The 288,358-nt window shown below is 40.4% G+C and overlaps 1 protein-coding gene across 2 annotated transcripts; it reads left to right on the top strand.

The window, feature by feature from the left end:
* Positions 1-74,934: 74,934 nt before the first annotated feature.
* Nek7 (NIMA related kinase 7) lies at positions 74,935-203,037 on the top strand. 2 transcript variants are annotated; one of them, XM_041648511.1, is made up of 10 exons: positions 74,935-75,133; positions 130,047-130,131; positions 148,483-148,623; positions 159,552-159,614; positions 161,183-161,293; positions 175,510-175,618; positions 176,479-176,586; positions 188,196-188,290; positions 192,114-192,227; positions 202,820-203,037. In XM_041648511.1, the coding sequence occupies exons 2-10, from the start codon at positions 130,075-130,077 to the stop codon at positions 202,928-202,930; spliced, it is 909 nt and encodes a 302-aa protein (XP_041504445.1). In that variant the 5' UTR covers positions 74,935-75,133; positions 130,047-130,074; the 3' UTR covers positions 202,931-203,037. The 2 variants fall into 2 exon arrangements, with proteins under 2 accessions (XP_041504445.1, XP_041504446.1); XM_041648512.1 differs by lacking the exon at positions 74,935-75,133 and adding an exon at positions 75,489-75,550.
* The last annotated feature ends 85,321 nt before the right edge of the window (positions 203,038-288,358 follow it).

The following is a 288,358-nucleotide window of genomic DNA, read 5'->3' as shown; positions in this document are numbered from 1 at the left end:
AGAACTTCTACAATTCATAAACACCTTCAATAATGTAGCAAAATACAAGATTAACTCCAAAACATCAATAGCCCTCCTTTACATAGATGATAAGTGGACTAGAAAGAAATCATAGAAAAATTACCCTTTACAATAGCCACAAGTAGCATAAAATATCTTGGAGTAACTCTAACCAAACAAGTGGAAGACTTGTATGACAAGAACTTTAAATCTTTGAAAAATTAAAATTAAGAAGACACCAGAAAGTGGAAAGATCTCCCATGTTCTTGGGTAAGTAGAATTAGCATAGTAAAAAAATGTCAGTCTTACCAAAAGTGATCTAAATATTCAATGCAATGCCCATCAAAATCCCAGAAAAATTCTTCACAGACCTTGAAAGAACACTACTCAACTTCATATGGAAAAGCAAAAAACAGAACAAACAAAACAAAAAACAAAAACAAACAAAAAATCCTCAGGATAGCCCAAACAATCTTGTATAACAAAAGAACTTCTGGAGGCATCCAATCCCTGACTTTAAACTCTATTACAGAGCTACAGTACTGAAAACTGCCTGATATTGACACAAAAACAGACAGGAGGATCAATGAAACTGAATTGAAGACCACACCTACGAACACCTGATTTTTGACAAAGAAGCAAAAAATATCAAATGGAAAAGAGAAAGCATATTTAACAAATGGTGCTGGCATAACTGGATATCAACATGTAGAAGAATGAAAATAGATCCATACCTATCACCATGCACAAAACCCAAGTCCCAATGAATCAAAGACCTCTACATAAAGCCAGCTATACTGAACATTATAGAAGAGAAAGTGGGAAGTACACTTGAACGCATTGGCACAGGAGACTACTTCCTAAAAATTGATGACTATCTTAAGTGTCACCATAGAACCTTCATCTAGCAACTGATGGAAACAGAGGTAGAGACCTGCAGCAGAGCACTGGGCTGAGCTCCCACAGTCCAACTGAAGAATGGGAATAGTGAGAATATGAGGAAAGATGTCAAGACCCTAATGGGGACATCTACTAGAACAGTGTCCCTGAGTTAATGGGAGCTCACCAACACCAGCTGGGCAGGGAAGTAACCAGCATAGGACCAAACTAGACCCTCTGAATGTGGGTGACAGTTGTATAGCTGGGGCAGACTACAGGGCCACTGATAGTGGCACCAGGATTTATACCTGCTGCATGTACTTTTTGGAAACCCATTCTCTTTGGATGGGTACCTTGTTCAGCCTAGATATAGAAGGGCGGTCCTTGGACTTTCCCCAAAGCAATGTGCCTTACCCTCTCTGAAGAGTGGATGGGGGATGAGGTGGTGGGATGGGAGGAAGGTGGAGGAAATGGGAGGAGGCGAGGGAGTGGGAACTGGGCGTGTTATGTAAAACGAAAAAAGATAACTTGTTTTCTTTTTTAAAAAAATATAACAATACTAATAATAAAAGAAAATTGGGACAATGATTCTTGTCTATGAAACGGTAGAAATTTTTCCTGCCTCAGATCCATGGAGAGAGTTATGTTTGAGGATTGAAGATTCTGTTGAGGCATAACATGAACTGTTTGTCATTACTATTGTGGATATACTATCTACGTTTATTCAAAAATATAAAAGTCTGATTTCAAAATTGATCTCTGATTTATAAGACTATCATTACAATTACAAATATGGTGTTATTGCTCTGCACTTCCCATGTTAGGATAATAGCTCAATGCTTGCAATAATTCCTTCCCCGTTTTCCTACAACTGATTTATCTTTCGGTCTGACCCAACTTCTCTGCCTGCCATTGTTCCTCTCTCTTCAGACCACCCACTTCACACAGGAATATTAATAATGGAATATATTACCCACGCTTTCATTTGCATGCTTCTAAGGTGCCATTCTCTATAATTAATCACTATCATAAATATTCTCACGTACATGCTGTACATATATAGTCTTTCTGGGTCACGGAACTGATACAACAGCTTATTCTAAGGCATCGCTGCAAATCACAGGACACTACACAGTACTTAATGAAATGCAAGTTACAAACAGAGCTGGTAAGGTTTTCTGCCAGCCGAGAATGTGGAAATTCTTTTGTTTTCAAATAGTGCATGTGCCGATAGGATCAAAAGTTAGCACTCTGTGTTCTACTGAGTAAGTTCCATTGTTCTCGGCACTTCACATATTTATGAAAAACTTGAAAGTATAGCTGGGGTTCACATAAAGAAGTAGTGGCATGTTCCCTCTAAATAGATTATACTCAGCCTGTGTCTTTGCAAGGATCAATGACTTTACCAGGTTATTAACTCATTAAAAGAGCAATGTTTAAAATATTTTATGTGAGACATCTTCCTTCTGATATTTCTCTGATTTATAAAGCCGATGGTATTCTCATAAGAACCTGTGTAATGAAGTAAATATATTTTTCTTTACATTTTGGACATTGCTAGATGCAGCCTTAGTGATGGGAGCCTCCTACCTTTCTTCCCCACTATTTTGTAGCACTGACTTTGACATTGGAGACAGCTTGTTTTCTTCCAGCTAAGATAAAAGTTTTTTGGTATGACACTCAGGATATAATCTGTACCCCAAACCCCCAACACTGGCTCCCAGATGCAGTCAGAGACCAGGGAAAGCATAATGCTATTATGTCCATATCTGAAATGTGGGCTCTGTATTTTTAGGCTAAGCAGAGGTACTAGAAAGACTGCTGTTAGAAAGACATTTGCTTTAGTGAGGTTTGCTTTTCCACCCATCCGTTCGTTCACTCAGCGTTCAGTCAACATCTATGGGCCACCTACCCTGTGCAAAGTAGTTTTCTTTATGAAACTGAAATTCGAGGTATAAGGCAGCACTTTGAAGGCAAATACCATTCAGTCACATATTTTATTTTCTTAGAACTGTGGTGGTAGTAAAGGAAACATGGTACTACTTAAATAGAAATGATCAGAACAATAAGGTCAGCAAATAGTGCCACTGGGCCACGATACACAGCTGAAGTTGGCACATATGTTGTGGGAGGCAGAGCGTCAGATTAACACACTACAGGCTTGGAAACCAGGAAGGCAAAGTTCAGATTCCAGGCTTGCCTTCTCTGCCATGTTCTCTTCAACACATTAGCCCCTCCGAGCATCAGTTTAACTATGACAAGCAGGTGATAACACAGTAACATGAAGCATGAGTACCAATTTCTACTCCACAATAATGTTGAAAGAATTGACTTCAGGATTTTGTAACTATGGACTATCCCTTTACATAGCAAGCTCCCCTCACCTTCACTTGGCACTCATTTTTTCTTCCCTCCTAGTCCCGCCCCTTTCCCCTTCCTACCTTCTCCTTTTCTGTCTTCTTTTCTCTTTTCTTCCTTTTAGTAGAACTTAATTATGTTGCAGAACAAACTTTCATTAGTCCAATTAACCACATCCAAACCCTAAAGATGTCAAATGGTTGATGAAATGGTTCGAACTTGGTTCCCTCACCTGAGTTGGCAGACGAATCGCTCTGCTGTAGTGCTGATTGATTCCTGGTAGTCTATGTCTATGCACGCCTATACTTTCCTACGGGCATTTTAATGTGAAAGTCGTCTCTGTAACCTACAACCACAAACACTTCTGAGAGATAAGGGTTGCTCACCCTGACCATCATGTGGAAGGAAAAAAGTCAAGACATGTTAGAAAGTGAAATGCCTCTGAAAGGAATTGTTCGGTCAGCTGGTTTCTTGGGGGAACTAACTCATGGATGGGCAGCTGATGGGTACTAGAATTATGTTAGGTTAATTGTTCTTCTTTATCAGTGATTTACAAGAATAATATATAATTAATGGCAAAACTACTTACACATTGTTTTCAATCCACTGGTACATATATTTTATCTTATAGGGAAATAAAAGTAGTAGGCTTTTATTTTAAAAATTCAGAATTGATAAAAACATGAAATATGTTTGGGCATGAAGGTGGTTTAAAATAAATTTTAGGTACACAGTCAAAATTAAATGTACAAATGCAAACGTTAAAGCTCTTTCCACGTGTGAACATGTGTTTTGGGATCACCTTGCTGAGCATTCCCTTCTGAAGTCCATGTGAGTTCCATAAGGTCAAATTCAGATCTCAGTTATACTATGCATGGTTGGATTAAGAGTATCTAGAAACTAATCTAAATAGCTTACAATAGCTTTTAAAGTTTAAAATTAAATATATGGAAAGCACCTTAAACTTGCCATCCACTTCTTTATTCAGAGATGCTCATTCATGACTTGCAAGGTTGTTTTCTTTTAATCCTTATTCAAATTGTTCTCCAAGGTTGGAATCAATTTATTTTCAGATTCCTATTTTAATAACCTTTTCCAAAATGTCAGTACTAATTCACTGTCTTTAGATGTTTATTTCCTTCGATAGATAACTCTGGAAGGATTATCTGTACTCATGATATTTTGGTCACATTTCACTGCACTTAATCGGTATCTTTTGCACTGAAACCAACAAAGCTGTCCTTGTCTAGAACAAAACCAGGTTAATATATTTTTGAATAAAGCAAAAAACCACCAATAGAGCTATTAAAAGTGTAAGAATTGCTGTGGTATATAAGTATATAAATATTAGATAAGTATGTAAGTATTTTTCATCTTTGAAATTCAATATACATTTAGAATATACTTCCTATAGTTGGCCTGATCAACAAGTCTTCCAGGAAATGAGATAGAGACTAAATCTCTGGATTGGCCGGATCAGAAGGTTTATTAATGTTGTAAAAAGATCATAGACAATGTTCTTTAATAAAGACCAGTGGTCATTCTTGACTAATACAAAACTTGAGTAAAAGAACACTTGATTGATGTTCTCTTAATATGATAAAAGTACACATCCAAAAATAAAATTACGATCATGTTTGCAGTGACGTCTTAGAAGCAATCCTATTAGAGTCAGACTATCAACTACTACACGAATTGTTTGATAGCTTCCTGGAGATTCTCCTCAATGTAATTAGGACAGAGGAAAAAGTTTAACATTTCAAATAAAATAAAAAGGTAGTTTTGTCATTACTGAGATGGGATTTTTTTTTTAAATTGAGAAAGCCTAGAAAAATAGAAAACATAAATAGTATGAAGATTAAGTGGGCAAACTGCTTATACTTAATACATGAAGTTTAGCAAATTTTCTTCTATGTATTAGGCTGACAAACTTTTCCTATAAAAGGTCAGATAATGACTATTTCTGGTGTTGGCTATGTAGTTTCTGTTGCGCTAATGACATGTCCTATACAGAAAAGTAGCTGTGGCAGTGTGCAAACAGATGGACACTGTGGCATTCCAGCAGGACTTGATTTTCAGAACAGAGGATCAGATTTGGCACATGGATGTAGTTTGTTAAGCCATGCGTATACAGTAAGAATCATTGAGAAATGACAATAGATGAAGAAATCAAGTTCATTTCAACAAACGAAATGATGAACGTTGTAAACGAAAAAAAAAAAAAAAAAAAAAAAAATGTAATGTGCAGGATGTAAAGAAAAACTTCACTAATAAATATTTTTACATAAATAAACAATTATATCCTGATTTGATTCAGAAGACTCTGAAGTCTCTATATTTTTTACATGTCACATTTTATTATTTATTTTTACATCAATTTAAAGATACCCGAGCCTCTATCATATGTTAGATCATATGCACATTCTATACTTTAGCAGGCTCCTAGTAATTAAGGCATTGGTTATTACTAACATTTTCTCTTCTTGATATTCATAATACTTTCTATAATAGATATGCTTATGTATTCTGGAAAAAATTATCAAAGTAAGCCCAAAGACTGTATCCCTTGAAGAGGGATTGCTGAAATGGCATGGCATCTTTTGTGTCCATGAGTTTGAAACCAGCTGCCTAAGAGGACTCCCTTCTTTTTCTTTGGGACTAGAGGTATCAGCTTTTGTTTTCATATTTCTGACATGTGAAAAATGGACTCGTAGGTTTTAATTGATAATATTTTCTATTATGAGACAAATTATGCATTTTATTGTGTGTAGCCATTGTCATAATCTGTCCTGGTTAGATAATGATGATTTTATTTATTATTATTATTTTTATTATTATCATTTATATTGTCAATGTGACACAAGGCATGGTCATTTGAGAAGTGGGAACTTCAACTGAGAAAAGGCTTTCACTAAGTTGAACCATGGTCAAGTCTGTGGGGACATTTTCTTGACTAATGACTGATGTGGGGATAGTGCCACCGCTAGACAGGTGGTGCTGGATTAAATAAGAAAACAGGCTGAGCAAGTCATCGAGAGCCAATAAGTAGCGTTCTATTCTTCTCCAGTTCCTGCCTCCAGGTTCCTGCCTTGAGTTTCTTTCTTGGTTTCCCTTAGCACTAAACTGTTGTAAACTGAACTGTGAGATTGGACAAACCCTTTGCTTCCCCACTCACCTTTAGCCATGGTCATTTTCCACAGCAATAGAAAACATCTTCTCTTACAAAATGCTATCAACGGGGTCTTCTTAACAACTGACATTTATTTCTGACATTTTAAGAAGGTAGGGGGTCCATGATGAGAATATTAACAACATTAGGCTCTGACCTGAAATAGCTTGTTCTCTGGCTCACACATGACACCTTCTCGGTATGGCCTCATGATGAAGGAGATCTCTTAGGTGCTTTAACCCTGGCACTAGTCCAACTGTCTTCTCAGCCTCCAGTGGACCCACCTAAAAAATCCTTTGGAGTAAAGCTTTCAGTGTATACATTTTGAAGAAACATAAATGTTCAGGCCACAGCATTTACCATAGATAGTGTTTATTTTTCTAAACTGCTTATTAGTACTCAATTTTTGTGAGTTTTACTATTCTCTTTCTTTTCTTATGGGTTTATATGAGCTCTTATTAGCTACAGAAACTATTTCTAGGTGTACCATTTTCCTTGAACACCATGAACTATGGTTTTCTAGTATATATAAAGAAATTAGAACCTTCTGAAACTTTCTGTGCTTCTTAGAAATACCAACTCTTTATATCACTCAAGCTACCTAAAATCAATAACTGCAGCAAGAGCCTTACCTCCTATGAAGGTTTTCTTGATCAGCTACCTATAACTGGAAGTATTTCTCCCATTATATAGATAGATAAACTAGGCAGGTGTGGGAGTAGATCAGAAAAGACAGCTGAGTCAAGGGCACAGAGCTGGTAGCCAGCCCAATAGTCAACACGATCTCTGGTTACAGAGGAAATATTACTGCATTATCCTTTCCTGCCCTAGCCTTGTCTATTCCACATGTATGAGAATACAGATTTTATGATTATAAGATATTTTGCCCAAAGATTCCTATAATAGATGAGAAAGGACATATAGAATCAAGATCTGTCACCCTCACCAGTTTCATAAGCAGTTACTTCTGTAAGATCACACAGTGTTTCTCCATGATATTTGACTCAGTGTTATTTACCAATCCTACACCCACTGATGCAGTCTCTATGTCCCTCCTAGATCTTAAGTATTTTTTTTAATTTATTTATTTATTAAAGATTTCTGTCTCTTTCCTGCCACCGCCTCCCATTTCCATCCTCCTCCCCCAATTAAGTACCCCCCCCCCTCCTCAGCCCGAAGAGCGATCAGGGTTCCCTGCCCTGTGGGAAGTCCAAGGAACCCCCACCTCCATCCAGGTCTAGTAAGTTGAGCATCCAAACTGCCTAGGCTTCCACAAAGCCAGTACGTGCAGTAGGATCAGAAACCCATTGGAGACAGAGACAGAGACCCACATTGGAGCACTGGACAGAAATCTCAAGGTCCAAATCAGGAGCAGAAGGAGAGAGAGCACGAGCAAGGAACTCAGGACTGCAAGGGGTGCACCCACACACTGAGACAATGGGGATGTTCTATTGGGAACTCACCAAGGCCAGCTGGCCTGGGTCTGAAAAAGCCTGGGATAAAACCGGACTCTCTGAACATAGCGGACAATGAGGACTACTGAGAACTCAAGATCTTAAATATTCTTTTGTGCCATTGTTATTACTTGCACTATGAAGCCTATTATTCCTAGATGAATTTAATAATTAATACCCATAAGTATAGTATTTAATATATTTATATTCAGAACATTCTGTAGTAGCATAATAATGGCTTTCAGTAATTGGGAGTTTCTGTGAAACTCCTTTAGAATGACTCTTCAGATTTATGGAAAACAAAAGTTTGATTAATGATATAGTCCTGCTAAATGTCATGAAAACAAAACATATGCTCTCGGTCAGTAAATCACAATTACTGTTAATCCTGAGAGAATACATAATCAGGAAAGTTAGTAACATAATGGTAACTAATTCTCCATATCTCTCTGTGTTAAGATGAATTATTAATCTTTACTGACCGCAGAAATTATATTATTTGAGCCCAGGTTCAAGGCAAAAGAATTCTAAGTAGCAGGTCTAATTTGTACTTCCAAAGTTGGCAGTTAATGACTGATTATGGATGAGAATGCCGTAGCATTATATTATCTATTTTTTAAATATGAGATATGAAAAGAAAAGATGAAGGCAAATTATATTTACTGCTGTTATTCATCTTATGCCAGTTCTAAATGTCTTTCCTTCAAATTATTAGGATTAATTTTTTTGGTTGACACACAGAGATTGTTTAATAAATTTATTGTACTATTATTTAATTTAGTAGATATTTATGAGTCCCTAAACACTGTAGTAAATGTTGAAGGGGTAGGGATGATGAAGCCGTGGTCTTTGATTTTGACAGAAGTGAGAAAGCAATCTTCTGATTCTGATGAACTGTTACATAATCTTTTGTTCTGAATCCCTAAAATTAACCTGCCTGTGCCCACTCACTGCCTGGATGCAGAACTAGGTGGCATCTTGCATTCTCCATACAGAAGCAACTTTGACACAATACTGAAAGAGTAGCTTTTGCTAACACCTCTACAAATCAACACAGAACAATGGATAAAGTCCTAGTTTATTTCCATTCTGTGTCTTCCTGGATGTTAGTTATGGGCAAGCATTTTAACTGTGTGCCTTGACTTTCCATCTATAAGGGATGCTTATTTTATAAAAGTATGGTAACAGTTAAGCAACTGAATGGTACAAGTCTATCTGCAAGCATCACAGAGAAAAAGCACTCTGCCATGTTGTTATGGGAAGACAGAGGAAAAAAAGAGCTTGAATCTCACATTACAAAGGAGAAAATCTCCAAAACGACAGTTAGGCAATGCTGTACTCTCTAAAACCCACCTTCCTGTTGTCTGGTCCTAGAACTGGGTTAGAGTTGGGCTGGCTTCTTTGTTGTATACTCTGATATTAGCCCCATCCCCAAAGTGAGCTAATGAGTTGGCAGAGTCCACATATTATCCATGTCCAAGTAAGAATCAGTCTCGGGATAAGGTAAATATATCAGGGCTGCAAACAGAAATTTAGAAATCCTTTGTACAGGAAGAACTGGGGAGAGGCTGGACAGGTGGCTCAATGGTTGAGGGCACATACTGCCCTTCCAGAGGACCTGAGTTTGGTTCCCAGCACCCATGTCACATGACTCACAACTGCCCATGGCTCCATCTCCTGGGAAATCTGACTACTGTGGTCTCTATAGGCACCTGCAATCATATACATACATGCACACACTTGCACAATTGAAAACAATAAAATTAAATGAAAAAGAAAAATTCCAATAGTGATATTGAAGAGAAAGAAGAACTTTGAACTCCCCATGGAGAGGCTTCCTCAGAGTAGAGAGGAGATGCCAAGCTGACAAGCAGAGTTCTGAGGAGCTGCAGGGCTCCTAACCACCGTGCCAGGTTGCCAGAGGGAAAACTGGAGAAGTGGGGAGAAATCAGGGGCCAATTGCTAGCTTCTAGGTGGAACTTTGAACGATGAAAATAAGTCACAGCAATTTCTTCCAAGCTGAGGAGCAAATGCCATTAATCCAGAATTCCATGACCAAGCATCAATCCATGCTAGGTTGAATAAAAGCAGTTTGGGAAAAAAAGAAAAGAACAAAAAGAAAGAAAGGTAAACAAGTATAGAGTAACATATAGGACTTATAAAACTCTAGCCTGCTCCAGCTTCAGGAAGAGCACCTAGGATGAAAACCAAGTAGCAGAACCCGTGCAGCCAGGCTGGACAGTAGTACGGAGTTGCCCACAGAACCTATGGTAAAACTCAGGGTCAGGACAGCAAAAGGCCCAGAGTTATTAGTAACTCCATGTTAAAGTTTCCCTGAATGTTGAGGAAATAATCAGGATGAGTCATGGAGACAGATGAAATGGGTTCTAAGCAAATGATAGAATAAACAAGAAGTTGGAAGAAAAAAAACAACAAAAAAAGAAAAATCAAACAGAAAGATTAAATATTTATACAAGTTCATAAATCAAAAATCCAGCTAACAAATATGAAATGATCTTGTAAAGATTAGGATTGAGAAGAGATTTGCATGAACTTATGTCTAGAAAGATTTCCTTTTGAATTCCCATGAACCTGTGTCTTCTAGAAGTACCTGGAACTTCTAGAAGGAACTATATTTGGCACAATAGTTACATTTGCACTGCCACATGATGTTAATATTATTTTTTTCAACTTTCATTGAAGGACATGTTGAAGAATTCCTTTGGAAAAATAAAAGAATACAAACATTTTTAACCTTGACAATATAAAAGCTTGAGCATGGCTATCAAAAGCAGTAGAAACGTAGATACGAATGGCAGGAAGGATGCGGGTGGTTTGATGAGGGGGGAATGATTATAAAAAATAAAGAAGGTGATTTCATAGGGAAGGGGAGGCCTCCTAGATCTGGACCAAGCATCACAGAACTCAACAGATAGTATCTTCAGCTAGTTATTCATAAGCAGCCATAGTAAATATGACACTGTTTCTAGTTAATCCTGCAATATTCACTCTGCCTTTTAAAAAATGCAATGGCAATTGACCTGGAAACGGGAATCCTCAACTACGGGCTCTGTTCTCTTTCCTCTTAACTGTGGTCAATATGGAAGCCAGCTGAAGCAAAGGGCGCAGCCATTTGATCAGGTCCTTCGTTTGAAGGACATGAGGCTTCCCTCCTATCTGGTTCTGTCTTCTTCTCCAGGTGTGGACGGAGCTAAGGAGCACGCATGACTCTCTTAAACACTCCTAGAAAGGATCAGAGCAGCAAGAGGAAGAAACCTGCGGCCCAGCACTGTCAAGTTGTCCGTTTCTGCTGGAAATTATCCAAGAGGAAACAATAACCTCTAATGCGCTTACCTCGTTATATTTTGGACTTTCTTAGATCAGCTTGAATTATGGTATACTCTGACAAATAATTGTTTAGAGGCATAACGTTAAACATGTGGTGACTAGAATATGAACCTTGTTTTCCAATTTAGTTTTTCCAAATTACATTTACTTTTTGTTAAAAATTATACTTAGCATTCCGAATGTCAGCCAAACAGCTGTAGTTTTTGTTTTTGCAATACTCAGTTAATAGGAGTAGAATTATTTTATAAATGCTATATCAGAAGTAATTGAAGATGAAAACCTGCTGTTCCTATATACAATCCACTTGTGCTGTGAACCAAGACCCCTCTGTGTGTTCCCATGTGGATTCACAGCCCCTACCATGCACCAAACAAGGTTATTGGCTAATGACCAGGGCATCCTAAAGACACATTTGGAAGAATGTTAACATTACAGAAAAAGACACTGCAGCATTTAAAAATAAACTCTACCTGGCCTTATATTTTAACCTTTCTGTTTAAGATGAGTGAATTGTATATACAGGGACTAAAATGCTTTATACACGAGGGAAAAAGGGTATTAGAACCAACACACTCATCATCATTGTGCTTTTCATCTGCCCCTTCCTCCTCTTCCTTGTCCTATCTCTTTCTCCTCTTTGTCCTGCCCCTTCTTGCTGTCTCAGCTCCGCCTGTGCCTTCTCTTGTAATTCACCAGTTACCTTTTACTCGGTAGGCAGCAATTTCCTTTCTCAGCTCAGCACCTTCTTTTCATGCAGTGACTTGTCATTTGCAGCAAGATTGTTTCACCTGCCCTGGTCTCTTTGCCACCAATGCATAAGCTGGATGTCCTCCTTTGATTGGGAAGCAATACTCACAAAGAAGGCTGAAGCAAGCTCCTAGGGGCATTGGGTTCTTGAAATTCGTTCTTGTTTCACCTTTTGGAAGAATGTCGGCTTTCATTTCTCTTTCATCACAAGCCATGCCTGTCTTTGCCGTGTCTTCAGATGTTCCCTTCCTGGAAGACATCATCTTTTCTTGGATAATTTTAAGAAGTTGGCTGAAGCATGTGGGTGCTTCTGCTCCTCCCTACACATTTGCACAAAGAACTCCCATATAGATGCTTTGGCTCCTGGCTTCTTAGATTCTCTTCTGCCCGCGTTTGGTTTTTATTCCCCTCCCCCAACAAATATAGAATCAACGTGAGCCACTCTCAACCTCAGTGTTGTCTCTGGTTCCCAGAGTCTGGTCTGTGTCAGTTTCCAAGTATATGCATGCATTATTTTGATAAGAGAAAATGGAATCTATATCAAAAATGATTGCAAAATGAAAAAAAGCAAACACACTCTCACTTTCGGAAATCCTTTGGGCAGTTTGCTTAAGCTCTTTTTCCTATAGTTTTGTTGTTGATTTGTTGATTAAGAATCTACACTTGGGTGTTAAACACACAAGGAGACTAAAACCTATTTGTAGACATAATGGGCAAACCAAGGAAAGTGTGCATCAAGGCAGTCAGGAGAAGACAGAGACCCAGCAATGGCTAATTATTTAGTTGTTTCACTCCCTGGGAAAGTTTGGATGCTAAAGACAGGAAATAAATAAGTCTTGCTCCTTGGCATTATATTTGCATAAAGGCTAATTCAATGTCAAGAACAAAACAAAAATAAGTGGCTGTAGACGACTCAAGGCAAATGTCCATTCACCATTTCTTTTTAAAAAGTATTTGAAATCCATCCAAATAATTGGTTCCTTTGTTATGAAGAGAGCCAAGGGTCTGTGTGCACTTAGGTGATGGCAGATCTGTATGGGTCCCAGTTGATTCTTTATCTTTAGCAGGGGTAGTAAAAATCAGAATCACCAAATGCCTTGCCTTTGAAACGGCCTGACAGGTTTCATGCTAGAAAAACCTAGGGTGGAAAAGTTTGAGAACAGCGGCTTTATCCTGAGTGATTAAATAAGGAATTTTCACATTTAAAAATGGTAAGCAAAATGATGGGCACCATAGTTAGCAATCATTCAAGACTTCTGCATTTGGCTCTGAGTGAATCCAGGGACCACATGAGAAGCTCTTCCACTTAAGCACTGACACAGAGCAATGACTTACCAAGTTTTGGTTTAAATAACAGCTTAACTGAGAATTTGTTAATGTATTATTTGGGTAATTAAACTTAGCACATTGTGAATGGTCGAGACTTAGGTAATAAACTTTTGCTTTAACCATCCATGTGACACAGTTTCACATTATATACTCAAAGCTGCTTGCCAGACCTTTGGAGAGAAGATAATAAAATTAATAAATTTTGAACTGGAGGGGACTTAGAATTTGATTCTAAAATTTAACATTCTTTGAATCGTCAAGATATTATAAGCATCTGTGAACTCAGTGAACACTCTCAAAGGAACGTGAAAACACTTATAAAGAAAAGGTTTAACAGCAACCTACGCCCTGAAAACTATTCGTGTTGGTAAAATTTTACTTCGGGCTTTGGGAAAGTGCTCTTTCTTTTCTTTTCCTGATTTCCTGAACACTTTGATTGGAAGCAGTCACGGCACATTGCTAACTCCATTTCCAAACTGTTAACTTTGGCTGTAACTACAGACAGCCTGGGAGATGCTGAGTAATGCCAGGGAAAAGGTGGGCAGTTTAAATGGGGCAAGGAAGTAGACATTAACACCGGGATGCAAAGACAGCACCTGTGATGTATTTTGGCTAAGTTGAGCATGCAAACGTTTCCCACTAGAAAGACGGAAAACCCTGCTGAGCTCTACACAAACACACACACACACACACACACACACACACACACACACACACACTCACATACAAATCAGGGCTTTCTGTACTGGGGATAAAATCCACGAGAAAGTCTCACATTTCAAATTCTGCTTGTAATGTCATGGCTTTGTTTATTAGAAAGGATTGGACCAAGCTGAATCTGGAAGGTCCTTGTTACTCATTTTGTGGTATGAGACATGCAGATTTGGGCTGACATTGCTACCTGAAGGCTTTGTAAGGCAGTTTTCCAGTGCTGACTCATGGCCAGAATAAGGGCTCCTTTTTGGGAGGAACTTTAGGAAACTTGGTTATCAAGCAAGCCAACCTCTCATTAAGGCATCACTCACTTAAATTGGGTTTGCCTTTCTTCTCTTTTTTTCTTTGCTTATTTTGTATATATATATACATACATACATATATATATGTGGTATATACACGTGGACAGACATTCATGTGTGTGTGTGTGCATGCATGTGATGTGGGAGTGTCATATATCAATCTGTTGATTTCATTGGTTAAGCAATAAAGAAACTGCTAGGCCCATTTGATAGGCCCACCCTTAGGTGGGTGGAGTAAACAGAACAGAATGCTGGGAGAAAGAAGCTGAGTCAGTGAGTCGCCATGATTCTCCCACTCCAGGCAGACGCAGGTTAAGATAATTCCTGGTAAGCCAGCTCGTGGGCTACACAGATTATAAGAAATGGGCTAGTCCAGGTGCGAGAGTTAGCCGAGAAAAGGCTAGATATAATGGGCCAAGCGGTGTTTAAAAGAATACAGTTTTCTGTGTAATTATTTCGGGTAAAGCTAGCTGTGCAGGCGGCCGGGTGCCGGGGACACAGCCTGCCGCTCCTATTACTACATGCATGTAAATGGGTTTTGTGCACACGTATACACCTATTGGGGGAGAATAGAGGTTGACATTGCATGTCTTCTTCAGTAGTTTGCTATATTATTTTTTGAGACTCTGGCTCTCGCTGAGCTGAGTGCTCATCAATTTGGCTAATTGAGCTGACCAGTCTGCTTCAGGATCCACCTGTCTCCTTACCCCCAGCATGGGGGTTACTGGTCTGCACTAAAACACTCATCTTTTACACAATGCTGAGGATTTGAACTCAGGTCTCCATGCAAATCCTCATGTTCGTGTGCCAAGTACTTTACTGAGCTCTCTCCCACGCTGCCAGGCTTCGCTTTCCCATTAAAAGTATGTTTGTGGGTCTGGGACACCTCACTCAGGATAGTGTTTTCTATTTCCATCCATTTGCATGCAAAATTCGAGAAGTCATTGTTTTTTACCGCAGCGTAGTACTCTAGCGTGTATATATTCCATACTTTCTTCATCCATTCTTCCATTGAAGGGCATCTAGGTTGTTTCCAGGTTCTGGCTATTACAAATAATACTGCTATGAACATAGTTGAACAAATGCTTTTGCCATTTGATAGAGCATCTCTTGGGTATATTCCCAAGAGTGGTATTGCTGGGTCCAGGGGAAAGTTGATCCCGAATTTCCTGAGAAACCGAAACACTGACTTCCACAGTGGTTGCACAAGATTGCATTCCCACCAGCAATGGATGAGGGTACCCGTTCTTCCACAGCCTCTCCAGCAAAGGTTATCCTTGGTGTTTTTGAGTTTAGCCATTCTGACAGGTGTAAGATGATATCTCAAAGTTGTTTTGATTTGCATTTCCCTGATTGCTAAAAAAGATGAATATGGGATGTACTCACTCATAATTGGTTTCTAGCCATAAATAAGGACCACGGAGTCTACAATAGGTGAACCTAAAGAAGCTAAGGAAGAAGGTGAACCGAAGGAAAAACATATAGTTGTCCTCTTCGCTAAGGGAAGTAGACCAAATTTCCGGGGAGAAAATGGGATCTTGGGGGGGGGGGATGGGGGTAAGGGGAGATGGGGAGAGAAAAGGTAGAAGGGAAGGAGGGGGACCTGGGAAACAGGAGAATTGGGATAAAGGAAAGGTGGATAGGGGAGCACGGAACCACAATTCTTAGTTAAGGGAGCCACTTTAGGGTGGGCAAGCGACTTGACCCTAGAGGGGCTCCCTAGTGCCCAAGATGAGGTTCCCAGTTAGTTCCTTGGGCAGCTGAGGATTGGGAACCTGAAATGACCCTATCCTAGAGCAATACTGACGAATATCTTGCATATCATCATAGAATCTTCATCTGGTGATGGATAGAGATCGAGGCAGAGACCCACACAGGAGCACTGGACTGAGCTCCCAAGGTCCCAAGGAGGAGCAGAAGGAGGGAGAACATGAGCAAAGAATTCGGGACCACGAGGCGTGCATCCACCCACTGACAGAGGAGCTGATCTACGGGGAGCTCACCAAGGCCAGCTGGACTGTGACCGAAAAAGCATGGGATAAAACCGGACTCTCTGAACATGGCGAACAATGAGGGCTGATGAGACACCAAGGACAATGGCAGGGGGTTTTGATCCTACTTAATGTGCTGGCTTTGTGGGAGCCTAGCCAGTTTGGATGTTCACCTTCCTAGATATGGACGGAGAGGACCTAGGACTTACCACAGGGCAGGGAACCCGGACTGCTCTGTGGACTGGAGAGGGAGGGGGAGAGGAGTGGGGGAGGGGGAGAAGGGTGGGAGGAGGGGGAGAAGGGTGGGAGGAGGGGGAGAAGGGTGGGAGGAGGGGAAGGGAAATGGGAGGCTGGGAGGAGGTGGAAACTTGTTTTTTTGTTTATGTTTTTTTTTCTTCTTTTCGCAATAAAAAAATAAATAAATAAATAAATAAAATTAGAAATTGTTTTTAAAAGTAAAAAAAAAAGTATGTTTGTGTCCATTTCTCTGGTAGTCAGAACTTTTGCTTTGGTCATTTTGATACCATTTGGAAACAAACATCTATGATAGTGACATACAAACTGCAGTTGCAAACTTTAGATAATGACATGCTCAGTGCAAAACCTTGAAAACAGATCTCCACAGGAGTTAAATAAATATTTCAGCCCAGAGGGGTGGAGACCAGTGCAATAGTTAATACAGTCTTACTTTTTTTAGGTGCATTTTGGAGCTTTCATCGTTGGGATCGTCATCAATTGCTTTTGTTTATCTCCTCAGTTTTATTGATGGATACCATGACTGTTATCAATGGCACAGAGCATTTCTCTGTATTCTTAGTTTCTTAGACTTGGGTTTAATTTTCTAGCATTAGACGGCAATGCTAAGCTTGGCTCCTTGAGACTGTCCTAACTGGTGGGCGAGTATGAAAACGCTTTGACAAAATGCAGTTGTCGAAGAACTTACTTGAGCTTGGAGTTAGAAGATCTGATTTCCAGTCTAGGCTCTGCCATTTCTCACTAGGCTTTCCCTGCAAATGACCAGGCTGACTAAGCCAAATACCACAAAGCTGAAGACTCTAGCAGCAGGGACTCAGTAGTGAAAGAAGTTCAGCTTCTCAACGTCGACCTAAAGGTTAAGCCTGTTTCAAAAGACTACAATATAAAATTTGATCTGACCAATTAAACCTTCACAATTTGGAAATTAGAAATAGATGGGGCTCTACTCAGCTTGTTATTGAAATCTATTTATGGCCATCGAGGGAGCAGTCCGAAAAATGATGACTGTGTTTCCTTTTGTGAGTTTCTAATGGAAACACAAGGCAGGACTTTGTAGTGAAGCGTAGCTAAAGACATAGAAAAGAAACAGTTCCATATTCATAGATCGGTTGGGTTTCCTGTGCATTTAGACATGATCTTACTTAGAGCTACAGAAGTTCTTGGAGTTCACCATTGTATGTGCTCTGCTGATGAAAGGTTAACCACAGGCAGGGGGAGGGACTTTCTCAGGAATAGCAGAGGCACAGTTCACACCACTTCTGTTTCATTTCCACGTTGTGGCCTTACGTCTAGCTATGACTTCATGCTATATGGCAGAAGACCACTTCAAATAATAGTTACTTTAGGACATTTCCTGTTGTTGCTCCTGCCTGTATATTGATCAGATCTGAAAAGTCTCAGGCATAAAATCACTGGGCATCACTAAGGAAACTCACAATAAAAAAAAATCATTGCTTTTGGTTACAACGTATTCAGAAACTGTTCATTCACAGTAAGCAAAATACTTTTCAGTGTCATGAAGAAAAAAATCTAAAATTTGACATATACAATTACTCTTTAGTAAAACTAAAGAAGGTCTACAAAATTGTACATTAAATATTATTTAATAATATTAATTGATTCTACAATCTCAAAACAGAACACATTAACATTTTAATAACAGTCCACATAAGTATGTAGCATTAAGGTTTTTCCTAATTTTGGCTTAAAAGATATGAAAAATGTAAAAGATACCTATAAGGTTATCAGGTAAGAAACGAAACCATTGGATTCTAATGTTTCAATTTATAAATCTTTTGGAGAATTTTATTCATGAGTACTGGATTTGCATCATTTGCACCCATTCTTTCACCCCCAGCTCTTCCCATGCACACTTCTCTCTCTCATTCATGATTCCTTCTCTTTTTTATGAAACTTTTTTTTTTTTTATTGAGAAAAGGAAAAAAAAAACCAACAAGCGAACATGGCGGACAATGAGGGCTGATGAGAAGCCAAGGACAATGGCACGGGGTTTTGATCCTACGTAATGTGCCGGCTTTGTGGGAGCCTAGCCAGTTTGGATGTTCACCTTCCTAGATATGGACGGAGCGGGGAGGACCTAGGACTTACCACAGGGCAGGGAACCCTGACTGCTCTATGAAACTTTTTTTTTTTTGAAAATTTGAGATTTTATTATGCCTTTTCCTATCCATCTCCCCCTTCCTTTTTTCCCTTTTTTTTATTATTGATTAAAGATTTCTGTCTCTTCCCCGCCACCGCCTCCCATTTCCCTCCCCCTCCCCCAATTAAGTCTCCCCCCCCCCAGCCCGAAAAGCAATCGGGGTTCCCTGTCCTGTGGGAAGTCCAAGGAACCCCCACCTCCATCCAGGTCTAGTAAGTTGAGCATCCAAACTGCCTAGGCTCCCACAAAGCCAGTGCGTGCAGTAGGATTAGAAACCCATTGCCATTGTTCTTGAGTTCTCAGTAGTCCTCATTGTCTGCTATGTTCAGAGAGTCCGGTTTTATCCCAGGCTTTTCCAGACCCAGGCCAGCTGGTCTTGGTGAGTTCCCAGTAGAACATCCCCATTGTCTCAGTGTGTGGGTGCACCCCTCGTGGTCCTGAGATCCTTGCTCGTGCTCTCTCTCCTTCTGCTCCTGATTTGGACCTTGAGATTTCAGTCCTGTGCTCCAATGTGGGTCTCTGTCTCTGTCTCCTTTCATCGCTTGCTGAAGGTTAATATTCCGGAGGATGCCTATATGTTTTTCTTTGGGTTCTCCGTATTTAGCTTCTCTAGGATCACTAATTATAGGCTCAATGTCCTTGGTTTATGGCTAGAAACCAAATATAAGTGAGAATGAAACTTTTTTTTAAAGATTTATTTATGTATACTGTGTGCTGCCTGCATGTACACCTGCACACCAGCAGAGGGCACCAGATTCCATTACAGATGGTTATGAGCCACCATGTGGTTGCTGGGAATTGAACTCAGGACCTCTGGAAGAACAGCCAGTGCTCTTAACCACTGAGACATCTCTCCAGCCCTCATGATCCCTTCTTTATTGTCATTATACACAGTATTCACACACACACACACACACACACACACACACACACACCAATGAATCTATTTAGTGTTATGTATATTTAGAGCTGAGCACAAAAGAACTTGGGGAGGGCCTAACTCTGTAAACTGAGTGATCAAGTGAATATTTGCTGTTTGTGTTGCTACCATCAACTGAGGGTAGAGGTGCAGGTGAATGTAAGCTGTCCCACTTAATGACTAAGAACCCTAACTTATCCTCACACAGAGAAGTTTGGTTACTATTTATGTAGTGTTTGGTAAGATCCTTCTTTGTATAAAGGATAGAACAAACATAACATTAAAAATATTACAAATAATTCTTTCTTATAACTTTCTTACGCTTTTCTTCTCTTGTCAAACTTCCAGTTACTCCTTTTTTCTCCTTATTCCTCTCTTTCAAAACTAGATCTATTAAAGGAGAGCATGCCATTATGAAGTTATAGGTTGTAACTTTGTCTCTCTGTGACTGTTCTGGTCCACCGTCATTCCTGGTTGTGCTTTGGTAGAGGCTGTCTAGTCCTCTCTGGTCACTCAGTCACCTCTGAGTTAGACTTCTAGCTTGGAGAAGGTGACACACAGATCCCAAAGCCCTGGTAGAACAACTCCCCTAGGGTCATGGATATCATTCATTCTGAATAGCCTTGAGGCCTCTTTTCCCATGAGGGAGCTTTTCCTTTTCATTTCAACAAGCTACACTTCCCTTTCAGTCTTTGTGGCCCACTACACCTGAGTTTACAGCCTTGACAATACAAGGCACACTTTGAATGACATAGAAGGAAATCAAGGAAGGAATGACCAATGGTGGGCACATTTGCTCCTATAAACTTGTGAAACCTGAAGTGATTCTTGGGAGCAGAGTGATGTCCCAAATGGGACAGAAATTCTCAGAAGACACATCTCTCCCAGGAAACACTTTTCAATCGCTTTTTCTGTTGTCATAACATATTGCCACAGGCTAGGTCCTTGCAAACCATAGACATTTGAGCAAATAATAGTTGTAGAAGCTGTGAAGTCCAAGAGCACAGTGCTGGCACCTGATGAGGGCCTCTGTTCTGCACATGGCGTGAGGAAGGAAGAGGGGCCTAACCTCTCATGAGATGAGATGCCCTTCTGTGGCCACTAACTCTTTCTCACCATTACAGCTTCATTCATGAGACCAGAGTTCTCAAGACCCAGCTTGGAATCTCATTCTTAATATCACAGTAGCAATTAGATTTTAGCATGACTTCAGAGGGGACATTCAAACCATAGCTTACGCAGCTCATGTTTATCAGCCTTCCTGCTGGCGTGGTTCTAATGAGAAAGTCAAACACTTTGGAAGCTGAGCCCCCCTCTCCACTGCACACAGGATACTTCAGGTCTTCTAAACCTCTACCCTGCTCGGGGTTTGTTCATTTGCCATTGGCCACGGTAGCTCAGAAGAGTTTGGGAATCTGTGATCTCTAAAAATCCTCCCTGCTAACTGTCACTGAAGCATGTCAGTGATGTCCCTGTATGCTAGGGAAAACAATGCCTCACCCAGAAGATGTCCCTGGGTTCTGTGACTCTGTTAGAAGATAGGATAAAGGAGGTGTAAGGTTGTAAATGGAATTAAATGTGCAGACTTGCAGACTTCAGAGTAGGAAGACTATATATATTTCATGATATAAGTAAACCCACTGTTATCTCAATAACCTTCCAGAATAGAGGTGAAGCAGAAATGGTCCTCTGAAAGTTCTGGGAAGAGAAAAATATCTGATTGGCTACTGCTGACCTTGAAAATGCAGGGAAGGAGCCAGGAGCAAGGGAACGCTAGGGGCCTCTTAGAGGCCAAGGAAAGCCCAGGAAGTGGGTTCTTGCCTCAGCCTCCAGAAGGAATGCATATGCCTGTGTTAGTGCAATGAAAGCAGTTTCTGATGTTGGCCATACCCATTTTCACCTTCTACTTCAGCCCCTTGCAGTTAACTGTGGTCTGAAAATATTAGATGTAAATTTCCTCAAATTAAGTCCACAAATGACATAAATAAACCACTCAGAGTAAATTATCATTGCATGCTGTTATGTGTTACTATTAGCTGCTGTTAATCTCCAAATGCACATAATTCATACATAACACTTTAATGTAGGAGTGCTCATATGTAAAGAATGGAATGCATGGCATTAGGTACCATCATGGTGTACGAGAGTTAACTTCAAAGGATGGGGTGGAGTAAGGCTCCTGATGACTTAAGCCACTAAATTTGCAACAGTTTGTTGCAGCAGTAGCAGAGCTCTCATCATCCTATACACTCATCAACCAACCTCTTTTCTTTTGTGTGGGCTCACAATGAAGCAGCTAGGTTGGTCCTTCATTGTTACCAATACTGAAGGGACCGTGTGTAAAAAGCTCCGTGTTACAGTGAATTTCTTTTCTTCCATGAAGATTGACCTTTTCATGTCATTATTACAAATTGATACTTAAAAGTCTTCTAAGCAGGACCCAGGATTCAAGAGCTATAGGGATTTCTCGAACATGTCTGTGGTTAGGGATTTCATCATCTCTCACTGTAGCAATACCGGCTTTCCTTTCCTTGAGCTTAGACAACAGACAGTGCCTCACCAGTACCTACTGTCTGGTGTTCTCCTCAGTAAAACGGGTAGTAAATCTCACTGGATAAGATTCCCATGATGATAAGAGACAATGAGTTTGGGCGAGCACCTGGAATAAATTCATCCTCTGATAAATCAGATTTATTCGCCTTGTCAGCATTTTTTATATCTCATCTGGTGCAAGAGATATATTAAATTATCCTGGCAAACTGAAACTGGAAAGCTAAGTTTATGGCTTCTTCTACGTTGTTGAGCCATGGACTCTGTATCACACCTGTGTGTAGGCGGTGGATTATCAAGGTAGGGAACTAAGTCTTTGATGACTCAGAGGCCAGACTTCAGAGAGGCGGGAAAAATAGTAATTAGGTCATCTTCAACATAGACACTTGAAACAAGTTTGTATCATGGAATATGTGGGTTAAAATTCTAACTCTACTGCTCAGTAGCCCTGAGCACTAAATAGTTCACATAGACCACAGGGGCTATGTTACTTGTAAAACGAAAGTACTTATGAGTATCTTACTAACATTGTAAGGGTTTGATAAAGCTATATCTATATCTGTCTATCTGTCTATTGATCTATCTATATGTTTTTTAGCATACATTTGACATATGACATGAAAACAGAAAATAATGCTTAATGTATTATGTTTTTTTTTGCCCACTTGCTGTATCTGTAATAGTCATAATACTTTAGTAATGAGTTAGGATTTGAATAAAACAAAATGTGAAAACTGGAACTCATGGCGCACATTTGCAGCCCCAGTACTCAGTAGACTGAGGCAGGAGAATTTCATTTCAAGGATCTCCTAGTAATACCCACAATAAAAAATGCTAAAATGGGGGGGTGTTCCTAAATATAAAATTCTTGCTTAAAAGACTAGGTTAAGTGTCAAGTCCAAACATCCCAGAAAATTCCAAATTGCTTGAGATCAAGTACAATCAGAAACATATTTAAAGCACCTTTATTGTCAGCTACACATGCCCTCTGATGTAGTCTTTTGAAGTAAACTGATATTCAGTGTGATTCTAGGAGTGGTGAGGGGACTTGGAGTAAACTGGTCAGCAGCTTTCCAGGGTTGATTAGGAGACATGGTGCCAAGGGCTGGGCAACAAACCAATAGAACCACTAGAAGCTGAGCATCTGTCTCAGGTGCCAAGTTATGCACAAAATCCTGGATTCGATTTCCTGCCCTAGAACAAATGAATGAATGAATGATTAAAAATAAGAGGCCCATCTTATGAATACTGTCTTACACTAAGGGCTTCGAATTCATACTAAGCCCTTGGAAGTAATTTCTACTTAAGAAGTGTTTTCATGGGAAGAAAACATCCCGAGGATTAGTGGGATGCCAGCAATGCTTATTGTATAAATAAAATATGAAATGTACTTTCTGATTTGTGTCTTTTAAACCTAAATTTTGATGCTGTAAACCAATCCTCTTAGAGGTGTTTGATCCTGAAGAAATTAAAAAGCTGGAATGTAGGAGATTGGGATGGAGATATCAAATCTTGAACCATTGAAATGCACCAACCATCCCAAACCCTTTGGCGGATATTGACCACTTATTCAAGATCGCACAGCCCAGGGTCGTCCTACAGAGAACCACAGCATAAGAGGCTAGAGTGAACTCAGGCATCCTAGTTAGTGAGAAGGTAAGGCAGAGACCCCGTGCAAGTGTGATCTGAGGAATGACAGCATCATAAGGACCCTTCCCCTTACCAGAAATGCCATATGGTGCTGAGGGGCCAATGTCAGCGATGGATTCTCCTAGCTCCTCTCTTGGGACCCAAGTGGATCTGGGTTGTCAGAATGGGACCTGTGTTGTAAGAACGGCTTTCTGCTCGGGTTTGGAGTGTATCTGAACTTTTTCATTCACATGAAGGAGAACGCAGACAAAGGAAATATGTGTGGTGAACTCACCCAGGACTTTAAGATCTGAGCTCCTGACCAAGCACAGCCCTGCTCTGCTGGTGTCCTCAGAGCCAATCTGCTGGCAGCCGTGAAAAATTCAGTCTCTTGATAGGTTCCAAGATGAAAATCTTATGCATGTGCCTTAAAAGAACCAATAAAACAGTGTCCTCTTTTTGGCCTTATAATTAGGTATTAATAGAAGGGCTGCGCTGTTTTACAAGGCAATATTCTGGTTCCTGAGTGGCTAAGAGACACAGCTGCTTGCCAAAACCCGTAATTTATTCTGACAAGTACTTGCCACCTTCTTAACATACTCCAAAGCTTGAGCAAAGAAATGGGGTTAGGAAGCCTCCGAAAGAATTAAGAATCATAGTTCCTGCGGGGCTAAACATCTATCAGGGGCTACTGACTAGAGAGGAGCGGGTTTTGCTATTGTTAGGGGCATCTTGATAATATCTGATGGGAATTAAGGATTAAGAAATACAGGATGTCTGGATTCTGACTCTTGCTGGGGGAGAGAGAGCAAGCCGAAATGTAGCCACTTCAGGCTCTTGCAAAGTCATATAGGACGGTACACCGTCTTCCATAAAGAAAAGTGAAATATGTTTTCATTTTCCCCCCCGTAAAAATAATTTTTAAAGTATGGTTTGCTTTCCAGACAGTTTTAAGAGCTGAGCAGCTCAAGGGGTGGGGGTGGAATGAGTTAGGAATGGTAGTAACATGGCAATGTGCAAAAAATTACCTTAATTTGGGTGACGTTTAGGGATTGGATATTTGATATCAGTTTCTATTCATATCAATATTTTACTTCTTAAAATATTTATGTACTGTGAGGCCAAGACACAACTAAATTATAAAATGAGAAGTTTAAAAGGCATTTATTTCCAGAAGATATGACCTCAAAGGTGCACGATTTAGTGATCTTTTTACAAGGCCTGCTCTGGGCAACTATACCCATGACAGAGCCCAGGAGTGGGCTGTCTTCAGCTGCCCCATTTCAATGAAGGTTTCCCTAAAAACTGCTTTAATAGTCTATCCTTGAAGCTGTTTCTTTAAATGTTATTATACACTAAAGAGATGTAAAATGATGCTTAATTGAACTAAAATCTATATAAAAGAGAACCAGTTTACAATAATTTTCTCATTTCTACTCAAGATGGAAATTCTAAGCATAGAAAAAGGGAATTTGAATTCAGGGGCATGGGGCATATAAGATAGAGGAGGAGAAGGAGGATAACGAGGAGGAGGAGGAGGAGGAGGAGGAGGAGGAGGAGGAGGAGGAGGAGGAAGAAAAATTAGAAGGAGAAAAGATAGAAGAAAAAAAGGAGGAATCATAATTCATTCCTTAGCTTTCCAGAAATTATGTATATGTTCCTAGTAACCTTTTCATTGCCAAAAAGCAGTCTTAAGGCATGCTTCATTTGTAGAAAGAAGAATAGCATGTAGTTAAAATGTTTCCTAAAACACAAATTAACATCTTTAAAAGTAATTTTCAGAAATATATCCAAGAGTCTGAGTGGTATCTGCAAAGACTACAAAAATCTTACTATCTTCCCTGTGTCTCCTATGTGGCTCCTTTGTACCCATCAACTCTGGAAGCTCCATAAATACCCATAGCACCCTCACCCTGCTAGAATTCAGTTAGTTAATACCACATAAAAACATCTTTGAATAACTGACTTCAAATAATAAGAACTGGCTTTTACAACTCCTGGGATGTTCGTTTGTTGCTTTTCTCTGGGTTCATTCATTTTACTCTGTTTGCTGAGCTCAGTAGGGCCAGGTGGGACTCTTTTTCCAGCTACCATATTTCTTTCTTTCTTTTTATTTTTTTTAAATTTATTTTGCTGTGGACATCTAAGGTATCACTCATTTGTTCTTAGCACCTTGCATCGTCAGTCAGAAAGCTGAGAGGGAAGAATGTTGGTACTCAGCTAGATTTCTCCTTTATACCATGCTATGGTGCTGCCCATTCCTACCTCACTTAAGGTATTGTTTAAACAACTCTATGAACATACTCCAAAGAAGCACATTTCTTTGGTGACTCTAAAGCCCATCAAGCTGATAATCAAGATTTGTTATTACACTTTGTACCAAATTTAGATTCAAACACACTAGACTTTTTAAAGTTTTATATGAAGACCATCAGCAATGAAATGCCATTTTTTTCCAATAAAATTATTCATAAAATAATTTTTATCTATCTATCTTGCAACAATCTATTTACTATTTCATTGTTTCAATATATATTTCAAAGGTTCATGTGCTTAGACAGTTCATTACTCTCTGGTCATTCTGTTTGGGAAGGTATCCCCCTCAGTGGAGGAGGGGAAAGATCAGTGTGAGTGGGTCTTGAGGGTTATAGCCAGGCCCCACTTCCCATTCACGCCCTGCTTCCTAAGTGCAGATGTAATGTGACCAGTCAGTCTCCTACTTCCACCACCATGGTTCTACCTGCTGCTGTGTCTTCCCTGCCATGATGGACTGTATCACTCTGGAACTGTAAGCCAAATACATCTTTTCTCTCTTCACACTGATTTTATCACAGTATTTTATTGCAACAATGGCTAAGTAACTAAGGCAGTAGCCTTCACCAGCAGCTTGCCTCTCAACAATTACAACTGCTATTCTCTGATTTACTATGTACTGAATCAATGAAAAGGAAAAAACAAAACCAAGTGAATTTAAATTAAAGTAAACTGGTATTAACATTCTGAAGACCTTTTTCTAATATTGTTGAGTCTGAAACATTGAACTAAATGGCTATATCACATAATAGAGAAAACCTGATTTACATTTTATTTTGCTTCTCTTTTCTATTATTTTAATAAATACAATTTTTATTTATATAAAAACATTTCACCTTATAAGGATGTCCTCTAAAACATTAAATTTATTTTGAAGTGAAATTCCTGAGTTTGTCTCTAGCCTTGGGGTGATGTCTGGATGTCTTGAACTACCATGCTTTACGCTCACAGCACTGTCCTGGTTTTGCTTGCATCAGCATCAAGTCTCATAGCCCCTTCAAGGGCATGCCAATGATCTAGGGACCAGCTCCAGTTGGAGAATACCTAATAAAGATTCAATGGCTTCCCATTCTGGGGACCAAACCTTCAGTATATAAGCCTTCAAGGGACATTGAGATCCAGCTTTAGTATCAATTTTTAGAAAATTATTTTATTTTATGAGTGTGGGCGTTTTGCCTGCATGTATGTCTGTGCACCACATACATGCCTGGTGTCCAAAAAGAACAAAAGAGAGCATTGGCTCCTCTAGAATTGCAAATGTCTGTTAGTTGCTATGTGGGTTCTAAGAATTGAAGCCAGGTCCTCTAGTAGAACAGTCAATGCTACTACGAGTTAAACCATTTCTCCCCTCCAATAGGATCAAATATTTACAAGATTCATGAATTTTACTAAAGAGTTGAAGACGACTTAAGAACATGCCTCTCTCTATTTAGTGTCTTCTTTGAACTCTTTCTCTCTTTCCTTCCTAACTCTTCTAGAAACAAAGAAAATTCTGTTCTTGTGTTCTGAGGTCACCTTCACCACAGAGGGGACACTACTGGACTGAAATCCCTGAGTGGCCACATCAATCAATCTTCCCAACAAAGGTTTCTCACTAAAATAATTCCTATTCTAGCCAGTAAGTTAATGAAAATATTTTCGTGCTTTAACGTATTTTTATCTTAAGTTCTATAGTTTAAGTTGATATCTATTTTCTTTTATTCATTGAGTGTCCCAATCACACACTCATGAAAAACCAAAATTAAATTGGAATTTTACACCCAGGACAACTTTACGTTGTCATCAGTGATTTGCCAGAGGCACAAATCTTCCCACATTAACAAAGAAAGCTTCCCACCCTTTCTCCAGGCACCGCCTTCTTCTTATCTCCACACATGACCTTCTTAAACCACAGACCTAGCAGAGGTCACGAAGCCCAGAATCCTGAAATTCCTGGTCTTTCACCCACAGGTTAAGTCATACCTGTTTCTACCTACCTCTTCCTGTCTGGTCTCAGGGCTAATTCTGGCTGCTGTTTTGGTCGCAGTTTGCAATCGCTGCGACTGACCCTTGGATTGGCAGCTGGCATCTCCTCATCCTTCTCATCAGGACCAGTCTCTCCTGCCGCTGCCTTATGATGTAAACCTCATCTCATCATAGGCCTCTCCACCTGTTAGACTGTCTCATAGCACAAAGGATAAACACCAAGAGGGAGGAAGTGGATCTCATAACAAACAACCCACAGGTCAGGAAGTGGAAACTGTGAGTTTCCTTGGCCCACACATTGGCTAACGATCACTGCTATCATATTATTGTTGAAACAGTCATAGAGGCAGATTCAAGAAGATGGGACAAGCTACTTTTCAATGCACAGCAGACCAATTGAGACCTGACTAATAAACTGCCTCCGCTTGTCAGCTCCCTTGCTCCATGTTGCCACCTTTGTCATTCAGCCACTGCCAGCACTTAACTTCAAGCCTGTCTCATATCTCCAGAACTGTTGCTACTTACATCTACCCTCCCTGTCTCTATTCTTCCTCACCTTCTTCACCAATATTTCTTTAAAAATGTGATTACTTGATTTAAAATCCTTTGACGGGTCTCTATGATAGGAATAATGTTCAGATTCTGTAGCTTACATACATATCCAACCATACACCACAATACTTTGAAAACCTGACAGAGACTTAGTGGTGTACTGGGGTATGTATTAATTTGAAGACAAAGACAGAAGCATTAGTGTGAACTGTGAGATCTCTTACAGGCTTTGTTGGTTCAAGTTTATAAATAGCTTGGATGACAAATCCAGTTACATTGCTTTTGATGGTGTTATAATTTTGCAAAGGTGAGTTTGTGCAACTTCTAAACTTAAAAAAAGTACTATGTAAAATTTATTGTGGCATAGGAATTGGCAGTTGTTTGATATCGCAAACATATTGACACCATTGCCATTTGTAAATGATGATTAGGGGTAATTAATAAAAATTACAACTTTCAAAAATATAATTTGCAAAGTAGGTATTAAGTTTTTAAGTTTATTGGGATCTTCACACTCAGTAAACAGAATTGGTTGATATTTCCTTGACCCTGAGGACTTCCACAAAGAAACTACTTCCACAAAGGCTACTGTGATTTGAAAAGTGCATAGTATATGAGACAGAAATTTAAGAAAACTTTCAAGCAACTTCTGGCTGTCTTTCCTATTTAAAACTCACTCCCATCCCCAAAGTGACTAGAGGGGAAGACAAGGTTTGGTTGCTTGCCTGATATGAATGTCTGCTGTTCTGTGGATAACATTCTCTGCATAGGAAGGTCAACGCCTCTAGTCAATTTTACTCTCTCAAGTTCTTGGTCAGATGATGTTTGCTGCTTCCTTATCTCCAATCCACATTCACACTCCGCACCCTTTATTGAAGCTTCTGGAATGTCTCCCATGATCCAGCGCTTTCAGATACCTTCTAAACTTTAACTTTCACGTGTTTAAGTATGTAGCTTCTTCTGCAGCCTTCTAATATGGATGCTTCTTAGTCTTGTTATATTTCCTTGGAGAGAATAACTTGCCTTTCACGATCCACACTGAACCATTGTTCTTGGGTCTTCTGATGAGATTCCTGTCAGCATATAGCATCCTCACACTCATTCAGCTCCTCTCTGTCATGAGACCCCCTTTGCATTGAACACAAAGTCATCCTACATTCAGGCTTCTCTGCTTTGTTCTTCACCCAGCTCTTCCCCAGCATGCACATCAGCCCGCAGTTCTTACAGAGTGCGCCAGGGACTGGCTGCATCAGGACTGTCTAAGAAAAGGCACAGATTCCCATACTAAGTCCGTTGGATCATAGGTTTTTTTTTTTAAGAGTTTCATTGAGAATCTGCATTTTAACAGCCCTTACCAGTGATTCCTCACACAAAGTAAACTTTGAGATCTGTTCTTCTGTACTTAGTTTCATCAAAGCTAGCTTCATGTTTTATATAATAACCTGGAAATCAAAGCCACTAGTCACCATCATCTTTCCTTCTGGGTCATCTCCTCTCTTGTTCTCACTTTAATTGGTCTTGTTATAATGGAACCCCTCCCCCCTCTTTATCCTCTTTATCGTCACCTGGTGTTTCTTTTGTCTATCTTTAGTTTAGACTTACCAAAAGCAGTTAGCTTTGCCCTGGTCCTTCCCACATGGCGAGTACTGTTCTAAGCCCTTTCCTGTATCCATTCTTTTGACCTTCACAGCAGCTTTCTGAGGCAAACGCTTACTTCAGTCCTTCAGGCCTGGACGTTCAATTCCCTTTCCCCTTTACTAGTATCATTTTTCTGTTCTTTCTCAGCCACCTGTCAGGAACAGCTTTTATTACAGCCACCGATTGTCTCAAGCAGTTCAATCTGGAGCAACCACTGTGTGATGACTCGCTCAGCAACATTCCTGCTTCCACGTTCTTTCCTCATCAATGTCACCAGTTTCTTGGCTTCCATGACCTCATCCTCTCTGGGCTCGTCCCTTCATTTATCTACGGCTGTTCTTTACACCCTGTGCCTGGTACCTCCTATTCTTCCTCAACCGAGGCATCCAAGTGTCTCTCTTGGGTGTGTCCCACACTTTCTTTTCATGTGTCATTTGCTCCTATGTGATGCCACCTCCTTCCAGTTTCCATTTGAGTGCCGATCAAACCACTGACAAGCTGTGTGGTGGGGAAGTCACTCAATACACCTAATTAATTGTCTCTAAAATGTCTCCTTTCAGCCAGCATTGTTCCAGATATTACAAGCAAGGAGTGACCCAGGTATACTTCTTAAACTTGAGATCAGTCTCACTTGTTTCAAGTTTTTAGCCCCTTTTGTAGGGCAATCTGGAGAAATTTCCATAAAGATAACTTTAGCTGTATTTACACACTAATATTATATAACAAGTATGAAGTGGTTATTATGTTATGTTACATTTTTTTCCTGCTAAGTACCAGCTATGTGCACAATATCGGCATCATCAACTTTGGTTACCACTTGAGGAAACTGAGGCTCACTGAGTTAAGTAAGTTTTCTCAAGTCCTAATACTGATTCCAGTAGAGTCAGGGTTCAAACGCAGGCCTGTGTGACTGTAAGTCCATGTTTGCTTCTACACCTGGAATGACAATCACAGTTCATAGGACAGTTCCGCCAGCTATGCTTGGTGCCTTTTCTTTATGACTCAGAGACTGGTCCCACGCACATTCCTCTCTTGCAGGGTGGAGGCTATGCTCAGAGTCCTGCAGAAACTTTCTGATGCTAAGCCTGACTCATGGAGGAAGCTCTAAAGAGGCAGCCTGGGTGTCCGAGCTCCTAACTAACAGACGAAGGAGGGGGGCGCATAGGGAACCTAGGGATCTAGTTAAAAAAGAAGAGTATCACTTTTATCTTTAAACAATTATACTACCTCCCTCCCTCTCTCTCTCTCTCTCTCTCTCTCTATATATATATATATATATATATATATATATATATATATATGTATGTATATGCATCTCCCAAGTGTTAGAATTACAGGTGTATGCCTCCTTACTCAGCTTCTTATTTTACATATTTGATTATGTATAGAATTTCATTTTGATAATAGTACTAAGGGGTAATTCTCATTTTGTTAACAGTTTGGAAAATCATTATACTATTTCACCAGGTCCTTTAATAAAAAGCCATAGCTAATCTATTTTTTTTTCTGAAACCAACAAGTACTTTAATGAAAAGCCATATGTAATGTATTTTTTTTCTGAAGCCAGGGATGGCAGGAAGAGACCCCTTCATGGCATATTGAATATGGCAAAGCTGTTTTCTTCCTCTTCTGATCACTGGAATATAAGAATTGTTCACAGCAACCCTCTACTTACCAGTTGCAGAGGGCTAAATTGCAGCTCAGTACGAACCATACAATTTACCTGTCCCCGTTGTGTTCTCTTTAGTTTTATGCAACCCTTTCAGTTGTCTCTGTGTTGGTTTAATTATTTTAGGGATTTTTCTTTCCTTCTTCCCTCCTTCCCCCAATCCCATGACCTCCCTCCCCCTCCCTCTTTCCCTTCCTGCCTCCCTCCTGTCCTCCATTTGACCTTCCCCTCCTTCCTTCTTTTCTATCTCCCTCCTCTTTTTGTCTTTCTGGGACAGGACCTTAGTCTAGCCTTGAGCTCATAGTAATTCTCCTACCTCAACCTCCCGAGCACTGGTATTAGTGGCAGAAATGGCCAGCTCTAGCTTTGTCTGTGTTTTCAGTAAATGCCTCAGATCCTTTGTGAAACACAATTTTATATCATCATAGATAATGCATGCATAAGGAACATTTATAAGACATAACTGTGATTATATGACCACAGAAAAGATAAATATGGTTCCTAATCTAGTCAAAGAATATTTTTCATCCCAGCTATATTCTCTGATATGCTGAAGCATAGATTGAGAGCTAGAGTGAAATCAGTCAGTCCTCATTTTTCATCTGCGGCAATAGTTCATGGATAGCAAGGCTATCAAGAATAGTGTAGCAACCTGGGACTCTACTTCGTTTAGAATATGGACATGCCCCTATTCTAAAAGTTCTCTTGACAGCAGCTTCACCTGCAGGTACTGTGCATATATGCACCACTCCCAGCAATGGAGTAAGCTTCTCTTCCTCTTAGTGACCATGAACCTTGATGACTTTTCCCAGTACTTCCTGGTCAGATTGTAAGAGCCAGCCTGAACTGAATTTTCTTGCATTCAGAGTAAGGGAAATATATCTTGAAGTAAAATTTAAGTAGAACTCCTGTGTTTATCTTATACCTATGTATAATCGGAAGTATATGTGATTAATGAGGATTATTTGGAAGTGTTTGGAGAGAGAAAAGGGAAGGGAGACATGTAATTAAATTATAATCTCTAGACTATCTAATAAAAAGAAGCAAAAGTCTATTGAGCATTATTAAAGGGATATGCTCAGTAGAAAAATGATCACATTACCTAATCTAACAAACCAGAAACCCACCCTTGCTGCACCCCTAGCAACTAAACTCCTACTTCTTTTCTTGAACCCCACAAAAGAAATCCCCAAGCAATAATGGGGTCCCTCAAATAGCTTCATTCATGTGGCCTGATGTTCCTTTACAATATTCTGGTCTTTGTATTACTTTGTTTTAAATAAAGTTTCCTCACTAGTTGGCCAAACTGTGTAGGCCTTTATGGCAGTCCTTTGGAGAAGAGGCCAGGAAGGTAGCAATGGCCAGACCTGGCCATCTGTGATTAGGGAGGACTTAGTGCTCTGCCTTCTGCTCATTGACTCAGGGAAAATGGAATTTCTCAGACATAAAAACACCTAGAGTGCTTAGTGCTTAAAAGTTTAATTTTTATATAGAAAGAATTCTATTCTGTGGATTTCCAATAATCAACTTTATTTGATATGTGAGCATTTCAAGTATTTACATACTTAGGAATAGTGTGCCCCTAGGAAAGTGATCGCTATGGCTTGGAGAGGACCGGGTTCAAAGTTCAGACTTGTATATTGACTCGGATAACTTCTAGAGTTGTCTAGAAAATGATGAAGACAAGGCACACAGTAATAAGATTTCAAAAGAGTAACTTTGAAGTGGACTTCAATCAACCACCAAGGGCTCACCAAGCACTTACTATATGCAGGGAAAGGTTGTGGATAGACAGAGAAACTCAAGCAAGGTCTCTGTGCCCTTTCACCTAGAGTCTCATTTTTTCAACTGTACATATATTCTTGTGGTAATCCTTGAAAACTCACTTGTGCCCCTCAACTTTAAGGCGAGAGTATATGTCCAGTAAGAATGACCGGGAGAAGACAATGCCGCTGCTATCCTGAAAGACATCACAAGCCTTCTCCGTGCCCTGGCAATGCTTTGACAGTCTTACAGTAGTGTCTTCCTGCTTCCACCGACATCACTGAGAATTCCTCTTGAGCATTTTCGTTTCCTCAGAGGTGTATTGGAGAGTTTATTGAAGTAAATATGCTTTTAAGAATATGTAAATATTTAAAAAGAAAACACAGAAGGCTATTTTTTTTTAAAGCAGAAGTCATCTTTTAATGATCAGTAGGGATAAAGGACTGAGCAGCCACGTAAACACTTGGGGATGTAAGGAAAGCACATGGAAGTAGAGCTAGCATTATGAGTTGAAAGAGGAAGTAACCTAAAAGAAGTGCCCATGTAGATCAGAGGGCATGCCCTCTGTAGAATAAATCATTTCAATGATCCATGACATTCATGCCTTGGTTTTGCAGCAGTATTTAATTAAAAAAAAAAACGACTTTGTAGTCTTTTCTTCTTTCAGTTTTTAAAACATATTCCCCAACAAAATAAATAATTAAAGTATAGATGAACTGTCAAATGGGAACATTATTTTAATGCAACATTAACATTTTGGTAATTAACATGGAAGTTAATGCTTTTAGCAGATGTAACAACATTAGACTTGTAAATTTTAATTAAAGTTAATGGTTCATGATGGCTGTAGGGAGTAGGCATCCTCCACGGGTACTGAAAGCATGTCTAATGCTATTAGAAATGCTAATCGTAGGAAAAGGACAGCCCTGGCAATGCCTGGTCTCTAGTGCTTGCGAAACTCAGTAACTTGAACATCCTTCCAAATGAGAAAACCGCAAGTAAATAGGAGTTTACAGGAGAGCTGTTGATGATATTTAAAGGACTGAAGCAGAAAGAACACACCGGATGCATACTCTGTGTAACTACGTGAGATACTTCCAAGACATGCCATGAAGACCGTCATAGGGTTTCTACTGCTGTGATAAAACACCATGACCACATTCAATTGTAGGGAGGAAAGGGCTTATTTCATCTTAGAACTCTCAGGTCACACTCCATCCCTAAGGGAAGTTAAGGCAGGAGCTCACGACAGGAAACTGGAGGCAGGAACTGCTGCACCGACCATGGCAGAGTGCTTCTTACTGGCTTGCTTTCAATGGCTTGCTCCGTCTGCTCTCTTATAACACTCAGGACCTCCTGCCTAGTAGAAGCCCTGCCCATAGTAAGCTAATCCTAACCCACATCAATCATCATTCAAACAAAAAAAGCAGAACAGGCTTGTCCACAGGCTAATCTCAAAGGGCCATTTTCTCAGCTGAGGCTTTTTCTTCAAAAATGGTTCTAGCTGGTGTCAAGTTGATATAAAACAGCCAGCACAAGGGTGTTTAGTAATTTTCAGATAGGATGAGTGCTTAATCCTTGCTTTTCTCTGATGTGCATTTTCTTTTCCAAACTGTTCAACTGGCTCCACCCTCTTGCTTTCTTTCAAATCTATGACTAAATACTTTTCCATTAATTGTTGGTTCATGTGCATATGTACTTGTGCATTCCTGCACATAGCTGGCTCATACTTCTATGGATATGATTTCAGGGCTGACCATTTGGTACTAGATCACCAAACGGTATACACTACCTTGGGGAAGACCATTTCTTCCATTGTCTAGATTCCTTAGTTGCCCATAGTTCTTTGTGTAGGACTGAGGCCTCTTGAATCCTTACTTTTGCCTGTCCACTCTCCTGTCCACTCTGGCATATTTATTGTTGTGGTCCTTGTCATCTCATTTTAAGGCATTCATGTTAGTGATATTTTTATGGGTGTAGCTCTGACATTTCTGGGAGATATTAGTTTCACAGCAAACTCCCTGATCCTCTGGCTTTTACGATCTTTCTGCTCCTCCACCTCCATTCTATTCCCATCTCCTGCCCCTCCTCAATGTTCCTGTAGTCTTAGCTATGGGAATTGTTTGATCCATGTATTCTTTGGGACGAGACACCACAAAGCTGCGTTTTGATTGGTTGTGGTTTTCTGTAATGGCCTCTGTCTGTCATAATGAGAAGTTTCCTTGATGAGGTGTGAGACCTGAACAGGATGATCTACAGAAAAAGTCTAGTAAGACGACTAAAATGGTGTAGGTAGGCAGTTAACTCAACGCCAATCACTACCAACAGCCCCTGTTATCTATAGTTATCTAGAATCCCTCTATGTATGAATGAGGGTCGTGATGCTTCTGATATTTTCCAAGTCTCTTTGTTTCCACTTATAACTAATTATGACCACTAGTTTTAAACAATTTACTACATATTTTTGAAATTCTAGGGCACATTTAAGGCATATCAAACATCTATCTATCCTCCCCGGAATGTAAATTAACTCCTTCTCTATCTTGTTAAAAACAGGATTTGGCAAAAGTAAGGATTCAATAAATATTAGTTGAATGAACTTAATTTTCTTAAACTAGTATAAACTTGTAATGAATATAAGTATGCATTTGGCATTGTCATATAATTTTATTATTATATAACATCTGTTTCTTGCATATAAATAGTATCATTTTCAGGTTCTATTCCTACATACTGCCTTAAATCCCCACAATCAAGAGCACAAAGAAAGTTAAGGTTTTCATATTTGGTGGTGATGGAGCACACCTTTAATCTCAGAACTCAGGAGGCAGAGGCAGGCAGATCTCTGCATTCAAGGGCAGCCTAATCAGGTTCCAGGACAGTCAGGGCTACAGGGCTACACAGATAAATCCTGTCTTGAAAAACCAACCCCCACAAAAAAACAAGTTAATGTTTACATTAAGTAAACATTCTTTTGAGGATGAACTGAACTCTCCAAATAATAACTTGTGCCTGCCTCTAAGAAGTGCTGAGTTTAAAAAAAAAATAAAAAAAAGAAGTGCTGAGTTTAAAAAGAAATTTCAAATCTTCACTGAGAGTACAAAATATAGAAGGATCAAGCAGAATAAATACTAGATAGAGACTTTGGATGCTGGCACTCAACCAATAAAGCATAAAGATGGCCAAGTTCACCATTCGCTGCCGGACTTCTCCGACTGTAAAGTGGGATTGGTTGGTACTTGAACTTTTTTCGCTCCTAACAGTGGTGTGGTATGGTCTGCAGAATTTACAGATTAAGAGCCTATTTTAATTCCTTTTAACACTGAATTCTTGGCTCAGTTTCCAGCCTACATGTAGACAAGCTAATTTGTGAGGCTAGTGAAAAGTAGTAGCCACAAGTTTTATTGTATATTATAAACTAATGGAATGTTGAGAATTAAATCTTGCTTTCCAATTGGTTATCCTAACAAGATTTCTAATTGGCTAGTCTTTAGACGGTTTTTAAAAATGATGAGAATTTCAAACTGCACAGACTCTGTTGGCAAGTGACCATTCAACGTCTCGCATTTCAACACATAAAACATTGATTATGTAATGTTTGTGCTGTGACTTTGACGTCACTTTAAGTCATAATACTGACCGCTAGGTCAGTTATTCTCTGAGAATTTGTAACTGGTGGGGTTAAGAGTTCAGATCTCATAAAACATCATTAAGGTGATTTTGTGGTTTGCAATTTAGAAAGGTCAATCAGAGAACCCAGACAGTTCTATATTTCTGCTTATTTCTAAAGCCGAGTATGAACTTATGTCTCACGTAACGTCACGCCTGTCATTTTGCAGCACACAGACTCTATACCATTAGAGGTGGAAATACCCAACCACAAAAAGGTAAAGTTCAGAAGCACACGAGAAGGTAAATAATAAATTTACTGGTGAGCAGGGATTTTAATTTGAAATGTGATCTGCTGCCCAATATAGTGTAGTCGTTTTGCCAGCCACCAGCTTTTTGGTCTTTCTAAGCTTTGGGAAGAATATAGAACTCGATGCAGCCTGCCAGATTGCTTTCACTCTGCTGCTGTCAAATTTGATTAATGAAAATATGTATGTTCCAGACACATACGAGATATTTAATGTGCATCTCCTTTGCAAAGGCCGTACACTACAGATTCTTTATCTAAAGTTCCAATGCAGCTACTGCTCCTCACACAACCCTAGCTCCTTATCCAGCTCTAGCCCTGTTCACCAGCTGGCACTCCTTGGCAGTTTCCCAAGGGCTGAGATTAGGGGGGATTGACCTGAGGAAGGTGTGTGCCGTGATATGTGTGTGTGGCAAGCTGTCTCAGTGATCTTGTAAAAATGCTTGTCCTTTCTCACTTTCTTTCTTTCTTATTTAAATAATAAAATGTGTAGAGGAGAGCTTATGCAATTATCTATCAAGTGACTCTATGTTAGTCAATGCAAATTTATCAACTACAGCAATTCCTAAATTACAAAGGACAAAATATGACACAAGCTGCTCCTCTGAAATATAATTAGTATACATATTATCTCTACAATTCTTTTCTACTAAGAATAGCGATTTTGTGTCTGTTTTGATGACAGAATTTCAGGGTTAGAAGGATTTTTAGGTTACTCTGTCAATTGCTTCATTTCAGAAAAGTACTGTTGTGGTTGTCAATAAATAGTCACAGAGATTCAAAAATAGTTCTTCTATCCTTTACAGACGTGGAACTTTATACCTCACATACATTGCACTGACCACTTCATGCCTGTCTTGTCAGTAGCATGTGCCATCTCTTAGACTAGGACATCTAAATAAAAGATCCATTTATCTAAGGTTTAACTTAGTTTGATTAGGTTATTCATGATTTCCCTCTTAGCTGATAAAATTCTATAGAACAATAAAAATAGAATGGGAACAGGTTATTCTGTTATGAAAGTGTATATCAATTATCAATAAAGACTTTAAAAGTGGAGGTTTTAACAATACGCAAAGAACTATGGATTGAAACAATTAAATGTGATTTTTTTGCCTTCCAAACTGGAAAAGCTTGAAATTTGGAAAGAGAATGTTTAGATAGGTGGAGACGCATGAAAGTGAATCAGAAGACCATACTTTGCTCTAAAATTTTGGCATTACCTAACATGACATTCTCCTAGCTCAACAACCCAGCCCCACTTTTTCCTTGGTATACTCCCCATAGTGTTCCCTCATTGACCGTGTTTGCATAAAGGCCTGTCTTTCTCTCCCTCTCTCTGTCTCTCTCTGTCTCTTTTCCTCTCAACACAAGTGCACATGTGTGTGCACACATGTGTGCACACACACACATACTAAATATAAATTTATTGGGGACTGTCATTGTTTTGGACAGAGTTCTTACATTAAGCCAAGCAAACCAAACCAACATGGAGTTACTCACTTTAAGGTTCAACTCAGCAAGCCAAAGCTAAGTTACTTATGTATCTAACCCTGCAAAACAATCAAGAGTCTTATGGATAGCCAGATAGCCGACAGTGGCCTCAGAAAGTACACTTTGTTCCACAATTTTCTTTTCTTCTTTTGTGTCTGCCTTTTCATGATGACACAATTGTGTCAATTTTTAAAACTCAGTCTATCCCACTCTGCCCATTTTCTCAGCCCATTTCCCTGAGCTGTTGCAGCTTGACATTCTCCCTTGGAATTTTGCCAGGCCTTGCTCGCATTTCTCTTTGTATCCACCCTTGGCTACTTTCAACCTACTTCCCCACAACTCTCTAGAGTTATCCTTTAAAACACTAAATTTAGCTCATATGAGTGTTAGCAGTGTAAATAAAAGTACCTAGTGGTCATGAAAAAAAAGTTTTATTTTATTCCAAAAGAGAAAGCAAACTATTGAAGGGTTTCAGAGTAGGGATACCACATACAGAGAGAGACTCACCTTTTCAAAGTGCCCCCAGTACTGTGTGAAAGTGGATTGCCAGAAAGCACCAGCCAATCAGAGTGAATAATGAAGAGGCCTCAGTGGGTGTGCAAATTGGAGGTGATTGGATTGGGTGAATTCTAGAAATATCTTGTAGGTTTAACTGATAAGACTTGGTGACGAACTGGAGGGAGGAAGTAAAAGAAAGAGACTTGTAGTAATAGGGGCGGCAGGGCTGTGTCCCCAGCACCCCGGCTGCCTGGCTAGCTTATGCCTGAAATAACAACACACAAACTGTATTCATTTAATCACTGCTTGGCCCATTTCTATCTAGCCTCTTCTAGGCTAATTCTCACATATTAATTTAGCCCATTTCTAATCATCTGTGTAGCGCCTCTAGGTGCACTTACCGGGAAGATTCTAGCCTCTGTCCATCCTGGGTCGGAGCTTCATCGCGTGCGTCTGCCTGGGAGCTGGGAGCATGGCGTCTCTCTGAGGCATCTGCTCCTGAGAGGAGAGATGTGGAGTCTGAGCTCACTTCCTCTTCCTCCCAGCGTTCTGTTCTGTTTACTCCTCCCACCTATCTTCTAACCAATGAGGGCCAAGCAGTTTCTTTTTATTTAACCAATGACCTTCCTCCATCAGAGACTGATTGAGAGGCATGGAAGAAGGGCAAGGAAACTAAGAGAAGTTTCTTTCATTCAGGGCCTACTAATCTTGGGATGCTTCCAGTTCATGTGGGTAGGCACTTGTATAAATAAATCTGGAGCCTGGTAGAAGAATATAAACTAATGAAATACATTTGAAATTTTGTATACGATGGTATTTAGTGTCCTAGATATGGAGAGACACAGCTGCAGAAGCCAGTCAGCCTAAGAACTGCTAGATTTAGAGACGGAGTCATGGGGCGGGGGTTGAGCCCTCAAAGTAGGCTAAGAAGAAGTTGTGGGAGAGAAAGCAGAGAAACCAGGATGGAGCTGACTTGTGCAAGCCAAGAAATGACAGTGTTACAGGGAGGTGTCAACAGGCTGAGTAGCTTGTGCTGGCAGTGGTGGTGTGAGGCTAGAGGTGGTTTTGATGTTGTTACTATTTCTCCCTCTCATTCCTTCTCTCCCAACACGGTCCCTAGTCCTCTCTGGCTGCATTTCTGGAAACACCCTATGCTTTCTTCCGTCAAGGGAAGAAACCAATGCTGGTTTCAAGGCTGTAAATGTGTGACATGATATAACACAGCGGTCAGGATCACTGTCGTGAGATAACTTGGCCACACTTGAATTCTGGCTCTTGCCTGTTTGTGTGATCTACACATGTCCCTTTTTTCTGCCCTATTCCCTCATTTGGGAAATGAGAACAGTAAGTGCACCTTCCCTCACAGAATCCCCCAAGAAGGGTCATGTTCATAAGAATGGGAATTACAGCAATGTAGGAGTGTTCCCTTTTTCCCACAACCTCTCCAGCATAAGTTGTCATCAGTGTTTTTGATCTTGGCCATTCTTACAGGTGTAAGATGGAATCTCAGAGTTGTTTTGATTTGCATTTCTCTGGTGACTAAGGATGTTGAGCATTTCCTTAAGTGTCTTTCAGGCATTTTAGATTCCTCTGTTGATAGTTCTCTGTGGTAGGTCTGTACTCCATTTTTATTGAATTATTTGTTCTTTTGATAACCAATTGAGTTCTTTGTATATTTTAGAGATAAGACTCTGATGTGGGGTTAATGAACACCTTTTCCTATTCTGTAGACTGTTGTTTTGCCTCATTGACCATATTCTTTGCTTTACATTTATTTATTAATTATTTCTCTCAGTGTCTGTGCAAACTGGTACAGCCCCGTTGGATGTCAGTGTAGCAATTTATCAGAAAATTAGGAAACAGCCTTGCTCAAGACTCAGAAATAGCACTTTTGGGTATATATCCAAAGGATGCTCAATCATGCCACAAGGACATGTGCTAAAAACTATGTTCATAGTAGCATTGTTTGTCATAGCCAGAACCTGGAAACAACTTAAATGTCCCTTGACCAAAGAATGGATAAGGAAAATGTGGTACATTTACAAAATGGAGTAATACACAGCAGAAAAAAAATGACATCTTGAAACTTGCAGGCAAATGGATGGAGCTAGAAAACATTATTTTGAGTGAGATAATTATCATATGTACTCACTCATAGTGGTTTTTAAACATAAAGCAAAGAAAACCAGCCTACAAATCACAATTCCAGAGAACCTAGACAACAATGAGGACTCTAAAACATGGATCTAATCTACATGGGAAGCAGAATAAGACGAGATCTCCTGAGTAAATTGGGAGCATGGGGACCTTGGGAGAGGTTTGAAGGGGGAGGGGAGAGGCAGGGAGGTGAGGAGAGAAAAATATAGAGTTCAATAATATATATATTATATTATATATTATATATATTATAATATATATAATATATATTATATATATATATATATATATATATATATATATATATATATATAGAGAGAGAGAGAGAGAGAGAGAGAGGGAAAGTAGAATGGGAATTACAGGATACCAGAAAATAGATGGTAAAGGATAGTTGAATAATGACTTTAAAATGAAAAAGAAAATCATGTATACTTTATATTCTTTTTTCAGAATAAAATTCAACCTAAGGGCAAAATATACAAGTCCTTTTAGACCAGTGGTTTTCAACCTATAGTTGGCGACCCCTTTGGGGATCAAATGACTTTGCATAGGGGTTGCATATCAGATATTTTGCATTGTCAGATATTTACATTACATTTAACAGTAGCAAAATTACAGTTATGAAGTAGCAACGAAATGATTTTATGGTTGGGGTTACCACAACATGGGGCACTATATTAAAGAATTGGAGCATTAAGAATGTGGAGAACCTCTGAGTTACAAATTTAGCCTTTGGAAATAAACTTTCTAATTGCCTTTCTTAGAAACTCTTGAGTTAAGAAAATTAAACAAAAAGTGAGGGGCAAGAAATGCAAGAATTTCTGGCTGTAACAAAGGTAATGAAAATTGAGAGTGAAGAGGAAGGGCTTAGTTCATAGTCGGTTTTGGTCAGAGCCAAAGAAAATGGATTTCTAGGAAAAACACCGAGTCTGGGCACTGACTGCTCCTGTACTTGAAGTGATCTTAACAATAACTCAAAGGGGCAGTGAGATGGCTCAGTGGGAAAAACCCTTGCTGCCAAGATTGATGACCTGAGCTAATTCCCAGAAGTCCCTGTGGAAGGAAAATACAAAGGAGGGTTTACGGATAATCCAGGATTTATAAGACATGTTGTATTGTTTTGCAATACTAATTTGGTTTGAAATAACAAATAATAATTTAAGTGTATTGATTTTGCCTCCCCAATTAAGTTCTAGACAAAGCAAAGAAGACTTAGTAATGATTACAGATCCACATATGAATGTCATTTTTATGGACTGAATGTTTGTGTCCCCCTCAGATTCACATATGGAAAATTTAAATCAAAATGTGGTGGTGTTTGGAGGTGGAGCCTCTCGGAAACAATTAGCTCATGAGGGTGGAGCCTTCATGAATGTGAGTATTGCCCTTACTGAACGCTCCCTGCCTTCTGAAGACACAAACATCAGTACTTTACAGTGTGGAAAAATACCCTCCTCAGGAGAAGCCTATGTGGCAGTGGGATCTCAAAACTCCCAGGTTTCAGAATTGTGAGAAGGAAGTTCCTCTTGTTTGCCATCCAGTCTTTTGTCATAGCAACCTGAACTAAGATAGAAATCAGTCTTGATTCCCCAGAAGTTTAAGTTTAGATTGTCGATGGTATGATGGCAAATAAAACTGATGTCAAGACAAGCTCATCACCATTCTTACCCAACAAAATAAGGAATGAAAACACGGTGTTGTGCTCTGATCCTGTCCTCGAAGTTTCATATGTTGGAGATGTAAGCTCTTTGTTGTCACAGAACAACTTTGAATCTCAACACTCTAGAGGCAGGGACAAGTGGCTCTCTGTGAGTTTGAGGCCAGTCTGGTCTACAGAGTGAGTTTCAGACTAGCCAGGGTTATGTAATGATACTCTGTCTCAACAAAGCAAGAAAAAGAGAAGAAATGTAGTCCCTAGCATAGCAGTTTGGAAGGTAGAGCCCTTTGAAGGTACTTAGATGATATAGGTTCTACCTTCATGAATAGTTAATGCCACTATTAAGGGCTGATGGGAGTGGGTTGCCTATCTTTTTTACAACAGTCTTCCTCTCTGGAGAATGCACCAAGACACAGACCTTGAGCCTCGGGCTAACTCAATCGTATCCATCTTTGGTTTCTCAGTCTCCAAAACCATGAGAAATGAAAGTTTGTTTCATATAACTCATCCAGCATGTGGCATTCGGTTACAGCAACATAAAATGAACTGGGCAGGATGTAGATACTTGCTAGCATCCATCAAGTACATATGCAAGTCATGGAAGATAACTTCGACTTTAGTAAACGGGAAAGAGACTGCTTAAGTTGTACTGGAAAGCTAACAATGAGAATTTAGTTTTGAAAAGATGAAGTGGGAGGTGGGACAAAGCTGTCTCTAAGAGTAGCACCCAAGAGCATGTTGCTGAACAGAAAAACTCCTGGTGCTGTCTCCTGAGCACTAGAGGAAAGGGCATCTGCTTCCCAACTGATTACTCTTCTGTGCCAGGACCACATCTGACCACATGAGGCAAGTGCTCCACCCACTATCGCCCACATACCTGCTCAAATGCAGCTCACAGTAGCCAGGTCCTTCCCTTCATGTTATCACCAATTGGTAAGATTTGAGTAGGTGAATCTGATTGCCAGAAACTAGGTCACATAACTACATTGTGGTTGCAAAGAAAGTGAGACTCGGAGTATACCTCTCATATTGGCAAAGAATTACTGATGACATTAGTTTCTTTCCCAAATATGCTATTAAAATGTGACAAGTGCCTTTACATTGTTAGAACTATATTGAGAACATAAAATTATAAAATGATTTAAAGACAAACATTATATGCTGTGGGATAATGCTTTTGTACATGATAAAGATTTTTTCACTCATATTTGTTTAATAAAATGCTGATTTACCAGTAGTCAGGCAGGAAGTGTAGGTGGGGCAACTAGACTAGGAGAATTCTGGGAAGAGGAAAGGCAGAGAGTCAGTCACCACCCAGACTCAGAGGAAACAAGATGAGAATGCCTTACTGAGAAAAGGTACCAAACCATGTGGCTAAACATAGACAAGATTTTTGGGCTAATTTAAGTTGTAAGAGCTAGTTAATAATAAGTCTGAGCAATAGGCCAAACAGTTTAAAATTAATATATGCCTCTGTAAATTTCTTTGGAACTGAATGGCTGCGGGACCAGGTAGGACAGAAACTTCCTTCTGCAAAATATCACTTACTGCTACCATTTTCTTAATATCTTGAATTCAACTCATCAGAATTTTTTTTTTTGTCTTTTGACCTCCCTTCACAGATGGTTGTGGTGTTTCGCTGCCTACAGATTGCCTCTTCATTTGCTCTTTGGCTTCCTTCTTTCTTCTGCCAGGTTGATCGTCTCTGCAGTAAGCCATTCTACTGGTGTTGCCCTTTTTGCATAGCCAAGCATTTCCTTCGAAGCCTCCTGTATAGCTCTTTTGATTTTATCCCATTCATTTTCTATATTTGTAAAGGGTTGTTTAATGATTTCCCTCGTCTTTTTTTTTTTTTTCAGAGGTTCTCTTATACTCTCTCCACACAGCTGGGTTCATCAGTTGTTTACAATTGATCTTGTGGTTCATCTTGCCTGGTGTGCCTCTCCTAAGTTTCAGTTGGATGTTGGCCATAAGTTGGTGTTCTGACTCTAAGTCAGCACTAGGAAATGATCAACTGTCTTGAATGCTAGGTAAAAGTTTCCTGCTGACCAGAATTCAGTTAATTTGGCTGTATGTGCATTTGTCAGGGAATTCCCACATCCAGCATCTTGATGGCTTGGCCTGCTTGAATTTTGTGTTGGATGTGTACAAATCACGTGCACAGCAGAAGTCAAGCAGTCCTTCCCCTCTATCACTCCTTTGTCTGAATCCATACATTCCCATGACACTATGGTCCATTCTTTCGCCAGATCCCACTCTTGCAATGAAGTAACCCATAATGATTAGTATGTCATTCTTATGTGCCCTACTTACCTCATTATGTAGATCTGTGATGAAACTGTTGATGACAACTTCTTCTGCTTCCACTGTTGGCGTGTTTACCTGTATGATGGTTACTGGATGTGTCATTGTCTGAAATCTAGCTGATATAATTCTGTCATTTATAGGTCTGTACCCAACTATGCATTTTTGAGCCAAACTGGATAGCACTAAAGCTATGCCTGCCATGTGTTTTCCCTCTCCACCTGAGTTTATAATCTTGCATCCATATACTAAGTTCTTGCGTTCCTGTCCAATGTGTTTCTGCCAGTCCAATGACATCCCACCTGAAGTGACTGAGCTCATGCATGAGCAATCTGGTCCTCCCCGACTGTGTTTAGTGTTCTCACATTCCAGTCCCTATTGTGGTGACACTCTTTGGCATGAGAAAGTGCCTTTCCTGCTCATTTCTATCAGCTCCCCTCCCCACTTTTGGCTTTAAGAGAGAAACATCATCTGTCCTGTGCTTAGGACATGGAGGTACTGGGGCACTGTCAGATTCTGGGACTTTTATCCAAGTCTTTCTGTTGGACTTGTTCATATTGGTCTCCTGGTGACTGTCCCCTTGATGGCAAGACTGGAAACAACCAACTAGGCCCTCTGGAAACTTGGGGAAACAGTATGTGGGTGGAAAGAGGTCCAGATGGTCAACTAAAGGGTCCCATACAAAGAGGAAGAGACCTGTTCAATCGTCCTCATCAACTCAGACCCACCTATCATAGTTATTTCTAAATTACAGCAATAGCTTCCCAGGTAATCTTGCTGCTTAATTCATTTTCCAAGTAGCAGAAGAGTTAAACTCAACAGCTAGAGTGCCTCTCAAGCCATAGGAAAAATCCTGTCATGTCTCCACGCAGAACCATGCCTAGACCTCGTAGATGACTCAGAGTAAGGCTGAAGGCCTTCCAAGAGTCTTACTGATCTGCTATCACTCTCCCCCGTGACCTCATTTTTTCCTTCTCCTCCTCTTATCCATTGTTCTTCCTGTGGCCTCTTGTTTATCATATACGGGCATCAGATTCCTAAACTCCTGCATTCGTTCCTTAGCAGTAGTTGATTGTCTTGGAGAATACACACTTCCCCCAAGTGCCTGCATCGCCAACTCTATCATATCTTCAAGTCCCCTTTCTCTTCACTTCTATGCCCAATGCTGCCTACCTTGTATTTTCCCATGGTTCTCATCATCTAACTGCAATATGTAGGACTATCGATGATTCACTTCATTATGCCATCTATTTTATCGTGACTGAGATAGAATTTTTGGCTAGCATTAGAACTCAGTAGGGGAACTGGAGAGATGACTTAGCAGTTAAGAGTACTGTCTGCTCTTCCAGAGGACTCAGGTTCAGTTCCTAACCCCCACATAGTGGCTCATAACTGTCTGTAACTTTAGTTCCAGGAGACCCAACACACTTCCACAGACAAAACAGAACACCAATGCACATTAAAAATAAATAATTAATTTTAAAAGAACTCAGTGATAGCAGAGTATTTGCTAAACATTCTTAAAGGCCTGTACTTGGCCCTCACAACTACAAAGTAGGGGCAGTGGTCTTATGCCTTTTGTTAGCTGATATATGTGGCTGTGTAGAAAAGCCTGGAATGGAAAATGAAATCATTGACTGTGTGGCTGGATGCATAAAGTATTGATATAGAAATATTTAGAGAGCATGGATTAGAGCTATTTTACCTAGATCTTTGCTTATTGAAAAAGAAAGCAAATTGAGCATGAAATTGATCAAGAATTACCATCTGATTCTATCAGAAGGACTGAAGCCAAGCATGTAAAAATGGCTATCTCTGTAAAATGGGGATGAAAAAGAAGAGGGACAGAGGATGGTCAGCTTTTATTTTAAACTATCTATCTATATCTATCTATCTCTATATCTATCAATCTATATATCTATATCTATATATCTATATATCTATATATCTATATATATATATATATATATAGAGAGAGAGAGAGAGAAGAGAGAGAAATTGGTTATCTGCTTCCTATTGGTAGGAACTTGAATTTGCAACAAAAAGTGGAAATCATGAATAATCAAAATAATAGAATTAAAATAGTATTAATATGGTTGAACAAATTTTCTTATTAACTTTATTTTACAATGATAAATCAAGTGAAGAGTAGGTGTCAATGAGCAAACCTCTTGGCTTTACCACATCTCCACATTGCACTAGTTTTTAGGTCGCTGGCCTTTTGAGAGATGTGCTTTGTAAATACAGACTTAGCGGAACCAGGGGGTAAGGGTTTTGCTTTTGCAGTATTGGCAGATGACTCTACAGTTTCTTAAAAGCCATGAGTATGCCACTGGAAATTACATGCAGAATAATGTTGTAGAATTCAAAAAGGCAAAATAGGATCAGAATGGCATCCCCACACATTTTTAGGTAATAAAGGATATGAGTTAATTATAATTTTTCAGCACCTGAAACATATGCATGGAGTATATGACATTTATAGCTACGGAAGAATAAGTTCTGAACATTACTCTGCGAAGATGTTAATATTCTCATGTGTAACTGAAACCTGATTTATGACTCCAGGACCTATTTGTTATGAATCTGAAAGTACTTTGAGGAATAGATCTCAGTTGTTTCGTTCACAATTTGCAAGCTCATCTAGTCTATGATGTAGAATGTCATTTCGGCAATAAATGTGTTCTAATGGTATTTCCACTCTGCCATCCTGAAGCACCTTGCTCCAAATTACTCTCGGATGACTTGTAAAGCATGTCTCTGATCAGGTTCTAATCCGTGACTCAGTGATGATGGTGAACACCAGCTGACTGGCTTGGAGAACACCCTTGAAGATGCGCTGTTTCCCCAGTTGATGAACTGTAATACCACCTGCCTCCGGGGAGCAAGTGTGATCAGCTCTCCTAGCCCTCATGATGCTGTCATGAGGATGGATGTACTTAGGGCAAAGAAACCTGCATTAGTTAAAAACAGAAAGGATCACAGCCAATTTGGCTAAAGAACTAAACTGGCAGTTGCAACCTTGACCATTTTGACTAACTCTAATTCTCAAATCATGGAAAGGAAAACCTTACTAGGTTAACTACTTATGTACTGTGTTTTCTAGTATATGCTCTTAGCGAGACTGCATGGTTTTCAAAATGTCAGACAAATACAGAGATTACATGAACACAAGAAGCATTTACTACTCACAGTCGGCTCTAGACTCTGGGAGTTGATATTTTTGGCTTCAAATTTTATTAAAGTTATATAAGAACAAACAATTTTCTAGAAAAAGAAGATGCTAATCTTTTTTTGAAGAGATGCTTAATTCTTAATAAGTAGGTTAATGTGACCCTTAAAAGTTTTTTCTATTTTTATTTTATTAAAAAAAACCAAACTATCGTTTTTAATTTTACATACTAATCCCAGTTCCCACTCCTTCCTTTCCTCCCATTCCCTCCACCTTCCCCCTACTCCCTATCCACACTCCTCAGAGAGGGTAATGCTTCCCATGGCATGTCAGCAAAGTCTAGCACATTGCTTTGAGGAAGGACTAAGGCCCTCCCTGCTATATCTAGGTTGAGAAATGTATCCATCCAAAGAGAACCGGTTTGAAAAAGCCAGTACAAGCAGTAGGGATAAATGCTGGTCTCACTGCAGTCTACACCAGCCATACAACTGTCACCCACATTCCGAGAGCCTAGTTAGGCCCTATGCTGGTTCCTTCCCTGTCTGGCCAAAGTTGGTAAGCTACCATTAGCTTAGTTAAGCTGTTTCAGCGGGTGTCCCCATCATAGTCTTGACTTCTTTGCTCATATACTCAATCCTCCAATTCTTTGACTGGACTTTGGGAGCTCAGCCCAGTGCTCCCATGTAGCTCTCTGCCTCGATTTACATCAGTTACTGGATGAAGGTTCTATGGTGACATTTTAGATAGTTATTAATCTGACTATAGGCCAGCTTGAGCATCCTCTCCACTATTGCTTAGGGTCTTAGCTTAGGTCTAGTATCTGGTTTCTGGCTAACCCCATAACAGCTCCCTCAATCAAGATATCTCTTTTCTTGTTCTCTGTCTCTGTTCTTCACCCATCTTGACTCATTCATTCCCTCAAGTTCTAATCCACCTTCCCCTTCTTCCCTCCTTCTCCCCCTCTGCCCTTCCTTCTCCCTCCACCCCTATGTTTTCAATTTCTCAGGAGATCTGTCCATTTTCCCCTTCCCAGGGTGATTTATATATGTTACTCTTAGGATTCTCCATCTTACTTAGCTTTTCTGGGGCTGTGGACTATAGGCTCGTCATCCTTTACTTTACAGCTAGTATCCACTTACTATGATTACTAAGTGAGTGCTTAGCATGCTCATCTTTCTGGGTCTGGATTACCTCACTCAGGATGGTTTTTTCTAGTTCTACCCATTTGCATGCATTGTTTATTACCACTGAGTAGTACTCCATTGTGCAAATGTACCATATTTTCTTTAGCCATTCTTCAGTTGAGGGGCATCTAAGTTGCTTCCAGGTTCTGGCTATTATAAATAATGCTGCTATGAACATAGTTGAACAATTGTCTTTGTAGTATAATTGAGTATCCTTTGGGTATATACCCAAGAGTGGTATTGCTGTGTCCTGAGGTAATTTAAGTCCTAATTTTCTGAGAAATTTCCATACTAATTTCATCTGTGAGTTCATCCAAATTCCTCATCCCAAATGGCGTGGATCAGGTTTGTGTCCATTAACATAGTGCCCGCCAGCTTTATCCACACTTTTACAGATAGAAGGACTTCATTCCCTTTTAAGGCAAATAATTCACCGAATGGGTGAATGCACACTCCATGCTTTGTTCCATTCCTTACTGGACGGGAGCTTAGGCCCATGTTGTCATGCTTTGTCTGCTGAGAGTAGAGTTGCATGAAGCAAATCACTTCTCCACTATCCCATGGTGCTGGAAAGCTACCTAGAATCGGGATTGCTAGGTCGTATGGTAGTTCTATTTTCATTTTTTCCCTTTCTTTTGAAGTTCAAGGACAATTTTATTAGAATTTCAGAGACAACTTCTGACAGGCAAGCTGTGTGTCATAGCACCTGCCTGGGGGAGTATGGGGAGGGAAACTAAGCCAGGTTGTTTGAATCAAGCCAACATGGAGGTCAGCCACATGGTGGCAGGCAGCTTTGTGGTGGGGAGCTGAGTGTGAGAGAAAGAGTGTTTAGAGCAGACAAGAAAATAAAAAGGAGGGCTGGAGAGATGGCTCAGAGGTTAAGAGCGCTGACTGCTCTTCCAGAGGTCCTGAGTTCAATTCCCAGCAACCATATGATGGCTCACAACCATCTGTAATGAGATCTGGTGCCTTCTTCTGGCCTGCAAGTATACATGCAAGCAGAACACTGTATATATAATAAATAAATGAATCTTTTAAAAAAAATAAAATTAAATTAAAAGGAAACATGGACACTTGTTTCTGGGTAATTCAGAGAAGTGGGCTGATTTGTAAAGTTGCATACCTTTGGCTCTCTGAACTACTTGGGTAATGATCAGGAATTCTGGGAAATAAAAGAACATTATTATTGTAGAATATGAGATGAAGATGTGTTGCATTTGTTTATGCTGTGGAATATTTGTTTATTGAAGCATAGATGAGTTACATTCTTTTATGTTACCTTTGTTCAACTCTGTGAAACTGTGATTTTTTTCTTTTTGCCTATGTAAAACACCTGATTGGTCTAATAAAGAGCTGAATGGACAATAACTAGGCAGGAGAAAGGATAGGCAGGGCTGTTAGACAGACAGTATAAATAGGCAGAGAAATCTGGAAGGAGAAGATCGAGGATCGAGAAAAGGAGAAAGAGAGGAGAATATCAAAAGCCAGCTACCCAGTACAGGGTAAACAGTAAAGAAAGGTATATAGAGTAGATAAAGATAAAAATTCAGAGGCAAAAGGTAGATCGCATATTTTAAGTTAAAAAAAGCTGGCTAGAAACAAGCCAAGCTAAGTGCAGGCATTCATAAATAAGAATAAGTCTCTGTATCATTATTTAGGTGCTGGATAGCCAAGAGCCAAAAGAGAAAAACAACCATTATCTCATTGAAGGGATAATTATTCTGTCCATCTCCTTAGCATGGCTTAAAATGACCTCATTTTCTTAGGGGTGGTCCTGCCTCCTTGAGTGGTGTTCCCTTATTCAAGTCATTAACCCTGCCCTACCAGAGTGTGCAATCCTGCTCAGGAATTCTATTCTCTTAACCAGAAAGAGCTAGTTTTCCCTTAATGGGCTTTTCCTTTCATGTGATTTCTCCCTATAAAGAGGTAGCCCTAAAATAATTGATGAGATGGGCTGAAAAATATATTCATAATATATTTTTTATTATTATGTATTATATTCATATATTATATACTCACAAATATGTCCTATATTTATCTATGAAATTATAAATAAATATCCCGTTTTCACCAAATTTAGAGATTGGTTCCATCAGAAGGCATCAGGGACTGGAGCTCTAGTTTCTCCCTTCACTTAAAACCTTTAGATGGATGTACTCAATGAGCAGGAAGTAAGAGACCAGAGCTCCCTTCGGCATTGCTGTCCAGTGGGCAAAGAATGTTTCTAGAATTGCTGTTTTTGGGGGTCCCTGCCCTGAGCTACCAGAAAATATTTCCATTTCCTGTTCTCATCATTCTCCCTTTGAGGATGTAACCCAAACCAACATTACAGAACTGGGGCATTGACCTTTCCGGATTCTTCAGGCCGAATGGGGTGTCAGGTGTGGCATTGGGGTAAGCCTTCAGGTGATCTATCTAAAAGAATACAAAGTTGCATCTGTGGTTTATTCCGGTAACTCATATGGAGGAAGGAAAGGGTGTGTCTGGTAAAAGATGTGAGGGAGAAGTAAAGGCAAGGGTTATCAGCATTACACATTGTGTTTTCTTTCTTTTTTGGAAGCTTAAGAGCATTTTCCTAAATATTGCATTACTATGCATTCCTGATAATTGTACGCATTTACACCTTTTCAACATTCCGTCACCAACACTTGTGGGGTTTCACATTTTAGATTTTAAAGTTAGTTTATCCTAATGTCAGGTAATAATTTCAATTGCAATTTGCATTTGCTTGTTGAGTAGTAACCTTTTTTGTACATTTATGAGTTAAACAACAGCACAGCTCAACAGTTTAAAAGTGTGTGTGTGTGTATTTGTGTGTGTGTTTGTGTATGTGTGTAATTTGAAAAAACAAGATTTTGTTGTTTTTTTTTTAAAAAATTCAGTGAGGCAATTCTTTCTTTTTAAATTTTTTTTTAAAAATTATTTTTTTACTTTTTGAGATTACAATACAATTACATCATTTCTCCCTTACTGTTCCTTTCTTCAGTCTACCCATATACCTTGTTCTTTTTCAAATTCATGACCTCTTTTTCATTCATTGTTGCTGCATAGATGAATACGAATATATTCACATATATTCATATGTATTTTCTTAACTACTCAAGTACAACCTGCTCAGTCTGTAAAGTGTTACTGTATGTGTGTTTTCAGAGCTGATCAGCTGGTATCAGATAACCAGGTGGTGTGCTTCTCTCCGGACTCTTGGCATTCCTCAATTGCTTGTAGTTTTGTGTTCTTGTTCGTCTCATGTTTAGGTAGTCATGTTGGTGATACTTTATGAGTATAGCTTCCTGGGAGACACAGTTTCACAGTCAACTCCTTATTCATTTGGCTACTACACTCTTTCCTCCCCCTCTTCTCCAGTGTTTCCTGAGTCTTAGATGCAGGAATTGTGTTGTAGATGTATCAGTTTGGGCTGGGATCCATAACTCTTTATCTTGATTGGTTGTGGTCTTAGTGTGGTAATTCTGTCTGTTGCGAAGAGAAGATTCCTTGAAGAAGGGCGAGGACTAGTTATTTGTTCTTATAAAGACAAACATTTAGAATGTAGTTAGGAACTCTGCTGCTTTAGCGAAGTGGAACTCAGAGGTTCTCATCCAAGTTCCATCACTTCACTAGCCATAAGTACTTGGCTTTTTCCGGTACCAGGAGTGGTTTCTCTCTTATTGAACAGATCTAAAGTCCAATTATACAGCTGTTATTTATTGCCGCTAACTATATGTGCCACTATTACCACCCTTAAGGTTATTGTGCCATGCTGGTCACTGTTGTGGTTCATTGGCATCATAGCTGGGTAGGACTGTAATTTAGTTCTTTCCTTTGAAAGCTTTCATGGTAACTTGTGGTATCATAAAAGCTAGTTCCCAGGGAGGGGCATTCAGGTCAATTCCATATTAGAAGCCTCTGGGCCCTGTGTCTGAAGATCTTGGTTTTCTCAGCAATAGAACTTACTTTTTACCTTTGAAAGTCAACCAAAGCCAATGACAATAGCCTGTCATGCTTTTGTTGTCTCTTAGACATCCCTGACCAACTGCCCAAAATAGGGTTTCTCATGCCTGGTTTTGTTAGATGGTCTTTGATTCTTGGAGGCAACATCATCAGCCTAGATATAGTCCTGTGTCATTGATTTGGGAATCTTCTCCCTCATCCATGGCCATAATTAGAAGCTTTAGGCATGCCATCGTGTTTCCACATTTCCTTTATGTTCCTTTCAGTAATTTAAAATTTCTTCCATAATCTCCACAAGACAGTGCTTTTTATGAAATGTGTCCCAAAACCCAAACCAGAATAGTATGCACATTTGACCAAGATGGCTTCTCTTTGTTTAGCCCTGAAGTAGGTGGCAACGGTGTCTCAACCCATTGGCAGGAGCTCAGATTCACAATCTGGTGAGGCTGACTGATCCTCACAAAGGGGAAGCTAAGAGTTCAGGAAGTATGAGTGTTTGCTTATAAACTTCCTTTAACAGAAAAAAAGAAAAACTACCTTTAATAGCAAAATTTTTTCCATAATTCCTGCCTTTTTATTATACATTTTTTAATCTTAGCCAACATGTATTAATTGAGAAATCTCAATTAACAGCAAATTATTACTATGATAAGTAATGGCTGAAGTTTGATTTAAGTCCACCTTTTTAGCAGTGTTCTTTGACCAAGCAAGGGACCTGATCTAACCATAATGTGAAGGTTACATCCTGACCAGAAGTTCTATTCTCCTGGTCAGAAGAGTTTTGTTCTAAGAGGCCTTAATAGGTATTATTCTCTACTCAGAAATGGTAACCCTAGAAAGATTTGGGAATCAGATCAAAGATCTTGCCTGCCCCCAAACACTTTTGACATGTTTGGTCTTTAGCAAGGATGAGGCTGCCAAGAAGCCCAGGGACATTTTTTGTATATAAGAAATAAAATAGTTACTTTTCTTTATGATCTTGTTGTTGTTGTTTAGAGACAGGGTTTCTCTGTGTAGCTCTGGCTGTCCTGGAACTCTCATTCTGTAGATCAGGTGTCCTTGAACTCAGAGATCCATCTTCCTTTGCTCCCAAGCTTTGGGATGAAAGACCTGGGCCACCACTGCCTAGCTCTTCCCCCTCCCTTTAGGATTATTTAACCCTGAGCTTCCTAGCCAATTTCTTCCTCCTGTTCTTAATACCCTCCTTCCCCTCTAAAGATGAAACATTATCTACCTTTATGGGACTGGGGTGACAGCTGATCTGGCTTTTCCTACTGGATGGAGTCATCAGGCCCAGCAGTCGATCACCCCTCCAGTGGGCCTGTGTAAAAGATGCCAACAGTGCATCAGCAGTTTATTTTGCATAACAGCCAGGCATATGGAGGAAGGAAATCCTTGACTGGTGTCTAGAAAGTGATGATATGAGGAAGAAGTAAAGGCATCGACATTGTTAGCATCATAGGTACCAGGCAGGGAACTCAGAGAACCCAGAACAGAGAATTTCTTGATGGACTTACAAGAGCATCTACCTATTGGAAGGCTCCTCATTATTCTTTGGTCTCTAAGGCTGATCTCCACAGTGATGAACCCATGGTTTGCTTTTGTGCCATTTGATAGCTGTTGGGATGGCTACAATCAGTGTGATTTCCATCTCGCATGGCCTCTAGAAAGGCAGAGAAGAAATATTTAACATCATTTAATTTTTAGGGTAAAAATTGTCTATCTCTCTGGCTGTAGATGTTGCCATAAGCCAAGGTCGGACATCTTCTTATATCTGGACATCATTGTCCTTATCAAGAAGATATCATAATTGAAAAACAACCTAAAATTTTTAATAACATTTTATATTATATATAATATATATAATATTTTATTATACACCCCCCCACACACATATATATGTGGCATATATATATATATATATATATATATATATATATATGCCTAACGTTGGGGAGTCCCATTCCTTGGATAGTTGAACATTTTAGTTTTTGATTACACTTCTCTGCTAGAAATGTAAGACTATAAAGATGGCTGGCCAAAATTAACCAATCTTCCTTCCTTCCTTCCTTCCTTCCTTTCTTCCTTCCTTCCTTCCTTCCTTTCCTCCTTCCTTCTCATTTGGAGCTGTGTGAACATTTAGAACTCTCTCTGGCTGTGGGTCTCTGCATCTGTTCCCCTGGGCTGCAGGAGGAAGATTCTCTCATGATGGTGACTAAATGAGACTCTGGTCTGGGAGTGTAACTGAGTATCATTAGGAGCTACTTTATTGATATTTTTTAGACCAGTACTGTTGGGTTTTACCCCAGGTCTCTGGGCTATCTAGTCTCTGGTTCTTCGTTACACAAACAGTGTTGAGCATGCGTTCCTTGTCATGGAGTGGGCCTTAAGTCAAATCAGACATTTGTTGGCTACTCCAACAAGTTCTGTGTCACCATTGCCCTAACATACATATCTTGCAGAGAGGACAGATTGAAGGTTTTGTGGCTGAGTTGGTGTTTACATTTCTATTCCAGTAGCCTATAGAGTACCTTCCTGCACCAAAGATACTAGAATGTAGGGATGAAGGCCCAACGTAGGCACAAGCTCCGATTCTTCATGTTCAATGAGCTGTGTGGGTGTTGTCATCATCAAAGGAGTGCCATTGCCAATTTACAGAGAACAACCCATTGTCTTAGTAACAGTGTGGGTTGTTTGGACATTTCCATAGGATCTGCTTTGGCAACAACTCAATTGAATGCCATGCATTCCTGGTATTGGAAGCTTTGGTGACAAAAGTTGGCTAGTTGGGACAGCATCTCCCTGATTATTAGTAGATTTGGATTGCCTTCATATATTTTAGGGAGTTTTTTCTGCACTAGGTTTTCATACCATCCCTCAAATGTACCTCAATTCCAGCTGTCTTTCCTTGCATTCCCTCCTTCAACCTTATCTCTCCTCCCTCTCCCCACCTGATCCTCCCAGTTATGCCCTCATTTATACCTCTATTAGTCTCCAGTCCACTTACAAAATCTATTCTATTTCCCTCTCTTAGGGAGATTCATGTGTCCCTCCCTAGTCCCTTCTTCAATACCTAACCTCTCTAGGTCTATAGATTGTAGCTTCATTATCATTTATTTGATGGCTAATATTAACATATAAGTAAATGCATACCATATTTATTTTCCCGGATCTGAGTTCCCTCACTCAAGATTTTTTTTTCTAGTTCATTCATTTGCGTGACTATTTCACGATGTCATTTTTTTTTTTTTTAGCAGCCGGGTAAAACTCCATTATGTAAATGTACCACATTTTCTTTACCCACTCTTCTATTGAGGGACATCTAAGTGGTTTCCATTTTCTGGATTTTATGAATGGACCAGCAATGAATTTGGTTGAACAAGTATCCCTGTGGTTAGATGAAACATTCTTTGCATATATGCCCAAGAGTGGTATAGCTGAATGTTGAGTTAGATTGATTACCAGCTCTCTGAGGAAACACCATCTTGATTTTCACAGTGGCTGTACACGCTTTCACTCCCACAGCAATAGGGTTGTGGCCCTCTTGCTTCACATGCTCACCAGCATGAGCTCTCACTTATGTTGTTGATCTTAGCCTTTCTGACAGGTGTAAGATGGAATCTCTAAGTAATTTCGAGACTCTGGTGGCTATCCATTGCTCGGCAGCAGTCCCCAGCAACAGGCCAATGGGTGAGAGACCTGTGGGCAGGCTATATCAACATCCCCCCAACACCCACTGGACTCTATAAAACCTCTGTGACCCACTCCACCACCCAAACCCACCAACCCCATCACACAAGAACTGACAGGAAAAAAAAGTGGGAAGCAACCCTGGATGCATGGACCCAGGAGACTATTCTATGGATCAGCAGCAGAGACAGGGATCAACAATTAATAAATGAGACCTCCTGAAATTGAAAAGCTGTAAGGCAGAGGACATGGTCAATAAGACAAAACGGCAGCCTACAGAATGGGAAAAGATCTTCACCAACCCCACATCTGACACAGGGCTGATCTCCAAAACATATTAAAAACTCAGGAGACTAGACATCAAAATACCAAATAATCAAAGTAAAAAGTGAAGTACAGTTCTAAACAGAGAATTCTCAACAGAAGAATCTCAAAAGGTTACAAAATATTTAAGGAATTGCTCAACATCCTTAGTCATCAGGGAAATGCAAATCAAAACGACACCATCTTATACCTGTCAGAATGGCTAAGATCAAAAACACCGATAACAGCTTATGTTGGAAAAGATGTGGTGTAAGGGGAACACTCCTCCACTGCTGGAGGCAATGCAAACTTGTACAGCCACTTTGTAAATAAGTATGGTGAAAATTGGAAATCAATCTACTTCAAGACCCACCTATAAAAATCGTGGGCATATATGCAAAGGATACTTAATCATAACACAAGGACACTTGCTCAGCCATGTTCACAGTAGTGTTATTCATTATAGCCATAATCTGGAAAGAACCTGGATGCCCCTCAATCAAAGAATGGATAAGAAAAATATGGTACCTTTACACGATGGAGTATTACTCAGCTGTAAAAAGGGCCGCATGAAATTTGCAGGCAAATGGATAAAACTAGAAAAAATTATTCTCAGTGAGGTAACCCAGACCCAAGAAGACAAACATGGTATGTACTCACTCATAAGTGGATATTAGGAGTAAAGTATAGGGTAGCCAACCTATGATCCACAGCCTCAGAGAGGTTGGATAACAAGGAGGACCTGGAGAGGGAACACATGAATTTCCCAGGAAATGGGAAATAGTGGAGATCTCCCGAGTGAACTGGGGGCAGGGAAGGGGGGATGGATGAATGGGAACTGCAGAGAGTGGGTTGGGTGGGCTGGGTGCATGGAGTGGACTGGCGGCAGGATGGGGATGACATGGAGGGGAAACTTCAGTCAGAATTAAAATCAATTAAGAAGGTTATTTAAATAAAATAAGAAAAAAGGAAAAAAAAGAATTACATATTAAAAAATAATTCCTAATGGCTAAGGATGTTGAACATTTCTTTAAGTGTTTCTTTGCCATTTGAGTTTCCTGTATAGAAAATTCTCTGTTTAGACTTGTACCCCAATTTTAAATTGGATTATTTGATTTTTTGGTATCTCATTTCTTGAGTTCTTTATATATTTTGGATATTAGTCTTCCGATGTGCACTTAATAAAAATATTTGGAGAAATTTTCATGAGGTGCAGAAAAAAAAGACATATTCTTTTGTGTTTGGGTGTAGTGGTCGGTATCTAATATCTGCTAGGTCCATTTCGTTCATAACAGCAGTTAGCACCAGCATTTCTCTGTTTACTTCATGTCTGGATGACCTGTCTCTTGGTGAAAGTGTGATATTGAAATCTCCCACTGTCAATGTGTGAGGGTCAATGAGCAATTTAAGCTGTAGCAGTGTCTCTTTTACAAACTTGGTTGCCATTGTATTTGGGTCATAGGTGTTAAGAATTAAAATGTCAATTTGTTGGATTTTTTATTTGATCAGTATGTATTCTTTTGATAGGTTTCGATTTGAAGTCTATTTTGTTTTTGTTTTTGTTTTTTTTGTTTTTCGAGACAGGGTTTCTCTGTGGTTTTGGAGCCTGTCCTGGAACTAGCTCTTGTAGACTAGGCTGGTCTCGAACTCACAGAGATCCACCTGCCTCTGCTTCCCGAGTGCTGGGATTAAAGGCATGCGCCACCACCGCCCAGCTTGTTTGTTTGTTTTTGTTTTTGTTTTTTTGTTTGAAGTCTATTTTGTTAGATATTAAAATAGCTATACCAGATTGGCATTTATTGGAATACAGCTATTCCAAACAAATGGACCTAAGATGATTTTCTCAAGAAATATTTTTATTTCAAATAAATAAAAAAGAAACATATAAAATACTACAAAGAATCAATGAAACAAAGAGTTGATTCTTTTGAGAAATCATCTGGGGTCTGTTTTTTTGGAATATCTTTTCCCAACCCTTTACCTGTTGATATTGAGATGGTATTTCTTGACTACAACAGAGGAATGGATCCTGTTTCTTCCCACCTATTTTTTTTTTATTTTTTAAGATTTATTTATTATGTATTCAGTGTTCTGCCTGCATGTATGCCTACAAGCCAGAAGAGGGCACCACATCTCATTACAGATGGTTGTGAGCTACCATATGGTTGACAGGAATTGAACTCAAGACCTTTGGAAAAGCATGCAGTGCTCTTAACTGCTGAGCCATCTCTCCATCCCCGCACCCATTCTTTTAGTCTATGTCTTTTTATTGTGGAATTGATACCATTGATATTCAGAGATATCAATGAGTCGTGGTTGTTTATACTTTTTATCTTTTATTTGCTGCATTGGTAAATGTTAGACACACACACACACACACACACACACACAGAGGGAGAGAGAGAGAGAGAGAGAGAGAGAGAGAGAGAGAGAGAGAGAATGCCTGCTTCCCTTCTTTTGATTTTGCTGGTGTGAGATTATTCATTTCCTGTGTTTTCTTGGGTGTAGTTAATTTCCTTAGGTTGGAGTTTTCCTTCTACCACCTTCAGCAGGGCTGGATTTGTATATAGATAGTGTTTAAACTTGGCCTTATCATGCGGTATCTTGTTTTCTCCATCTATGGCATGGAAATTTTGCTGGGTATGTTAGTCTGGGCTGGCAAGTATGGTCTTATAGAGTCGGTAGAACCTTTGTCCATGACATTCTGGCTTTTAGAGTCTCCATTAAGATGTCAGGTGTATTTCTAATAGGTCTATCTTTATATGTTACTTGGTCTTTTCTCCTTGCATCTTTTAATACTCTTTCTTTATTCTGTATATTTAGTGTTTTGATTATTATGTGCTGAGGGGACTTTCTTTTCTGGTCCAATCTATTTGGTGTTCTGTAAGCTTCTTGAACCTGTATAGGCATCTCCTTCTTTAGTTTGGAAATTTTTTCTTCTATGATTTTGTTGAAAACATTTTCTGGGCCTTCCAGTTGGGTTTCTGCTCCTTCCTATATTTCTATTCTTCTTAGGTTTTGTTTTTTTCTTACTGTACCATATATTCTGGTTGTTTTCATTTTTTCTATCATGTTATCAATGCCTTTGATTCCGTCTTTCATCTCTTGTATTCTGGTGTAGGAGGGTATTCTTTCTATGTGTTGCTTTCATTGGTTGAATAAAGAAAACTGCCTTGGCCTTAGGTGGGCGGAGTAGACAGAACAGAATTCTGAGAGGAAGAAGGGCAGGTGGCAGATGCCATGGCTCTTCTCTCTGAGATGGACGCTGGTTAGACTCATGCCGATAAGCCACACTCAAGTGGCCATAGACATTAATGGAGATGGGTTAAACAAATATGTAAGAGTTAGCCAATAAGGGGCTGGACATAATGGGACAGGCAGCATTTAAACTAATACAATTTCTGTGTCATTATTTCAGGGGCTAAGCTAGCCAGGTGGTGGGACACAGCCCGCTGTTCCTCCAGCTACAGTATTCTTTTGGTGAAGTTTGCATATGTTCTGTTCAAATTCCTAAGTTTTACATTCCAGGATTCTCTCTATTTGGGTTTTCTTTATTGATTCTATTTCCAATTTCAGGTCTTGAATAGTTGTATTCATTTCCTTCCACTAGTTGCTTGTGTTTTCATAGATATTTTTTTTAGGGATTTATTCATTTCCCCTTTAAAGACTCTATCATATTCATAAAGGCTGTTTTAAGGTCTTTTTCTTGTGCTTCCTCTGTGTTGGAATATCCAGGACCTGCCATGATAGGATAACTGGGCTATATACTGAAGACATTATCTGTGCTGTTATTGACTGTATTTTCACACTGGCATCTAGGTATCTGGGATGGAGATCATTATATGTCTAAGTGCTGATTTCTGGGTTTCTCTTCACTGGGTAGGTGTTTTGTTCCTTGGTCTCTATTTCCTCTCTGGATTTCTGGACAATGTGATTCCTGTTGCTGCCTGGTAGGAAATTTTCTTTGAATCTGATAATATGGCCACTGGGAGTTCTAGATAAAATGTATTTCTGGGTATTTGGAGCTGGTTATTTGGAGGAATCAGGATAGGATAGGGAGTCTTAAGGGGTTCACAGAAGGGAGGAGAGCAGAATGTTTCTCCAGGATCTTCTTTTCATCTTCTTGGACTGGAGGGAGATCGTAAGAGGGGTCACCATTAAAGATCTGCTATAGTCCTGGGAATGAGACTGAGTGTTTGATTTAGAAGGACAGAAGGAAAAGGGAAGATCTACAGACAGCCTATCGGCTTTCTTGGCAAGAATGGTCTGTGGGTTTGTGGGGAGTGCCCGCTGGGTTTGAGAATGGGATAGAGCTACAAGTTGGGAGAAGGAGGCTAGGAAGGGAAGGTCTGTGAGATCCATTGGAGATGTGGGCAGAGGAGTGAAGGAAGGCTGAAGCAGGTATTCTGTTCCAGAAATGGGTATGAGACTTGGGAACGGAATTTGCTCAGAGGAAAGAGTGGTGAAGGTCTTTAGGTAGCTTATCTGTTTGTTCCTCTGGCCTGCTCAGCTGTTGTGTCCATGGGGAATGCCTGCTAGTACAGGAGGCTGAGATACTGGGATGAATTGTGGGAAGGAAGATTGCAGGAGGTCTTTGTGATGTATGGGTTTGGCATCAGAGAGGAAAAGGAGACCACAACAGATTTCCTGATACTGAGTTGGGGATGAGACTGGGGAGATTGGCTCTGATGAGCAGGAGGAGAGTTGTGGTTCTGCCATCACCTACCTGTTGCCTTGGGAGGAGCAACTCTGGGATTAGTAGGGTGTGCCTACTGGGGCTGGGGGCTGAAACAAAGAGATGAGTGAGGGGAAGGAGGTTAAAGGGGGGACTGTGGTCGTTTGAATGTAATTGGTCCCTAAAAGCTCATAGGGGATGGCACTCTTTGGAGATTTGGCTTTTTGGAAGTAGGTAAGGCCTCGTTGGAGGAAGTGTATTACTGTGCAGGTGGTTTTGAGGTTTTCTGTGCTCAAGATACCACCCAGTGTCTCAGTTTACTTCCTGTTGCCAGTGGATCAAGATGTAGCAGCTCCTTCCCCAGCACCACGTCTGCCTGCATGCCACCATGCTCCACTCCATGGTAGAAGTGAACTAAACCTCTGAAGCCGTTAGTCACCTCCTCAGTGAAATGTTTCCCTTTATAAGAGTTGCCACAGTCATGGTGTCTCTTCACAGCAATAGAAACCCTAGTCAAGACAGGGAAGATCTGTGGGTTCCACAGAGAGGACCAGGGAGACAGGGAAGCTTGCCACAGGTGTTCTGCTATAGAGCAGTGGCTGAGACTGGACAATGGATCCGGGAGGACCAGGGAGAAGAGAAGATCTTCAGGCAGCTCATGGTTTAGCAGGTGTTACAGGGAGGGAGGTTAGAAGAGGAAGATCTATGGGATCCATAGGAGATGGGAACCCTGAGGCACGGAAGGCTGCTTGACATGTTGTGGTACAGAGCTGGAGATGAGACTGAGCTATTTTTAATGTTTTGATGACTCCCGATATTAATGTCTATAATTGTGGTAATAGTTTGCAGTCCCATGGGTGTGAATAATGGTCTCTCTTTCCCCATATCCTCCCCAGCATTTGATGTTGTTTGTTGATATGACCAATTCTAACTGAGGTGAGACAGACATCTCAAAATATATTTATTTTGCATTTTCCTGATGCAATAGATGTTAAGTACTTACTTACTGGCCATTTGGGTTTCTTCCTTTGAGAATGGCCATTTTAGTAGCTCATTGGTTGATTGATACCTTTAAATTTTCATCTTTAATTTTTGTTGTTCTTTGTACATTCAGAGTATTACACTCCTGTTTGAAATATAGTTGGCAAAGAATTTTGCCAATTTTGTATTGTGTCTGTGCTGCTGACAATTTCTTTTGCTTTGGAATTAGTATGGTTTGTCATTTTTTCATTTTCTTTTTTTCTAATGCTAGACACTGAACTCAGGGCCGTATAGATCTATCACTTATAATATCTTATATATCTACCACTGCATACATACACACACCTGGAAATTATGATTTAATACAATTTTTAATCACAGGAAAAGTTTATATATATGTAAATTTCATTTTTTTTGGTATGCTAACCCCTCTTCCTCATGTCACACAGGAGGACACTCTTCTCAAAAGAAAAATATAGTAATCTAGATAGTGGTTTTGAAGTGTTTTAAGCATTAGAATTCTGGGGGTGGTTATTAAGACATTCATATGCCTATATTCACTATATCCTCCATTTGAAATTCTGTAGTTCTGGATTAGAGCTATGATATTTTCAACAATCCCCTCCAAGAGTTTGTTATAGATTGTCTGTTGAGAAACGATGGTAGAAGACACTGCTTGTCTTATACAATTAAACAAATAGTTAATAAAATGAGTATTTATTCTTTACAAGACTTACCAATGTGCTGTTTATACATCTGTGCATGGACCAAGAAGGTTTGGATGTATTTTTCTAAGACTTGCAGATAATAGGGATAACAGTAAATCACATTATTGTCTGTGTTTCATTGTCTTCTTCCTTAGATCCCTAGAGTGTTTAACATTACAGCTCCAAACCCTTTTCTCTTCTAAAATACTTTATGCAGGGTTTTAGCTATGGTCTGAACACATTTTTTATATAATTAAACAGATATTCTATTTCACAACACTGTATGGTACTTTATATGGGAAGATTTGGAATGTGGAGCAATAATCTATGTGAGAGAAATTATCTGGATTGAAGGGGCTTGACTGAAGGAACTTCTGGCTAAGAAAGGAAAATATTTGGATTCATACACCTATATATATAGACATATATATATATATGTCTATATATATGTCTATATATATATGTCTAGCATTAAAAAAAGAAAATGGAAAAATGACAATGATATATATATATCAGCTGTTGGTCTGTGAAATTAATATTTGCGTTCTTTATTGCATATGATCTTTTTAGTATAGCACTCTTAAAAGAAACATTATATATGAATTAGGTAATAACCATTTTTAAGACAAATTAATAACCCACAAGATTTTTTATTTGGGGAAATCTAGTACAACTGTTTTCTTTTTAATTATAGTTTTGATCAGATAATTTTTTGTATGCTTTATCTCATCCAACATTTACAGTAATGATATGCTAAATATCACTACATTAGTTTTTGTTACTGTGACAAAGGTCTCAGAGAAGCATTGGGAAAGAGGAGGATAGTTTCAACACATTGTTTCTGAGGTTCTACTTTGTAGCTAGCTCCTTCATTGAGTTTAGGTGAATGACAGCTGAAAACAATGAGGAAGGGTAGACAGAGGAAAGTTGTTCACATCATGGCTGTCGAGAAGTAAAACCAGGTAACAGTAGACAGCCATAACCAGATAGACTCCACAGAGACACACTGCCAGGGACCCGCTTTTTCTAAATAGTCCCTACTCTCCATGTTAAGAGCTTTACCCCACCAATGGATTAAACCGGGGCCCTCAACAGCTAATCGTTTCTGGAAGAAGCCTATAGATCATAGTCAGAGCTGCACTTTCTTCATCTTCTAGGCATTTCTCAGTCGCGTCAAACTGTTAGTCAAAATTAACCAGAACAACCATTAAGCTTATTCTAGACCTAAAGATACTAAGACATGGACTGTGTCCCAGATGGCGATAGTTGGGCTGAAAAGAAAAAGAGAAGCATCCTGATCCAGTGTTCACAGTGCGCAATAGCAAAGGCAAGTGGTAACTACCACCCCATACAGAAGTCCTTAGACACGCTATGGAAGTCCAGTCTTTCTGCCTGGGTTTGCTCTCCATTACCAATGTGAGCTATTACTGTAGGGGTGTAGGGTTCCCTGTGGCCATGTTTGGGAAGATTTAGGAAACCATGCTCTTAGCCGCCCAGGTCACATTAGGGTTTAGGGATGAGTCCAAGAGCACAATACTGTTGTGTTTCTATAGGAAGAACAGCCACTCTGATTCTTCTAGATCAGTGGTTCTCAACATTCCTAATGCTGTGACCTTTTAATACAATCCTTTGTGTCATGGTAATCCTCAACCATAAAACTACCTCCATTGCTACTTCGTAACTGTAATTTTGCTAATATTATGAATAGTAATGTAAATATCTGTTTTTTCTTTCTCCCCCTGCCTTTTCTTTTAATTTATTCTTCTCTCATACAATATATCCCCACTGCTCCCTCCACTCCAGATCCATTGCTCCTCCATTTCCCTTTAGAAAAGAGCACTCCTCCCCAGGATACCAACTGAACAGGAGAAGACTAGGCACAAATCCTCATATCAAAGCGGGAGGAGGCAACCAAGTAGGAGGAAAAAGGTCCCAAAAGCAAGCAAAAGAGTTAGAGACATCACCACTCCTATGAGTTCCATAAAATCCCCAAACAAATACAGCATATTTGCAGAGGACCTCGTTCAGACCCATGCATGCTCTGAGAAGAAGTGGCCTGTGCACCCCCCACCCCACCCCCACCCCTGCTCTGTCACCTTTCTGTTTCCTCCTTGTCCTCAAAGGAAGGAGATGCGGCCAGATGTCAGTTTGCTTCGAATGGATATGGCATGTAACATAAAACTGGTTAGGTTAGGGCTCCTGTCCTTGCAGGCACGGACATCTTCATTAAGCCGCCAGGCTGAAACTGAGAGCCAGTAGATACTCTCCTGTAACTGGGAAGGCTGATTGCTCGTGCGGCTGAATTAAGGCAAGACATTTGACTTCATTCCCCCTCTCAGCAGTCCTCTCTTGAGCATCAGCTTTGCTACTTGGCTGACTTCCCCTGCCTTGAGTTGAGAAACACTGCAGAGCACTGACATCATATTCTGCTTGTTCTCGTTTATTCCAATAAAAGTCAACTCCATTGAGCGAGCCTGGATCACAGTTGTTTGTGGGAGTCACCTTGTTTGGATGGTGGCTCTTCCTTCCCACTTCCTCTGTAGGAAGTGGAAATTATGGTCAGCTCCCCCTTACTTTCTCTCATCTGAAATACACTGTTCTTTTCCTCTTTTAGGAATCTTTCTCTTTTCTACGCCCTTTTCTCCACAATTAAGATTGAAAATTCCATGATGATGACAGGTACTGTGTTGACAATGATCAAATCTGTCAGTAGACACTCTTTTCAATAAGATTTAGTCTCTCACTTTTTCATTATTTATTTTTCATTATTCTATAATTTAAGAGAATCATTGCAGCAATGAAAGCTTTCACGGATCATCAGAGTCAATCCTCTGCCTCCTTGTCAATCCAATGAAAATTGTTGTGTTTTGCTTAAAATATTGAAGCATCTGTCTGTCTGTGTGTCTCTCTCTGCACATGACCCAATGCCCATGTGCAGTTCAAAGGACAAATCTGTGGAGTCAGCATTGTTTTTCCGCCATGTGGGGTCCAGGGATAGCACTCACGCTGCAGTCAGATTTGGCACTAAGTAGCTTTAACCATTAGGCAATCTTTTCATCCCTTAAAAAACATTTGTTTCTTTTATAAGAAAGATTGTATCACTCTCTGCTTATTTTAAGGTATTATAGGAGATGCATTTGAAGCTCACACATGTTCATGTTGAAAAATGTCTTGGAAACAATGACACATCATTGACAAATCAGTAGAGTCCTGGAGCTTTAGAAGAACTCTGTAAAAACAAAAAGTTCAAAAAAGAAATAAAGAAGGTGGGAGGTTGGAACAAAAGGAAGGGAGGAAGAAAAGAGGAAAGAAACACGGAAGGGAGGAGAGAGGAAAGAAGACAGGCAGAGAGGGAGGGAAAGAAAGTTGGTATATTGTGAGGAAAAACGGGAATGGAACGTGCTAGAGAGTTCTGAGGTCTAATTATATTTTCTTCCCCAAACACACATAATTTTAAAGTTTTCTGGGAGAGAAACATTTCCAAATTTGCTTCTCACAGATTGCTATAGTCAGATCTTAAACTCCCCTGAAGTTCCCTACATTAGATCTAACACCTGGTTTGTGCTATTGGGAGGCAGTGGAAACATTAAGAGATTTGTCAAGTGAGAGCTCTTTAGATAACTGGGGGACATCCTGGAAGTGGGGATGGGAACCCACTGTCTTCCGCCTTTCCTGCTCACCTGGCTAAGAGGTGAACTGGCATCTTTTGCCCTGTGCTCAGGCCATGGTGCTCTGTGCAATGACAGGCCTCAGGCCATGAGAGCAATTGGGCATGGGCTGAAACCTTCCATACTGTGAGTCACATGAGCCCTTCTTCTTTTTAAGTTGCCTAATCACTGGTATTTATTACAGCAATGGAAAGCTATCACATGTATGACAATTTACTAGGCTACTAGTGACCTAACTGCTTCTGACTGAACCAAAACAAAGATACGACCTTTTGAGGTCCACGGGCTCCTGCCTGCTTTCATTCTGAGTGGGAGGAAGGGTAACCGTGTTGTCTTTGGCCTTTGGTGCAGGTGTGCACATTGCTAGCTCCTTCCCTGTCACCACAGCCTACTTTAGGTAACATTTGCAGAGAGAAGCCTGGACCACTTCATCTAAAGCGCCTCCCCTGTTGATGCTCCCTTTGGAGCAGCTTATCCTCTGTTCTTTCAGGCTGTCTACTTATCCCCATAGGGTGCTCATTAAGTTGCTTTAACATGTAGCTCATTTCCAGAAGTATATCCATGCTGCCAGAGATGGCGAAGATCAAAAAACATTTAAGGACCAAAGAAACGAAAGCCTGAATATTAATTACAAGTTTCAGTTTGAAAATAAACATGGTGGGAGTTACTCACTTTAAAATGAGAAGACTCAACATGTATAGCTAATACATGAAGGTAAATGAGAGCAGAGCTATGCCTCCCTCCCCGCCCCCCTCCCCAATAGGGGAGGATAAACTGACCCAGTTGAACATTTCCCCAGTGCTATACTGCAAACAAGCCAATATATAAATCCACAATGGGACAAGTTTTGTTTCTAGGCAGGTTACATTTAAAGCAGGCCAATGACAAGAAGTGTGTTTCATTTTAATATTTCATGAGAACAGAATGTTTGATTATTTACTCTGAAAGTTTACATAGTTTAGAGCCAATTGTAGGCCCTATTTTTTTATTATTATTTTTAGTTTTTGAGAGTATAATGAAATTATAACTCTCCTTTCCCTTGCCCATTCTTTTTGGACATTGTTCTTGCTTCTCTGTTTTTAGGGTGGAGAATGGCGAGCCTTCTGTGCATAGTATAGTCTTGCTGCTTTGTTCATGCAGCCAGGAAACACTGCATGTGGTTTGTTACAAATCATTGGCACGTCCATCCTCCACCTTGGTCCTGTCTTTTTTTTTTTTTTTTAACTTTAGCATCTGATCTCAATCTGTCATCCTTGAAGGAGCCTCAGAAGCTCCTTCTTCTAAGATTCCACCCCAAGCCTCTGTTGTCCATAAAACTCACAGTGGCTATCTTACCCTGATGATCCACTGCATGCCTAGAAACAAGCAGATTAGCACTCACTTTGGTATTGTTTAATCTTGAGGAATCATAAATCAGGAAATCCACAGAAATCCACAAAAGAGGATTCCTGAGAATGTCTGATAGCAGTGGAGTTTCGGAGACAGAACAGCAGCACAAAATCAGGTGGGGTCATTCAACTTAATACAATCCCCTTACATATTTAGATTTCCATGTCATTATAATAAATGTATCAATCCCTTATTAGTAATAATAAAGATTTAGTTGTACATAAAGAGTACAGATATGGTTTTAAATTTTATATTAAAATGAAATCTAATTCATAATAAGATTCATTTTCTTGTTTTTCCCCCTCTCCTCTTATTGTATCTATTTTTATTTTTACAAAGTTTCTATTGTAAACAGAGAAACACATTTTACTGCTTAGATTGGAGTCATGATATAGTACTGCAGATCTATTAATTTTATTTGAGTTAAAAATGAGGAACTAATGTTTTCATTATTTATATCTTCAGAAAGACATTTGTTTTGACTTTAAATTGAGTGAGTAAAGGTTAAATAAAAAGAAGATTTAAGTTGTTATATCTTTTTGTGGTTCAAACTAGTTTATTAAAAATATATAAAATTAGATTTAGAAACTCATTCCTTTGGAAGATAACAGAATACAAGCAGTATGATAACAGAATAGGGGAGGGCTATCTGAAAAGGAAGGGACTGGCCAGACAGTGAAAAAAAGAGTATGTGGAAGGGGTATATTAGGAAAATTATAATCGCATATATGTATGAAAATACCATAATAAATGTATTGTTATATGCTATCCTAAAACATCAATGAAAATTATTGATCCATACAGTTAATAATTTAAAAATTCTATAGATTAAATAAACTTTCTAGTTCTACACAGAAGGACAAAAATAATAACTCTATCCAAAAAGGGTTATCTTGAAGAACACTCTGCTCTTTGCCTTCCATGCTTTTAGAGAGCAGATCATACCATAAGGTTGATGGGTATCTACAGGCTGGCCTCACTACCACTTGAAAGGAATATGCAGTGTCAAATTCTCAAGCCTTGGGAACGACACTATTCTGTAAGTCTCATTCTGTGAGCTTCTTATTTTACACAACGCTGATTTTTGCATGAACACAGCCATAGTTCAGCGAATAAAGAAAGCATCTCTTTAATCCAGACGTCAGCCAGTGGTGAATTTGGTGGCAGGCTCACAAAGGCTGCTGAGGCTGCTTATGATTGACTAGGCTCAGTGTTCTACTGCACCCGTAGAGACTGCTGTCAGTAATACCTTTGGGTTCAGTAGGGCACTAGTCCACATCTGATTTTACTCACACCCTGGGCTTCCTAGCAGCTGGAACATTAGCACTCAATTGAACTGCTGAAAAAAATTACTGAAGTATTTTATACTTCTGTCATTAAGTAGAGGACCGAAGAAATGCACATTGTAAGCAGTCAATACTTACGGATGAACAAAGAGAGCTGGAAGGAGGAAAACAGTATCGGCTTTCACTCTTCTCACAGAACGTGTTAGGGGCAGGCTTTGGAAATGTAACCCGAGGCAAGGCTCTCAAGGCAAGTATGAGGAAATGGGAAAGCGAAACAGAAGCACTTATTGTCTTGCTCCCATTCCTGCTAGGAAATAGACCACTGCTCCTATTGTCCACACCTGGGTGGATCTGGCCCATTCTAAAGCTGGAGCGAGGAGGAACGTAGAACAACCTCCCCGGGAAGAGGTGAGTGGAGACGGACCAGGAAATTAAACCCAATTCTCAGAACCCTTTCCATCTAGCTGTGTAAAATGATGGGGTATTTATAACATCTTATTTCCAAGTGGACACAAAAGCATATGCTTACGCAACAAAGAAACCCGCAATTCAAAACTGTCTTTGCGATTCGATTACTTCACTGGCCTGGATTTCTGACAATACAGAAAACGGAGGGGTGCCCACAAACTGTGGTGATGGCTGAAAGTGCCACAGCTCCTGAGGAAATTGCGCTTGTGAAATGACTTCATAGTTGGCTCCACGGGATAGGGTGTAACTTCTTAATATATTTCCCACATTGTTCTTTGTGCCCATTGCATATTGATTCTTTGACTTTTGTAGAAGGAGAGAAACCTAAACTCAGTAGAATTCTGTTGCTCAAAGGAATTGTGATATAAATACAAGCTGCTGTTTGGGAATGATTGCTTTCTATTTTATACAAGTATATCTCAGTGTTATATATATAAAATATATCTCAAAACATCACTTCAGTTTCAAAACTACTGCAAAAATAGCACGCAAAAGCCACAGTCAGCATGCCAGTATTTTAAACCAAGAACTATATCCCCAAGCTACCATAACTCAATAACTTGGACATAGCAGTGCTGTATCTCTGGGACTGAATTCTACGGATTTGTGTGAGGAGATATTAGGATGAATTTAGCTGTCTTAATTTGAAGCTCCTCTGCTAACGGCCCACTAACAATTGCAAGGAGCCGTTAACTGTGGAAAGGAAAACTGGCTAATATTTTTTGCGGGTGTTTTCAAGGCACCGTATTTACTTTCTGACACTGTACAGTGACCGCATGCCAAGGCCGGAGAAAAGTGATCTCCCGTGGGCTGTCTGCAGTCTGTTCTCTGACTTCCTTCTCTTGGCCCCGTTCAGTCCAGACATTTCAACAGCTTGACTAAGCCTCATCACCATGTAGCTGCCAAGCTTAGTGGCTGCCAGTCTTGCTAGTAGCTTTTTAAGTGCACCTGTTACCAGTACTAGGTTTCTATGTTTGAATCAAGAAGACTAGACCTTTCCGGACTCCCCCAGTGGCCAGGCTCTCTCTCAAAGGAGAATTATTTTTAATAATACGTCATCATTCCTCTTCAGGGAACATTTTTTTTCCCTTCTAAGCTTTTTTCCTTATGGAGAAATTACATTTATGCCAAAACTGGTATGTGACATCTGTTTCGGGTTAGTTTACGGAGAAATGGTTTTGAGAATAAATACTGTGGATAATTTTTTTTTCTTACGTGGGGTCTGCAGATATATGTGAAAAAAAACCCAGAGATTTGGTTAAAAACGGAGAGGTATTAAGTATGACATCTAAACATCATTGATAATGAAGTTAATCTGATATATAATACATGCGTTGCATGGTAACTATGTATAAATACTGGCTCATTCATTCAAAGGACTGGAATTAATGCATATATTGGAGCTAAAGCAGCATTTTGGGAGCAAGGTCAGAGGAGAAATGAATGGAAAAGCAGTTAGAGCTGCCTCTTGCTCTTTAGGGTCCTGGACCAGAGCAGCCTCCGTGGGCAATCTCCTCTGATTTTCCATTAGCATTTGCTCCGGGCTAGGGGCCTGGTGCTGGTGGCTGGGAATAACCTTGCCTACCCACAACAAAAGCGATATGAATTTAGAAAGAAAAGTATAATGTCTTCTCTTTTGACCCTCTTCCAAGTCCTGAAACACTGAATACTATTTATCTGTAGCTGCGAAGCCTTTTCAGGTGGAAAAAACAGGGCCTGGTAAATTATTTTAATTCTTTGGATATCATACAACACCAAAGGGAGTCTCTCTAGACAAAATTTTTTGCAGCTACTAAGGATGCTTGAGCTAATATTTGCCCAATTTGACCACCACACACTGTTCAATAAGTACAGTATTTGCTCAGCAGCGGACTATTTAGTCTGTAGAAAAATTGGTGATTTGTTTAAGTGGGCTATTGTACAAGCCACCTATCAACCTACATTTTTTAAAATGCTAACATCAAACATAGTAAGTGCAAGTTTTAAACCATGCATCTGTCCTCATGTGGAATTTTACCTTGAAGGTGTCAATTTTTCTTCAAGCTATGGCAACTCAAGTGACATTGTCCCTGTGACTGATTAGGTGTGACATGACCATATGATACGGTTTAAATGCCAACACACTGGTCCCATCCTGTCTCCCCCTCACACACCACATTCAACATGCGAGCAAATCTTGTTGGTCAGTTAATGGAGATATACCTGAGGTCCGCTAGCACCCTGGTTTAACCAAGCCAGACTGACGTATTTTTCAGGGACCATTGTTACCTTTTCTCAACTACTAGTTGCTCCATTCTGCAGTGTATTCGCCACAAAATATACGCTTCCCCCTGTAATGGCTTTCCATTTCATTCAACACCTATCCCTTTTCTGGTCTCTGCCCCCTCTGATCTCATCAGCTACTCTCCCTTGCTCATTGGATTCTGCATGCATTGACTTCCTGGCTGTTTCTCCAGCATGACAAACCCACTTCCACACACGGTAACTCTGCATTTTCTCTGTTAAACATTCTATCTCCTGACAGTCACATGACTTCTTACTTCTACAGGCCTGTGCTCAATTGCCTAGTGGCTTTCCCAGAAAAGCATATGTAGAGTGGCACCCCGCCCCCCAGTTTATTTCTCTATGACTTGCCATCTGATATGAAAGACACTGGGTATTTTTTTACTTTCTCACTGAAGTTCTATAAAAATAGGGCTCCTGAATATAGGTGTAACACTGAGCCCTCATTTCAGAACTCCATCTGACAGACACATTTGTGCAGTTTCAGACACTTGCACCAACGTCTCATCTTGGAATCTTAATTTTCTTTCTAAAATTAAAGTTTGCAAAACTTTTTTTCTAAACATACCCTCCTCCCCCCCCCCCACACACTCTTGTAGTATGTGTGCCACACTGCAGTGTCTGTCAGAAATCAACTTTCGGGGAGTCAATTCTCTGCCATCATGCGAATCCTGGGAATCAAATTCAGATAGTCAGTCTTGGTAGAAAACGCCTTTACCTCTTGAACCATCTAGCTAAATCCTAATTCTTTGTTTAAACATATTTGAGCTATAATCCCGTTTTTGGTCCTACTCTCTTTGCCAGGGGAATGAAACCAGAGAAAGACCTAGGTGATACCGAATGTCTAGCTAGGTTCTGCTCTCAAAAACACTCTAAGGACAGGGATTACTACTGAGAGGCCGGCCTCTCAGAGACCAGAATCCAGGCATGACAGACTCTACACTGCCTCCTAGCTGGCTGCCCCAGTAGTTCAAGTCTGCTTAGTGAAACATAGAAATCAAAGCATTGCTTTTTCAGCAGCTCCACGTGCTAGAGGTAGACCCGTATTGCAAACATGACATGTATAATATATTTATGTAATGTAATATTTCCGTACTTTCACTTTGTAAGTATGGCCGTATCTCAAAGATTCTGTATGTCGTACCAGGTAGTTCAACTTTTGGAAGCGTCCTGAAAGGCATTCCCAATGCTGGGACGTTCAAGTCAAGGTTTGCTTAGCCAGACTCCGGGAAAACTCTCGTTTCCCTGCACTGACACGGTGTAGAGGCAGCTTAAACCACTTGGTCCAAGAGAATGGGATCCAAAGACGGTGATCTGGAGGCAGGGGCCGACCGCCATAAGCGAGGCACACCCCAGTTCTCTGGAAAGCGGCGGCGTGGGTTCCGGGGTAGGGTGCGGGTGCGGGGAGGGGCCTGCGGCGGCCCGCCCTCTCCTCGGGGATGCCGGGATGTTTACCCTCCTGACAGCCGCAGCCGCGGGAGGAGGAGCGGAGCCGGGAGGATGGGCCGCCGCTAGGCTCGCAGTGTAAGCGCCGGCCGAGCGGGGTGGGAGCCGGCGCCTGCAGCGGTGCGGGCAGAGGCGATCGGCCCGGGATCCCGCAGCCCGCAGCCCTGCAGCCCGCGTGGACCGAGCTGTCCCGGCGTCCCGGTGAGTGTGCACGGCCCGGCCGGGTGGGGCCGGTGCTGGGAGCGGGTGGGCCGCGTGGAGCCTCGGGCTCGAGTGCCTTCAAGGTCGGGCCGGGTCGCCTGCAGCTGGCGGAGGGCGGTGCAGGCCACTGGCGGTGGGAGTTCTGCTCCCAGGCGCCGCGACCCCCGGGAAGCGCCGCTGTGGTGGTGGCGGCGGCGGCAACAGGTCTCCCAGCTCAGACAGGAGGAACTCCAGCGAAGACCCGCCTCAGGGCCGAGCTCATTGGTCACCGTGGCTATTTACCGCTCGCGGATTGGTTCAACTGATTCGGCTGCAGCCCAGTTTAGAAAAGTGAAGTTCACCGACCTGAGAGTCGGGGTGGCCCGACAGCAGGATCGGGAACCGATCGGGACCGGTCCCGGACTGGGATGCAGCAAAGTATGAGCTAAGTCACAAAGTGGGCCTTGGTGAAGTTAGAGGGCAGTGGGGGTGTTGCTGAGCCATGCCGGCTGCCTCCGCCTAGTGCTGGAGGCCCTGGAAGCCCCACAGCAGATGCTTTTATGGACTCGTTTTGTACTCTCATAGCCTTTGCCCTAGCTAAATGCTAAGAATATATTTACTTTAGAGTAAGATATGTTTCTGCCTTTACAATCCTGGTGATGAAACCGAATATAGAAAAGACAGTCTAGAGATGAAATGACTTTTTTTTTCTTTTTGAGATTGCTGATCTTAAAAGTTGTAATTAAAGACAATTAGAGGTCCTAGTTTGTAGAGTATTGTTAGGACCACAGTTTAGTTTCTCCTCCAAGGAATCTGCAGTTTCCAGTGGGCACGTTACCTACAGCCGTTCACGACGGTGCGCTTTGATAGGTTGCTTTATAGAAATATGTGTATTATGAGTCTGTTCTCTGCTGGACGATGGGATGTTGATGTGATCCAAGAGAGGTTTAGTACCCACACTCAAACATCTATAATATGTTTGAGACAACAGGACAAGCTCTGAAAACGGTGAATTAAAAGGCAGTTACGCCTTCATTACTTTGTAGCGTTTCTTGTTGGTATTCATGGCCGCAGTATTTGGTGACGGCCTGTGCACTTGAGTCAGTTGGCATGCAACCTAAGTAGTTATTTTCATTTCACAGTTATTTAATTTTACACTTGGAGAGATACCGTCCATAATTTGTTTTTACATCCCAAACCGTTGCATCCTCTGCTTTGGCTGGGGCGGAGGTGGGGGGATGTTGGACGTTTGGAAAAAGTTTACTTCTTAGAGGGGCGATAAAGTGGATGGGGGTGGAATGTGTGTGTGTGTGTGTGTGTGTGTGTGTCGGGGGGGGGGATGAGGGGGGCCTGTGGAGAAAGGAGAAGGGACACTGGGGTGGAGTGTAGGGGAATCCGGGACCCAGAGACCACGCAGTCCTCAGATTCCGCTCTAAGGTCTAAGACCCCGCCCTTCAGAGCACTGACAGCCACCACAGCCAATGGACGGCGAGGACACCCGGCTCGAGCCCAGGAGGGCGGATACTTCCTATGGCTGCCCTGGGCTGGGAGAGGAGGCCAAGTTTCTGAGGATATGGGCCTGTGGAAAGAAGGGCCCAGGCTCAGTCTTGTGAAATCAGGGCATAAAAATAGTGGGAGGGGGCTCTGGTTTCCTTTGCACCTTTTGCTACCTTTCAAGATTCGGGCTCAGCTTGAAGTCAGCGCTTCCACCGAAACCATAGTAGATAAGAAACGAACCTGGTCAGCAAATTAAATATAGTCGGTGACTGCCTGGGGCTTTACCCCGAGATCATATGAAACTGAAAACCAAGAACTGCCAGAAGAAAACTCGGTAGACACTCTCATGGCAGGGCAGGGTGGCAGTCTTGCTACCGTTAAGACAATCAGGAGTTTAAAAAGTCAAGACTGCATTTCCAGACAGACAGACCCATTTTGTAATCTGAACTCGTTATTTTATCTGGCTAATACCTGTCTCACGTCACTCCTTTCCCACAAACACGCTTTCTTGGCTGGACACCTGGAAGATTTCTCTCCAGTAGTAAAACAGAAGGAAGACGCCGCTGGTAGGATGGCTGCAAGTAGCGGAGGAGGGGAGCAGAGGCCGCAGGGCTGGCATGCCTTTCCTTACTAAATGAAAAACCAGTTTCGAATAAGCTCAAGTGCAGAGCAGTTATACTCCATAAAGATAAGTGCTGCCAGGACTTTTCTCCCACTTCTGGGCTTCTGGTGATCGCAGTGGAAGCCTCTTAACCCTGCCTAACTACAAACATTAAGTAACATTTACAAAAATCCCCAAATCAAAAAAAAAAAACCCAAAAAAACCCCAAAAACCCAAAACTGATGTTTTTAAAAAATAGATTTTGTTATTATAAGAATGTGCAGGGTATCTGTTCCCAGTTTCACCTAAGTGTCTTTTCAGATATTTGAGTATTGTGTGGGCAGATACTTCACTTCATAATCTAAACTGCAATGTAGTCCAAACTTAACTATAGTTCTGAAGATGCCTGAATGAAATGGGTGCGAACTATTTACTCTGAGTTGATGTTTATCTGCATTTCTCCAAATACAGCAACGTTTTTTAAGAAACATTTCTTTATACTTTTGAACTTGTTTCAGTTTAATTCTTCCTCTTGCATTTTTTTTTATCCATGGAAATTATAGGTGGAATAACATTTGGTTATACGATTATAACCAAGCATATGCATTTGTGGAATATAAAGGAAGTTTACAATTTAATTGTTTTCTCCTTGACATAGGGTCTCAGTTGGTATCCTTTGCTGGCCTGGAACTTCCTTTGTAATCAGCCCAGGGTGGCCTCAAACTCATGACATACTCCTGCCTCAGCGTCCCAAGGGTTGAGATTATAGGCATGAGTTACTATTCTTGGTTTAGAGTTTTTAGATTTGCACAACTTATGAGCTGTAAAACTTCTAAACTACAGCTTTGCCATTTGTCAGTCCATAGTGTGATTATCCCTATGGTGTTGCCTATTTCTCAAAATATTTTCTGCTTCTAAAGAAGTCAACTTATAGTTCATGTTTTTGGTGAGTGATGGGAATGCAGACAGATTATTAGCAGCATTCTTTCCTCTTTTGAGCAGGATACATGATTTTTAAAAAACCTTTATTTAAAAACCACCATGTCATACTGTGTCTATACCCTAATAGGCTGAGCTGTACTGGAGTGAATAACTAGCCACAGTATTATGCAGACAGTGTACAAATGAGAAAAATGCACTGGCTTGTAGAAATCTACAGAAGTGTGTTTTCTCTGATTTAATGGAAATAGTCCTTTTTGTACATTGCCACAGCTGCTGAGTGGACAGTAGCTAAGGGCTGCTTTCAAGCCCCAGCTGCATTTGTACCGGCGGCAATTCACAAACTCTAAACAGTCCGGTAATAAGTGTTATCTGCTGGAGCTTATGCCTTGACAGCTACAGACAATACCCATATACGTGGTCATAGCTGTGTTCCAATAAAACTTTATTTATGTGGAAGATAACATCAAAGGCCTACACGAGTTCTAAGCCATTGAGTTTCTGACAACAGTGCCCTGTCAGTGTTTTTATTCTTTGAGTCTATGTGAGAATTCTAATGAATTCCCTAGAATAATGGCCACCGTGCATTCCCAAAGTTTGATTGTTGGTGTTCATAAACAGACGAGCCACTAAGGTTAGTGTCCTGTTGGGAAGAATAAGGGTGCTGGGGTAAAAGTGTTTACTAGACCCCAGCAGATATAGACAAGATTTGAGAGAGAAAATAATCTGCAGGAGGAGACAGAGATACAGGGGCCAAACAGAAAGAGAAGCCTGGGGAGGGAATGGGAGGTCTGTCTCTACAGTTATGTTTAGACAGCCTTTGCCTCTGGGGGATCCCAGGCCCATCCTGTGATGTAGGAGCATGTGAGTGTATGCTGTTTCCTGCTTCCTCTTTAGCAAACGAAGGCAGGAGCCGATGCCGGTCATTTGTCTCTATTTTTAACTAGTGACATTGCTAACTGGAGTGAATTGATGTGTTTCATCAATTAGTTTTTATTTTAACTTACTGGATTGCCTGCTCCCATTAGAGTGAATTTGAGGCATATGTGATTTAGTAAGCCTCTTTTTTTTCTTCTTCTCCTTTTTAAAGTGGAAAAATTGAGAATAGTACCACATGTCGGTAAGTTGAGGCAGAGTGTTGGGAGTTCTAATGCAGCTTAGACTGCACAGTATCTCAAACAACAACTACATCAGCCACAAAAGAAAACAAAACAAACAGTGCCCCTCCCCCCTTTGCAAAAACAAAGGAAAGCCAAGTGGACTTAGTCTTCCTAGTGAAAAAGGAAAACTAACTGTGAGGGCCTGTGGTCAAGGAGCCAGTGGCCATGGGGACGAGTGAATGAGTTTTAGGCTGGCTGAATGAGTTTTAGGCTGGCTGGGGTGCAGCCCCTGAGAAGCAGTGGAATGCAGTGGAAAATGAAACACCTTACAAATCACACAGTAGAACTTCTTCATCCTAGTGGGAATTTGACTCCTTAAGTCCTTCGGGAAGCCGGGTGGAAATAGGGACATTTCAGAGCTTGTGGCCAGTTGCCGTCAGCTAGGGGTAACATATTTATTTGCCCTTCCTGCATGTGTATTCTCTTTTGCTGTGTTTACAACGACGTGAAGAATCCAGGTACAATGCCCTGGTTTGTCACCTTGTCACCGTTGAATGATTTTAGTTTGTTCCGACTATAGCTTTTTCAGCTCACATCAGCTTGCTTTGAATAGCAAATGAAACATCTTTGTAAGTGCAGAATAGTAGGGTCACTGAGTGGGGGTTTCATTTCATCCATGTCTCTATTCATGGAGCTTCCAGGGGAGGGAAACAGTGGGCGGATACTTGTGCTGACAGGTTCAATCATCCACCATGGCCCAGCCCTGTCGGAAATAGACGGCTCACTATTCAGCACTTACGGCTTTCTCTCCTGAATTTTTCCCTTTGCTCATTCCCATATTATAATTTGAGATAGCATTTTAATGAGTTTTTGTTAGTGGAGCTGCAATAAGGAGGAAGTTATACTCTGGGTGCCTCAGAACCATGCCCTCCCCATTCCCTTCCCAGAAGTGGAATCAAATGTGAGTTTCTTAGGGCTGCTGTACACACTACTAGCTGGCGTTATTAAACAACCTGGACCGATGATCAAGTTTCTCTCTGATGGCTCAGGAAAGTGTGCACTGTGTCTATTTTTTTCCTTTTTATCTTTCCAGTATTGGTAGCAGCTTTTTCTTTACTTGATTGACAAAATATCACTCTAATCTGCCTCTGTTACTTGGTAATGTCGCTTTTATATCTATATCTGTGTCTTGTCATATAAAGACATCTTAATGGTCCTATCTTTACGTCCAATCACTTTTTTTAAGCTTGAGAGGTTTATTTTGGCTCACAGTCACAGAGGGTACAGCCCTTTATGTCAGAGGAGTCACTGTGATGGGAGAGACTTGGCTCTGGTGGTAGGAGTGTGTGATACAGCTTGTTCGTAGCTTGGTGGTGTAGGAAACAGATGTGGGCCCCGCAGCAGGGCCAGGCTTTAACTCTGAAGGTACCCTTCCTCTCCAAGTGACATACTTCTGCTCGGTACACTCGATGTCACGAGGATCCAGTCTCCCCAACTATCAACACTGACTGGAGAGGAAGTGTTCAGACACACTAGCCTGTGGAGGCTGTTTCACATTCAAGCTGTAGCGTTCTGCTCTGGCATCCATAGGTGAATGGCTGTCTTACAATACAAAATGAATGTATTCAGTCTTACTGAGTTTTAACAGGTCCGACATTGTTTAAAAGCTCAGCATTTTAGCTATGAGCACCTGTAAAATGAAAAATCCAAGTCATATACATTCAATATACAGTAGCACAAAGTCAACGTCATTCAAAATGGGAGGCATGGGGCATAGCAAGGAAAGGCTCCAAGAGAAACCTAGAGAACATACAACAGATTCTGCTGCTCCTTAGCCAGTGCCTGGGGCCCTTGGTGGCAGCTTCTCAGCACACACACATGGGCTGAGATAGACCCTCTTTCTTGTCTGGCTCTGCCCATTGTAATACCCATGATTTATCTGGGCTTGAGTCTACATGGTGCCTGCGGCTTTCCTCTGTAGACGCTGGTATGTTCCTGGCATTTCCAACACCCTGGTGTCTCCACTGTGACTTAGACTTCTCTTAGGGCTTTATGCTTTGTCCTCTCAGGGTCTCTTCAAAGGACCTCAGCCTGGGACACACTTTACCTCTAGTTTGTGCGCTTAAAATTATGTGACCACATCTGTGCTCCTCAGGAGATTCTTTGCTGTATGAAGAATTCTGAAACTGCTGATGTTTTTGTCCGTAATGGCAGATTTTAAGCTTGTGGAAGGGCTGCGTCTTAGAGATAAAGATGGGCATTGTTTTATACATTTATAATAGGAATGGTATTCTTCTGAAACAGTAAAATGAATGTTCCAGAACCAAGCTTTCCATTTCCCATTATTATCCTATTGTTTCCCCAAGGGGACTGCAAATGTCTAACTTACTAAATCATGTCTTTTCTGAAGTAGCGGGAGGCTGACGAAGTCTGGATTAGACTTCGCATTGAATGTGGGAATCAACTAGAACCCAGAGATACCGGTTCGCTCATCTATGTCGCACTGGATCCCATGTCTCCTGATATACAACTTAGGCTTTTGCTTCTTCTGTGTTTTCTCATAGTGCTGAAGCCTGTGTAAGTTTCACAGCTTCTGACAATATGCACTGTGTGCTTTTCACTTCCCTTGAATGACCAAACATGTTGTGTTTTGTTGGTGGCTCTTAAGATTTGCTGATAGACAGGTAACACTGTCCCTTTTCCAGCACCCACTTTAAAACCTTGAGCACTTCATTCCATCAGCAGAATGCTAAGGTGTGACCTTGTGAAGTATTTCTGTTGCAGCAAAGAAGAGAAACATTAAAGCTTGGTGTTCCGTCTTTACTTTGAATAGGGTTAAAGCAGAAGAAATGGTCGGGATGGAGGCTTGTCCTAGGGGAGTGTCCATACTTACAGTAGTGGGCAGGACAAGAAAAGTTAGTATTCATGGGTAGTCACGGATTGTCGTCCTTCCCACACTGATCTTATACCTTTCTTAGTAAACTTCAGGCATTACTATTTACTATATTGAAAGTTTAATATATCCACTGATACTTTAGACCTTCTGGTGCCTTTTCTTCTGTGATTCAGACACCAAACAGTTCCTCAGTTACGTTTACCTCTTCAGTAGTGATTTGCTCTTAGAAACTGACTTGTGTTTATTCATTGTCTGTGCTCCCTGTGTGGTAAAAGTTCTTCTTGCTGAGTAGAAATGGATCAGACCAACACTAGGGGATTTTGTGATTCCTTTAAATAGTTTTATCCATTCGTACATCTAAAATACTGTATACATTGAAAAATTTCTATGGGTTTTCAAGATTGTTTTCTGAAGCTTCCATCCTCAGAGTGCCTGTGTAAGAAATTCTGATTTGATGATCATGAGTTTTGGCATTGGAAGGGCTATTCTGTGCTGGAAACTTGTATTGTCAATACATCATGCCCGTGACGCAAGCAGGGGTCCCTCAGGCCACCCCCAGAGAGTGCTCTGTTGTAGCATTTTTTCCTTCTGCTTTACTATGTGTGTGTGTGTGTGTGTGTGTGTCTAGAGAGACTTTCCTATTGTACATATCATTTCCAACAGGGGTTTGCATTATCTCGGCGTAGCTTTCTTCTAGCAACCAGACTCTCTGAGCATATGTAAACAACATCTCAGCTCAGAATATGGATACGTGTTTTGAAATCCCTGTTAGGAACTAACTATAATCACTAAATAAGGAAGATCAGTATTTCTAAATGACAGCTGAAAAAAACAGAGGAACATTTTGTTTCAGGTAAGGTGAGAGAAACGAGCCAAACCTTCAGCCTTAGCTGCATGTTACCTAACCCCCTGCTAGCGTGCTGCTTATGCTGTGTGTTGCTCTGTCTTTCTGTGGCATTGTTCCAGTGTTGGAGTGCACTGTGGAAGCTTACCACTTTCCTTGCTCCCAGGTTGCCTTGTTCTTTTTTCTTTTTCTTTTTTTGCACAAGAGCAAACTTCCTTTGCTTTGCCATGCAGGGCTTTTGCCTCTAGCTCCCTGGGCTGGAGACCTACCTGCGTTTTCTCACCTCATTACACAGGGGTTTTCTGTCTTGACTCCCTGGCCATACTGGAAAGCATCAGGAACATTAGGATGCATTGCTCACGCCTTCTCCCCTTTTTCCATGACTGCTGTATTTCCACTTGGTGCTCTGATAACATGTGACTGGTACTTGTGTTCCTTCAGACTTCCTCCCTGTCTGTAGATGTGAGACTTTGCATACAAACGATTCTTTGTCTGAGCACGTCTGTTTGGTCATTTGAAAGCTGCTCAGTGATTTCTGTTTTAAATAGGTACTTTATGATACTACAGCTCTGTTTTTTTTTGGTTTGTTTTTTGTTTTGTTTTGTTTTTGTTTACTACTCTATTCCCATCCCTTGCCCTGAAGCTCTATCAGAAGTCCAGGTTCATTTTTGTATCTTCAAATGCCAAATGCAGAGTTTGACAGTATAAGCTAACTGAATAGCCGTGGAGTTCAGTTCTCTCTCTGGTCTCGGGGAGAGCATTGATAGAATGGGTGTGGACTGAGGTATACATGAAGAAACTGAGCTAACAATGCTATAATGAGTACAGTACAGAGAGCCAGGTACGGAGTGCCAGCCCCTCTGTGCCTGGACCATGATCTTTCACTGTGCAAGCCCTCATTCTGGGGCTCTCCACGAGGTCGGTGATCATGATCAGGGTGGTAGAAGTTCTGCATTTTCTTTCTTGAAAATGATGCAGGGTGTTTTGCATACATATTTTGAGAACATTCATAAGATGAGCCAGTTGGTTGCAGAGCTTGCTGCTAAAGTCAGTTTCAAATCACAGTGAGCTTTTCTGAAGCCCTATTTACCAGGGACAGACCATGTGGCCTTTGGAGCCTCCCAGCGTCTTTCAGATGGTTCTGTAATGACATTGCCTTTGTTTCTGTTTTTTTTCCCTTTTCTTCTTATTCTTCTATTCCCGAGAAATTTAGCTCGTAGGTGTGTAGCTGAGTGTACACTGAACTGATGACATTGAAGGAAAGGGCCATAACAGAAGGGAGAAAGAAAATCCCAGGCAGGAGTGGCATTTGGGAGGGATGGTACAGAGACAGAACCATTGGTGTGAGCTAGGAAAGAAAAGAGACCATGAACAGGGAGGGAACGGCTCAAAAAATATGAGAAAGCAAGATAGGTGAGTAAGTTATCTGCTGCTTGGTCAGCCCGATTACTGGGGATTATTCTGAAACTGTAGGCGTGTAGTGTGTGTCCTGGTTGGTTAGCTTTCCTCTGGTTTGGAATTATGGTGGCAGACAAAACATTTAGATTTACACGGGCTTGATTATTTATTGTAGATATAAAAGCTGCTAGGCAGTACCTGCTTCTGCTGATTGTTTATGGAAGGATGGAAGATTTTAGTTAATGCTCTACCCGGAGGTACAAAGCTTCTCTGCCAGCTCTCACGATGGGACTTTGCTTGGCTTCCCCACTGTCATATCTAGACTGCACATCGACTCTGTAGGATTAGGCTCCAGATCGAAGCCAATTCCCAGCTTTCTACTCATACTTCAGCTTTCTGTATAGAAAATGAGAGTAAATTAACCATTAATATTGTATACTACTGCCGGACTCACCTGTTTTCAATGGGGTGTCTGATTCCACCTATACTGACCACTCTTGTTGGTTTTATTTCTGTACTCCCTTGTCTTAATCATGCCTGACAACTTAAACTTCATTGTTTGAACTGATTCATGCTTTTCTTCCTCATTGCTCGGTCTTTCCGCTCTCACTGTTTTTATGCCTCTTTCCACACCTAACCTACTCCAGCTCAGTTATCAAAGTCATCCTCATCGTTTAAAGCCCTGTTCCATATTAGACAGAAAATTGTGAAGAAGTCATTGTTTCTTTGCCTCTCAGCCTCTGGCGCTTTCTCTCTCATCGTTGATAAGCTGCCCCCCCCCCCCCCCCCCCGGGATGTGGGAATATCGGTTTCCGGAAGGTGTGAATCATGTCCTGTACATATTTGTGTTCCTCCAGAGCCTAGTACCCTTCTTGTCAGAACTGGTCGTTCAGGGAATGGCAGACACCTGCTTTCCAGAGACTGGAAGCAGCAGGGGGCTTGGGCAAGTTCTAGCAGTGAGAGACCAAATGTCCAGAATAATTGAGCAACTGGTTCCAGGGAAGGTTAGGGTGGATGCCAGACACAGGTTTCTGCATGTTCAATGGGTGGGTGGGTGGGGTGGGGGGAAGAGTGTACCATGTGAAACAGGCGAGAATCGTGTCAGGAGTGTTCCTTGTCAGGATATTCGGGGACCTTGACAGGAAGCAAGCACTTTGTATATGAGTTCTAAAATATCTCTAGTGGCACCTTTGAGAGGAACTCGGATTAGGTATATCAGACTTGGGTTTGCTGTGAGGAAGAGTGTATAGTCAAAAAGACCCTAACTGACTTGGTGATTAGGTACATTGGAGGCGTGAGGAAGACAGTTTAGAGTGAGGAAGTGCCTGCCATTGGGCCGCATGTTAGTCAGACAGGACTGCAAGTCAGAGTTATTTGACTTGAAGCTGATCTGTTAAACACGTTAAGAATAAATGAAAGGTTTTTTATGTGTGTGGAGGAAGATGCATCTCTTAGGAGTGTAGAGAAGATGTATTTCAGGTCCTTTCATCTGAGATCATTTAAAAGGACAGTTTTATTAAAGGTAAATTAGTCTTCATGGATGCTAGGGACAGCTGAATGCTAACTTGTTGTCTGACTTCAGATCATTCTATGGGTTAAGGCACTTTCTTTTATGCACCTAAATAATGCCATTTCTATCCTTAATAAAACATTGTTTTTAAGCTCTCTTAGTCTATACCGTCTTCCCAGAACATTTTCATTCTACAGTCAGAATGATGGATTTCCAGAAGTTCATAAAGCTCAGGTGATAATTTAGCTGGATATCAATTATGTAATTTCATTCTGATTGTTTGAAAATATCTTCAACAGAGCACCCTGGTAGGTTATCTAATCCCATGTATTCAGCCCTAAGTATATACATACGTAAGCAACACCACTAACGGACTCAGCAGGCTGTATTCATGTGTGTGTGTGTGTGTGTGTGTGTGTGTGTGTAACAACAATAAAAGTAAAGGTTATGAATTTGAGAGGGTGTGGGGCCACAGAATAGTTGGAAGGGTGGAATGATGTAAATATAGTACTAGTGTATGAAATTGTAAAAAAATTTAAAATAATATTTAAAAATTAAAAACAGTATTCAACTACAACAAGATTTTCAGGTGTTGGTTTGTTTCCTTTCAGTTTTCTGATGTAATAGTGGAGACCTCTGTCATCAGAAGAACATTGTTTGTTATTCCTAATATTACTTTAAAGTGGCAATGCTTATTGAATAATGTTTTCATGCAATCAGGGTTTCACAACATAAATTTTCTGGAGAAAATGCCTTTTACATCTGTATGCTTATGTGTGTTAAAAAGACACACTCACAATTTGGCATTGTTTTTTGTGTTTTGCTCAGAGCAAGAAGACAGTTGCAAGGCGAGGCAGTCTAGGATGAAAATACTTTGGCAGCGTTTGCTGAGGAGGCAGGTTTAGGAGCTCCCAAGTGAGCTTTGGACCATTCACTCAGAGTAGTTCTGAGGTATAAAGACTGATATGAGAAAAATTGAATTCATTTTCTCAGAAAATAAATTTTAAAATGTACTGCATGGCCATGACTTTCTTTATAAATACATCAACAGCTCTTGCTGTGAGGCCAGAGAGATGCTCTTTTACAGGATGGGATTTGAGACTGCCTGTAATTCTAGGTCCAGGGGATCTGACGCCCTCTTCTGTTCTCTGAGGAACACACACACACACACACACACACACACACACACCCTAATTTAAAAACAGTTTTGAAAATGTTGCTAGTTAAAAGCTAGTTTGTGGAATCAGGACTCTCAGTGTCTTTTATCTCCTTGTGTTTTTCCCGATTTGCTGTTTTCTTAGACATCAGCTGTGTCCATCACTTGAGTACTGATACCCTGCATCCTCTCTTTTAATCTGTTTTGCTTTGGGATCAGGCTTAGTTTTTTTTTTTTAACAACAAACAACAGGCTATAAATATTATACCTTTTAAAAAAATGTTTGTGTGTTGTAAAATAGGTAAAGAAAGCTGGAAGTTTGGTAGAAGGAAAGTAGCAAACTGGCCTTTTGTTTGGTTCAATCTTGATTATGCCCTACTAACCTAATTATTCATTAAATAGACTGTTGCCGTGACTCAGGTCCCAAGAATGCAGTCAGGGCCTGGGCCAGGGTTAATGAAAATGCTCGCTGGGGAGAGCCGCAGCAGCCCTGGATTGTAGCGTTCCTTCTTAGCCAGGGCCCGTTTCTTCGTCTAGATCATGGGAGCATCTGATGAGTTGATGAGAAAGGTTTTACAGTCACTTTGTGCACTGTGGTAAACTGTAGTATGTAAAGAATAAAGCATTGTGGGGCATCAGCAGGAAAGCAAAGAATGTTAAATTAATAATTACGGGCAGTTAAGCATTTTACAAGCATAAAGTGCGACATTGGTTAATTCAGTGTTGCCGACTTTATTTTATTTAGATGGATGTTGTTTTCTGCCTTCTTGATGACTTTTCTATTAGTGAGTGCTTGTTACAGACCAAAGGCCATTGGAAACAAATGGCCTTATAATAAATAATTCATATGGATCCAAGTATTTCTAAGTTGTTTGCCTTTATTCCAAAGAGACTTGTCAACTTTATTGTGAGAGAAGTCACTACTGTGAATTATTTAGTACAATAAATTCAGCACATTTGTAATAGAGAGATTTGGAGATGGGTCCAAGTTATTCATTATGGATTGTTTTTTTTTTTTTTGTCTACTTGGCATAAGCCAGAATCACCTGAGAAGAGCCCCTCAATTAAGAACACGCCTCCATCAGATTGCCCTCTGAGAGTTTGTCTCTGGGGCACAGTCTTAATTAATGATTGATGTTGAAGGGTCCAGTCCACTGTGGGCGGTGCTACTGTAGGCAGATGGTCCTGAGTTGCAAGAGAAAGGTGACCGGGGGAAGCAGGGGTGGGGTGGCCTCTGCTTCAGGTCCTGGCTCCAAGTTCCTACCTTAAGCTCCTACCCTGGATTCCTTTGTAGTCTGTAGGTTATACAAATGCTTTCCTGCCTTGCGTTTGGTCATGGTGTTTATCATAGCTATAGAAAGCAAGCTGGCACGTTCACCCTGGTCCTTTGCGCCAGTCCATTTGCTGTGGTGTTTAGCAGCCATACCAAGCTTTAGTTGTTTTGTGAGCGAATGGATGGCATAGGAGTCACATGAGTGGCCTCTACCTACAGTTAACTACACAAAGGAAGTTTATCAGGAATGAGCTTCCTTCCTTCCTTCCTTCCTTCCTTCCTTCCTTCCTTCCTTCCGTCTTTCCTTCCTTCCTTTCTTCCTTCCTTCCTTCCTTCCTTCCTTCTTTTCTTTCTTTTTTCTTTTTTTTTTGTTAAACTTCAAAAATCAAATAGGGATCTCGTCTTTCACATTCTCAGGGAGAAATTCTGGGACAATAAGCAGAAGTGGTGCTCTCTTACCCCTGTATCCTTTCACACGTAGGAGAAGCATCCCTGAAACTTAGTCCTTAGCCTTTTGCATGGCACATAGCAGGATTTATTGCTTCCAGGATAAAGATTTGGGATCTTGCCATGTCATCGCTCCTGGACATCACACGCTTTCCTTTAATGAGACACAGCTGAGGAAGAAGACAGCGCTCTTGTTCCTAATCACCTCAAGTTAGATGCCCATGTGAATTTGCATTCAATTTCCTGACCCTTAGGTCAGTACTCTTGATAATCACGTTTTCCTTCTGACTTTGTTTTTTTAAATATTTATTGAAGTTTGTGTACTGGAGGCATACACATGAGGAGTAAACATCCAGTTTCTAAGTAGTCCTTGCCTCATCTGTTTAGTAGATGGACTGGACCGCAGATGGACAGATAACTCCTTCATTAAAACATAGGCGACAAGAAGTATGCTGGCTTTGAGACAGTGATGCACACTGGAGTCATCTGGGAAGAGGAAACCTCAGTTGAGAAAATGCCTCCATCAGACTGGCCTATGGGCAAGTCTATGGGGACATTTTCTTAATTAATAATTGATATAGGAGGGCCCAGCCCTATGTGGGCAGTGCCGCCTCTGGGCTGGTGGTTCTGGGTTGTATGAAACGAAACAAGCTAATGTAGTCGTTAGTAGCAAACCAAAGAGCAGTTTCCCTCCGGTCTCTGCGTCAGTTCCTGCCTCCAGGTTCCTGCCTTGGCTTCCCTTGATGGACTCTAAGCCAAATAAACCCTTTCCTTCCCAAGTTGCGTTTGCTTTGTGCTCTATCATAGTAACACAGGTGCAAACTAGCACAGAGGGTCACCTGGGAAGGAATAAGGCTGACTATGACAGCCACTCAGGAAGGCTTCTTCAATAAGGTGGCACAACTTGTGTCAGAGGAATGAAGGTTTGAAGTAACCTGGCATTTGGAGGAATATATATGTTATATTGAGGCCAGAATATTTCTGTGGGAATAAATGATGATGAAAAACGATAAAGGCTCAGAAAATTATGCTTCCTTCTTTAAAGGGGTTGTAAGCATAGGAAGGACAGTTATTTGATTTTCATCTCATATATATCATTATATATTTTGTATATATTTAATGGGCACATAGAGTAGGAATTATTACTGAAACCAGAATGGGTAATGAGCAGGTTGTAGTACTAGCAAGAATTATGAGGTCTGGCCTGAGCAGAGAGAGAGATTTGGGAGCTAGAATTAGTAAGAAAGGAAGACTTCTATGAAGGCAAGAGAGTAAGGAAGTGATAGGATTGCTATAACCTAGAGAATTAGATAGGTTGCCAAGGCAGAAATACGGTCACAGAAAAGGGACTACAGGATTGCATGGGCTTAGAATGTTTAAGACTTCAGGCATATTGTGCCTGGGCTGTTGTACAGAAAGATAACTGCAGTTGCAAATGGCAGGTAGAGCTACTCTACAGTGTAAAACTCATCAGTATGTAACAGGCAGGTTCTGTGCCACTTAAAATGCATGGCTATTGATTTAAATAATCAAGGGGTTTACTGTTAATGGAAACCCGGGCCAAAGAATCAGCAGCCTTGTTTATTGATCATGGAGCCAAAGGTTCATTTTGTATAGAAATGATAAAACAGATAAAATAATTTCCTCACCATGCCCTTCATCTTAGATTCTCCTGGCTCATTTGCTTTCTTGCCTGTGAGTACAGAGCGGTAAGAGTTACACACGGAGTATTCTAAACGAGTGCTTAACGAAACCCGGTTGCCAGAACCACACTCGTCTTCAAGAAATTGGAAGGGATCAGAGACTTGGCGCGACATGTCAAGCACAATGCAACAGTTACTTTCATAATCTGAAGAAAACTGGGCAGTGTCTATAAAAATTTATGTGTACAATCAAATTATTGTTTGTATACATGATGTCAATGGAGCGATATGTTTACATCTTCAAGGTTTAGAGAGATGTATGTTGCCCGTGAGCTTTTAGAAATTACTTGGAAGTATACTATTAGAGAATTAGAATTTCCCAGAGGTAATTGGTAACTGGGGGGGGGGGGGGTGTCTTTGAACAGAAGCTCTGGGGATGACATGGGAATAAGTGTAAAGCGGAAGACTAAACCAGTGTTCTGCACGACCGGAAATTCTTCACAATGCCGGAAGCAGTTAGAGAGACAGGCTGTGGTTTGAAATCTCTTAATCTAAGAACTAAATATTAGGGAACAGGGACTAGGCTTCAGGGTCAGTTCCTAAGCCAGTGTGGGGCCGTATAGCACACCTCTCAAATGAGCAAAAGTGTTGTTGAAGGAGGGCTTTGAACAGCTTGGCATTGCCATTGGTAGTAAGGGAGGCAGGGCTGTGTACTTGTTTTTTTAGGCTTGATTCGATCAAAGCCAGAAAACGCAGTCCCCATGGCAGGAGATTAAAAATAGTGTGTGTAAGGGGTGATGCCTAAGACACAGTGTAAATAGAACATTTATTGCAGCGTAGTAACGGATTTGTTAAAGATTTAGATTAACAAACAGTCCTCGACTGTGTGCACTTAGGAGATGCCATCCCAGAACCAATCAAGCGAGGGAAGCTAAAAATAAAAAATAGGCCAAGACCTTTCAGGAACAGACAACAGAAAAGACAGAGAGGTAGCAGAGTGAATTCTAGTGTACAGTTAATGAGGATCATCATTAGACAGGGCTGAAGAATTGCCTAGTGTCCTGAGATGTAGCTCTCTAATAACCGGAATCACAAAAGCAATGCCCCAGTAATCGGAGTAATAGAAGGAACGTGAGTTGCCTGCACAATTATACTTCTAAACTTAGTTCTTAAATTTGTGCTTTAAATCCTTATATTAACTGAACAGGGAGCTTCTAACCCATCCTACTGAATCGTTGACCAAAACCTGCCGGAATTAGGACCAACAGAAAACATTTCTATCATCTAGTCACCAAGCCGTGTCCAGTAGACTACCAGGGATTTTCCAAGGTCATAATTCAGATTTAATAGAAATTTAGAGCTAGAGTATAACCTGCATAAGGCATCTTTGGGCATAGCACAGTGTGCCTTAGCATGTTAGGAAGCCTGTAGCTCAGGGTCTTGTAGACTCATTTGACACGAATGCTGCCCTTTTGTATTTTGGTCATGAAATACCAGTTCACAAGTCCTAGGAGGCTGGTCTTTTAAAAAGCAGGCTTTGTAAAACAGAAATGTAAAAATTTATAGTAAAATTAGAACAATAAAGCCTGTAGTTGGAACCTGCAAGAGATGGCTCATAGTTTCAAGCACTTAGAGCTGAGGCTGAGGACCTGAGTTCCACCTGCAAGACTCACAGGCTCAGAAGCAGGGAGAGAGTCTTCTGAAAACCTTTCCTCAGGACCCCCCACCTCCATGTGTCGTGTTGTGACCCCTCATAGTAAAGCAATATAGGTGATAAAAGAATTTCATAAAGATGTGGTTTGTGTAACTATTTCAGCATATTATATAGTGATCTATATGGTTAACATACATTCCCTATATTGTACATATTATATAGTAACATGAATGTTTAACATACAGTCCATGTATTGTGCATATTATATAGTAATATGAATGCTTAACATACATTCCCTATATCGTACATCTTTGTATGATTAACATACATTATCTGTATTGTACTTTATGAGATCGCTTTTATAGACGTATTCAGATTTTCCATAAAAACAAAATGAAGTGATATGCTTACCAATAATGATGACCAGGAGTTATTTGAGCACAAATAAAGATGACTTGCTCGAAAATAGCTGAATTGTTCGTTGACGCCTCTAATTCAGTAAGAGTTGTATGCTTAGCTTCGAGAAGTTGTCATCTGACGCTGGCCCCTCTTTAGTTAAGAAACCAAAAGTTCTCTTTCAAAACAGGGATTATTGTTTAACCTGGGATATGGCCAGTTTAATATTCTAATTTTGTATAAATCTGTCCTTTCCCCTTTCTCTTTCTCTATCTCTCTTTTTCTGTCACCTTCACCCAACTGTGTAGTCCTAACTAGCCTGACTTTGCTCTGTGGACCAAGCTGGCCTTACATTCAGATATCTGCCTGTCTCTGCCTCCTGAGTGTTAGGATTAAAGTCCTGTACAACTTCACCCATCAAGTCTGTGCTCTTAATTGGTGTAGTTTAAATTCTTTGATAGGCGAAATATGTGAACCTTATGATTTTTATTACTCATTCTGATAAAGAGCCGTCCTAGGGCTGGCTTTATGGGTCTAGCTATTTAAGTGAAAGTATTATTTGTAATATAGCCTTGTATAATTTTAAGATGAAAATATTTTTAGGCTTTAGAAGAAAGCCTATTATGTTTTTTTCCATTTTTTTTTAAATTGTAAAACATGGTTTTTGAGAATTGAAATTGATGGTCTTTAGGACAGGTTTTCATATTTGGTTAATTTGTGCATCAAGTCTTGAATTCTTAAGATGAAGCTAATTATGGTCTAATCATTAAGTGGCTAGGTATTCATAAAGATTCTTGAGCACTGAAGAAGTGTGATTCTCGGCATACATGATGCCTAAAGAGAAGCGGTTGTACAGGAATTTGGGGACTGAAGCTGGACTGGAATTTTCCAGGATGCGGTTGACTTTTGAACTAAACACAAGTTTCTGTGGTCTTGGCCATGTCTGTATAGTTCTTGAAGGTCTAGCCTTGACCTGTGGCTTTTGAAGAGTCTGAGAAAATCTTGCTCCTATGGTGGAGATTTCTACACTTGTTCCTGCAAGGAAGGAGCCTCCAGTACACCCAGCTAATTCCCTGTGTCCCTGTGCATGAGTGCATGTGCAGAACGCTCATGACTACAGCTTCTCATTTTAAATTTCTTATCTGTAATCTGTGATTATTTACTATTCACTCTATAGTAATATTTTCAAATGCTTCTTGTGGAAAAGTATACAACTGTATTTTTGCTGGAAGAATACATACCAACAGAATTTGTAAACATTTCAAATCAAGGCAATGAAGATCCTTTTTGTCTCTCTTTTGTATGAGTTTCAAGTTCAAAAATAAGCTTGCCTTAATATTTAAAAGTCTTTACATCGCAGAAAAAGTTCATCAGTAACACAGTTGTGCCGTAGTTTGTAATCTTGATGTTGTATTTGTTATTCTAATTTGTTCCAAATGCACACTGAGACCTGCTTTTACTGTAGGTTGATGAAAACCTGAGCACAGTTGGGTGAACTTTCCTTCTTCCTAACAGTTTGCCCCAGGATTGGGCAGGGTTTCTCTCTCTTGTTTGATTGCAGAGGAGGGATGGGACAGGCAAGAGACAGGCCCAAGGTCTGCCTAAGTCTGCTTTGCTTAGGAGTGTAGGGTCGAGGCCAGAGGTAATAATTTTTGTTGCTATCCTTTAGCATGTTTCTCCCTTTTGGGATACATCTTCTTGCTGATAATTATGACTTCGTAATCCTTTTTAATTATCATAACAAAATAGTTAGGAAGTAGTCAGATGATAATGTTTATTGAAAAATCACAATGAGGATACACATGGAGTATTCTCAAGAAAAAGTGATTATTAATTTTTAGCTTAGAGGAAACAAATTCACAGCTGTAGTAAGTGAATTCCTTTCATATAGTTATTTACTAAACATTAATATGTGAATTAGTAAATAGGCTTAGGGCTGAGACGTTTTCAGTGTTGACTTGCAATGGGAAACCATGGACTACTGTGTACATCTCTACTGATTGATTTTGTTTTAATGTGAGAAAACTGGGGAAGTGTGCGCAAGGGGGAACAGTTCCTGCCCTGAAGCCGCCCACTTTTCTACTTTGCTCATTTACTTTATCTAAATGCTATTGCCCAGATAACTTTTGCCGAGATAACTCATTATAATTTGAAATCTTAGAGCTTTGTGTTGTCTTTACATCGTTTGGGAATTTTTTGTTTGTTTTGTTTTTGTTGAGGTCATCCATGTTTGGTATGCCAGTCTAAGCAGAAAAAAAAAAAACTTTATCCTTCATGATATCTTACCTTTAAATACTCAATAATTTTCTTTTCCACAGAAAATATTAACTGAGGGATACCTTTGGGATTAATCACACGTCACTTCCAACTAACCCACAGCACCCCTAAATTCCCATCTGACTCAGAATGTCAGTAAACTCTGAATTTGTGTAACATGAGTTATTATTTGTGAAGAAGTTAGAATTGGGTAGACTTTAGAGACTAGAAAGGACTGGAGGCCTCGTAGTAGCTTTGGTTGAAGCTGAGGTAACTAAGGTTCAGCGAGGTTGGTCAGATGCCTCAGAGAAAGTCCTTGGTAGACTTGGAGGAGTCTGTGTCAAGATGGTCTCTCCTGTGACTGTTCCTCTGTGAGACTTTCCCGGGTAACATCCAGGCTGCCAAGGAGTGGAATAGCCGCAAATGTGAAGCCAGAAACTCCCAAGATTGTGGGACTCTTAGATCCACTGCCTTGCATGAGAAACAATCACGTAACAATGTATTTTGCCCATGGACTAACCCATAATTATATTTAAAATATAATTTACTAACATTTAAAAGTCAGCTTTTCTGACTCATATTCTTGCTGCCAGGCCTGAGGCATTTGCTTTCAGTTTGTATTATAAATAATTAACTAAGTTATGGTAAAGCAAACACTTCTTTAAAACGACAAATTAAAGGGTAAGTGGTTGAAGTAGAAAACTCATTAAACTTTGTCAATTAATCAAATAATGTTATATTTTAGCGTTATTGGTTTTCTCTTCTAATCTAAAAGTGATAAACACTCATTTAACATGGCTTTGTATGTTTAATATGTTGAACAAATTATAGGTGGGTATTCTCTCTTCTCATGAAATTAGACTTAAAGAACCAAAAGACAAACAAGTGGGAAAGGTCAGGGATAGGTATCATAACAGTCACCTTCTAGAAAGTTCTGTTTAACGAACAGTTTTCACTGGAAGACTGTGCATCCCAGAAAAATAAGAGATTCCTGTAAATGATATCTCTCAGCTGGGAACTTACTTGTCGACATACTAATTTCACTAATACATGTTTCACTGATATTTAGAGTTCTTCTCGTTTGTTTCACTCTTGTATTGAGTAATAAGTAGCCCTGTTTTAGCCTGTATTATGTCTAGACAGAAGAAGCTGCTTTAATCTGTAAGGCCGTGAAGTCGTCAGTCAGCACGGATGAGCATGTGTGATAAAGGGGAGAAATGAAGAGAGATATTATTTCGTATATCTGCTTTCTCATCATAGAGCAACCCGTGGATTACAAATCAAAATCTGAAATTGATTTTCTGACTCTTTCTTTCTAACAGATCTGGGCATTTGATCTCAGTACGAATTACCGATAATTAAGTAATTTGAAAGTAGGCATTGTAGGAATTTAAGTTGATGTTTTGAACGTTCTTCTGTTTTCCAGATTTTAGGAACCGTTAACTGTATTCTGTCTCATACTGAATGTTTACAGCATTCACAGACGAGCTGAATAAAAGGGAACACAGTTGGTAACCCACAGTAGCTTATTGTGTTCCAGGAAGGCTAATTGTGGAAAAAGAACTGTGCCAGGCCTTATGGGAGAGTCAGAGAGCTCTACTGCAGACTTTGCTGGTAAGGCCTTCGTAATCCCTCTTGGTAGTGCCTTTAACGCTAGGAAAAAGGCCTTAGTGCCAAGAGTCTACCAGGGCATGGGGCTAGCAACGGGTAGTAGAGCCAGGTGGGGGTCATTGTGTAAAGCCCTCGTGGGACTATGCAGATTTGTCCCTTGCTTTGAGGGGATCTGTTTCAATGAGTAAAATTAAGATTTCTGAAGACCAGAAATGGGCCTTTTTTTTTTTTTTTTTTTTTTGTAAGCATTGATAGTTGGGTGTGAGACTGATCTGTTCTCTCTTCAAGGGCCCAAGTGGTATATCTGTAGAATTAAAACCCCACCTTCTACCTGAGACCCAGTCCTAAGGGCCACACTGGGTAGCCTCAGACTTGGTTGATATTCCTTGCCTATCTCCGAGGTGGAAGTTTCTGCAAACTGCTCTGCGAGGTTCTGAGTCTCAGTAGACGGGCCTTTGCTGTTTATCTTGTCATTAGCATCTGCTGGTTCATAGAAGGAGCTGAGAAAATTCTTCTTGCCTGAATAAGGGTCCATGATGCATGTCCTCTTAGTATTGCACTTTGATACCCTTTTGGGTGACAGTAAAGTTAGTGATATCTTATACCTGTGGTAGTCTCTCAAAAGGTTCCAGTCTGTGCTTTTCTTGTTTGACTGCAAGGTACCATTTACAGATGGTCCTTACCAATACTTTTCAGGTCCATGGAGACAAAGCTGGATTTTGTAGGCTTCAGGTTTCCATGTGCTCAGCAAACATTTGCATATCTACAGCGCACCTACAGTGATATCAGGGTGGAAACATGGTGTCAGCATGACAAACTCCAGGCGTTTTAATGGTCTACTGTGGGTCAGAACCCTAAAAGTGGTTCACCAATCATGAAAAAAAAAAGGCTTTTCTCCCCCTTTATTCCATTTTATCCTAAACAATGTCACAAGTGGACATCAGAATGTAGGGACCCTCCTTGGACATTCTGCATAGTGGAGGGACCTAGGCTGTTTATAAGTTCAATGCCTACCTAGCAGTAGCTTTCTTTAAACTGGTTTTATAATGAGGATACATATATGTGAGAGTTTAGAGTTAAAAGTGTGTTATGACTGCTACTTAATAGTCATTAGTTTTGAAAATATTCTAAGTAGCATGCAAGAAGTAGATTTATTGTCCAGTCCTAAGTGATTGACCCTAATGTTTCACTGATTCACGCAGCAGAAATTGTTCATAGCATTGGCTATGACTTTGAATGAACATCAGCTTTTGAAATAAGATAATTCATGATTTTTCTTTCTCTTCAGTGAATTGGCTTGATGAGAGACGAATTTTGCCTTGCCATTTTTGGATAATTTGGAATAAAGTTGCCATTTAAAATAATCGTACTGCTTCTATACATTCATTGACCTGACCTGTTTCTTGCTCTCGTAGATCTTTTAAAGAACCAGAAAGCATGTAATTAATGGTAAACTTAAGATTTCTAAATGAAGTTTGGTTTGTATTTAAAGCCATTTTACCAACATTAAAGTGTGTAACACACACAGCAGAACCACCATGATGACAAGGGAAGCAGGTTATCTTTAACCATGCTAAGGAGTCTAGGTGCAGTGCTGGGAAAGCTCCTTCGCCTGCTGGTTATCACTGCATCAAGTTTACTAAGCTGAGAGCTAAGTTCGTTCTGTCTGTCTATCTATCTATCTATCTATCTATCTATCTATCCATCTATCTATCATCTATCTATCTAATTTATCTATATTTTATTTTATTGAATATAGATTTTTTTATATAATATATCCTGATTATAGTTTTCTGTCTCTGTACTCCTCCCAGTTCTTCCCCATAATCCCTTCTGTCCAGATTCACCCCCTTTCTCTTTCTCATTAGAAAACAAACTATCTTCTAAGGGAGAATAATAAAATACAGTCCAATAAGAGAAACTAAAAACAAACACATCAGAATAGGACAAAACAAACAGAAGAAAAAAAGCCCAAGAAAAGGTACGAGAAACAGATAGAGATGCACATGTTCCCACTCTCAGGAGTCCCATAAAAACATAAAACTGAAGCGACACATAAATCAAAGGAACTGTAGGGAAAAGCCCTGGCATGGCATGATGAGACAAGGAACCTCCAAAGATGCCACTGAGTTTGCATTCTTTGGCCATCCCTTGCTGGGCATGCAGCCTATCCTTGAGAGTAGTTTGTTGCCCTAGAGAGACTCACTCAGAGTAAACTAAATTTTCATCTACAAGTGGTTATCAATTGGAGATAGCTACTGGGTTAGGGATTGAGGCATGAGCCCCCTTCTTTCAGCTCTAGGACCGCATCTGGTGCAGACCCAGGTTGGTCCTGTACATGCTACCTCAGTCTCTGTGCGTTCATAATGTGCCTGTCTTGCTATGTTTTAAAGGCCTTGTTTCCTTGATCAAGTCTTCTACCTACTTGGGCTCTTCACTCTTTCTGCCTCCTCTTCCACAAGACTCTCTGAGCCCTGAGGTGGGAGGGCTTTGATGGAGACATCTCGGACAGGGATGAGTCTTCTGAGGTCTCACTCTGCATATTTATCTGGCAGCAGGCTTCTGTATTTGTTCCCAGCTGCTGCAGAAGGAAGCCTATCTGATTGTGACTGAGCAAGCGCTGATTATAAGTGTGACAGGATATCAGTAGGAGTCATTTTATTGCCCCCCCCCCCCCCAGTAGTATTTTACACTAGGTCCCTGGTCTCTTTAGTTCTTGGTCAGTCAAGCGGGCAGGTAAGGGTTTCATCTCATGGAGTCAAATCAGATCTTGGTCGGTCAGTCTGACATGCTTTGTTCTGCCATTGCGTTAGCATACCTTGCTGGCAGGACACCATTGTAGATTAAAGGGTTTTTAGGACAGCTAAGTCTTCCTAACAGCCATATTTATACTTAAAGTCTGATTTTTCCATGCCTTCCCATCAGATTCTCAAGCCAACACCATAGCTGCTTTTGTTTCTTATAGAACCTCCCGCTGCGGATGGAAGCCTCGCTGGTTGCTCTGCTGCCCACTGAGCTTGCTGCTGTAGATAGAAAAGGAGCGGAACTCAAAGAGATTTCCTCTTTTGTTTTTCTCATTTGGCTTTTCTTAATTATGCCCAAACCGATTTGAACATTAAAAATATTCTAAAGACTTTCTCACGCTAATGAAAGCGTGTCAAGGACAGAGCATGCCTGCAAGCCCCACACTGTGAAGGCTAAATTAATTCTCGTGTGTGTTTTTCTTGTCCTTTTGAAAATGGAGACCACACAGATATGCTGTGATGTCACCTACAAGAAACAGCCTTAGAAAGCTGTAAATTGTTGCGTTTGATGAGAAAGCAAACACTCCTCACCTAGTACGAATTACGGTATGTTTTTCTGCGCATTTGTGTGGTGGATATTTAAATATTAACTACAAGATATGGTAGATGTTTAAGTATTAACTTCACGATGTTGAAGGAACAATGTTGGAAGAAAGGGATCAGGTAGAAAGGCCGTCTTGTTACTAGTGTCAGTAAATCGGAAGACACCAAAAAGGAAACACGTTTATATTTTTGTGAATATGTATATGTATGTATCTTTTATTATAAGGAAAGGACTCATTCATTTGGATAGGCGACTGACTGCTGATTGTCGTCCCGATCAGTTGCCACTTCCATTTCTCGAAGGGCAGTTGGTCAGCCACAGCCTAGTATATGTGGAAAGATCAGAGGCCACCTTTGGGAGTCAGCTCTTTCCTCCCACCGTGTGCACAGCGTGTGCACAGCAGGGACGAGACCCCCGTTATCCGGCTTGGCAGAAGCGCCTTCACTTGCTCAGCCATCTTGCAGCCCTTCCCGATCATTTCTCTCTGTTAAGGTAGATAGACAGAAGGGGCTGTAGACGATGACGTATGCTGTGACTCCCCTCCCCCCACGGCCTGGACCTTCTGTGTTACCATATCTTTTTTCTAATGATCATTTTACTTAAATTGAAATCAGGTGAAATTAGGACACACTGAATACCTGGAATGTTTGACAAAACAGAATTAAATCTTGCAAAGTAAATATTCAGGATTGTTGACCTTGCTTGGTTTTACTGTGGTAACTTCCTTTAAAGCTTTGTAGCTCCTGGAGACTGTGTCCAAAACCCATTGTTGTGTCTCTGTGGTGTTTTGGGAGTTACTGGGCCGGAAAGGAGTAGTGATACGTTCAGAAGTCAACAGAGAGAACAGGTGGACTGGAAAGAGATGTGGGACCAGAACAAGATACTAGCAGGAGTATTATGCTTCTCGGGCCTCCAGTCCCACCTGAGAGGAGATATGCCTGGCCTGGATAAGTGGGTACTTCAAGCCAGTTGGTCACAGCTGAAGAACCCAAGCTCGATGCCTTTTACAGGTGATGTTAGTTGGTCACGCCAGCAGCAGGTTTCTCACAGTAGAAACCAAGCTTCTGTGGCCCACATTTACATATTGGTACCGAGCTACAGAAACGGTTCAGCAGTGGGTACCAGAGAGGTTGGCAGTCTTGGTGATGATGTACTAGGACATTGGGATGTGGGACCATGACAACTTTTGCCAATGGTCTATTCTTTACCTGCGCATATTTCCCTATAAATATACTACCCCATTCATAGTTTAGACTGGGTGTACCGTCAGGTTAAGATCAAATTCTTTTAATATACTTCATAGAGTACACAGCTAAGCCTATTATCAATGCAAAGAGGTCAGACGGCAGTGCCAAGTCAGCCATGTTCCTTAGGATTCTGGACTCAGCAAACCAAAGTAAAGTTCCCGAGAGCACAGCCCCCTTTATATCGGATAGTTCTTTAGAGTCCCTTCTTATATGCTGTGTGGATTGTTTCATCTGACCAGTGCTATTATTTGTACCTTTTCCGTTAAGCCAGGATATAGCTTAAGGCTAGTTATTACCCATGCTATGTGAGGGAGTGGGTTTAGATCTTCCAAGGTGAGGACGAGTTTCTCACCATTTGCCCTGGGGCATGAGCACCTTTGCCACAGAATACTTTCAGTTCTGTTGGAAACAAAAGCCTTGTTTCCTCTAATAATATGGCCTAACTGTTTTTAATACCCAGATAGTTCATGTCAATGTAAGATTGCTGTTTAGGAGGTAGGAACTGGGAGGTAATTTTTCCTTATTGTTTCAGGAAAACTGAAAGCTTTTGACTTGGATAGGTTATCATTAGAACTTGCCAGGATTAATGAGCTACCCTTGGGCTGTCACGTGACCTGTTCTTTGCGGCTATGGATGCACGTGTTGTCCTTGATGTAGCGCGTCTAAGGCACTTCTGAGGAGAGTTATCCCCTATCTCAGAATCTGGGCTTCCAGCAGAAGTCAGGTATCCCTGTGGTTAGTCAGGGAGCCCTGTTCTGGAAACTGCAGCCCCTTGAAGAGAACCGACTTTGATCTTCTGGTTCCCAAGGGACTGAGAAATGGCTACTAGAACTATTCAGGACAGCACAGTAGGTGTTTCTAGTTGGTGCAGTCGCTTCATTCACTCTGCAGTATTTGGAGCAGCATGAGCTCCAAGGGCAAGAACAGAATTGGGCTGGTGCGCGTCCACTGCAGGCTGTCAGTGCCTTGAGTTTCCTTGCGCCTGCAGTGACTCCAGTCAAATGCTGCTTGTCTCTGTTTCTCACAGCCGTGTGCAAGCCGTGTGCATGCCCTAAGCCGTGGATGTGTTTTGTCTGTTGGAGTCCTGTGCCGTTCTTAATGTTTCACTTGGAGAGGAGATCTGTACGGTTCCACCATTGCCTTTCTACAAGTATTTTTTTTTCCAAATCTATAAACCACTCTGTGGATTAGTAAGTGTTCATGGTACACACACGTCAGACTTTCCACACTATGTTCACGCTCAGAAGTAGAAGCAGCAACAGCAGCGCATGGTAAGGGTTTGGGTGGCCCCATTTGTACCTTTCCCAGTAACCTCTGCTCGTTTTGTTCATTCCCAAGTCCTGACAATCGAATGTGTGGCCTTTTCCCTCCAAGAAAAACTGGGAAGATAACCCAGTGAGAATCGGGATTCAGAAGAGTCCTACAGTCTGGCTGTGCCCTCTCTGCCCTTTTTTCCTGCAGCCTGTGGTCCCGGTCTTGGGCTGCTTTCTCTTTAGGGCGGTAGTTCTCAACCTGAGTGTTGAGACTTCCTTTAGAGATGAAGGACACATTCACAGGGGTCTCTTAAGATCATCGGAAAATACAGATATTTGCATTATTCATAACAGCAGCAAAATTACAGTTATGAAGTAACAACAAAATAATTTTATGGTTGGGGGGTCATCACAGCATAAGGAACTGTATTAAAGGGTCGCAGCATTGGGAGAATTGAGACCCACTCTTTTAAAGGCTAGCACATCCGGGAACAAAGGCCAGAGTTTGGTAGTGAAGATACCTAACAATGAATTTTAAAAGTGCCACACTTGCTTAGTTCGTTCAAAGAGACGGACTGCCTCCCAATCCCCAGTTCTCTAGAGGTGCATTTGGTTTCAACGGTTCGGCTTTGGTTTAGGCCAGCTGCTTGCTTTGAGGCTTCCATCGTTCAGTTCCGTGATCACATGTCTTCAGTGGCCGTCACCCTCCTCTTTCTGGGGAACTCATGTTTAAAAACCGTATCCACATTGCCTCTGGTTGGGCCTCTTGGAAGATATTCCAATTAAGTCATTGTTTATCTTAGTGTACTGCTTGGTGCTCCTCCCTCCCCCAGCAAGGAAGAATGCAGCCTTTACACGGAATGCAGTGAGTAACAGGATTCAAAAGGAAATGTCTGTTTAGCACATCGATTTGCCAGACTTTCACAGGTGATAGAAGTTGCCGGGCAGATCATGGTCGCAGTCGAAAGCACGGCAGGCAGCTGGAGAACTAACCTCCTAAGTGCTGGTGCTCTTACCCACAAGCCCTTGCCTGGTAGCTGTGCTTGAAGTGAGTTGGGTTACAGCTGAGGAATACAGAGCTCAGCACTCGCCCCAATTTGTAGAAAGTACCAAGCAAACCTGCCTTCCCCAACCTTGGAGTAAGTATTGCAATGATGCTCTTTTGTAGTCCCCGGGCTGCATCAGTAGTTATCAGAAAGGGCCCAGGGGGAGAGGGAGTTAGACTTTGGAGTTTGGCAAACTCCATGAGGCCTTTACCGGGGCATTTGGCTCTCCTGATTCTACTAATAATGTAAACACCTAAAATATACTAGATATTTTTTTCAAACAATGAGCAGGAAGCAGTATGGTACTATCATACTGCATGTGACTTCTGCTCTTAGTGGTAATAAACCATTCCACAGTTTATGTCACTAAGTCACTGGCTGCTTGGTGAAATGGGTCAGGACTTCGTGTCTGCCTCTGTGTTTTGCAGAGAAGGAAAGTGGCACATTTGAGAGGTTAAGTGGCACATGTCGCAGGTTTGACCTAGAAGTGATGGGACAGACTTTGAACTGTTGGCTTCTAGTTCATGGAACCAAATGTCGGCCTGAGTGGGAGAGGTTATGAGTAACATTTGTACTATATTAAGAATTACAGTATAAGCTAGGCACTGGCACATGCCTTTAATTTCAGAACTCAGAAGGCCAAGGCAGGTGAATCTGTGAATTTGAGGCCAGCCTGGTCTACAGAGCTAGTTCTAAGGCAGCCAAGTCTACCAGAGAAACTCTGTCTCAAAACACACACACACACACACACACACACACACACACACACACACACACACACACGGGGAAAAAAAAGAAAGGAAGAAAGAAAGAAAAAGAATTCCCGCACAATTTTCACTTCCTGGAGTTTTCAAAATCCTGTTAGCAATTTGCCAGGAGAGATATTGTTAATATTTAATTCCATTCATATGTGTCTTACTACAGAGTTTGAATATAAGCTTGAAATAAGATTTTACTGTTCTTAGTGTCAAACAGGAAAAGAGAGTGGGGAATGAGTTAAAATAGCTCTTGGACTTCTGTTTGGTTTTGCTGTGAAAAGCCCAGTCGTATGTGCTTATGCCCTGGCTTGACACTTACGCTCAGAACAACACTAAAATAAGAAGTGGACATTTGTAACTTCCAAGTTGGAAGGACTAAGGATCGTCCTTACTGTGTGTGAGCAGCAAGTCCGGGACATCACAGTGGTCAGGCTACTGTTAGCTCCCTAATTAATCTTTCTTTGGGTATTTATAACTTCGGGTTGAAAATTCTTTCCAGGGCACAATTTGCATACAGCTTCTCAGCCTTGGAACAAACATCTCATGACCCACATACATGTCTCTTTAGACATTCTGACTTTTGAGATGAGGGAGGTTTGCTTTCTGAAATATGAGTTATTTGGGCCTAGTAACTTAAAGTAATTTCATTTCTCTATAGCAGTGTTATCTTTTGTGTTATACCCCAAAAGCTATTATAACCTCAGATGATAAGCTTTAAAAACTGTGTAAGCTGTGACTATTATAAACTAAAACAGCATACTTACCTTCAAGAAATGCTTAGACTTCAGTACCGACTTAGAAGTGGTTAAATTACTTACCTTGTATTCCTATATAAACAAATGCTTATTTAAGATGCAACACTTTGAAAACACTTTTCTATAAGTAATTTTGTAATTCATTTCCCCCCTGTGTTTACATTTTATTTGAAAATGAATCAGATGAAAATGTTAATTTATCTTTTTGTGTCTGGGTTACCTCACTCAGGATGCTTTTTTTTCTAGTTCCGTCCATTTGCCTGCAAATTTCAAGATGTCATTGTTTTTTTTACCACTGAGTAGTACTCCTTGTGTAAATGTAGCACATTTTCTTTATCCATTCTTTGATTAAGGGGCATCCAGGTTGTTTCCAGGTTCTGACACTAGGCCAAGCTCCTAGAATCCAGTCGTAGAGAGGGAGAAATGATAATATGAGCAAAGGGGTCAAGACCATGGTGGGGAAACCCACAGAGAGAGCTGACCTGAGCTAGTGGGAGCTCACTGACTTCTGACTGACAGTGGGGAACCTGCATAGAACCGAAGTAGGCCCTCTGAACATGGAGAACAGTTGTGTGGTTTGGGCAGTTAGTGGGTTCCACTATCAGTGGAACCAGTATTTATCCCTAGTGCATGAACTGGTTTTTTGAAGCCCATTCCCTATGGAGGGATACCTTGCTCAGCCTAGATACAGGGAAGAGGGCCTTGGTCCTGCCTTAAGTGATTTGACAGACTTGATTGACTCCCCATGGGAGGTCTCATTTTCTCTGAGGAGTGGATGGGGGGGGTATGGTGTGGGAAGGTGTGGGGGGGAGTGGGAGGAGGGGAGGAAAGAGAGAACTGGGATTGGTATGTAAAATAATGTAAAATAAAATTTTTTTAAAAAGAAAATGTTAGTTTAAAGTTTTGTGTTCCTGGAGATATGTAAAAAAATATACTTAAACATTTTTCTTGGCTCCTAACACAATCCCAAGATTATATATTATATATGTGTATACAAATTATGTGTATATAAATTCTGTCATACGTCCTAATCAGAGTTGGCATGAAAAACTGTGACAGCCTGTCATTTGGTCCTGTTTTTTGGTATCCAGTTGTAGCAAATGTATTGACCTCCCAGAGTCCTCTGAATGTCAGGGTGTGCCCATTTTCTTAATTCCATGCCCTTGCATGTCAGATTTTAGTCAGGGAGAAGATTGGAAGGTTGAGAAAGATGAACACTGAATGGAGTCATTCTTGAGGGCAGAGGTGTCCAGTTCAGCAGACAGGCAGTACAGTGTGGTGGGGAGACAGCCCTGGACTACAGAGGTGCATGCTCAGTCAGTGAGACCTGTGCCGAGTCTGGAGGTCGGGGAGTGGTACACAGGTACCTCAGGCTCCGTAGCGGGGAAACCCTTTCTTTGGTTCTTCTATGTGATTTAGAGGGATAGGCTCTAACAGCTCTCTGAAAACCTGGATTTAATTTGGTTTTGAAGTTGGACTTGAATAAGAGCTAGTGCTTCTTTTGTTTGAGAAAAAGCAATTTACTAATCTAACACAAGGAAGGTTTCCCATGATATGGAGTATTTCTTTGAATAAAAGCATTATCTCGATATTTTTCTGTTATTGCCCCTGTTGGCAGAAGGTACCTTTCTCATATTTAGGCCTTGATAAGATGAAGGCAAAGTTTCTATCTTACTGTTGGAAATGCTTAAGACTCTTCTCCATCCCTGTTCTTGGAAAACCGTAGTTTCACATTTGTGGATTCTAAGGCTAAATGCTCCCGAAGAGCTTTCAGGAGTATCCTTGTTTAAATACAAACATCTAACTGCTCTCCCCCAAGGTCAGGGAAGGGTGGGCATAAGCTTGTTTAGTGCAGTAACCGAGTGTGGGCAGCGAGAGAAAGAAGAGTTCCCGCATGGCTTGTCTTTTTGATTCTCCTATGCATCATCATCATCATCATCTGGTTTCAGCATAAGCATGTAAGTGGATGCTGTGTATTAATAATAATTTGGAGTAAACCTACTTCATGGAAAATTTACCCAAGCTTCTAATCTTGGTTCCCCATATACCAGCTGTGTGACATCTGTTCGGAGCATGTTTGCCATCAGATAGCATCAGTGGCTAACTACAGAATGGGTATTTTCTTACATAACTAGAAATCTGGAGTCAGTAGCTGCTCAGTGTCTTTCTCATTGTCAGTGACGGCATTCACTAAGGTCAGAAGTGGCAGCAGGGAAATTCCTTGCCCTTTTTTTTTGCTCTTGAAAAAGAGAAGTGCCTGCTTCAGCTCTAAGCATCCCAGCAGCACTGTGTGGGAGAGAGGTAAAGCTTTAATTAGGATGAGAGAGTTTTGCTTATGTCTCGACAGTTGTAGACTAAATGGTCCATTGTAGCTGTAGCAGACAGTGGGCAGCAAGGGATTTTTCATTGTCTGAGGTGGAGACACCAAAGGGAGAGGCTGTGGAGGATGCAGGTTGGTCTAGAGACAGCATGTACCACAGTAACCATGGGTCCTGTGGGAAACTTTCTTTTTGGGATAGTAAATGAACCCTTGGGCCTAGGAGAGTATATGAACTTTGTTTTTATTTTTTATTTTTCATTTCTGCTGAATATCCTTTAGTAAGTACCTAAAACAATTTCTGAGTTGTGTTTGGTCAATGAAAAAAATGCATGAAGATTGTTATGAGAGTTATGTGACTAATACAGCAGGTACTTAGCCCAGTCATGTGCTTATATTAATTTATAAAGATAATAGTTTGGTTTTACTTTTGATTTATGCAGTAATTAAATATACTGATGTACTAGGCAGGTGTTAAGGAGGTTCTGTGTTGTAATAGGAGCGGCGGGGCTGCGTCCCCAGCACCCCGGCCGCCTGCTAGCTTATGCCCGAAATAACAACACACAAACTGTATTCATTTAAACACTGCTTGGCCCATTCTCTTCTAGGCTAATTCTCACATATTAATTTAGCCCATTTCTAATCATCTGTGTATAGCAACCCAAGGTGCACTTACCGGGAAGATTCTAGCCTACGTCCATCCTGGGTCGGAGCTTCATCGCGTGTGTCTGCCCAGGAGAGGAGAGGATGACGTCTCTCTGAGCTCACTTCCTCTTCCTCCCAGCATTCTGTTCTGTTTACTCCTCCCACCTATGTTTTAACCTATCAGGGCCAGCCAAGCAGTTTCTTTATTATAATTAACCAATGACCTTCCTCCATCAGTTCCGTAGTTGAGTTCATTATTCAAACTGGTCTCTCCCAGTTAATATTTTTAATAAAGGATAATTGATGGAGGAGGGTCATCTTTCTATCTGTTATTTCATTGGTTAATTAATAAAGAAAACTGCTTGGCCTTTGATAGGACAGAAAATTAGATAGGCAGATAAAACAGAACAGAATGCTGGGAGAAAGAAGCCGAGTCAGGCAGATGCCATGCCTCTCCTCTCTGAGACAGAAGCAGGTTAAGAATCTCCCTGATAAGTCACCAGCTCGTGGTGCTACACAGATTGTTAGAAATGGGTTAATCAAGATGTGAGAATTAGCCAATAAGAGGATAGAACTAATGGGCCAAGCAGTATTTAAAAGAATACAGTTTCCGTGTAAATTATTTCGGGTGTAAAGCTAGCCGTATGGAAGCCGGGTGGCGGGAAGCGGCCTACTGTCCCTCCGACAACAGATAATTATTATGTTAATTGGTCAGATAGTTACATATACAAATACCAATATGACAGTATGTCTTACAAGTTTCTTTATAAAGCCCCCTTTTTTTGAAACATTAATTGTAGGGTTAAGCCAGCCCCTTTAGGGGGCGGGTTTGCCTCGGGCGAATGTATACTGATAAATCAGGTGCACGGGAGGCTGCTCGTCCCTTTTTCCTGCCTCCTGTGCTACACGGGAACCTCGGTTCTTTAAGTTTATTTAGTCATTAAAGCTGTATATATTCTTTAATATCTGCCTTACATTTATTTACGCCGATACATTTGGCGCCCGCCCCGTGGGGCTTTGCGGATACCCCATTGAAAACGTCTAGAGGGATGGCTCAGCCATTAAGAGCACTGGTTGCTCTTTCAGAGGACCCAACTTGATTCCCTGCACTGTGGCTCACATCTGTCGGTAACTCCAATCCCAGAGGACCTGTGCTCTCTTCTGACTTTCATGGGTACCAGGCATGCATGAGGTGCACATACATATATGGAAGCACAATACCCATATGTTCAAAATGTTAAGTTATTGAAGTATTAACATATAAAACATTTCAGTGATTTTAAGTGTTTAACTCAATAAATTTATGTAAAGCAAGCATACTCATGTAACTACCAAGCTGAGTGTGTAGATCATTGCCAGTCTGTCCTTGTGTCTCCTTTGGGTCATGACCTTTTTCCTTTGATACTAGTTATTGGTCTGATAGCCAGGAAATTGGGAAAGTCCTATGATGTATAAGCTTGGTGTCATCGTCAGTGGAGGAGGAGTCTCTTCTGCATGTCCAAGGGTTTTAAACAGATTTAGTTTCAGGATTTTCAAGCTTCCAGATGCATGTATTCCTGAGACTCTTGATTTTTCATAATTGGAATCTTGACCTTGTGATGTGTGATAATTAGTGGTAATTGTGATACAACCAAGGATCACCTGGTAGACCAGTCTCTAGCCAAATGTCTTGATAACACTATTTGAGGTAGGAAGTCTTGCCCACTATGGATGGCACCATTTCCTAGGCAGGAGATCCTGGACTGGAAAAGCATAGCAAATGCACTCCAGCAGTAGTGTGCATGCATTCATTGTCTGCTTCTGACTTCAGATGTAAAATACTCTGCTGCATCGAGCTCCTGACACCTTGATTCTGTTGAGATGGAATTGAAACCGAGCCAAATAAACCCCATCTCCCTTAAGTTGCCCCGACAAAGTGTTTTTTATCAAAACAACAGAAAAAAAAATACAGTAGTGTGTGTTGAGGTTTTTTCCAACTCCTTGTTCATTTACTGCCCTAAAAATTTAAGTTCTGGACCTGATCCTTGGCTCTTCCTGATTTCTAGCAAAATAAGATGAGTCCCTCTTCTGTGTTCTTCAGAGATCCCATTTTCTTTTGTGTAATTCCTCAAATTGTTTTCTGTTTTCTATAAGAAAAAAAAACCCAAACCTCCCCTTAGTTTATTAATTTCTGCATCGATATCTGCTAGGCTCTATAGTTACTGCTTCTCGGGCTCTCTTTCAGCTCCCAATAGACTTCTGTTTGAAGTTTACCAGTGTCTTAGTTTGGTTTTTGTTACTGTGATAAAATACCCTACCCAAACCAGTTTAGGAAAGAAAGGGCTCATTTTAGCTCAGAATTGCTAGTGTCATGCCCGGAAGTCATGACAGCAGTAATGCACGATTAATAAAGACCCAGAGACAGAAATTGGGGTTCAACCTGATCGTCAGAATAGCAAAGCAGCCAGCCACTGGCTCTTACCTCGACCTCAGTCCAAAAATGGTGATCCTGCCTCTAGGAAACCTCAGAGTGAGACAGAGTGGGAACTGTCTCCTCCTGTTTTGTAATCCTCTCTAGTTCTGGGATTAAGGGCGTGCACCATTACCGTCTGGTTTCTTTGACAAGCTAGTGTGGCTACTGGGATTAAAGATGTGTGTCATTGCTTCCTGGTTTGTAAGGCTGGCCAGTGTGGCTGTCTTACTTTTCTGATCCTCAGGCAAGCTTTATTTATTAAAATACAGATGAACTGCCACCACACAGCAGGAACTTGAAGCAGAGTTACATCCAGAGTCCAGAACATAGGGCAGTGAATGAGTGAATGCTTGTGATCAGCGTTCTTTCTCTGATCTTGAACAGTCCAGGATTCTATGCCTAGGTAATGCCCTTCTCATCTCTGTTAACACAGTCAAGGTAATCCCTAAAAGACATGCCCACAGGCCAACCTGATCTAATAATTCCTCTCTAAGACTCTTCCCAGTGACTCTAGATTATGCCAACAAAATGATTATACTCTGCTGTCCATATCTTGATTGCCATCAATGATGGGGTCGCTAACACCAACCAGTGGTTTAGCCTCAAACTCCCGTCTTTGAGTCTGTAGTTTCGGTCACTTTAGCAACAACTGAAGTAGGCTGCATTTCCCTAGTAACCCATTCTGAAACGGAGATTTCCATTCCCAGTGCTCGTTGCTCAATGCTTTTGGGAAGGAAGAAAGCAGGGTGAGGCAGAAGAACCTGAACTGCAGTATGGTTGCAACAGAGGTCCCAGCCAGCCGGTGGGGGCCTTCTGGAGCTAGACGAGCTCTTCAAGATCAGCTTAGGTTGATGCAAGCAGCCAGGACCCATGGACACTCGCAGGGAACAGTCACTGGATGCAGCTGCCTTGACAGGGACTCAGGTGTGAGCGCTCAGCAGCATCTTCCTTGCATGGTGGGAAGCGAGTTTCTCCCTCTGCTGCCTGGAGGCTGATGCTCAGACTTCACTGCTGTTAGGTAGGTTCTTTGATGGCGTTACTGGTATTTGATTTTGATGCTCTTTATCCTCATTTTCTAATTATTGCTGATATTGGCACCCCACCTCAGTCCAGCTCTTAATTGTAGAATTGTCTTTCTTTTCAGTTTTTAGTTTGTTTTGCTTTATGTATTCTTGCTGTATTACTCATGTGTAGAATTGTGGTATATTTTCAAGGTATCCTTTTTACTTTTATGAACTATTTTTCTTTGTTTTTAGTTTTCTCTTACAAATACTAGCGGTACCTTTGTCTATGAAATTACATTAGTTTTCCCTTGGCCAGTGTCCACATTGTGTTTCTCTTTAATTTTTAGAGCTTTTTGGGTTTTAATATGTAAGACTTGTTTTTACCAACTTAGAATTTTAAAAATGTATTATCATTTCCTTGTTCCTGGAACTTTTTGTGCACTACATTTTTTGCCATTGGTGATCCATTTGGCATAAATCTGTATTTGTTTTTCTCTTCTGTTGTTTCACCTGTTCTCCATTCTTTTCTGTTCCTCATACGTCTAAAACCAATCCATTTTTGTGTGTGTTTTTTTTCCCCCTTTATAGCCTGCTGGTTGTATGTCTCTTCTTGTTCTGTTAGTAGACAGCCTAGAGATTTCAATATATTTTTGTCCATTTAGAGCCAGTGTTAAATTTGGACTTTTTATTATTTTGTGGGCAGTAACCATGTTCTTTTTAAAAATACATATTTTTAATTTTTTGAGATTATTATTCATTTTCTCCTTCCCTTTCCTTCCTTTAAACTCTCCTGTGTACTGCCCCTCCCACTTTCTTTCAAGTTGAAGGCCTCTCTTTAATCATTGTTACATACATATTAGTGTGTGTGTGTGTGTTCCTAAGGACGTAAGTACAACATCCTCCATCCAGTTGGTGTACTCTTCTCTGGGGAAAACGGTTGATTCCTCTCAGCATTCCTTACTTGCCTGTAGTCCTTTGTCTGGGAGTGAGGCCTCTTTTCCTCTCAACATTCATTCAGTTTATAGAACCTATTACCCTGTAATTTAAGTTCTTTTTATTATAAAATCTAATTTATTTGTGGAACTATTCCCCTCCCCCTATACATCTCATGTCTTGGTCAGACTTTCTTTTTTCCTTCTTTTTTACCCCAGGCATTAAACATGAAAACATGTGGAGGCTCTAGATAGTGTATCCATTAAAAGTCAGGTTTTTTTTTTTTTTTTGTTCTGGTGGAGGTACCATTTTTCACTTTGACCAAAAGACCAAAAGAAGTTTGGTTGGCTTCTGAGGTTTTCAATGAGCAGCTACAGTATTTTCTGAGACCTGCACATTGGTGCCAAAAGTATATTCTAATTCTGCCTTCCAGACCAGGAGCCTGCGACAGTTTCTGTTTCAGTCCTATAGGCAGCTGTGTTCTCGTGGGCGGATTGGATTGCTTGGGATAGCAGGCTTGACCATGCCTTTTCTCTGCAGAAGTTTTGTTGATTCACACCGGTTCGTTGAGTTCCCGGGAATTTTGGGTAGAGAGAAATTCTTGTAGTGTATAAGACCTGAAATACTGTTTTTAATTCCTTTAATGGTGGACTTCTTAAAGTTGAATTTCTGTGTGTTGGGTGAAGAGGAGATAACCAGCATAAAAGAGAGAATTTTATTTCATAGTTCATGCTTAATTCCTACAGTCGTTAGATGACCACAACATAGTGCAGCCTTGTTTTAGTGTAAATTGAGTAGGTATGTGTCTGTTCTTGCAGACTTGCTTTGATTAATTTCATTTTAACTCTAGGAGTATAGAGTGGAGCCATTCTTTATTTTTGTCACTGTTCCTTTAAATGCCACTCCTTCCCCTTTTAATGTCATCAGTGACTGCTTTATCGCGGTGGAATTGAGCAGTTGCAAAGAGACCATGTTATACCCGTGAAGCCTAAAATGTTTACTACATGGAAAACTTTGTTTCTCTCTGTTTTGGATCACCAAAGAAGAGTGATTTATTTATTTTTCATGGAGTTCATTATTAATATTCCAAGGACCTGGTTATAGCGTGATAGATTTATCTTCTCTCCTTTTCGCCTTCATGTTTTAAGAAATGCCTTGTTTGCTCTCATTTCCGTCTCGCTCTGGAAACTGATCCCGTTGATAGTCTGATGGTACAGCTGACACAGAGGCACAGTCAGGATTTCTGCTCTGCAGATTTAAGTGTAGATACAGAGTGCAAGCGAAGAGGTGTGTCTGCTCACGCAGCGCTGTTTTAAGAGAGACTCTGGGTCACGATCAAACTACACCATGGTTGAAGTTAGTGTGGGACATAAACTCCGATTGAAGGCTGTCTCATTGGGGAGCCCTTTGTGTGGCAGATGCCACAAGTGGGTGGCCACCAGAGCACTGTAGGATGGATTTAGCACCAAGCTAAGGTTTCATGTCTGAGGACAGTTTATTACAATCATTTATCTTAGGGCATCTAGTCCGCTGCCTCTTTTTGGCCAGCCCTAAAAAGTCAGAGGTGCCTTGCCATGTCTGTTTCCAAACCAGAAATAACTCAGACGTAGGCTCAGCCTCGCTGGAGTTCCACATTAGTTCCACTGGCTTAGGATTTGAATGCTCACAGGCATCAATCATCATATTAAAGTTTTAATGCTGTTGTAGGTGTTGTCAGGAATCCGAAAAAAAAAAATCAGTGTGACCCAGTCTTTGTTCAGGAGGAGGACTGGCGAGGTCTGGTTTGGCAGTCTCATCACTTCAGCCGTCCCCTGTCAATCACCGAGGGACTTGCCTGAGATCCAGTGTGGAAACTCATTACTGTGGAAGGTGTTATTTTTGGGTTGGAAGCAGATGACGGTAGCACCTATGTAATGCTGTGTGCACTGCTTCCCAGGCAGGTGGTGTTCAGCTTCCAGGCGCTCCTCCTTGTTCCTCCTTGTTCTATTGCCCTCGTGCCAGAAGCCACAACAATGGCCAAGCTCACAGTGCTCTTTCTGGAATCCCTGTAGACAGGGACAGGGAGACCATGTAAGCAGTACTATCTTGAGAAAAGGCCTTGTTGACACTTCTTTTTTAGAAGCTGGATTTGACATCTGAATTACGGATTCTTCAGAGTGACGTCAAATCTTCAATAAGTTTTCCTGAATTCTCACATGGCATTTGTAATGATTCCTCTCATTTGCCAGTAATTCCTAAAGTCTGTTAGTCTTTGTGATGGATTGTGTCAGTAGAGATGATAGGAGGCTGAGAGAGATGATATGCAAACTCCTTTTTGCTTCTGAATGCCATGATTCACCTCCTTATAACAGGTATTTCTGCTGAAGTCGCTCTCCCAAGCCTGTTCCTCCCAACTCTCTTCCATGGCGGGTCTTCAGCAACACTGCAGGTTTTCGTTGTACTTGTTTATTGGCTTTTCGAAAATCATGTTGTACAATGGAAAAAATGAAACCACTGAGGGAAATCACTACAGTCCTTGCTGTGCAAGCTTGACAACCTGAGTTTGAATATCAGTAAAACAAACAAGTGTTGTAATAAGAGCGGCGGGCTACGTTCCTGGCACCCGGCTATACCCGAAATAATTACACGGAAACTGTATTCTTTTAAACACTGCTTGGCCCATTATATCTAGCCTCTTCTCGGCTAACTCTCGCACCTGGACTAGCCCATTTCTAATAATGTGTGTAGCACCCCAAGGTGCGCTTACCGGGAAGATTCTAGCCTACGTCCATCCTGGGTCGGAGTTTCATTGCGTCAGCCCAGGGTAGGGGAGCATGGCCTCTGAGCTCACTTCCTCTTCCTCCCAGTATTCTGTCTGTTTACTCCTCCCACCTATGTTTTAACCTATCAGGGCCAAGCAGTTTCTTTATTACTTAACCAATGAAATCAACAGATTGATATATGACACTCCCACATCAAACAAGGGCCTGGAGAGATGGCTCAGAGGTTAAGAGCAGTGGCTGCTCTTCCAGAGGTCCTGAGTCCAATTCCTAGCAATCACATGGTAGCTCACAACCATCTGTGTGCCCTCTTCTGGTGTGCAGGTGTACATGCAGGCAGAACACCGTGTACATGATAAATAAATCTTAAAAATCAAACAACAAAAGTTATGATACAGGCACAGTTGTAATCTGGGCAGCTCACTGTGTCTAATTGATTAGCTCAAGGCCAAGGAGAAATCCAGTCTCTAAGAAAAAGTCCCCACACCAAGTTGCATGGGATCTGAGAGATGACATCTGACCTAGTCTTGCCTCCATCTCCATTATTGCATTAGTGTACACACATATACACTCAAGAAGTTGCATGGATTGTTTACAACCCTTGAAGTTTCAGCTTCAGGTTCCAGGAATGGGCTTTATCTTTGTTACTCTCAGTCCACTGTAAAAATACTGAAGAGTTCAGCTACATTGTGAAAATACTTATGCTCTCAGGTCTAGGGGAAATAATGACGTGGGTCTTCTGGGCCGTTGTTACCTTTATCAAAGAAGAGAATGGGATTCCCTGTGGACACAGTGCTACTTAGGATCGTTGTGGCTCACACCCGTATGTTGGATAGCGATTGTGAGGACTAAGTAATGCCACATACACTTGGATATTAAGTGTACACTCTTTAACCAGTAACGAAGTAGGAGAAGAAGCATAATACAAAGCTCACAGAAATAACAGTAGAAAAATCTAGTCAAAACAGGGGCTTCCTAATATTTGGAGTTCAGAAAGAGGCATCGATTTGACCTGTCATAGAGAAAGTCAGATGCTGACGTCATTGGACTTTATTTGATTGCCTTCAACATTCCTATTTTCTCTTGTGAGGTCCTATTCTGGAAAGTAGTATTTGGATATTTTGGCGACATGAGGGATCGCTCTAAGCATGGGAACATAACAGTACTGTCTTTTGCTGAACTTTGATCCTGTTTGCACATCACATCCCTTAGCTGGAAAACACTGGGAGTGCTTGATTTTGTTTTTAAAAAGTTCTTTAAAAGTCAAATCCAGATCCAGACATTTCCTTTAGAGACAGGATTAAAAACGACAAGTCCAAATATTGCACTTTGGGAAACAAATCAGATTTTATATAGATTTGAACTAATGGTTGACTTTCACTATCATAAAACAGAGTGAAGAGTACAAGAGGCATGTACATGTGAAAGAGATGTTTGTGTTCCTTTCCAAGTTTCCTTCTTTTAAATTAAAACAGCAAATGTTAACAACAACAAAATTATGCCAAGGACCGCCCAGACTCCAGGCTGCCTCTGGCCTGTGTTCCTATCCCTAGGACCGCCCAGGCTCCGGCCTGCCTCTGGCCTGTGATCCTCTGGCCTCCCTTCTACTACCTCAGCCAGCCATGGCAGTTGCTTATTTTAATGTGGATCCAAGTTAGATTGAGAAAGGTCCTGGGCATGAGCTGCCACTCTCGTGTTCCTGGCTTGCATCTGAAACAGCTTTATTAGTGGGGCCAAACACAAGGGGCAGTTTCAGCAGCCACTGCCAAGTACCCATCAGCTGTGATGCTGCGTCTGGACACAAAGGGCCCAGCTGAAAATAGACCCAAACTGTGACCTACTAAATTAACATTCTGTGTAGATCTTGAACCTGGCGCCTTCTGATCATGTACCTTTTTATGTGTTCATTTTAAAACAGAGAAATGTTCCACTTTACACTTAGTTCAGTCAGTGCAGGGATGGGAGTGGGTGAATCAACATGATATATTACAAAAAAGAAAATAAAAACAAAGAAACAGGAAAGCTTCTATAGGTGATTCTAAGTGCTAGCGAGCTTTAGCGCTCCCGATACAGCTTGTACTCAGTATGAGTACATTTCATTCATGTGAGAAGCAGACTATAGTTAATAAGTGAAAGGCACATATTTACTTATGCCATGGTTGCATATTTATTTATTTAGCTCTGCTTCCTCTTAGACATCCGTAGGTCCAAAGGTCTAACCTTACACATGAGTTAATCGTTTCTCTGATCTTGTGCAACTTACTCACTTGGGTTTGTGAAGCTAGGGAAAGACAGTGAACGGCAGTTTCAAGGCAGCTACTGTAGCTCCCCTTAGAAAGCTACTATTTAAAATCACAGGGTCTTTGCCATTTACATTTAGAATATGAACTAGAAACCTCTAGAAAGATGACAGTGCACTTTCTTTCCTACTATGTTTTAATATGTTGAGACTTGGAAAGTTGAGAGTAAAACGTGGAGGACATAGTAGGACCACAGCATCGTCACATCTTCCACCCCTTATTACTACAGGAGGGCATAGTAGGACCACAGCATCGTCACATCTTCCACCCCTTATTACTACAGGAGGGCTTAGTAGGACCACAGCATCTTTTTTCAGAGCTTACTACTTACTATATGACATGTAATTTACTAAAACACATTTTAAAAGTCTCATTGTATAATATTTTAAGACACCCAACTTTTCCTTTAAACCTTTTTTTTTTTTAGTTCTGTTTGTATAGCATCCCGACTTCTACAGTTTAAATTTTAAAATGTAACTTTTGTTTCAGAATCGCGTCTCATAGTTAAAGGAGACAATTGACATGGAGCGTAGTGAGTTGGTATGGGGTAAGCATGGGGAAGAGAGCGGTGGACACCACTGTAACACGTTTCAGTAAAAGCCAGCGGGCCTGGGTCGTGAGTGGTAGATTGATGTGAGCACGCTTGGTTTTCGGGTCAGTGGATCCTTAATTAATCAGCCTAAAAGTTGCTGTGTTCGATGCTGTTTATGTAAGGCTCTCAAAATTCCGACATATATTAAGAAGATAAAGCAGGTGTCGGCAAAAACCATAAAGCCATCAGCCTCATCAGTATCATAATTTGGTTTTATTTCTGTGATGTTTCAGCCCAGAACAGCCTCACAGTGGCATTTTCCTGGATCCCTAGCTGGTATTTAATGCAGAATCCTTCCCAGTAGGTGACTACTGAGAAGTGAGCCATGCTGCCGGGAAACATTTCTGAAGTAGAACAGTTACTCTAAAGAGCTAGCTCGAAGGAGAGATGTTTGTCAAGCATGGGCAGGTCTTCCGTATGTCACTGTGTTGAAAAATTACACATATAAATGATTCCATGCCCGAAAACCTTATGTCTAACTGTTTAAATATTTACCTGGTTAGCTGTGTTCCACACTTTCAAGTATTTGTTAATTACTGATTAGTTAATAGCCACATGCAATTTGTCAGACTGTAAGAATTCATAATCTTGTGGTGAGCTTAATTTTACAATGAAAATATAGTATTTATATCCTACAAATTGCCACTTTATTTTGTCATTCTAGCTTGATAAATGGCCATTCTAATTATCATATAGTGGGAGAAAGGCTAGTGTCTACTTTTCTATAAAGTTGAAAGGCTTAGAACTCCTGTCCTTTACTTTCTTCTTCATTTGATGGAGTGACCAGAATATATCTTAGACACAGATGTATTACCCGTTTTTTTGGTAAGATCTTGAAGAATTAAAAGAATGAATGAGAAGAATTGCTGAGGCCACAGAAGGCATGTGAGAAGACAGGGTAGGTGGAAGTATTTTTATTTTTTGTTTTATTTCTTAGAAAAAAGTTGCTTGTTTTCTGTATATCATTAATGAATCTAGTACTACTCTCATTCCTAGTCTCGTGTTCATACCCAAGTGGATTGAAACTATCCTATATAGGAATGGTTATAGTAACTTTCTTCATGGTTCTCCAAAACTGGAAATGATGCAGATGCTCTTCACTTGAGGACTAGGCCATCTGAAGAAGGACGCTTAAAAGAAATCCCACACTAGCTCAGAACTGAGTATAATGGAGGGTTATTTATTTAGGGGTAGATTCACAGATCACAATCCTCTGCTGGAACAGGAAACAATAACTGAATCCTGCAGCCAGAAAAAAAGGCCTGATGGGTGCCTTACATCAGCATAAGTAGTATAAGGGGCCACGCCCAAGGGAGCGGGTAACTTAAAGGCTACTGGTGGTAGGAATTCCTACAGCAGCCGTACATGGAATGGTATGGCATTGAGCAATTAGAATGAATAACCTGTTTACAGTGGGGACAAGAACCGCATCATGCTAAATGGAGGGACCATCTTAAAAGAGGCTGCATTAATATGATATTCTAGAAAAGACGGAACTACAGAGGGAAAATGCAGATGTGCAGTAGCCTGGCACCAGAGAGGGCTTGAGTGTGGAAGGAGATGCGATGGGAATAGCTCTTTGGTGCTTTAGTACCGCTGTGTTTGTCAGATGTGTAGACAGCATAACATTAAAAATGAAATGAATATGCTGATTTTGCCTTTTGTTTTTGCACACATTTTAATAGGAAACCTAGAACACTGCTCCATTTACCTTCTTCTGTTTATAAATTGATTATTTTTGTACATTTTAGGTACATTTTAAATTCTATAATCATTATACCCTATTATTTTCAGATAGGTAGCATTTAATTAAATTTCCCCATCACATGCTTTGCTTTGCTGACTTGTTATTTTTATTTTTTATTTTTTTATTTTTTTTTTTTTGCAACTTGAAACAAACCAGAGTCACTTGGGAAGAAGGACCATCAGTTGAAAAAGTGCCTCCTTCAGACAGGCCTATGGACATGTCTGTAGGGCCTTTTCTTTTGCTAATAGTTGTAGTTTGGGCAGTGCCTCTGCTGGGCAGGTGGACCTGGTCTGTATTAGGAACATAGTTGAGCAAGCAGAGAACAAGCCTATAAGTAGAGTTCCTCCATGGTGTCGGATTCTGTTCCTGCCTTGGCTTCCCTTAATGGACTGTCAGCTGTCAACTGAATTAAACCCTTTCCTCCCCAAGTTGCTTCTGGTCAGCGTTTATCACAGCAACCGAAGGCTAACTGGAATATACACTATTTAGCTTCCTGGCTTTGCTTTCCATTTGAGAGTGTTTTCATTTCTGTTGGTTCTGTCTTTTGGTTTTGTTCATGAGTTCTTAATTGCTTCAATATGTGGTTTTATCATGTGTTGGATATTATATGTGGGAAATCATTTATAGAAATACAACGGAGCCTTGGATGTTCCTCCTCCAGCGAGTGTTCTCATTTGTTTCTGCCAGGTGTCTGAGGGCAGTGGTTCCCAGGGACTGCTCAGTCTAGATCTGAACCGGTTGAATGCTAAGAATCCTATTAGAGTTAAGGCTTTCCAGGTCTCCATCCAAGTGCTGGGGCACGCGCTCACCACAGCCTTCTGTTCTCAAAAAGAAGCTATGCCTCCTCTTAGTGCGTCAGCTGTCTCTGGGCTGTCAACACCACACTCAATGGAAAACATGCTTAGGTGCTGGGCTTGCTTTTCTTGGTTCCTTGTCATCCCCTAGAGCCTTGTCCTTTGATGTATTTCGGTGTCATGTTGCATTCACATTCATAAACAGTCCAACTAATTGTCCTCAGAGGTTGAGTTTGATTGTTTTTGTCAATATGGAAATAAAATGTTCCTGTACCCGTGCACACAAATGAGACAATGTTTCAGGAATTAGCTGCTAACAGGGTGTGGAACCAGCCCAAGAGAGGGAAGTGTATTTCAGTCGACATGACTGAAAGCGTTGTTATACATGAGTGCAAATGGTAGTTTTGATTTAATATGGTTACATGTTATTGTACATTTAGGTCTATTTAATGTATTCACTTTAGGTACATTAACAAATACTGATTTGCAACATTTAGCCCTGTGCCAAGCACTGCAGGTAAAGAGGTATGTAAAACACAATATCCCAACCTTATTTGGCCTGTATTTTGGCAAGGTAGGATACGTAATTTCCTGCTCCTATATGGCTTATATATTGGCAGGGGAAATAGTATAAACTGTCCAATTAAGTAATTGACTGAAGTCTGGTACACATAGTATCCATGAAGTACACATATAATCAAATTTTTCCTTGAGTCTTGATATATCACTTCACAGTATATTGGTTACATTGTAAAGTCACTCAAGGTGTAAAGAAACATTTTTAGTCTAGCTTTAAAATTTTTGTATTTATTCAACTTTAAAATTATTTATTTAAAAATTGTGGTGTGTGTGTGTGTGTGTGTGTGATGTGGAGGTCAGAGGTCCACTTTTGGAACTTGGTCCTCTTCTCTAGGTCCTGGGGGCTGAAAGAGTCTCTCCAGCTAAGCCATCTTGTGAGACCCTTCTTTCCCATTTTTAGTCACCCTTCATGTTGTTCCTACCAGTTTTTCTTTATTATAAATACTTTTGTCATATGCATTCTTGCATGTCATTTGAAATTCAGTTGCTGATTTATTATTTTTAGAGCAGAATTGAGGGATTAATAAGTATTCAGTAGTACACAAAATTTTAAAAATAGACTTACTATCTTTTAGAAAGGTGATACACTGATGTATATCTATATCCTCTGATTTTTATAGCATAGAAATTTGTATCAACATATTATGTATTTTCATCATTACTTAAATTAGTATTTTCTATTTCTATTACTTAAAATAGTATTTTTTATGTTTATAGCTTATCTTTCTATAGATAGATTGTTAGATAGATAGATATTTGTGTCACTTAGGTTGAAAGCAAATTAGAATGACATACTGTTTTATGAAAAAAAATCATGGGTTAAGATTTCAACAAGAGTCACATGTTTTGAAATTCATGGCATTCCTGGTACTGTGATATTATTGTCTTACACTTGCATTGGCATGTCTAACTCAGTCCCCTGTTGAGTGTGGCAGCAGAAGGCTTCTGCAATGACTAGCAGAAGATACCAGAGTCAGATTGCAGAACAATGGTTGTTTTCACTATGAATTCGAATGAGAGTAACCATCCAGTCAGAGACCTCCTCCCCAACAGTTATGCTCACTTACACTGCAGTTTTAAACCTTCGTGTTTGGGGCTGTTCCAAGTAGACATTTTGGTTTGTGGTGTGTGTGTGCACATATGCCTTCTTTTCAAGTGGCTTTCTTAGTAGAGGGCTCTGCAGCATCCAGACTTGTGGAAATAGCGTTTATAGGAGGTGAATTTCTTATGAGCTGCAAAGTGAACTAGAAATAGCAAGGTCATTGAAATAGTTGCGATCCCACAGCCTTAAATGCAGCACATTTCTTAAAGGTACCTGTTCCTATTAGAACGGTGCGTCCAGCTAAAAGAGATGCGCTCTGGAGGAATGGAGCCCAGTTCCTTGCTGACCCTCATTTGTTCCACTAGCCAGTGACTTTTAAATCCCATTGTTACTTTGATGGCAGTCTGTTGTCAAGAGTGGCCTTTGCTTCTCCACTGTTTGCACATCTTTATGGATCCCAGTTCTTGTTTTACTAAATGGACCCCTGTGTGCTCCTAAAATGTCCGAATGTGGTCAAAGGGATCCCGTCCACGTCCCTTCAAGCCTACTTCCATTTCTTTTGACATGTCCCCATTGTTCTATGAACACAGCTTTGTTTTCTGGTACATGGTGTTTCAGGCTCAGCTTGTACTTTCCCAGCCCGAACTCTGGAACCTCCTACTTTTTCCATAGAGCACCAATTCCTTTAAAGGGAGAATGGCTGCGTGAGCCAAGTTTGTTGATAAATTATTGTTCTTCACTATAAATCTTGAGACTGGGATGCTCTAGAAACATCCATCATTCTCTTCAAAAGCTCAATAAACATTCCAGTATCTCCTCAAGACTTAACTCATTACAACGCAGCAATGTATGAATGGATTACTGACTCTGAGCACTTACTCTCTTCGCCTTGGCTGAAGTCGATGCGTCACTTGCTTCATTATGGGAAATACTGGATGACTCACGCACTTAAATGGAGACAGGAGGGTGAGGTCAGGAATATTCCTGTTGAATGGTGACTTGGGGCCAAAAAAAATATTTAGATCTGGATTTAAGAATCCAGATTCTGCCAAGGATCAGTCATCTTAAACTTTCCATTATGTCCCTTGACATTTATGTGCACGTGTGTGTGCGTGTGCATGTGCGTGTATGTGTGTGTGTGCACTTATATAGCTAGATCAATAATTGTCCTTTGGATGGGGGAAGGATGCTTCTATTATTTAGCATAATTATTCCCCATTTTGTTTTGTATTTCATTCTTCTTAAGTAAGAGTTGTTGTTTAATAAAACAGTCTTTTAATGTTTGTAGAGAATATTTGGATATGTAAGCATAGTGGACATTGTAAAGGGATACTAAACATTTTATTACCTCAAAGATCGAAGGGAAAAATTCATTTCAGAAAAGGAAGCTTAAATTTGGATCGTGTCCTTCCCATGTACAACCCATTAGAATTCTGAAAAATCAAAAAAGTGCAAACAGCCTGTAATTGCTTATCTGAAACCTCTCTTTGGATCCCCATGCATTTCCTCTACGAACAGTGTACGTTGCATTGGGAAACCATGGGTATGTGATAGGATCAGGAAAAGGTATTTTTGCAAACAGACTCCATAGGTAACCTTTGTTCTTAAAACTGATTGACTTTCAATTTGAGTGAAAGTGAAGATGAATTAGAAGAACTTTGAGATTGCCTAGTTTTTATATTTTTTTATGGTGGTAAGTAATGAAGGAAATAAGTCCCTTTAGCTGAACACTCTTAGTGCTAAAGAGTCAAAGTCCCCTTTAACAAAATTTCTATAACTTAATCTTCAAACTTGTATTTTGTTTAAGTGTTGTTAAGAAGGTTTGAAACATGTATTGATTTATTTTTTTGTACAATGCAGACTTTAAAAATATAACATTCACTTTGGATTTTGTAGGTATGTATGTGTGTGTATATACATTTATATATATACACACACACATATATAGATATACGTACACACATACACACACACAGTCCTTAAGAATTCTGCCAAAGTGGGTAGTGACTCTGGTTGTCCCATAGAGATTTAGTTTGCTGATGATGGTCTCACAGTTTTAGTTTATATACCTTTGATAAATTGGTTAAATATGGGAACAAGGAAATATTTTATTTAAGGAATGATATTAATATTATTTTAGTATGGACAATAAGGTGGTTACATTGCCAGTGAAGTAAATTGGATTGCTTTATGATGTATTATGTTTTATTTAATAATTTTGTTAAGATAATATTTAAAGTCAGCTCACTGGCAGACTTGAATTCTTTATCACCCCCTACCTCCCAGTGACTGATGAGTGACCATTGGCCTGAGACGTGAATTCAGGTTGCCCTGGATGATATGTATTATGGTGAAAATGGTTGCGTGCACTCTATAGTCACAGAGTAATGACAGTCGTAAATCAGCCGTAAATCAGTGCATTTGCCACTGGTGCTCTGGTGGAGACAGGTGGTAGGCAGATTGAAACAAAGCCGGAGAAACTCCTACCCGTTTCCTCTACTAACTCCTCACAGTTAGCTTTTGGCTTGGTGGAAGGTATTGCTTTGCTAAGAACACATTTCAGAGGTTTTACCTGATAGACAAAAGACATGTTAGCTTAGAGACAGACATGGATGGAATGGCTCTCATTGGCGACAACATTCCATCCCTGGGCATCAGGAACTTCTTGTCAGACTAATCTTCGGCATAGGTATGGCTTTTTCAGAGAGCTTCAGTTCACAGAAAAGGGACGCTTTCAACTGCATGAAAAGGTCTTAGCTAATAATAATAAATAGCAATGCTTTGAAAATTGCAAGACAATATATTGACCTCTGCATCTCCAAAGATTCTCTGCAAGGGCTTTTATGCACGACTTTAATAATTCACGGTAAGGTCTTTCTGTATTGTTCCCGCCCTCTCCTTTACTCTTCTGACACCCACCCTGCTTCCACTTCCCATCTGTTACTTGGTTGGTGGTACCACCATATGCTGTTTCCTCCTAGGAAAAAAATCTTGCAATCAATTGTAACTTTCCCTTTCTACTCCCAGACAAATCTAATCATTCACAAGTCCCAAATATATAATGATAAACTAAGAAGCAAGACTAAAATCTGTCCTCATCCCCATTACCATTCAGCTTTCATTCAGTCACTAGATGCTGCCATGCTTACTTTATATCAGGTAATGTCTGAGAAATAAAGTAAGAAACAAAATGGCCGAGCTCCTGCTCCTGCCCTTGTTTGCAGTATAATAGCAGTGATCAATAGTAAAAAATGAACAAAAAAAACCCAAGAAACACAGCAATATAATTACAAATTTGAGCCAGCTGTTGGGGGATTCTGAACCCAGAGGGTAGCAAGCAGCAGGTTCTGATGCCAGAGAATGCTTAGCAGGTTTCAGGGACAGGAAGTGAGAGTTCAGTGTTCATGGAAAGTAGCAAGAAGGAAGGGGCTAAGCTATTGTGAGAGAGGACGTCAGAGATGCATCTCCGAGATAAAACGTCAATCTTAGATAGCTTCAGAACAGGGAGGACCAGGAAAAGTAATGAGAGAAATAACTGGATAGATTACAGATTTTAAAATAGGATTGTGTGTGTGTGTGTGTGTGAGCACGTGTAGATGCCCACATGGGTGGGTGTTTTCGCATGGGTGGGTGTTTTCGCAGGGGTGGGTGTTTTCGCATGTGCATAGAGGTCAGGAAAGGGTATCCGTTGTCCTCCTCTCTATCTTTCCGCCTCTTTCTTTGAGGCAGGATTTCTGTCTGAATGTAGGGCTGGCCTTTCCTCAACTAGGATGGAAACCAGCAAGCCCCAGAGATTCTTCTTCTGCCCTGGAACTAGAATTCAGGCAGGCAGGAGAACTGGGCTTGTGTAGGTACTGAGATTCGAACTTCGCTTTCTCGTGATTGTGTATCCTGAGCCATCTCTCCAGCTTTAGATTTTAGATTTTTTGACCAAAGTGGCTCTTGTTAAAGTGTTGAGGGCACAGTCTATGGACAGAAGCATAGGAGATATGGTCAGGTCCTTAAGATCCTCTTAAGTGGTTGTAATGATCAAATGTTTTTATGTTTATTACAAAGCCATTATCAGCACAGTAGGAAAATGAACTGCTCTTTATATCCTTTATCTGCTATATAGCTGTAAGCTTTATTTTTTAAATGTAAGCTTTACATAAAAATGCTCTTGATTGGGGCTGGTGAGGCATGTCTCACTAGGGGAGCACTTGCTTGTCAGACGTGAGCCCACTCCTCCAAACTGAAGAAAAAATGGAATTAAGAGGAAGGACATGACTGCCCCTAGGTAAGGTGGAGGAAGAGGTTTATTGTAGATGTGAGGGAGAACAATCCCAGGACAGGGACATCTGGAAGAGTCCAGAGTCAGAGTCTGAGCCATGTAGAGACAGAGAGGAGAGAAGGAGAGAGTCAGGACAATAAAGGGTGCATAAGAAAGAGCAGGCTAACCAAAATGATTGGATTATATAGGGAAGGGCAACTTGGGGGAGGGCCGCCCAGTGTCTGGGCTAGAGAGTTCAGGGTAGGGTGCAGGGTATGCCTCCCATACTAAGTAACTAGCAGGGACTGAAGGATGCTGGGAGAACCTTTGCCAGGCCAGTTTTGATATGCTAAATAGGCACCTCAGTCATTGAGACTTAATAAAAATTACCCAACACGAATTGACGGAGATGAAGTGAAAATGAGTATATTATCAAATCTTAAGCTGTGATGACATGTCTTTGAATATGATGTGTCATGACAAGATGAGACATAGCTTTAAAATGCTACCTGGGTAAATTACAGTCACCTCCAAGAAATCAGTCACCTCCAGGCGGAGTGCTCTTGCAGGTGTTTGAAGAAGTGGGACAGCTGCTAGATTTGGAGCACCATTTTAATGTTAGGATGATTGACAGCTTGTGATTATTCTGAGAAATTTTTGTAGCTATTTCTTGAACGTTATTATGAAGGCAAACTACTAACATGATTTGTGCCAATAATAAAATTCAAAAATAACTATTATTTAGTTACTTTTGAAACATGGTATGTCTACCTACATAGGTCTCTGACTGTCCTAGAATTCACTTTGTAGACTAGGCTGACCTGGAACTCACAGAGATCCGCCTGCCTCTGCATCCCCAGTGTTGGAATTAAAGGCATGCGCCGGTAGCCCAGCTGGCTACAGGCATTTGTAGCTCAGAGCTTAGGAAAGACATAAATTTGGCAGGGATCACATTTGAGTAGTATTTAGAGTTCACAGATTTACTGAGATCTTCCAAACTGCGACCATTCCTTATGCTTTAACAAATAAACAAACAAAACCAAAGCCATAGACTGATACAACAAGAAAGTGTGGTTGTAACAGAAATTTCCAGTTTTGGAATAATCGAGTGTTTGGTAGAGAATAATGGTAACTGTGAAAAAGTTCATAGGAAAGAGGAGAGATGGTTTAAGATCAACTCAAGACTCAGTAGAGTCCATACTGCTTGGTCAGTAGCGTGGAATGCCGTTGAGGCTAGTGAGGGTCTTGTCTTACAGAAGCTCATCTTGTCCTTTATATGGGTTTGCAGAAGTTGTGAACTGGACTTCTTGCTTGTCATATTATCTTTGAAACATAGTGAACTCTATTTATTTTTTGGCTGATCTGGAACTCAATATGTAGAACAGGCTGAAGGTCTTCCTGCCTCTGTCTCCAGAGTGCTGAGATTATTAAAGATCTGTACTCCCACACACTGGCTGGATAGTGAAGTTCTTTCTCCTCTCAGCAGTCCTTTGCTCTGACAGTAATCCTCCATCACCCACCAACCTTAATTTGAAATTCTGTAAAAGATGTTTTGCTTATTTTGCATTTTGATGTGTTCTTTTCCTTCTCTGGCTCCCATCTAAACCTTGTTAATTTTTCCTGCTCATCATTTAAAATGTAACTCAACGAGCATCTTCTAGTAACAGCAATTTTCTTTTCGGCTTAAAGATTAACTACAAATTAGTTGAATTTGGCAATTATTTTCATTATTAACTTTATACTTAGCATCAATAATCACTTGATGTCCTTGTGACAGGCACATGTGTATTCCTTCATTAAATATCTGCTCAGCTACCTATTTATGCCAGACATTGAACCGAGCAATAGAAACGCAGTAGACAACATAGGCATCTGAAATCTAGCCTTTGTAATCTAGAAGTTCAAATACATGTTAAATATATTTCACGTATTAATATGTGTTTTACTTCAGTTATGCAGGTAAAACATGTAATAAAAATGCACAATAGCTGGGGAGCTGACTAAGTGGATAAGGCATCTGTCACACAAGCGTGAAGACCTGCATTCAGATCCCCAGAGTTCAGACAATCCCAGAGGTCTCATAGCAAGAGATGGGAGGGGAGACCGGAGAAGCTCTGGCTAACTAACTTGGCAAACACCTTGTCTGAAACAAGATGGACAGGGGTCCCACTGATCTCCCCAGGCTTGATGTGGCCCACACAGACCCGTGCTCGTAGACAGGAACATGCATGCACATACACAATGAACACAATGACAAAGCACTCAGTGACCCACCAAACCATGGTAGACCTGAGGAAAGAAGATTAGGTCGCTTTTTGTTCCTTTTGCTTGGGTGCTGAAGCTTAACATATTTTATGGATTTTTGTTTTCAGGAGATCGGTGTTTGTTGGCAGATTATTGATTAGGTGACCTTAGGTTTTTCAGTTCTGAGTTCCTTTGCCTTGGCTCCATTTTCTCCTACTTGTGTTTACTTAGGTGCTGTCATCTACCACTGTGCATGGTGAGAACACTTGAACACTAAAGCAGGACTTTTCAGTGTTTTCCTGGCTCAATCAAGCTGTCTGATAATAAAAGTATTGCATAATACTCTTCAGTATTAAATAATCTCAAATTTAAAAAAGTGCTGTTGGGGCTTTTTAGTTTGTTAATATTTACTCTGAGTCTCAGAGAGAATTTAATATAACCAACCGTATAGCCCAGTCTGGCCAGGAACACATAGTGATCATCTTGCCTCAGCTTCCCAAGTGCTAGGATTCACAGGTATGCATCACCATGCTTGACTCTCGAGATTTTGTAGTCAGCTGGGTATGATGGCTCACACCTTTGATCCCAGCATTCTGGAGGGATCTCTTTGAGTTTTAGACCAGCCTGGTCTACATAGTAAGTTCCAGAACAGCCAAAACTATGTAGAGAAACCTTGTCTCAAACCCCCAAATTGTTTTATAATAAAGCATTGTTAGATAATACTTTAGTTTTGTATTCTGTATGGCAGTAGCTATGCACATCGAACACCCGAACACCGCAGTACAGGTAAGGCAAGTGCTCGGTGACAGGAGGGTTAAGCGTAGACAAATGTCTCTCAACAGAAACGGATGCTAAGATGAAGTAGATACATGCTCCCATGATACTGGCAGGCAATTGAATTCGGGATCTTCTGCTTTGCAGAGGATGTGATGGTATTCTGATAAACCCTTTATAAATTAGGGCATATGTATTTCAAGTCATTTATATAGCTTCATATGACCTACACATTATCCTCTCATATACTCTCAGCCATCCAGAGAGCACTCACATCTGATGAAGTTTCTGCAAAGAGCTGTTCAAGGGGTAACGCCAGCCCAGTAGTATCTTTATGTGCTCTAACAGACATCGCCCTGTGAACTCAGAGTGCTGATTGGATACAGAGTCACTTGACACAGCACAAGGATGAGAGAACCGCAGTGTGGGGTGGTGAAGGGCACTCTTTAAAAAGACTACAGTTGGGTATCCATAAGGAAAAACAGTTTCTTTTTGCATAATACAATCCCAGACATTTAGCCGTCTAAACGCAGAAGGCTGAACAATACACCTGACATTTGAAAATACCATCAAGGGAACTTACAGGAGGGAACCGGTTCAGGAGTAGTTTATAAGACATTTATCAGGGAGAAGACAGAAAGGAAAAAGGTATCTCAAGCGTGGGATTCTGTCCACCTACATGGAAATGGTGGGACAGTGTATGTTCGTGGACTAGCAGAGTTTGGACTTAGTGTCAGAAATGGAAGCGGAGGGTGTCCTCATTGTTCCGCAGCACCCTGCAGGTCTGTGCTATATGGGGCATGTGTCAGGTCCTCTGAAAGTCGCTTGAATTGGTAATGACTGTAGGATTTAAGTTTCAACTTTCTGTTTTGCAGGATTCTGAAGTTCCGGTTGAATCAAACAATGGATGAACAACCACAAGGAATGCAAGGGCCGCCGGTTCCTCAGTTCCAGCCACAGGTAAGTTAAATAAGTGGGATACGTTTATCTCTTTGCAGCTGCAGTAAAGTAGCTGCAAAATGCTCATCTCCAATTTCCAAGTTGTAGTTAGAATTACTGGCTTCTGTGTGTTTTATAATGCGAGCTTTCGTATAGAACATGATGGGAGGCCAGTTCTCGCTTAAGATTTCATCTCGGTGACTTCTCGGCTCTGCGGGTTACTGGTAGACTTATGGAGAGAGAAAAGGCAGGTTTTGGAGTATCTCTGCATTTTGAACCCACTTCTACTTTGGCTCACTGCTCTTGACTTCCCTTATGGTCTCAGTCTCTCTGGAAATGTTTCTCTTGTTATGTTATTTCCTATTTTTTGTAATGTAAAATGAAGTAGATAGGGTGTCTTGGTAAAACAGTGTGTCCATACTATTGAAATTCAACATAGAGTTTCCGTCATTTGTTGTTAAGACATTCTGCAGAGCCCCATATGCAATGGGCTAAAATAATAGCTTCACTTTTGGAGGCAGCCCCTCGTTATCATTATTGTTTTCCACACAGGCTGTGGTATTCGAGAGGTCTTCTACAACAAGCCTCACACGTGCTCTGTTGGCATTCGCTCAGTTTGGCTCAGAGGTTATCCTCAGCATTGAGTACTTGGTAGGAGTTCCCTCAAGTGAGATTGTAGTGGAGTGGGTTTGGGCTAGTGATAAGGAGACGCCAGTGGCATTGTCTCCTCTGACTTCTCTATGCAGTGTTCACTGAATATCAAAGCTAGTACATGTGGCGCCCACATTGGTCGCCAAACTTGCTGAATCTGTGTTTGTCATTTGTTCTAATGCATCTGTTGCCTCCTCCCGGGAGCACAGCTCAGAAATACCACCTACAGAAGACTGCCATCGTGACTCTGTGAAGTCACTCCTTTTTGACCCCCCTTTCTGCTTTCTCGTTTTTTAAAAATGGTTCATCCTTCCAGGACCAATTAAAGCACGGCACCACCATAGGGCTGTCAGATCTCCTGGTCTTCCCCTGGAAACTTGATAGTGATTCTCAGTCTTTCTTCCATGTCTCCTGCATCTTAGTTATGTTTGTTAACTTTTCTCATATGGGGATTTCCCTTCTCTCTCCTTATTAAGTTAATATCTTATGGGAAAGGATACATCACCGTGGATACCCTGTGGAACTCTATGTTTTACCTGTGGCAGGGCTGGCTCAGCTAGATACAGAGTTGAAACCCAACAGGATGTCCTTTAAAGGACTTTTTAAGTTAGTTCTTAATATACATTGCATTGTTTTGTTCGATGTTCTTGAATTTTCTGTGTTGAGAAAAGCCATGTAGAGGAAGGACACATTTGCTTTTAGGATTGGCTTTGTCCAATCCATCTGTAACTTTGCAGTGGTCTTAAGTTCCACGATCAAGCTTGTAAGTAAACTGTAGTCGATACACCCAGCTCTCTGCCTTCTCAAACCTCTGGTGAGGCACCATTGTTTTGTATTACTCCGTTCCTCGCAAAAATAATAAAAGAACACCTTTAAAAATTAGGCAGTTCATGTTGTGATTTTGAAGTTCACAGTTTTGACTGTGGCTGTGCTTCAAAGAAAAAAACTCACTTTTTTTTTCTTTGCCTCCTACTGACTCACCAACCAGGAAAGGTCGGGGTGGCCGTAGGAGGCAGACATGAAAGTAAGTGTTTTCTTACGAGGCACTGGGCTGCCACACAGTTTAAATTTCAAAATCATAGGAACGGTTCTGCATCTCTTTTCACACTATTCCTTTCGTTTCTGCCTCCTGCTGCTGCCCCTGTGTGGTTGGACCGCTTTCCCTGTTGGAGATAGGCAAGTGTCATGCCAGGCTCTGGCTGCCTTGTGGCATGTGGGGGAAGGGAGAGCTTTCCATTTTCCTCTTCTCTGCCTCAGACTGGCGGCCTGAGATAGTGAAAGAAGGGTTGCCTGACAAGAGCTTATAGGCGCTATTGCTTATTAAGTCTTTGAGAGATGTTCCTGCCCTCGGTGGCATTTGAAAAGTCTGGGAAGGGCAGCCTCAGCCCCGGGTTGACAACCCTCTTTGTTTTGTTCCACACCATTGGCCTGAATAAAGGGGGTGATATGGCAACATATGGTTAGCCCGGCGACTCCTTCACTTTTGTAATGCTAATGGAAGTGTGGACATAAACCACAACCTAAAGAAGTCAGACACCAATTCTGATGGCGTGATCAACAGCCTGTCTTCCTAGCATGGCTTTCCTTTCCCTGGTTGGGATGAGCCTGTAAACCCACACTGAGCCTGTAACGTGTGCTCTCACTTCAGTACAGTAGGAATCCCTTTGTGGTTAAGGTTTAGAACGTGGGATTTATTGCATTATTGCTGCTCTCATGAAGTTAGGGCAAATGTGTTCATTAGCGTTCCTGTTCTTTTCTTTCTCCCGTGATACCATGCACTCCCACCTAGAGAGCAGTGAGTGCATTGGACTTGATTCTCCCATATTTCAGCACTCAAGTCTCTACTTGTCCAGCAGAAGATTGTCCTTTTCCCCCTCTAATTCATACCGGATAGATAATGGGGACGGTGCACGTCAAATAGCACAGGACGATTAATTTTAAAATAGAAATTTATATTTCCTTTTCAGTAGAGGTTTATGACAAGGTGTGACTATTTTTTGTAGTTTTTAAGTGAGGAGGGTTACGCTGCATATCTACTTTATAACCCTAAAATTAATTCTATAGCAGCTATCAGTGCAATTCTAAGAATTTCTAAGATTAATTAAATAATGATCAGAAGTTTGAGTTCTGGGGGTTTCTGTTTTTATTTTTACAATTTGAAATATTATAATATTTGGGCTGTTCGTGATGGAGAACATATACCAGAGTTGCACGTAGAAAACAGCCCATACTTTGACAGGTTGCAGAGTATGAGGACACTATTTTAGAGTTGGCTTCTTCAACCGCAATGTGAGGTTGTCATTTTTTTCAGCTTCCCGGCAGCACAAGCTAGTATTCACTTAGGAGTTGGTCAAGCGCTCCTTGCTGCGTGTTCAGGGTATGACAAGTATTGACTGTGGGCAGGAGGAAGGTAGCGCCCCCTGGTGTCTCACAGCATAAGGGCGTGGTCTTGATCTGTATTGCCTTCTCTGTCTCTGTCTCTGTCTGTCTGTCTCTGTCTGTCTCTGTCTGTCTTTCTCTCTGTCTCTCTGTCTCTCTCTCTCTGTGTCCCCCACCTACCTCTCGTTTTTCTTCCCTGAGCAGTAAGTCTCATTTTGCTTGTGTGGATGAATTGGGGCTGTGAAGGTGTTTGCCATAGGGCATATTCTTTGGGAAGTCTTCATAGCAGTTTAGGTGGTGTAGTCTCCTTACAAGCGTTCAGTTCATGAAGATTTTATAGCTGTAGGCACAAGGCGGTAAACTGCAACAGCGGCTTTGAGGAAAGACAATCTGGCCATAACTGAGCTTCACGGCCTGATGCTTCAGTAAGGCTTCTTCGTGGTCACATCCCAAGTCTCCAGGCTTCCCACTGTCTCCCAAGCTCTCCCGCCTTCTGGATCCTCTCCTCTCCCACTGTCCCCCAAGCTCTCCCGCCTTCTGGATCCTCTCCCCTCCCACTGTCCCCCAAGCTCTCCCGCCTTCTAGATCCTCTCCCCTCCCACTATCCCCCAAGCTCTCCCGCCTTCTAGATCCTCTCCCCTCCCACTGTCCCCCAAGCTCTCCTGCCTTTTAGTTCTTTCCTCCCACTGTCTCCCCAAGCACTCCAAACTTCTGGTTCTTTACTCCTAGTGCCCCCCCCCCCAAGTTCTCCCGCCTTTCACCTTCTAGCTTTTCTTCTCTCCTCCAACCTCAAACTAGTGTCCCCTGACTTCACTCTCAGCTGACACGTCCTGGCCTGTGGTCACACATTTCCCAGCTGGAGTCTGTGCTCAGGTGTTCTACCTCCAGTGATGGGCTGGAACTACCGTCCTGTCCTCACTTGCCAAAACGCTTAGTAGAGCCAGATCCTATACTATCCCCTCTTTAGTCTAGACTTTTCTAGAGAGTGATGTTTATTTTCTTCTTTTTCTTCTTTTTCTTAAATTTACCCTGTATAAGCTCCACCCCTTCTCGCCATCTGAGCTACTCAGACCTCATCTTACCAAGTGCATTAGAAAATAATTGAGAATACATTATTCCTTGAAATCCTCCCTTCTCCTGACTTCCAGTTATCTTTTTGTCCTCTCTTTCCTTACCTCTAGAACATCTTAATAATGACCTCCCCTCAGGCTGGGTTCTTATGTCTCTTTTTGTCTGTATGTATTCTTTCCCTGGGCTCTCTTCCAGTCTTACAATTTCATGCGAGTGACTCTCAGAGTCATTGCAACCTAGAATTCTGCTTCTTCCCAACTCATGTGCCCAACAGCCCTCCCAATCCCACTGTCCATCAAAGCCATAGTGGTCTCTAGCTGATCTCTGAGTATTTGCCTCCTAGCTATCCTACCCCTCACCTCCTGAATCCCAGCTACTGGCCAGGTCACCTTTTTTGCAACTGATGCTGAAATGTCCTTGCCATCCTCCTTTTCTTCTTATTTATGTTTGACTTATCAGGCACCACTAACTCTATATGTAAAACATTTTTAGAACTGGGAGATTTTACTTCTTACTTTCCCTTCACCAGGACTGTCTTCTGCTGTATTGTAATAGCTTCCTCATTGACCTTGCCGCGACCTTCCCTTCTCCCCTTCCATCTCTATTGTAAAATGGCAGTCAAGCTATGCTTGTTTATGACTTTTCTGTGATTTCTCATCTGCTTATTCATCATTTTCAAGTATATATTTATATATATACTTGAAGTTTGTGTGTGTGTGTGTGTGTGTGTGTGTGAGAGAGAGAGAGAGAGAGAGAGAGAGAAAGAGAGAGAGAGAGAGAGAGAGACCTCTTAGCACTAAGTGAAAACTGAGCCTTCCTAACCATATACTACACCTTCATTGGCCTACATTTCCATGAAATCTTTGTTAACTTTGTAATTAACTTCGTTAATCTTCGTTAACTCTGTTCATTGTTTTTCTTCTCTTAGACTGTAAGCTGTGTCACTAGTCTGATTTACACTCAGTAGCCATTCAATTAGTAGTTTTTAATAAATACAAATGTAGTTTCAAATCAGCCCATCTTTTTTTTTAAAAAAAAGAAAGCAAACTATCTTTTTTCATTGTACATACCAATCTAAGTTCCCACTCCCTCCTCTCTTCCCCTTCTGTCCACCTAACACTCTCATCCCATCCCCTATCCACTCCTCAGAGAAAGTAAGGCACATTGCTTTGGGGAAGGTCCAAGGCCCTCCCTACTATATCTAGGCTGAGCAAGGTATCCATCCAAAGAGAAAAGGTTCCCAAAAGCCAGGACATGCAGTAGGGATAAATCTGGTGCCATAGCCAGTGGCCCCTCAGTCTGCCCTAGCCATGCAACTGTCAACCATATTCAGAGGGTCTAGTTTAGACCTATACTTGTTCCTTTCCTGTCCAACTGGAGTAGGTGAGCTCCCATTAGTTCAAGGAAACTGTTTCAGTGGGTGTACCCATCATGGTCTTGACCTCTTTGCTCATATTCTCATTCCTCCCACTCTTTGACTGGACTTTAGAAGCTCAGTCCAGTGCTCTGATGTGGGTCTCAGCTTCTGTTTCCATCAGTTGTTGGATGAAGGTTCTATGGTGATATTTAAGATATTCCTCAGTCTGACTACAGGTCAAGGCCAGTTTGGGAACCCTCTTCTTTATTGCTTAGGGTCTTAGCTGGGGTCATCCTTGTGGATTACTGGGAATTTCTCTAGAGCCAGGATAATCAGCCCATCTTTTTTCTTTACAAATACCAACTTTTAAATAATGTTTTAAATAACTATCTTCAGCACTTCCTACATTATATATGCAACTTCTCATCTTCTTTATTTTATTTTCTTTCTTTTTTCCTTCCTTCCCTCCTTATTTCCTTCCTTCCTTCCTTCCTTCCTTCCTTCCTTCCTTCATTTGTTATTGCTATGACCCAGATTGTATTCACTTCATAATTTCAGGTTGCTTCTTTCCATTGCAGTAAGAATCCGTTTTTAAAACTGCACATTGTATTTTATTCCTTTTCTTATTTCTTCTGACTTTTGTGGTTTGGGGTGAATTCTACATTTGTATATGACTTTAAAGATCTGCACCCTCTGGTCTTCTTTTGCCCTTCCAGTGCATCTCCGACATTGACATCTCTGTCATAAACTGATTCAGCCATATCGTGTAACCCACATATTTTCATTCATCTTCAGTGTAAGGGCTCAGGTGGTTGTCAAGAGTATGTGGTCACTGATGGGACCTAGTGAGCTTTGCTCTTTACGTTTTATATTACTGTGAATTATGGTTTTAATGATCGAGGCTCTAAGGGAAATATTATAATAGAGGAAGTAGATAATTTAGAAGACAGTAAAAAGATCATTCTGTGAATAATATTGATCATGGGTGACTCCTTATATTAGTAAGTTTGTTACCAACACACAGACAGACAGACACATACATGCATATTTTATATAGTTCTTCTCTCTTCCTGTTTCTAAAACCCCACCCCTGTACTGGGGATTGAAAAGGACCTTGCACATGCTGGGCAAACATTGTATTACTGTATTATAGGCAGGTCTGGTCCTTTGTTCATTTTTTTTTTCAGAGACAGGCATTCATTAACTGGCCCAGGCTGGCCTTTACCTCACTCTTCAGTGTATGCATCTTGAATTTGAAAAAAATCTCCTGCCTCGGCCTGCCACATAGCTGAAATTACAGGCTTGGTAAGGCCTGGCTTGTTCTCATTTATGTATTATTTTTATATTAATGCATGATAGATGATTGATAATCAACAAATGCTTTTTGAGTGAGTAATTATCTCTAATGGAAAGTTTCATTTTTAACCTCTTCAGTTCAATATGGATCAAAGTGTATTATGTTGTATTATGTGAATTTCAGTTGCTTAGAATTATTTTATTGTTATTCAATAACAAGACGACTGTCAAATGAATAGTGATTACAACATATTTAAAATATGATTGAGCTCTCTTTGATTTTAGATTGATAATTCATGTTTACATACTTAGGAGCGAACATCCCTCATATTTCAAAGGACATGTGGAGGGTCTTTAAGGGCTAGGATTCTCTTTTCTGCCCTCTTGGAGTTTGAAGTCATTCAGAGAGATGTGGGTAAGGATGAAGCCTGTAGTCATCAGACTGGCATTGAAGCTGAGTTCAAAAACATGACTTTAAAAATCACAACCATGAAATATCTATACTTTTGAGGATGACTTTAATAATTGAAAATATCCTGGAATTCTTTAGAGCTATGTATTTACTTAAACAGTAAAGTTATTTTTTCCAACAAAATAAGATACAGTTTTACTTAAGACCTATGATTTTCTTGTAGTTCACTAATTAGTGCCTCACAATGCTCAATTTGGACTTCAGATTTCTCTTCAATACTTGAAGCTTTTTTAGAATAAGACTAATAATTCTGTGGTAGACATTCCAGATAACATTTAATGTGTAGGTTGGTTTGCTAGAAGTCAGTAGTGCTGGGCTTGGTGGTACATGCATTTATAATCCCAGGAGGCCGAAGCTGAACTTGACTTTAATTTAATGACAGCCAGAGCTCTAGAGAAGGATCCCTTTTCAAACAATCAAGGATAAAAGATCCCAGGGTTGATCTCTCTGCATATACCCCAGATATCAGCAGTGTGATTCTGTATTTAGAAACTGGAAGGAAATGGAGGCTGTTCACTATGGGTGTGTAGTGTGAGCTCTGATGTAAAATTGTCTGGGATTAGGTTTTGGTGCTATCACTTTCTATAGAGGGCAAGATACTTTACTGTCTACCATCCTCAGTTTTCCCATCAATAAATTAGGATAGCGTTTGCCCCATAGAGTCGATATGCAGCTTTCGTCTTGTATATTGATTGGCAATAGTTCCCCTTGGTTAAACGCTAGCATTGATGAAGATGACAGTGGCAGCATAGTGTCAATAATTGTCTTCTTGGGGCTGGAGAGATGACTCCAGCACTACTTGCTGCTCTTGTAGAGGACCCAGCTAAGTCTTCAGCACCCACATGGTGGCTCACAGCCAACTGTAATGTCAGTTCTAGGGAATCCAGTGTCCTCTTTAGGCCTCATGGGCACCAGATACCCATGCAATGCCTGTCCATGTCTGCCGGCAAAACTCTCTTGTTTCTAGCACAAATAAGAATACAGCTTTAGGAACAGTGTCCTCTTGTTTGCTTATTGAGGCAGTGTCTCGTGCATCCCAGGCAATCCTCAAGCTTGCTATGTGTAGCTGAGGCTGATCCCCTTGCGTCCACTGTTATGTTACTGTCCACATGCGGGGATAATGGGCCTGTGCCTCCACACTTAGTGCCTGTAACTGTCTCAGCCCACAGGCTTCTGTCATTTGCTTGTTTGTTTTGCTATATCAAGCATTTTTATTTATTATATTTTTATTGTTTATCTTCTTTACAAACTTTCTCACTTAGTCTAGTTTATCTCAGTAAATGAGATTACTGCCCATATTGTGCTCAAGCCCAAAGTCAGTAATATTGCTTTCTCTTTGCTTCTCAGTCCGCATCTGCCTTGGCAGATCTCTTGGCCCCTCCTGATTTCACCTATTTTTCCTATTGCTGTTGCTTCCAGGCACAGCCCATGCCTTTCTGCCTATACTCCACTCATCCCGCTTCGCAGGCCCTTTCCCACACAGCATCCTTAGGGGTCTGCACAGTGTGTCCCAGAACACAGCATGGTGCTTCCAGGATTAGATTCCAAACCCCTCATTCTTGTCAGACAACTCAAGGGGATTTCATCAGTGCTTATCTGTTTAACCTTCTTTCTTTTTTTTTTTTAATTGAGAAAAGGAGAAAAAAAAACAACAAGTTTCCACCTCCTCCCAGCCTCCCATTTCCCTCCCCCTCCTCCCACCCTTCTCCCCCTCCTCCCACTTTCTCCCCTCCCCCCACTCCTTTCCCCCTCCCTCTCCAGTCCAAAGAGCAGTCAGGGTTCCCTGCCCTGTGGTAAGTCCTAGGTCCTCCCCCGTCCGTCCATATCTAGGAAGGTGAACATCCAAACTGGCTAGGCTCCCACAAAGCCAGCACATTAAGTAGGATCAAAACCCCGTGCCATTGTCCTTGGCGTCTCATCAGCCTCATTGTTCGCCATGTTCAGAGAGTCCGGTTTATTCCATGCTTTTTCGGTCACAGTCCAGCTGGCCTTGGTGAGCTCCACTGTCTCAGTGGGTGGGTGCACCCCTCGTGGTCCCGACTTCTTTGCTCATGAACACAGTCGCCCAAATATGCTCTTGTATCCTGTTTGCTGTCTCTTGAAGATATCAAACTTAATCTTTTTGTTTTGTTTTGTTTTTGTTTTCTAGTGATGGGGATCAAACCCAGGTTCAGGCACATGCTAAAGCAGTACTCTGCCACTGAATTCTACCTCTAGATTGTCTTTTAATCTCAGTATAAAGGTTTCATGTTCAGCAAGGCCATCCCTCCATCGTGTAATCTAAAACTATGACTCCTTGAAATAGGTTCGTTTCTTTGCATAGTATGTAAATTTGCAGAGTAAATACCAAATACTGCCATGTAGGTGTTGTCTTTTTATTGTCACAGCATTAAATGGTTCTTTTTTGTTTAACTTCCCACATCAGTATTGGTGGGATAAATGATCAGTCTGAAAGACAATCTGATTTGCTCTGAATTTGCTTTATTACAAGCTTTTTCTTTTACACTATGTTTTTATTAGATGTAGCTGGTAAAGTGAGGAAGATGGGAGTGCATTTGGCTTTAATTGTCTTGGTCATGGTAACTTAAGAGAGCTGCAATATTTTTCATTCAGTCATTTAGATGTAGTAATTATTATAGTATAATTAAATACCACAAATACCAGATCTCATAATATTAAGCTGTATATTTGCATGTGTTTGTCACTCATTTCCCTCTCCTATTTAAATTAATAAATCTATTTAGAGTGAGAAATGGCTTATTTCTTTTAGAAACAGATGTTGTCTATTGTTCTTAGAGGACTTTAGGGATGGGTGGTGTTTGAAATAAATAAATTTTAGGAAGATACTTTTTCAAATGAAGAAGCCCAGATAGTTGGACACTGATGCTCTGCATGCCATTGTGTATTTCTCTTCTGGTTTCCAGTGAGATCTGAGTGAAATATATGTTAGAATTTTGTTAGATACGTCAGAAGAGGGGTTTTTACTTGTGTGGTTTGGAGATGCTTCAGATAACAAGTGATCACAGCATAAATATCACCACAAAAGGAATGTTGATGGACTTTAGTATCTTGTCAGTTTTCAGTTTTGCAGATATTCAACATTAATATTAAATATAAATATATTAATAACATTAATATAAAATATAAATATATAAACTATATAAAAATATATAAAATATAAACCAATTCATTGCTTAAAGCAAGTAGTAAAGTGGAAAACAATAGGGGAGTTTGCAACAATGATAAAAACCGTATTAATGATGTTAAATATTGCACTTAATTCTGGCTTCTGTAGTGCATCATTGCAATACCTCAAGGAATATCAGGACATAATTTTCTCTCCAGGGAGTTTATGCTGTAACTCTTCTAATTCCTCCATAGAGATTATCATTAGAATGTTTGCCCCGATCATCTATTGCTCAGTACATGTCCTTGCCTTCAAACTTTAAAGCAAATTATACAAATTAATTTAATCCTAGGAAGTTATTAATTATTTAAATAAGAGCCAGTGTCATACAGAATGCATTTTATTTTAAAACCGAAAGGTGGTCATGTGGAGGAAACACAGCTTAAGTAGAGAAGATGACCATGATTTCTGTAGTTCATAAGATTATTGCTTGAGTCCTCCAGGTCAGTGAGACATGCCAGCGAGAGAGCGCAGAACATTAACATAGGAAAAGCTTCATTCACTTGAGAGTTTAATTTCTTAGTTGCCATATATGGTTTTGTATATGATGTTTTGGGATCTAAGAATTTTTTCAGAGGATTGCCTTTGAGTACACACACATACAGAAACAGTCTAAAATTAATAATTTACAATGAAAATAATATTAAATACTTTCAAAATTAGATTTCTTTCTGTCCGTTAATTAAGGAGTTGTGGATGTTGACTAGACAGAAAATAATATTGAAAATCACTTTATACAGCCATGCATTTCTTACTCATATTAGTTGTATTTTAAGGTTTCTTCAAAATGAGTGTTTGCAAATATTACATGGGCCCTGAAGTCCTTTTTAAAGACCCTATGCGCTGAACTTCTGAGATCTTCTCCATGTCATTTGTCATGTAGAACATGCAGTGGTACACCCGGCTAATTAATCATGACCAGAATTCTGTTGTTGAGCCTGTGATTTCTAACTGTTGTAAGCATATTCCAACCATATAGACTAAGTGCCACCAAAGACGCTATAAATTTCATACAGTTTTATCAAGTGTTCAAAGAATTTTGGGTAGAAAGGTGACAGTTACAAGTCCTGTGCCACCCCAGGTGGTCTTCTCACCAAGGGGGTTGGCTGTTTTCATGCATCAGTTGGGAGGATGACCCATATGGTGATGAATATCCCAGTTGTAAGACCCAGCTCAATACCAGGAGATGCTCGGAACAGCTCTTGAGTATGCCACCGCATAGGCGGAGCACAGGAACGTCTAGACAGCCTCTTGTGGTGACCTAGATAAAGAAGGATCCAAGATGGAGATGGAAGAAGCAGTGCTTGAGTGTCTGTGAACACAGCCAGGAGAGGGGGGTGCTGCAGCCTTTTCTCTGATCACTGTCCTGGGGAAGGGAGGGTCTCAAAGGACACCAAGCCCTTGTGGGATGCTCGCTTCTATCCAAGGTGCTTCATGTTCATCACTTGCCCACATGCAGTTCTCTGAGGTAGCCTCCCCTCCTATTTTATATGAAATAGAAGATGGACCCGGATGGCTTGTTGTCTTAGTCTCTTTTCTGGTGAAATGATTAAAGTACTTTGACAAAGGGAGTGTAAGGGACAAAGGGATTATTTAGTTCACAGTGCCGGTGATGGCAGGAACTTGAAGGGATAGTCCCATGGCACCCACAGGTAAGAAGCGGAGACAGATCCTCTTGTTGATCTCCCTCTCGCTTTCTTCATTCATTCCAGGGTCCAGCTCATGAAATGGTGCTGCCCACATTCAGAGTGGGACTCCCACCTCAGTTAACCAAATGAAGCCCTGCCGGGCATGCCCATAGTGCGGTATACTCTAGACGTTTCTCACTGAGACATCCTTCCCTGATGATTCTAGACCAGGCAAGTTGGCAATGGAAATTAACACACACCCAGCTCAGAATGAAACTGGAAACTAGGCTTTGAGCTTAGCCCTGCTGAACACCAGAACCTGTTCCAGTGAGTGCCGTGAAAACCCGGTAGACTTTTATAAGTCTGTGGTTAGCCAGGCTTTTCATCAAGGTTGACTTGAAGTGGTGTTCAGTGCTTTTCCACCCAAAAGGACCACAATTTATTACTAAAGTCTCTATTAATAGGTGGGATGGAGGAAATTTCTCGAACTCACCTATTGGAAGGCTCTGAGAGGCAGAGGCTTGCAAATGTGGTATTTGTTTTCATTACACGGTCCTGCTGTCTCTACTAGGCAGTAACTAGAACCTGTCTTAATTCACTGCCATGCCTTGTGCTCGACACTTTCCATTCACTCAGAGTGTTCCCGTACATTCTCTTAGTAGAGAGTTCTCTTCTTCCTGGCCTCTGCTTACAAACTAAGAATTTGATCTTGGCCTTTGCTTTTGAAAAATCAGTGTATATAGCAGGAGATCCACATACATGCAAACAGTCCAAAGCAAGTATGAACTAGAACAGACGTTCTCCCCCTTCCTAGTGCTGTGGCCCTTTAATACAGTTCCTCATGTTATGGTGACCCCCAACCATAAAAGAACCTTGTTGCTATTTCATAACTGTAATTTAGCCATGGTTATGAATCATAATGTGGATATCTGATATGCAGGATGTCTGATATGTGGCACCTGTGGGGGTCACGACCCATGGGTTGAGAAGCGCTGATCTAGAATCTAGCATAGGGCCTGAGTTTGTAGAACACTTTATTGAACTGAATGGCTACTGTCAGGAAGGCTGCTTCAGTTGCTCGAGAGCCACTAAGGCAGGACCCCGGCAATAAAGTTGCTTGAAAGAGCTGAAGATGGTTGTTTTATAGGGGCTAACGGTGGAATTAAGTTGCAGAGACAGCTGCTGTGGTTTGCCACATGCGAGGAAGTTGATCCAGAAGGTGTGGGAACTGGCGAGTACAAAGCCCCGGGGAAGCCAAAGCTTGTGGCACAGCTGTGGCTGGGGCCCATGCCCAGGATACACAGGTGACGTTACAGGCCCCTCCCACATAAGGTATCCCACAGTTCGCGGTGATAGGAAACAAAGTCAGGTTTTACTCCGATGAAAGTTGAAGACCCTATAAGTGGTACCTTTTGTGCACCTCGGTAGAGAGTGAGATTCCTTTTTCACTCCAAGCCTAGAGCAGCAAAGTCAGTGTAAGTGATTTCACCTGGCTTCTAATTCATCCTGGCCTAAATCTTGTCATTCCTAGTACAATTCAACATGCTAAACTAATAAGTATGTACATATGCATGTATAATGTATATACATGTAAGGAGACGGGCAATTGGACAACATTTAAAGATATCACAACTCCTAAAAATAGTTCTTTATTGGGACTCACTTGATATCCTTTTTTAAAGCAATAATATGATTCTATCAACAGTAGCATCTGGTTCACAAAATGAAGCCTGGCCTTGAGTCCAGTGTCAAATGATGAGACCGGAGAATAGTGCTGACCTGTCTGGGCTCTCCTAAAGGAGCCCTCGTCTCACACACGCTTATTTTTATACAAATTGCGGTGAGATAGTGAGACCCAAGGGTAGTTGGCTATGTGCAGCTATGTTCCTTCTCATGTCAGCTCTCCACATCCTCACTCCATGACAGGACATGGGAGCAGATGAGACAAGCTGTCACTCACCCACACTGCCCTTTGAAGAAAGGCCATGGGGGGAGAAAGGTGCCGCAAATGGGCTGTGAAGCTTACATACACTGCCCACTGTTAAACAGATTACGTCTAATGAAGTGTCTAATGCTCAGGCCATATCAACCTAATCCTTGGTGGCAGTTCATCCCTCAACTGCCAAAAACCACCGCCCTCTGGCCCTCTCTCGCCACTCTGGCCGCCAAGCACAGGGAGGTGCCCAGTCTTAATAAACCAAGACAGTGTGTGATCTGACATGCAAATGTAGGTCATTGCATATGTAAATGTGTGATTACAAACCTGCATGCCAAAACACATTAGTGAGACTTTGCTCTCAGCATGTGGTTGTCACACCGCCTTAGCAATTCATGCTAATATTTGTCAAGTTATTGTGCCGACAGAAGATAGGATTCCCAGTCAGATTGAAAGTATATGGAGTAGACGACAGTGTTCCTGGTAATGAAGCTGTATTTTTGCTGTTGAGATTGATGAGATTTCATCAAGAGGATGAATGGTTTCTATGTGTATGGAAGAGGGAATTGCATTTTTTGGATGGTGCATACTGTCCCGTGTGTGCGTGAGTGCTTATTTGTGCTTACGCATGCACATATGCACATGCACACACATGCATGCATTAATAGGTCTTTAACGTTCAGTTCATTACAGCGTGCTCTATGAGACCCTACTCCAATGTCTTCTTTACTTGAAGTTAGCTCATAGAGCAAGTATCCAGGGTCTCAAGAGGACAGTGAAAGGCTTGGAAGAGTGTCTTCTTGATTATTTTTTAAAAAAAATCTGTAGCAGAAAAAAAACATGAAAATATTAAAAATTCCTCTTTCAATGAGGCATTTTGAAAGTTAGACAATTTTTAAACATTGCTGCCCATTGAATGTATCTGAAAATGACATTTTTATGTATTTCCATTGTTAAATATGTACCATGTTGTCTTAATTAACATTGTAAATTCAGAGATTACAAAAAAATTTTATAAACAAGCAGCCTGACAGTTTCCTGGCTTTGCTTTTTCTTTGTGTGTATGTCTTTTTTTTTTCTTATAGTAGACTTCTAAAGTTTCACTGTAAACAATTTCAATAAACTTGAAATTGAAAATACCTTGAATCACTGAGTCAAGTTGTGGAGTGTGGTGTCTCATTGTAGGGGACTTTCTTGGTCCCCATGGCAGCAGACCACAAGCTGCGTATTTGGGAATTGCAGGTTTGATTTTCTAAGAACTAAATTTGGTTGGCAGAAGTACTGAATTAGACGAGGTATAAACCCTAATGAGTAGGGACTGCTAAGCAGTAGGCACCAGAGTGGAGCTTCTGTTACTGTTGAATAGATATTGCTACTATTATTTTATTATCGTAGTAATTACCCTATGGTCTTAGATAAAATGAATTTATAATTTTTTAATGCTTTGGTTTATTTTATATATTTTAAAACAAGAATGACTTACTTAAATATTTTTATTACCTTTTATATTTATTTTGTATATGTGCTTGTTCATGTCACAGTGTATGTAGAGGTCAGAGGACAACTTGAGGACATCCTTACTTCTACTATATGGGTCCCTTACATCAATCTCAGATAGACTCTGTGGCAAGTGCCCTTAATGAGCCATATCACCAGCTCAAAAATGGTATTTAAAAAAATGAATAGTTTGGTTTTCTGTGAAAGCAATGCACAACTAGCAAATTATCCCCTACCCCATCTTGAGGAAGAATAGGTTAAAGCCATGGAATTCCATAGCAGAATTTTACAGTTTCCCTCAGTATAATAAATGAGATGCAATTAGCAAGATAAAGTGTAGAAGGCTAGGAGTTAATGTACTGCTCATAAATCAAAAGAGACTCTTGGATAAGTCTGGGACATGGCATTATCAGCCTCACCCAAAGTTCATTTGAAGGCCCAAGAGTTCAAGTTGCATATAATTTGTTTGCGAATGGATGCCATCTTTGGATGCATTAATAGGCTTTACTGTTCGTTCATTAGAGGATGCACGAGGCAGGCCCACTGGAATGCTGTGTGTACTAGACCTTAGCTCATAGTTACAGCAAGTACTAAGGCTGTGAGATGGGCGCAAGCGTATTCTCAACACCAATCAGGAATCTCATAAAAACACCAAAAATATTATGAAGCTCTCCTGCCCCCCCCCAGAAGGGCATATGATTGCTAAACAGATCATTTTATTATGTTATATATAGTTAGAGTTACAAACATGATGACCAGGAACATTCCATGGGTATGGGTAATAAGCCCGACAAATGTCAGCATCTGAGAGCATTGGGTGTTCCTTCCACTAATGCTTAGTTTTGTTGTAACTATTTGCTCAAATGCCTGACTGGGTCCATGAATTAGTTATATTAGTACTGTTGTAGAGTTAAACAACCCAACAAAAGAATGAAGATAATGGTTGAAATTTGTAAGTAGAGTTTTTCTTAAGCCTCGCCACTGTGTATCTCCCCAATACCATGATTGTGTCACTCATGGCCCAGTGTGGTCTCTTCTGTGTGTTTTGGGAAGCTGTGGGAAAGCAGAAAATATTTCTGATTCATCTAGGTTTTGGCTGATTAGCAGTAGTAGAAAAATATTAGTAAGAATGAAATTATTTTCGCTTTACTCAAGAAACTATGAATGGCTACTAGGAGAGGGATTATCTGTTTTCTTCAGTGGAGTGAATGACACTCAGTGTACCAACTACACTCAAAGGAAGGCCCCATGCTCAGAAGTCATTGACCAACACAAAATGGACTCCATGTTTATTTTGTGTGCTTTGTTGTTGTTGTTATGGCTCAGTGGTCTTTTGTCTTTGGGGATTTGGTTTTGTTTTCTTTTTTGTTGGTTTTATCCAAGTAAGAAAGTGAGAGAAGGTCAAGTTGGGTGAGTGAACATAGGGGCTGGGAGAACTGGAGGGAAGGGGAAGACTATGATCAAAATGCATTGTATAACAAATTTAGAAAGAATTTCCAATTAAAAAAGAATGAAGTGATTTCTTCCACAAAGACAATAAAATATTATTTAAAAATATAATACTATAATGGCAAACTTCTTGCCACTGGCAGTATTTATTTATTCATTCATTTATTTACTTATTCAGCTAGTTCAATAGTTTTTCATAAACTAAAAAACTTTCAGGAATTTAAAACTTGTTGCGTGTATTGGTGGACAGTTTAGAATAAGTGATTATATGTGCATGTGTGTGTTGGGAGACATTGCTGGCTAGTGGAGGTGACAGTCTCCTTCTGGCCTAGTAGCTTCTTATTTCCATAGCTCAGCAATATGGAAACTCCCTCGCAGCAAAGAATCCTGCTTTCTACCCAGCTTTATCTGAAGGATGTCTCTAGGCCCAGGATGCTTGAGTTACCTCAGGGATGACTCTTGACACAGTTCCCTGCAAAGGCTCTTCCCCTGATGACCCACATGGTAATCAGGCAAGTGTTGTACTCTTTTTGATAGGCTGACTGCCACGTACAAAGCCCAGTGACAGGAGCTTACCACTTAATGCAAATCAGAGTTTGTCCCCAGGCTCCCCAATCCTATATATTCCTTATACTCTGGAATAAAGTTGAGCTGATTCACTGACGTCTGTCTCCTTCCCAGAGGGCTGTTTCCATTCGTATCTACAGCCGTCCGAACCCTTGCTTGCGTCTGTTCCCTCCACCTTTGTGGACCAGTGCAGCCAACAATCCTAAGTAAGAAGCAGAACCCCGTGTGTGTGTGTGTGTGTGTGTGTGTGTGTGTGTGTGGTGGGCAAGGCTGGGGGCAGTGGTGTGTGTTTCAGTTCCAAGAGTCTTTGAGAAAGAGAGTAAGCACTACACAAAAAAAGAATGTCTGAGACTGGCTTATGGAAGCAGACTAAAGATAAGCTACAGGAAATTCTTACCTAAGATTTGAAAATCCTTCTCATCCTTTATTATCTCTTTCCTTTGATTTATTATGTTTACAGACTTCTCGTTCTTTTGTTTTGTTTATTGAGACAGGGTCTCTCTATGTAGCTCTGGCTATCCTGGAACTCACTCTGTAGACCAAGCTGGCCTCGAACTCAGAGATCCACCTGCCTCTGCCTTCCAAGTGCCAAGATAAAAGGGGTATGACCCTACACCTGGCTAGCCTTCCCATTCTTAAATGCTGTGTCTATTTCAGCTCATTGCCCCTCCCCCACCCCAGAAACCCCCTATAGTGTGAGTTCCTCCAGGGCAGAAGTTGTGGCTTCTGTTTGCTGCTGTATTCTGAGGAGCTCCAATATTGTTGGTGTGAGATATTCGCAACTTTACTCTAAGTAGTATGTTATATATATGCCATACCTTTAAGTCACGTCTTTGTGTATATTGTGTAACTGAAACTTTTTTGTACTGTTTTTAATTGCAGAAGGCATTACGACCGGATATGGGCTATAATACCTTAGCCAACTTTCGAATAGAAAAGAAAATTGGCCGTGGACAATTTAGTGAAGTTTATCGAGCATCCTGTCTCTTGGATGGAGTACCAGTAGCTTTAAAAAAAGTGCAGGTAAGATTATTTTAACTGTATAAATCCATGTGAATTTATGGTATCTAAAAACTAGATAGGAAACAATTTCTGGAAAAATTTGGGTCATGAAGCTATAGTTTGAGCATTTTAAGAAAGAACATTATAGCCGGGCGGTGGTGGCGCACGCCTTTAATCCCAGCACTTGGGAGGCAGAGGCAGGCGGATCTCTGTGAGTTCGAGACCAGCCTGGTCTACAAGAGCTAGTTCCAGGACAGGCTCCAAAACCACATAGAAACCCTGCCTCGAAAAACCAAAAAAAAAAAAAAAAAAAGAAAGAACATTATATTTTAATAGTGTATTTTGAAGGTAATATAGGGTAGAAATTAACTTTCTCATCCCATCTTTGCATGCCCATGCTAAACCTGTCTTGTTATACTTTTATTACATGTTCCTCTAATAAACAGAAATTAATGTTTACTTTTAACAGTATTTCCAGGCTTTACAATGTTGGCAACTGTTTCCCCCATAACCCACAGTGACTGGAAATGATGGCAGAACTCAAGTGGTAGAACTGAGCTGTCACCGTCACTTCTAACTAGACATTGAAGTAGAAGGTCTCAGCTGATCTGTATCTATTCACTATAAAAAGAAGTAATTGCTTCATAAACCATATTGCATGACACCAGCGAGTGGCAGGTGGCTCTGATTTACCTGGGGGACATGATGTAGAGGAAATGAGAGGCTCGACCTGTGATCTACAATCTCCGTGTTGGGTCAATGTCATTGCAGAGTTAACTTTGTGGGCCAGTTTTGTTCTTTTTGAATTTATTGAGGATTTTTCGGCTCCTCTCCCAAGCCTGTTCCTAAGCCTGGTATTTAGTCTCTGTGACCATGGATAATTCATAGGCATGCCCACTTTCCAGAGCCCTAAATGTAGAACAAAAGTTCCATTTGTCCTAGTGGGGGTCCTCAGCCTGGGAAGCACTTAGCCTTTGTGTAAAAATCTGAATGGCATCACACAGGTTTACTTGCCTTCTCGGTGAATGAGTTGTTGGTTCCTGCCATCCAGGTCCCATTTTACTGTGTCTCTTGCTCTGAGACCCTTTTGCTCTAGAAACCTCTCAAACCTAACGTCTTCCTTTGACTTCCTTTTACTTCTCACGGGATCAATATGCTTGTAGCAGCCATTACAGAAACAAGGTTTTCATTCATATTTCAAAACTAAAATATTAGGGTTGAACACAGATAGCGTAGAAGGAGAGTGCTTACCTAGCATGTATGAGCCAGTGAGTTTGATCACCAGCACTAGAAAAAAAAATATTGAGTGAAAGATCCATATGTCATATGTTTAAGTTATAAGCATTAGTGGTGGTGTCCTTATACCCAATACTCAGCTTAAGAAGTAAACATTAAAATATTTTTATTTGTGCCTTTTACCCATTCCTCAAAGGGATCTGTATTATAAATTTAGTGGCTGCTGAGGTCTCTGAAAAGTGTTGGCTGGTCAAACAACACTTGCATGATATTATTATATGCCTTTATTAGTATTCACATGCAAGCAATTCTTTTTAATTTGTGCCTAAATGTAGAGAAGGTAGTCTCTTGAGCATACTTGTATATCACAAGTTAATTCTGGGTTGTTTTTCCAAGTTGGACTAGTTTACTTTTTCCTGGCAGCAGAAGACTGAGGCAAGAGGGTGGTTTTGAGTTTGAGGCCAGCCTGGGTTATATAGCGAGACCAATATAGGATACAGATGTCAATGTTTAAGAAACACATACCTTGGGGTAATATTACTCCTCTACTAAAGACTCTTTAATTTGTATTGAAACTTTATTAAGTTCCGATTTAGTAGTCTGACTATCAGGACCAAGAGTTGGCTTATAACACTTGCATATTAATATAAACCCTGTGGCATGGACTCCTGATTTAAGTAAGACTTTACAGAATAGAGATGCCAGTTTGAGCTGTTAGGGGCGTAAATCAGGCAATAAATGGGAGGAGTTGGAGTTAGGAAGAGGAATTTGAGCAGTAGAAGACAAAGGATTCTCTACAGACCCATCTTTAGGTAGAGCCATCATTAGATTCCAATAGTCTCTAAATGAAATTACAAATTCCTCACTCGGTTCCTCATGGAGAGGAAACCTCACCTTTTCCCAAAGGTGGTGGAGGGGGCCAACGGATAAAATTCAGGGGCTTTCTTGGCTCCTGTCTTGGTTTCCAATGACTGTAAGTGTGGAAAAGAAACAGGGCTTTAGCTCTCTGCTGTGATGAGTTTTTAGTGCCAGAACCTTGATGGTAGAACCAGGAAGGAGGGAGTGGGGGTTGGCTCCTGGGAAGGAACATTAGCACTTCTTATATTCTCCCAGTAGCATCTGGACTCTGTCTCCTTGCCTGTGTTTCTCCCTTTGTAGTTTGGAAGGCTGACAAGGAGTGTGTTAGTTTGTAGAGTTGCGTTTCTGTTCAGCTTCCAATGTCCTCTTTGCTTCTGGCTGCCCCCATTTGCTGCCGAATGCTTCAGGTGCGGTGGGAAGTTGTCAGTTTGCTTTGGGTTTTGTCCTTTCTCTTCAACTGTTGATGCTGTGCTGTCTCCCGTTTAAACATAACTTTGAACGGGAGAGACAGATGTACCTAGCTTATTTGATTAGGGAACGGCCTTTCAAGGCTTTGTGAGGAGAAATGCATTTGCATCTCAGACATGGTATTGATTTCTGTGATGTATTACACTTGTGCTGAACAAGGGACACCACTGTTTTTCATTTTCAAAAATAGTAATCGGCTCTCCTTACAAGGAAAGAGCATTGCTAACCAGGTGATGTTCTTCTGTGAATACTTCCAAGCAAATATTCAGAAAATTCCTGAAGACCCAAATACTGAATTTTAAGCCTACATCATTAGTCTCAGAACTACTATTCCCAACCCTTGTGAAAATCCTTCCAGAATGTTTTGGCTGTGCACTGGGCAGATGCTAACGTATTGCTTCTATAATTATATTCTTGTTTGCAAATCTGTAGTGGAATATTTATAACTTCACCATCTGATCTCTGAGCTCATCAGTGAGAGCCCATAAGGACTCTGTCCCCTATCATGCACTTCACTTCCGTAGGGCCTTTAAGAACCATTGTGCCACGTTCTAGCTACATCCCTGCAGCTTTGCCTGTGTCTGTAAGTGGAAAGAGTGTCTGTTCTGAGCTTGTGGCTCCTTTGAAATTATAATGAAATCTGAAAGCCTAAAGCACTATCTTTAAAAAAACCCACGCCCATCATTTGCAGAGAGTAAGATGGTATGTTACCTGATGTAACCATTCCGAACCGCTATGTGCTAATTTCCCCATTTCTAGTTTTCTCGTGCACAGCTTCCCTTCCTGCTGCTGATGCAGTTAATTCCACCTGCATTCTTTAATTATTTAGTGTCATCGGCCAGTGAATAAGACTTTGAGACCAAAATATTTGTGCTGGAACTTAATGAGATTCTTATGGTAGCGGGTGGTAGAAAAAAAGGCATTTCTAAAATCCTGGCATACAGCTTGAGGGGTGCAGCCTAAAGGAGCACAGATGGGGGGAGGGTACTTTCGTAGTCTGTGTATGGATCAGGTGACTCTCAAACCTCTGCATTTCATATGGTAAGGTTGCTGAGGAAAGTTCTTGGATCTTAGCCATAGTCACTGTCTGCTATTTTTAGCTCCTTGGCTAGAGCAGGATGACTGGAGTGAAGACACTGACCTTCCCAGGGGAGAAGTAGGAATTTGGGGTTACTGTACCTCAAGTTCTTTGGCTATTATAACTGTAAGTTTTCAATACAGCCAAGTAATTTGATCCATAGTTCATTAAAGTCTAATTCTCTTTGCTTCCTAGGTTTTATGTACACATGATAGTATTTTAAAAACATACTTCATGTGTACTTATAAAAATTCCATTTTGAACATTTTGTTCAAATTCATCTTTGTGATCTTATGAAACTTCTCAAAATGTATTCTTAGGGGTTTAGTAGTTTACTCAGTTTTAGTTATTTTAAAGCATTTGTTACAGTTATTAATATAACTTTAAAAATTGTCAAATACAATTTGTCATTTTGCACACACTAATTTTAAGTTCTGGATCTCCATATATGTAGTTAGATTCCCTATGGATGTATGTAATTTTGTGTGTATGCATGCACTTCTGTGCACATTAGACTTTTGTGGACAGTGATGACTTCCTCTACAATGCTCCAGCTGATGTCGATGTCTTCACAGCGTCTCTAGTCTGTGCTGCAGAGTTGGCTGTGACCACTGAACTTGCCTTGTGGTTTTTATGAAATTTCATTGTTTCATTCTGTAGACTTCTTGCGAACCTGCAGTTAATGAAATACTGAGAAATGAGGAAGATGTGTAAGGGACACACAGTCAGCATTTTCTTGAGTGGAGAACAGTTGAGGCAGTGGAGGTAAGGGTCCCTTGAAAAGACAAATCAGCTTTAAAGTAAATTAGTAAATTAGTCTCAATTAGTAAAGTAGTCTGAAAAGTTAAAGCTTATTGGGCCAGTAAGATGGCTCAGTAAGCCTGGTAACCTGATTTCAGCACCCAGATCCCATGGATGGAACGAGAGTCACCTCTCAAGAGTTGTCCTCTGACCTCTTCTTGTGAACCATAATAGGTATACCTACATTCGTATGCACAACACGCAGGTACACACACACAACACAATTAGTAATACAGGTTTAAAAGCTAAGGCTTTCTAGTGCTTACAGTCGTATTTGAAATCTTTATAGCCATAACAAGTAGCACTTGTGTCGTCTTTCTGAGTGGTTCACTGATGTAAGTGGGTCATCTATCTATGTGTTACTTTCATTGGTTAATAAAGAGACTGCCTTGGCCTTTGATAGGACAGAAAATTAGGTAGGCGGAGTAAACAGAACAGGCTGCTGGGTAGAAGGCAGACGCCTCAGGCAGTCACCATGATTCTCTGACCCGAGACAGACGCAGGTTAAGATCTTTTCCGGTAAGCCACCACCACACAGATTAATGGAAATGGGTTAATCAAGATGTGAGACTTAGCCAATAAGAGGCTAGAGCTAATGGGCCAAACAGTGTTTAAAAGAATACAGTTTCCGTGTAATTATTTCGGGGCTAAGCTAGCCGTGCGGGAGTCGAGCGGGACGAAAAGCAGGCCTGCTCGCCTCTTCACTGCAGTTCACAGTGCTGGGAGCCGATAGCGAAGGACCACATTTAGTATAAACAGATGACTAGTGTTAAAATGTATTCTATGTGAAACTATGAGATTTTCTGATGTTTAGTCCCAGGAGATAAATGCAGTGAAAGTCACTTTTTATTTGTACCGTTGAAGGTTTTTATGACATTTATTAATATTTGTTGAAGCTCTCCTATATGACAGATAATATTGTGTACTAGGGACTTGGTAAATGAATTCATTGTGAGGGACAGATAATAAATCAAGTAAGTACAGACTAAGCAAATGAGCATGCTATACTAGAGTCAAACATGGAGGGGCGCAGCTTTCTGGATTGTGTGTGGCAGGGCAGAATCTCCCCTGATGGGAAACCTGAACTGAGGTGAGGAGAGTCATCTTTCATCCAGAGGGCGGGAGGAAGGAAGTTCCCTGAACAGAGCAGCCCCAGGCTGCAGAGAACAGGAGAGTTTCAGAATTAACCAAGGGCTTCTCACTGTGTTGGGTTCCAGAGCTAGAAGTAGCTTAGACATTAGAAGCTGCTTTCATAGACTATGGAGAGAAGTTCTTTTATGTGTGCTATAAGAGCAAGGGAACCATTCAAAGGGTTTGCATGGGGTGAGGAATAAAGGCTAGACTATTATTAAAGATTAAGCAGACAACTATGCACAAAGTGGATTCATCATTTTTGCTACATAATATAATCTACAACCTGCTACTTGAGAAGTATTTAGGTATTAAATAATTATTACTTATGAAATGAATGAGATAAAAGCATGAAATTTTGAACATTTTGCAAATATTAATTAGAGTACAGCAAATTCATTGAGCTGCGGTTTCCACATAGGAGGTAGTTTTGAAGGGCAGTACCCGGTCCTTTGTTCTGACCCTGTTGTTTCAGTGAGTCCAGCCCAGTTAGCGTTCCCACCTCCTCACAGCCCATTCCTACCTAAGGCCTCCCCTTCCTGAGGCACAGCATAGTCATTTGCAGTGTGGCTCTTTTCATGGCCACCTCACACCCTGTTCTGTTTCAGTAATCTCACCCTTTCCTGTGTAGAAGACAGTGCCCTTCTCCTTTGTCTGTTAGTGCTTTCGTTTTGTTTTTAAGTGTACTCTCAGTCCCTCCCTCCGTCCCTCCCTCCCTCCCTCCCTCTCTCCCTCCCTCCCTCCCTCCCTCCCTCTTTCATCTACTCTTTGGCACGTTGGCGTGTTCTTGATCTTTCTGAAGCTAGGCTCCTGGTGTCTGTTCTGTCTCCAAGTCTCAAAATCCTCTTCTAACTCTTCTATCTACTCTCATCTCTTCCAGTTCCTTTTTCAAACCGTACTGTTGTTTGCCTTATCTGGCCTTCAAGACCATCCAATATTATCCGGACTTCTTATTTGGTATTTATCACTTGATTTAATCCTGCTCGGTTATTTTAATAAATTCTAGGATAGCTGCTATCCCTTCACAGCCCCTCTTTCTCTTTCTAATCTCAGTCCTCATGTGTCTCCAGTGTTCAAGTCTTTGTTTGTTCAGTCATTTTTCCAAGTCTTTCAGCATAGGGGGCTCAGGATATGTCTAGAGAATTTGCTGCTTTCCTTTGGCAGTATATTCTTTACATTTCTAATGAGTATATTCTAACCCCTGTATCAGAAGCCCCTCACATCAAAGGGTTAGATTCCCATTAGCCACAGCCCCTATGCGGTCACGCCAAACAGCTCATCTCCTCTCCAGCATGCTTTATGATCATTGCTAACTGTCTCGCCTTCCCTAACTCTTCAGGTATATTGGGTGCATCTGTTTTTTCCTTCTTTCCATCTCCTCCCCCCTGCAAGCGGCTGCATTTCTTCCTCATGAGTCTCCTTTCCCTACAGACATTCCCAGTTCACTTTATTCCTGGTATCTTTAGAGAAACTGTTGCTCCAGTTCCCTGAGGCTTCCTCATACTCCCCTGGTTCTACCCTAGGGCTTTCTTGCCTCTCCTCCCTTTATTTCCTTCCAAAGGCTTTCCTTTCCCCACTCCATTTGGGAACAGTTCTCAGTTAAAAAAAAAAAATGAGGTTTTACTGTTTCTCCTGCACTGCATTCTCATGGCAGCTTCCAGTTGCATAGCTCTACGTGGTTGCGTTCCCTACACGGTCATGTACCCCTACGCGGTCATGTACCGCACACTGTCGCGTACCCCTGCATGGTTGTGTACCTCTGTTTGGTGGCTTCCTCAAGAGTAGCCTTTACAGGCCATAAAGCTTGCTGTCTTTCTAGATTTCATAAATTATTAATAAAACATGAATTTTGAAATATTTTCTTCAGATTTGTAATTTAAAAGAAACCAGAGCCAGATGGTAGTGGTGCATACCTTTAAAACCAGCACTTGGGAGGCAGAGGCAGGTGAATCTTGGAGTTCGAGGCCAGCCTGGTCTATGGAGTGAGTTCTAGGACAGCCAGGGTCACAGAGAGAAACCTTATCCTGGAAACAAACAAACAGACATCAACAAATCCCCAAAGAATACAAGCAAGCAAGCAAGCAAGTAAGCAGTCCAAAAAGAGCTCACATTAGTACTGGAAGTTAGACTACTCTGTATTGACAAGTTTGCTGAGTTATAGGGCATGCCCCTGGGGACAATTCAATAATTATGGAATAATTGGACACAAAGAGGTGTCTAGGTCCAGCCCATCATATGGCAGATCCTTGTGGAATCCAGGAGAACGACATAGGACTCTGCCCACTAACCTCTGGTCTGAGTGTGTGGCTTAGCATGTCTCAGCTTCACTGTGCCCAGTACCTTCCACCCACCATGGCTACACTTGGTAGCAAGCTTTTGTAGACAGGGCGGATTGAGGTTCTCCTTTTGTCTCCTACCCAGTAAAGGCTTAGGGTTCTGGCTGCCCACTTGGTAGCTTGAATAGAGGGATGGAAGCCTTTTGATGGTGGGGTTAAGAGGGGTACAATATTTAAGTGTGAGGGCTGAAGGAGGAATGAGGCACTGGCCCACGGAAGACAAGGCCATTCAGTGTAGGAACAAGCTGCTCAGTTCTATTCGAGTCCTTTAAAGTACCATGGCCAGGAGATGATTTCTATGTGGGAAGTTTAAAGTAAAATATTTACACTTTGTATATAGGTGCACATATGAATATTTTACACTCAGTGTGTGTGTGTATGTTTGTGTTTGCTACATTTCATGTGTCGTTTCATAATAGTTTAATGCATTCTTTTTAAAGAGACATTTCTTTTAAGTTACATGAATGATTCTTTTTGAAGATAAACTGATGTTAACTTTTGAGCTTTGTAAGTTATGAGTAATTTGGGTAAAATTCAAAGATGACAGAGAAATTCTTTTAAAAATGATTCAGAGAATATCAAGAATTTATCAGCCATTACTTACTTAACAACAACCAATAACTGGTTCTAACCAACAATAAAATAAAATTTGAAGCCCAATGAAAATTTGGTTTGAAAATAATACCTCCTTGAAGCCTTCCTTGTACACGTGTGTTATGTAGAAAGTGGTTTTTGTTTTACAAAACTAGAAATCTTTTTTTTCCCTTTTGTCTTTCCTTGCTCATTAAATCACCAGGCAGCTTTGAGTCTGTGGTGGGAATGCCTTATTCCCGAGACCCAGCCTTTCCTTGTGTCTTGACATGTAGATTAAAGAGAGATAAGATATGCATTTCCAGTTAAATGCATTTGTAAATATATTTGGTTCAGAACATGTTGTCACATTAAGTGTGCCAGTGAAGAGGATTCCCCCCCCACCCCAGGATTTAAAGAGCAACCTTTGATACTGATACAGTCAGTCAAAACTAAAACCCAGCTCACAATTTTAAATTGGCTGAAATATAATATGAACGGAGTAAACATGCCTTTCGTACAGCATGCACGTGTATGTGTGTGCATATGTGTGTATGTGCAGGATTTTCTAAAGGCATTGTGCTTCACACTCTCAGGTTCTTGTTTCTCAAATATTCTCCCATCTAAGAGGCGTTGGTTATTGAGATTATTTCTATGAGTCTCTAGATTTGTGGATTTAGGTCTTTTTAATTCCTGAGGCCACCCTTCTCCTTGCTCCTCCTCTTGGGCAGTTTTGCCATAGGCATCCCATGATTATCCCATATGCCAACTTTTCTAAGTAGGTTCAGTTATCTCAGGGCCTAAAGCCAGTGGTTCTGAGCATGGCATCAGCCTTCATGATTAGGCGAGAATTTATGATTTCTATTGGTGCTCGTTTGTGTGTGTGTGCGCGCGCGTGTGTGTGTGTTTGTGTGTGTGTGTAATTTCTATAGACAAGGTCTTTTGTATACCAGACTGGCTAAAAACTTTAGTTGAGGATTACTTGGAACTTAGTGCATAATGTTCCTCTTCTCTTCAATAAGGGTGACACGGGATATAGGTTGACATTAGTTGTTTTAATTCCTGATTTTGGTTTCCATTTATATCCAATCTATTTCGTCTCTCTACCAAAACCTCATATAGAGAGCAACTTGACAACTGGCAAAACCCCTTCTGCCCTCTCCTGAACTCTTTCTCCTCTCTCTCCTGCCACTCTGAGCTCCTGTTTTTACTATAAAAAGTAGGACTCGCTACAGGCTGAGCTTCAGTTCTTTAGTCTAGAGGTTTATAGATGTTATGCTTATCTTAAATTTTTAAATTAATATCCTCATTTGATTTTTTACTGTTTTTAATTGAGGCATAATTGTAAATCTTTATGGCATACACTAATAATTTACTACATGTGCGCGATATGTGGTGATCAGAGCAGCATAATTCCTGTCACTTCTCACTATTGGGGAGCTACAAGCACCCCTCTTCTAGTTCCTCCTTAAAAGAAAGTAGGTAGTGAGTTAATATTTGTAATCTTCATCCTGCGGTGTGCACTCTAGAACATGCAGAACCTCCACTTGTTATATAACTGTGCCTTGTTACCCATTATCCAACTCCACCCCCTTCTTAACCTTAGTGAGCACTGTTCTATTATATTGGGTTTATTTAAATATGAGAAAATTAGAGCCCTGTGCAGCTTTAAATATTCAGAAGGATATCTATTAAAAGTTCTTTTAATATAAACTGTAATTATGTGCCCTTATCAGAAAGTCATGTCTATGAGTCAGATGTCTTTCATTCTGGCTGGTAGAAGCCACTAATTTTTTTCTACTTTTAATATTAGCCCGTCCCCACATGGGGGTTCCCTTTATAGGTTTCCAACATTGCACTTTATACACACATTATTCATAGATAATTACTTGGTAGTCATCTATGAGTGTTAGACTTTAGACCAGGCCAGGGCAGTGTGAGAAGTCACCGGCTGTGGAGCTAGAGAAAGACACGGGCTTCCAGCCTCAGTCTAACTCCCGGTGTGACTGTGATCATATCACTGTAAGCTCCATGCCTCCCTCCTTGTCTCTGACCTGCAGCCAGCTTTTCCTGAGTAAGGTTATAGTAAAAAGGGCAACACCTACTGGGAGGTGTCAGTATTCTTTGCCAAGTTAAAAAGATTTGCATCTGGGTGATGGTAGCACATGTCTTTAATCCAAGCACTTGGGAGAAAGAGGCAGGTAGATCTCTGTGAGTATATAACCAGCTGTTTGCGTTTGGAGGAAAGGCATCTAAGGTTTTTGTTGTTGTTTTGCATTAACATAAGATAAAGTTCTTATGGACCTTCACAGTAAATAACTGCAAATAAAAGTTTTATCTCTATGTGTATACATATGTATGTATGTGTATATGTATATATACACACACAGAGTATGCGTTATTATGAATTTATATGTTAGGCTAAAGTATAGGCCACTATTTTATTAAATGATTCTAAACTTCATTTTTAGATATTTGATTTAATGGATGCCAAAGCACGTGCTGATTGTATCAAAGAAATAGATCTCCTTAAGGTAAATAATGACCTATGGTCTGTTTATTAAAATTCTGAACGTGTTGATAAAATGACTTATCAAAATGTCATATTTCACAGTAGAACAATCTTTAAGGTTTGCTTGATGACACACTGGTTTTAAATAACACTACACAAATTAAGAGTATGTATGTTTTGGAGGATATAATTTTGATTTATGATAAAATAATTAAATCAAAATATTAGGTATAGTCCACTTTTTCAAAGCAGAACAGGTCTATAGTCATAAACACTGGAGAACTGTTTTTGTAGAACATTCTGTATAAGTCTATCCTACTTGTTAAGTAATATAAGTGCATAGTGGTGTCTCGTCACGGTGTGTCATGCACATACATGAACCTGGATGAACCCAGATGCTTCACATTTATAAACTTTGAAAACCCTCACTTCTGTGGACTTAGGCAAAGTGAACAGAGAGAGTGTGCCAGGAATCAACATTCGGTTCCCTGTCCACCCGAGAGTGTGACGAGGTTCCAGTACCCGGGACAGTCATTCTTTTACAGAATGGCCTTTGCTATATTTTTTATTTGTTTTCAGTCAGGTACAATGGCCCATACTTGTGATCCCAGCACCTGGGAAGTCAAGACAGGCAGAACCTGAGCTCCAGGCCAGCCTGGGCTAGGAAATAAGAGCTTCTCTTTAAAGAAAAGCAAAAGCGTGGGGTTTTGTACATCTGCACTTTTTCTTAACATGTCAGCTTTGACCAAAGTATTTCAAAACTGCTTTTCCACTCTTTACATTTGAAGTGACTGGTTTACGCACACATGCGCGCACGCGCGCGCGTGCACACACACACACACACACACACACACACACACGCAGGCGCACAAATGCGCGCACGCACACACACACTTTTTAAAAATAGAAATAGTATCACTATGAACAGTACAGAATAAAAACTTGAATATAAAGAAATTTTTGAGAATTTCTCTTTGAGAAATTATGTCTTGTGTTAAACTTGTTTAAAGTTTGAGCAGAAAAGTTGTTAATGTGGTTACTGTGTATATTTCTACAAGGTGAGATCGTATTCTTAGGGATGATCTCAGTCAACTCACATAGACAGGTTCCACATGTTTTTATCTCTTGATGTAGAACAGTATCTAGTTACTCTATAGTCAGTGTTAATTGTGGTATTGAGCAGTCGAGCTGTCTAGGAACAGCTCTAATTTTAAAAGAAGGAGCATAAAGAGACACTTTTCCAGCCGAATGTTCTTGTATGACAGTTCTCATTTTGAAGGATATAATTTTGAGCAATTAATGATTCAATTCTAGCATTCACTTACTGCATTTATTTATATGCCTACTAGTCATTGCAGTACTTAAAAAGTCTTGAGTACATCATTTATTGTATCTAATAAAATATTAAAATAAGTTTATTCATATCTAGTTTTACTTTGAATAATTATGTGTTTTAAAATTGACTATCATAAAAATATGCTGTCAAGATATTTGCAATTTGAAAATGAGTTGCCGTAGCTAAATTAAAATTATTAAAAACTTTACTACAATTTAAAATAAAACTTTTTGATTTCTGCTGTTTTTCCTTAGCAACTCAATCATCCAAATGTAATTAAATATTATGCATCATTCATCGAAGATAATGAGCTGAACATAGTTTTGGAATTAGCAGATGCCGGTGACCTCTCCAGAATGATAAAGGTAAGTTTGGGCATTTGTTCTGTGGAATGTGTACCGAGGTAGCTACTTCCAAGACCTTGCTGTAACAGTTGGCATATGGCGGGCGGGAAGGATGGAAGTGGTGATGGAGTTGACTTAGCAAACTTCACCTAAATTACCTTACATTTCTAAATGCACCCGATTCACTTGGAAATAGCGACTTGTTTTCTGAAGTTGGAGTGTTTCAGCTTGTGACTCAGGAGCAGCCTAGTCTTGATCCTTTGTCTTCGGACCTAAGGGAAAGGGGGAAGAAAGAAATCCCACGTTGGAGAAATAGCTTGATTATTAAAGTGCGTGCCACACAAGGATGAGCAGCTGAGAGCATATCTCCAGAACTCATGTAAAAAGCCGGGTGCAGGAGTAGGAACTGTTATCGGAGCTCTCGGCAGTGGAGACAGAGGGGTCCCTGGAACTCCCTAGCCTGCCAGTAGAGCTGTTTTGGTGAGCTCTAGGTTCAGTGAGAGACCTTGCCTCAAACTAGAAGATAGGGAATGTTTTTTTTTACATAGACATACACACCCCTGCTCCCGTGTAAACACACAGTCCATGCGTTTGTGTGTTTGTGTGCACACACACATAGACACACGCATAAAGGAAAGAAATCTAAGAGCAGCTTAGAAGCTGAGCTGAGAGGCCTCCTCAGAGAAGAATTTGGATGTCTGTCTGACTGAAAAGCTGTTTCGCATTTTTCCTTAAAAGCTATTAATTGGGTTTATGTTGAGTTGCAGTAATAGAAACCACTGAATGAGAGTAAATTAAGAAACTGCTTATCCTTGTGTATGTTTACTTTCTCTAAAATATAATTCACAGGGACATTGCAGTGATTAAATCCTTTTATGCTCATCCAGATCTTAAAATCGTGTTTCACATTCAGCTTCAGTCCCCTGATATAGCCTCACGGACATATTTCTCTCTAAGATGTTGCTTGCCTCCCACTACCGTACCCTGGGTGGTAGGGGAAAGATGGTGCAGAGTCAACGGCACAGACTCTGGGAGTCAGGGAAGTGACGGAGCAGACTCATTTATTGGGGACTTTAGGTAAACTTATATGCCCCTTCCCAGGACCTAAGGATTGGTGTCATCTGGAACCTGTGTTGTCTCTCCTTTATTGGCTCCGGCCATCTGATGTCATGGTGTCCTCAGTCTCGGGCACTGAGACCAGCTCCCAATTGGCTCAAGGGGAAGTTACCCATGTGCATACTTGGCTGACCCTGAGGGTTTTTTTTCCTAGACTGTCACGGTCGGTTTTAGCTGGCTGTTGGCTCCTCCTACAACAAGACAGGCTACATGATAGCCTATATTTAAATGGCAGTGCCAGCTAGGCCTCTGTTATTGTGGAAGGCAAATTAGACAGTGTGGGAACAAATCAAACCAACCAAAGAAGAAAAACAAAGGTGGGGAGGTAATTTAGACCCTTCTAAAGTCAAGGAATCACCCACTGTTGCCTCCATTTTGGTTGAGACTGAATGCTTGAAGAGGAGTAACAGCGTTGCAGAAGTAAAGGGGCTTAAAAGTTAGGGATACCCTGGGTGGAAGCTTTTAGGGTAACCTGGCTGTAGGTGGACTTGATGTTTTGGTTTCCTGGCTGGTTTCCACGGTGATTTCAAGTTCTGTTTCCGTGAGGGGGTCTGGGTATTGTCAGCTTGTGCACTGAGTTTTTGGACTAGCAGAATCTGGTAAATCGCTAATAATCTGTTGCTGGATATTGAAGGGAGAGTGCCAAACATGCTCCTTTAATCCTCGCCAGGATCCGGGGAGGTAAATGCAGAACTTTAAGAGCATAAGAAAGTACCATTGCTAGCACATAGCAGAGCTAGGCCTCTGGAAATTAGGTCTGTTTAGTACACTAATCCACACGTTTCCCTTTGATAGTCCTTAAAGATTGCTGTGTGGCAGGATTCCTTTGATTATCAGGCGCAAGTACTTGACCATCCACTCAAAAGAATGGTGTCATGACTTACATCTCATTTCTAGATTTTCTGACCAAGGTGTCTGTCCAATAGTTAAGAACTCTTCTCCTGAGCGGGGCTTCTGTATAGACCACGGTCACTTGTGTCACTCGGGTTCTGTAAGTTGAGGACACTTGGCTAGTGTTTTCTAGTTTCAGCACTCACTGTGTGAGATGAAGTAAGAAGGGCTGGGGAGTAGATGAGTGATAGAGTACTTGCCTAGCCCATTCGATTCCCAGCACAGGAAGGGGGAGAAAAAGAGCAATGTTATTACTTTGTGGGAGCTGCCTAAGCATGGTATTTAAAGTGAATCCCTTCCAACCAGTTATCTGATGTTCTGGCTCAGGGACTTCCCACCACTTACTTAATCTGCCAACTGCCAAAGTATTTCTTTGCAAGTTAAGGAGTAATAAAACTTTATAGTTGTAGCTTTAAAAGGAAATTAGGATGTCTTCTATGTCCACTTCTAGTGGACCACCTGGCCTTCCAACGGTTTGAACATACAAAAGGAAGCTGTCTTTACAAATGACTACAGCTTACTTAAAACTGTTTGAACTTTTAGGTGTGAGGTTTCTTTTCTTCTATTTCTCTGTAACTACTGAGCTGGTGATGCTGTTGGAAAGAGTAAGTTTTCTCTCTAAGGAAGATCCAGAACACCAGAAGTCTATGTGGAATTAGTAGTACTCCTTTAGACAGGTAGAGCCATCCTTGCTGTGCTCTTGAGGCTTCTGACTAAAGTTTGCAGATGTGTATGACGTAGTGGACTTTTTACAGGGGGAATTTTTTAGCGGTATCACTCAATTACTCATAAATTGTGAGCATGACAATTTAATGTACTTTGGTAAATCCTAGAGTTTCTGTGCTCCTCTCATGTATGTTAGCGTGTAAGCTTTTGGGTGATACTTGCTTTCTGGTGGGTTCTGGCAGTGTTTGTGTAGTCTAGGTATAAGACCTTCTGAGGGTTCCTTTAGATCTCAGATCTAAAACATGAAGGTCATATTGTCAAACCTGCAGATCTTTCGTCAAACAGCTGTGACTGTTAAGTTTGAATCGCTAAGGTCACTTCCTGGTGGATCACTTTGGATCCCAGGTATATTTTTGTGGGTGTGTGTGTGTTTTTCAGTATGCTATTTCAGACTTGACCAAATCTTCGTTTTGCATTCAGAGGAATAATGTAATAAATTTGAATGATCTGACTCGAAGATCTCCTCTGGTTCCTTCTGAGTAGAATTTTATTATGGATTACAACAATTGCACATACATTTATGTTTGTTCCCCTCTGTATGGTTTAAGCTTTGTGCTTATCCACTGTCTTAAATACAAAAGGCCTTCTTGTCTTGAATTTGTTTTCTCTAGTTAACATTTTCCAGAGGTAACCACCAACTTTATGTGCACAAAATCTCCCCCACTTTGTTCTCTATCTGGATACAGATTCAATATTAATTAAATCACTGCTTGGCCCATTAGCTCTAACTTCTAATAGGCTAACTCTTACATCTTAATTTAACCCATCTCCACTGATCTGTGTATTGCCACAAGGCTGTAGCTTACCTTTTGGTAAAGTTCCAGCGTTTATCTCTGGTGGGGCTACATGGCTTCTCCTTGACTCTGCCTTCTTTCTCCCAGCATTCGGTTTAGTTTTCCCCACCTACCTGTGTTCTGCCCTGCTATAGGCTTAAAATAGTTTTCTTATTAACCACTGGTGTTTACAGCATACAGAGGGAAATTCTACATCAACCACGGAAGACAATATTCATAGAAAATTAGTAACTTCTGCTGCAGTAATGTGTATAAAGAAGATAGGGGTTTCATCAGGACATTTGGGAGGAGAATGGAAACTTTTGATGGCAGTAAAAGGCAATGGGTGCTAGATGACCATGATTTACTTTCTCTTAAGTGATTGAGTCACAGCTGCCATATGTATAAATTAGTTTTTAATACCTGTGTCTTGATGTTATTATGAGGGCCAACTCACACACACATATAGACACACACAATACATATGTGTATGTTATCTGTTTACTTATTTTTAGACTTTTACAAATAAATCAACACACATTGTCTGGGCAATCTGAATTTTTGATTCAATAAGTTCTCAAGTTTTTTTATTCTCTTTAGGCCTCTGAGTGGTACTCTACCTAACCCACCCCTTCAGTCATCCAGTTTACCCTCTCATTTCAGAGCGACTAGACTGTCGGTGCGAGAGGGTTGCACCTTTACTTTCCCATGGGTCTGCCATGGTGACTTGTGTGTGGCATTGTGCTTTCCTGTGCTCTTCTGTTGACATACTGTTATGCAGGAGGGATTGTCGTACACCCCTCCACCTTTCTCAGTTCAAGCCTTATCTTTCCTGGTTCTTTAACTGTAACCTGCATCTCCTGGGTTATTCTTTTTTATCTTTTAAATATCTTTATTTCATTGTTCTTTTATGTGACTACATATATATACACATACATGTGAACATGTTCTTTATTAATTCACTCATTCAAGAAATTTGTGTTGTGGTGGGGAAGGCAAAGAAAAATGATAAGCAAGTGTATGGTTTGCCAGATTCTGGTTAATATAGTTCAAAAAAACAAAAGTGGAGTTAAGAGGAAGGGTAAGCCATCCCTTGAGAAGATCTGAGAGGGTCGCACTGATCAGGTCTTACCAGCGCCACCTCTGCCTGCTTTGCCATTCAGCCACTGTCGAAGCTCCATGAAAGGCTTCTGTGGTGACCTCTGTCAGAAATTCCAGTGGTTTCCTGTCTTCTTCTTGATTGCTCGGCAGCATTTGAATCTCCTTTTCAGTTGTTTCTTAGAATACTCCAGATGGCTCACCAAGTATCAAAGTAATGTTGTTTATTGCTAACCTCTTCTTAGGGAGTTGTCTTACTCTTGACTATTAAACGTAAGGTCTCATGTAGTCCAGGCTGGCCCCAAACTCACTATGTAGCAATCTGGTCTTGAACTACTAATCTCTCTGGTTCCTCCCTAGTGCTGGGTTTGTAGGTGTGAGTTTCATGCCCAGCCATTTTACTCCTGCAGTTTTAAAACCAAACCCAGCCTTTTGTTTGTCTTTTGACCCATTATGGTTGATGGTATCTATGCCTCTGAATTCAGTTATTCTCTGTCTGGAAGCAAACTCATGATCTTATAGACTGCCCTTGTATTTCTAAGTGGAGGCTCAGCTTGAGTGCATGCTAGAGATCAGAGCTCTTCTCTGACACTTTGCGCTCTCTCTCTCTCTCTCTCTGACCTATTTCAATTTCTTGCAAAGTTCTGATCAATTTTTAAATTCTATACATTTTTCAGATTTCTCCTTTGTTTAGTTCCCTTGCCCTTTTCTTTCTGGAGTTTGAAATTAGCCATCTCTCTTCAGAGTGAGAGCTCTTCAATTCACTCACCAGGATCCATTCTACAGGTATATTTTTTCATCAGCTTTTGGGTGTCCTGGAAGAATAAGAAAGCCCCTGCAAGCAGTCAGATCCTTCAAGGATTTCTTAATGATGGTAAATAGTGGATTGTATGGCAGCCTGTGTTCCAAGGAAAGACTCTCAATCTGTGTGTCCACCTTCCATGTCCCTGGAAGAGTGCCTGGCCCAGGGTGGTCATTTAAATGTCTCCTGCAGAATCCAGCTCCTGCTTTTCCTATAGTCTCTGCAGATGTCAGTTCCTCGACTGTTGTCTTAGTGTTTCATCCTCTTATGTCATGTATGCAGTTCCGTGTGCAAAGAGCACCCCCTCTTCATTCCTGGTCAGCTTTCTATCTCTATATCCTTGAGCCCTTCACAGATACCAGTTCCTCAGGCCTTTCCCTTTGACCTCAAAGATGCGTTTATATAAATGTATTTAGAGATATGCATTTTTTCCTCTGGAGACCAGTCTTTTCCAGCATTTAGTTATGCAACTCCATAGTGATTTTGCATACATCATTTTATTGATATTTTCATTTGTTTGTGACTTACTGTTTTCTTGACCCGACTGTGTCCTCTTTCTTCACTAGGCTGTCTGCTGTTAGGGAGGTGCCTGGAGTTCCACATCCCATATAGCAATTGGTTCTGTTAGCTTGGCTACACTTTCCTGTTCCCAGGGCCAGTACGTGACATGGGTGGCAGTTTCCTCCTACTTTATACCTGGTCTTGCTCCATTAGTGAGTGACCTGCTGGCATGCTAGAAGAGGCTTCTGCTGCAGCAGTCGCACAAAGGGGCATGGGTGGAAGCTCCTAAAATTCCACAGTTGTTTTCTAAACTCCCAGTTTTTTAGGCATTATGAAAGGATAATGGCCCAGGATCTTCTTTTGTGCAAGAATATGATAGTGGCTTAACCTTAACACTTCACAAAGGCAGCAATGAAGGCTTGCATTGTGTTTAGAGTTTCGTAAAATCACCATGCAGTACCACTGTGTTTCACTCTCTCTCAAGTCTTCAGCCTAATTGGGTTAGAAACGGATGTATAGCTTCTGGTCTTTATTCCAGAGATGAACCTCTGGATAGCATTGCATCAAAGATTCTCGCAAGTAAATAATTAATTGGTTTAGAGCAGACTGACAAATATAATTAAGCAATTTATAGTTGAAATATTCAGTCTTTCTCTAATTAGTGACAAAGGAATTACCTGAGGCTGTGGTCAGATGAAATACTTCCCAGTTGAGTTTGAGGATAAAAGGAAGTCTGGGATTTTTTTTTCATCATAGATTTATTCATTAGCTGTAATCACAAACTCTAAAATAAAATGGTCTTAGGAAAGATTTGAGTTGAGTTAAGTCATGCCGTTGGTATATATTTTTTCTATTTTGGACGGATGGAACTCTTGTATAATCCATCGTGTGATGAGCCCTGTGTGCTTATTTCACTGTTGAAATGTCAGGAAATATGTCCATTCAGACTCAAATGTAAAGGAATGAAACTAACTAAATACATGAACAAGAGTTCTGTTTATGCTTGTCAATGGTATCATTACAATACTTTTTAAATTTTTATAACCCCTTTTGCAAAATATACTCCATTCATTGAACTGATGTAAGTGCAAATAAAAATTTATAGTGTATGCTTGAAAGTCAACTCAATAGAAAAAAGTAAATATATATATTTATATTTTTAAAACCTGTATTTTGTTGCCCTTTCAGTACAACACAGTTGTATGTAATTAATCTCTTTAGGGGAAGCTCAGAAGTCTAGTAGTTAGCAAATGTCTTACCACAACACTATGTCTAAGGATGAGAGGAATATCATTTTCAAAAAATATTTTCAGTAAAATATACAATACATATAATTCAAAAGAATATATATATAGACTGGAGGTTGTCATTATTCCAACCAATTAATTAAGGCTCTTATTTCAAATGCATTTAGTCATAGCTTGTCATCCTCCTTGGTACTGTTTCTGTTTGTAGGCCTTTCCCTTTGCATGTGTGTGTCTCGTATGCTCCCTGACTATCAGAGAATTTGGTGCCTTGTAGCCATATGATTAAAGTCACTAGTGCCACCTTGCAGCCGTCCTCAGTTGCAGAAGCCCCTGCTTTCCTCTGTGACATGATCCTTTCACAGACTAAGCCAGGAGAGTCTTTCTGGTTGAGTCTCTCTGACTTAGGGCTCACCAGATTATGTGAAGCCGGTTCAAAATAATGTTCCTATGGGTTAACTCAAAGTCAGCTGGCTGGGAAGCTTAATTATATCTGTACAAAGTAATCTGTCACATAGTAATGATGATGATGTTGATGATGATGATAATCTGGAAGCAATATTTTGTTTCTTTTGTTTATTTAAATTTTTAAAATACTAGTTTTATTATTTGAGGATTTTACACAGTATATTTTTAGCTAGTCTTCCTCCTTTCAGCTCCCCCCATCGTACCCACCAAACCATTTTTCTAATTCACCTCCTCTTTTATTATTATTTGTATTCAAAGCCCTGGTTGCGATTAGTGTTGACTTTGTGCAGGTGAGTGTGGGTTGTTCATTGCAGCATGGAGAACCCATCAGCGGCCACAGCATCACACTAAGTAGCCCAAGCTCACTTTGAACTCTCTAGCCTGCCCCCACTTCCTAAATCCTGGGGTTACAGGTACCCCCACATCCAGTTTAGAAATAAGTGTCAGGGGGAAGGATTATATACAGGGCAATTGCACATTTCAGGAGTGAGATAAACCTTATAATTCACCTTATCACAAAATAATAAATTAGCTAGACCATCAGCCATGTTTACAGTAATTGTTATCTTCACAGATTAAAAGTTAAAAAATGCATTTACTTACTTGGTTGAGTTACTGTTTTACACTAAGACATGTTTTTGTTTTACTTATCTAAATGTAAAGGTTGTACTGGAAATGCGGTCATTTTGAAGTGCCTTTTATACTTGACCTTTGCACACTTACAACAATGAGGTCCTCCCAGTAGCATCATCTCTCTCTAATAGGGCTGACTTTCTGTGCGTACCGGGATATCCACATTTCCTATTTCAGCCTGTGGCTGCAGTTGCAGTGTCTATCAGGCCACCAGCCCTTGCCAGTGATGCCAAATGAAGTCTTGCAATAATTGTAAACACCTGTGCATATATCGTATCCATTAGCTCAGTGTATACAGTATGCCATGCAGGGTTCTTACAGAGCAGGGTAACATGTAAAATATTCCATGTATTTTCTTATAATTGTCTAGTTTCATAGAAAAATAGTGCAGAACTTAAGAATTTCCTGACACTGAAAATGATATGCCATCAAGACTGTTACGTAGTCTGTGACATAACTCGAAGGTTATGTATAAACTCTTCACTGTGTGTTTTTGGGAACGTGAGCAGGTGCTTTTCCAAGTCCGTGGTTCCTAATGTTGGGAGGCATCAATGGCAGTGGCCCAGAGACACTTGGGCAAACTACCTAGCACGTCCTTGCAGGAACTCTGGGAAGAGATGGGGCCTACAAACTCAGCCTCTTCTGTGTTAAGCTTCTCCGCTTGCCATCTTGTGCTCTGTTGTGGTTTCTTTGGTCATATAAAAAATTAAAACAACTATCTCACACTTGTCTAGTCTAATTTAACAGAGACAAATATTTTTATTTTGGTATGTCCACATCATACTGAAGATTAATTTTTCCTTTTTTTAAGAATTATAATTTATTTAGTGATAGGATTTTCTGTGGCTAATTCTGGTCCCAAACTTGCTGTGTGACTGGGAGACTACCTTGAATTCCTGATCCTCCTGGCTCTATTTCCTAACTGCTAACATTACAGGTGTGTGCACCATGCCTGAATTCTGTTTTTTAAAAACTCTAACTTTATATAGACCACTCTATGTAGTATAAAGTGAAACATTGGGACTGCATGGAAGTGTGTTTTAGCTGCTGTAGTCATAGGTCCCTTCTCGTAAGAGTTACTCACCTGCAATGTAGGAGTCATCCCTTGTGTTATTATGTTTTTAAATGCTTTAGTGGTTATTCTTTTTTAAATTATCCTGAAGAAATTTTCCTGGTGTGGATATACCTGTGTTTAGAAGAGAACCTATAGGTGAAAGAACATTGTGACCTGGTTGGAAAATATTGTGTCAAAGGGAGTAAAGTAAGATGCCAGTGGGGTGTGTTCAGTGAGGGCCTAATGGCCAGGCCCGTTATGCTGTGCGTCTTAGAAATCAATCTGAAGTCTCTGAGCCTCGACTTGACCATCAAGAGGACACATCTTGGTGTAATACTGAAATTAGTGTAGTACTGAAATGCCAGTCGATAGGTGGTTTACCCACAGCATTTTCCCACATCTGTGTATAGCAAGTAGTTGTATATCTGAGTATGTGTGTGTGTGCGTGTGTGTGTGTGTGTGTGTGTGTGTATGTGTGTGTGTGTGCACAGAACAGGCCAGTTACACATTCAAAAGCAATTTGTCTTTTCTGTAGCCAGTCTCTGCCTTTAATTCTTTGCAATAATAACCACAAAATGTCATTTTATAAAAAGAAATGCATTGTAATTACAAAGGTGTTTGGAGATATAACATCCCTGCTGATGGTAAATATTTGACCTAATTACAAGGTCCTGGTAGAGGAATCTACCTGCCATCGCCTCACACGAGAGCATGTGCATAGTAAGTGAACCTGTTAGGATCTCTGGCCCTGGTTGTTACTTTATTACTAACAGAAATTTGAGAGGGATGACAGACCTGTAAACTTACTGTTTTTAAGTGTGAAAATGTGCCAAATGGATATTTATGTGTTATTTGCTACTGAAATTGTTGACCCACAGACAGTATTTAGAGATGGCAGGGGCTTTGTCAATCATGTCCAAATTCTGTTTAATGCATCAAGGAAACAGGCCAACATTATCGAGTGACTTGCTCAAGGTCACATGATTAATTATTGTCAAACCGCATAATCAATTTTGTTGTAAGACACGTGTGCATTGTTAGAGGCCCATTTAAACATTTGACAGTAGTTCCAAGTAGGAAATGCTTCCTTGTATTTAACATAAATCACTTCCTGTTGTTGATTTTACTATTTAACCAGCATAATACATTTCTAAAGTTGCTTTATGTAGATTTCAGTCAACAGCTACGTAATTGTGGGGCCCATTGTCAAAATAAAAAGACATTTTGAGGTGACAGTCAATGGCTGATTTTGGACCAAAACAGCCTCACGCCCATGACACTATCCCTGAGAATCCCAGATGTTTCCCTAGGAAAATTTTCTTGATAAAGATTAGCATACGTAACTACAGGCTTAAATATTTTTATATGCCATGGATATTAATGCCTGTTACAAGTCAGGATTATTTTTTCTCTGTCAGTGAATGTATGCTGAGGAATTTCACTGAGGCTTTTCCAGAAATTTCTTGAGGATCCTAGAGATGCACACTGAGAAATGAACCAGTGTACTTGGGGCTCCAGTGTCTAGCATGCAGGAGCCAAGTTTGCCCTGAGTTCAAAGAATAGTATAGGTACTCAGAGCCTACTTTATTCGTGGATCTGGTGTTAAGCATTCTATTTGTAGGATACTTTATGATTAAAAACAAAGGTGTCTATTAAGATATATTTTCTTAGAATTCAAATGGAGGCTACTTCTATCGCTTGTCTTTTATAGCGATGAAAGTCACTTTGGTGGCAATGTCAATGTGCTGTAGCAGGTAAATTGGCCTCACCTCAGTGAGGTGTGAGTAAACTTTTATATACTCAGTGAAACAATAATGTGATCTCATGTTTGTGTTTAAGCTTGTAACTTGCTTAGCTTTTTGTTGCATCTAGTATTTCTGTTGAATTACAATCCAGTGTGTATATGAGTGCTGTTAATGGTGGTAGAATATACATGCACTATTTCAGGGCAAGCCTTTTTTATAAAAATACTAAACCCTAACAAAAGTTATGTCCAAGTGATTCATTAAGCCTGAGGAACAACTTTTGTCCACAGACTTTATTTTGGGTTTAAAGACATTTTATTGCATAGCGTGAACATGGTAAAAATGCCACAAATGTAACCTTTCATGTAAATATTTTTATTGATACTAGTCTTTAGAAACTTCCCTCGTGTTAATTGTTGTCTATGCACATAATTTTAAGTCTTATATTTTGCATTAGATGCTTTATAATATGGAATAAAGTATTATTACAGGGATGCCTCGCTTTCAGAAAGCAGGGGCTCTGGAAGTGATGCCATCCTGCATTGCCTTTTGAAAGAGGAATGTGCATTCGAGTAAGTCAAATACTGTAACCTTCCAGTGTCAGTCTGGGGTTCCCTGCTTTGCTCTTCCCCCTCTTTTAGGAGGCAGGCAACAGTGCCACCATGAGAACAGACAGGTCTTCAACATTCTAGCTGTTGGCTTCCTCAACTCGCAACAGCCCTGCATTTAAAGAATATTTGACAAGCCCAAGCCTTTAAGTAGACATTTCAGAAATTGAGCAATACCCGTGGTATAATCAGACTTTATATTCTGAGAGTCAAATTCAGGTTATTCTTCAGTGACCCTTAGTAAGATACCTGAGCCTTGCCAGGTCAGTCTGTGTGGGTAACATGAGATTAACATGAGCTCATTTTCATTGCTTTTAATCTGTTATAAGGAGCAGTGTCAGAGAAGAATATAAAACACGGAAACAGGTCTTCTCAACCTGTGTACATGCTCCCGAATGTGCATTTTGTGGCCAGTGTTTTTCAGTGCCTTTTATATTCTGTCTTTTCTAATGAGACTAAAAATAAACACACACACACACACACACACCAACAACAACAACTAAAAAAAGAGATTATGAATTTGAAAGAAACCAAGGGGCATGGGGAGTACATGAGAGGGTGTTGAGGGAGGAAAGGGAATGGGGAAATGATGTAATTCTATTACAATCTCAATTTTAATTATTTAAAATAATAAACTGGTAAGTTGATTATAGTTAAAATGAATTTAGACCCTGTTAAAACATTAAGTTTTTTCTACATGTTCTGATGGCTACATGTTACAGTATATTTATTTTTGAATGAAAAGAGACCCAGTGCCCATCTTCCTGTTGGCATCAAACAGTCCTCTGATATGTTAATGTGGCATTGGGGGAGCCCAGGCACGGGCTTTATTTGGATGCATTTCAAGTCTCAAGGAAAATTATGTGTGAAGAACTGAATTTTCAGCATTGTCCCCTTCCAGCGAAAACTGATATTGACAGAGTCTGCCAGAAAAGAAACCCTGCATATTGGAGCACAATATGAGCATCTCTCAATGTTTACCAAGACCCTGGTGCATCTTTACTATTACCTGGCCATTTAGAATACAAGGGTCCTGATTCAGTTGCTAATGCAATTTCAGAATAATTGATTTTTAAATGTCTTATTTGGGAAAGAGTAACATTTTTTTTTTAAAAAAAGAGTTTTTTTCTGCTGTAGCAAAAGGACACAGTGGGGTGGGGGCATCATTTGTTGCCTCTGGAGAAGGGCACCAGGGGTTTTCTTGTAGCTTTGCCTTTTTAGCCGGACCTCACCTGGCCACAGGTGTAAATCATAAGGGCTAGGTTTTTTTTTTTCTTCACTTCCTCAAATATAATTCCTTTGTATTCAATACCAAAAATTAATTGGTCAAACTTTTCCGAATGTGGTTTTCAAATACAGTAAAGAAGAGGTTTAAAATCTGACGTGTTAGTAAGTACACACACTTCACACAGATAAAATTGTCTGAAAGCTTTGTGGAAAAACCCATTGAAAGGCACTGTTTCTACATGTGAGTAATTTATAAATATCTTCCAATAAGCATGAGTAAATCCACTGCACTTCTGTTAAGAAAAAATGATGCTTATGTACAGAATATCCAGTGGGACTGAGAGCTTGGTTCTTGGTGTGCTGCAATCCTAGTCTCTAACAGGTTTAATAGAGGACAATGGACAGAGCTCTGTAGCCATGGCTTGTGGTGGTTCTAACAATTTCCCTGCCCGTCTGTGACCCACTGTCTCCTGCACAGCCTGCTGGTACTCGCTGCTGTTTGTCTCAACTCTTCTCTAAGAGTCTGACTCTCCAGAGTGTAGTTTCCTTCATTCAAGGGACAGATTTAGCTTTGAAAGTGCAGTGGATTTACTCATGGAAACATTTTAGAGAAATACCTTCACTAAATTTTTAATAGATTACAGTATTTCAGGTCGCCAGGATAGCTCCGTATTTAAGAAGGATTCTGCAGTGAAGACATCTGTCTGAAGCAGAACTGTCCTTGGTTTTCCCATTTTTTGTTGTGATTTCAAAGCTAAAATCTTATGTGCCGGGCAGGTTTCAAACTCCCTGTCTGGCTTGAGGGTGACCTTGAACTTCTGCTTTCAGGCACCCACCTCACAAGTGCTGGCTTGCACTTCTCCTCCCCCTGCTTCTGCCTCACAAGTGCTGGGATTATAGGCGTGCAACACCATGCTCACTTTTGTGTCGCTGGGCATGGGACCTTGGGCTTCTTGCATGCTAAACACATATTTTAGCAGCTGAGCTGCATACCCAGTAGGAATTGTCTTTTAATGAGTCTCATTGCATTAATATTTCTTCATTTCTCAATTCTGTAGCTTTTCTTGAACTTTGAGATAAATCATTTTATATAGGTGTATTTTTTTAAGTAGTCGGATATGACAGAGATGTAGTGTTCCATGGCTTTTGCTAACCATAAGTAGGAAGGAATGTAAACCATTATGACAAATGAAATTCCTGGAGTCATTTCTGTGTAGGAAGTCATGCTTTTTCAAAATTAGTAATGGGGAGATGAAAGTTGATATTTTTCTGACTTACTGATTTGGAATGCTGGAATTCTTTAAGAAATCTGAATTCTCATAGTCATTGTTTTTTTTAATATTTTCAACAGCATTTTAAGAAACAAAAGAGGCTAATCCCTGAAAGGACCGTGTGGAAATACTTCGTTCAGCTCTGCAGTGCGTTGGAGCACATGCACTCCCGAAGAGTCATGCACAGAGGTAAGAAGCGCAGGAAACGGTAGCATCGTTTTCAGTCATGTGAGCCGTCAGGCAGTTCAAAATAGCCTCCGTCTAATCCACTGCAGTGCTCTTCTTTGGATACTTTATGTCCAAATTATAGTTTATTAAGATTACAAGTCTATATAAGTAAAGCCCTACTGGGCTATAAATAAGAATGAAAAGTATGGTTTTGCTTGGCTTCTCTGAATATCTTGCTTGTCCTATCGGTAAAGCAAGTTAAGCTGCGGAAAAGCAGTTGGATGTGCACGAGGAAGAGGGCTTGCTTCTTCTCTAGATGAAAGGTGTACTCTGGCTACACAGATTTCTTTAGTCTCCAGCCTTAGTCCTTATGCATTCTTCATTATCACTCTTGTGGTTGGGCAGGGACAGTCGCTAAGTGACTGATGCACTGGTTTCGGAGTACTAAAAATTGGGAAGCAATTTATTTCAGGAATTATGATTTCTAAAACTGTCTAATTTTAAATACAGTGCACACAGTGCTGCTAAGCTATGATGTTATAACTGATATAAATATATAAATTGATCTTCAGTAGCATGTTATTTAAACTTGTTATAAAGGGGCATGCATTTATTTTGCGTCTTAAATTTTGATAAATATTCTTTGGAAATGGGTATTAGCAGCCTTCATGGAGGTGTATTGAGGATTCTTGTAGGACTGGAAAATTTGAAATATATGAAAAGCATTCAAAGTATAGTGAGTATTTCATAGTTCAGACTTTCATATTTAATATACATTTTGATTTCTTCTAATTGTAAATATCTATTCTCCAAATATAAAATTTCCCTCCAAATGCTCAGTATTCCATCATCTTTCACCCGATCCCTTCATTTCTTCGCAGATATAAAACCAGCTAATGTGTTCATTACAGCCACGGGGGTGGTGAAACTCGGAGATCTTGGGCTGGGTCGGTTTTTCAGCTCGAAAACCACAGCTGCACATTCTTTAGGTAAGAGATGCAATACCGTTTCAGCTAGTTGCTGTGTGTGTGTGTGTGTGTGTGTGTGTGTGTGTGTGTTGGTCATGGTTCAAAACAGGGGTGCCAGCTCTGCAGCATTGATTGCATTCTTTATAAAACTGTTCTGGAAATCAGCCGCTCCTGACAGGTGCCCGCAGTTCCGTTACCTTTTACACTGTTTCGATACTCTTGTTTATTTGACCTCAAGCAGGCCCTGAGGTTTTTGTTGTTTGGTTTTTTTTTTTTTTTAAGTAATTCTGATAAGCCTGACTTTTACTGTTGCCATGGAGAGCGCCTTGTATCTTATTTGTAATGATTGCGAGATAACTTAATGAAGAAGCTCTAGTTTGGAAGAAGACTTCACTGAACATTTTTAAATGCCAGAGGTAATAATAATTCATATATATTTATTTATACGAAGGACATGCGGCTGTGATAACTAGGGAAGAAAACCTAAAGATGATCCATAGCAAATGAGAAGGAAAAAAAAATTTCCCTTTAGAGTGGAAGAAATCCTCCTCAATTGGTCATATTAGAGTTAACATTACTTTGATGTCCTCTGTACCTAAAATAGAATTGGTGTAACTGAAACCTTGTATCAGCAATGCCAAGAAAATTGTTTAGAAATTCCTGGAAGAAATGCTCTTGAAATGAAGTTTTAAGCAGGGCGTCTCAAGGTGCTTTAGACGCCAGTTTTCTCCCTGTGCGTGTAAGACACAGGAAAGGGTGAATTCTGAAAGAACTTTAATTGGGTCTGTCTTTGCTGTCATGATTTCCTTGGAAGCCACTAATTCCTTGATAACATGTGAAATGAGGAGCTTTTAAATGGGCCAGTGAGGAACAATGAGTTAAACTCAATAACCAGTTTAACAAGCATCCAGATAACCAACTGGTTAGAGACTTTTAAAGGCTTTTATTTCTGACATTTCCCCCAAGATTCTGTGTGCCTTTGAATCTGTCGTCTATCTTTATTAATAGTTGGTGTTGCACACAGAGTTTGGCTTGATTTAAAGTGTGGCGGAATCGCTGACACGTCCCCGAATTTCAGCTTTATTAGTTATGGGGAGCATAAGATTCCACACCGAACTGTAACATTTCCCCCTTTGCTTCACACTTGGGTCACAGAACTTCGTTACCTTTTCTAGGCACAAAAGACTTGGTAGGAAATTTCATAAAAAGTCAATAAATTTGCTTAACCCTTTGATAAAGTTTCATTTGAGGAGTTTGAGTTCTTGCAGTCAATGTGGTAGACGATGTCTAGGAAGAACTATCACTCTCTGCTGCTCACCTGGTTGGCGTGTCATAACAGTACCCTGCCATTAATTCACTTGAAACACTAGTTTATAGTTGCATGCATACACACACATATTACACATGCACACATGTTTTGTTTAATGTATTTTCCAGCCACTCTTGAGGAGGCTGTAGTTATCCATCCAGCCTTACCGACCTCATACATATAACTTGACGTCCAAATTTGAACAATTTGAGATGGACTCAAGTCTGCAGCTTACTACTTTTTGCAGAGGCCCCACATAGGAATGACAAGCATATGTGTGCATCTCCAGACTGGGGTGATGTGTCAGTCTAAAGTGTTTGATATGGAGAATACAGTGAATTTTAGTAGATTTAAGAAATCAGTAAGGATTTATCAGATCAGCTCAAATCAGTTATGTACATACACTCTGCTGCCATGATTACTGATGCTGAGACACTTCTCAAACTGTACTCAGTGAGGAGGAGAAACAAGGCTCTTTGGTGGTGAATCCATAATGAATGAATTTCTTTAGTAATTTTTTCATTCTGAGAAAAAAAAAACATTGCTCTTTTAAATTCTTTCATTCTTGCTGGCCTTTCGTGCACAATGAAGATTCTAATGGTGTGAAGTTCATGTTTCCTAAACGAAGTGTACCGAGTAACGGGTTCAAGTTTGCACTGCACCTTGTTAATGATCGTTGGGCCTAATGAAAATAAGTATTGGGAAAATGTCTCCGCTAACAATATATATCTACAGTATAGCGGGACTAGAGATGCTGACACACTTTTTGTTGTTGTCAAGTTGGTCCCAGAATTTTTACTTCTTGAGAATTATTCCTCTGCTATTACACATATTTTTTATTAGAAGCAGATTTATTTGCCTCTCATAGTTGAGGATGGAAAGTAATTGAAAACATGGCCACCCATACAAATTTATTTTTCTTATAAGAATGTAGTAGAACAGTCTTATTTATTGTATATTGTTGCAGTTTCTGGCTTTACTGATAGCCAAGTCTGGGACATGGTTCATGCTTACACTAGACCTAAATTATACTGAGATAATAGATAAGATGTTTAATGCAATTCCTAATGAAAAATCAACAACAGAAGGGGGGCCCTAGGATGTAACTAGTTGGCAGAGTGCTTGTCCAGCATGTACTCTGAATTCTGTCCCCAGCACCACATAAACTGTGCATGGTACATGCTTGTAGTCCCAGTGAAGGCAGGAGGACCAGAAATTGAGTTCTTACTTCCTACGCTTATTATCAACTCTACTTTCCTTCTCCATTAAGCATACCTTCCCCAGCCCCACTTTGTTCTGCATGTGAGAAACAGCATAGCATCCTAGATAGTCCTGGATTTGTGTAATCACAGCCCTGGAGCACCTCTGTCCCGACCCTTTGTTAACTCTTCTGGGCTCATGTTCTAGATTTACAGCTCGAGGGTCCAGAACCAAGGCTACAGCAGCGCGTGGATGGGACCAGTTGTGCAGCTTGAGCATCTGGAAGCAAAGTTCAGGGTTGTCATGTGCTTGCTCACTGGGCTCAGCTGCCAGAAACACCTCGGTTTCATTACTGGGCCGAGTTTTAATTGACTTTTGGTTGTGCTTTCAGAAAACGTTTAATGTTGCCCAAGTTTCCTTGGTCTCGACATTTGATCATGTGATCCCATATAGGGGTGCAACCCATAGTTGAGAGAATTGGACAAGTCTTGGGTATTTATCCAAAGCACAGAAAACAACGAGGTAACTTGATGTGCTGAGAAGATTTAATAAGTGTGCAGTGGGGCGGGCCTGTCTGGGAGGTAAACTGGCCATCTAAGGATCAGGAACAGGCTTTTGTAAGAGCACCCAGGCAGGGACTTCTCAGGCTCACAAGCAGCTGCAAGACGAGCTCCAGGTTCCCTGGGCAGGGCAAGGGAGAGATCGTGCCAGGTTTAGGAAGCATTCATATTGTATTCCTACTGTACTGCCCAGGCACAGCCATGAGTGCCCTTCATCTGCTTCAGGTCAAGTATGTCTGGGGTTGTCTACTCAGCTGACTCTGGTTCGTCCCTGTGCCAGCAATGCTCCCCTTTCCCTTTGAGGATCTGTGGACTAAGAAGGCTGTTGATGGCTTCTGTGGGGTGCAATGTGGACTGTTCTCCAGGTTCTGTCTCCTTCTACCTCCCCTCTGCTACATAACGTGAATTTAGAATCTCCATTTTGTGCTTTGCTACAGATATGGAGAGGGCTGTGTATCGAGGGAGACTGAATATAGAATCCTATACCTTCCCTATGAAGTTCACCTTATTTTCTTTCATATTGTCAACTTCACAGATGTAGCAGATGTTGGGAAACCTGTTACCTATTCACATCTTGAAAATGTTATGGTAAAGACACAGCTCTCTCTTGATCCAGCTTAAGGACAACTCCCAACAAAATTGTGAGCCCATGAGACCATAATCAAGTATGCTGAAGCAGAGGTTGTGTGGACCCACGTTTTCTATTACGAAGAGCAGAGTGTTTCGGTCTTGTTCTTTTATTTCAGTTAAAACAGTGCTGAACGCAAACTGTTGAGCTGATTCCATAGCTCACTCATGAGTCCAGATCTGCAGGGCTGTCACACCAGTTCCCGTTATTCCACTTGGAGACATTAGTCTGACAGAGTCTGATCAGGTCAGTTGATCAAATGTAAGTTAGCCCAGTATGGTTCTTGTGCTGCTGCCAGTCTCTACAGCCCGCCAGTCATTTAACTTACGGCTGCATCTCTCCTGGTGCTGAGGAAAGCGCAGAGGGGTAGGTCTTTGCTTCTTCTTTTGGAGCTATTCTCAGAGATTTATTTCCCACTCTAACAGTACTTAGTGGCATTTTTCTGGCTTTCTGTCCAATCTGGAATCACCTAATCTGTGCATTACCTGTGAATCTGCTGTGAAACAGACCCCGCTTTCTCGTGTTCTGAAGTTCTTTTGCTGCTTCCAGACTTAGGGAAAATTAAAACAAATCCAGCATCTGGGGCTGTGGGACACTTGAACTCATGGCTGTTTTCTCCACTATCAATCAGCAGCAGAGACCTGAGGAACGGGCGCTAAAGGAATGGGACTTAGAGACTGGTTTTACATAGCAGGCTGAGTTGAACTAAATGTGTTAGTGTGGGTGAGATTCTGTGGAAGAATGAAATATATTTCTGCATCAGAGCATTTTCTGTCTCTTGTCACCCAGAGTCCTTTGCAGCCTGCACTTGGCCTTCAGTGGCCCACCCTCCTCATGTAACAGGATTTCAGGCAGTCTCGGTCCTATATTGTCTTCAGTTCAACATTTGGCTTTGATTGCATAAGGCAGAGAGAGCATGCCGATCACTCTCTGGCTGCTAACTAAAGCCTCCTGCTTGACTATGACACAGAACCCTTCCACTACTGAGTGTCTTATCTTAACTGACTGGGCAAGCCCACTCTGTGTCCGGGAAAGGAGAGCCCAGGAATAATGCGCAGAGATAAAGGAAAAATGCCTTATCTGGTCTTCTGTTGGTGCCACCCAAAACAGCCAATAATGAACTCTTGTAGTGGAAATAGTTGTGAATGAAACAAAAGCCACACAACGCGCGAAAGGAATTTTTGTCTTTCTAACGTGAGTATTGACCTTGGAGACTGCCCAGTGGATCTTCAGTTGGCTCTTACAATAAGCACAGTATTTGGGCAATCTACCCAGTTAGAATAAATGGTTTTTTTACTTGTCAACCTTCAAAAAGTCTAGACCAAATGGCATATGATCTGTTCCCTGTTTTCTGGTTTCCCTTCAGTTCAGTAGCTTGTGAGATAAGTACAGTTACTTAGATGCATGTCAGTGAATGGCCAAACCAGAGCGCACCATTACCATAAGCCATGGTTTTTCTATAGCAAGTGTTATTCTTCCTGTAGTGAGTATATTGGCATCTCTTACTTTCCTACCTACTGCCGCCCGCCAAAAGATAACCCAAACAAGAACACCTTCTCAGAGTGGTCCAGGGAGCTCTCAGATACCACGCACTCTATGGTTTGCTGTACTCCTTGGTGTCTCGTGTGGGTCTCGTTGTAGCGTGTGTCTGAGGCACATGGGATTGAATTCCCACTCTCCCGCACCGCTCCAAATTCAATGGGATAAAAACAATAGAAATGTATTACTTTGCAATTTCATGGGCACCACATCCAGTCTGGATCTTGGTGAGCTAACTAGAGTGTATCTGCAGTGCTCCTGGTGGCTGTGGTACAGCATCTGTTTCTGGTCTCCTCTAGTTTCTGGAGCAGAATTCAGCTTTTTGGTGCTGCTAACACTGTGGCTCCTGTTTGCTAACCGCCTGTTGGGCTCAAGGCCACTCTCATGTTCTAGAAAATGCTTCCATTTTTTGGCCACGGTATGAGCCTCCCTCATACTCGGGTCTCTTGCTCTTTTATTGTATCTCTTTGTGGTCATCTAGGATGATCAGTATTGTTACAGGTATAACCTTACACCTGTAGAGTCCCCTTTGGCAGGTGTCATAACACAAACAAGTGTAAAACTGAGTAGGAAGATCACAGGACCAGCCTTCTGCCCCTTCACCATTGTGAAAACCAGGGGTTTTAATGGTAGAATGGTTTCATTTCATTTTCAAAATGGAGTGGTTTCTTTTTTGTTGGGGCGGGGGGAGCTGTAGTATTTTAAATTATTCCCAAAAGTTTCTTCTGGCCGCAGGGGCTTCTCGCTTCTCTCACAGACATGCTTCTCAGTGGCTTCCCTTGCAAGGCCTGGGATGTAGAAGAGGAGAAAATAGCAACAGGAGGGAAGCTTGCTTAGGAAAATTAATCTGAGATACAAATACCACCACCACACAGCATGCTCCTGTGCACACAGTTGAGGTGGTACGGACTTACTGACGCTGACCCAGCGAGCTCCTGCCTGCTGCAGTGACAGCACCGGTGGGAAGAGATGCACTGGTGTGTGGATGCGGCTGTGCATGCTTTCAGAACATCCCCGAGAAGAGAAGGTGGAGAGGATTTTTCTTTGTGCACATGTGTGAATTTAGTTGTTGCATGTGATTGTTCTATACCCTAAAATGAAATAGATTTCTATATCTAACTAGAAGGTGCCAACATTGGTATCTAGAGTAGACAAATACTTGAAACCCCTGGGGAGAAATTGTGCTGCTGCCGTATCATAGGACAGCCTGAACTCTGTTGATCTTTCAAATGGAGACAAACATCTCTCTGGTCCTGTGATGTTGTCGGCAGAGTAAACGCATGCCCACTGTCCGGGCCAGATACCAGAATTTCACACTGGAATCTCTTGAGTGTATATGCGTGTTCCCCACACTGTTTCCAAGTGTGATGCGTCCTCTACTTCCAGCTCAGAAAATTAGTGTTTCTGAAGCAGGCAGTGAGACAGCTTCCTGTCTGGTGCCAGGTGCCACCTGCGGTCACGCACTTGTTTTCTCCACACCTTTCCTGGCTCCTCTCCATGAGTCCGTCTTTGCCGTGCTCCTCGCATCGTTCAGGGTGGTGTGGAGCGTAGAGGCAGCATATGTTCAGACAGTCCTGGAGGCCCCTTCCGCTGGTTTATTTTTAACTTCCTGTCCTTTCCCGACTTAAGTAATTGCTCTGTAAAGAAGCTATTATCTGCTTTAAACTGTGCACATTTAACCTCCCAGCCACCATAACAAGTGTTTATTTAAAACAACCACAGTAGCGTAGCATCGTGTAATTTTCATGTGCAGCCCCTGAATTTCTAGCTTTTCATGCTAGTTTCTCTTCTGCCTTGGTTTGGGGAGGCAAAAACATTTTCAGTTACATTGCACGGTTTTCGGTTTAATGAAGTAACTGTCTGCTAAATGGGCTTAAATTCTAGGTTGCCCTGGGCAAGTCTTCTGTCTTTGGCAACTTGCCTGACCTGGCAGACCTCATTACTGTTTAGGAGTACAGTGTCTGAGACAGCACCTCAGAACAAGGCCTGTGTGGCTCTGCTGTGGTCCCCAAACGTTAAGGAGCTGCCCTGTTTATTCCTGGCTCTCCAGGACCTAGAACAGCGTGTACCGCAGGTAGCACCTGAGACATTTGTTAAGTCACTCACCTAACACACACAGTGACTGCGGTGCCCGGAACAGGGGAGTGAAGAAATCCACTGAGCCAGAAATTCCTTCTGCAGTGTCACAAGTGTTATTAAGTGTGCCTCGCAGATGACAGATATTTTCTAAATGTTTTTTGCAGAAGAAATACTGACCTAGCATTCAGACATCCCACAGTGACCTCAGATTAGACTCATAATAATGAAATAAATTTGATCTCTTTCCATTCGGTCTGCCAACAGCATTTCTGGCTGGCTCATAAGTACAAAGGAGAAATGGAAATTAATGCTTCGTCTCTTGGTTGTGTATTTGAATCAAACTATGGTTAAGATGACTTGTGCCTTTTTAGTTTTCCCAGCAAGGAATGTTCAAGGCGTTTTCTTCTGCAGTTTGTCCCGATTCTGAGAAAAAGTGGCCTGAATTGACTTGTTTCTCCTTGAGCTTTCTCATATGGCTGACCTAAAGAACAGCTCTAAATAAAGAGTGTATTGGTTTTTTTTTCTTACCATGTAATTTTTCATATAATTTTTTAAAGAATTTTTTTTTCAAATGCTGTAGAATTGAAGTGTAAAATGTGTCTCAGAGATACCTTGTTTTGCACACTATCTCATTTTACACACTATCCCTTCTCATAGTTAAGGAAAATGAATAAAAGTAGGCCCAGAGGACCAGGCAAAATGTCTCAGTGGGTAAGTGTGCTTGCGGCTGAGCCTGAGAATCTGACTTTAATCTCAAGACTCACATAGTGGAGGGAGAGAACCAACCCCTGCAAGTTGTCCTCTGACCTCCACGCGTGCACTGCGGCACACACACATGCACGCACACACATGCACGCGCACACATGCACACACTAAATAAATAAATGAAAAGAGGAGGAGGGTATAGCTAGAGGCAAAGCATGAGACACAGATCCAGCTTTTGACCGGTACTCTGTTGCCTCCTTGAATGAGAGCAGAAAGATAGACTACAATATCCAATCATATGACCAAGATTCTTTCCTTGTGCTGTTTTTTTCTTTATCCAAGTCTTTGCAGAGATTAAAGTGCTAAACTTTCGGCTAGCCCACTGAAAATGTTCTGTATGTCGCTGTTTCTAATGAAGTGTCAGCCGTGGCTTCTGGGAGAGCATCCTGAGATGTGGTGGCGTTCTTAAAGCTCGTGGTGGGACTTAGAAAAACCCGTCCCTTTATTCAGAACAGATTTAAGGAGTGTTTACGTTCCATGAAGGATATGCCGTGGGAAGCACTTCTCATCCAGCTAGGTCAGCTAACGTCAGGACAGTACTTTGTTTTCACAGTTGAAAATTCTCATAGTACAGTATTAGTGCTGATTAAAGGGAGGTCAGATAACGTTGTCAGCTCTTCTGAAGCCAGCTACCTTTTCATTAAAAAAAAAAAAAATCAGTTTTTTTACCCACTGTTACTCATGTGGAGAGGTTAAAATGGCGTAAGTATCTAGTTTTGCGAAATGTATTCTCATCTTACCCATAACCATAAATTCTTGAAAGCTAAAGCAGAGTTATGCATCATGCTGCCCTGAGTTTCTCCATATGTAACAATTTCATGATTGTTTTAATGTCTCGTCCTCTCGCTGCTCCGGCAGTTCTCTTCCTTGTACAGCTGTTTCAAAAGTCTCAGCATTCCTCGGGCCGAGGGCCGCAGCCACCATGAAAACAGCTGCTGGGGAGTTTAAGGGAAGGGTTTTAGGAAATAATCATGTCTTCATTAGGTTGAAATGTTGAACACACAGCACTGCATCTAAGCACACTGTAAATTTTCCTAAGCGCTTAAAACCGTCTCTCTGTTCAAAAGACAGGAGACAGGATGACTCAGTTTGCCATGGGGTGGAGCCGAACACCTTCGCTCAGGTCACTCAGCGGAAGAGGTGGGTCCAGAGCAGAGGGGCACATTAGGGAGCCTGTCAGGGGGGCTGTGGAAGCGCCTTCTCGGGCCTCCGGTCGACAGTAATTATGAATTTGCCCAGTTGGGAGCAGTGCGGAATGCAAACCTGCTTCTCCTCTATGGTTATCGGAAATGTGCTGAGAAGGAAGGGGGCGGCACGCTTGGTTTTCTTTTATAATATATTCTCAGGCAGCCTTTGAGATGAAACACGCAGGAACAGTCGGAGGATGCTCATTGTTTAGGTGATGGAGAATCCGTGTTTAAGTTTAAACCCTAGTGCTCAGTCTGTAACTTCAGGCTGACCCCCAGCAACAGTGCTGTAGCTCTGTAGAGGGCTTTCCTCTACACTAGACTGTGGCCATTTAAAGCAGTTTGAACCGCCTCGTCCTCCTTTTCCTCTGCTCCCTTCACTTGTGGGCCGCCGTCTGTGAGCCGGGTTGGTGTTTCCGTCAAGGTGTTACGGGGGGGCTGAGGCTAATCTCTGTAAAGTGTTAGCATTTGTTCTTCCTCTCCGCTGTCATCAATCCTTCACACTCACACCAAACCCCTAATGTATCAGCAGGCTTCCCAGAGCTCCTGGTTCAAATTACCTTTGCTTTTGGTAAACTCTGAACCTTCAAGCTTGGTGTTTTCAGCTGCCCCCTGTGGATCCCGGGAAGCCTCTCTCTGCACCCCTCCCTGCCAGTCTCTCACTTTATGTCCTGTAACCAGAAGCCTGCGAGGAGCTTGCTCATTATCCCAACTGCAGTCCGCCATCCTTCCGCCAGCAGAGGAAGTGTGTGTGTGTGTGTGTGTGTGTGTGTGTGTGTGTGTGTGTGCGTGCGCGCACGCATCTGGCCAGTAATTGGAGTTGCGTATGCAAACTATGAAAAAGGGGTCCTAGCTCGGAAGCTGCAGACTTGTGTTGCTTTTCTACAATGATGACACCATGAAGCTAGTTGTTGTTGTTGTTGTTGTTGTTGTTGTTTCTGAATAACTTATTCTTCTGACACTACTGAAATAAGCACACTTGCCGTCAAGGTCCATGCTACAATTAACTGATTTCTTAAAGTTTTTCTCCCTTGTTTTCATATCAGAGTAGTTCAGATTTCCTCTAGAGTTTCCATCTTCTCGCACCGTATTTCATTCCCGTTCACTTCTGTAAGTGCCTGCCTTAGATCCGCAGTGCTAAGGACTGGCCGTTTCCACGGAAAATGGATTCCGTTCTAGGTAGACCTGTGAGGCTCCCACACTGGCACCGTTGACTTGCCACACACGGATGTGAGACCGACTTTTGCTTGCAAGGATGGTGCTCCGTTGATGGCTGTCGATGTGACTCTTAATAGTGTGTCTGACTAACGTCCCCGTTACAGTGTTGTGAATCATCTCCTTAAGCGTTATAGCAAACACCTGTGGGATTTTTTGAAAAGCAATGGGAAAAACTAGAAAATGTCCTTTCTCCAGAAGAAGTGATCTATCGTTAGTACAGGTTTTCTCTGCTAAAAAAAGATTCATGAATACCTACTGCAAACCTTGATTTTCTGTTTGGCAAAGAGCCTTAGGCTAATGATGGTGAATTAATAGCAGAGATATTTGAAATTAAAGATACTCACTTTGAAAGGCACTTAAACTGTTCTTAATCTTCAAGGCATAATAGACATGCTTTCATTTTCTTAAAAATCATGTCAGCATTTCGAAAATAGAGCCACAAAAGAGAAAAAGGCATCTGTGCATCTTAAGTCTCTGTAGCAGCAGGAACTCGGGTTCTTTTGCATAGGTGCTAGCGCCCTGCCCTTGGGTCATCCCAGCATCTGACCTGTGACAGTCCCGGTATTCCCTCTACTGAGAACTAAGCAGAGCTTGAGCACACGTGTTGTTCATGTTAGGAGCCAGGACTGTGTTCTCAGAGATGCTATCTTTGTGAAAGGTAGTTAAGCTCATTGTATTTATACATTATGCCTCACGGTTTTTATCTAATACTATGAAATTTAAAATATTACCATGCTCAGCTATTTGAAATAAAGAAGCCATATTGAAAACAGCAAAATCCCACATGAGTCACCTGTATAACTTTTCCGGAAAAAAAAATTTTTTTCCTTAGTTATCTCCTCCTTGGATTGATCAAAGGAGACCATTATGAGTTTAGGCCACCACACTCTGTTTTATTGTAGTATAGATAAAAATGTACTTTTTTGAATAGTAAAGATGCTAACAAATTTTTGCTGTTTTCAATACTTTTTTATTTCTAAGATTAATATACAATTACTGATTGTATCATTTCCCCTTCCAGTGCCTTCCTAAGTGCCACACCACCTCCCACCCTGCTCTCTCCCCGTTGATATCAGTGTTTAATTTCTTATGGTACCGACATCTCCATTGTTATGGTGCTAGTTTGGTTTGGTTTGTCTTTTCAGTGGGTACACCTTACTACATGTCTCCAGAGAGAATACATGAAAACGGATACAACTTCAAGTCTGACATCTGGTCTCTTGGCTGTCTGCTCTATGAGGTAGGCACTGTTGATAATTCTATACATTGATACAGTTTCACTTACATTATATATCCAGTATTACAGTTTGCATTTGTTTTCCCGGATGATATTTTGTAGTCAGCTTTTATTGTGCTGAATTAATTCATTAGGCAATGACTAATTGTAATGTCCACATGTTAATTTTTTGTCTGATATATTTTCATTCATTGTTTGACAAAGACTTTATACTAATTTTACTATAATGCTGTTCTCACCATGTGTGTGTAGGGAGAGATAAACATGTAGGAAACTTTTCACTGCCTTGCAGGAGACTAATGCCATGGATTTGAGACATGAAAACATTTGTGTTTATCAGTATTTTGTTTCCTATTTACTCAGGCAAAATGCATCTTTAAGGATGGCTTGGAAATAGTTAAGCCTTGCAGGCTCTCACTTAAGCTTGGGAATTCTGTTCTTAGCACAGGAGGATGGAGTCCCATAGCATGGTTCTCTGTTTATGTAGTGATGTAGTCTTGTATCTGGAGAAAAGGGCACCTAAGTAACACAGTCTCCATCATCCTCCAGAGCAGCGACATTGACAGTAACCCAAGGTAGTGACTCCTAAGACAGAATTTTAATTGTTTGACAGGAAAATGCAGAGTCAAAGATGCTAATTAAAAATCAGTCAGCATCTGAGTAAGTCTTATTGAATTGAAAGAAACACAATACCTGGAATTATTTTTTGTGTGTGTTTCAAGAAAGAAGTCTAAAGTTTGTGTCTGTCTGTTGGGCTCTTCTGACTGGTTACAGATTCCTCAGCTTAGGGCAAGTGACCCTTCTGGTTTTGTGCTTTCTCTGGTGACCGAGGACTCCTCAAAGGGTATAACGTGCCCTTATGTGCACTCACCAGTTTGGACTCTGAATACTATGAGCCAGTGATGTGGCAGAACATGGTCAGTTGTGTGTCCGTGGGATGATGAGGGACCCACGTTGCTTGTGTATCTTTATGTGTCCATGGGGTGACAAGAAGTTTGGCTTATTCTGAATTCTGACGATGCTTTTTGGGGGGCAATGTTGATAAGAATTGACTTGATAGTATTACTGCTGTAATATTTAAAAGTTAACCATGCCATATGTTTAAAAAAAATGTTTTTAACCAGGTGAGGCAACATTAGAGTCATTCAGGCTATATCAAAGAAATGTTTTTCCTTTAAACAACCTAAAAGTAGATAGGAAATGTCTTTCTAATAATGAGATTAAAGTTAGCCATGACAGTAGAAAAGCTGAGTTGACATAGTGTTAGAAGAAGTTTATTTAATTCTTACAATCTTGTATCAAAATCAAAACAGTTATCTACATTGTACAATTTTATTTGAGAGACAGGATCTGTTTTTATGTATGCTCAACATGGTCACCAAAATGCGAGCTCTCTCTGAACATTTCCATGGCCTCAAGCTTTGCATGTTGTGCTAATTTCAAGTTCAGGTGCTAATCATGTTCATGGTGGGATCCCTTTCAGTGCATTTTCTCAAATCCTTAATGCAGGAGTTGAGAACTTTTAAAAAGATTGGATCTATCATTTTTGGTAGATTATGATAGGAAAAAAAAAAACCTCTATTGGGTGCTACAAACAATTTTGAAAAACTAAACTACACTAAAAAATAATTGATAAAATATTGAATATGAAGATAGATTTAGTGCAATTTACCTTTTCAAAATTGTCTATAGCACCCAATAGAGGGTGTTTTTTTTCCCCCTGTCATAATCCACCAAGAAATTACTCGTAACAATGAAGGAGTAGGAAGCCCTTTTTTAGAACGTATTTGAAACTCGGGAAATTAGACTTTCAAATATTCCCGAAACCTTTGAAAAAACTGGGAGTGCGGTTTTAATTGATATGCAACAAAGTAGACTTTACTAATTAAAATCAAGATGCTGAGCTTGGCTACATGGACCTTTACATGGAAAAGTGGGTTTTACACATTTCCTTTATTGTTCACTGCGGCAATTGCATCCTTACAGGGTTGTAGGTTGGTGGCTTACAGTTCAAAAAAAAAGAGAGCTGCCACCAGCCCCGAAGACAGACAGTGGGCTTTCGTCCCTCAGACACCCCCAGAATACTAATGAGGAAAGTCAGACCCTGGAGGTCAGGGAGCGAGTCAATCATCCTAGCGATCGTCTCAGTGTGGAGGATCAAATTAGCCTGAAAAATTCAGCTGCTGGGAGGAGAGGGCGAGCAGCTGTCAGGGGCAGCGCCGAGATGCACTAATGAACCAGATGAATAGTGCAAAAGCTTGAAAATAAAAACAGGACAGTTGACATTTTTCATCTGTCAAAGCAGGAGATGCATGAAAATATACTATTCCTGTTTAACTCCTTAGGGGACATTCAGATTTTTTTTTTAACACTCTGCAGTATTGAGACAAAAGTAATATAATGAACTCCTAGTGTATGATAGAGAATGAATGTACATTTACTTAAGTCTTACAAAGGTGGGGAGACAGTAGCTTATATCTACGGTCTATTTTTAAGGTGGCATATTTAACATTTGATTTTTATCATATAGTGTCCCTGCATTTTAAATTTAAACCTTGTTTATGATGGTAAATCCTGCATTAGAAATTCCTGCTCAGTGGTGTGTGTTTAGGGCATTCAAGTCCTTATTTACTTTATGTCGTCATGGAGAACTATTCCCAAGGTTGTTGTATGTGTGGGTGTGTGGAGGTTTAATATAAAGTATACGCTAGGTAAAACTGTATGTAGCTGCTTTCTAGGTGGGATTTCCAATCCTGTCCCCGCCTGGCTGAGGCTCTGAAGGAGTTAACACCCTGTCTGGAGCACACGAGACAGATGAGAGCCATTTTCAGCTTGTCCTGTCCCCACTGACGCTCTCTGAGTAGCACAGCATGGACCAGCGTGTTTCACACACACTCTGCCTGTCTGGGGAATGTACACATTGTCCTTCCAAAATCAAACTTATTAGCACATGTAGAAAAGGGTGACTGACTTTGGGGCAGCCTGGCACTCCGTGTTGTATTCTTGCGGCTGCGGCTCAGAGATTGAGGTTTTTGAACAGGATGCGAACATTTTAAATTGAATTTTTAGTTTGTAACCTTGCTTACCAAGTAGTTGCTTGCGCTTTTAAATGTCAAGTTAGAACCTTGTCTTCAAATGCATTTCAATTCAGTAATGTCTCTTTTAAAGTGGTCTACCCTCCAAGTTATGTTTTTCTGCATAAAAGTCACCTTTGGATACCTTGAATTGCATCTTGGAACTATGAAAATTTTTCAGCACGTTTAATGTTTCTTGAGACATTAGCAAAAGAAAGTTATGATTTAAACTATTTAAAGATCAGCTACAATATTTAAAAAGTCTCTTCTCTGTTAAGATAACCTTTTTCCTAAATAGTGTCCTATGAAGGATGAATGGCATGCATTCTAGTCCCTAAGTCCTTGCTAAATTTAATGTAGTTTTATGTCAGTTTTTTGTTATATTGGACCATTGCATAGTTGAACCATTCCCTATGATATCTGTTTTGTCATGATATGCTAGTTGTTTTTAATAGCTATGAACACACACACACAAATATCTTCCATTTCTTAGTATTGTTTTATGTTGTATGAGACATATCAGCTATTTCTCTTTAGGAATTTTAAATGTTACAAAAATAAAATTGTTTCAAAAATAAAATTAATATTTTTAGCATTTAATAATAGAAAATGATAATCATAAAAATCAATATTCTTACATAATTTTATTCAAGGTATTTATAATTATTTTCTACTCCAGTGTCCTATACCTGAAGAAGTCACCTTTAAAGTTGCTTTGTAAGTACATCAGTTTCACTGTGAGTGTTTTACAGATGGCTGCATTGCAGAGTCCTTTCTATGGTGACAAAATGAATTTATACTCTCTGTGTAAGAAGATAGAGCAATGTGACTACCCGCCTCTCCCGTCAGATCACTACTCAGAGGAGGTAAGTGATCTCCAGCCCAGAGGCTCGTTCATTTTGTTAACTAAGGAATCTTCCCTCCTTCAGAATACAGATGAACGGTACAGGTGGCGGGAAGAGCGCCTTTCATTGTTTCCGTTCTCTCAGAGACTTGCCGTGTGATTACTATAACAACTCGTGTGATTCCCACTGCAGAATGGAGCACAACACAGCGTGTGCAAGAGCCATAGGTGGTTGGCTCTCCTTATGTGGAGTCCAGCCATCGAAGGGAAAAAGGGCTGTTGTGAGTGGCGGCAGGCTGAGTCCTCAGTCCCGACCTCTCAAACATGAAAGCTGACTGAGGTAGAACTTCCTCCTCACGCTTTCCCAAGTCTGAACTGTGTACCTATCAGCCGCCTGCTCTAAACTTGTCCTTTCTTACTTCTTCTCCTTGGGCGGTACCTGTCTTATCACCCCCATCACTGCTTCCACCAGATTCTTCCGGGTAAGGGTTTTAAGGTTACCACTGTAGACATGTTTGTAAAATACATTGGATAGGACTGGCAATTTTCAAAGACTTTGAGATCTGAATTCTTGCTTGCCTTGCTAATGCAGTGGAATGAGTTGTTTTGGCACTTACCCAACATCCAGCTTTTCATTAGACAGGATCTTCCATTTTTATCCTAATACATCACGATTATTTGAGGGGGTCGAGTAGGATGAGCAAACAAAGGCTCTTTGGGGACTTCTCATCTGGGACCTACCCGGAGAAGCAGTAAAAAGCCTTGGACATCTCATCTCACGAGCAACAGATATTTTTGCCCCAGGAAAATGGAAAGGAGCAAAGGAAAGATATAGAACAGTTATGGTGTTCACTTATTAAGTAATCTTGGCATACTTTCTATTGTGAAATGAATAGCATCTGGTCTTAGTGTTGGACAAGGAAATTTAAGTCCATATAGCTTGAATAATAAACATCTAAAGATTTTGTTAACTGTATGTGGGTCATGTGTGTTCCTAGGATATAATCAGTACCCACTCATCTAATAGTTTTGATACTGATAGCGAATGATGCCTCCCTGTTTGCCTCGTGCCACTGTATTTAGATAATTAGAATCTGCTCTCCGGAAGCAATGATGATAATGCTCTTATGTTAGCCATCTTTAATTACTATTTTGGGTATGGAATATAAATACGGCATTTCACAAACCCAACTTCAGAACCGTAGGCCTCAAAATACAGTAGAGTGTGAACAATAATGCAAAACGATAGCGAGAATGTCAGGGGCCGTTCTTTGTTGTGTCATTCACGCTGTCTTCTTCTTTCCGAAGCCCATGAATATTTCACATATCTGCATCCTCATCCCCTATTCTTCTTGACTAATTTTCAGACTGTCTGAATTTGCATTTCACATGGTAGCTGATTAGGAGATGCCGAGTGCAGCGGCGAAGCCTCAGCAGGCGGTTACCATGGTGACCTTCAGCAGGATTTTAATGATGATACCACTAGTGGTTCGTTGAAGTCGGCCTGCCTGCAGGGCTACTTCACTGCAGCTAAGTGTGAAGTTGGATATGCGGCTTCTCAGCCAAGGGGCAAATATCAAAGTCTGGCCCAGATAGAAGGTCTTCAAGTTGGGAAAGGAAAATAGATTCCACTTTTTACTTCACTCTCTATAGTTACCATTTCCAAAAAGGGCAATAAAGCAAAACATGCTATATGGTGCATCTTCCCAAAGAGACACGGCAGTTTCTGGTATTGGCGAAGTCTCTTGTTATGCCCCGATGAAACAAGAGGCTGCAGAAAATAATTCTTAAGAAACAAATTTGAAAAGCATGCAGTCTATTTAACAAATGGTGCTTTAGTCTGATGAAAACATGAAGAGTTCTATAAGACTTTGAAATGCTGATGGTGTTAATAAATATTTGCCCTTTCTAATTAGGAACGCAGTTTGTATATAAACAGATTCCTCCATATCTGTGGTAGCAGCAGAATCCCACACAACTTTCATGCTTCCATAATGATATCAGTGATGTCTCCGTGCTTAGGATCAAGACTCTTTAATAGTTTAAAAACCCAAATTGGTATTTGCAAAGTTAGCAGAGAATGGGGACCAATGTGATGGTAGATGCCAACTTTAGCACTGTATTTGTATGAAAGACTACATCACTGTGTCTTTTAATAGTTAAAATAGTAGATTTCTGTAAGTGAAAAATAAAAAACAAAATAATAATAATAACCTTCTGAGTATGTTCAGAGCTTTCTAGACTTAATTAGGTACTAATATTTTATTAAGCTTCCTGCCCACAGAAGATTTAAAAAGGGACACTTCATAGCACATTATTTGTCAGCCTGCCTCAGCAATTGGATTTGTAAGGAAAATAACCAGATTTCTAAATACAATCATCACTTTTAAGTTAAAAAAAAAAAAAACACTCAAGAGCTTTAAAAAGAATGGGAATTTTGCCCATGATAATCTCCTACAAGAAAGTTACAGGTTAACATTAAAAACCAAATCAATATGCTTTGGAAATCTTAGTATGTACATCATATCTTTTCTTTTAAAATATGGCATATATACATATAATGTAGATTCTAGATTGAAATATTCCAGCTATACATAGAGGCTCTTGTATATTATAGCCCTTGTTTCTGATGACTTTGTTTTGTATATATTTGGTATTCCTTATTTTTTTATTTTTTCCTGTATCAACCTTATCTGTGTGTGAATAGAGAATTACAATCCTTAAAAACTGGGGCTGAAAACAGCTGCCTTCCCTTCAATAGCTCTCTGTGTAGATTGTCTAGTGGGTGATGACAAAGCCAGGCCTTCTTGGGGATTTGCAGGAACCATAAGCCAAGCGCCTGCGCAGTCTGCCTGCCCTTAGAACTTAATGGTCCTGGACACATCTTCTTTCCCTCACTTTGAGTGTGTGTGCTGCTAGCCATGAATTTTTGTTTTTAAAGGTGCCGCTTCCCCTTTTCCAGCTGCCCTCTTCTCTATATGTTTCCCTAACTCTTCCCTCCCTGCATCTTCCCCTGGTGGTCGTATCTCATGATAGCTGTTCCTTGGAATATGCACCTTCCCCTCTACAAGGTCAAGCATCTCCCGCAACTCTGCTCTTGTCCACATTTCTAAGGCCTAATGAATTTTAAAACTTGGGTGATGGACTAACTGAGGAAGTAAAGGAGTTGGTATAAAAAAAGAGGAAATTTCTAGTGTTATGTGACTCATTTAATAATGTAAATGTTTAGATATGATTGAACCAGACTTCATGTCCCCCCTCCAAAAAAAGAGAGGATTTAGATCATAAAGGCTATAATGGTTGAAGGAGGGGAAGCATGACATCCAACTACAGACATCAGTTGACTAGAAAGAGGAGGGGGGCTATGACTGTCTGTACAAAAGTCACATTCTGTTGAAAAACACTAGTCTAGCTACTGACCTTTTTTTGGTCCATACTGACCAAATCAAGAGATATTCCATGTTTCCACTACTTAAGGAGAGAGAAAGAATGGGAGGAGAGAGAAAGAGACATCACTGTGATCATCTTCATTCCTTAGAGAAGTAGACAGAGATGTAGTTCTCAGTAAATATGTCTGCAGCCCTTCAGTGCTGCCTTAATCCCAGCTTTGATCCTTGCTTCTATTTCTTCTCATGTTTGAGTTCTAAATGTAAACCTGGCTCAATAATAGGAATACTTGTTTGTGTCTCTTTTTATCACACAGTCCTTTACCTGCTAAGTTGTGTGGGCTGAGTTTAAAATTACACCTTAACCCTGGGTACCTTTGGCCTGGTGATTCTCCTAACTTAAACCCTCAAGTAGCTGAGATTAATAGGCCTAGGCCTGGCCTACCAGGCCCAGGTCAGTAATTTTAAACATATCGTGTATAAATAAAATAGAAAATGTATTTTCTAGTTATATTTTGGAAAACTCACTAGCTTCTTAAATAGTCCCTGTCATTTTATGTTAAATGTTAGTCAGTTTTATAGTTCAACATTTAGATCCATTTGCTGTATTGAAAGCAGTTTATTGGAACTACGTCTCATAAAACTATCCTTAGAGATGCGGGCCTGAGGGTTGTTTCCGCTCAAAGCTGGTAGAAAGCGAGCTAAAATCTCTTACCTCAGAGGTGCTCCGGCCTGCTTTGCTCTCACCCTGTCCGGTTATTTTCACCGTCGAAGCAGGACAGTGTGCCTCCTTTGCGTTTGTTCTCTTCTGGCAAGTGAGAGAAGCGATTGCAGGAGAGCAGTGCTGTGTGTTTGCCCCGTCCTTCCTCTCTGGCCTTCCTGGGTTGGCACAGCACTGCAGCCTGGTGCTTCACTCACAAGTTAAGGACTGGCAGGAGAGACCTCTTTTTATTCTTCTTGGGACATCTACACACAAATAAATAGAAGTGGCAAATAAATAGAACGCACACATGAACTCACACGCCAAAATAGCCATTTTTTCAAAGTTTTTAAAATACTCTTGTACCTATTCTTTCTGTGATACATAATCAGCTGTCGTAATATTTTAATTAAATGAAACTGATTTTATGGATTTTATAGGTTATTGGAGAACATGATGCGTTGATAGGGCTTTGGTAAAACTAATGTTGCCTTTTCAACTTACAGAATCACCCTTTTACCAGTATTTTGTTAAAGAACCTAAGGCACAGGCTTTGTCCCAGCTTACATACGATCAGGTAGGCTTGGTGTGTTGAGAACACTGGTGGACTTGAGTTGGGTGGGGGAGGCTCCCTGCCTCCCCCCTGCTTGTGCTGCAGTGAGTTCACAGCCCCAGAAACTGCTCAGGTGTTCACCACAGGCAGCTCCTGAGCTCTGTAGACTTCTCCATTTTACACCCTTTCACTTGCCACCCGCTCTGAAATTCCCTGACTGTATCATGTGGGAGAGCACGCTTGCCCATCTGGCTTATGACCCTGCAGAGGAATGGAGGAGTAAGGGTACTCTGTGGACAGTCTGGACAGCAGCAATAATCCGAGTCTGTAAAGTTCCTACACCAGTGATCAGCTGGGTACTTCCTCTGTGCCACTTCGTCTGTTTCCCACATGCGCACAAAGGAAAGACCATAAATACAAATCTTAGAGAGAAGGGATTTATAAGTTAACATTTACAAAGAATCCTTAGTTTTCAAGACTTGCTTTATGTAACTAAGAGAAAAAGATGAAAGTGTCAGGTAGGCCGTTTCTAGACTTTTTGAAGTTAATGGATGTTTATAAATAATATAAAACATTTATTTTCTTTAGTTTCTAATTCTCAATTGCTAATAGGATTTTTTTAGGAATTTCTTAGGCTTGTTAATGAAAATTAGCCAGTGTTATTTAAATTGTTGCTGGCAAGTTTTTTCCTAATAAATCCTTACAATAACACCAAAATGAATGGCTTTAAAATTTGTGGTACACACACTGTTTTAAGGAGCATTTATTCAAGTGTTTTCACAACCTTTAGAATTATGTAGTCATATTCTAAACAAGACAAAAATATTTACTATAGAGTATGTAGATATTGGATGTGACTATCAGAGTTATGTAATTATTTAAATTGTCATCCAGTGTTATCTCAGAGACTGGGAGCATTTGATTTTCCTTCTTAAACATTGTTTTAGTACATTGCATATTCCTATCACTGTACTGTTTAGCCACTGCGTTAAAGGTTGCTGTGGAAAAGGAGATCTTTAAGCTTTTTTGATTAAACATGTAGATCTCTTTAAGCAGGCCCTTTGTTCACCTGTGCTACTGAAATGACACTGGAGAATTGTTCCTTGCAGACACGGATCCAAAACGGCGCCCTATATTTCACATACCCTGTGGGATCCTATAAAACCATGTAACTTTCTGTAAGACTTTCAGTTTCCAAAGACGCTGAATGGTATCTGATTGCGAAATGCAGACATTACCTCTGTGTAAGATGGCTTTCCTTTTTCTCCACCCCTAAGTCAATCATTAGTGACACTTTGGTGTTCATGCTGGATATGTCTAATCATTTTGTATAAATACCTAAAGCTCCAAATACAGTGGCTGTAATATATTACAGCAACATTGGGGTGCTAAAATGTGTCCTTGGATAGATGGAAATTGGGCATATCTAGGAGGCTGATATAGCATAATTGGTCTCAGAGGGATTAAGATAGGGCTGATAAAGAAACAGTACCAATAGAATTAGTCTTTATTATCCTATTGAGAATAGCGGTGGTGACCTAAAGCTGTAATACACAAAGAGCCTGACTGTTATTACCCCTACGAGGCTGAACTTGAACTGTAATTGGGTTAGCACCCTGAGAACAATGACTCTTGACACTCTCTTTAATATTTCTGGATTTAGGCTGCATGCTTTGACATTTCTTTGGAAATTCATAGATCAAAATATATTAATGGTTTATCTACTAAATTTGAAAACTACGTTAATTTTATAATTCTTTACAAATATTATATAGAAATCACTTCATTAGCTTTTAGTATCTCTGAAGCATATGAAAAGGCTAAGTGGTCATACCTTTTTGGCATTTTACATTAAAAGCTATAACATACAGATATTTCTAAAAAGATATAAAACATGAGAAATAAACTATGATTTAAAAAAGAGTATCTTTTGGTTCACATTAGCTGTCCTTGCTGTTGTCAGTGTTATACTTTAGATACTGATAGGTAAAAACTGGATAACTCTCTGCTTCCACAAACACATTTTTATGCAAATGAATACCTAGTGGTCTTAGACATGAAAACTTATCATAAAACAATAGAGATAGCAAACGTGACTTCATTGTCTTGACATTTTCCTTTAACATGGTTAAAAACATAGCAGCTACTGTCATTGCAAAATACTGGCTAGTTGTTAAAAAGAATTTCACAATAACTTGCTTTCTTTCAAAGGGCTAGAGAAACATTTTAAAAAGAAAATACTAAGGCAGCCAGCCTTTAGTCTCAGAACTCAGGTGGCAGAGGTAGGAAAATTGCTGCAAGCTAGTGGACAGCCAGAACTATGTAGGAAAATCTTTTCTTCACACACACACACACACACACACACACACACACACACACACCCCGAAGATTGAGGTCTTGAATTTAATTATCTTATTTTGATGTTTCACATCTGACTTTATTTGGTGTCACTTCTTTTTATGGGGGCATTGTATAAGGTCTTCTGTACCCCTTTCACTGAAGACCTTATTTCTAATGAGGCCCTTACATGAGGGTTTCATCCCGGTCTCCCCAGTACTGAGAATCGAAGGTCTTATGCCTGTTAGGCAAGTGCTCTCCAGCCCGCTGTGTTTAAATTTAGAATCTAATGATAAAATTGCTCTGAATTGAAATCCACGTTCCTTTTGGGAGGGAGTTACTGCCAGTTTCATGGATGGGTTATTTATTTAAAAAAAAAAACCCACTGAAATTGTAATTCAAGCTGTCATGCTAGGTCAATAATATTCAACTGAACATGTTTGTGTCAACACTTAAGATTGTCTTCAGGATAAAGTGACTCTGATTTTCTCTACAAAATGCTCGACACAATGGACTGGTTTCTGTTTTGATCCAAATTGTCCTATGAACTGTGAATGCAGGGGGCCATTAAAGTTAGAGCCTCATTGTGCTGTCTAGTTTTATATCAGCTTGATACAAGCTAGAGTCATCTGAAAGAGGGAACCTCAATAGAGAAAATGCCTCCCAATCTGCCTGTAGGGCACTTTCTTAACTAGTGATTGATGGGGGAAGGCCCAGTCCATTATCAGCTGGGCCATCCCTGGGCTGGTGGTCCTCAGTGTTCTATAAGAAAGCAGGCTGAGCAAGCCACGAGGAGCAAACCAGTAAGCAGCATCCCTCCATGGTCTCTGCTCCATCAGCTCCTGCCACCAAGTTCCTGCACTATTTCATTTCCTGGCCTGGCTTCAGTCAAGGGCTACAATGTGGAAGAGTAAGCCAAATGAACCATTTCTTCCCCAACTTGCTTTGGTCAAAGGGTTTTCATTGCTGTGATGAAACACCAACTTGTAATGGCTGTTCTTGCTAACTGTCTTCTGAGAACAGCCGACAGTCTGCCTGTCACTATCTGAAAGGCCATCCCACCCTTGCTCAGAGGTAGTTGTGGAGAAACCTGTAGACCAAGTTATAATTTTTCTATGACAGCAAGAGTTCTTAAAAGCCTGTGCCTGAAATGAGGGTGTTTCAATTCAAATCTACATCCTGCCTTTATGATTTTGGACCATTGCTGCTTTGCAAAATGGCACCACATTGGTAGTTGTCCTGTAGCATGGTTAGGAAGATTTGAGTTTGTTAAATCATACAAAAATACATAGCAAAATACACTTACAACATTTCATTCATAAGTATATTGAGGCCTGAGAATTCCATATTTTACATATCTGTTGGTGACAATTCTGTCAGTGATTCCACTGGCAAAAAAACTCTTTGACAGTTTTCTTAACTGGTGGAGATTGAACTTACAAAAGGGGAGGGAAAAGCAAACACTTTGTTCTGCATTGTCTTCATCTACGGTGGCCTCTGGAGTCCTCCAGGCTGTCCCTATATGAATGTCATCTGGACAATGTACTGCTCAGCGGCCCCCTCAAGCTCCCACCTCTGTTTCTCCCGGTTGCTAGTCCTTGCTCCTCTGGAGTGCTCCAGTTCAGTGTCGTCGCCTTCAGCTGTGCTTGTGTTCTGTTCCCCCTCTGATTTTGGCTGATTCTCTTCGTGCTGTAAGGGCTGGCCATTTGTTGTTTATTGGTTATAAAGTGCACCCTGTTCTGAAGTTCTCTGCCAGACAGGTGGCTTCTGAATTAGCTTGTACAGCGTGGCAGTGTTAAAAAGTAAATTTTTATTCTGCCCACTGATATTTTGGTTGAATATGATGAGTTTTTGTAACCTAGTTACCATTTCCTGTCACCTCTTCTGTTTCCTTTCTCATTCTTATTTTTTGACAGCTTGGTAACCTTATAGGACACGCTGTCTTTTTTAACATGAGAATCATCATCTAAGGGCTTTCCCTACACTTTCTGCATTGTACATAACTGGGTACATTTGACTTCAACTGGTAACATACTAGCCTTTCTTTTATTAAATTAACATAATAAAATGTCTTATATGTTGCCAAATTATTTAATCACTTTCAATACCACTCCACGTTCTTTTAAAAGGAACATAAGTTGATATTTTCGCACCTTTTCAAGGGATATATATAACAAATTCCACATCCAGCATTGTGATTTCCAAATATGGCCGAAGCTAAATCATTGTATTTTCTTCTGATAGCATTGGCTAATTAAGGACTGGAAATGGGTCAGCATTTCTGATGATCAGCTCTAGTCTCACTATTTAACAGGGAGAGAAATAAACTTGCAGAGGCAGAGTACAGGGCACAAGGCTCCTTCAGCAAGGCTGCTTGCCGCCTCCCTCCCTTGCCTCCTTCACGTTGCCTGACCCCACATCTGCCAGTTTGGCCCACAGAGTTTATTGGTATCTCTGCCATGAAGGACATGAAGAAAGTCAAGGATTTAATGTCTCACTAAGTGCTCGCTAATGTGCATGCCAGAAAGTTTTCGACATATCTAAATTACTCCTAACAACAACAGGTACAGGGCAAAAAGGTCCGAGTATGAAGATGCTGTATGCTGTTACTGAGTATGAAGATGCTGTGTGCAATTTCTGAGTATGAAGGTGCTGTGTGCGATTTCTGAGTATGAAGGTGCTGTGTGCAATTTCTGAGTATGAAGGTGCTTTGTACGATTTCTGAATATGAAGATGCTGTATGCTATGACTGAGTACGAAGATGCTGTATGCTATGACTGAGTACGAAGATGCTGTATGCTATGACTGAGTACGAAGATGCTGTATGCTGTTACTGAGTACGAAGATGCTGTATGATATTACTGAGTATGAAGATTGTGTATGAAGATTCTGTATGATATTAGTAAGAAGATGCTGTATGCTATTTCTGAGTATGAAGGTGCTGTATGCTATTTCTGAGTACGAAGATGCTGTATGCTATTACTGAGTAGGAAGATGCTGTATGCTATTACTGAGTAGGAAGATGCTGTATGCTATTACTGAGTAGGAAAATGCAGTATGCTATTACTGAGTATGAAGGTACTGTATGAAGGTACTGTGTGCTATGACTGAGTACAAAGATGCCGTATCCTATGACTGAATACAAAGATGCTGTATGCTGTTACAAGTAGACACCTAATTTGCCAAACAAAGGTCATTGGAATTGAATAAAATCTAATATTCTTATTAATAGATCTGGAAAGAAAGGTCTCTTAACCTATGGGGATTTTTTTCCCCTAGTATATAGACAGATCTCAAGTCTCTCCTTTATAAAGTAGGAACATTTAAATACTACTTCACAGAGTTCAGAATTGGAGTCATATTTATACTTTATCTTGCTGATGATTTATATAATAGAAAATAAACTAAGACTAAAATACATATTTTATACAAAATAATTCATTATAAGTGTATCTAACACAAACATATTCTCATCTCCTTTTATGAAAGTATAGGCTTGCTAAAACTAATATATTAACTTTTAGATCAGGTACTTGTGTACATACCTACAGTTAACTTAGAAGCCCTCTACAGAACTATTCAGAATTGCTTTGTTCAAAATTAGGCAGCTGATTTTAAGTTTTGTTTTGTCTCTTCAGCTACGACAGCTAGTTAATATCTGCATCAACCCAGACCCGGAGAAGCGACCAGACATCACCTACGTGTATGACGTAGCAAAGAGGATGCATGCATGTACCGCGAGCAGCTAAACTGCAGAATCATGAAGAAGGCAACCAGAATAACTTAAAAGTATTTTTTTGTGCAAATCATACCTCCCTGTTTTTGTCTGGGTGTTACGATTAAATGTCAGAGCTCATGTGCTTTTAATCCTTAACCAGTTTTCAAATAAGCTTCCTTTTCTACCAGGCTCGATCTCCTCGCAAATCCACAAGACTTTGGGATACTCAGATTTCATTAAGAGAGCAAGTACAACAAGAGTTTTTAAATTACTTAAGGTTTGAGGATCGTTTGAAGTTTTCTGCTGAGAAATTGTGTTTGTAGATCACTAGTGCCAAACGGTGAATAAACATGTTGGCACACATCAGGAATGCAGGACCTGAGGAACAGACCCGGGCGTTGACTTGTTTGCTTTAAGTCACTATGGACATTGCAGTAGACACAATTGTGAATTTACGTGATTTTTTTTTAAGTTTGAAGTATGTGCTTTAGTTCTTAGCATTATAGTTTTTAAAATATAATTATGATAAATGCAGACAAACTATTTGAGAAACATAAAATTCTTAGTTTATACGTTAAAATGCAACTATTAAATGTGAAAAGGTAGGGATAAAATGTGAGTCAGACACTGAAAGTTTTGTGTTTTAATACCTTTGAAAGCCTCTGCATTTAAATGCTATAAATAAATCCATTTTAAAAGCGGTTAAGGATTTGTTTGGCTGGTGTGAGAGTCATTTTTAAAGTTGCACATTGCCCAAGGCTTTGTGTGTTTTTATTGTACATTTGAAGAATATTCTTGGAATAATCGTGCAGTAACTATAATTCAATTTCTTTATAAATCTAAATACATTTAACTCATAACTGTACACTGTAATGTAAACATATGTTCTTATTCATAGATTGTATTGAAGTTTTGATCAATTCCCTCCAGAATTTTTTTTATCCTTTGAGTTATTTATATTGTGTGTGCATTTTATCCATTAATGTTTCAGATTTTCTGAGAACATAATTAATTTCCTTTTTAAACGTTATTTGGTATGCCAACACTTTTCTTAGATTTAAATTTTTTTTTTAAACTTTTGGGCCACTCTGTTTGCATGCGCTTTTATCTTGTTAGGAAGAACGATGTATGTTACAATGTGCCTATGAATGTCGACAGTTCTGAGTCATTGGACAAGGATATAATTTTAGAATGTGTTTAAGGACATGAAGATTGGCCGTTACTGCAGACAGAAGTGTTAGGAGAGTAACATTTCAGTGGAGAGGCTTTGGAGCCAAGTACTATATTTGTGCATGAGGATGACTGACACGGAAAAGCTCTTTTAGTTGAGTAAATGGAGAGTTGCTTAGGAAACCCTGTTGGAGAGGTTAGGAAACCCCGCTGTGGAGGCTCATTTCCCTGAACGTCTTCACGTCTTCATCCTTCTACCAACCAGTTTCCTCAGAAAACGTGAGTGGTAGTGGCTGTGGCAGAGCGCTGTGTGTGCCGTGCTAGAACCTTGGGAAGGGGTAGCCTGCCAGGATGGCAGCCCCTGTCAGGGAGCGCGTATTTTGGCAGAACGTTTTTTGGTTTTGTTTTCTCACATAGTATTGTTCCTATCGTTATTTTCAAGTGAATAATGTCTGTTTTCTCATTTTAATTGGCTAGGTATTCTATCTTCAGGGTAATTTCATCTTGAGTTTGACAAAGGAAACTTGGATGGTCTTTGTCATGAAGCCTGAACTGGGTGCATCCCAGATCATAGTGGCTCATAGCATTTACACTGGGCTTCGAATAGAAATGTCCCCAGATGTGTGAGGAAGGCTACTTCTGCTGACCATTTATGCTTGTCCGTTGTAATAGTACAGGAGGGAGAGAGATGAGACATCCCCTGCCGACAACAGTGGTTTTCTTACACTCCTTCAGAGTACAAGGCTCTAAACTCATTAGCTTTGCCCCTTGTAGTGATTTTGTTTTATGAATTTGTCTCCTAAGAAGAGCTGGAGAGTCTAATTGTTATGGATGCCCATTATAATTTTTTACAAGAGGAAACCTTCTTTCAAATATTTTTTTTTAAATCCAAGTGTTCATATTTCCCCCCAAAGAAACCATTGTGTAAAGCCAAATTCAGTGGGATGTTTGCAAACAGTTGTGGAATTGATTAGAAGTTCTAGTTTTAACAATCACCTGTAAAATATTCTCTTTCTGTTTATGAGTAAATTTTATATTAAGTTAAATATTGGAACTGATTTGAGTAGCAAGTCAAAATAAAAGGTACAGCTGATTCTAAACCTCACTGGTACCAGTTACCCAGGGGAGAGTGTGCGGTAACTTTGGTTGGTGCGCTGAGGTGTGGGGTGAATGAAGGGCACCCCCATCTGCAGTGCTCAACAGTGTGCAATGATTGTGAATTTAGCGAGATGTCCTGAGGCATGAGTGCTTTACTGTTCTCTAGAGTGTCCATTACAAAACACCTTTCTTGTATCCGTATACTTCAGGTGTTGCTCTGAACTTTTCCTGTATTTATTATAACCAAGATGCTGTTATTCACATGACATGTTTATTCTTTAAATTGAATGTATTGTTCATAACCCACAAATGCTTGTATTCTTTGCCTCCTATCTCCATAGTACTGTAATATGAACTTCTTTTGTGAAATACTTTTTATTTTGTTATGCTTTAAATACACATGCAAAAGGGTTCTGTTATTAGCTTCAAAAGTGTACAATATCTTAATATAAATATAGAAAAATAAAAGATGAATACTGTAAGTCTGAGTATCTGTAATTCCCTCTCACTCTTACCTCCTCAAATATTTCAAGTTTTAAGTGGTGCTGAACCTACAGAAACAGCTCTTATGCTTTTCCAGAACTTTGCCATTTTGAAGAAGCTTAAAACCTGAGATTCAAGAGTGTCACCACGCTCTAGAGGCCTGGATTTTATGGTTTGATTTTGAACATGCATTATATTACAAAACATAATTCACTGGTGTCTTCAGTGTCTCTCTTTCTGTCATTAAATAAAAGGTATATTAACCTTAAGGAAAAGATATTCACTTTCCTGGTTTGAAACTTTAGAATTTAAGGCGATGGGTTCCATTACCAGTTGCTACAGTGGGCTGCTAAGAAAATCACTGATAACTCATACATTTAATGTTCTCCTAAGTGAGGGTCACTGCCAGCAAGGGGTTAGAATATCTTAGTAGGGGCAATGTATTTCATCAGACATTTGTTAATAGGTTCATTTTGTAACCCTTGGCCTGTACTAAAGAAACTGGTTTGATTATGGGAATGTGGGTATGTGTTCATAATTGTAAAATAATAGTCAGTTTTAACCACATTATAATATTTAGTGCTAGTTGTAAATTTTATTTCAAATGTCTGTGGATTCTTTGGAAGAGTCAGTACCAGCATAAGTATTTCAAAATCTAACAAGTTCAGCTGAGGTACCACATGTTCACGTGGCTAATTTTTTAAATCAAAATAGAAAATAATATCAGAAGTCCCTCAAATTATCAGAACTTGAACATGTTCTTTAAACTGATTTGCTTGACTTCCTTCTAAGACCATGAAAGCCTGTACCATACCATTTATTTTTGAGCAGCTTACTCAGGGAAATTTCTTCCTAGTTACCTTACACACTGACTTTAATATCCACACCAGTACTGGCCCCTTTGTTCATTTTAGTGCCCAAATCAAACTGTGCATATTAAGAGGCAAAGTAAAAAGAAAATTTTACAGTTAGGGTTTGTAGCTCAGGACCTTGACCCAGATTATTTTCCATGTCATGGTTATAATCCATAGGAAAGCATTCTTATCATATGCAAAATTCCTCATTTTTCTAGCCATTACTGTCGGTGTAAAATTGAGATTGAAATTCCTAACTGGGTAGACTCACTTTGTCAGGACCCTGAGTAATATTGCATGTCACCTGAGTGCTTGATAACTGTGGCCATTATCACATGGGTGAGGAAAGAATGCATGAGCATCTTGATAACTGTGGCCATTATCACCTGGATGAGGAAAGAATACATGAGCATCTTGATAACTGTGGGCATTATCACCTGGGTGAGGATGTGTGAGCATCTTCTTGGACTTTAGCTACATCCTCTTGTTCCCTTTTCTCTTTCTCAGCCCCACTGCTTCATTTTTTAAATGACTTGATCTTTTCTTTCCAGTAGAATGTCTAATGAGTCCGTTTTCACTATAAAAAGTTGCAAGAAATCTTCTTTAGGTGACTTAAGTGTTCTTTTTCGGGAGTACTCAGATGACATGCAGGGTTTTTACTGTCTATCTTAACAGTGGCCAAATGACTCCACGTGGTACTCACTCTCCCTGGTTGTACCTAAATGTCAGTAAAACAAATCCTTCCTGTTGTCTTAGTGACGTTCAATTCTTAACACAATGCCTCCTTCATCCTGGTCACTGCAGAATTAATAATTGAGCATTGTGATGCTGCAAATGCAACTGAGCTCTTCCTTGGGACTGCAGCTAAAAGCAGAACAGGCAAGGACTTAGGAAGGAGGGATGAAAAGAATGACAAAAAACTAAACCAGAAGGTTTCACAATGGGTTTCTAGTGTAAAGAGACAAGGCTGGCCTTGAACTCAGTAGCCTCTGTCTACCCCAGGTGCTGGTATTAAAGATATGGGTCACCATGCCTGGCATTAAGCTTTTCTTTCATTCACTTTCACAAGTTGAAACCTTAGCTGAATGAGGTCACCACTCCCTTTATTTCCTTCTAGCATCAGGTATTTCTTTAATCAGTAATCTGTTTATCTCCTTGAACACAGGATTTAGCCCCGTTATACCTCCTGGTGCCCCCTTTCTCCTTAAATTGTATGCTTTTTATTTTTTATGTTTTCATTTTTTTCCTGTTTAACTTGGTCTTTTTCATCATAGATCTACATAAGACTTGACAATAATAATCAAACAGTCAATACTAAGCTGCTTTTAGATCTCTTCTGCCAACACTGTTAATCTAAAACTCCTCAATTTAGCATCGGCAGATTTTTTTGTGAAAGGACACAGAAAAGAGTCATATTCCTCACCAAAATATTATAAGAATAGTTTCTAGGTCACTTGCTAGTATTCTTTTCCTCTGAAACCTCTCGAGCCTCTTCATAATGTACATTGTACTCAGTACCATTGTCTTCCCTGCTCCTACTAGTATGGCCCATTAAATCCTACTAAAGTATCCAATTGCTTTTCTTGTCCAAAATTCCAGACTGTTCCACATTCCTTTAAACAAGAATATGGTCAGGCCTATCACAGCAATATTCTAGCTCCCAGTATCAACTTTTATCTTAGGATTTCTATTGCTGTGAAGAGAAACCTTGATCATGGCAACTCTCATAAAAGAAACATCTATTGGCACTGGCTTAAAGGTTCAGAAGTTTAGTCCATTGACATCATGGCATGGCAGGCAGACATGGTGCTGGTGAGGGAACTGAGATATACATACGTGTGTGTGTGTGTGTGTGTGTGTGTGTGTGTGTGTGTGTATGTGTGTGTGTATCTGGGTCAGTAGGCAGAAGGTAGAGAGAGCAACACTAGACCTAGCTTGGGCATTTGAAACCTTGAAGTCCATTCCCGAGACAAACTTCCAACAAGACCATACCTACTCTAACCAGGCCATACCTACTAACAGTGTCGAGCCCATTTCCCTTCCTTCAACTGTCAAATCCTCACACATCATGGAGTGGATTTTGTGTTGGCAACTACTGACAGCACAGGCCTAATTCAAAGTATGGTATTGTGTCAACTTGACACAAGCTAGAGTCAGAGAGGAAGGAACCTCGGTTGAGAAAATGCCTCCTCCAAGGGCCCAGCCCACTGTGGTGGTCCTGGCTTCTATAAGAAAGCAGGATAAGCAAGTGATGGGAAGCAAGCCAATAAGCAGCACCCCTCGATGACCTTCGGGTTAGCTCCTTCCTCATGGTTCCTGCCCTGTTTGAGTTCCTGTTCTAAATCTTCAATGATACGTAGCTATATGGAAGAGTAATTTAAAAATCCTATTCTCCAAATTTTGTGTGTGTGTGTGTGTGTGTGTGTGTGTGTGTGTGTGTGTGTGTGTTGGGGGGGGAGGGGGTATTTCATTGCAGCAATAGAAACCTTAGCTAAAATACCCGGTGACACTCCATTGGAAATACTGATTTTCCCTTTCTCAATAGGCATCTTTGCAAACCTTATTGCTTAGATGTGGGGATTTTTGTCCACTTCCCCTTCTTGGGGAATCTGTTGGGATCTGTCTCATTTGAACTTGTGCAGGTCTCGTATGTGTGTCATGGCCTCCTTTGAAGGTTCGTGTGTCTCGGCTCTGTTGTGTCTTGGAAGGTGATGTTTCCTTGTACTCACCTATCACCTCTGGCTCTTACAACGTCCCACCTCCTTTTCCATATAGATTACTGATCCTTCAAGGGCAGGGTTTGATTAAGACATCCCATTCAATATTAAATATTGTTTAAGTCTTAATGCTAAAGTATTATTAAGACTGGAATTTGTTACATTTCCACTAAATCCCATCTACTGCAAGAAGCATCTGCTCTGATGTGGGTTGAGTGAATTACTGATCTACGGGCATAGCAATGTGGCATTAGGAGACATTGTATTGCTGTCTCCATCTAGTGTAGTAGATTCTACCTATCTAGTATCAAGTTCTCAGCCACTTTATCAGTGTCAGATATGACACTGCATGTCATAGAATGAGCCTTGAATGTTTTCAGAAGTTGGTTAGTCCCATAATGTTTGTTCCACTGTTGCACCTGTATATTTCTTAAGTTGCAAGATTTGTAGCTGGGAGATATTAAAACTTCTTTTCGTTAGGGCACCATGAATGCTAATTCATACAGATGAAGCTTTCAGTTATGCATCAACTTGACTTGTCCATGTTCAATAACAAGAGTTAGTGGTGCCTTCATTAGGAAGGCCTGGATGTCTACATCAGTCAGGATGTGGACATTAATAACCTTGACAATAGTCTACAGTGCTTTGGGGGTGGGCATCTGTCAGACCGCTTTGGCCAAAGACTCAAGATGTAACCTTTTCCTGACACTAGAGGTTTTACTTAGTGTCATTAAAAGTTCTAGTTGGGGCATTGTCTCTTCTGTTGTATAATAACACCATTTAAATTTCTTACACAGAGAAAGAGATGACTTTTTGAAAGGCCTTTAGTGTTAATTGTCTAACCTCGTTCTACAGTCTCTCATTTACCCAGTATTCCAATCCTCCCTCCCTACTTAATCCTTCTATTCTCTATAACAGTATGTTCTATTCCCTTTCCTTGGATGATTCTCTCCTCCCTACTGGTCCCTTACTAAGTACCTAACTTCTCCATATCTGTATATTTTTATCCAGGTAGAATAGAGACTACATTCTTCTGGACAAGTACAAAGGACTAACCTAGAAAATTAAAGCAGCAAAAGATTGACCTTGACCTTTCATGAGAAGTTACTGTGCTAGCTCCTTAGGAGGACATGGACCAAGAATGGGTGAATAGTGTTGGCACAAAATTAAAAAGCCATGCATATGCCTAATACCATGGAGACTTCATATATAAAAAAAAAATGGCTTCTATTTGTAGGAAAACCTTTTCTTTGTGGTCTGCTAGATAAAAGGCCCTGATATAACTGACTGCCCACAATATGAAAACAGTTGGATTCTTAACTTACCCTAAAGGTAAATAACAGTTGGGTTGATAATGGACATTTAAAATAAGAACAATACAGGAAAAATATTAGACAACTTAGGAAATGAATAGCTTTGCAAATGAGTAACCATAAGTGACTTTAGGGGACTAAATACAGATGTGGCTAAATACAGGTGTCCATCACTCATATCCACAGAAAATGGGCCACAGTAACAGCTGAGGAGCCATATTTTCAGGTGGGTAGCCATGGATGACACTGAAAATGAACAAGAGGCAGACAGGGAACCCTGTAAGGTTCAGAGACCCAAGGCTACATCATAGTAGGAAAAAGTATTCTGTCATCTACCGTCTTGTCTCCAGAGCAGAGAAAGAAGCAGTCTCCCCTCTGCAGGAGTAAGCACGAAGGAAGGAGTCTGCCACACCAATCCTCACAGACTGGCAGCCCTTCTAGATTAGTAACCTAAAACCTGCACAGTAGCATGACTTGGGAAGAGGGTCTCACATGATCTCCCAGGAACCCAGGAGTCATCAGAACAAAGTGGTTACTCTAGCAGAATATCAGCCCCCATCCTCCCAACTTCCCAAGTCAACCCCCCCACACACACATATTCTGCTCCAGTGACCCTCTGGACAGCTTCTAGATAAATCCCACATGAACAAGTGTAGTGACAAACTCAAACCCACCAATTGCTCAGCAGTAGAGGGGATAAGTGTTGTAACACAGAGATGGTGGACATGTCACAGAAAGGAAATTGGGAGCTTGCTCTCTGAGACCAAGGGTAAGACTAGCGGCATATGTCTTTGAGTTGAAGTCAGAACTCAAGGCTTTAGGGTGGTTTGAATAGGAATGCTCCCCATAGACTCAGAATTGAATGCTTGGTCACCAGGGAGTAGCACTATTGTGTGTGTGACCTTGCTGGATGAAGTGTGTCACTGGTGGTGGGCTTTGAGGTTTCAAATGCTTTAACCAGTCCCAGTCTCTCTCCCGCTCCCTCTCTCTCTTCCTGGTGCCTGCTGTTCCAGATTTAGAACTTTCAGCTCCTCTAGAACCCTGTCTGCCTTTATACCACCATGTTTTCCCCAATGATGATAATGGACTAAACCTCCGAATCTGCACTCCAGTTCTCCTCTGAAAGAACTGCCACGGTCACAATGTCCATTCACAGTCATAGAAACCCTAAGACAGAAGTTGGTACTAGAAACTGGGGTATTGCTGTGATAGACTAGAATGTGTTTTTATTTGGAGGAATGTGGACATTGGGACTTTGGATTAAGAAACCAGTAGAATTCTTTAAGCCGGGTTTAATGGGCCATACAAGTAGGAGCTTCGAGGACAATTGTGATGAGGGTGATTTGAACTGTAGGGTCCAGCTCAGGACTTTTCAGAGGAGAAGAGTGTTAGCATGTGGGGAAGATTCTTGTGCTATTTGGGGGAGAATGTAAAAGGTGGCTGCTTTCTGCCTTTGTCCAAAAAGATCTGCCCGAGGCTAAATTGAAGAGCTGTTGATCAATAAATCGCCTTTAGCAGAGGAGAATTCCAGACAAGCTAGTTAGTATTGACTGTGTTGTTTGGTTATCAGTGGCTAGTCTTTTCTTCTTGTTTTTTTTTTAATTGGTCTTATTGCACTAAACATTTTTGTCCACTTTCAGTGAATAGTCTTATGCAGATTTGTAATGAAATGGATGAAGCTGAGCAAGGAAAATATAAAATGTACTGTTTGAGAAGAAAAGAAGCATCAGGAAGTAAGTCAAGTTCAGTGCTCAAAGAGACAAAAAGTTTTAAGAAAAATCTGATGATAAATGAATAAAAGGGTATGGTGACTTCAGGGCAAGACCTCACCCAGCTAAGCTTCCAACTTGTAGAAATGAGTTAACAGAAAAGTTTAGGACCAGGTGTGGTGGTACACACCTGTAATCCCAGCACTTGGGGGAGGCAGAGGCAGGTGATCTCTGAGTTTGAAGCTAGCCTAGTCTACAAATTGAGTTCCAGGACAGCTAAGCTTAGGCAGTAAAGGAAGCCATCAAAAAAAAGAAAACTTGTGAAAATGTATTTGAGCGAGGGGACCATGTTCCAACCCCTGAAAGCAACAGAACTTAGCAGCTTCAGCCACGTGGTTCTGGCTTTAGAGTCAAGGATACAAGAAAGGGATTATAAAGGTCAGACATGTGTCAGGGATGTCCTTTCCTGGAGGGGTCATTGTGGTGAGGTTCTGAAGGTGAAGCCTGAATTGTCCTGGAGACCATAAGATGTTAGAGATGTCAGAGTTGTCAGCCACCTGCTAAGGAAAGCTGCTAACAGGGAGTGGAACCAGCCCAAGAGAAAGAAGTGTGTTGCAATCAACAAAGCTGGGAGGAATTGGAGAGCTGAAGAGCACTTTGACCTCAGACATAGAGATGCAGAGCTTAGAGTTTGCCCATCTGAGTTTTGATCTTGCTTTGGTCCAGTATTTTCTCAGTGTGCTCCATTCTCTGTGTTTTGACATGGAAATGTATACCCTGGGCCATTGCATGTTGGAAGTATTTGGTCTGTTTTTTTTTTTTTTAATTTTCATTTTAGAGGGGATTATAGTGAAGAGATTGATATAAATCTCAGAAGAGACCTTGGATTTTGACTTTTAAACTGTGTTGAGACTGTTAGAGACTATGGGAACTTTTGAAGTTGGACTGAATGCATTTCTTTATTATGATAGGACTAGAAACATGAGGGCCAGGGAGTGAAATGTGATGGTTTGAATAGGAATGGCCCTACAGGCTCATCGATTTGAATGTTTGGTCCCCACAGGGTGGCACTCTTAGGAGGCTTGTAGTAGGTGTGGCCTTTTTAGAGGAAATGTGTCACTGGGAGTGGGCTTTGATCTTCCAAAAGCTCAAGCCAGGCCCTGTGTCTCTTCCTGCTGCCTGCTGATCCAGACATAGAGCTCTCAGGTCCTCTCCAGCACCATGACTGCCTGTGTGTTACCAAGCTCCCTGCTGTGATGACAGTGGACTATAACTCTGAACTGTAAGTAAGACCCAATTAAATGTTTTTCTTTTTAAGAGTTGTCCTGGTCATGGAGTCTCTTCACAGCATTGTCTAAAGCAGGGATTCATATCTTTCCAAATGCTGTTTCTTGCACCATGCACAAGTGCTATTAACACAGTGAGGGAGTGAGCACCATTGTTCTGCTCCTCCTCTGCACCAGGGGTTTTTTGGGAGCCTTAAGTGAGGCTCCAGCTCTAGAGCTTCAGCTACCACCGGGCCCGGATGCATACTTCACAGAAGACCTTGAGAAGCTCTGCCTGACTTTGGCTGTGTGCTGTTTCTTCCCGCACTCAGTGTGCTATTCCTTGTGTGCATGACAGAGAGAGCCAAGTCCTCTTAGGTGATTGCTATCATAGTTGCAACAGAGACAATACAGTTCCTGCTACCTGACCACTGACAGCTTCTCAAGGCATGACTCCTTTGAACACACTCTGCCTGCTGGGTGGGCATGCTGCAGTGTTCACCACTGCCTCTCCTTGTGAAACAGATCTGAGCCCATTCCACTCTCTAGTTTCACACCCTCTACCAGTATTGGCACTCTCGGAAACCTATCCTAATAATGGCCAAAATGATTAGCACCCGAAGATCCTACATATATGACTCAGGCCACAAAGTAAGCACATCAACTCCACTGCTGTCCATTCCACACATGAAATGACCACGAAGAGTGCCCCAATCTTGTATAGTCCATAAGACAGTGGATTTCTCTCTCTTGTACATGCTACTGTCAGCCACAGAAGTAACTGGAAAGTTGGATCACAATGACTAGCTAAAAAAGCCATGATTGCCAAACTAACATGTCAAAACATGTCATTAAGTCACTTTCTGAAAAACCCACCGCATAAAAGTGTTAGAGATGCCTGATTCATGGGAAGTACATATCTCAGGGTAGGAACATGAGAAATATGAAGGAAAATAAAAATGATAGCATATACCACCAAAAGTAATTTTCATAATGGAGTCAATGGAATCCCATATGAATCTAGTTACTAAAAAGCTTAATGAAATTCAAGTGAATATAGATAGAGGAGACTTGGAATACCATATAAATTAATCCAAAATGAAGTTTGGAAACAACCAGTCAGAATATTGAACATGGGATGATTCCATTAGTCAGATTTAAGATCTAGTTGAAAGCCTCAACAAAAGACTAGATCAGACTAGAGAGATGGCACAACAGTTAAGAGCACTAACTAATCTTCCAGAGGTCCAGCTCTCATCAATGGAAAGGTCATGCAGACACGATAACATGCGTGGGAACTGTTAAATTATCTAATGTGCCTAGTAGACATCTACTGATGTTTATATCAAACACATGTAAAATACAAATCATTTTCAATGGAATATAAAATGTTTTATGTAAGCCACATATCAGACCACAAGTGTTAAAAATTAAAAAAAAAAAAAAATTGAGACCATGACCTGCCTGTCTCTTATCCGAGCACAAGTAATAAAACCAGAAATCATTAACAAAGAAAAGATGAGAAATGACACAAATATGTGGAGACTGAATAACACAATATTTAATGAATAGTGTCACTGAAGAAGGCAAAGACAATTTTTTAAAAAATGAAAAATAAATGACAACATAAAAATAACAAGCCAAAATGTGGGATTTAACAAAATTTCTCTAAGAGGAATATTTATAATTAACTAGTGCCAACCTCCTCAAAATGCATTTAATTACAAACTATTATTTTATCAGTACTTAAAAATAAGGTAGAGGGGGCTGGGGAGATGGCTCAGAGGCTAAGAGCACTGATTGTTCTTCCAGAGGTCCTGAGTTCAATTCCCAGCAACCACATGGTGGCTCACAACCATCTGTAATGAGATATGGTGCCCTCTTCTGGCCTACAGGTATACATACAGACAGAACACTTTAAACAAAATAAATAAATAAGTCTTTAAAAAAGAATAAGGTAGAGCTAAAGAGATAGTTCAGTTGATGAAGCACTTAGCACACAAGGTTGAGGAGTCTGGACGTCCAGAACCCATGTAAAAGACAGATGGAGCAGAGTGCATCTGTAACCTCAGCATGGCTACTGTAAGTGAAAGAAGAGCATCCCCTTGGCTTGCAGGCCACCCAATGTAAAGCTATGACCATGCAGCCTTGCCTCAAGCAAGCCTTGTGAAAGGTAAATGCTGACACACAGGTTGTCCTTTGACTTCCACCATGTTACACACACACACACAATACACACAGGCACGCATGAGCACACAAACACAAACACACATATACACACACACACACACACACACACACACACTGGTGAGGGGGATAAACTATAAACTCAATGCAAAAGTCGTTGAAGGAAGGAAAGAGCAAGCATCAGAGGGAAAATAAATAAAATTTGGAAAACAGAAACAATAGGAGAAAGGTTGGTTATTTGAAAATTATCAAATTTTGGCCAGGGAGACAACATAGAAGGTAAAGGGCACGCCACCAAACATGGTGACCTGAGTTCAATCTCTTAGACTACATGAAGGAAAGACTCCCACAGTTTTTCTTCTGACTGCTTAACATATACTGTGGCATCTTTGCATCTACCCCCACTTCCCAGTGCACAAAATAAGTAAATGTAATAAAAATTTATAACTATAAAACCTTTATCAAAAATTTTTATAAAATAAAAATCAATGATAAATTAATGTTGAAAACAGATTGGATTCAGTATCACAGATATACAAAGGATGACAAGGGAATCTTATAAAAACAAACTCTAAACTAAATAAAATGTCAATTATAAAAGCATGACCCAGACATAAGGGTATACAATCTAATGAACAAGACTCAGACTGTGTCAAAATACCTCCTGGAAAAGCTCAGGAATGAGTAACTTCACCCTGAATTTTTCCAATATTGCAACATAAGCCAGTATCAAGTGTTCTCAAAACTATTACACACACGAAGGGATGGGAAATCTTCAAAATGTATTCATTAATGCAGCAGCACCTGGTTATAATCGAGCAATATGGCGAGATGCAGAATCAACTTGCACATAAACACCAAAAACAGACAGAGAAAGAGGTTATGGTCACACTTCCTTTAAAATAGCTTCAAAGAAAAACAAAATATCTAGGAATAAACCTAATCTAAAGTAAGTGAAGGAGATCTAGAATGAAAACTTGAAATCTCCGACTAAAGAGACAGGGAGACTAAACAATAGATTCCATGCTCTGGTTAGTAGATTGACAGTGAAAATGGCCATTCTACCAAAGTCTATTTTATTTGCATACTCAATGCGACCCCAATCTAAATCTCCATCTCATTCTTTGTATAAATAAAAAATCTATAAATATAATAAATTCTTTGTATAAATAAAATTCATATGGAACCAGAAAGACCCTGGATAGTCAAAAACATTGTGAACAAAAAGAATAATGCTGGAAGGGCTACAATTCCAGATCTTGAGATATATTACAGAACCATAATAATAAAATCAGTATGGTACTGGCACAAAACAGACATTTAGACCAATGGAATAAAATTAAAGACCCAAACATGAGCACATGTAACTTCTGCCACTTAATATTTGACAAAGAGACGAAAATCCTAACCTGGAGAAAAGAGCATCTTCAACAGATGGGTCTGGAGCACTGTATGTCTACATGCAGAAGAATGGACTTAGACTCGTATCTATTACCTTGCAAAACCCTCAGTCCAAATAGATCGAACACCTAAACCTGAAACACTGAAACTCCTAAAAGAAGACACTGATAGTAATCTGCATCTTATATGGGTAGGACTTCCATTTGCAAAAAAAAAAAAGCCAACAATTGACAAGTGAGTGTAGTAATAAGAGCGGTGGGGCTGCGTCCCCAGCACCCCGACCGACTAGCTAGCTTATGCCCCGAAATAACAACACACAAATTGTATTCATTTAAACACTGCTTGGCCCTTTAGCTCTAGCCCTTACTGGCTAATTCTGATATCCCGATCAACCCATCTCTAATAATCTGTGAGCACCAGTCTTACCGGGAAGATTCTAGCCTACATCCATCCTGGGTCGGAGTTTCATCGCGTGTGTCTGCCCAGGAGCGGGGAGCATGGCGTCTCTCTGAGGCGTCTGCCCCCGAGAGGAGAGCTGTTGAGTCTCTAAGCTCACTTCCTCTTCCTCCCAGCATTCTGTTCTGTTTACTCCACCCACCTATGTTCTAAGCTATGAGGCCAAGCAGTTTGTTTATTACTTAGCCAATAAAATCAACAGATTGATGTATGACATTCCCACATCAAGTGAGACTTCATGAAACTAAAAACCTTCTACACAGGTAAAGAAATGACAGGGTGGGTAAGCAGCAGTCCATAAAATGGGAGAGAATCTTTGCTAACCATACTTCTGGCGGATGATTAATACCCACAAGATGAAATAACTCAAAAAATGAAGAGTTTTTTTTTAAAAAAAAAAAAAAGAAAAAGAAAAATGACCCATTTGAAAAATGGGCGTGTTACCTGAATAGAAAGTCCTCAAAAGAAGGAAAAAATATCTAAATCAGTGTGGAGAAGTCTCAAAAAGCTAAAAGTCAATCTACCGTATGACCTATGTATGTTGTTGGCATATATACAAAGAACTCAACATTCTATTCCATGGACCCTTGCTCAGCCATGTTCATTGCTGCTCTAGTCACAATAACTAAGAATTAGAAACAATGTAAATATCCTACAACCAATGAATGAATAATAAAAATGGGGTATACATATGCCATGGAATACTATTGAACTGTAAGGAAAAATGAAATCATGAACATTGCAGGTAAATGGATGGAACTGGAAAAGATCATATTGAACGAGATAATCCAGACCCAGACCAAAACAAAACAAAAACAAAAATGTTGCATGTTCTATTGGAGGTCCCTAGTTCCAGATCTTCAGATGCAAAAAAACAGCTTGTAATAACTACAGAAACCAGAAAAGTAAAATGGAACTATTGCAAGAATGGTGGATTGAGGAGCAAGAGAAAGGGGAATAGCAAGGCACACATTATCTGATCAGAAAAATGGGGAAAGGGGTGGCTCCTTATGGAGGGAGTGGAAAGAAATACCCAAGAAGGAGGAGGAAGGTAATGGGGAATAGGACACAGGTGAACTGATGGGGAAAACGGAGAATGCAGAGCTCTTTAGGGAAGGGGAGGGAGGACTGTACAGTGAGAGGAAGCTGGTGGACTGAAATAATAATGATGCCTGAAAAAGTCACAAGGAATCATACTATTAATGATTGACTTTAAAAAAATCTTGTAATACTTGCAGCTTCATATATATATTCCTGCTCCTATGGAGGACCTGAGCTCAGTTCCCAGAAACCATTATCAGGCAACTCACAACCAACTGCAGCTCCATCTCCAGGGTATCTAACATGTCCACAGGCACCTGCATTCACCTCTATACACCCAACCACACAAACATAATTAAAGATAAAGCCAGGTAATGGTGTACACCTTTAATCCCAGCACTAGGGAGGAAGAGGCAGGTGGATCTCTTTGATTTCAAGGCCAGCCTGGTTTACAATGTGTGTTCCAGGTTGGCCAGAGCTACACAGAGAGACTGTCTCAAAAAAACAACAAACAAACATAAGATAAAATAAATCTTTAAAATTAGCATTGCTACTGTGGAAAACAGTAAAGGAAGATTCTCAACCGTCTAAAAGCAGATGTCAGTTGGTACTTAAAAAAACACTGAAGTTTAGTAATCTCTGAAAAGATGGATAGCATCATTCTGATATGTGAAAACTAAAACTGTAATAAGAAACCATGTCATACAGGTAGAATGTCTTATCTGAATAAAGAATTCCAGAGGACTCATACTCTGGGGGAGAGATGAAGAAAAAAATACAAGTCTATACTTTTGGAAATCTGAGTTACTCAGGTTTCTACAGAGATCAGAGAGGTCTGCTGAAGGAGACCCACAAACAGTAGGGGCTTCATCCAGGATCCCAGATTAGGCACAGACCACACCCAAACACTTGTTTTCACAGAGAGATCTTTTATTAAGTTGGGAAGTGTAGGCGGAAGCTGTTTGTTTCCCAGCTGCTCAGACCCGATTTAATCACATAGAAACTATATGAATTGCAGTACTGTTTGACTTATGCATATTTCTGGTTAACTCATATCTTAAATTAACACATTTCTATTATTTTATATTTTACCACGAGGCTCATGGTTCACCAGCAAGGTTCCAAAGTGTCTGTCTCCTGCAGTGCCTACATGGCATCTCACCGACTCCGCCTACTTTCTCCCAGCATCCAGTTTAGTTTTTCCACCTAGCTCTAGTGTGCCCTATCACAGGCCAAGGCAGCTTTATTCATTAAGCAATAAAAGTAACACATATACAGAAGGACTTGCCACACCAGGGAAGAAAAGTTTAAGTGGATGTTTTCTGCCTCAGGTAGAAGACAGTGGGAAATGGCCTTGCAGGTGTAGTTTTTAAGAGGAGGAAAAGGGGAAGTCTGTGTTAGAATGAATTGACTAGGATGTGGTGGTAACAGGTATAGAGGACTAGGGAGAAGGGAAAAGGAAGAAGGGAGAGGGAACTGGGATGTCTGTCTCTGAGCAGACCGACCTGACTCATAGGCAAACTGCGGTCTATAAAGGCAAAGGAGGAAACACTGAGTTATAGGATGAGGTGCTTAATTTAATTGGGCATGTTAACTAGGTAAACCAAAGGGGGCTTTTGATTGTTGGATTTTGGTGGTCAGCTTCAGGAGGAGGAAGTGGCCAAGTAAGGAAACAGCCCTTGGTGGCCAACTTTAGGAATGCAATCTAATGTTTTTTTAGCAAGGCCGAGGTACTAGGGAGAAGGGCAAGCCCGCCAGAGCCATGTTTACCATGGTCAAGATGGCCAGGGTCACATCACCCCCAAATTTAAAAGGTTTGTCACACACTATTAAAATATCCTATATCTGGGTGTATTTCTAAAAGAATTGAAATCATCAAACCCAAATCAAAGACATACTCAGCTGCCCACTTTTCCCATCTCCATTCACAAACGTAGATAAGTTTCCAGGTCACATAAATAAAAAAGTAAAATTTGAAGTAGATTCACAATGGAGTAGGATTTAGGCCTGGAAAGAATGATTTCTTGTTATTGATGGCAAAATAGATGTCTTTTAGTTAAGTGAAATTAGCAGGCATGTAAAATTGAGTATTATATCTTTTGGTTTTTGCAACTTAAAGAAGAAATGGCCTGATAGCAGATCAGTAATTATTGAGTGTTACAAGGTATGAGGAAAAGGGACAATGAAAAAGTCTATGTTTTCTGAATGTGACTCTAGGCTTTTCTTCTATATGGAAACACCACCATGAATTTCATTAACATGTACAAATAAACAAAAGTAAAGTCTATCAGGAAGAAAAGGAGATAGCTGTCTTGGAATTCACTTTATAGACCAAGTTGGCCTTGAACTCCTACCTCTGCCTCCCAAGTGCTGGGATTAAAAGCGTGTACCCCCACCACATGACTGATACATGATAAATTATAACTCAGTGGCATGACTCTTGAACATGAATTTTGTATACCACTGCATCATTTTGCTGTACTGAACTGCTGGACATGCATATGAGTCTAGCCTAGTATCTTCCATAAACACACATGCAAACATCCTCAAGAAAATATCAGCACATTAATTTCAAATTTCAATAGAATATCAAAATAATTATATACCAGGATCAAGTTGGTTTAATAACAAAGATCCATACATGGCTCAAAGAAGACAAATAAATATATCATTGCATATTAACAATCTGAAAGATAAATATCGTATAATTGCCTTAGCAGACATATAATTATATGATGAACTTTCATATGCCTTTAATAAAAAGCCATGAAGATTTAGGTCCAGAAGATTACACCTCAGAATCTTAGAGCTGCATAAGACAAACAATAGCCAACATGTACTAAATGAGGCATAACAGGAAACAAAACCTTTCCTGTGGTACCATGAACAAATCAAGGGGCAACCACTCCCGTGACTCTAAAGCAACAAAATACTAGAAGTTTTAGTCAGAGCAATTTGTCAGGAAGAAAAAGTCAGAGTAAAGAAGAGGCATATAGACAATAGGATATAGTTCTGTACACAGAAATGTTTAAAAACCACACCAAAAGGGAATCAAAATGTCAGCAAATTTTGTAAAGAGGAAGGATATAACATGCAAAAATAGCAACACTTGTATACACCACCATCAAATTTCTTAAGAAACCGTGCAAGCACCCACACACTGAGACAATGGGGATGTTCTATCGGGAATTCACCAAGGCCAGCTGGCCCGGGTCTGAAAAAACATGGGATAAAACCGGACTCACTGAACAAAGTGGACAATTAGGACTACTGAGAACTCAAGAACAATGGCAATGGGTTTTTGATCCTACTGCACGTACTGGCTTTGTGGGAGCATAGGCAGTTCGGATGCTCACCTTACTAGACCTGGATGGAGGTGGGTGGTTCTTGGACTTCCCACAGGGCAGGGAACCCTGATTGCTCTTTGGGCTGATGAGGGAGGGGGACTTGATCGGGAGAGGGGGAGGGAAATGGGAGGCGGTGGCGGGGAGGAGGCAGAAATCTTTAATAAATAAATAAATAAAATTAAAAAAAAATGTCAGTTGACCTAGAAAAAAAAAAAAGAGAAACCGTGAAAGTATTTCCCAGATTAAGAAATCACCAGAGGGTAAAGGACTTCCACAAGGAAAATTACACAAGGTTTCTTAAATAAAATGAAGAAGTCACCAAAAAAAAAAGGAAAAAGGAAAAACCTGTTGTCCTAGTTTCATTTATCTTGCTGTCTTGCTGTGCAGAAAAAGCATCCTCACAAAAACAACTCAGGAGAAAGGTCCATTTCTGCTCACAGTTCCAGGTCTGTCACATCACATCTTCACTCCAGAGCAGAAAGAAATAAACATTTATGTGGCTGGTCCTCAGCTAGGTTTTCCTATTCTTATACAGCCCAGGGCCTTAAATCCAGGACTAGTGTCACCCACTTTCAAGCCGGGTCTTTCCACACCAATTTAGGAAACCAAGAAAAGTTCACCAGAACTCAGACATGCCCACAGGCCAATTTGGTAAATATAATCCTTCACTGAAACTCTTCTCAGATGCATCTGGGTTGTACCAAGTTGGCAATTAAACTATCACATTTACAAATTCATAAATTAAAAGAATCGGTCTTAAAATCCCCCTCCTACCCACATTGATATGACTCCGATTAAAATGCCAATGACATTCTTTAGAAGAGCTAGGGGGAAATCTTGAAATTCATGTAGAAGTGCATTCATGCACACGCATACACATCTACAAAGACAAAGTGGTCTTGAACAAAAAAGATTGGCTGGGGGCTAGAAAGACAGGTTAGTGATGAAAAGCATTTGATGCTCTCCCAGAAGACCATGGTTAGATTCTCAAGCATCTACAGTGCCACTTAAAATTGCCTGGGTCTGCAATTGCAAGGCATTCAAATCCCTACTCTGGCCTTGGTGACTAGGGAAAACATGTAGTACACTACAGGATATAGTTTTGTACACAAAAATACTTAAAGGGTACACCAAAACACCCATACACACATAAAAGAATAGACTGGACACTTTGAAGATCTGACTTCAAGACATACCACATAATCATAGAAAAATAAATACCAGCAGGAAAATACACATAGACCAGCAGGCTAGAATAGACAACTAAGGCAAAATCTACACATCCAGACTAAATGACTCTTGACCAAGGTGGTAAAAAACAAACAAACAAAAAAAAAAAAACACAGAATGGGAGGGAAAATTATCAGTAAATAATTCTGCAAAAACCTGAAATTTAAAATCAGAACATGGAAAATTGACTACCATGCTGTAGAAAAATTGACTTAAAATCAGTCAATGACTTTACTGTAAGATAAACCAACTAGAAGAGAATGGAAGGAACAATTGAAGATGGTTGTAGAGGAACTTCTAAACTATAAGACACAAAATAAAACTAGAAAGATAGAATGAATTAAGCTAAAAAACAAAACAAAATACCTCTATAGTAAGGAAAGGTGTCAAAGGAATGAAAAGACAAAATTCAGAATGCAAAATGCTTGCCATCTAAGCCCCCACAAGGCTAATATTACATAGATCAAGGGCTAAAAATAGTAACAAAACACAAGTAATCCTCATTTTAAATTATGCATGTGTGAATCAATACATTTTCAAAAGACATAGGTATTGACAACAAATAAATGAAAATATGCTCAATGTTATTAATCATTTAGTTAAATGTGAATTGGAACTACAGGTCACTAGCCTATCACCATAGTTGGGTGCTAAGGAGAAAGGGAAAGGGGCAACTGGTTATGATCAATACACAAAACATATATTTATGGAAATATACAGTAGCCTCAATAATGTATATAATTAATATGCTTTAATAGAAGATACAAGTTAAAAATAAAATTACTGGTGAAAAGGAGACAAGTAATGACAGAGACATTTATGAATTAGTTTGGAAAAACTGTTTGACAAATGGAAAGATGTACATGAAATGGAGAATTTTTTGCACCCACAAACTATGAACATTGAGTCAAGAGGACAAAGAGCTTTGATAGACCAGTAAGGCTATGTGGGATTGAACCAGTTAGTGTATACTGATAAAGAAGAGCTAGGAGTGGCCCATATGCTTCTTCTCACATATTCACCTGGAGCTAGAATATTCATTAACAGGGACTGTGAGTGCGTGTGCACCTGGGCTGGGTAAGATAGAAAAGTGAGGGATGGATATAGCCAACAATTGTTGTATGTGTGGCTCCTTTCCCTCTACATCCTCTTCAATCTGTGGCAGTATGACTCATCATTGTGGTGCTGATGTGTATTTCCTTAGGTAATTAATGACGTGAGCATATTTTCATATATTTTTGAAATAGCTAGCTGTACCCTATTTATATATAATTGATGTGTAAATGACAAAAGCTTTATAATTTCAAAATAACAGTGCTAGCTAGGATTCAAGGGAAAGCCATATCTGACTATACAAGTAATCATATATACCCTATATTGATGTGTAACCACCAATTCAATTAAAATACAAACTGTTGTAAGCAAAGACTGCACTTTCATTTCCCAGACACCCATACCTGAATAATCACACAGAAACTATATTAATTGCAACGCTGTTTGGCCAATAGCTTAGGCATATTCTTATCTAGCTCTTACCTCTTAAATTAACCCATTTCTACTAATCCACATATCATCCTGAGGCTTCAGCCTACGGGTAAGGTTCTGGTGTCTTTCTCCTTTGGTAGCTGCATGTTGTCTCCTTGACTCTGCCCTTTTTCTGCCTTCATTCAGTTTATTTTTCCCCACCTAGCTCTATTCTGTCCTGCCATCAGCCAAAGCAGCTTCTTTATTAACCAACGGAAATAAAACATATTCACAGCATATGGAGGGGAGTCCCACATCAAACTGTAAACTAGGAGACATTCATAGGTAGATAACCTCACAATGATGAGCAACAATATTAGCATATAGAAGAAAAGGAAGGACAAAATAAAATGACAGTTTCTAACATAGGAATTTAGTTCCTTGTCAGTGGTGGAGAGGAGCAAACTTGAAAAGTGCTGATGTCCATACTGACAATGTAGAAAAACTCTTCTATTTATTGCTGATAGTTAAATAAGTTGTTTTTAAGGTAACAACAGATGCCTGTAATGTACTGTACTTTTCCAAAAGCTAGAAGATAGGTTTTTTTTATTCTTCTCTCATGTATTATGTACCAAGCACAGTTTTCCCTCCCTCCCCTCCCCCCAGTCTCTCCACCACCACCCGCCTTTCCCCTAGATCTGCCCTCCCCTCATAAAAAAGCAAGCCTCCCAAGGACATCAATCAAACTTGGTATAGCAAGTTACTATAAGACCAAACACATATAATCACATCAAGGCTGGAGGAAGCAACCCAGTAAAAGGAAAAGGGTCCTACAAGCAGGCAAAAGTGTCAGAGACAGCCCCCACTCCCTCTGTCAAGAATCCCATAAGAACACCTCTACACAACCATAGTTTATATGCAGAGAACCTAGGTCAGACCCCTACAGGCTCTCTAATCGCTGTGAGTCCCCATGAGTTCTGGCCAGCTGATTCTGTGGGCCCTGTTCCCTTTGGTTCCTCTGATCCTCCTGCTCCTCTGAAGGACTTCCTAAGCTCCTCCTAATGTTTGGCTGTGGGACTAAAGTTTTCTTCACAAAGAAAAGATAAATCTTGGAGAGGATAGATACATTTAACCTAATTTAAACTGAACAGTGTGTATATGTGTGGGATATCATGCTAAAGCATTAAGATGGATACTTCTTATGATTGAACATGTAAATCTGGAACTCCGGAGTCTAGTCTACAGACACAACCCAACTACACATAAGAACCCTCTGTAATGGTTCCATGAAGATGTGTAAGTACACAGTGGGCAGAGAACTGGTAGGGGAACCCCACAGGAAATGTCCATATTTATATTTTACAGTCATTCTGATATTAATAAAAATGGTGTTGATTTTCAGTCTATCCTGAGTCCACAATACTTTTTCCCCCATTCCCAAGTTTGTAGGGGAATGGTTCTGTGTTAGAAAGAGAAGCTGTGGGGAAAATGTATGTTTAATACATTTGTATGAACTTGGAGGAAGGTGAGGACAAGGGTAACATATGTTGCTAACACCTTAGGCCAGGTGGCCAAGAGGGAGGTCTGTACATTATTCCTACACTATTTTACTCGGGATTAGTATAACATTTGGTATAATGTTGACATTGTTTTACTCGGGATTCGTATATCACATTTGCTAAAGCATTGTTTCATCTAAGTCTTTATTCCTAGACCAACTTAAGAGTGTATGGTACCCATGATGCTTAGTAACCCCATTTAATGTTTCTTTGCTAAAAGACAGAGGGCCCCTCTTACCTACCCACAAAACCATAATTAGTAAATCAACCTCAACTCAGGAAAACCCTACTTTACAAACACAAAACCCATTTTTTAGTTCTGATTTAGACTAGGAATCGGATGTATTCAATTGTCATATCTCCTTACTTGTTTCAGTCTGAACAGGTCCCTTGGCATATTCGTTATCTTTCATGACCCTGACAGTTTTGAAAAGTACAAACCAGTTATTTTGTGCAATGCCCTTCAACTTGGGATAGTCTGGCATTTCCTCGTGATTACTTTTGGGCGGTTACATCACAGAAGTGATGCTGAGTTTATCTCAGCGCAACATGTCATGGAGGGAGACTGTCAATTTGTCTGCTGCTGGTGATGTCAATTTGGATCAGGCGGTGCAGTAGCTGACCTTAACTACCAAGTTATTTTCTCTTAGTAATTAATGGTAGATGGTGGATACAATGAGCATACACAAATACTGGGTTTTCTAGAAAACGTTTTCGCATCCATTTCTCTTGTTTTAAATGGTACTGTGATTTAAATGGTACTTTTCACTTCCAACTTTTTTTCTTTTTACATTTAATAGTTGGCATTCTGCTCTAAGGAATTACATCCCATTTTCATCAATTTTTTGTTCAATAGGTTTCAGTTTTGCTTTTATTTAATTATGTCCAGGTATTTGAGTATGGGTGCTTCAGGAGCCAAGGGCACTAGAATCCCTGGATCTGGAGTCACAGGTGTTGTGAATTGCTGGTGTGGATGCTGGGAACAGAACTTGGGTCTACAGCAAGAACAGCATAATCATTCAACCCCCAATTGTCTCTCCAAGTTTTGTGGGTTTTAATTTGCTACTCTCAGCTTTAATTGTATGCACACATTTTCCTTTAGTTAGTGGGGGAGGCACAAGCTGACTCCAACTGGCTATCAGTAAATCCCTACAGTTTCGGGGCATTTCATTACTGTCTGGTAGAAAGAAGTTACATGTCCACAGTATACTTTCCCTTTCCCATTCCTAAATGAGTATAATAATTCAACTTCTAGCCATTTATTCTTTTATTTATCTATTTATTTTGTGTATGAGTACACTCACACACATATTTATATCACTGTATAAATACAGAACTCAGAGGTCAACTATAGGATTCAGTTGTCTGCCTCTTTGTGGGCTCTGGAGACTTAATTCAAGTCATAAGGCCTGGCACAAGGATCTTCACAGGAAAATAAAATATAAGAAACTATTCAAAACAACTAGAGGAAAATCTAGGGTCAGGAATGCCTGTATGTGAATAAGACAGATTATTCAACTGAAAGATACAGACAGAAGAACCAGAGATCTGGCTCAAGTGGTAGCATGCACGAAGCCTTGGATTTAATCCCAGCCCTTGAGAGGTGGAGGCAGGAAGATCATAAATTTAAGGTCATTCTGGATAGTAAATTGGAGGCTAGCCTAGGCTGCCTAAAACCTTTCACCAAAACAAAAGAAATTAAAAACAAGGCACAAAGAAGCAAACTCTAAAAGACACAATCTAAATGGATTTCATAAACAAACCCATAACGCCTGGAAGTTTGCTGCCTCCAAGAAATGTACTTTGGTAGGAAAGGCGCAGTGAGTGTGAAGGGAGGCAAACGATGCTTCCAGCCAAGGTGAATGTAAATCAGAGAGCGGTTGTTCTCTCTGACAGCACAGTGTTGAGATAAAACACTCACTGCATGATGACCATGATATCAAAAATATCCAGTGACTTTGATTTGCAAGTACTTGTATTTTACAACACTTTATCACAATGTAATAAAACAACAGCAAAATTAAACTTAGAAATCATAAAAATTCACGGAGACTGAAGACACACACAAATGAGTGAATGACAGAATATTCAAGAAGTCAAAAAATAAATTCGCCGGGCGGTGGTGGCGCACGCCTTTAATCCCAGCACTCGGGAGGCAGAGGCAGGCGGATCTCTGTGAGTTCGAGACCAGCCTGGTCTACAAGAGCTAGTTCCAGGACAGGCTCCAAAACCACAGAGAAACCTTGTCTCGAAAAACCAAAAAAAAAAAAAAAAAAAAAAAAAAAAAAAAAAAAAATTCAAACTTTTCCCAGAACAAATTGAAGTGGAAATGTGTCAGACTTGAGGGATAAAACCAAATCAGTTCGAAGAGAAGCATTTATAGCAACATGTCTATATTTTTTTTGAGAATTCAAATGAATAATCTATGATGCCTCTTAAAGAGTAAGTACAAGCAAGTCTAAAATTACCATGCAAGAAATAACAAATATCAGAATAGAAATATATGAGATAAATGTAAAACACACACAAAGAAACACAAAATGTAGGCCCAGCAGTGGTGGCACACACATTTGATCCCAGCACTTGGGCGGGCAGAGGCCAGTCTGGTCTACAGAGTGAGTTCCAGGATAGGTTCCAAAGCTACACAGAGAAACACATCTCAAATGCCCGCCAGAGAAACACAAAATATAGTTGAAAAGCTTTTGCTGTACTGAACTTACCAAATATAAGAAAAGTTACTCACAAGAAACAACAAGTATAAAAAAGGAGACACCACAACTGACAAATCAGAAGTATAATGATTCTTAGAAAGTATTTTGGAAAAGTATGTGATGTCAAGATGAAAAGTCTAGAAAACATGGACATGTTTATGAAGATACTGTTAAGCCAAGATGATGCACATACAAACGGACTAAGAACAAACTGTATAGTTAAAGCAGCAAGAAAGTCTTCCAACAAAGAAAAATCCAGACCAGATGACTTTGGATTATTTTTTTCTACACCTTTGAAGAATTAATACCATTTTTCCCTCAAAGTAGTTCCATAGACCTGAAAGGGAAGAAACTCTTTCAAACTTGTTATATCAAGTTAGGATTTCCCTGCTAGTAAAACTGTACAAGACCATATTAAAAAAGAAGGAAAACAAAAAAGAAGAAGAGACAGCTCAGGAGAAAGAGCAAGAGGAGGATGAGGTCAAGCAGGACGAGGAGAAGGAACACTATTGAGCATCATCTTATAAACTATAAGATTATAAACTGAAACATCACTAATAACCAGCACACCAAATTTAACAGTACAGCAAAAGGATCCATGTTCAAGTTGGTCTCACCCCAGGGCTGCAAGCAATAAATGTGACACATCACATCAGCAAAATGAAGATGAACGTCATCTCAACAGATGCAAAGTATTTTAAATAAATCAACATACTCTGTGAATGAAAAAGAAACTGGCAACTTAGGTACAAAATGATTCCTCCTCAATAGTATGCATATTAAGTAAGGACAACTACATGAAACCATCATGACCCGAGACAGAACTGAAAGTGCTTTCCCTGAGTTTAGAAACAACATGAGGGTATCCACTGTTACTAGAATGTCAACTCAACCAAGCACTAGAAGCTTTAGTCAAGGCAATTAAACTACATGAAAAATAAGAAAAAAGTCAAGTCATTCTTGTCGGCAAATGAATTAATAAACAGGAACACCTAAAAAAAAAAAAAAAGAAACAAAACTCTTAGCAGTGATTAATTCAGTAAAGTAACAGAATACAAGGTCAACATACAGTAGTAACCAGGAGCTTTTTTATATATTAGCAACATGTTTTAGGACAGTGGTCCTCATTCTTCTTAATGCTGAGACCCTTTACTACAGTTCCTCATGTTGTGGTGACTCCCAGACATAAAATTAGTATTGTTGCTACTTTATAATTGCAATTTTTCTACTGCTATGAATCATAATATAAATATTTAATATACAGAATATCTGATATATGTCCCCTGTGAAAGGATCATTTGACTCCCAGGTTGAGAACCACTGTTATACAAAAAAAGAATCATTTACATAAATCCCATGCACAATAGCATAAAACAAAACTTAAATTTTTCTGGACATAAATTTAACTTAGGAAGTTAAAGACCCCTACAATGAAACACTGATGAGAGAGAATAAAACACCAAAGTTAGAAATACCTGCAATTTCCTGTGTTATAATAATAAATGTTGTTAAAATATCTATGCCATCTAAAGTGAGGCATACAGTCAATTCCGTCTCCATCAAAATCCCAAACATATCCTTTCCAGAACCAGACAAAATACACTGAAATTCAAATGTTAAGTAGGATTGACTCCAAATGGTCAAAGTGTAACGGATGAATGCCTGGCAGAGACAGGGCAGACAAAGCATAATGACATTGCCAGAAAACAGGCACCCAAAGGAATGGAGAGCCTGCAGGCCTGCACCCCTATTGTGAGGTGCTTCTTGATTTTCCTCCCAAAATGCAGTGGAAATGATGGCTCACCAGTAAACAGTGCTGGGGAAAATTGAATATCCTCATGTGGAGGACTGAATCTTAAATGCGATCTTTTCATCACCTACATAATCAACTCCAAGCCAACCAAACACTTCAATGCAAGACCTGTAAAGCTGTGTGAGAACCCGTAAAACCAGTAGGAAGCATGGGGGGAAGACCTGGAGGTGTTAATACAGGTGATCACTTTATGAAAAGGACACCCAAACTCAGGAAACAGAAGCAAGAACTGATCAATGGAATGGCATCAAGGTGAAGACTGCACAGCAAGGGGGAGTTACCAGCAGTGTGAAGGGACAACACCTAGAGGCAGGAAAATGTTAGCCGACTTTTCACCTCAAGTAGTTAATATCTAGAACATGTAAAGAGCTCAAAGGAGGCTATGACAATAATATCCCCCACACACCTGATGCAATTGGAAAGGGGTTGAATAGACACTTCAAAAGAAAAAAAAACATTAGCAATGGTCAAACAAATACATAAAAATACCCATGAATAGCATTGCCTATCTGGGAAATACAAACCAAAACTACAAAGAGATATCATGTCACCACAGTTAGAATAACATAACAAAACAACATTCCGAAGATGATTCCGTTGGGGAGATAATTAGAATGGCAATTAAACTAAACCAAGCATGAAACTAAAGCACCAAGCACATGACCCAGCATCTTGCTCCTTTTTCATCAACACTCCAAGGAAATGAACTAGCACAATAAAGACATCGTGACCATGCACATCTGTGTTCACTGTGGCCCCATTTATAATAGCTATGATAAGGATAACAGTGGATGCTCAACACATGAATGGATAGGGAAAATAGGGTATGAGCACAGTGGCCTATTATTCAACTTTGAACATGACGAACACTGCTGTTTCCATAGAATGAATGGTACTCAGGTAATAAAAGGAAGTGATCCAGAAAGGCATGTGGTGTGTGTTCTTGCCCATCTATCAAAGCTGAAAATGCTTGGCCTGAACAGAGAATAACAACTGTTGCTGTTGTGAGGAGTGTTGGGTGTGTGCATAGAAAGGGTGACTTAGACCTAATCTAAACCCACATGCAGGCATGAGCATTCTGCACACTTCAGAAAGCACACTAAAACCCATTCATGGGACCAAGAGATTCAAATAACCAAAAAGAGGAAAAAGAAATGTTTACAAGATGTAGATGTCCTCCCTCGTTCTACTGAGATGGCAACACTAGAAGCTAGATGCCCCCTCCCCTCCTCCCTCCTTCTGTGTGTGCCCATGAATGCAGATGTACTCATATCCGTTTCTGTATATGTGTATCTATATTTTAAAAATGTTACCAGGTTCTATGAAAGCCTCTATCTCTAATCAACTACCAGAGGTTTCCATCTTCATTCTTCTCAGACTTGAACTTCTATGTCCATGGTTGTATCAATACTTGTTTAATCCCTTTGTACCTTAGCAGTGTTTTCCTCCTACCTCTGAAGTTATAAAAGATCTCCTCCACACCTGGCTTACTGTTCCTCCATCTCCTCTGCCCCAGCTCTGGAAGCTAGACCCAGCTCTACCCTCCTTTCTCACTTCTCTCGGGGTGTAGGTTCTGCAGATCATGCTAGCCTCATTTGTCTAAAAGGAAGAGAAATGTTTAAGAGAAAGACAAAAAATGGGAAAGAGAGAAAATGTTTGAAAACAACATTTAAATAAAAGTATGTGTGCTACCCCAACCATACAAAGATATGCATAAATACGAGGCCAGGTGGGTAAGTTTCCCAGGCGGGATCCTGCAAATGGCTTTTCTCTCATGAGCTTTCAAATACGCAGCTAGATGCCTTGCCAGCAAATATTGTCCTTTAACTTGGTTAAGTGTGTCTGCACTTAACAGTCTGTAATGTGCTGCAAATATCTAGGAAAGCCATCCCAGTTCCCCGCATTAGAATTTCTCAGGGAATGTTATTATTTCATCCTTTTCTATAAAAGGAGAGAATTTTACCTCTATGCTAATATTTATCAACTAAAATACATATTTCTTGCTCAATGTGTCTTAAATATAAATCCCAAGTCCTTTAAAACTACCACATTAAGTATATGCTTCAGATACCAGCTGATACCATTGTCACAGTCAAACCTAGATGCCCATCATCCAGTCCTCAAGGTACCAGCTCTGATTTCAGAGTCAAAGTCTGCCAGGGAGTAGATGCTGCAGTTTCCTTGTCTTCCCCATTTTTAGCTCTCCAAGTCCAAATGACTGTCACCTGTCAACTCCATCTCTCAGGGTCATACTTGCCGCTGTTCTTAACTTCCTACAGTGTTCCAGCAGCAGACACTATGATCTAGTCATAATAAACATCACAGAATTTCAGCTTTTCTCCTTAAAATCCTGAGAGCTCCTTAATCATCTACAAAATCCAAGCTCCCGCGTCATGAAAAGGCTGGAAGAACAAGCTGGCATTGGCTTATTCCTCTGTGCTCTGCTGCACTAGTGTTCCATTTCCAGAATACACTTCCCTAAGCTGCTATGAGGACCTTGCATTTACTCCTATGCCCTAAGGTTTAAGCTTCTTCCCCATAGACTCTTCCATAGCTAGTTCTTATCTCTCACTGATACAACTCGTTTAAGGGCTCCCTCTTCAATAGGCCTTCCTAGTCCATCCAATCTAAGCCATGTCACCACGCACTCCTGTGCTGGCATCCCTGACATCACTTGACTGTCACTACCTCTTTAAAGTATGCATCATGCTTTAGATTTATCTCACGATCTTTCAGGGTTGATATTCAAACATATGCATGGATAATATAGGTCTGCTGACCTGGGCATCCCCAGTCCAAAAGCGTTTCCAGACAAGAAGGTTTATGCAGGTGATCTGTTTGGGGAAGCGCTTGTATTAAAAGCATGGGTAGTAGTATTGAAATGGGGAAGGCAGAAAAAGGCAGTAGAAAGCATTCATTCAGTTCATGGCCACGGAAGAGAATCTGGAACTCAAGGTCACCGAAATTCTCCAACTGGGTCATGCAGGCCTGCCACTGAGTGTTGGCAACACATACCAAGAAGCACTTTATGACTAATGTGTTCTATGCTGTTCTAGTCTCAGGGCACTGACTTCCCCACATGCCATGTACACGTGACTATCAGGCTGACTTTCAATAGTGTCCTCTGTTCTTGCTGCAGACAAGTCCTGCGCAGTCGATGAGAAGCAAGTCCTAAGCAGAGGTCAACAGCGCAGATTTCACTTGGGTGAAGCTGGTGATCTCCGCAGTGTCAACAATGACAGGTAGCAGGAGGCCATGAGGCCAGCATGAGAGCAGCCCATTCCAAAAGCTCACGTGGTACTTTGTCCCTCCTGTCATCCACTATCTAAAAATAAGTCAGCAGTGAAAACATGTGAAAAGACGTTTGACTAAATGGAAGTTTGCAATGAAAGGCAGCTGGAAGGCCTGTGTCCCAAACAGAGGAAGTGCACGGCCCAGGGCAGAGGAGTCAGGAGAAAAGTGGAATCCACGCAGCCTTTCAATTTTGTCAAGATGGGCTGGAGATTCGTTAGGTGTCTGGAAGAGGGCCAGTTCTGTGTCTCAGTAGATAGACAGATAGATGAATGAGACATTGAAAGCTGGCAATCAAATGTCTTAGTGAGTCATTTAACGTCAGAAGATTGGAAAGAGGATTTGAATACTCAACCACAAGAAGGAAATGCAACCTTCATCACACCCAAGAGCACCTGTGCATACATTTGGAACACTGGGCTGTTTTCTAACAACGCCTTTTAGAGTGGAAATGGAGTGAAGTCAATGGACAGGAGATACATCTCTATCTTACGTCTTATGAGTTCTAGACCTAGAAAAACAAAATTTGTTTCTGTATTCCTCAGACTTATCAAGTATCTCAAACAAGACTGATCATGTTCTCTTAGTGAACTTGTCCATTGTTGACATCTATAACCGCTGCAATGGACTCCTTCTGTTTGCAGTGTGCCTTCCCTAAGGCATGGCTCTCTTGGAACCTAACAGCCTGCCATTGTTTACTGCTTCCATAGAAGCCCACAGCTCACCATTAGCAGAGACAGCCTTCCTGTCCCAACTCTATCTTCAGGCTTTGTAGATGACCTGCAATCTTAAGTGAGTTCTTGCTGAGTGGATGTTTATCTGTGCCTTTCAAATTTTTTTTTTTAACCAGAATACTGGCATTGCCCTCTCAGTATTTAGCAGCTGAGTTCTTAGGGTCTAGAAGAAAAGGGGTTTCCCAGATGGCTGAAAATGTCAGGGGCTATTCTAGTTCTTCTGGTCCACATTTCACACTTCGTTATCTGTTATCTATAAGGCATCTGGGAATAGTCTGGATTACCTTTAAGAAGCAAAATGCAAGGGCGGACAAAGTGGCTAAGTAGCTAAAGCCACCTGCCTCAAAGCCAGAACTTGAGTTCCATTCCTGGAAGGAATATGATGGAGAGATCAGACTCCAGGTTATCCTCTAAGCGCCACATGTCTGCTGTGGCCTATGCCACCCCCACGTACAAATCAAATATTTGACTTGATATTTCCTCCCTCTCATTGGTAGTGTTCTGATAGAGGCATCTTGCAAAGAAATAAAAGCAAACAAACAAGCCAGCCTGGTGGTTAGTGGGTGAAAAGATCTTGATCCATGACTGGCTTAGAGATGGAGAAATGGGAACTAAATAACAGGGTAATAAGAAGACGAACAAGAAAGTTCAGTAAAAACATCTTTAGCATCATGTAGTCCTCTCTAGTGTGCCCAAGAAGACAGAAAAAAAATGAGCATATTTCAAAGTATTAAACTTCTATCCATTAGACCATCCTACCTGCCAGGCATGATGCTTAGGCACAGTCGCTATATTCATCTTTCCAAAATCATCAAACTTATTTCAAGTAGTTGTGAATATTCTCCAAATTTCCTAACTCGATTCAATAGTGGAGCTCAAGGCATTGAGAGACAGGCTCAATGACACACAGTCTAATAATAGTGGGCGAATGACATTCTATCCGGTAAATGATCAAAATAAACACTTCAGAGGCAAATCAGTGGATTAAAAAAAAAAAAGTAGGAAAAAAGAGATTTTTAAAAACATATGGAGCTGTCGACAGAAGAATGTTTCCTTTAAAAAAAGTTGGAGGGCTGGAATGAGCCTCTGGTAGAAATTGTTTAGCATGTGTAAGTCCCTGGGTTCATTCCCCATCACTATAAACAATCACATCAAAGTGAGTGGAGAGTAGCTAGAAACTGCTGCCTGGCCTCCAGGCTCCTGAACACAACTTGGGCAAGCATCTGTTGGAACTCACACTCTTTCCACCCAGGCTGCAGGACAAGTGAATTTCTCTGCTACTTCAGTCTCACACCAGGTCCTCTTTGAAGCTAATCCAATCTGCATTAATAAGTCTCCCGATGTCTAGCAAGACACTGACTTATTCTAGTGTCCAGAAGCAAGTACAATGTATTTTCCCTGGTCCAGACTTGAGACAGTCAGTGCTGGAGAACTCTGAAGATATTCACCAAGCCTCTAGGTAGCATGAGAGTTCCTTGTTTTTAGGCTGCACTGTCTCGATGTCTTAAAGAAATTGCACATTAATTTTAACCTTCAAAACATGTCTTGAAAAAGAATCAACTGCCTCGTGACATTGCTTGCCAGAACAAAGGCGAGTAAGGAAATCCAAAAACATTTAAACAAGGTATGGGAAACTGAGTTAGGCCTGTCACTTCCGTTTCCCTTATGATTCTCAAATATAGGCCAGATACAGCCACTTGGGAGGGGAACCCTGCTGAGGCGCCCCCAAAATAATGAGGCAATAAGGAAATAAATTAGTTGTAAACCACATCTGTAGGGTTTGTTCCCTGCTTCTGTTGATTTGTCAAAACACTTTATCATGGAGAAAGCAGAAATGAAAACAACTTTTTCCTCTGTGTAACCTAGACAGCACGCTTCGGGGGCGGTGCTGGCCCACACAGCCAGTGATCCCCCTACCGAAAAGCCTCCCGTTAGCGTTTCTCCTGGAGCTTTGCAGGGTCTGGTTCTTGCCCCGTCCCTGTTATGTTTTACCCTGTTCCTGTGTGAAGCTCTCTTCCAGTCAAGGATTTAAAGCTCGCTCTCATGTACACAGAAAATCAGATTTATATCTTTGTGCCGCAAAATGAAGCAATTATTTTTGTCTTCCAATAGATTCTACTTCCTCTACACTGGGCCCCCGCACTGCCCACTGTTGTCAGCGAGGCAGTGACACCAGGCCAAGCTTCATTAAGTAGAGCCCTGCTGCTCCTGACCATTGATCCAGCCGCTAGCTCAGGTGCATTAGGACACAGCAGTTTCTCCCTCTTCGCTTTGCTTCTCTCCAGGGATAACCAATCAGTAGAAACGACCCTTATGCCTAACATTTGGAGAGGGAGAGAGCAGTTTGATTTCAATTGTCAACCTGTCCACTGGCTTGGTAAATCAGATTTCAACCTCCTACAGGGAAAAAGAGCATGCAACCTTCCTAGGTACCCCCGAGCATGTTTGTAAGCATAGGAGTGTCTGAGATCTGGACTTCCCATACATTTGATGACCTAGATCATTATGGGAACTTAAAAATAAGCCCTTCAAATCTATGCACCTTCTAAAAGAAGGGAAATTGTAAACTTTAAACATCCCTTGTTTCCTGAAATGTGTTGTACAGCAATCAGATAAGTAAAATGAGCAGGATTAAATGTGGTCCACATTAAGAGAAACCATGCCCTCTTTCTATTTAGGGGAAAATATGGGAAAGTATAATATTTGAAAGGTTGATCTCTGCTTAGTCCTAAGCCTATGATGCTGCTTTCTTTAAAGGTCCCATAAAAAGGCAACTTCTTCAGCTAATGCCAACTACAAAGCACTACTGGGAACAGATCAGAATGATAACCCTATCGCCAGCCCCCTTGCTCATGCAGGTGTGAAATGGGTTTGCTGGGCCAGCTTTCCGCATGCCATCCATTCTCTAAGTGTATATACCTGCCCAAGGAGCCGTGGGGTTTCCTTCTCAGCATTCCAGGGACACAACACAGTTTAACTCCAGAGATCCAATAGGTCTGCCTTTTCTGTGCTTCCACTTACACTACATGTCTTTAGAGATTTAAACTAGTTTTGAATTTTATATGATTATATTTTTATTTTCAGGTATTGCTACTCGACTTATAAAACCCCAGAGATTTAAAGATTTCTTTTAAAATATCAAACACAAGGCACTGTTTAAAAGCACTACCATTATGTGTTATGAGTAAGTCACTTTGGTTACAGAAATAAAAGTGATCTATAACACAGCAGGTTGTTACAATGACCCCCTTCTTCTCCTCCATTAGTTCCCTCTATTAGAATTAAATATTTTTCAAGAAAATTTATTAATATTAATGTGGAATATCATTTATTTTCAAAATCTTACACCCCAGGAATTTATCCATCATCAGTATCTCATGTTGGGTAGCTAAGTTTGCCATCTAAGTCTCTCTGAAACTACTGTATTGTGAAATTTTCCACTCTTAGTCCTGATGATACACTACAGTAATTCCAGACTTTCTATTAGATTTGTCTGCCTCTATTCACACATGACCGGCCTTTGATTTCATTACATTGTAGTCAAGGAATTAGTTGGGGACTGATTGCTAAAATCCTATATATTTTTTTCTAGAAATGTCGAGTGCTTTTAATTTTAATTTTAATTCTAGCTACGAAAGCAAAAGTGGTTGGTTATTGTGATGAGAATTTTGTGTTTAGCACATTGCAGTTAGCAGGTCACACAAACGCCTGGGAGCAGATTAGCCATGCGCTGCACATGGAAGCTTTCGGCTTTGCCACATCAGTAGTAGCAGCGGAAACTTCATGTCTCCAGAGGTAGATATAGTTTTATGATTTTAATTAACATGAATCACTAGTCATTTAATCCACCACTTTTCAAACGATAAGGTTCTACAACCCTCCCTCCACTATTGCCAATGTCTGATTGGCAAAATTAGAGACAGGGCAAGTTGTAGGAGGCAAAAGGGAACTCCAAGAAAGACTATCCTGCCCCCCAAATGGTGTAGAAATTAAGAAGTCTTTTTGGACAATAGAGAGGCGTAATATTGAGAATTAAGTTGACTTCAAACACGAAAACTATCTATGGAGATGATCAGAGTGAAGGCTACACATTATATACTAAGAATGTATCTATGTCTGTCCTTGAGAGGAAATTCCCTATTGGGGGCTGTGGACCCTCAGACACTGAATTTCTTGTAAACAACTTGTTTTCTCCTGCTCTGAGCTGCCTGCAGCTTCTCTGATGGCAGGGGTGTGGATTCTGATGAGTCTGCAGCTGAAAGATCCCAAGAGCTGGGGCATGGCCAGAGCACTACATAAGCTGCCTCTGAACACAATAAAGTTGGAATTCTTGTATCAAGGGTGATCTGTGTCCATGTCTCTCTGTCTCTGTCTCTGTATGTGTGACTGTATGTGTTGAAATCTCCAGGCCCCTTTCCCGACTCGCAAACGCGGACCTTAACTAGCACGTAGAGTGTAGAACGGGCCTAGTGCGAACATTACAATTCCCCTTTCCTAGAGTCACATAGAAGGGCAATACTTTAAGTCAGCTATCAACAAGGACATTTGTGGACTTCCTAACTTACTTTAACATAAATATGGACAAATTTCTACAAGGAAACAGTATGGTTGGGAACTGTTTCATCAAAAAGCCAGATCAATTACTAAAAATAAACCATCATTTCAGCTACATTTCAACCATCCCACTAGTGACACGTACGGACATAGAATTTTATGTCATATGAAATGACCACCACTTTAGTGTGTTGTATAAATTCCAAATATAAATTGAACCTTTTAATGCAGCCCATGAAAGCACATGGTCCATTTCTTAAGTCTTGTGACCTAAGATCAGCTGATATATTAACAAGGTCTATGCATTGGTTTGTGTTTCTGTGTTCACAAACAACCAATTTTCCAAACTGTCATTCTTCCAAATTTAATCCCTTGCATTGCTTACTTCTTTTATCTTTCCCTAGTTTGTTTTTATCTCACACGTTTCCTTTGGAAGTTTTCCCTATGCAGTGTGGCAGGAACTTAACCTTCTAAACCTAAGTCTTGAGTGCTATTCTATCTCAGTAGTAAAAGGCTCTGAAGTTATACACAGCACATTCTATTTTTGCACAAGGCACGTGTAGTAGCTACCAAAACTGTCTACCTTGGAGACTTGGCAAGGGGCTCAGTTTGGAATTGAGCTCATGCCTAACACAGCTTTCACTAACTCGGAACCTCTAGTTCCTAGATTGCTCACTTCAATAGGATAAGGACTAGATCTACTGAATGTACTGTTGTAACTTTAGACCTAGCCTGGTGCTGCTGCAGGATGACACACTGCAGTCCCCTCCATTTTCTCTTGCTGCTGGTGTAAATGAAATATATAAAGGTATTACCTTGATGTTTCAAGACCAGAATTTCCACAGGAATCTCACGGGGTAAGCCTGTACGTGTTGCCTTGGAAAGCTGTGCAGGAGGAAGTTGCGTTTCCTTGTTTTTAGGGGCTTCCTATGACTCCACGCCTCTTCCTCCATTTTGAAAGCCAGAGAAAGTAGGAGGAGTCCAATTCTCCCTGCAGTTTCTCTGACTCATTCCAGCTGCAGAAGGGTTTTTGCTTTTACAGACTCCTGTGATTACACTGGGCACACCTGGACAATCCAGGCCACTTCTCCCCAGCCCAATGTCCTCAATCTTAATTCCACTGGCAAGTAAGGTAATTTTCATAGGATAAAAAGATTTGGAAATGGGCATCGTGAGGAATTATCAAATATTAGTTAAGTTAAAAAGATCTTGGGAAACGTTTCACTATTTTTTTTTAAAAAAGAGTTTATTTGTAACATTTTAAATTATGGTGTCTGCTTGTATGTTGGAGTGTGCATGTGAGCTCAGGCGCCCTTGGAAACAAAGGCATTGGATCCCCTGGAACTTAAGTTACAAGACCATTGTGAGCCTCCTGGGTATAGGTTCTGGGGACTGAACTCTGAATGAAAAGTCCTCTGAAATAGCAGCAAGCACTCTTAACCACTGAGCAATCTCTCTAGTCCCACGTTTTGTTAATTTTAATCACCGAACCTAGTCAGCTACTTCTAAATACACTTTGAGCTTCACTGGCATCTCCAAAGGCATGATAGCCATTTTCCCAGAATCCCTTGTTTTGTTGGCCGTCTTTTGACTTCTGTTCATTGTCACTCCACCATGTCTTTAGCCTGCGGGTAGGAAACACTGTCACTAATGGATGACAATGGATGGGTTCATATGTCAGCTTCAAGCTCTGAAACAACAGACCTTAAAGGTTAATTTCTTCTGAACCATTTCCAAAGTTGACTGTTTTTTCTGGAAAAAAAAAAAGAACTTCCTAGGTATAACCTAGAGTTCTTATTTCTCCCCGCTTCTACCTTATTAATTCACCGTGCTAGCATATGACCCTGAGAAATATGAATTTATTATGTAGCCTGTAGATAGACTTAAGAGTGGTGCTTTCTCACTTATACTAATCAGAACAGTGCCTGTATTTTGGCTTTCACTAGAGTAACAAATTGGAGACTTTTCCAGTGGAGCTATTAAAAGCCACAAACCCCTTTTTTCTGTGATAACTAAAACTCTCTTGTAAACATTTATGCTAATTTTACACTTTAATATTAATAATTCACTAATAACCAAACTCTTTAGAATTTTAATGAGAGTGAGATAGTTGCAGAAGGGGGAAGAGGAGAAGGAGGAGGAAGAGAAGAAGAAAGAGGAGAAGAAAAGGAAGAAGGGGGAGGAGAAGGAGAGAAGAAGAAGAGGAGGAAGAAGAAGAAGAAGAAGAAGGAAGAAGAAGAAGAAGAAGAAGAAGAAGAAGAAGAAGAAGAAGAAGAAGAAGAAGAAACAGCAGGAGCAACAGCAGCCAGGGGGCCAATCACCAAACTTGCATGGAGTTGTTTTCTATCTTTGTCAGCAAGCCACTTTCTAGCCTTTGTAAATCTAGTGCAATTAATAGAGAGGTTATGCAATAACAGGTCTGGAATCATCCCAGACTATCTGCACAATGACCTGAAGTTAGATACCTATGCATTGTCCTATGAGAAGGGGAGGCTCAAAATTAACTCTCCCCAGATTCTGGGGCTTCCTCTGATATACAGCATCCCAAGAGCTCTGAGCCTGAGACTTGTTGAAAAGGTAAGCAGCTGAAACATCTCCTCTAGACTTCTGGGGACCATTGACAGGGCACTCCCTTGAATTTACCTTACGAAAGGAAGTTTAGGAGGGTACCATCTCATTGCCGGTAGATAGACCTTTACAGACAGAACGAGGGATTATGGTGTAACATGTGCCTCCTCTTCTTTTGCTGACCTTAGTTTTAGAGTCTTTCTTCCCCCACAAATCATCTTCCTCCCTTATCATACAAGTATGGACTTTATTCTAAGCTCTGGTGACTAAACTGGTACCACCTCACATGAACATAAATTAGATAAGTCTTTAAGTTTCTACTGCTGGGCTACTTAATATCTAGGGGATACTCAATCTCTTGAGGATCAACTTCCCCATCCATAAAGATGTCAAGATTCATCTTTCATGGCATGTACTGAGGAGTTAGATATGAGTAAAGAACCTGCCAGAAAGCTTTGCACACAAGTACCCCAAAAAAAGACACAATATGACTATTGCGACAATGGCAAAGGAGAAGGAAAGGGGACGATAAAACCCTCCTTAAGGTTAAGTTACAAAATGTATTGTAGGTCCCAGAAGCCACCGGGAAGAAGACAGAGAAGCAGAGCCAGAAGCTGGGGACTGGCATAGACAGCACCCACTTCTCTCCCTGGGTGTGAAGATGGAGGTGTGGAGACACAGTGCTGGAGCATGCTCTCCCTGCTTTGTTATTGTTGTCCCTGATACTTGTGTTATTTGCATGTCATAAAGTTATACACATTCATTGTCCCATTTGACTCTCTTGATGATAAATGTATATTTGTATCTTCAGGCAGCCAACCAGTTAATTCTGTCTTTCCCCCTTTACTAATCCTGATATGTTTTGTCTTATATTGACACTGAGAGCTATTTTCTCTTTGGATTTACTTTTTGTGCAGGCAAAATGAAGATACTCTTAGCCTAGTTGACCCACTGCACTGAGTTTGTTAGCATGAAACCTAGGACGGAGCACAGAGGCCTCTGCTATGTCTCCGAGCCCCACCTTGGACAGAGTTAATCTATATTCATAGTCAGGAAGAAAAGCAACTACAATTTTCCCAAAGTCTCATGTGTTTTAGAACAGTATGATTCTCAGTTTAAAATAGGACAAGAATAATAAGTAATTTTTTTGTTGAAAGCTGTATATTAGCTGCCAACCCTGAATGTAGCAACAGATGTCGTATGTGCTATGCCTGTACCTGAAAAAGAAAATCTTCCTTTTTGTGCAGATTTCCTAGGACAGAGAAATTGATGCCTTGTTTTTATATATGTATTGAAGCTATGTTCAGGTCAGTCAATTATTCAGAGGTCCAGCTTTCATATTTCTTGTTAAAATCCAAAATGAGACTTTAAGTTAAAGCTTAATCCATCAGAGCAAGTTGGTCAGTTTTATAAGCATACTGCTTCAGTGGGTGGCTTTATTCATAGGAATGCTTCCGATAACTTCAACAACAGTCAAAAATGATGGTTTATTTGTTTGACGAACCTGACAACACATGAACAACACTGCTAGAATTGTTATCTGTAAATTTAAAGAGCCAAAGATTTGCTGGCAAACAAGTCTAGTTGTTGAGATTCCTGTCTGCCTTCTCTCCAGCATGATCAGCAATCATGGTGATTCTGGCTCTCGCTTCATCCCAGGCAGGCAATGTCAGAGCCCATCATGACATCCCTCTGACTGTGCTGTGTTGCTAAATCATCCTGTACGCAGCCACAGGGAATAGGGGAGACATAATGAAGCTCCCAGAGAAAGAAATGCTTTTCTACCTGTCTGCCCTCCCTCAGCTGTTACTGCCAGCATGGAGAGGATTTGAAGGGGCTATATGCCAGGTAACAGTAAGTAAACAGAAGAAACATTATTGATTTCCTTATTCTTTGAAGGACTAAGAAGTCGTATAGGAAATTGTGCAACAGCAATATTGCAGAGCTCCATAGGATGTTCTCAGAGCAGATCCAGATACACAGGGAATTTACGGATCACCTGCTGCCCAGAGACCACTGAGCTCTGTCTGTGTATTTCTGAACACAGAGAAGTTGAGTACGCATTGCTAGGCAGGAAGCTGAACTGGTCCTGATTTCTTCTTTGATTCTTTCACCCATTTACATCTGAAGTACCATGCTGGATGCTGGCATTCTAAAGAACTACCCATGAGCCACAGTCTTCCTCACCTTATTGATAATAACATTATTTTCAGCATTTGTATCTCTAAAGAATCTTTTCATTTCAAGAGGAGATCAAGGGGTTTGCAAAATGTTCCACTAAAGATTATACTCCTTCCTACTGCACAGAGGATTCCACACTCAAGAAGCTCATTGTTATAAATTCTTTGGTTCACAAACACAATCTGATTGCTTGAAACATCATCAGAAGGTGACAGGATGTGGCATATAATCCACTGCAGGAAGCCAAGTCATGCATTTAAAAATGGTTAATAAAAATTAAAGGAGCCTTAGAATGGAGGTATCATAAATTTAACTTCACAGATCTCTCGATTATTGTCCCCATTTCTTCTCCAAAGCCTATGAAGTTGAGATGCAATATTTCATTTCTGACACGTAATCAATGAGGGTGTCTTTGGAGATCTATTATGCCTTTAAAGTAATTTAGGTGCCTTCTATAACAAATATGAGATGCTAAAGGTGCTAGCCAAACAGTCTGAACTTTATGTACTGGTTCAGTTGGAAAGTCAGAGAAAAACTTTTATAGTTCAGAGTCACTGTAGGACTTCAAATAATCAGAATGGCAAGTAATTAATTTGTTAAGATATATTTTTCTGAAAACACCTCTTGACTCCAAAGAGACTGAGTTTTTTCAGGATTTCACAGCCAAGTTAAAAATATGCCCCGAGATCATTTAAAACTGTGTACTTAACCTGCTACTCTACTGCATACTTAGCCATAAGTTTAATCTCCATTAAGAGAATGATGTAACCAACCTTATTCTCCCTTGGTTTACATGTATAATCGTTTTTACAACACAGGCTAAATGCATCAATTACTCTTCCATGCCCTTGACCCACAATAATGTATATGTGTGTTTTGATAACCATTTGCTTAAGGCAGCCAACATGTTGAAGTCAACCTTAAACACAACAAATGCCCACCACAAATGTTGCATACAACATATTGATACATGCTGATGACATCTGTTTGTGGGTTTTAGTGTTATTCCGGGTCAGTAAAGTAACTTCTTCCATTGTAAAACTCTATTAAAGATTTCTGTAAAGAATCCATTGTTTCCTTTCCTATATATGTTTTCTGTGCTGTTCAAGAATGCAGTCAAAAGCCCTTTGTTAGGGACGGGAGTAGAAGAGACACAGGCATAACAGGCAATAGGGACAGACAAATCAGATGCATACAACAGACAGACCATAGGCAGCCTAGTGATCACAGACCCAGACAAAAATCATGGAGAAATGGAGAATTTGAATTTGAGATAGTCCTTGCCCAAACTAATCCAAGAGGAAGTTGCGCTGACACATTTTTGTGCCTTCTCTGAGGTTATCTTTGACGTATTAACCAACACACTAATTCAAGTGGTTAATAGCACCCTCAAAATGTTGTTGGATGCTATCATGAGCTGTGAAGTCAGGAGAAGCATGTATACAATCAAAAAAAAAATGGTTCCTGTTTCACTCTTTGCTGTCTAGAAGCTACTTGTATTGTGTCAATTCTTTAAACCTTTGGCTGCTTCTAGAGAGGAATAAAAATATTTCAGTTTGGTTTTGAGGGTAAAATATGGCCCAGTCAGTGTACCAGCTATTTGCCTGACAAAGCTAGAAACAAGCCAGCTTTAAAGTAGGTCGTATAAGCTGGGTAGAGATGGAGCATGACTTTAATCCCCACACCTGGGAGGCAGGGGCAGGCAGACCTCTGAGTCTGAGACCAGCCTGGTCTATAACGTGAGTTCCAGGACAGCTGGGGCTACACAGAGAAACCTTGTCTCAAAAACCAGAAAAAGGTCATATAAATAAGAGCCACCTGTTTACTTTCTCAGACTCTTCACTAGGAAACATTAGATTTATGAAAGATCTAAGATAACAATATGTAACTCTGGGGAGCCAGTATGAACATAATTCTGGCTATACAGAAAGACTCTTAACCTGAAGTTACACCCTGGTAATCTTATCTCTCAAGGTGTTCTTATCTGCCTCTTGATAGTAATCTTAGAAGATAAACCCAAGAATATCTGGAATATGTGGGAGGCACAACAAACAAAAGGATGAATAATGGTTGCATCAAGGGGAAGATAATATTGCCTTGTGGGTCTTTAGGGATCCCAATACCTGTAACAAACTGGCAAAATGTCTCTTTAGTGAAGTGGAGACTCATTTTAGAACACAGTAATAGCATATTTTATTTTATTTTTTAGCAAGTACAATGTATTAGTCAGGATTCTCTAGAGGAATAGGAAAGATAGAAGGAATTTATAAATATATATCGAATATAATATAATATATACAAGTATATAGTTAAAAAACTTACTTGATTGGCTTATGCAATATGGGATGCATAGTCCAACAGTGGCTGTCTGCACACTGGAGAGGCTGCGAATCTGATAGCTGTTATAGCCCCCAGTCCTGACACTGAAGACCTGGGGGATCCCTAGAGAGCTACTGGCCATCGGTCCACATTGGAATGCTGAAGAAATTGAGGTGCAGTGGCACTGAAGGCTGTAAAAGCATCACCTAAGTAGATGCTCTTCCCAGCAAGAAGCAAAGGTACTCTGAGGGCAGGCATTCCCTCCTGATCTAGTCCGTCCAAAAAATACCTTCTCAGAATCACCCAGAGGCATGTCTGTGGGTTGATATCAGATCCAATCAAGTTATCAAACATGGTTAGTCATCTAGACTTTCAGCCCACTTAATGCTGGCTACTCCAATTCTTAGTACCCAGAAAATAAATTGCAAATGATATTAGGTTTAATTAAATTATATGATTTGCAATATGGGATAAAACAGCTGATTCTTATTTGTTTGAACAATTAGAATTTGAGACAGATTTGAACTTAAAGTTTGAAATGGTATCAACAATTAATCTACTATATTTTGCTATAAAGAATAGTCTCTTAATTGATTCTTACTGATTTGTGTAGATTAATGAGCATCTCTGTCTTTACATATATCATTCTTTGTCTCAATCCATATTTCCTAACAATCATCTATATCATATTAGGGTAAGGGTATTGTCATAGTTAGTTTTAATGTCCAGATTGCTGATAAGACATTTCTTTTGGACTTGTTTGTGAAAATGTTTCTGGGAGAAGCTGGCATTTAAACTAAGACTGTCTATCTTCCCTAATTCAGACAGCATCATCCAGTTCACCAAAGATCTGACTAGAATTAAGAGGTAAGGGGAGATGGGATTCTTCTTTCCTGGTTTGAGCCGTAGGAATGCAGTCTCCTGTCCTCAGACATCAGAAGCTCAGTAATAAAGATGGTATCTTTTCTGATTCTCTAGCTTGTGGATGACATGCCATGGTACTTCTAGCCTTCATAATTGAGTGAGAAGATCCTCCCCCACATCTCTGTGTGTGTGTGTGTGTGTGTGTGTCTTTCTCTGTATCTGTCTCTGTCTCTCTGTCTCTTTCTCTCTTTCTCTCTGTCTCTCTGTCTCTGTCTCTCTGTCTCTCTCTCTCTCTCTCTCTCTCTCTCTCTCTCTCTCTCTCTCTCTCACACACACACACACACACACACACACGAACAAAGCAGACCATTCTGACAAATACCCAATGTGGAGTAGGGTTAGAAGACATTAGAAAACAGTTACACTGGCACATATTTAGAAACCGCTCTCCCTGTATTTTTGCCTTCTTATTCTTTTTCATTATAGAAAACAAGTTCTCTTTTTATTTTTTGACAGTACAGAAAAACTTTAGAGTTAGAATTTACTTTTAATAATACCAAGCAAATTTTAGGTTACTATTTATTTTCTTAAAATATAGTCTATATTGGGGTGGATTGATACAGATTCCAAACATTTAAAAGTTTGTTTCTCTCATATTACTTAGGTGTGTCCACGAGGAGGGCATTGAACTCATTTAAATGGCGATATGCTCTTCAGCCTTTATGCCTCAGCATTGACAGAATCCATACACTGGGTGTTATGAATATCCAGAAAATTATCCCCTCTGCTCTAGGCCAGAAACCATAGAACTGTGGGTATGGCTGAGACTCATCTAAATACATTCAATTCACCCCAAACTTTATATATTTTCAAGTCCGTTTTCTCTTACCCAGATCCTAGCATACCCCCAATTGGAGGAAATGTGACAAAAAAAAAAAAAAAAATCAAGGAGACAGAATGGAGCCAGAGAGATAAGTTGGCAAGGGAAGGTATTTCCCACCAAGGCCCAGGCCATGAGTTTGATCCCCAGAACCCACCCAGGGGAAGGAGGGAACCTAATTCCTCAAGTTGTCCTCTGACCTCCACTGGTGTGTGTATGTATGTGTGTGTAATAAATAGATAAATAAACATAAATAAACAAGACAAAATGTGATCTTCAGGGATTATGGTTACAATAGCTCAGGTGTAAGTTTGGGCTGCTCTAACAAGCATCATACCTGGGAAATAAAACATTGTTTCATTTATTTCTCATCCTTCGGGACCGCAATATCTAAGCTGCACTGGCATATGAAATATGTGGGAAAAACTCTCTCCTAATTGCATCTGCAGATGGTTGAAAGAAAGGAGGTAATGACTTAGTCACCTTCTCTTATAGACCCTAAGAGCGCCTCAGGACCTGATTGCCTCCGACGGCCCCACCTCCTGATCACAGCTGTCCTCAGAATTAGGCTGCCACTTGCAAACTCGCAGGGACTCAGACTTTGACTTTATAACAATAGTCTACTTTATACAATTCAAAAACAAAAACAAACAATGTAAGCCAAGTATTATTTAGCCTCCTCAGAGCTTGAAGGTTTAAGTTTCGGTAACTTTATGGAAAATATGCCTCTGGGGACAAACATTCAAATAAGGGCTCCCTTTAGGGTCCCTAGGGAACCAAGCTGACTGCATGTTTCACAGTGTTGAAGAGTTGACTCTGGATTCATCTCTGCCATTCCGTATCTCTACCCATAGTCCTCTGCTGAAGGGATCTCTTGGAAGCCTTCTCTGGTGGACTTCTTGCAAGACCGTGACGCCCTTTCTACTCTCCAGCTGGCTCACCTAATGGAGTAGTGCGTTTCACCGGAGTGCTCGGCTGCTGTATTCCACGCAGCTGACCTCTTCCTTGCCTCCAAGGACCTCTCTCTCTTTCTCTCACCTTTTTTATTTTTTCTTTGTCCAAATAGACAAGTGTAGGAAGTTAAGGCCTACCAGGCCGAGAGACAAGTCAACCTAGGGTCTGCCTGGAAACGTCAGAGGTCCTGATTATGCCTCGCCAATGAGGGATAATCATGTGATATTCCCCGAAGGCCTACCAACAGGCACTGTCAGAGGTCCCGATCACGTCTAGGCAGTGAGGGGTGACCATGCGATGTCAATGAATCCAAACGTCTGGGTGCTGGGAGGGTATATAAGGTTCTCCCCATTGCTAAATAAACGAGTCTGCTGTTTCTCTTTCCCCGGACCCCAGTGTCTATGTTGTTGACGCCAGGCTTTCTGACCCCCTCTCCTGAGAAAGCTACTAGGATCCCGCTACAGACAATGAAACAGAGTAATGAAATAATTACAAAGGAGATGTCCAACCGGGAAAGCAGATATTAATATTCTATTTTTGTTGTCTCTCAGGCTCCATCAGTCAGTTTCTTTGTCCTCCCCCTGTGTTTTGAGGAGAAGATGAGCACTCGTCTGTTCCACATTCTGCTAGGTAGAGAGAGCCCATAGCTCATATGCTCTCTTCATTCTCCAAGCATCTGCTTATGAACACAAGCGTCCTGGGTAGAGGGGCAGGCAGGATTGACTGTGTCGCCTTGCTCTCTGCATATCCTCAAAGTCCTGCCTGTCTCCAGCTGCTGGAGTGTACTTTAGAGTGTCTTCTTTAGTTTGCGGGGAGGGGGGGGGGGGGGCTGGGGGGGGCTGGGGGGGCTGGGGGGGCTCAGTTGCCACTGTAGTATAATAAAAGAGCACGGGGCAGCCAATGTGGCTCAGCAGTAAAGGCACGTGCTTCCAGGCTTGGTGACCCGGTTTCCATCTTCAGGTCACACAGTTGAGGGAGAGGAACACTTCAGAGCTGTCCTCACACGCAGACATGCATGGCATGGCAGAGCATGTGAACATAAGCTCTCCTCCTCCCTGAATAAAGAGTTTTAAAAAATGGAAAGATTTTTTTAAAAGAAGATAATTGATAAGTTGGTTTTGTTTATACACCCAATGCAGTAGATGGATCAGTAATGTCTAGCAATCTTACTACTCAGGTCTCCTCTTAGCCTCATAATTTATTCCATTTCAGCCCAAACTGCGGATCTCCCCCATTCCCTCCCCTGGCTCTCCTCTCCCTCTTTGTACATTTCTCTTGTGTTCTAGCTCCTTCCTTTAGGTTAGGTCATATTGCAGTGCATGTAGTTTCCTGGAAGCAAAGAACGTTAAATGTCACCTGGTCTTGAAGATGAATACCTTTGAAAGATCCCTTTTCCGACCTACGCTCTGCAAAGTAACCGCTTGGTTTTAATCCTTTCTTATTGGCTTTTAACAAGCAGCCCCTCATTAAATCACTTTCCCTTTACTCCGAAGGGTCGTTTTCTTTAATATCTTCATTTTCTCTTTTTATCTTTGGCAATTCTCTGTCTCCTGGCTCACAGCAATGGCCCCAGCATTTATATTTCGAATGGCACTGTCCTTTGGTTGTTGAATGTTCATGAACTAAGAGTTTCTAAGGCACATGCACATTGAATAGCCTTTTATTTGTGAGGAAATTTGGTAAACACTTTAATGGAAAGGCAGGATTAATCCCAACCATAAAACCAGCCTGATGTGCTCAAGTTTCACTTGCTTCAGATCAAACCTCAAGACAAATCAACTCTCTCTAAAGCAAAGCTATGTTGCCCACTGAAGAAATAAACGAAACAAAGCATGCTTTATGTTTATTTTATGTGGAATTGAATAACAAAATAGGAAGGAAGGAAGGACAGAAGGAAGGAAGGAAAGGAGGGAGGGAAGGAGAGAGGGAGGGAGGAAGGGAGGGAGGGAGGGAGGAAGGAGGGTCTATTTACTGGCAGTCTGGACCAATGAAAGATACGTTGTTTTGCTTATATCACAAATACCCCATAAATAAGAACAGTGGCTGTTAATTAAAAATTATATTACTAAAAAGAGGGTGTACATGGGCAAAAGTTACTTAAAAGTGGAAAGTTTTTCAGCCAAAATAAAAATTAATTACAAGTGGCTCAACTGTACTTTTTTTTTAAATTTAAGACTTAAAATAATGACTGACCTGGCTCTCTGTCCAAGGTGCCTTAGGTAGGTTTGATGTCTAAGCCATGTAGATTTGTAAGTTGGCAGGCTCACAGGGTTACAAAACTTTCTATCATTTTTTAGTTTCAAGTTTTTATATAACTAAAGCATTCCATCAGGATAGAAATCTCACATAAAATCTTCATACACAACAGAAAAAGATCCCCTGCCTCCAAAACATTTCATTTTCTTCTTTCAGAAATCCTATGATTACCAACTGATATAGAACATAATGCTTTATGCCAGTTTTGGGAAAAATTTTCATAATTGATATCCTAATCAATCATTGTTAATTGCAAAAAAAAATGATGGTGGACCTTGAGCTCAGCCCTGAGTAAGCAAAAGTTATAAGTTTTTTTTTCAATTTTAATAAAGCTTAAAACAATTTATAGAAACTTACCACTTTAACATAAGGATTTTAAGGAAAGCTAAGATATTTGCTTAATTTATGTGTGTATGTGCATGTACCTGCTTGTGTGTGTGTGTGTTTCTGGATCTGGGTCTAGCAAAGAACATTTGCTATTGGAGGAATTCCATTATAGAGAGGAGTCTTAGATTTGTTTTTATTGCACTAGGATAAAAAAAAACCTAGGTCTCAGGCTAATATGTAAGTATCAGTATGAATAACGTTTGATATTAAATATAAGTTGATATTAAAACAAATTTGTTTGTAAGTTACAAAGCCAGTCTCTGCATGTTTTTTTTATATATAGGCTATAGTCTAGTTGATTGACCCTAAAGCTAATTTTGGAAATTTTTAAAGAAATATATGAGAAATGATTAGCATTGAATATGTATTAAAAGCAAATTATAAAAATATAAACTCTGAAATTTTTAAGTATGTAACAGATACCATACATATCTCAAAATATGGAGAAATAACATCATTTTTCACATTCTTAGTTTGCTTCAAATGACAAAAGTTATAGTTCTAATAAAGAAAATGGGTAATTGTCTCTTTTTACAAGACTGATACACTTAAAAATTAACTTTTTGTGTATTTTTCACAAAATAAAACATTTATCAGACCTTCTCAGTTGTTTGTGTCTTGTTATCAACTAGAAAAATTTTGAGCTGAATTCTCCACTTGCACATATGTAAGTATTTAGTGACTGTAAGAAAATTCCCAAGGTCGGTCTTTAATTTGCATATTTTATGGAGTTCTTTGTTTGACAAGTAGACAGTGAGACTTGGAAGCTATTCCTGCATAAGAATGACTGTTTCTATGTCCAATATGCATGGAAGTCACTGACAAACCACACAAACTTATCTCAGTCTTCCACAAAACACCACCCAGTTGGTTACACTGACATTATAGAGCCTGGTTCCTATGAGTAGCAAGTAGTAAAAGTATAGAATATCTTAGTAGAACTCCTGTGAAGTATGGTATGGAGTCCTATAGACATTTGGGGACCTGATGCCTTAGCAGGATTTCTCAGAGTTGAAGTTTGGAACTACTGAGACGTCCTCTTCAGAGTGGAAGAAAGTTTTCTGCTCTTGCACCTAAAGAATATTGTTTTTGATTTTTTTTGGGGGGGGGGGTGGGCACTGAGACAGGAATTCTCTGTAGCTTTGGAGCCTGTTCTGGAACTAGCTCTTGCAGACCATGCTGGCCTTAGAGAGATAGTTCCTTGGTTTGTGCTCGCAGAATGGACAGCTCTGACTCTTTCAAGAGGTGGAGCAATTAAATGGGGTTTGTGAGCAGCATGCTACTAGTTGCTTAATGGTGACTTAGACTTGCTAAATCCCTGGAACTGGGATGATGAACATGGCATGTAGTGATGAACATACCTCTGCCATGCTGTATGGGGCAGAGGCAACAGACAGGGTCACAGAGTTTTTCCTAGCCATGCCCACATAGCATTTACAAATAAAGACAGATTCATACCAAAAGACCTCTAAATGTGTCACAATTTTGGATAAATTTACATGAGCTTATGAGAGAGAAGAAGGTCATAGATGAGTAAAGGTAATAGCATAAAAAAGGCACATAGAAATGAAATATATACAGAAAGTCTGGATTATGCAAATTATTGTGTTTTATTTTTAAATTTTTTGACTGCAGAGAGACTTGGATGAACTATTTATTCTAAACTATGTAAAAAGTTCCTCATAAAGCTTCCATTTGTTGACTAGAAGATGAAGATACATTCTAGTTATGTTGATTTAGTTTGTAGCCTTCAAGCTGGAGTCTTTCTACCAGGAGATACATTAGGTATTTCAAGGAGTTAGAAAGTGATCACACAAACTTTGGGAGAGCTTAGCACTCTAAGAGCTGATGGAAACCCACAATAATCACCACGAGGCTGGGAAAAGAAGGAATGACACTGTGTAATGGCTTGAATCACTACATCAGGCAACGATTCCAGGTCAACTGACTTTTACTTGAGAAAAGAGGAAGAGTCAAATGGACTTTAAAGAAAGAAGCTATAGAAAGCAACCAAAAACTCAAGGCCAATTATAAGCACAAACTAGTTTCTAGACTTTCTTTCCTGACACATCTGATACTTGCATTTCTTTGCAACTTTTCTCTTCTTTCCTACATATTTTCATTTTATGTAAAAAAAAATGGCCTACTGGTTCCATTATTCAGTCTATATGCATTAGAATTTTCAGTATCATTATTAATGAACACAGGGAACAATTACTAAAAGTAGTGTTGATACAATGACATTTTGGGGAAGAATGAAGCATTGTATATACAAGACAGTCATCTCTTTTAAGATAGAAATATGAAGTCATTTTGTTGACAAACTGTAAGTTGAATGTGCACACAAACACAGTTGTTTGAAGAAGCTGAACAAAGAGGTTGACTGTGCCAGTTCTGAAGTTATCATTTCTTGGCTGGTCTACCTGACAGGATCACAGTCCATTTGGTTATTCTTTTACCAACTGCTACATCAGACTTTGAGAGCAGAAGGCACTGGTAAGACACAGCAGGAAGAAGGGATTTTGTTTCCTGCTTCCTGTGTTGATAAAGTATATGGCTACCTGCCCTCTGTGCTGACACATTACAATCCCATGTGCTGAGGCTCTGCCAACTTTTCCAACACCGAAGAACATCCAGTTGGGTGGCCTCGTAAGGGAGTGTATTTATAAAGTGTGTTCTTGGGACAACTTTCTTTGGTGTCCTACAGAGTTAATTGCTTGCATGTTCTACCAATAGGACACCTTGGCAACTTCTCTGTCATTTAGAAAACCATAACCATGCCTCCTCCAGCTGAGTCTGGATCTTAACCTTAGCGGATTCTTCCTTAGGCAAACTGTCTCTGCCTAATGTTCCCAGTTCTTCTGTGTATCATCCATCCCTTTATTTTTCTGGAGAGACACATCCTCCAGCCTTAACTTGAGACGAGATCTTATACTGTAGCTTATGCTTGACTGCAACTCATTGCATCCCAGGTTGGCCTTGAAGCAATGACCATCCTCCTGTTTCAGCCTCCCCAGTGTTGAATAGCAGAAGCCACCACTCCTGGCTTTCTAGCTGGGAGAGCTCAGAGTACTTTTTTCTTTAACTAGCCAATTCCTTAATAACCCAATCTATATGTGGAGGAATTATTATTTAAAACAAATTCCCTTTGTATGTTGTGGTGTGATTTGTTCCATATTGATGGCACTCCAAATTAAATGTAACTCTAGCTCAATTCTCCTCAGCTGTAGCATGCACACATATATAACCACCTCATAAGACCAGAAGGTAGGCAAAGGCCAAAGAAGCAAAATCCAAGTGGAAGAAGACCTTAATCAGAATGGGAGCTGGTGATAATAGTTAATTTTTCAAACTTCCAAAAGTTACAGCATCATAAGAATGCTTTTGTTGGTTACTTCCTGTTATGATTTGCATCTGAATTGTTCCTGAAAGAACATGCATTAAATGCTTGGTGGTCAAACTGTGTTGCAACTGAGAGGTGCCACAATTCTTAGGAAACTGGGCTGAGTTGGAAGCAGGGCATTGTGGGCATTCCTTTGAAGGGCCCCTTGGGACTCTGCTCTCTTTCTCCAGCTCCCCCTTCCTTCCCTATGTGGCTCTGTCTTCCTGTTTCTTTTCTCTTTCTCTTTGCTTCCTTGAATGCCACAAGGTGAGAGGCGTTCCTTTGTGGTTACCTTCTACCACACGGTCCTGCATTAGCAGAGTACCAGAAACAACGGAGCCAAACAACTATGAATAAAACCCAGGAAACTGTGCAACAAATGAAGCCCTTCCTCCTGCTGAGCTGTTTGTATGTGAGATGCTTCGTCATAGAATATGAAAGCTGGTGCTGGAGAGGTGGCTGAGTGATTAAGAGCTCTTCCAAAGATCTTGAGTTCAATTCCTAGCAACAATATGGTGGCTCACAACCATTTGTAATAAGATCTGGTGCCCTCTTCTGGTCTGAAGGCATACATGAAGGGAGAACACTATAAAAAAAAAATATCTTAAAAAAAAAGAATGTGAAAGCTGACTAATACACCAGCCCAAACTCAGAGGGGGCCCACAAGTTAAGAGTTCTTCAGCTAAAACTTCCTGGTAAATACAACCCTGGGTGTACTTTTATTCTTTAATAGCTAATCATCTCCTTGGAAAACATGTATTTCTATTTTTTCATCTTAAAAAAAATGTCTATCTCATTCCATCTCTCCGATTTCCTCTTTTTATTATTTGAATTATATTTGAGTTTTTTTTCCAAATTTTCCCACCAAACTACAATGAACCTGGTAGCTTGGCATAAGATGCTGTTTCATATTCTGCTGATAGCAACTGGATCTGCCTGGGAACTGATGTTATCTTACCAAATCTCATCAAAAAGTAAAAACTCTCTTGCACGATCCACTCTGCTTTCGCTCCCATCTATTTCTTTCTTTCATTAGAAAACAAACAAACAAAAAACCCAAAACAACAAAAAAACCTATTCCCATGAAGAAATAATATTTTTTTTACTTTTACTTTCATATTAAATATAAATAACCCAGTTTTTACTTGTCCCGACCTCCACCAATAAAAACCTCTGTTTTATTCTTTAGGTTTGTGTGCCTTAGGGAGAGTCTGTCTGCAGGGTGACAGAATGCCACAGAAGTGTGTGAGCAGCCTCCACTGAACTGAAAGCACACCGGTTACTTAATGAAACGTGGAGCTCCACTAATGGCTTGCACGTTTTCTCAGGTAAACGAGGGAAACCATTATCATCAAGTAGCAAGCACTTCCATTGGGATGAGACTCTATTGGTAAAGCTCTTGTCATGTTTGATAGCAGAGAATTTATTAGTAAAACCCAGCGTTTAGTGGGAATTGTTAGAAGCTCTCCCTTCTCTCTGGGCTTCTCATCTCTTCTTTTCCCCCAGCTAACACTGCTACTTTGAACACTTCCTTGTCAGTCAATGGCCCAGGACACATACTCCCAGCCTTCATAGGCTTGGGCCTAAATTTAGTAGTTTTTCCTTTTCACCCACTGGAGCAGGTTCAATGGCCTTTTTTTGTTTTGTTTTTATTTTTTTCTGATTTTATTCTGTAACCTGACAGGAACAGTAAATAAAACAAAAAGAAAAACTAAGTTTCTTTTGGTTCCATTTCTCAGCTATGACTACTGCAGGGAACTGATGCTGGCATAGGAAAAGCCGCCTTCACCCTCAGCTGCAGGCACTTGATCACAGGCTGTGAAAGTGGGAGTCCAGGAAAATGCAACGTGCGTCTACAAAGTATCTTGACACATTTTGTGCTTACTCTAAAGGCAACGCAGGCTCTCTGTTTTCTGTTCTTGTGCTTTGTGTTACAAGCCATATATCTTTAAATGATAACTCCAAAATGAGCAGCTTGGAAAAGGGAGCTGTGCTTAGTTTGGGTACATAAATATTTTCCCAGCCTTCACTCTCCTTCTAATTTCAAAAGACTTTGCAGTTAAAAAGTCAGAAGCCCAGGGCCGATCAGAATAGAAAACAAGAAATGCCACCCCTTTAAATGGTGATGTCATGAAACAGAAGAGGGGAAAATGCTTATTTTATTACCTAAGGTTTTGGGTCTGGCTTTTGTTAACTTGCAGTTTGGGGAAAACTATGTCTATTTGTCTGAAGAGAATTTATCAGTGGCCACTTAAGAGAGTGCTAAAACGGATGGATGCTGAGTTAGTAGCGAAACTGTGTAATTCCAGGCCACGACACCAGATGTTTGAAAGGAACAGTGCCACTTGAATGCATAGAAATGATCAGAAGGTTGTTCATCTGGGAACAAAATTCCACTGTGCTTAAACTTGTAAGTTTGTACAAACTTTAATAAATCTCATCCCACGCTCACCTTGGAGTAAAACAAACCTAAGCAATCTAGATTGGAGTAAAGAAGATAATGATTAGCTATTTCATGATTACATTTAATCCTGAACTAATTTACCCAGAAATGTTAGGACACTCCTTTTCTTCCAGGTCTAGCAGAGTCGCTTCCGGGTTTGGGGGAGGGGTAGTCACCTGACACAGTGCAAGATCAACAATTGAGTGTGGTTACAATGTCAGATAAGATGAAAGCTGTAGAAAGGAGAAAAGTTTGGACAATCTTAGAGCAAAGAAAATATCACATGAGTTTTACATCCGCATGCAATAGCCATTTATGCACACAATAGAAAAGAGAAAGACTTTCACTGAATACTAAGTGCTGTATCTAGAGGGACAAAACTCTTGGAGCTAGTTTGTTTCCTGATCTGCCATCAAACCCCATGACCCAAGTCACTTGAGAGGAAAGGGTGTGTTACAGCCTACAGCTCTCAGATCAGGGTCCATCCTTGAGGGAGGCTGGCACAGGAACTCAAGCCAGAATCTGGAAGCAGTAACTGGAGTAGAGACCATGGAGGGATCTGCTTAGTTGGCTTTCTCTTCATGGCTTGCTCAGCTTGCTTCCTCCTACTTACCAGGTACCTTGGTGGCACCACCCATAGTAAGCTAGGTCCTCCTACACTAATCATTAATCAAGAAAACCCTCCAGGGGCTAACCTACAGACAGTCTGGTAGAGGCAATCATCAGTTAAGTTTTCCTCTTCCCAGAATACTCTGTCTTTTATCAAATTAGCAAAAACAAAACAGCTCTAATAAAATACAGCAAAAGTAGGGTTCATAACTCAGATGAAACTGGATTTTGTGTCACTGTGACTTCCATAGGAACGGGAAGTTTCTGACAGTGGATTGGTTAGGTCAGGGGACCCTCACTCTCTGCACGAAACTGTGTTTGTGCTTGGATGCTTGGATATTTCTGGGAAGTACTGGTGTCTTTGAAAGGGATTTTGGTATGCATTATGTGGTAGACCCGAACTTTGCTTTTTCAGGACTCCTTCACCTCTGGATCAGTTGTCAAATTGGTGGGATGATTTTATCTGGGAAAGCGGGCCAGGAGGCGGAAGTGGAAAGAATATCACAGCCATAGGTCAGTGATTGTTTTCTTCTTTGTACCCAAATGTGGCGTGGTGTGCTGGCACTCAGAAGAGCTAGGGAGCGGAGGACTAGAAGGTTTCAGACAGCCCACCTTTTATTTTTTGAAACAGAGTTTCTCCATATAGCTTTGGTTGGCCTGAATCTAACTATGTCACCCTTCATGACCCGGAGCTCACCATGAGGACCAGGCTAGTCTTGAACTCACAGGTGTCTGCTGCCCCCACCTCCAGGAGTGCTGGGATTAAAGGCATGAGCCATCACACTGGGCTAGAAAGTACACTTTAATGAGAGGTTGCTACTTTTCATTGTGAGGAAAGCGTGTGTCATGGAATGAGCAGAACAGTTGGCTCTGAGTTGGAAATGAGTTCAAATCCACAGCCACATCATGGCTGCAATCTCGGGCAAACTTGTCAGTATTTCTAGCATTAGTTTCAGAAGCATAGCAAAGGAGGCAGGGTTTACCTGTGAGGAATTTAAGTGCGTAAAATGGTGCATGGAATTCCCATGTATTAAAAAATGTATTCTAGAAATTACTTAGCTCCAGGAGACATACCTATGTGCTCTAACAATTGAAGTCTCCGTGGCCAAATAAAGGGCAGAAAGGCCACTTTGCTAAATCCCTTTCTTGGAGAGGTGCAAAACATACACTGGCAACAATATTAGTAGCTCTGAAAAGTTCTACAGTTAAAAAAACAAAAAAGAAAACCTGGTCAACAGTTAAATGTACCAACTTACTTGTTTGGCGAGGTCTTTTTTTTTTCCCCCAGCGTTTTTAATTACAGCGCTCAGAACATTTTTATATCATCACAGTTGGAAACCTTGGACTTGTGTACAGTATGGAATGTGATAGATTTCAATACATGATAGCTATTATCAGTGGACTTCGAAGTATGGAGCATGAGGATAAATAAGGATAGATGGGATTTTCTGTAGCCCAATGAAAAGCTAAGAATTAAGATGGAAAGTTTCTGCAGGGAACAAAGTAACGTAATTAGGTCATGGCTAATCCATGTGGTTATTTTCTTTGCTTCTGTTTATAGTGATATAAATCAATAATTGAAAATGCAGGAGTCTGAATATATATTTTGGAGTAAAATTAATGGTCTTTGAAAACTTAAACACACACAAGCATTCCTTTTGAGTTAAGGACACTATAAGATGCTGTCTCTGTGTTGATTAATTTAAAAAATCAACTTTGTTTGGAACTCATTTGATGTTTATCATTAGCCAGTTCCCACAGTGCTTTAATGATGAGATTTCCTTCCTGTGTTCAGGGGAGCTGTTCGAAGGGTTCTAATTAAGAAGAGGCCTTCTGGAGCCAGATGGCCCAGGTCACGGCTCAGTGCCACAGTGTATCAGCGACGTGACCTTGGGGGAGTAATTTCATTTTTCTAACCTCAGTTTTCTCACCTGGTATGCAGCACCAAATTTATTGAAAGTATTAAACTCATTCCGGGGAAAGGAATTTATTTCATCGCTTGGCATATGGTGGCCAGCCAGATATATTTCAATTATCATCTGTAATACAAACATTTTCACTTAAATATGTAACTAAAAAAACCTATCGAAAACGCTAATCTGAGCAGAGTAATGCCCTAAGTGAGTTCCAAATCAGGGCATCTTTGCAGGTTGGGCAGCTCACTCAGAGGGGCACATCTGCCGAAGGCGGGACTGCAGCAGGAGACTTCCTTTCTTGTGTGACACAGAATTACTGAGCTAACAATACAGGTGGTACAGCTTAGTGGGTAGTGTTTGCCTTGCAATTGGTAGGCCTGAGGTTAATTCCCAGAAACCACAGCCAGCCCCCTGAGGCATGAATAAGTATATAAAACAGACACATAAATGAACCACATGCTAAAATGTACTAGAAACTGCTTATGTCCGGAGGCAGGAATACGTGTTCTCACAATGCAAGCTATTAGTTGCTAGCCAGCCTGGCAAATACGGTAAGCTATGGGACAGTGAGAAATTGTCTTTAAGACAAAAAAATAGTAGGGAGGGGGCATTGATTGAAGAATAATACCTAAGGTTGTCCTCTGGGCTCCACTTGTGCATGCAACTTCAAACACACACATGCACATACACACACACACACACATACACACAAATGCAGGCATGTGCGCGCGCGCACACACACACACACACACACACACACACACACACACACGAACACTAGGAGTACAGGATTGCCTTAATTTTCCAGAATAAAATAAAAAGGTTTTAGACCTTTCTCCCTGCTTGAGACTTGAAAAATATACTTTCTCTCTTATGTTGTGGAATTGGTGAGTGAAGTTTCATTCCTCTTGATGAGATGTGGAAGGCATTTGTCACCACCGATTTCTGGGTTTGATAAAGTTTTAGGCTCAAGCCATATTACTGTTTCATTATGGCATTCAGAAGAAGAAGAAAACTTCCCTCATTCTTTTCCTTAGAGACATAGTCCTAAAGTGAATATTTCACTCTTGCTACTACTGTCTTCTGTATTTCCAGACATAACCGTGCATTTTCAAGTTTTCGTTCTATTTAAAATGCATCTTTGCTGGTGTTGCATAAAATTGTGGCAATGCACACATATTATTGATGGGAAAATTCAGATAAGTTTTCATAAGAGATAAACCTAGTTTTTTTGTCAGACATCTTAGTTGCTCTAGTTTTATAGAGCCTTGGAGAAAAGATTTTGGAAGTTCATCTTCAACACAGAAGGTATCTTCTTATTGCCCAGACAGGTCTGCCACGAGCCTCGTACACTTTTCTTTAGAGTAGGGAGAATTAGGGTATGCTATCTCCTGTCTTAGCTCCTGTTTGCTCATAGAATTGTGAAGCTTAATAGCACTCTACACAAAGAACACGGAGAGTATGCAAGACACACAGTAGGTTCAAGCAAAGTAAGAAATTATGTTATTTTAATAGCAGTGACATGAAACCTGCTCGTTGACGGTCTTCAGTTCTGTGTGGGTCGCTGGCTTTCTTGCGGGAACTAGAGGAAACACACTGGTGGTGGGGGCACCACTCACTCTCCTTATTCAAGGCTTGAATAGTTTCTGTTCAGTTTCCTTTTGAAAGGATGCCATTTCTTTTCTTTGTTTGTCTTAACCTGGAAGTTATTTCTATAGCACAGCGGATGAGTCAGGTCTAGCTGCTCCTTTTCACTCACAACACTTAGTGGGTCTGACCTCCTTTTCCTCGGAGAAGTAAGCAGTGCTTTGATGTCCTTGATAAATAATTTATTTGTATACAGAGGCTTCTGAAAACCAAGGAGATTATTTTTTGCTTTTATGTTATATACCCCTGCTCAAATATTAGCTTATTTTGTGTTTGTATGCCTACTATCTTTTTGCTCAAAATCTGTAAGAAGGCTAAAATTTGTGTGTGTGTGTGTTTTGAATAGGTTATATATTTTATTATGTATGTACATATGTACATTTGAGTAGACATGTAGGGGTGTGTGTGTGTATGTGTGTGTGTGTTCACAAGGTCACATCGGGTGTCTTTATTCAACTCCTCTTCACTTTTACTTTTGAGACAGGTTTTTATTAATGATCCTGAAGAATCAATTGGCCTAGACTGGCTGACCAGTGAATTTCAGTAATGACTGTCTCAAATTCCTCACCGTTAAATTCAAGGGTATTTCTCACTGTCCCCAGATGTCCCCTCCCCCTCCCCCCCAATGTGGGTTCTGGGGATTTGAACTCAGGTGCACTTTCAAAGCTGGCACTTTAACTACTGCACCATCATCCTATCCCAGGAAGTTGATATTTTAAATGTCCTACCGCTTGAAACTTCATACGGTGCCACCTACAGGAACAATTATTTATTGAACTTCAGTGGATGCTAATTGCTTTCCATAATTTATCTAGTCTTCATCTTAATTGCCCAGTTCTACAAATAAGAAAACAAAGAGCTGTGCCTTCAGAGGACAAGTAAATCCACTTGTAAGTGCCAGAACATAAAGATAAATCAAGGTTGCCACACCCAAAACTGGACTTCCTGCACCATGCTGCTTGGTGCCCAGCTCTGCTTCTTTTAAAGCATTTCTGCCCCTCAGGACATGCTGAATGATCCCTGAGCTTGACTCGATGGTTCTACTTAGGTTTCATTTCCCATATTAAAAGCTTACTGATAGTATTTACTTTGATTGTCCTTGAATATCACATAGTAATAAAAACTAGCATTGTTTGAAAATTAAGTCAATGGATGATAAATGAGGTCCATTAAAAGATTGATGTCATTGATTGAATAAGAGTGCAAAGCAATTCCAGAAAAGTAGCAGCGTCCATAAAGCCTTTCAACAACCAAAACATTAAAACAGCAGATTTCATTCTCTGCATTAACACAGTGAAGGGAATAGTTATACTCCATTCTTTGCCATTAACTTCTCCCTAAATTAATTCCGAGAGAAATTACAAGCAAATAGCACCTTCCCCGCGGTGACTTTTCTATGCTGTAAGATAAGGATTAAGAAACCCTGTGGCCCAGTAAGAAACCCATTTTGTAGTCTCTTTGTACTGATAAAATTTCTCCTGGCACTGAACCTCCCACTGTCAAAAATACTATAACATTTTACTAGTTTGCAAAAGATGAAAATGTTACCAGATGTGAAACGCACGGAGCAGGCTAACAACTTGTTTTTAGACGAAGAGTTTCGACCTTAGAAAGAAATTTTTAAAAAAGGAAACAGATTCTTTACCAGCTCTAGTATTAAAAAAAAGCATGGGATAAATCCAGACTAGCTGAACATAGCGGACAATGAGGAATACTGAGAACTCAAGAACAATTGCAGTGGGTTTTTGATCCTACTGCACGTACTGGCTTTGTGGGAGCCTAGGCAGTTTGAATGCTCACCTTAGGAGACCTGGATAGAGGTGGGCAGTCCTTGGGCTTCCCACAGGTCAGGGAACCCTGATTGCTCTTCGAGCAGATGAGGGGGGGGGGACTTGATCGGGGGAGGGGGAGGGAAACGGGAAGCGGTTGTGGGGACGAGGCAGAAATTCTTAATAAATAAATAAATTAAAATAAAAAGAAAAAAAAAAAATTGCCGAGTCATTTCAGATGTGAATTTTACAATTATTTAGTCTCACGGAATTAAGCTTTAGAATAACGGACTATGTGTTAATTACCTTAATTCCCACTAGGCTTTATAAATATCTCCTTTTGAACCAAAAAGGCTAGGGTTTCTAGAACAAAGTAATTAAACAACTTTCACCCAGTGACATTCTGGCTGCAGATAGCACACGCCGTAATGCGGAAAATCTCATCATTATTCGGGTGTAATGTACCTTTAGCTCTTCCGTGAGGATGCCTCTCCCACACTGGCCTGGCTCCTTAGCATAAAAGACTTATTGAAATGAAAGCTTTTCAGGGGCCATTTTCTCACCTGACTCATTAATCAGGCCCTGGCAGTTTTCCTTAGTCCAGCTATCCTCTGAGTGAGGAAGACCAGCGACCACACGGAAAATGCCGTAAAATAATAGGAGAAATGAATACACAGAGCAAGTGAGTGTGGGCCTGTGTTTTCATTAGTCTTTTGATGGATGGCACCGGAGACGTGGCGGAAACACATGCGGCATTTTCCATCTGCCTCCCAGAAGGATTTTTCAATGTTTCACCTTAGGTTGTTCAAAGAATAGCTCTTTGATTCAGTAATAGCTATAGAAACCTTTGCCTTTGATATCCGAAGGTGGTGCAGAAGTCGTCTTTTGATTAAGAAATGCTCAGGCAATTGAAGAACATCACAATAGATGAAATAGGGAGAGGCTATGTCAATCATTTTGCATTACTAGTCAGGTCCCTGTTAAAGACAAATTGTGTTAAGTGTTAAATTACATTTGACACTACTTATTAAAGCATACGGCGACTTTTAAAAAGCTCATCTTGTTATTTTTCTCCTTTCCCATTTCTTTCTGTAATATTCTAGATTCCAGTAATTTTATTTTTTACCCCAAAACAGCTCATGTTAATATCCAAATTATTAGGAATCATCTTAGTATTCCTTGACGAGTTCACAAATGAACAGTTACTGCTTGAATGTAGTGAGCATGCTTTTGCTATAAGTTCTAAACCTTCAATTCCAGCCAATCGTTTCTCCATCTTTTGGCCTGTGTGCAGTTTTCAGAATGCTTGTATCTTATCCCCTTAAATGGCACACCACAAATATGCTATTTGAGATGTTATAATGCTCTCTCTATGAATCCAAGTAAGGAACTATTAGTTTGCTATTAAGCTTTGGGATGTGCCCAAATAAACAGAAATTAATACTTCAATTACAGATGCAACCGTAGACATTGATCATGCAGATGTATAGTCACCAGAAACAGATATAAGTTCATGCAAGAAGCAATTTATTGATAGAAAAACCTCTGTGTTGGCATGGAAGGGTTAAAGCTGTAATTACAAGATATTGCTGGTTCTGCAATTTGCTAATGATTTTATTTGCAGACCTATACATGTCTCTGCTGAACTGGAGACCCTCTTAGTTTCCCTTCCTCTATCCATCCATCCTCCCTCCCTCCTTCCTTCCCTCCCTTCCTTCCTTCCCCCTCCCTTTGTCTCTTATTCCTGCTAGACCCTCTCTTCTCTTCTTCTCATCTTTAAATAAAAATGTAGTCTGTGCCAATAATTATGTCTTAGACTATAACACAATACATAAAGGCCCATAGAATCTAAAATAAAAATAATACAAAGTTTTGTAAGTGTATTTGTAGGTAAGGGCTAAGCAACACACAAGTTTTCTAATAGAGATCTTGCCCCTCATCTTCCTTATCTCTGGTTCATATTACCATCAATCAAGTCATACAACTCATCAAAGCTAAGCACTCTAGACTCTTCTCCCGCACAGCCAACTTCTAAAGTGTGTTGGAACAATTATATCTCACTAATTGTGAATCTACTCTCTTTTTTGTCATCTTCTTTCCTCCGATGCAAATGCCACGTTCATGTCCCATTGTCAAGTAGACACTAAACCTCATAAGTGACAGGGGCTATGCTAGAGTCCTTCCTACCACAAGTGTGGTATCTGCTCTCTTCTCCAAGCTAACAGGTTTTTTTCTTTTTCATTTTTTTTTCTTTCTCCCTCTCTTCTTGTTCATTGGTCTTCACTACAATTTTTTAATGATAGCCCCAGCTAGCCTGGAACTCGTCATATAATCCAGGTTACTCTCACGCTCATAGCAACTTTTCTGCCTTAGCCTTCTGGATACTGCTGGCATATCTACTAGGCCTGGCCTCAAGTTCTAGTCTCTGTCATTCTTGTTTGCTCTCCTTTTGACAGCTCTGTTTATCCTTGTTAACCTAGTTCATTCTTCCATCTGCAGGGAAACAGATGTGGACTGCTTTCTTTTATGCTTTTGTTTTCCTCCACCATGTTTTCCTCACACATTTTCTGCTTATATTCGACATCTGACTCACGGAGAGACCACAGACTGTCTTAGTTATTCTTGTGTTCATGTATCTATCTTATCACTAGAACTCACTATTCGCCCAAATAAAAACCAAGCACATGACTGAATGATTTAATGAACAGGCCGTCTGTTTATCAGTTAACTGACAAGTGTTTTATTCTCACCATCAACACTTAAGTGGTAAAAATTATTTTTAAATAGCTATGTTCTGAAAATGGACATGCAGAATAAAATGTGTCACCCATAAACCTTGGATTATGAGTTTGATCGGGAAAGACTGTTTGTTCCCGTCTTGGTAGAGCAGGTTAGATAACCTAACTGTATAGTCTATGCCTGCATTGTCTCTACTAAGACCTCTTATTTCCACTGTATCGTTTGAACCTGGCAGCTCTGCTTCCTTTTGTTGTTGTGGTATGTGTGTGTGTGTAAGTGTGTTAGTGTGCAAGTATGCATGTGTGTGTGACCAGATGTCAGCAGCTTTGAGTGTTTTTCCTCGAGTCACACACCCTGGCCTGCTTCCCCCTGAATTATATTTTATTCATGTCAACAAAACACTTACACACATATTCATATTTTACACACATAGATGCTAGTTCAACATTACTGAGAAGGGCAGTTATGAAGTTTTTCACTGGGATTTTGGGTTCATCAATTAGGCTAATCTGGTTGACCAGTGAGCTCCACAGTTCCTCCTGCCCTACTTTCCCAGCCTTGGGACTATAAGAGGATGCCCCCACACCTAGACTTTAACATTGATGTTGGGGATCCTACTTTAGGTCTTCATAAATGCATGAAAAACCCTTTTTTGACTGAGCCATCTCCTCAGTCCTTAAAGATGTTTTCTATTGCACTAGCTTCACTGGGTTGTTACTTGGCAGCTGAAAATTACAATTATTTACTTTTTTCTGGAATGAAAAACATAATTAGATTTCACAAAAAAGTAAGTGTGAAGATTGCAGGATTATAGTATTATGGCAGAGACCTAGCCTGTATAGCTTGGTTGGGGCATTGCGTGTATCCTTTTCTCTCAAGGCCAGGTGATTGGCAAGAGTCAGGATAAACACACGGCTGAAGCACAAATACTGTGAGCGGGAGCAATCTGTCTATCCTAGAGGATTGCTCTCTAAGGTCAATACTGCATTTGAAAGCAGCATTGCTTTGACTATGACAGATAGGTTACACAGAGGACCACAGGGAATCAGTTGGTTCCTGGAATAAGTAATAGGAATAGAAGCAGTCATCTTTTCCTCAAGTGCAAACTTGACAACGGAGCTATGTCTGACTAATATCGAACATCCATATCGAGCTGTTGAGGTCAATAGTTGGTCTTAGTTATGTACTCTATTGACCGCTCACATTTTCTAAGTGAGAAAGAAATGGCCAAATGGGAAAATTCTGCTGCATCTGGAGATAACAGTTACTTTTTTTTTTTTAAGTTGAATTTAATTTCATATGGTAAGTGAGGACTGTGTTTTGAAAATTTGGTCTTTGTTTTATCTGGATCACATGAATTAATTGTACAGAGATCAATGTGGCATTAGAAGAATCAGGATGAAACACTTCTTTTCATGCAACTGTAAACTTGGCCCAAGTTATTTTTATAAACCACGAGGCAGAGCTTCACAGTGGCGAAAAGTCTACAGCATAGGCAAGCCTAGGGCACGGGGAATGGTTGCCAGGCCATTTTTGGATAAGTGTTTTAGGCTATTTGGTTCTCAGTTTTGGGCTAATAGAGAAAATGCCCAGTCTCTGGGGCTGGGCTGGAGGGATGGCTCAGTGGCACAAAGCTCTTCTTTTACTTGCAAAGGACTTTAGTTCAGTTTCCAGCACCCACATTATAGCTTACAACTACCTGGAACCCCAGGTCCGGAGAATCTAACACCTTCTTTCAATCTCCAGAGACACCTGCAATCTCATCTGCGTGTGCACACACACATACACACACACACACATACACACATCTACCCACACACACCACACATATACAAATATACACACAAGTAATATGAAATAAATTTTTTGTTTGGAAAAATAACATTCTAAATTGCTACAATTAAGGCTAATTGTTAAGGTGACAATGATGTAAGTGAGAACTGCAGAAAAGACAGAACACAATTCAAGTTTTAATATTCCCTACAATGTCTAATAGTATGACTAGCCAATAAGCTTCCAATGCAAGGTCCATGCCAAGTCCCTGTACAGAATTTGGTGACTATCATGAAATAAATTCATAAGTCAAAACTTTAGTATGGTTCATGGACGTCTAGTTTTTATTTATGTAAATGGAAATAATAAAGAGTTTTGCAAAAGTAACTCGATATGATGACCTTTAAGATTTACAAATGGTGTCATTTTTATATTTGTGGCATCTACACCTAATTTAATAATAATTTATCTTAGCAACTAGCTTTTTAAAAAAAGCTTTTCTAGAAAGGGCAGATCCATTTTTATCTCATATTTGACTATTTAAGCAAGCTGTGTAATGCTAATAACAAGTACAATGGGCAATAAGGACCCTGTAAAGAACAGGGGTCGACCATCACTGAGCATGCTCACAGCTGCTGCCCACAGGCGCCTCTCTAGAGCAGTGTTACTTTTAGCTGGCAATGTGAGAGACAAAAGGAATTTCACTTTTCTGTATTAAGAGAAAAGTAGAAAGGTAATGTTAATTTTAATATATTCAACTCACATATCATTTAAACATGTAACATAAAAAGTTGAAGCATTTACATTTTTTCTAGAGGTGAAGATTCAAAGTCTGACTTGTGTTTTACGCTTGTGATCCATCTCACTCTGACCTACACATGCATAAACGTGCTCAATGGTCACACATGCCCAGTGTCTTCCACACTGTGAGTGGTAGCCTACTTAATCCCCACTGCAGTATTTAGAAACGGTATTGATCATATCCAAAGCCATATGAGACTGGGAGAGAGTGGGTGGATGCCAGAACCATTGGAGATTAAGCTTTCTTCTTGTGCTACAAACAGGCTGGTGATTCTCAATGACTGTAGTGATTTAGCGTGTCCAGCCTGTGGTCCTTGAATTCTCCAACTGGCCTATGCTGTCTTCAGTGGCCCAAGTCAACTGTTGTTCTCACTCTACAGGCACAGCGCTCAGAAAACATTAGGTGTTTGATAGGTAGAACCAGTTTCTGCCCTTGGAATTTCTGCTAATTGTTCCCTGGCCCAGAAGACCTGGTGGTATCTCCTCCTAAATAGTTTCCTAATTCCTGCCTCCCTGGATTAGCACAATCTTGCTGACTTCTACCAACGTGGATCTATTCTCTTAGACTCCTGTAGACGGCAAACCTGTGGGAGTTAAATGTAGCTAAATCAAGGTGTCTGCAAGGCTGCTCTCCGAGAAGAGACATCAGAGGAGCGTCTGTTTCCTTCAGCATCTGGGGACCACTGTGGTTCCTTGGCTTGTGGCCACATAGCTGTAACTTCTGGTTGCTTTGTTATAGCTTTTCTTCTGTTTGGTCCGTAAGCAAATGTCTGTCTTTCTTCTTTTATAATAAGACTTAAGTCCCAGATTACAGTTAGTTCTCATACAGCTATTTCAGGGCAATGGTCCCATCTCAAAGCCTGTGGCTTAACTAACAGTTCACATGACATACGACAAGCATGGTGCTTCCTGGACATGCCGAACAGGAAAATGAGTGTGCTTTCCACGTACTAATACTTAGTATCATTTTTGTAAGATAATTAAAGTGAAGCTCTTCTGAAAGTTATTTGGCAATTAAAACATTGTTCTTGCATACTAGCTCCCTGGCACAGAGTTCTGATATTGGGTACACTCTGAAAGAAAATATTTCTATGATGAATAAGCCCTACCTAAATGTGGAAATGCGTACAGATTTGGGGTTTAGGATTGATTTCAGGAGACGGTTATGGTTAGAGTCTTGGCAACTGCGGTGCTGAATCACTCACATGAATTCGATTTAAAGTCTTCCCACGATCGTCCCATCAGGTCACCAGTGAGTCTCCAGACCTCCCTGGTCCCTCATCCTATGAACACTCTGCTACGGCATGTTTGTATTGATCCATTGGAAGCTATTGGGTTTCTGCTCCACCCATATTCACCTCATAATAATGGTGTTTTTTTCAGAGTTGGAGCGGGTCATTGTGGATGATCTGAGCTGTGAAGTTGGTGGTACTAACTTTATGACAGTTACAATCTAGTAAAGTCAGTTTCTATCCCAAAGGTGCTGTGTTGAAGGGGCACAGGGTACATGACCCAGTTGACCCTCATCCTCTCTACAAACACATGAAGCAGGTACTTTTTGAGTCCTAGGTTCACAGTGTTGAAACTGGAGCATGGGGAGATTAAATGACTCCCAGAAAAATCTCCTGGCCTGGAATTGAACCACAGTGCTCATGCTGTTGGTGTCTACATGGCAATAGTTTTTCTTTTAGTGACAGTGATAATCTTGTGACACAGACCTCTGCACTGGTCTGAAAAGAAAGGGGGGGGGTTGGAAAAAGGGTAAGCATTTTGTACATGGGAAGTCGAAAATGTCACTTTTGTTTTTATGAATTTTGGTTCTTTTGTTATTGTAGGGTGGAGTATCCAAGGAATATACATATCTTAGGCAAGCACTCTATCTCTGAGCTACATTATGGCTCCAAATGTCGTATGTTTGGCTCTGTACATAATAGAAGGCAATAGTAGAGAAGATCCTGTGGAATCTATCAGGGTTCTGACCACAGTTCTGAGAGGGTCAAAATAGTGGTGTGTGTGTGTGTGTGTGTGTGTGTGTGTGTGCATGTGTGTGTATATCCAAAGAAAACATAAATATCAAGGAACTGATAACAGCTAGTCAAAGCTGGGAGCGGGGAGAGAGATTGAGAGATCAAGCAGTTGAAACAGTGATACACCATGTCTAAAGAATCTGCTTGCTTGGAGAAGAATCTAGGGTTTGGAGAAGAGAGGAAGCCATCATTAGAGAAAAAAGATGATGAGGATAAAGTAAAGGTGATCATCAGATTTGATGCTTTTAATCCAAGAGCACAGCATCACCATAAGCAACCATTTCATTCACCAGTAAGCCAGTCTATGTTAAAAGGAATACACCAGCCATAGTATTTCTGTTGTTGACGTTTGGATTTTTATTCTAATTTCTGAAAGTATGGACAATGAGACGACATGATATTTTTAACCTTGTGCATCCAGGGAAAATCACTATTCCAGCACTTGCCTGGTGAACTGGTACGTGCCTGTAACTGCACTTGGGAGGTAGCAGTAAGAGAGTTAGGTTATTCAGTGTTAGCATCACCTACACAGTGAGTGTGACACCAGGCTGTGCTGTGTGAGATCCTGTCTCGAACAAACATACAGCAGCAACAACAAAACAAACCTCACCCCCCCACACACAACTTTGTGAGGCTATTTCCAATGCAGCAACGCCCCTGGTCCCTCAGCACCAGTCTGGGACCTTGCAGTGTCTCAGACCCATCATGATAATGAATTTTCTGTGGGCTGAGGCATGTGCAGGTATGGTTCTCAGTTTCTTGTCCTCCTTAACAAAGATTCCTGGCTGGTAGAATCTTGAATGACAGTTCATTGTTTTCCTTTGTCTCTCAAATAATAGTTTCTGTTTAATATCCACATTCTGAAATAGCTTATAGCCAAGGACTAAAAATCAAGTTCTATATACAAACCAGTAAGTAGATGGGATAGCTAAGAAATGCTCCAGGCCTTTTCAGTCACAGCGGTAGAGGGTTTGTTGGTTCTCAGGGGATAGTGGATTGAGTTTGTGAAAGCTGACTTTTACCATTTTCCTTGAAGAGCCTCAGAGATGTGATGGAATTCAGAAAACAATGATTCTCTCTTAAACAGCACAAAAAAGGTAAAATAAGATAAAATCAAAGGGCAGAGAAGGAAAAGCAGTCGTAATAAAAGGCTCCTGCTTTGAAGACTGCCATTTAGGCTTGGGGAACGGAACATAAACAGCTAGACATGGCATGGAATAATACAGAAGACTGCATAAAACAGAAGGATCTGAAGCAGAGACTGGCATCCAAGAGAGTTGGGGACTGTTGGCCTGTAAAGTGGCTTGATGTTCTCATTTAGCACACCTGAGATCTTAACTAATTCTTCCTATGGTGTTAATGCATCTAGATTTTGCCATAGCTCCGAACCTCTTTCTCTTCCTGTCTGCAAACGGCCTTAAGCAGTAGTTTAGAAGATAGCATGTGAATGTAGCCTTCAGCTTGGATCTTAGTGCTGAGATGCCAAGAGTCTCTGGAGGTCCATGGGTACCCTATGTCACTTTATAGCGTTTCCTCTATTTCAATTCACTTCTTCTCCGGGAAATAGGACTTGCTTTCATGCATGGATTTAAAATGGGATTTAAGAGAAATAGAGGAATATTTGTAAGTATTTTGTAAATGGAGACAGGGAAACAACTCTGCCTTTACTTCTACAAAAGCTCTGCAGGAGGGTGGCAATGTATACCCTGATGAGAAACAATTAAATCATACATGCCTCAACACCCCAGCCCAGGAAACAAAGACAAAATGATTGAGAGAGTAAAGGCAGAGGCTGTTTCTCCTCTTTGTATTGTTCTAGCATAATTTGTAAATTTTTACAAAGGTAATAAAATAAAATAACTTGATCTCCCATGGTGTCTTGCTGCTCCCATTGATGGAATTGTCCCTGTCTGGATTTGTGAACTCCTTCAGAGGGCACCTTTCTTGCACTTACCCTTGTGTGAGAGGCAACCTGGGAAAGAGGAGGCCCTTTGGGGAAGGTGGGAGGGGCAAGTTCGTCCACCGCTGTGACTTCCATTGGGTTCCATATCCAGCCTTCAGTTTTGTTGCATAAAGAACATTTCTTAAAGATCTTCTCTGAAAATGGGAATAACCATTATATTGACAATGCAGCGAGTTGCTTCATGATTCGTGTGAACGAATTCTTCAGACATTCCGGCAATTCTGCCTTTTGTGTTTCCAGTGTACGCCATTTGCCTAGGCTATTTCAGTCACTACCTAACCCAGGCTCCCGCCTCGAACATTTCCACTTTCCAATTCACTGCATAGGACAAATTTTCTTTCTAACTGAATTCACAATTAATTCGGTAGAACATGACATCTTAGAAATAAATCAGAATATTATGAATTAAGTGGAGTAGAAAATATTACTATGTTGCAAATGAAAAGGGTCATTTTGGTATGTGAAACTTGTAATTAGTATATGTGAATTTGAACTGAGTTGCACGAATTAAGTTTTTCAACTTATACATTGTTATTAAAATATGAAAAGACAGTGGACTACAAGCCTCACTGTGTGTTACAGTTTGAATTTAGAATGGCGCCTTGGGCTCATGTGTTGAAAGCTTGCTTCTTAGATGGTGGTGTTCCTTGGAGGGGTGGGGACTGGGGGAAGGGCTGCGGGGGAGGGAGGAGTCATGGAAACTTTTGGAGGTGGGGCCTTGTTGGAGGAAGTAGGTTACTAGGGCATGTCTTGAGGGCTGTATCTTTCTCTGCCTTTTCTGGCCTTTTTCTTTTGCTTCCCGGCTGCCATAGGCAAGAAGCTCTATATAAGCACATCCTTCAGCTGTGATGCTCTCCTTCCCTGCAGCCCAAGTGACGGAGCTGCCCATATGGGCTGAAGCATTCCTCCTTGACCCTGTTATGCTAGGGACTGTGTCAGATGGACCAGATGGACTGAACACTGTGTGGTCTGTAGGGCTTTTCCTAAGTGGCCTGTTCTCTGCTCTCTCAGCCTTGTCTTCTCTGCTTCTCAGCCCCTTTGTGCTGTTGGTAGTTAACTGGCTTAGGCTCCACACAGCTCCCTGAACACATTTTATGTCTTAGTTCCATTGTTCGCACCTCCACCCCATTTGTTTGTGGATGAACATTCAAGTCTCAAACAGGAAGGAGGTAGCACTTGTGTCTGTATTTGGTAGTATCTTCGCGGGCACTTGATTTTACCCCATTAGATTTTCTACATCTCCTCTCTGCAGTTAGGACCTTGCAGGGAACAGCCTACTGGGGTACTTGATTTCCACTGGGGAAATGAAAGAGAAATTACATATGAGGGGGTGGAAAGATGGCTCGTGGAAAAAGTACTCTTAGCTGCACAAACATAAGGATTTGAATTTAGGTCCCAGGCACACATGTGAAGATTGAACATAATGGTGTGTCCACATAACCCAAGTTCTAGGGTTGAGGGTTGAGGGTGAAAAACAGGAGGACTCCTGGAGCTTCCCTTAGCCAGTGTAGACAATTGGGAATCTCCAGGAGCAGGGAGAGACCTTGCCTCAAAAGATAAGATAGAAGGCAATCCAGGAAAACTTGATTTTGACTTCTGACCTCCACACGCATACACACAATATGTGTTCTTAATTCCACACACTCATCCACTATATAATATATACACTATATACATACACCCAAAATGCAAATGAGACAACTTTTGAAGTGATCAGAACATTACTATCAGAACTAGAATTTTAAAGAAATGAGGATCGCAGTAGATTGAGAGAGAGACCCAGTTAATAGCAATTCAGAATTTCTTGATGGAGTGAGGATGTCAAGCAGATAAGTCATATCTCTTTAGGATAAACTTATGGAAACTCTTCACTGAGAAAATAGCTGAAGACTAGTTAATCATTTTTTCAGCATTTCCAAAAGAGCAGTCAGATGGTTGTGGCATAATTGGTAGTAATTACTACTATCAATTATAATCTGATGGAATACTACCCAATGAATTCAAGTACCTCACATATTCTGGTCTCTTCTTCCTCAAACATTTTACTGGTTTTTAATTTTTTAAATTCAAGTTACATGTAAATTTTGATTTTTTTTCAAGTCTTTTCTTCTTAGGCATGATACTTTCATTTTTATTTCAAAAATATGATTTTTAAAAAAAAGTCACAGTTAATTTCTCATGAGAGAAGAATCTCTAAACAGAGGGTTAGCCAGTAGTCACTGCTGCACATGACAGGTTTACTACAAATTGGAAACTTCAGTTCACTTGTATGTTGCCTTCATGTTTATTAGTGCAACTCACTGGAGACTTACATTTGATGTGCAAGGGGCTTCACCATGAAAAAAAACCCGCTATTATTCCTATTTCTTGCACAGTGGCAATCATCAGAACTGTAACTTACCTAATTTGAGCTTAATGGAGTCAAACTATATTGAGCCCAATGAGAATCAGAATTAATAAGGGCATAGACCTCCTCTTCAAATTTTATTTTAATAAAAGCATAAATTAGAAAACAAGGAAGTGAAGCTCTTCAGTCAAACCACTTTACGGGAAAAATAAACAACTTTGGGTTGTTAGTAGAGAAATTATTCTTTCTCTTTCTTGTATAAAATATAGCTTCTCCTTTACCTCTAATTCCCTTCTCATTGGTTTTTTCTTCCTTTCATTTGTGGAAGCGGCTCTTAAGCTGTTATTCCTTATTCTTGCTGTTTGTTTATCTCTCGGTCCCCTTCCTCTTCCCCATCCTGCTCTTCTGTTCCCCTTCTTCCTTCCTCTCTTCCTACCCTGCAGCGTAGTTTAAGCTGTAAACTCACTCGGTCCCCAAAGGCCAAGGCAGCTATTTGGACAACACTTTGTCAGCATAATACATTTACAGAATGCATATTTATGAACCTTTGAGCTTTTATGGTTCCAGAGGGCAAATAAAAAACATGAAAAGTAGCAATATAGTGCTCCAAAGGTCCCTCAAGGAAAACAAAAGTAGCTGGAAATAAATTTAGAGAAAGTCTTTTCTGAAAAAAAAAAAAAAAAAAAAAAACCCAGAGCCTTGAGTTTGCTCTTATGGAAGGTTGACCAGTCAACGCTGGCCCTGCTCTTCCTCCTAAGCTAAGAACTTAGGAAATGTTAAAGTTTTTAATAGGTCTAGCCTCTTAAAGTCTGGAAAACAATAATTTTAAAAGAGGATTGCACATAAATGTTTATAATCCACAGAATCTTAAAACAGCATGCTGCATTTGGCTGTAATAAAAAAACAGGGAGGAGGGAGACCTAAATTGAAAACTCGACCTTATTTCCAAACTACAAGTTTGGCTTCCAGCATGGAATCTCATACTAAATTGGCCATATTAAAGAGCTTGGTAGAAAAAACAAAAGTCTTATAAACTGGCTTTACTCTGATAGTCTTATTTTAATTGACCACAGGACAAATAATTAAACTCTCGTTGTAATTTCCAACGTTTTGAGATGAATGGACTTGTAATGCTTAATGCATGCCACGGATGTGTGGCTATAGTGGGCTTGATAAGAATCTCAGAGGTGACAGTTTTGAGGAATTCTGAGATGGACTCACCAGCTGTCACTCCTTTCCTCTGGAAGATCAGAGAGATGCCTTTTTCAGTGTCAGTTCTGCCCTTCAACAGATCCCAGGCATTGACTGACAATGTCAGGTTTTCAGCAAACGAAATGGCACATTCTTAAAATCTGTTTCATGAATTCATCACAGTGGCTCTCCTGGCTCTGGAGTCCTGCAGTTTGTGTAATTAACATTGGGAGATTCTCTGTGTTACAATAATATAGAATTCAGTCTTTAACTGACAGGCAATGGTCCTTAGGTCATCTACCATGACCTAAATAGAAAATGGACTGAGACTAGATTCTAAATCCTACCTATGGTAGAAAGAACTACGTATGTCTTGGCCTGTGACTTTCAACAGTACCTTTTTATTGAGGGATGTGAGCGAGAGGCTGGTGTGCTACTGATAACATTTTCATCATTTACTTATACACTACATGGAAATCCCCATAGCAACATTCATAGGGAAATCCACGTTTTGAAGTACAGAACTTTCATCCACAGTTCATTCCATGCCTGTCTCCAAAAATACAAATTTTCTGGTTCCTAATGTTAGCTTCAGGCATTATACTTGCCTGCCCTGGGGGACCTGGCAGATTACATCACCAACCACAGCCACTCCTTACATGCATTCTCTTGTAGCTTCCTGGACTCTATACGGATATGCTAAGCCCCCTTTCAACAAGAGCACCACCCATTCTCCCTCCCCTTTCCAGGCACTTCTCCTTCAGAAGCAGACACCTAAGATCTCCTTCTCTCCCAGACCCGTCTAAGAAACCTCCAATGTGAGTTTGTGGTATGGTGTGATTCAACACCTACTTCCATCCAATCAAGCTAGTTTCTTTTATTCCAGAGAAAGACAATGTAAGAATCCTGACTGTCACTTAGCCAAGACACAGTTAAGGTGGAACTTTTGATTGATTCTGAGACTCTCCACGAAGAGCCCCACCCTGTATCTGACACGTCATTCATAGCGAAATCCTCTTTTAATGATGGCACGAGGAGGGTTGCATCAGATAGCAAGTTTCAGAAGAAGGGTAATCAGAAACAAATCAATCTCATTGATCGCTAAATATCTAGTGTCTACTAATGTGCCCAGGAGGTAGTCAATAAACATGGCTTACTTAATTCGTGAAAATAGAAGTCCAGTGTTGTGCATTGCTCTCCTGATAACCCGTCATCTACTTGTCTTGCAAGCTTTCTTCAGCTATGTTAGCTAAATAACTGTCTCTTTATTTCATTATGAAGAAATAAGGAATTTGATTGTGATGTTTTCTACATTTTCTTCTCTTTATTTTTCTCCTAACTTTTCTATCTCAACTTTATTGATTTTTGTTCTATTCAGGACATTAATTGATTGAATACACTCTCCAGACAGCTGACACTAAGGGCCATTTGAACGATCATATAGAATCCTCCTATACAGTAAAAGTTTTTTTTTAAATATATACATGTATGAAATAAATTTAAATGGAGCAATCAAATTGGGAGAGACAATCAAAGGGGGAGACAAAGCTTCGACTATGCATCTTTCACTACCAAGTAAAGCCGCCAATTCCAGGAATACATTAAATCTAATTAAGTTTATTGTTGGGGTTTCTGTCCTGCCTGATTCCCACAATCATTAAGTCCCAAAGAAATCACACAGAGGTCTACATTAATCATAAACTGATTGGTCAATTAGCTCAGGCTTCTTATTAACTCTTATAACTTATATTAACCCATTATTCTTATCTATTTTAGCCACATGGCTTGGTAATTTTTTTTTTCCTGAGCATCCCGATTGTTCCTAGCAATATGCTCTGTGCACTCCTCTCCCAAGAGTGCCTCATGTTCTCTCTTAGAATCCACTCTAACACCTTCAACCCCAGAAGTTCGGAGCCTGTTGATCTCTGAGGCATCACTCTTCACGCTTCTGTTGTAAATACAGAACTGTCGCTTTCCTGGAGGAAACCACTGGCTGTTCATGTTTGTATCATCACTTGGATCAAATGGTTTCTGTTGATGTGAAAGATACTTAATCCCTATGTGTTGATGGTAGAATTAATTTAATGAGTGACAAAGAACCTATATTCCTAGGGTCTGAGATTATAATCTAATGAACGATGATGACAAATATACAAGATAAGCAAATTTAGAAATGACTATGAAGGTTATATCTTCCAGCATATTTGATGTATGTATTTTTCTTAGGTCCTCACACTCTGTCACCACCTCTCTGTGTGACATGTCTATTCCTTTTCCTCACAGATGTCACTAGACTAAGTCCTGACATGGGAGCCAACATTTCAGTCTGTATTTATCACTAAGATTAACATTTCCACAGTGTCGTGGCATTTCAATGCTATTTTAATAAATAAAGACTGCCTGAAGATCCGAGAGTAACACAGTCCCACTGGGTAGTTTTACAGAACAGATTATGGTAACACACACCTTTAATCTCAGTAGTCACACTATTGCCATAGAAGCTGGGCGGTGCATGCCTTTAATGATGGTGGTGGACACCTTTAATCCCTGTCCTAGAGTGGACTATAAAATGGGAGAAAACAGATCTCAGTCACACAGTCTCCTTCTCAGATTCCAGGAGGTAGGATCTCCATTTCAGTCCGAGGTCAAGGTAATAGCCAGTTGCTGGTTGTTTTTGCTTTTCAGATCTTCAGGTTGAACCTCAGTTTCTGACCCTGAGCTTTTCTTAATCATGCATCACCACGGGATAAAAAAGTACACCTTTTCCTTTAGGATATCACATGATGTCTCGTATGGCAGTGCACACCTGTAATCCCAGCATTCAGGAGGCTGAGACAGTGGGGTGGCAAGCCCTGTGCCATCCTAGGCTATAGAAAACATCTACCTAAAAAGCTTAAATACACACACACACACACAAAACCATCATGTGTTAAATTCAAGAGAACAGCTTTCTTGCAGCTCTTCTCATCTGGTGTTCCCCTCCCCCCCCCTTCTTTTTATCAATACTGTGACTTGCACAATTAAAAGGAATGTGGTGATAAGGAGGGAGCGTCTAGACCCTGGAGTCCTGGAGCTCCTGGTTATGCATCCTTAAAATCCTAAGTAACTCTGTAAAGGGCACTACATGCCATACTCGAGAGACTGCACGACTATATCCAGAGAGAGGCTGTCAGCATGTTTCGTTTCTCTAGCCATCTTAGCTAAGGTGACTGACTTGTGAATGAAGCCATCTTGAATTTCTAGCCATAGTCCATGGTCCCAGAAGACTGAAGCAAAGTGGATGACATCAGAAGCATCTCTCTTAGTTTGTCTAGATTTGCTGAATTATGATAAGATAAACCATTATAGTCCTAAATGACTGAGCTTTAAGATGGTTTACTATACATCTACAGGTAGAACACACAAGAGTCACCTGGGAACTATTTAAGTTAGCATTGCAATGATGACGAGAATGATTTTCCCTTAACTGTGAGTCCAGGATTGTGTTGTGCATGTAAAATAGTCATTGCAATTGGCTTTCATACCTTGCTCTCACCTGTGTTTGGATGTGTTCTCTGTTTTCTCACTGCTCAACAGCTCTTTTAAACCCATGTCTTCCTGGAATTTATAACTTAGCTGTAAGACTTCGACCTGGGGTGCACCTTGGCATCTAAAGTGTCAGAAGGGGGCATTTTTATCTTTATCCTGTTATGGACTCAGAGATGTGCGTACAGACGTTATATCTTTGTCAATGTGCTCTCTCTCAAGAGAACAGCTTTTAGAGTCTTGGGGTGTGCGGAAACATTTGAGTTTTATAGAGTCATGGATCAATTTGTCATTCAACCCTTTCATCATAGCTCAGGTCATTGGGTCAGGTATATCAAGCGATAAACACTACACAAATAATTTATCAGTAGGATGATTTTCCAAAGTGAGTCTACACTGTCTTTGAAGGAACTGGCTTAAAAACGGTCTCCCATCCTTGGCCCATGCCACTTCCAGGTGAAGGAAAAGATTTTGATTGCTGAAGAAAGATTTTATAAAGAGAGCTAGTTCAAAGGGAAACTTGCGGTGAGCTGCTCTGACGAAGAGGAGGGCAGCATGTCTTCGCTTCTCCTCATGCAGTTTAATGTGGGAAGGCCTAACTGGGACTCGTGGCTAATAGTGGCTATGTTCCCTGGAGTCATGGGCCTTGGTCTTGGCTCAGGGGAAGAACCTTTGACTACCAGAGAGTGTGCACTCTGAAACATTCACAGCAAATTCAGTATGAGAGAGTATCAGGGAAACTACGGAAGGCTCTTTGTCTGGGTCACATCAATTTAAAAAAGTCTTTTCTAGCTACATAATAATTATATAGAGTAATGGGATATCGTGTGATGTTTCTGTGCATGGATGATGGTCAAAGCAGGGTACTTAGTATATCAGTTACCCGAAACATTTGGCATTTCATATGCTGGGAACATAGAAAATTCTTTTTTCTAAGCTATTTTGAAAATGCAGTAAATTTGGGTCTGGCTTACCTCACTCAGGGATGTACTCACTCATATTTGGTTTCTAGCCATAAATAAAGGACATTGAGCTTATAATTCGCGATCCTAGAGAAGCTAAATAAGAAGGTGAATCCAAAGACAAACATATAGGCATCCTCCTGAATATTAACCATCATCAGGCAATGAAAAGAGACAGAGACAGAGACCCACATTGGAGCACTGGACAGAAATCTCAAGGTCCAAATCAGGAGCAGAAGGAGAGAGAGCACGAGCAAGGAACTCAGGACCGCGAGGGGTACACCCACACATTGAGACAATGGGGATGTTCTATCGGGAACCCACTAAGGCCAGCTGGCCTGGGTCTGAAAAAGCATGGGATAAAACCGGACTTGCTGAACATAGCGGACAATGAGGACTACTGAGAACTCAAGAACAATGGCAATGGGTTTTTGATCCTACTGCACGTACTGGCTTTGGGGGAGCCTAGGCAGTTTGGATGCTCACCTTACTAGACCTGGATGGAGGTGGGTGGTCCTTGGACTTCCCACAGGTCAGGGAACCCTGATTGCTCTTCTAGCTGATGAGGGAGGGGGACTTGATTGGGGGAGGGGGAGGGAAATGGGAGGCGGTGGCGGGGAGGAGGCAGAAATCTTTAATAAATAAATAAATTAAAAAAAAGAAAATGGAGTAAATTACTGTAAGCTATAGTCACACTATCATGCTATAGAATGTTAGAACTTACTCCTCTTGTGTAATTCTTTATCTATTAACCACCCTGTCCTTTCTCTGTCCACTAGGGAAGGGTTCAGCTATGGGGACCTCCGAAGGGAGAACGGTGGGCAGGGAGTGAGAAGGCGTGAATTTCAGGAAAGTCGGTCAGGGTGTCTTTGCATTCTGCTTCCACGGTGCCTGTCTGGACCTCTAGGAGACTTGGAAAGGACACCAACTTTGACAACTCCAGCCAGTTCTTTCTAGCAGCCCTGTGGGGTTAGAACGCACACTACTTTACTTCCTTCCATTTTTCTCTGTTTTTGGTTGAGATTAAAGCAGTTATCAATGATTATGAAGCAAGAAAAACTGTTTCTCCTCCTCGTTGCCCAAACAAAAGGCCCACTGCAGGTCCAAGTTTGAGAGGGGACAGGTGTCCTTCCAATCCGAACAAAGTTCTGTTTAATGGGAGGACGCAAGTGCTCTCATGTTATTTGAGAGTGCAATTTTCAATTTACAGTGACTATAGGATGCCCTGCTACCTAGGACAAACTGGACAAGTCCTAGGAGTGCAGAAATCAAGGAAGGAGTACTTCTACTTAGCACATTCTAAAGGGGAAGAGAGTGAAAAAATAAAATGGCATTGTGAGCAGATACATTGCAATGCAACCTAGTGTTTGTATCATCAGTTGGGGTCTTTTTATGAATGGATTAAATATTCATCATCTGAGAAAACAACTTTTTTTCAGAGCAGTACAACTTCATGTATTCCTTATGTTTCAAAAACTATAAGTTATACAAACATTTTGGAGTTACTTGGGCAGTAAATTTATTTTTAAAAACCCAAGATTAATTAACATGAAATAATGTATTATATTTTTTCCGAGTCAAAGTCTACCATTTTCTTATTTTTAATTCTTGGTGGTTTGTTGGTTTATTGCAGTCAGTGATGAGCTCTGCCTCTTTTTCTGCATCTTATGCCATAGAGTGGCAAATAGCATGCAGATCACATACACAATGGGAGCATTATATTTTCAGAATATTCATAGGATCCATCTACTCATTTTATACTTGAATATGATTATTCCATAATGATAATAATCCATAAATTTATTATCCATATACATATTAATAATATAACTAACAAGGATACTGCAAGAAAAAAATATTTTACTTTTTCTGAGATATTGTAAATACTAGAGTTTAACAATAACTTTTCTCTGCACACTTCTGTATTCATTCACAGGACATTTTTCTTTTATTTACAAGAAGTAGAAGAGAGTTACATCAGGGTTAATTGACTTGCCCAAGTTTAGATACCAAATCAATGAAAGGCAATGCAGAAATCCCACCTAAAAGCATTAAGTCACCAGACTAATTATAAGGTCTGGGTAAGACAAGAAAGATGAACACAGATTTAATGGAAAATGGGAAGGAGGGTATGGACCACAGGGGCAAACTTCTAGACCTTTACACTTCCTGGTTTTCAGCTAATTTGGTCTTTGTGGAGCTCTAGAATTAGATATATCATATATATAATAACACAGTCCTTGGATACATGTTTTGTCTTGCTTACATTGTCTATATTGAAGGAGTAAATTCTATTCTGAATTTTGCCAACAGCGACAGAAGACAAAACTTTATTAGTAGTAGAATGTATAAACTGTCCCCATGAGGAAATGTCTTAGAGAAAATGGATGCAGAAATCCAGAATAGGCTTCAGGGGATAGTATTTAACACATCCTTAGAATTATCCATAAGACAGAATAAGTAAAACAGTAAGATTAACACTCAGGACCTGATCTTGATACATGTGCCACTGTGGCTGAGCAACAAATACAGTGAAAATTTAGTTGTTTGGTAAAATTTTGATTCCATGGACTCTGCAATAAAGAATTCCTCTATTTCTTAAGCTGAGCTTTTGATCTCATGGTGTTTCACTAAGTTGTAAGCAAATTGATGACCAGGTCTGTGTTCTCCTCTGAGGACCTGCTTATGGATCTCTCTCCAGACTCATTTGTGTGGTTTAGCAAGGTTCAGTTCCGGGAACTGTTGAATTGGAGGCCTTAGTTTCTTCCTGGTTGCTGGGAAAAGTCTTCTCAGGTCCTCTGCTCATAGATCTTTCTAGAGAGACCTCCTGACTCAATAGCAGGCTTCCATTAAAGTCAATTGAGAGAAGACGAGAGGGTGAGCAAGAGAGAATGAAGGAGACAGAGGTCGTATCTCTTCATAACCTATTTCAATATTGACATTGATCGTTTTTTACAATGCTTTCTTAGTTACATGTAAGGTCTTAGATCTTGGTCACTGGGAGAAGACTGAAGGATATGAACACCAGAAGGCAAGAGGAATTGTTACCATGTTTAGTTCTGCAAGTTGGCAAGCCATGGGTTGGGTAAGTCACATGAAAGAAATTTTAGCTTCTGAGGGATTTGGGAAAGATTTCTAAATTAATTTCTAAATTTCCATTCTGTTGTGCTTTTTAATAAATAACTTAAATAAACAACTGCATGTAGAATACATGATAGGTGTGTACTGGTTCCTTTAGAAGGGCTATCGTTGTGATCCTTGTGGCCCTCAGCGCCACATGGCATTAAAGCCCACCTTATGGTGACTAGGACTCTAACAACAACCAAAAGCCTGAAGTTAAACACCAGCTCCTGACTCAGCACATGCCCTGATACGTAGGAGTAGAAATACTTTGCTGAAGAAGTCTGAATTAGACTTTATAGCTAATAATACTGTTATCTGACTTATCTGGGATGATGTCAACCTCCCTTTGAAAATCCTTTTACTCAACGGTTCCTTTGTTATCTTTTATAGAGAATATTGGCAAAATAAGATGTTTGTGACATTGTGACCATTACCATGCTGCACAGAGTCATCTTTGTGAAGTTCCAAAGAAGGAATTTTTTCTCAGAACTTAGGAAATACGGCCTTTTAAGTGGCCGGATCCTTTTGGAGGAAGACAGGAAGCTCTGAGTTCAAGTCACAGCATTGTGCTGAAAGTCTACGGAGTCCCCATGCACATAACATTTCATTTCACTGTATTCTTCTAGGCTTATTGTCTCTGCATTTAATTTTTGAAATGATTTAATTTTTTTTGCCTGATTGCATTTTAAAATAGACATTTCATATCTTATTTGGAAAAAAATGTAAATCAATTCATGAGAATTCTTGAACATTTAAGTTTTTAGAACAACCCATAATTTAATAATATATAAAAAAAATGAAGTGCTATATTTATTATCTGTACTCCTAATGATATTTGTACTGTAGAAAAATATAGTTTCCCATAGCAATAGAGAGGAAAGCCATACAGATTATCCCAAATTGCAAGATGCCCGTAAATAATTCATTTGTATTTGGCTAGAAACGAAATTTGACATTTACTTAGGAGAATGAGTTCATCTGGGCTCTCTTTCAACTTTTTCCAGAAAATAACCTTTAAGTCAACATGCTTTCCTGACCTAGGAAAACCTGAAGAATTTTCCCCCAAATTTCTGTGGCCCACTTCTCATTTATTCATCTTTTCTACAAATAAGGGCTATGGGCCGTTATTTCAATCTGGAAAGCAACCTGAACAAGATGTTTTCTCCCTCTCCCTCTCCCTCCCTCTTTTTAACCTTTTCCTGATTTTGCACAGAACATACTGCCTGTAGTTCTTGCTGAACTGCAAATTGCTTATAATAGTCACCGTTAAAAATGAAAAATACCAAAAAAACAATTCCAAGTCAATTACATCAATGAAAACTTGGAAACATCAACTTCATTTTCAAATGCACATGAACACATGAAATTAATTTTCAAGTACAGTTGTGTTCTATTTGACATGTGTGCATGCTTATAGCTATGTGCTGTTAACATACATTAAGTATCGTCTAAAATGGAATTAGAATAAAATATCATGGTGTATGAGCAATAAATTGTATACACAGCATGTTCTCTCTCGATTTTTAAATTGTTTTAATGTATTTACCTCTTTCACCAAGAGTTCATGTATTATAAATCACAAGGATGTTTCATGGCATGACAGACCCCATTCCCGAACAGAATGGGCTCTCATGCATAACTTTCTTTGATCAACAATGCAAGCCAAATGAATTTAGGGTGGGAAGAGCACAGAATGTATTTAATCAAAGGAAGGCCAAAACATATGAACTGTCGTCCAATATGAGACACAGCTACTGTTAACGTGGTACCTTGGTTTTACTTCTTATGAAAACACATAGTTGTATCTAATGGATTTTTTAAGTTACATTTTTTGTGATGAATATATTCACTATTATTTATATTTTTATTTTTATTTGAGCTATATATTTTTCTCCACTCTCCTCCTTTCTTCCTCACTCCTCTTCTATCCTCTCCATGATCCCCACCCTCCCAGTTTACTCAGGAGAACTTGTCTTTCTCTACTTCCCATGTAGATCATTAGATTTAAGTTGCATTTTTATTTATTTATTTTGTCTGCATGTATGTCAGTGTGGGGATGCCACAGTGCACATGGAGAGGCCAGAGGACAACTCATGGGAGTCAACTATCTCCCTCCACTGTGTGATGCTCTGGAAGGAAGCAATAAGTGTAAAGACTGAATTGTTTATTGACATAGTTTCTAACTCTTCCAAGATTTGTTTTGAAAGGAACATCTTTGGTAGAAGAAGTGAGACTTAATCTGCAAAGTAATGCTTGTTTGGAGGGGCCATAATATTTCACACAACTATGATGGGTTTGTGGGGGGAAATAATAGGCATGGGTGGCAGAGTGAATACTGTTATTTGGCTAAATTGACATAGCATCGAGCTGCTTTCTAAATATTTGTGTTTCTACCCAGAGATAAATGCTACTCTCTGCCTTGATCAGGGAAGCTCCCATGTTCAGAAAATGATGGTATGGATCATGACTGCACAGTAATTGCTTAAGCCTGAGAGAGTCATTTGTTTATCCTTCCTAAGACTCAGAAAACGTGGTAGAAGAGGGAGCAGGAAGAATGTGCGAGCAGGAAAATCAGCAGCAGGGCAGTGAAATAGCATCTTCTGTACCACTCAAGGCTGCTGTAGTCACCAACTTGGCAGCTGCAGATAACCGCACTGGGTCTGCACCAGAATGGGCCTATTAACATTCTATTAGCAATCGAATGAAGGAGCAACACAGGAAACCCTACCCTCAGGCTTGACTGCTTGCTACTAATAGATTCACACAGAGGAGAAACCACCACCTCAGTCCTGTATCCACATCCCCACCAGGCTCCAGTGGACAGTTCCAATCTAATCATCATGCAAAAGGCCCTGATAAAAATTAAATGGGTCACGAAACAAAAGTGAAAGTCTTGCATCTGGATGAGAAACTCACTGATAGGAGAGGTGGGGTTGGGAGAGTAGTCAGCAAGCATTGCATGTGTGTATGAAATTGTCAATGGAATCAAATAAGAATATGGGAAATCCACAATTTTGTGCTTGGAATGAATTGCACAGTGTTATCTTAGGATTAAAAATAATTTGATACCTTTCATGTTAGGTTGCAGCCCTGAGTCAGATCTCAATATAAAATAAATTCAGTGTTTTAGTTTGATCTGGTTTTTGAGAAGAGATTGATTTTTCTACTTAATGACTGACCTAATCTATTTGACTTATCCGATATTGAGTCTTTGAGTTGGCGAAGTTAGTTGATGTAATGTTTACCAAGCTCCCCCCAGACCAAGCCTAAATGTCACCTCTTGTGCATTTTCAGTATTTTATATGAGCTTTGGCCAGAGTTTTATTGACATGTCCGCAGTTTGGTTATATATTGGCATGATAAACAGACATTTTCTGTTTGAGTACACGATCCTCATTTAAACAAACTGCCTAATTATTCAATGTGAGGGAGTTTTGGAATAGTTCCAATTCCGCAGGTAAATAATCTAGCATACATGTGAAGCAAGGGTGGAGAAGCTAATTGCAGAGTTGTTGGAAAGGCAATGTTTTATTTACAATTAATATGCTTGGCACCTAGGAAAATATTTTTGGTAAATAAACCTTAAGAGTTGAAAAAGAAGATAAATCTTAACTTGAATAACAAGTAACGAATCCATGTTGTATCATGTGGGAACACTAAGGTTAATTGCTTCATCTTTTAAATAGTCCTTTTAACCTCATTTATAAAAGATGTAGAAATATTTTCAGTACTTCATTGTTATGAAACTAACTTTTCAGTTTTAGTTATGAATTCTACCTCAGGACAAATAATTTTATCATATTTTAACAAATATTTTATTTAAAACAGATTTTAATTAATATATTAAAATCTTGATATGTTCAATTTTTTAAAAATGTATGTGGTTATACAAGCGAGATTTTTTTAACAAGCCCATCGGTTTGAGATAAATTTTTATTCCATGTGTGTTTAAGTGCATTTTCTTTTCTTCTTCTTTTTTTTTAAACATAACTTCTTTATTGACTCTTTGGTAATTTAACATCATGCACCCTAATTCCACTCGTTTCCCAGGCCCTCCACATCTGCCCTTCATCCCTGCAGCATGCCCTCCCTCAAAAGAAAATTAAAAATAAAGAATGTAAAGCCAAAGCAAAGCAAACCAACCAAACAAGCACTTTATTCCTCTGTCTTTCCCACTTTTCCAACACCTCTTCATTTGTTTTGGTGACATTGGAAGCCACTGTGCGCCATGCAGTAGACCATTTTGTCCAATCGGCTTTCCTTGCAAACGTTCATTGCAATGAGTCACTGGTCTTATCTAAGGCCTCTGGTTTCTGGCACACCACGGCCTGCAGTCCTGAGTCATGGAGATTCTGCAAGCATTGTTCCACAGGACCAGTTCCTTCACACTCTCCAGCAGGTCATAGATGGGGAAGTTGTTAGAGTGGGCCAACGCA

Source organism: Microtus oregoni, unplaced genomic scaffold (assembly GCF_018167655.1).
Source record: "Microtus oregoni isolate MIOR12 unplaced genomic scaffold, Mior012 000003F_ref0000135, whole genome shotgun sequence".
Lineage (NCBI taxonomy): Eukaryota > Metazoa > Chordata > Mammalia > Rodentia > Cricetidae > Microtus > Microtus oregoni.
Note: the sequence above shows the minus strand (reverse complement) of the source record. Positions and strands in the feature narration are given on the sequence as shown.

What these genes read in the sequence shown, in the direction of transcription:
- Nek7 (XM_041648511.1), top strand. Translation starts at nt 130,075, where the DNA reads ATGGATGAACAACCACAAGGAATGCAAGGGCCGCCGGTTCCTCAGTTC. An exon ending in CACAGCTGCACATTCTTTAG is followed by an intron (nt 176,587 to 188,195) that starts GTAAGAGATGCA and finishes TTGTCTTTTCAG; the next exon opens with TGGGTACACCTTACTACATG. An exon ending in TTGGCTGTCTGCTCTATGAG is followed by an intron (nt 188,291 to 192,113) that starts GTAGGCACTGTT and finishes AGTGTTTTACAG; the next exon opens with ATGGCTGCATTGCAGAGTCC.